General features: G+C 43.2%; 1 protein-coding gene across 7 annotated transcripts; it reads right to left on the bottom strand.

The window, feature by feature from the left end:
- Window positions 1-7,404: 7,404 nt before the first annotated feature.
- Cald1 (caldesmon 1) lies at window positions 7,405-185,356 on the bottom strand. 7 transcript variants are annotated; one of them, XR_007833948.1, is made up of 15 exons: window positions 185,313-185,356; window positions 121,960-122,050; window positions 101,389-101,500; window positions 41,181-41,327; window positions 37,655-38,036; window positions 30,855-31,000; window positions 27,273-27,537; window positions 25,276-25,416; window positions 19,629-19,672; window positions 19,449-19,527; window positions 16,806-16,943; window positions 15,788-15,883; window positions 12,186-12,316; window positions 10,737-10,817; window positions 7,405-7,937 (listed from the first exon to the last, which is right to left on the bottom strand). XR_007833948.1 is itself a non-coding variant. In XM_051175874.1 (14 exons), exons 3-14 carry the CDS (start codon window positions 101,457-101,459, stop codon window positions 7,932-7,934), a joined length of 1,599 nt encoding a protein of 532 aa, XP_051031831.1. In that variant the 5' UTR covers window positions 101,460-101,500; window positions 121,960-122,050; window positions 185,313-185,356; the 3' UTR covers window positions 7,405-7,931. The 7 variants fall into 7 exon arrangements, 3 of the variants coding, with proteins under 3 accessions (XP_051031831.1, XP_051031829.1, XP_051031830.1); XM_051175874.1 differs by lacking the exon at window positions 12,186-12,316 and having other exon boundaries at window positions 7,405-7,940; XR_007833949.1 differs by lacking the exons at window positions 101,389-101,500; window positions 121,960-122,050; window positions 185,313-185,356 and adding an exon at window positions 76,793-77,014.
- Window positions 185,357-213,454: the final 28,098 nt, after the last annotated feature.

The raw sequence follows: 213,454 nt of genomic DNA, 5'->3' as shown, positions 1-213,454 counted from the left end.
CTTTCAAGTGACCCAAAAGTTTTCGTCTACAACTTGAGTTTCTCTTTAACCCAGATCATTTCCGTATGTTAATCACACCGTTAGCACTGATGTACCAGAGGGTTCTGTTGTTCGGTGACCACTGCAGCTTCTACGCAAACCTGCTCGCAAGCCACGAAATGACCGGGGGGAAAAAAAAAATCCTCGCCAAGATTTTACACTTCGGACGCTACCAAAGGAATTTACCAACTCCACAACTCCTGGCTTAAGGTTACCTATCAATAAATAAACAAACAAACAAGCAAATAAGCAACCCAAGAGTGTAGGAGCGGGGGCTGCACGCAACCCCACGCCCCTCGGTTGATGGAGGTCACAGAAGGGCACGTCTGGGGGCGGGGGTGGGGAGCTGAGTGCACGGAAGGGCTCGCCAGCTTCATCACAAACCCCACCAGCGACCGAGGAGGCTGCGTCCAGATGACATGTCAGGGCGGAGCCCCAGCCCCGGATGACAGCTCGAAATGGGGGCGACCCGCCAGGCGCGGGCCGGCTCCTTACGTGCACGGCCGAGGCGGGCTGGCGCTGGGGGCCGCGCACGAGGGGCCGCGGGGCCGCGCCGCCTCCGCACTCACTCCAAGCCCGCGCCGCCCCGCGCCCACGGGCGCATCGCGCGCGCTCCCCTGCCTGCGCGGCGCCTCCGCCGCCCGCCTCGCCCGCTCGGCCTCCTCACGCCAGCCAGGACGCGCCGCCCTCGCCGGGAGAGCGCTTCAGGACGTCCCGCAGACACCCGCCCGCTACAGAGCCCGAGGAAACTCCATCGTAACTCGGCGGCCGCAGCCACGCCCTCCATGGAGAGAGCGGGCCGCTCGTTGCCGGGGCAACGGCTGTCCTCTCGCGAGACTCCGGGCAGCGTTGGCGATTTACCCTAGCGACTGCAGCGGAGGGACGGCCCACGGGCTTTTGGCGGGAGAGGGACGCCAGGGGCTGATGGGAACTGTGGGCGTGGCTTCGCGGATAGAAGGAAGAAGGGTGGGACGGACTGCTAATTTGTTCAGACTGACCGCAAATTGTTTGCCAGGTCCGAGCGCAGGGAAGGCAGGAGAACTTACTGTTGACCGGGGCCGAGTTACTTTCATGGACTAAACTTTCTACATCCGTAAAAAAGAATGCAGTGATTGTACTTGGAGTCAAACGGTTGGGTTCCATTCTGCACAACTGTAGCCTAGTCGTTACTCTGGAAATGAGACTTTAGATACTTGATTTGGAAGAGTCATGGTTACATGAGGACAGACTCTCAAGAAGTCTCATTAGATTAGACATTTCCTTGTTAGCCAACATTTTACACACACACACACACAAAATCTTTTAAACCTTATTTAAGTCAATAAGATACCCCCCTTTAACAGACTTAGGAATTTTTTGTGTACATCATATCCTGATTTATTATTGGCCATCTTTAACTTTGGTGGACAATACAGTTGAAATAGTTTTCCAAGTTAAGAAAAAAAACAACGTAAAGATAAAGAATGAATATGTGTTTGGTGCCCTCGTGGGCCAGATTATATATATGATCTGGGACTTGTGATAGTGTGGGAACAGGGACCACAGGCTCGCAAAGTAAAATAAGGGCGAAGAACTTTGGTTTAAGTGTGAAATTTGGTTAGTATCTCTAGATTTGATAAGTTTCTGTAAATCTGTTTGAGTCTGCAAGCTTGGGACTTACGTTTTTTGTATTTTTTTTTTTTTTTTTTTTGGACATTGGCCTGAGGAAATAAAGTCTACTGTAGGTCATGATGGTTTGAAAATTAGTTAGTTGTGCTTGGTGTTATGCTGTGCTCAGAGAACCTTTGCTATGTTTTGAGCGTATCTGCCAAGGTCCAGGTGCTGAAATTAAGTTGCCATCGTGAAACTGTAAGGACAGAGTTTAACACTACCTTGTGTTTTCATGTGGGACCATTCAGAGGTTAGTAAGATGAAACCATCAAGGTGGAATCCTCATAATTAATACTTAGTGGCTTCATAAGAGACGAGGGAGACATGTTCCCTGTTTCTGGGCTCTGCTGGTAAGACCATTACCAAACGTGTTCCCTTGACCTGTGTCTCTAGGACCACAGCCAAACTAGACCCCTTTAAACTTACTTGGCCAATGGTACTGTGCTAATAGAAACAGTAAGTGGAGCAATACTTTTGTACATTGTAAAGAGTTGTCACTTAAATTGACTTAATAAAACGCTGATTGGTCAGTAGCCAAGCAGGAAGTTTAGGTGGGGCCACCGAACTAAGGATGACCCGAAAGGAAGAGGGGAGTCATAGGAGTTGCTGGCAGGCACAGAGGGAGCCGTGCTAATGAAGGTACCGCCAGGTGGCAGAGCATAAATAAGGAATATGGGTCACTTTAAGTGTGAGAGTTAGCTAGTACCAAGCCTGAGCTATTGGCTGGGCATTTATAGTTAATGTAAGCCTCAGAGTGGTTATTTGGAAGCAGCTGCTGGGATGCAAAAACTCCACTTACATTATATATGGAATCTATTTTTTTTTTTCTTCCTGTTGGTCTTCAGTCATGGATAAAGGCCATAGGCTCTCAGGTTCATAAGATAAGCTCTGAGAAACAACCTAGCCAGGTATGGAAGAGGCAAAAATGGGAATGTATATTCCCAAATGTGCACATGAGGAATCTAGGAGAATGTGAGTGATTAAGAGAGAATTAGAATTTCAGCAAAAAAAATCTGAAAATCACTTTCATCGTGCATCCGAGCTTCCTGGTTAGTTCACACGGCAGGCTGTGGGCATTACAAAGGCTGTTGCAGGGGGCAGCACAGTTTCCATGGGAGATTCTGTTCTAATGGGAAAAGGCCAGACAAAACAACAGAACCATGCAGAGGAAAATTGCTATGAAGAGCAGTAAAGAGCTTAGCAAGGTGAGCAGCTTGGCAGGGCGCTAGGGAAGTCCTCTGCCCAGGTGATGTTTGCATGGGAGAGCAAACCACGCGGGTGACTGGAGAAGACCTGGCTGAGGTGGGAAAAGCAAGTACAAAGGCCACCAGGGAAGTGCTGCCTGGAGCTAGTGTCCTTTTAAAGAGACGCCATCGGGATTTTCCTCTCCTCCAGGTAAATCTAAAATAGCTTTTGAAGCACCTGCTTTAAATGTTAAAAAACAAACAAACAAACACTGAGCTTTAAAATTACTTGTGTTGCATTTATTTGGGGGAGGGGGAGACATGCATGGTACAGTTCATGTGTGGAGGTCAGAGGACATTTTGCAAGAGTCTGTCCTCTCTTTCTTTCATGTGGGACCTGGGAAGCGGCTCAGGTTGTTGGGCTTGATGGTAAGGGCCTTTCCCCACTGAACCATCTCCCAGTTTGACATTTTTAATTTAAAAATTGCTTTTTAAAGTTTGTTTTCAGACAATAGCACATACTGGAAATTAAATTCCCCGCTGTTAAATTAAAAGGAAAATAAGGCCTGGAATAAACTCAAAGACTTAACTGAGTTTTGTTTCCTTCTCTGTGATCTCAACATTGATAGTTACTGAACATACTCATAGCCAGTATGCAGTAATTTTCTCTCTTCTACTTTTGTATGGCAGTAGGACTTACAATATTAAAAAAAAAAGAATAAGAAAACTAAAGCTGTATTACCAAAAAGGCACAATCACCAACATGAACTTCAGGAGGAAAATTCATATAGTAAAATGGCAAAATGTAAGTTGTGTTAGGAATATAACTGATCTTGAATACTTTATCATTTAGAATTTATTAAACAGAGATCTATAGAGCACTCATTCTTTATGACATCATAGAAGTTAGGTATCATGGGGATTTAGAGGTCTTTTTACACGGTTTATTTGATGAAGCCATTCTAGGATTGGGGATCCAGAGGCTGGCCAGAATGCAGCCAGAGCTGCAGAGGCTGCACCTTCCTGCACTGTCTTGCTTTAGGATGACCCACTCAAGGGTCAAACCTCCCAAAGTGTTCCCAAGCTCAGATCTTGAGGTCTGTCCCACTCAGCAGCTAACCAAGATTCAACTCAAGGGTCATCCCATAAAGTTGCCTTCATTTCTTTCTTCTCTTTTTCCTTCAAGATTCTTGTCTCTTGTTGGTTGGTTTGGGATTAAGACATCCTGGGGCCAAGAAGACAAAGGTTTCTTTACCTGGTCAACTTACTGTCTACATGTTTGTTTGGTCTCACACATCTGTGAACTTCATGAGGAGAGCAACTTCTTTAGCCCTCCTCTCCCCATCCACGCTCTCTTCCAAGTACAGTTATGGGCAATACTCTCTTGTGACCGACTGGGGAGTGTAGTAATGAAGAGTGTGGGTTTAGGCATCTATTAGAGGCGGTTAGCTATTTCGTGACTTAACAGCTCCCTGGCTGTTGGCAAGTTTTAAAGTTCTTTATGTGTCAATTAATTTACTTGCAAAATGAGATAGTAGAGTAGTACCTCTCTTGTAGGATTACTGGGAGGCTTAAAAGGGTGAAGACTGAGTCAAGTTCTGAGCAATTACTTGTATTTCACTCATGTAATGTGAGGCACAGGTTCCAGCCATTTCTCTCTTCTGGCATAACACACACACGGTGGCTTGCAAGGTATCCCCACACAACCAGGAGCATTAATGGTATTTGATTTTTTTTTTTTTTTTTTTTTTTTTTTTTTTGATGTAAACTCTCAAGTTCCACCCCAGGCCCTGAGGTGGATAGCCTGTTTCCAGAAGTCTAGCAGGTGAACCGGTTATAACCTCCATTTTGAAAGCCATTGGCCCAGCATCAGGTTAGGTATAGACTCTGAAGCTACAGTTCCTAGTTGGATGGTCTGAAATAAGTCCTTTCACCTTTCTATGCCACAGCTCCCTTGTAAACGGGAATACAATGTCACCTACCTAATAGTGTTATGAGCATTAAGTGTTGGTCCTAGGGAGCACCCTCATTTGCCCCCACAATGCTTGAAGCACACATTCTCACACAGACCCAAGTAGGTGGGGAGAGGAGGAGGCCGGCGGGAGAGGGAAGAAGAGCTGGCATCTCAAAGAAAGGTCTGGAAACAGCAGTCACCACAGCGTAAGAGTCATTTGAAATGCAGATTCCCAGGTGCCTGCCCAGCCCGATTAAATGAGGTGCTTATTTTACAAAACATATTGTGTGGGAAAATTCTGCTATTAAATCTGAAATGGACTGAGGTAAGTGGCCAGTATTATCTGTGGAGCTGAGATTGGATGAACTGACACACAAAAGGATAAAGTTGGCAGCAGGACGAGGAATCCCACCCACGCCTCTTCCTGCCTCCAGCCTCCAGAGTACCCCACGTCACAAGCATGTGCTGCCGCCCCTAGCCTTTACTTTCATTCTGAAGGAGAATTTTTAAAATGTTCTGTCAGTCGTCCACCCCAGGGCACTTTTGAACGTTTGGTTAGAAAATTTCCTGTAGTAAGAAGTTCTTTCAATCTGAAATGTGCCACGCACGCTAACAACTGTAATCTCAGCACTTGAGAGGTGGAGGCAGGAGGGCCAGCAGTCCAAGGACACTCATGGCTTCATAATGAGTTCCAGGACAGCCTGGGCTACATGAGATCCTGTCTCACAGTGTCGAGGCACCCTCTTTGTTATAGACACATTTCTCACAATCAATAGAGCACAGAAACATGCATGAGGCAGAGAGATTTGGAAGAATTCCATTTATTGTGGATGCATTTTCACAATATATTTTTATTGCAGCGATCAATCATCAGTGAAAAATACCAAGTGTTTATAATGTTTTTAACAATGGCAGATTCACAGAACACGCTAGTCAACGTGCAGTTTCCTCTCTTAAAAAATAACAGAGAGCTGTAATTGAACAAGTAAATGAGGAATTTGCTTTCTCAAAGATTAAATCGAAGCAGAACAAAATTCTACCCTAAAACTCATGTCATCCAAATATTGGAATAAAATTTAGGATCAAAACATTCTTTTCACAACCTTGAACTTTCCTAAAAGCAACAAGAAACAAAAAGCCTATGTAACAGCTGTCACGAGAAGGCCTTTGTTCAAAGCTCTAACAGCTGTGTTCCCTTACCATCAGCGTTTAATCCATTTTATTCCAACGATGGAAGTCATTTCCATGGTGCACCATGTGCATTCTAGTTTATCTTATCATAGACTTTTGTCTACTCTGTCATGGATAGATGACTTGTGTAGTCATAGTGGCTTTCCTTCCTTTGGCCCAAGTTTGCTAAAAGCTAGGGAATCCAACTATCTCTTACTAATTCATGAGAAAAATAGACTTTTCAAGGCAATGGTTACCCCTCAAACCTCTTGAAGGGAAATATGTGGATTAGAAATAGTTATTTTTGGAGGCTCTCCCAGTGCAGAAGGAATGGAGACTAAGATAATTTTGGTTAAGTCAGCTGAGGTATGAGTTTGTACAGTGACACTGTACACATAGGATGTTTTATATAGGAACATATTGTAAGATGTACGTATAGAATGTTCTATATAGGAACATTTCTGTAAGATGCTGGAATACTTTTCATCATCTACTGGGAAGAATGAAGACTTAAGCGAATATAGGCTCTGATGTCATGGAGTCCCTAGAGACCCCTGAGGGGGAAAGTAAAACTATTAAGATTTACATATGTTTTTGAAATTTCAAGATACTATCAACTCAGGACAGTACCAAGTGACTAATAAAGACAGAAAATTTAATTTAAAAAGTCTGAACACATAAGATAGAAGCCCTGCCATGCCTTTGCTCACTTTACCTGTCTGCTTCTATATGAGGCAAAGTTGGTTTAGGCATCTACACGAATTCTAATTTGTGCAATACTGTCACCAAAATGCCTGGCTTTAAGTGGTAGAGAAAGAAGACACCTTAGATATCATGTAGGTCAACTTTTCGGGAGGAACTTCACTGTTACACATAAGTAGGCTTTGAGCTTGGTCCAGACGGTAGACTTAATAAAATTCACACTGGACTTCAAGACTGCCTTCAATTATAAACTAAATACTATGTCTTATAAGAAATTTCAACTAATTTGTAATCTCTTTTATTCCAATACTTTTTTTTCTTACAAGTCATTGGGCATTGAAAACATAGCTATAACTAACTTCCATGATTCTACTGGCAAATATGAAATATTAATATAATATTGTGATTTTTAAATTTCAAAAGCTGTGATATTGGTTAGTTACAAGGACATACTACTAAATATAATAGTCTAGCACATGAAAGAGCAGCCTACCATTAGTGTGTCTGTATACATGTATGCACATACATTACATACTTGTGTTATCTAAATGTGGTTCAGGCTACTATCACTACCAAAGAAATCCACAAAGCAATCAACCTGAAAAAGAATCAGTACCACTATCAGCTAAAATAATCATCCAATTTAGGTATATGAAATCAGCACATAAAAAAGCAGTATCTCAACAGTACATCTTCTTTAAAAAAAAAAAAATACAACCATTATTGCCCTAGATCAGATCTGAAATGGATTACTTTCATATAGTTCCAATTGCCTACTTAGATAATTTCTTCCATGCTTTACTCTAAAGTGCAGAAACATGATGTCGTTATGGAAACAAAACCAAACCTATGGTTCACCTCCTCCCCCTCCCCCCAAATGCTGCATACATTCCTCAGTTAATCTTAACCTCAAATTCCTTTTGTTGACTTCCAATGTAGTTGGTGTCACTGTTCAGACGACAGTAGACAGTAGTGAGTCTATTTCACAGCATGGGTTTGTTTAGAAACAGGCTCCTTTGCAAAGGCAGTACTTTGACCATGAACATCTCTAGTTGTGATTATTAAATATAGTGTGCATATACATGGATTTACTGGGATATTGGAAAATTAGAAAAAAAAGGAAAATGAACCCAATTTAGTAAATCAACATAAATATAAACAGAGCAATTAGCCCCCTACAACTGAGCTGGCCCAGCAAGATGTCTTGCAGTTGGGTTCTTTTTCCGATTGTTTCAAACCTGCTGAGAGAAGAGAACTTTAAATCAACAGCCCACAGTGTTTCAGTAGGATGGATTTTTATCAGAGAAATAAACTAAAAAGACATATGGTATGACAGGAGTAAATATAAATAACATGAAAGAAGAGGGTATTACTGGCATTCTGTTCAAATGTGACCTTTTGCTCCATCTTTATACTGATTTTTCTTTCACTTTTTCTTTTCTTCTGGATGTTCCTTTCTTACCTTGACCTTCATCTTTGCTCACAGCACTCAAAGTCAAGATGACTTTTAAGCTCTACAATATAGACTGGGAATTTCTAGTGTTTTAGTTTTACATGACTGATTAGCTTAATCTAGGTCAAATCAACATGCAACTGTGACAGAGGACTGATGGGAGATGTCATTCTGTAAATATGTTTCTCTTATTGGTTAATGAAAAAAGCACTGTTGGCAAATAGGAAGGCAAAATAGACGGGACTAGGAGATAAGGAGGATTCAGAGAGAGGTAGGAGGAGATTCAAAATGTAAGACCGAGAGAAAGAACTGTAGATCCTCTCTCCAGTAAGATAAAACCATGTGGAAACACTTAGGTTAATAGAAATGGGTTAATACTTAAGACAGAGCTAGTCAATAAGAAGCACTAGTAACAGGCCAACAGCTTTATATCTATTACAATGTCTCTATTTGTTATTTGGGGCTGATGTAGGACCAGGCTGGCAGGAAAACTGCTCATAAAAGAGGACATGCTTATCATTGCTTTTCTCCTATATACCCCTATCCATCTTTTCTTTCTTATCCATACACACAGATCCCTGAGACTTATCTGACCCTTTGTCTATTCTTACCCGATTCCTCCCTGCTTCATCCATCTGCTAAAAGTCCCTGCTGAGGTAATGACATATTAATGTGTGGCATATTGCATTTTCAAAGTGTGTATTTTCATTTCAAGGGATGGCCACACATTAAGTAGGGAGTTTGATGTTTTGGAGCAGGGATCCCTCACCTGCTGGCTCATTAATCAGCTAGGCCTGTGTCTTTATTATAACCCTGAAAGAGATGAGTGGTGGGGGCCAGTGAGGAAGGCATGATGCATGAGCTGCACCCCGCTACTTTGTCCCACCATGCTGCACAGTACCAAGTACACCCTCCATGCTGTCTTGTATGCGAGTAGTGTTCTCTTAGTCCCACCATTCCAGAGTGGTTTCTGTCTACTTTCCACAGCCTAAATGTGTGACCACAGGGACCCTGAAAACTGTGACACCCATATATATATATATGATGGTTAAGAATGTAAGACTCAGAAGCCAGGTGTGGTGGCATATGCCTTTAGTTCCAGCATTTGGGAGGCAGAGGTCGATGAATCTCTGTGAGTTTGAGGCCAGCCTAGTCTACAAAGCAAATTCCAGGACAGCCGTGTCTGTTACACAGAGAAACCCAGTCTCAAAAAAAAAAAAAAAAAGTAGACTCAGATACTGCTTGAGTATCACTGTATCACTGTAGGTATTTTTTGAACATTAAAATTTTTTATTTTTGTTGTATGTTTGTGTTTTGACTGTATATATAACCGTGTCCCATGAGCATGCTTAGTGCCCTTGGAGGCCAGAAGAGAGTGTTGATCCCCTCCCTGGTAGAGCAGTCACGGAGAGTTTTGAACGGCCCTGTGGCTGCTGGGACATCTGCAGGAATAGTACATGTTCTTAACCACCGAGCCATCTTTCCGGCCCTCAGAACATGTTTGGCTACCTGTTTGACGTGTTCCTCCTCAAAAGTTATTAAATCTCTGTGTCTGGTTTTCTTCAGCTATGAAATGGGAATGGTCCTACCACTTACCTCTCACAGTAGCTGGAGGATCACCTGAGGCAGTAATGGTGCCTAGCGATTAGTAGCTGCCTCCTCAGGACTGGCACTTGGCAGTGGTGATCAGCACTGCACACTCTTTAGCGTATTTAGCGACCATTTGGTTAATGGGATTATTTAGAAGTCCCTTTACATAGGGAGGCTGGCTAGTGGATTTAATCCTATCAAGAGAGCACTATGTAACCGATGGAGAAGGTGGGCTGGCACACTTAGGTTGAAGAGAGTGCAGAATGGAGGAAAGGGGCAAGTCCCCCAGCTGCCTTCAGAGAGCTCACTAGCCCTGAGTTTGCTTTAGGAAGTCTGTCCTAGGGTTCTAGATACTGGGAAGCAGACTCTTTTTACCTGAGTTCTCTTTCAGAATTTTCTCCTATTGAAGGACAGGCTGGCTCTGTTTCTGGAAATGGGGAAAGTCCACAGCCAGCAGTACTGGCTATTCTCTGAGTGTATTTTAAACAGCACCCAGAGCATGTTTCTGAAAAGTACACACACCCTTTTCCAAGCATTCCTAGAGGACCATCAGTCTTCACTGGATAGCATATTTTGTCTATTTAAAACGTTTGCCATAGCCGCATGAAGTCTGAGGCCGTGGGCAATGTCTCCTAGGAGAGTTCTGGAAATAGAACCAATAAAGGAGACACAATTTCTCTCAAGAGATCCCCCCCACAAAGAACTATGCAGCCAATCAGGGACCCTGCCCTCTTGGTCAGCTTTTCCACACTAGGACAACTATTTAGAAACTGTCTTTCTGGAAACCATTCCATGACTGAGCCATTTATGTTGTAAGCCTGACAAGCCTGCAGTACCAAGGCTTTGTAAATTGGCTTTTTTCTCTGGGCTACACAGGACTTTTAGAAACTGATGGCTATCCAAGCACAGGTTTATGAATCGGCAATATTTCTCATGGACATGATATTCCACCATTCATCAGGGGGAAAAAATCAATCTCCCCCCAGAAAATTACCTTAGTGGGGGAAGTGACCTTATCCACAGATTGCTTTTCCCAGAGGTTCCGCTTGCCAGATACATCTCCTGGCCTCAAGTCCTAGTGAAAAGAAAGCAGAAAAAAACATGGCAGGTGACCATTCATACTTTCTGGCTAGGCTTAAGTAAGCTGACCACTACATCTACCAACCAAAATGGAACAACCACTAGCTGTTAACCTGACTTGTGAACAGACTTTGGCCTTTTTCATGAGAGTGGGCTGTAAATGCATACAGCATCTGGGACCTTCACTAACAACTCTCTGGCTCCTGATGTCCATGGTGCCTAGCCAAGAGGCAGGCTGCAAGTTCAGAGTGCTGCTCAGGTCCACTATGCCTTAGGGAGTGCACTTGAAAGTATCTGACCTAAATTCTCATGGCCCCCACGGTGCTTGCTGTGCTGGCCACCATCTCCCTAGCTCGCTCATGGTAGTGTTTACTCATCCCCTAACGATCCCCTTATGCGGGATCACTGTCTTAGGGTCTTGCAACATGAAGGAGGACACTAAAATCATTCCGTGCTTCTTGATGGCCAAGTGCGTCATCCAGAAGCGGATTAGTAGAACCTAGCCCCAGAAAATAACCACCTGTTTGTCACAAATGGTAGCCCTAAGAGAAGTGGGCAATGGATGGTATATGTTAAGAACAAGTGTGAATCCTGGGAAGGAAACGGTAAAATATGACCCATAATATTTATACAACCTTGGATTCTTGTCTACTTCCTCATAATTTCTTTTGGATAAGGATCCAAACTTCTGATTCCATCAGCTTTTCTTACAGCTCACACTAGTACTTGGCAAAGGTAGTTTGGAGAAAATGTATTTTACTGAAAATAGTACTGCTTACTTTGGCAATGCCTTTTCTCATTAGGAAGGCAAAGCTAGAAACTGTAGTTTTCCATGGATACCAGCTTTGATGAACATATTTCTGACCGGCATTTCAATACTGAACATGCACTGTTAAATAATGCCATGCAAAGGTTTGTCATACTATTACTGAGTTTATGGGTCTGTGGCATGAATTCCTGATATTCTATTAGAAAGTAATAGCTATTTAACTTAGATACATTAGGCGACAAATTGTATTTTAAAAGAAAAAAAAAGAATTCTATTACATTTGCCAATGTGGGTAAAAGTTGCCAAATCATCTGGAAGACTTAAAAACATTGGCAACTATAGTAAGGAACATGCTGGCAGAAGCTCTAAAAAGTGGGTATAATAATTTATTTGATTCATATATGACAAATATTCTTTCATATGAGTGTTCCTACCTAGGAAAATGGATTGCATTTCCCCGAAGTAGTGCTGATGAATCTTTCAAGATCACTTAAAGTGTTTAAATAAGGTTTCTTTTTTTTTTTTTTGAAGATATCAACGTCCACATTGTAAGTCAGTATTTTCAAGTCAAAGAGGAAATATAAATGGAATTACCTGACCAGACTACATGTTAGAGAAAGGCCCACTCTGGGAGAAGTGGGAGAAATGAAGGCAGGAAAGGCAGGGTTCCAGTCAACCAGAGACGCAAGAATGAAGAAGAGAAGCCAGCTGAGAAAGGCATCATTCTTTTTATAAACAGAAAGAAAGAAAGTCAGCAGTTTAATTGCTACAATACATGCAGCTTTGACACAAAGAATAGACAAACCAGCTCAAACATCCAGACTTGAATTCCAGTCACAAAGTTCTACCGAAAGTTTACAAATTCTACTCATAAGTAGCTTGAATGTTCCAGAAAGATACACAAAGCAGGGCAATGTTTAATTTTTAAATATGCTAATTTCCTGGGGTATAGTTATGACAACTTAGAGCACTTGTAATTCTTATCATCTCTGGAAAGGAGGCCATGAATACTAAGTCTTGGGTGGTTTTTCTTCTTAGTTTTAGAACTCAACATGCTAGCAATAGTCCTGTGACTTACTCTTCTACTTGTAGGGTTTCACTATGGATAAAGACTGTTTTGTTGAAATAACTCTCTCTGACTTTATTCTCATGGCCACCAGAGAAACACCTGCAAACAACAAACCTAAGATTTTTCCTCCACATACCTACAGTGAGAATAAAAGAAACAGGTTGAGAATAAATTTTATCTGCTCCAGAATCGGAAGGTACTATTGGAGTACTATTGGGGTGCTCCTTGCAGATAATGCTCTGACACTCCGGGCACAGGATCAGCCTAATCAGAGCCCCAAAGGTCAAACTTGGATGTCTTGAAGGACCAAGATAGAAACAGTAAGAGACTGGTGCAAGAAAACAAAAGGCTGGAACCAGTACATCCAAGAATGTATGTTTCCATACTTCAAAAATGTGCTCACATTATAACTTGAAAAATAACAAAACACAATGGTGTGGGTCTGAACTTAGCTTCGGGTCACTTCTTGACACCTCATGGACCATCTTTGTATCCTACCTTCCTTGGATGTTTTGTCTGACAGTCTACACATCTGCAGGATCCTGGTGGCCTTTCCCACACTGAAACTTTACCTCCTTTCTGCTGGAACCACAGCATCAATGCTTTACCTTTCCTGCCTTGCTGGGTTCCGAGTCGCTGTCTTCTTCCTGGAGACGGCCACATGACTAGCCGTGATTTGACATGGTGAGTCATATCAAAACATAGGAGGAAATGCCACCAGAAGAATGTGTGCAAAGATTAAAAAAGCTTAATGAGTTTAACCAGGCTAGTTTTATTTATGGCATCAAATATGTATTTCATACTTCTAATCTGGTCCTTATTTAAAGCCACACCAATCCACCAAACCCAATAGGAAGAAGGTGATCATTAAAATCTATACTACCTTTCATATTCTTTCCTTCTTTGCTTTCCTAGATAAGTCCACAAGTCACTTACTAAATAGGAGGTAAAGCAACCATTGATTTTATAAGTCCCCTATATTATTTTTCTGTCCTGTCACATTTTAGGAGGCCATGAACAACCCCAGGAAATGTCATTGTTAATCTTTGGTGTGGGATCCTTAATACAGCTACATCTGTGGCAATAATAATTCCACTTAACACTTAACCTTTTTAGTCCTCCCAGTAGGGTGGTGATATATAAGATAGGAAGTTCGTCAGGTCAGGTGCTGATAAAAGACTGGAGAGGAAGCATTGGATCAAACACATGAGAATAACTTGATACAGGAATGAACTAGAAAGGAATGGTTACCTCTATAGAGGTAGGGTGCCATACTCAAAGAGAAAGCATTTATCTCTGTATACTTCCTTTTTCTCTCATGGGAGTATCTCAAGGGGAGTGTATGTCCATGAACTTCTCAAATTTACAAGTTATAGAAGAGCATTTAGTTTCTCATGTGGCCATCAAAGGGATCCATAATTTAAAACTCCAAAGTTTAGTAAACATAGGTCTAGCACCATAACATTGACAGAAATGACCATAATTTATCTCTATTTAAAGATAATTTATAGTTTGTAGTCCGGCTTTGGTAAGGCACGTCTTTAGTCCCAGCACTCAGGAGGCAGAGGTAGGTGGATCTCTGTGAGTTCAAGACCAGCCTGGTCTACAAAGCTAGTTCCAGGACAGGCTCCAAAGCTACACAGAGAAACCCTGCCTCGAAAAACAAAACAAAACAAAACAATAATAATTTATACTTTTTATGTCAAGATGGCTGTCAGTGAAACCTGAGAAGCCAAAGACATATCTGGATGTGTCTTGCCTCCCCTTTCTCCTTTTACTGACTCTTTCTCCTTTACCTACTTGGGGGCAGGCAGATAATTTTTTTCAATGTATAATGTTTTCACAACTGTAAGTTGAGTTCACACTGGCGTATACCTCCTGTGAAACCTCATGCAAAGACTCTTGTGTAGAATATTAACTAAAAAGTTCAAGATGTTACTCCCAAGAAGGGAATGCAAACACTTCTATCTCTCCTTTATAATTTGTGAAGTTCTAGGATTTAGTGATTTTGGAGATCATATGTAGAGTCAACAGATGCAGTGAAATGCTTTAGGGACTTAATACTTTTAAGGTCTGGGTTCTATGGTGTTTTTTTTTTTTTTTTTTCTTAAAGAATAAAGATCATGTTGTTTCAGCCTGGTCTACGTAGTGAGTTCCAGGAAAGGCAGGGATATATAGAGAGACCTTGTCTCTCAAACACACACACACACACACACACACACACACACAAACACACACACAAAATAAATAAAAACAAACAAAACACAATGAATGTGGGTTATTGCGATTCACTTCCTGCTCCCTTGATACTAATAAAGCTACAGAGCCAGCTTCTCGGAGAAGGCTGAATGGGGCACTGTGAACGGTTTATTTATTCTAGTAACAAGTGTAAGGCAATTACATATAGTCAATGAAAGAGTTAAAGGCATATTTGTATAACTAGCTTACACTTAGTATGTAAATAAAGTTTCAGTGGTCTAAAATAATGTTCATAGCCAGTTTTTGTAGTTTTCATTTTTACTAGTTATGGTGTGTGTTGGGGGTGGGGAGAGTATTCCAATTTTCTAGTTTCAATTTTTTTCTGGTTATACTTTGCAGGTGTTGATAAAAATTTCTCAATTTATATTATATGCATAATAGCAATTATTTCAATAACTATTTTTGTGTTGTTACAGAAATTAGGTAAAATAAGAAAACATGGCCTCAAAACAGTCAAAATACACAATCTTTTGGAAATAAGTTTTGGAATACTTGTAATAGAGAAGTAGCTAGAGAAACATGGCATTTTGCTTTCAAATTCCTGTTTGTGATTTATAGAATAGAAGCCAAACAAACAAACAATAAACAAACAAATAAACAACTAAAGGAAAAAGGAAATGCAGAGGGTCTTAGCTGAACTGCCCAGCATTGTGTATTATTGCTGAGTTCTCCTCAGCCAGGCTCCCTCTTACTCTGAACTGTGGTGCAGCTGCTTAGGCTGCTTAGGCTGTTCTATGTCTGTACATTCTTCAATGGGCATGTCACTCAGCAGCAGCAGCAGCAGAGGACAGGAAAGCCATCCTTCCTAAGCAGGTGAGCTCTTCTCCTGTGTAATCTAAGAACCTCAGAAACCCCCCAAGGTACTTACAGAAGGCTTTGGAGCAGGTGATTTGTTGCCGTCTGGTGATTTAGTTAGCCATTCATTGATGCGGCTAGAGACTCCCACCTTCAGGCCAGCGGTTTCCTGCAAAAAAGTCAGTCATCTCAAATACTATAGAAAAAAGTAATTTGCCCAGGAACTCTTCCGAGCAACTTCAAGGTATCCTAAAATCTGCAGTGGGTGATCCCGATTGCCAAACTGACCGAAGGGTTACCCTGGGAAGATGGGCGAAGACACTCACTGCCCCGTTCCAGAGTTGGCAGCACTTTCTGGCGGTGAGTGGATACAAAGAGGGGCTGTGTGCCTCATGCCTTGCTGGGGAGTGCATCTGTCTGGCTGTCTCAGTCTGGTTGTTTCGGTAACCATCCTTCCTTTGTTGATGTAAGAACCCAGTCTATTTCACCCTTCCAATGTAGACTAAAGCCCAGTAGCTCCCCAGGTATCCTCCAGGCTTCAGCAACAGATTGGAACTGTTGAAGCACCCAGTACTGAGGGCTAAAAGACACCCTCAGTAACTTCTGAGCCTCCCCAGTGTACAGCCAGCCATTGTTGACTCAGCATCCACCATGGAAGCCAACTTAATACGTTCTCCTTTATAATAGGGTGTATTGATTGTGTTGATTCTTTCCCTTTAGAAATATCAGGGGGCTGGAGATAGGGCTCCATGGTTAAAAACACTGACTGCTTTTCCAGAGGACCTGGGTTCAATTCCCAGCACCTACATAGTGGCTCCCAACCATTTGTAACTCCAGTTCCAGAGGGTCCTATATTCTCTTCTGACCTCTGTAGGTACCTGGCATGTACCTAATGCATAGGTATACATACACACAGGCAAAACACCCGTACACATAAGTCTTTTAAAAAAGGAATACCAGGTTTTCTTCCATGTCCCCTCTTCCCATCCCAACCCTAATGGCTGATAATTAAATGTGAGCACTACATTTAGTGGTCCATGGGGGAAACGTCCACTTTTCAAAACTTAAGATGATGCAAACCACACTCATACCTTATTTGGTGTTCCTGGGGCAGACGGAGATGAAAACACATTCCCTTTCTCCCACATGCTCTTGATATTGCGGACGCCCTCGGCAGGAACAGGAAGATCCGATGCTGCGGGCTTAGTAGGTTTTGAAGCTTTTGTTCCCTGAAATGTATAAATAAGTTTTAAGACAGCGTTGAGAAGTTTGTCCTCATAAAATTACAATACAATCAACTAAAAATATCATGGTGTAAACTTCCATAAAAAGGGATTCATTGTTTCTGTTGTACAGCTCTATTCGGATGATGTGATTTTTCCACACAAACCATCAGAGCTGGAGCAGAGGATCTTTCTGAAAGGAAATATGCTTTTTAGAGCTCGATGTATTGTTAAGGTCACAGAGGACTCCATTTCTTCAGCAGATTTTTTTTTCAATGTGCATGCATGTTTGTATGTGTATGCGTGCATGTATGTGGAGGCCAGAGGGGTGTGTATGTGTGTGTGTGTGGGGTGGGGGCGGCACCAAGACTCAATCTCAGGTACTGTTCCTTAGGAGTCATCCACCTTCTTTTTGTGGGGAGGGGGGTCGTTCATGGGTTCAGCTAGGCTGTCTGGCCAGTGACCCCCCAAGAATCTCCTTGTCTCCTCAGCACTGGATTACAATGTGTGCAGCCACTCCTGGCTTCATGGAGTCCTAGGGCTCAAGCGTAGGCTCCTTTTGCTTGTGAAGTTGCTGACTAAGCTAGTCCCCAAGCCTCTCCAGTAGATAGGCATTTGTTCTGTTTTTAAACATGTATGCTGTGCGTGTGCATGTGTGTGTGTGTGTGTGTGTGTGTGTGTGTGTGTGTGTGTGTAAACCATGGGTTGATGTGCAGTGTCTTGCTTGATTGCTCTCCACTTTATACATTGAGGCAGGGTCTCTCACTGAACCCAAAGTTAACTGATTCTTCTAGTCTAGCTAGGCAGCTTGCTCCAGGGACGCCTTATGTCTGCCTTCCAAAACAGGCTGCCATGCCATCAGCTTTTATATGGGTGCTGGGGGTCTGAATTCCACTCCTCAGATTACAAGGTAAGTCCCACGTGATTACACAACCTGCTGAGCCATCTCCCAGCAGATGGGTCTTTAGCACTTACTATGCATGTTAACTTTGGCAGAGTTTGTCAAAGCAAGCCAGTTTGTTTCATAAGCTTATATTTTAATAGGATAAATGACAGTAGCCAGTATACTAGCACTTATTTTGCATTGTAGTAGACCCCATGAAAATAATGGATTGTAATATAGCCCTAGAACAGAACACATGACAGGGGAATGATATTTAGTTTGAGAATATCAATTAGGCTAAGGATACTATAAGTAAGTAACATTTACAACCAGATTCTAGCAGAGGAGACTGGGAAGTGGGAAAGGGAATAAGAGGAGGCCTTCACTCTGCAAAGGAACAGCATGTGCAGGTGCCCCAAAGTGGGGAAGTTCTTCAAGACTGCAAGGCTAAGGCAGGACAGCATGGAGAATGTACTAGAAGGTGCAAAAGATACAAGCAAGAAGGGCATGTCTTTGAGAAACTTTCCCAGCTGTAAACACAAGCCCAGATGGCTTCTCCTCAGTCCTGATTTGTGGCTGACAGCTTAGCAGGGATGAGGAACATCTTCTGTGGCTATAAGAAAATGACCTTACAAGTCTGTGCCAAGTCTGAGGCCACAGCCTTAGCTTCGTCAGAGCCAGGACTAATCCAACAAGAGAAATCAACTGTCTATAGTTTGTCATACTTTAGTGGATGCCAGTATTGTGAATAAAAAAAAATCACATCTTGGGTGTTACTACTTTATGAAGTACTTCATAAATCATAAGACCCCTCTGTCAATCTCTCTCCTCATTTGTGAGCTACTTTAAAGGCATCTTCTGCTCTGAGTACAAAGGAGAAAAGAAAAAGCAAATGAACCCAAGCTGGTCACTTCACTGAGGATGCTGTGATACAGAAGGCTGCAACCACTGCTCAAATCTACGCAAAGAGCAGACCAGCATCGCATCTTGATCAAGGATGCTACTCTTTTAGTGCATTGGATGAGAAAGACACATTTTAAAACAATCAAATTCCCAGTTGATAGAAGCATAAAACTATGGCCCTTTAAATACTAACCAACTAAGTAAAATGGATGATAATTAAACACAAGTTGGTTTCATCTTGATGTGGTTTCATGCTACTATATTTTTTAGAAGGAAAAGGTTTCTGTAAACAAAATTTGATGCACTTGTGAATAGTTACGATGTTATACATCCATCAGTCTATTCATTAACAACTAGAGAGAAGCCTTAGTGATTTGGAACACCTACTGCTCTTGCAGAGGACCCAGATTCAGTTCCCAGCACTCACATGGTGGCTCCCAACTGACTCCAGTTCCAGGGGAGCATATACATATATGCATGCAAAACATTCATACATATAAAATTTAAAAAAGTCTAAAAGAAAATCCATTCATTGAATCCATTCTCTTCAAAGAAAATTAACACTTGTTAATCTACTCAAAAGTCTCTAATGCATCATTCTTACTGTGTTTCTGTCTCCATAGCTGGTTCCAGACTCATTCATCACCCTGAGTGCTCCTGTGACCACGTATGTAACCACAGCCTGCTTCTGTTTTACAGGTCTGTGGCCAGGGAACAGCGCTCACCTCAATTGCATTGGTATACTGCTCCAGCCGGCTGTCAATCTTGGAGACTACTGCTGCTTGATGAGTAGATTTGACACCACTGCCAAAGGACACACACAGGTGTGAAAAAATGAGACAAAAGACATCCTTCCATGAGTGCAACAGCTGATGAGTCTCAACTGAACAGTCAATTGTATTTACCTTTTCTGCACAGACTTATTCAGGAATTCTGCTCGTTCCTCTATCTGGAAATAGAAAACGAAAAGAAGAACCCTTGTGAATATGCAGAGGAAACAGATTGTGTAGAAGCCCCAACACTGGGAATCCCTGAACCCCGACAGACTGACACATGGCTAAATGGAGACCACACTTGTGAGCGCGCATGGAAGGCAAGGCACGCCCAGGATGGCATGTTTTCCCTTTGGTCCTGATTTATGGCCTGTAGCTTACTCACCGCGCCCTTCAACCACACCACTGTCATTCCTGAACCTGGCAAATAAGAAACAGCACAGAGGATGCGAGGGCACTGCAGTGATGTGCACAGCAGCCCAGATGGGGAGGAAACTAGGAGTAATATGCTTCACACCGGGGAAGAAAAAGTAGGACTGGAAGAGGATAAAGAATGCAGAGAGAGGGGCTGGGGCCAGATACTAAGTTTCTGAAGCAAGAAACAGCCAGTAAGATGGCCTTCCACAATACAGACCAATGGCAAATTAACTATTCATGTTCTTAAATGCGTATCTCCTGTGATGGCATTTCAAATGGGTCCTTTGGAAAGGAATTGTGTCAGGAGGGTGGAGTCCTCCTGAATGGCATTAGTGCACCTGATAATAAAGACGAGAGAGCTTGCCTATTGTCTCGTTCTCCGTCACACGAGGAGACGGCAAGAACGTGCCCATTTGTGGAGGAGGAGGAAACCCCTTTCCAGAATCAGCAGGGCTGGCATGCTGAGGACCTTGTACTTCCAGTCTCCAAAACTGTGGAAAGCAGATGTTTACTCGGTTTAGCTGCTTGGGTTTTGTTGTTGTTGTTTGTTGTTTTGAGACAAGGTCTTACTGTGTAGTATAGGCTGTCCTTGAATTCCTGATCCTCCTGCCTCAGTCTCTTAAGTGCTGGATCGATAGGCATTGTCATCACACCTGACAGTGATAACTACTCAGTACAGTAATCTGATTATTTATCCAAATTGATAGAGAGAAGGGAGCACTCTAGTCTATGGACCTAAGGCAGGTCATTACGATAGCTTCCTGGACAGGGTAGGATATGGAATCTTGCAGCATGTGTGTTCCTTGGCAGACAAAGAGAACAAAAGGCTCTTTAAGGAGAATGAACATTTAGTAGATTAGGAGAACACAGAAATAAAACATTTAAATGTCAGTGGTAGGAACCCTATTAAAGATGGGAACATGATGTCACACCTATAATGCAAAGTGGGGGGTGGAGAAGGCTTTTCAGAAGTTTTGATATTTGAACTGAGTTTTGTAGTTTACACTTTCCCAAGTGAACTTAAGAAAGTGAGGGGAAGCATGCATGAGCTAGAGGGGATTTTTCTTTTAAGTAAAATACTTGACAGAGACTTGGGGTCCAGAGGGTGGTGGGGAGTACACTGCGGTCAGCACAGAGCAGAGTTGAGACTTGGTTTGTATGTGTGGCTCTGCCAGCATCTTCCTGACCCGGGTCATCCCGCTGGCCTTGGCCGTCACGTGAGCTCAAGCCACAGACCCTGTCACACCCCCATTCCTCCTGAGTAGTTAACCCAGCTTGACTTCATTCTCTAATTTTTTTAGGACTCACCCTCCACTCACTGTCTCTTGCTGGGAAACGCCTTAACCATCTGCTCTATATAACCACTCTGTGTGGAGTTGATGAACTAAACACGCTGCACAAGGTCTAAGGAATTTAAGGAGGGAAGTTGGTGGCCCTGATGACCAGGTGTTAGCAGTATTGTCTTAGTAGACTTAGGGAAGAGATAGCACTGCCAGTTTTAGATATTAGTTTGTGTATTTTCTTTACTTCACGTGCTACTTCCCCATCAATAAACTCAAACACAAACAACATCAAAGACTTTTACTCTACTTAAAATGTATTCTTTGTGGATGTTATCATTCATTGCTACCATAATCTAACAATGAGAGCTCATGTTGAGACTAGTTTCCCATACAGTGGAAATCACAAGTAATAAACAGAATACACCATTTAGTACTATTGTGAGGTCCTAATTGAAATGTTCTCTCACTGGCATTACACACAGCTGGTAACCCTGTGTGTTAGAACGATTATAACCGACGCTTCAGTCCACAGAGCATCGCTAGCTGTTGGAATTCCATTGTAGGATAAACTGATTTTAGGAAAATCCCAGGAAGCTCTTTAAGAAACATGCCAGTGAGACAAGCGACACATAGTATTTTCCCAAATGTTTATCTCTACTATGAAGAAATTAAAAGTGGTTGGTCCTTTCTATGTTTTGACTTTGAATGACCGTAGACATGTGCAGTTCCATGAGGGAGAAGACAGAAAGGGGCTTCCTAGGAAGGCCAGAGGAAGAGGGTGTGGACGGAAGGTAGACATGAGAAATGAGGAAGCTCATGAGCTTGGTAGAAAGGAGATGATTAAAGAGCGTTGTTGGTAGGAGGAAGCCCGGCTTCTCCAGACATCAGAGTAGACGGGGTCTAGAAGTCTCAGTGGTGACTGCACTTGCATTATCAGGACTGCTCAAAGAAGGCCAAAGAAAGCTCGACTTGGGAGAGATTTTAAGGAAGGGAGAACATTGTTTCTGTTGATTATTTATTGACCCCGGAACAAAAGAGCAGAACTGGGGGCAGGCCGGGCTCTGTGGCTGCTCAGGGACAACCAGAGTGGAGGGAGGTTTCCTGTTGTTGGTTGGTTGCTTTTGTTGTCCCTTCCTTCCTTCCTTCCTTCCTTCCTTTCTCCCTCCATCCCTCCCTCCCTCCCTCCCTCCCTCCCTCCCTCCCTCCCTCCCTCCCTCTCTCTCTCTCTTTCTTTCCTTCTTCCCTGTCTGCTCTTTTTTCTATACCAATGATTCTCAAGCCATGGTCCAGACTGTGTTTGCCACGAAGCTCCCAAACAATCAAAGGAAAACAGTTTTTATTGTTTTGTGTTAGTTTTTGGAGTCAGGGTTTTACTCTGTACCTCAGGTTGGCTTGGAACTCACAAGGTAGGTAGTCCAGGCTGGCTTTGAACTGACAATCCCCTCGTGTTAGCCTCCCAGTGCTGGAATCATATGAGTGTTACTACAGCCAGCCTTCAGCACTATTTCTTTTTTGAGATTTTTTTTAAAAAAAACTTTTTTTAAGTGTTTTGCAAGTATGTATATCTGCAGGCATTGCCCATGGAGGCCAGAAGAGGTGTTAGGTCCTCAGGAACTGGAGTTACAGATGCTTGCTAGCTGTTGAGTGGGTGCTGGGACCTGAACCCAGGTCCTCTGCAAGATCAACATGTGTTCTTAACTCATGGCCATCTCTGCAGCCCCCACTTTTAACAAAAATTTATATTATTCAGAGGTTAAAAAAATATTTCCAGACATAAAATAATTATATGAATTTCAAAAATTAGTGTTCTGAGATGGATCTGGTCTACTGTAGGCCTTATTATGCTGTGCTCTGAGGGCTCACTGGCTTGGATGTAGCTCCCTTTGTGAGTCCTGAATTAATTTCCTTTGAGGCAGAACTGTACTTTGCATTTTTTTCTTACAGTATGCAGCATGAATTAGTTATGTTGTAAATACCAAATATTAAAAAATAAATTCCCACTCTGGCTTAGATTGGTGTGTTGATGTGTTTTATGTCAACCTCACACAAGCTACAGTGAGCTGGGAGGAGGGAACCTCAGTTGAGAAAATGCCTCTGAAAGGCCAGGCTGTAGGCAAGTCTGTAGAACATTTTCCTAACTAGTGGTTGATGTGGGAGGGCCCATCCCATGGTGGGTGGAGCCATCCCTGGGCTGGTGGTTCTGGGTTCTATAAGAAAGCAAGCTGGGTGAACCATGAGGACCAAGCCAGTAAGTAGCATCCCTCCATGTCTTCTGCAACCGCTCCTGCCTCCGGGTTCCTGCACTGTTTGAGTTCCTGGTCTGACTTTCTCTGATGATGAGCAATGATGTGGAAGTATAAGCCAAATGGATTTTTGGTAAGTGGGAACCTTAGACTTCCCCACAGCAGAGCCGAAATGAGTGTTCAAGTATAAAAGTCATGGTTTTCCTTGAAACAAGGATATACTCTGAGAAACACATTGTCAGTTGGATGATCTCATTGTGTGAGCATCATGCTTTGTTCCTACTTTTAGAAACTAAGACACCTACAGGTCATTATGAACCAGTATTGTGCTTGTGGTCTGATTGACAAAATCGGTATTTTCTAGTTCACAGTGGTACTTTTGGAAGTACTGGAACTGTAACCAAGCTGGGCATTGTGGTGCATGCCTTTAATTCCAGCGCTTAGAGGGAAGAGGCAGGTGGGTTTCTGTGAATTTGAGACCAGCCTGGTCTATCTAGTAAGTTCTAGACTAGAACAGCCAAGACTACACAGTGAGACATTGTCTCCAAACAAACAAATCTGTGACTAACTTCCAAACCATTATAAAAGCTAAGGGAAGTAATCTGAATTCTGAGCGTAGCTGAAACAGCTCACTTGGTAAAGTGTGTGTCTAGAAGCATGAGGACCTTGGTTCAAACCCTGAGTCCCAGTGTAAACTGAGATTATATGTGCTTGTAATTACAGCTCTGGGGACCAGGCTAAGAGGAGAACCGGACTCAAAAAAATGAAGGTAGGTGGCTTCTGAGGAATAACACCCGAGGTTGACCTTGGCCTCTACACACATGCACATTCATTCACATGGTTCCCCCCACACATGTGTACTCTCCACATACACATAAACAAACAAATAGGCGACTGACTTTTGGTCACTTTCATACATCCATGTACATGTAGTCATGGGAACCTGATTGGCTTTGCCCACTACTGATGATTGTAGTCTAGTTAAGGTAATGGTAGATGAAGACAGGATACAAATGTTAAAGGTTCTCTGAGGCTTCACTCACTCATTTTGCAAACATTTATCGGATACCTTCAATACATAAAGTGTTCAAATCAAAAGAGAAACTTGGGAATGAATGACCCTTTGAGTCTACTGCCTTTTCCCCCATCCCCACACCTCAACCACTCCGTGGTCTCCCTGGCCTCAGCTCTCTTTGGCTCCTTCTCTTTTCTCTGGACAAGAACTTATGTCCTAAGAGTTAGGAGCTCTGTTCCGTGAAGGCAGTATGTAAGACCTAATTCTCCTGGAAGAGGACCCTATCCAAGTTGTATCTCATCTCCTATAAGATTAGCTTTGCAGTTTGTACCTGAACTAATTCCAGTTATTTTGCTTTTTAGTAATCACAAAATTAACATAAAAAGCAGCTGAAAAGAGTCAGTGGTCAAATGTGTGTAGCCCTCTAGAATTCATATGATGCTATCCAATCCCCAATATGTCCATAAAGAACAGGAAGGACCTGAAGGTGAGCCCCTCATGGATGGGATTGGTACACCTCTTCGAGAGGAGCATGCTTGCCCTTTCTTTTCCCTTCCACTACATGAGAACAGCAAGAAAGTGATACCTACAAAGAACCAGATCAGAATTTGCTAGTGCCTTCCTTCATCTTGGATTTCCGGCCTCCACAACGATGGGCAATACATTTCTGTTATTTATAAGTTACCAAGTCAAAGATGTTTCAATAGTAGCCCGAGCAGCAAAGAGTTAAATGAAGCAAAGGATGATCAAAAAGCAAAGGGGCTCCAATCACATTTCTGTGATACTGGAAGACAATTTTTAATATTCTGGGACAAAAATACCTTGAGGGATGAGCCTTTAGGAGTGAAACACTTGAATGGCTTCTTGTCCTCGGATAAGCCATCTTCTGGCATCTTCTGACGTTTTTCAGCAGCTTCTGCCCGTCTCTTTTCAATCTCCTCCTTTAGCCTCCTCTTCTCTTCCTGAGATACACAGGAAAAGTAGCAAGCACAAAAGCCGCTCAGTCAGAGGCAACAGACTTAACCCTGGGATGCATGCTGTCTCACCTTCTGGGGTGGTTAGAAGAGAGAGCCCCAGGTGCTGGTGTGCTGCAGTCTGAGGGTAAGTCCCATAGCATGACCTTAATCTTCCTACTACCCGCTTCTGTTTCCTCATTTATAAAGCAGAACCACAAATCACCCAACCTCAGGACAACTAATTTACGAAAATGTGTGTGAAGTGTTTAGAACTGTCACCCTGCTCCACAAGTCTCCCTTAAAGGGGATATGTTGCCATCACCATCTTATAAGTCACTTAACAATCCCAGGTCTGTCAGGTTACAAACTCCTACCATCAGCCACTTTCCAACTACAGGGCGTGGCCTCACTGGAAGCTAGCATTGGAAGAGTCATTGGGACAATCCATCCGAACTTTCCACACAACTTAGAGAAACTGTACAACATCCATTTCAGAAAAATCCGTGGAAATCTGTTCCCATATTTTGAGGGATCAGGAGCTCGAGGCCTGGAAAGTTCTAGGCTCAGGAGTTGGACGAGTGGGGTCCCCATGCTTGGTCCGTCACTTGGCCCTCAAGCATCTTTAACCAGGTCACTGTAACCATTTGATTCCTGGTGAGACTGTACCCCAGGATGAAAGGAAAGAGTGCACTCTGTAAACCGCAGCTAGCTAAACTGTAGCTGACTTAGCTGGGTGTTCATGTGCTGAGTCGTTTCCCTCCTTGTAACCTGATCTGTTCTGGGTTAAGAATGAAACACATGCTTTGTCCCACAGTGGTGGGGCTCTGGGGGCACAGCAAGCCCTATGTTGGGTCCTGGTATACAGAAGTAGACAAAGTGATACCGCCCTAGCCTATGTATATCCTAATCTGCTTGGAGAAACTGGAGGATCAGGGAGACAGCTCAGCAGATAAAGGTGCTGTGTGTGGTAGAAGCCTAGAGAGCTGAGTCTGATCCTTGCAACCCATGTAAAATGTGCAAGGAGAAAATTAATTTCACAAAGTTGTCCTCTGACCACCACACACAGATAACACCCAATGGCATGCATAGCACGCACACACACACACACACACACACACACACACACACACACACACACATACAAGCAATAATAATGATAACATCTCTGCAAAGATTCTCCAAATATTAGCTATTATGTAACAGCTATGTTTTTCTTTCCTTTCTCTGTTTGTTTTATCTTGTTTGCAGTCAGAATTTCTCTGGGTAACAGGTACTATAATGTCCAGACTGGCCTTGAACTCAGGATCCTACTGCCTCAGCCTTCTAGCACTAGGATTCCAGGCATGAAACCACCACGCCCTCTGCTTCCTAGCTTAGTGCTGTGACAGGTGGCAGACCTTCCATCTCTCTCAGATCCCCCATTGTTCCTTATTGAGAGGCTATATTAGACAATGGCCTAAGTGGGGAAATTACACAAACTCCCCTGTGCCCCAGTTTCTTCACCTAGAAAATGGGGACACAAGTACCCAGGGTTCAGAAACATGCCAGTTTATCATCATACAAATGATTATCATTGTTATTGTGAGAGGGTCTCCTATCGTAGGCTAGTCTCGAACTTGATATGTGATGAAGGAGGACGGCCCTGAACCTCTGATTCTTCTCCACCTCCTGAGTGCTAGGATTACAGGGGTGCTCCGCCACCTGTGTTAAGTACTGCTGTGGATTGACTCTAGGGCTTTGGGCACACCACTGAGCAATCACTCTGCTGTCTGAGCAGCAGGGGACTTCAACAGACTGGCCCTCTCAGACACAAGGTCACATGGGTCATGCACTTTGCCCCTGCTCGGCAGGGAAGTCATTACCTCCTCTCTAGCTTTTCGGTCAGCCTCCTCCTGCTTTCTTCTCTGCTCCTCTTCCTCCAGGACCTTCCTTCTCTCCTCTCTCTTTTTCTTCAGCTCTTCCAGCTCCAAGGCTGCCTCCTGTTGCTTTTGTTTGAGTTTCTCAAACTCTTCGCTCTCAGTCTCCCCGCGGCGCCTGCGCAGCTCCTCCAGTCTCTTGCCAGCTTCCACTTGCGGGGCACCTTCGGCTTCCTTGTCCCCACTGGCCCGGCCTCCTGGGCGGCTGGGGCTGAGGGAGGAGGAAAGGAAAGGCCAGTTACCTGGTTCTGTCTTGCAGCTCCCCTGGAAGCAGGATGATGTCTGTGTGCAGGAACTATATCCAGGCACCTGATCCTCACACCAGCCCTGGGGTTGGTTGAGGATCTACATGGAATATAAAGACTTCTCGAGGGCCTCTACTAGGGCAAAGTGAAAATCATGCACCTCGTGTGGGGAAAATGACACATCCCTGTGCAATCCCCATAATAATAGTAATATTGTTTATGATCCAGACATACAACTTGGCACATAGTCAAAAAGACCTGAAAGCAAGGTCTTCAGATGGTGGAACACCTACATTCATGACAACATTATCCACAAGAGCCAGGAGGCAGAGCAACCTGAGTCCATTGTGGGATGAATAGATTAGCATAATGTGGTAAATCCACCGTAGAATACAGTTCAGCCTTCAAAAGAAACACCTACACACGCTTCAGCGTGGATGAACTTGAAGCTATTAGGCTAAATGAGACAAGCTAGTTATAAAAGGACCTCAACATTCTACTTGTATGAGGAATCTAATACCAAATTGATAGAAACAGACAAGGAATATGGTGGGTCTCTGGGGTGGAGGAGGTGGCTGAGGAGGAGCTGTGTGGGAGTGTGGAGTTTTAGTTCCTTGGATGAATTGATTACAGAGCTCCATTGCAGGATGTTAAGGATGCCGTTAAGACTACCGATCTCTAGTTTGTTTTTTGAGGCAGGATCTCTCTACAGCTGGCCTCTACCTCGAGCTCATAATCCCTCTACCTCAGCCTCCTAAATGCTGGGATTACAGGTGTTTACCACTATGTGGGCCCTAATGTTTCCTAGTGGAGTGAAACCCAGTAAGGTATGTACGTTTTGATAGAGATCTAGGAAATTTTTCTTATCCAAAATGTATATTACTACCCTCTCTGACCCCCAAACAACTGGAGTATCCTTTGTCAGGATTTAAAACTCTAAATTATTATAGAGTTTGTGTGATTAGGGTGGTTATTGAAGATCAAAGGGGTCATTCATTGTTTCTTATAAGTGTTTTCAAATGTATTGTCTCCTTTAATAGTCATAATAACTGGGAGACAGAATAAACAATTTGCCTAAACTGTAGAAAATAGCTGACTTCTTGGGAGATAGCTAAGTTAGTAAGGTATTTGTCATAAAAGCATAAAGACCTGAGTTAAATCCCCAGCACCCATGTGCAAAAACAAAAACAAACACAAAAACAAAAAAGCTGGGTGTGATGAGAGGTAGGGATAGGCAGCCAGCCTGGAAAACCAGCCCCGCCCACTCCAGATCAGTGAGAGACCCTGCCTCAAAAGCAAGATGGACGGCCAATGGGGAGCAACAAAGTATACTCTGTCTTCACTAGTGAAGTCACACAACTGGATCCTCCCAAACTAGACCGGAGGAGAATTTAGTGATGTTCTGGAAGGCCTTGATATAGGGAATCTTCAACTGAAAGACAGCTATTTAAATACTTTTAACACATATGTCATTACTAACTAGATCCAAACACAGGAACCCCACAGCTCACAGCTTTGTCTCAGGAACAATGAATCGCACTGTTTAACATTTATCCTGTGTAATGGATGGCACAGTGCTTCCAGCTATGAAGCAAGAGAGTGAAAGAAACAAGGAGTGCTTGAAGACAGCCAGTACACAGTGCTGACCTTATTGTATACACCTCGTGCTTGTGAACACAGAGGTCATCCAGGTATAAAAAAAAAAAAAAAAAATCCATTTAGTAAATCGGTCTCAACATTTTAAAAAGTGAAAGAGCAAACAGTGTAGTGCATTGTGCAGCAGGAAAGACAGCACCATGTTTTGAAACAACTTATTTTGGCTACAGATGTGTATGTTGGGGCGGGGGTGATATAAAGTTTGTTTGTTACTATGGGCTGAGGTTATAAAGTAGAACAGGTTCTTGACGGTTAAAGACGGACTCTCATTTTGAAGTCAAACAAAGTCAAAGGGTTTCTTACAACTCCACATTGCTCTTCCAGTGTTACAAGCCTGTGACTCCTGGCTCAGTGAAGGGGAGTTCTAGAAGCAAGTTTGCTCTCTCTTGGATCCTCTTGTGGTGTGGATGAGAAGATGAGCCTATGGATCCACTAGGTGTCGCTCTGTCTTTGTGTGATCAAACTGTTGGTTGTGGGGGCTCTGGCCCAACAGTCCCACATGCAGAGCAGATGATGGATGCTCATGTCACTAAGTGCAGGCTGAGATTCACTGGCATAGGAAGCTAACACTGTCATGCATAGTGCAATTTAAAAATATACGTTTCTGATTACATATATATATGTACATATATATGTATATACATTACATATATGTATATATTGTACGATCCTGTCTTGAGTATTATATATGTAGAAAGATATCTGAAATAAATGTTACTGGTGGCTGAATTAAAACCTTAAAACCTTAAAAATGAATAATCAAGTTAACTTTCATGAAAATGAGAGTAAGCCTCTGCCTAAACATGCTGGTAGGCTTGTAGCACCAGGGTGGTATATAGAAATACATTTCAGAAAGTTCTACTGTCTTTGGCTTTTTTAGGTTTAAGGCAAATCAAATTCCAGGCTTTTGCCCATGAACACAGCTTGCTTTTAGCTCAGCTGATAAGTAAGCACCTAGCCTAGAGGCTCTTACTATATTCCTCACCATGTGAGTATTTGGAGTGTATCATTCTCTACTTGTATGGGTATCAACTCCTAGCAAACATGAACAAAAATAAATTATATTGTAGTATCCTGTTTCTGACTCTCTCAAATGTGTGTGTGTGTGTGTGTGTGTGTGTGTGTGTGTGTATGGCAATTTACATAGAGGGCTCTTAAAGTCCTGTGGTAAAGAGCTGCAATTTGGTTTATCTAATATGCTCAAAGTTTTTGGACCACAGAATAATTTGAGCTTCACGAAATACTTGTTTACAACCTTTACAAAAGGAACTTGTAAAAATGGTACTGAGAAAGGTTTGTAGAAAGTTGTCTGGATCAGCTATAGCATGAGTGGACAATATTAATCCCAGTCACAATATTTCTTAATACACTGATACCATATGAGCATATTGTCAAAAAAAAAAAAATGGACACGAAGCAGTATTAGAAGAAATAGAAGCTGTGGTTGAGCAATGACTGCTGATTTCCCATTAGTGCTAGGGAGACAGGACCTGCTGACTTTGTACTTTCAAGACAATGGGAAGAATGCTGTTTGGTTAGGTCCTTTCTATCTGAAGGTGCAGAACAAGGAGACCGAGTCTCCGTCCCACTCATGGGAAGACAGCAACTTTTAATAGTCACAACTTACCTGAAAGCATTCTCAGTTTGTTTAAGTTTGTGAGTCATGAATTCCCCGTTCTGCGCCTTCACTTCTGTAAACCCTTTCTTCCGATCCAAGAAGCTCTTAACTTCTTCTTTGGGTTCTTTGTCCTTTTTAATCTTCTCATCTTTGATCTAATCAAGGATACATATCAAGAAAATAGGGAACCATAAACGTCTTACTAGGTTTTGGTTGGTTATTACCAAGACCCCGACTTCCTCTAAGGGAGTCTGTAGACTTGATATCCAGCAATCATCCAGGACATAATGTAGAAATCAAGAACATCATTAGAGAGTGACAATGGTCCTTTGGCCTATGAGCCAAACACCTGAACCTTAATTTTAGGAAGTCGAGATCCATCACTGATCTCACTGGGGTTTCTATTTGGAGGAAGCAGTATTATTGTTATTTTTGAAAACTATCAAGTTCTAGGAATTCCACCTAAGAGTAGTTGCTTACAGTTCCCACTAAGAAGAGCAATGTGGTTTTGATGGAAGAGTGGCCGTGTAGCTTGGCCGAATCTCTTCTTGGCTAAAGAAAGCATCTTTGGTAAGGGCCTACTAATAAGGAAATAAGAAGGAAATAAGGAAAAAAGCAGGTGATGCAGATCTGCCAATACTGGGGCCTATGATCCAGGCATTTCAGTCAGTTGAATCAGGGGTTTCAAGGAGGCAACATCGAACCTACCTTTAGGGGAAGGACTTAGAACCATGGTTGAAGCCACATAAACAGTTCTAGGGTGCACGTTGATTTCCCCTGGTAGGAAAGATTTGGACTTCCAGAGGTGGGTTTGTGATGGCCATGTAACACAGAGGGAAAGGGTATGTGGACAGCAACTGGGACCTTTAGTATTTTTGTGGGGGTCGTGTTGTAAATTCCTTTTGGTAGACGTGTTGTAAATTCCTTTTGGTAGATCATTTCAAAGTGGCTTTTGACGAGATCGGGCGTGTTCAGGGTGGTATAGCCACAATTACTATCTCACCCATTCTTAAAGTGTGAGCAGGGGGGAGTGATGCCCATTGTTATTTTTAAGACAGTTGCAAAGAACTAGTGCTTTTCAGAAACGCTTCGAGGAAAGTAGGCCATCACAATGTAGGGCTTCTAGGCTGTCTAGAACATTCTCCCTTTACCTGACCACTCATTGCTTTCCAGCGATTCTTGACACCCTCTGAACATTTATCCCTAAAAGGCATGTTTTACAAGGTAGAACGTGCTGCTATGGATTACCTTTTATAGTCTTTTGCCTGATGATCTTCCTGAAATGGTATTAAATCACCATGGATGGACTATTTGATGACACTGCTCTAGTTAAGACTAGAGCAAAGAGAGGGAAGCTCAGGGCCTGTGTAACAAGTGTGACCATAGCTGCTTGGTGGCTGTCCCTGGCCCCTAAAACACACCAGTATTCACTGAATAGGTAGCAAGTACAGAGTGCAGTTTCACTTTGGCCTGTCACTGTTGGATAGAGCCCCAGGAACCACGGGCAAAAGTTCACATCCTGGTTAATATGTATCTGGGAATGCAGATACGGAGGTGAAGGGTACTCTCCCAGGGTACCTATGAGATAAATTCTGAGTCAAATCTCATGGTTTATGGGGGCAGTAGCACAGGTAAATTTCTTTTAACTCATTTCTTCTATTTTGCAGTCAGAAATACTTGCATCTCCCCAAAATGTATTAGCAGACTTCCTGGTGTTACTTCAAACAGATTTGTAAAAGAATAAGATGTCTATGAGAAGTAGGCCTCCCACCCTACTTCAGGCTGTCTGTGCCTCTGTTGAAAAGGGTTATGGTGGGTGGCCTTCTCATATTTGCAGTGGGAAACTTGCTTAGAAACATTCTTAAATCTAATAATGATGACTTGGGTTTGACTGAAAATTATTTTCTCCTGAGAAATGAATGAAATGACTCTACAGGATCTTAAATTTTTAGTTTAAAGAATACAATGGATTAGGTTCATGGCAAGCCCACAGCCTTGTGAACCCCTGGGGAAAGAACTAGATCTTTTAGGCTGGAATATTACCACAGAAAGAGATAGCTGCTGAAGGGTCACTAGGTGGTCATGAATACTGAAAGAGTAAACATGCTTCATTCACAGACAACATGGGTGGGCTCCCACGGCAGCCTGCAGACACTTGACCAATGGAGAAATATGACCACGTGTAGGAATTTTAGGGGGTGTAGGAATTTAAGAGACATGGCCTCAAGCTAGAGGCACAAGGGGACAAGGGGACCCACCTGAGCTAGGAGCCTCTCTCATGCTATTCTGCATGGTAAAGTTCCAGAACAGCAAGAGTTAGGTGTCAGTTATAGGTTTTCAGACCACATTTAGCACACGCTGGTGAGCTTCAGAGTCCTAAATCCTCATTTGGTACCCTGTTCTACACTATGGATGTCCTCAGGCCTCCCTGCTCCTGAAACTGGTTCACAGACAACTCAGATCTTTGGCAGAGAGCTTAGATCCTGGCTTAGAGTGGCTGAATCATTCTTCAACCAAATTTCCAGTTCACTGAGGTTCAGGACTCATAGGCCTGGGCAACAGGAGTGTCAGGTTCAAAGTCATAAAAGACACTCTGCTGGAAACTGTCTTTCTGTTAAAGGCCAAGGGAGAAACCAAATAGATACCCAGTAAAGAACTAAAAAGAGACAGCTTATAATGGAGGAGGAGAGACAGACAAGTTAATTATGTCTCAAGGTTGGAGAGCATCTACACCCCATGGCTGCTACAGAGTTCAGCTGCAGCAGGAAGACATGGGGTTTGTTTGTTTGTTTGTGTTTTAAAGCCCTGGAGGGACTCTGGGAAATGTTTCCCTTGGAAGTCGCATTTACTTGTGGTTGACCTATCCTGCTTAGGTTGTGTGGATCCCTGCCAGGGAAGGTTTCTGTTTGCTTTTTGTGTGACCAAAAAGGGTTGTTTAAAATGACTGAATCAAGCAAAAATGATTTAAAGTCGCCTACATAACACACCAATCCAGCTGGCTGGGAAGGGGGAGCTATACCCATTCAGTCAGCAGTTTATCTATACAATGTTAAGATGTTAAAATTGCTCTTTTGAAAAGCCTGGTTGGAGGAAATTATCTAGACTGGCGCGAAAAAAACGCAGCCAGAAGTTCTGAAAGCTGGAATGTGCTGTGGGGCAAAGTGGGAAAGGGATAATGGCAGGTTTGAAGCCAGCCATTCCCTGGAGTGCTTAACTGATACCACGGACTTTGTCTTATCTGAAAAGAGGCAGATGGATGACTGGGGATGAGCTTCTCTGACTCAGATACCATACATAGGCATGGGATGCTTTGGCCATTAGAAGTAAAAGCATTATCTTGGCAAAATGAGTTAACTTTCACAATACCAGAGGGTGTTTACTACAGCCTCCCTTCCCCACATTCCATCACTGAGTTGCAAATTTCACACCCTCTTCCCACGACGGAAGAAGTTCCAATGTGTTCAGCTGTCTCCTTAGCTGTCTGGTAGAGCTAAATTCAGTTTCCGGGTCACCAACATATGTACTCTCTCCCTCCTTCAAGTAGCCAGTGCTATGTTCAAACCACGAGTTCTATTAGAAGCAGAGGGGAACAAAAGTTTTAAACTAAGTATAACTTGCTGCATAAATAGCAGGGTATCTCTTCTTTCGTGAATCTTACAAAGCCACCTAAGAAAACCACCCTCCTGCTACCTAATACGGCCATCTATTTTCTACACTTGGAATTTTCTTTACAGTTCTGGATTTTCTTAATGGATGCTCTAGCAGAGAAATGTAGCAAGAATCCATTTGGGCCAGTGTCCAATGGCTACAGATCTTTTCATCAGTCTCCTGGGCAATATAACTCAGCTATTTCTACCTCTGATGGTTCTGTTTTCCATACCCAAAACTCCTCGAACACCCTGGATACCACAGCGATTTGTCATGTCACTCGAGGCGGGGCTTTCTGCATGGCACTATACGCTGCACATCACTGTGCAGAAGTCTCGTTTACTTACCTACAAACACCCTGGAGAGCCCGCTCCCTTGCGTGTGTGCCTCAGAAATGCAATGCAAAGTATTTGGCCAAACTTTTCTTTTGAAAAGCGTATATCATCTTCAGCTTGTCAATTGTCTACTGCGATTTAGGTTGGGGGAGAGGGTTCATTTTCTCGGAAAAGTTAGAGCATTAATCAAAGCCAGCTGGAAATATTTCATGATTGAAATGCAAGCAGAGAAGGGCTCACGGGAACCAAGGCAGCACTGTAGGGGCAGGAAGCTGCAAAGACTAGGAGCGAGGCTGTCTAAGTGCTTGATTATGATACACACTAAGAAAGACAATTTGTATGAGGGTGCTGTACTACTGCCTACACACCCTCAGATGCTTTCAGGTCCATGTCTTTTTCTTGTTTTGAACCACTGACAAGTATCCATGTGTGTCGTGTATGAATGTGTGGGCACATGTATGCATGTGTATGGTGTATGAGTGTGTGTGTGTGTGTGTGTGTAAGGCACAGGCTGATTTTGGGGTGTTGTCTATGGCTCTCTACCCTAATTTTTGAGACATGGTCCCTTGCTGAAGCTAGAGCTCGCTGGTTGGCTAGCATAACTGCCAATGAGTCCCTAGGAACCCCTAGTGATCCCTCTGTTTTTGCTTCACAAAGCTGGAGTTATGGACACTCCTGTACACTATGCCCAGCTTTTTATGTGGATGCTGGGAATCTAAACTACACTTTACTCGCCATGTCTCCAGCCTGATTAAACAGTTGTGAGATACTCTACACTATCACACCATTCAACTACTCATGAGCTATAGACTGAAAAACACGGGGTAGTAGCTGCAACTCTAGATCAGATCCAGGACGCTGCTTTGTGTACGGCTTTAGGTCTGATTACGTTCAACATTTACCTCTTCCTTTTTGAAGGCAGGCTTGTCATCTTGGGGCTTTTGACTCTGAGCTTGCCCTTTAGTTCCCTTTTCTTCTTTCTTTTCCTTTTCAAGAACGGTGAAGGTCACTCAGGTAAATAGAAGCCCTTTCTAGCTTGTGAGAGTGAGAGGGTGCTTGGATCACTCCGTGTGGGCTGTGATGTCTCAGTGGCGGTCTTAATGCCACACTTAGGCCCCGTGGTGCCAGTGGTACCTGGTGCTAGTGGTCTGTCAGCAGGTGCGAAATGTCCCACCCCACCCTTCCTCCCGTTGCGCTCACTGAGATCTAGCATGACGCGGTGTCTCGGCCAGGTGTGTGTTTACACCCTGCTCACGACCTTCTGTTACAGCCAAGTGCCTGAGCCCTTGGTATAGAAGCAGGAGTGAAAAACAACTTCCGTGCAATGCAGTGACCAAAGTTTCACTCTGGAAAGGTGACTGTGCGAGCATTTCTGTCTTTTTTTTTTTTTTTTTTTTTTTTTTTTTTAATGCAGCCTTGCAGATAGAGAAGGGGAAAAAAAATCTAATAAAACTTGTATATTTTCACTTCCTTCCCCAACTACTACTATTCCCATCTTTCCTAGAGTTACATAAACTTGTGCTATCCTCATGGCAAAAAGGAGCAAACTGCATGTTCCTAATTGTCCATTATTAATTGTTACCTGGCATTACTCCAGCTGAATAGCTTCCTGCAAGTCTACATTAAACCCGGGTCTACATGATGGCAAGTCAGGCTTTTGAAGGTGTTTTTTTTGTTTTTGTTGGGGAGGGTTTTCCAACAGTCTCCTTCCCCCTCCTTTATTCCAGTTGACTTCAAAGGACTTATATTTCTGTTTTGCTCATATTGAAATGTCTGAACTTAATTCTTTGTTTCAACTCCCTACTCCTAATTTTATAATTAAAAACTGCCATCAAACACCAGAGCAAGGTGAGAAGTACAGGCCTCTTGCCTCATGTACACCCAGGAAAGATGTCAGAAAGAGGGGTTCAGGTGCAGATGCAGATGCAGAAACAAGCGGACACAGCCCCACAACGTTCATCATCTTTGGGTTAATTCATTTTCTTTTATAGCCATAACAACACCCAAACACAGAGCAATTAGTTTCTCTGTAGTTGTCCCATTGATTTGGTTGATTGCATACTTAGCCATGGTTCCATTGCTTCATGTTTGGGTATTGCTATGGCTTGCAAAAAAAAAAAAAAAAAAAAAAAAAAAAAATGAACACTTTGCCAAATGACCAAGCATGCCAGGCCGTGCGCATGAGGCCTCAGCCCCCGATTTGGTGTGCATTGCATTGCATGTCTCAGGGGTCACAGGCATCACACGGTGGCTGCGCAGTGCTTACTGTACCTGCTGCTTTGGGACAGCTGGCTGAAGTCTGTCTTCTTGTATTTTCCTTTCATTCACCCCTTTCCCTTCGGCTTTCTCAACTCCCGCTTTCTCAACTCCCGTCTCCCCCTTGTCCTTCGCTTCTTGCTTCTCAGTCCTTTGCTCCTCCTCTAGCCGCTGTTTTCGTCTTTGCTCTTCTATCCTAGCCTTCTCCTCCTCCTCCGCCTTGGCCCTCTGCTGCTCCTCAACCCTGGCCCGCTCCTCTGCCTCCTTCCTCTCCCTTTCTTCTGCGGCTGCTTTGCGCTCAGCTTCAATTCTTGCCTGCTCCTCGGCTAGCTTCCTGTCCTGCTCAGCTTTGACTCTTTCTCTTTCTTCGGCTTCTGCCCTCAGCCTCTCGGCCTCGGCTCTCTCCTTTCCCTCCTCCTCCATGCTTTTCCGATGGGCCCTCTGCTCTGTGTCTGGTCCACTCTCCCCCTCGACTTTGGACTCTTCCCCACTCACTTGCCCATTTTCCAATACCGTTACCACGGCTTCCTCCTGGGTTTCTGGTGTTTTCTCCTCTCTCATCTCCTCTACCTGATTCTCGCCAAGGCTCCCTCCCTTCAGCTCCTCCTCCTCTTCTTTCTTTTTGTCCTCAGCATCCTGATAGCTGTTCTTCTGGTAGGACTTGATGACTACTTCTGTCTCTTCCACCTCATATCGTCCGGGGCGACTCTCTCTCTTTTCTTCCTTCTCTGCTGTTTCGTTTTCTGCTGTGTCATTTTGCATTCTCCTGCTAGGGCTTGGCAGACTGGCATCTGTTACCGTTGGATCAAACTCCTTCTGACGTTCTAGAGCTTCCTGGAGGCGTTTCTGACGCCTCTCTTCTCGCCTAGCCAGGCGCTCCAGTAAGGCAGCCTCCTCATCGCCTTCTACCTGAGTGTTTGTGGTGGCTGGCTTAGACTCTTCATCAGGGACACTGGATGGCAGAAAGAACAACAGCAAAGACAGCTTGTTGGTTAATCAGTCCCCTAGAGCCACCCATAACCAGAGCAGATGCCAGTGGTATCTAGCTCGCATGCCCCTCGATGTAACCACTCTGCGCTTGCTTGCCTGGCTTCCAACCCAGCCTAACAAAGTCTTGCTCTTGGACTTTCTCAGGTCACTGTGTCTCCTCAACTTGCTGTAGGAGCTTTGAATACTAATGTCACCCAACAAAAGCAGAGGAACATCATCATATAAATACCTTGGCCTTTCTCTGTTTTGAAGGACCATTCTACAATCATGGCTCTTACTAGAGTTATGTTCCAGATAACCACCGTGACCACCTATGCCAGAAAGACAACCTTTACTTGGTTGCCCTCCCTCCCCACACTCCCACCTCACTTTTACCTACAACCCTACCATTGTTTCCTGGAATTACCTTACAAATTACTGGTGCTTAAACTGTGATTTCAGAACCTGGGCCACTGTGGATCCCAACTATGACAAGGGTCAAATCAGAAGAATGGGCGACTTCCGTGAGCATCATAGTTTCACGCGCATGCCACCTAGTTATTCCTGATCTGGATTGGTGGGACCCAAGGCATTTAGAGCGGGGAAGAGTATGTGTAGTGTGGGGATTCGACACCTATGCCAGCAAGCTGTGCTTTGGAGACATCTAAGTGTTCTCCACGGTTCATAGGGTAATGACTGCATTTCCCACTCTCTACCCTTCTTTGTACCTAGTCAGGACCACATAACCAATGAAATGGGAGTACAAATGATGTGTCCAGGCCAAAGCGATTGAACAGGTGTGTATTCTTTATGTTTGTCAGCTCTGTTGGTATTCAGCAAGCTCTGGATCCTCAGGGGTTGACGGGGTCACGGGGGAAAGAAAGACAAAGGGTCCCTGAGGCTCCCTGACCAGCCAGTCTAGCTGAATCAGCAAGCTTCGGGTTCAGTGAAAAACCCATCTTTAAACAAAAGTGGAGAGCCAGGCGTTGTGGCCACACCTTTAATCCCAGCATTGGGAAGACAGAGGCAAATGGATCTCTGGCAGATGAGCTCGAGGCCAGCCTGGTTTACATAGCAAGTTCCAGGACAGGCAGGGACCCTGTCTCAAACAAACAAACATTAATAATAATAAAATAAAAGTAATAAAATAAAAATAAGGTGGAAAGCACCTTGTTTAGTACACACGAACATCCACAATACATTAGTACACTGTGTTAAAATACTGAACTGGTCGCAGCAACATTACCATACCTAATTAAGCTGATGTAGCTTCTTTGTATAGGTTTCCAAGAATAAAGAACTTTTTTCTCCTTCTCTCCAATTGGTAAAGACTAGCTAAATCCAATGTTTATTTTAAAAAAGAAAAGAAATGTAAAACCCAAACTGTAGCATGTCCATCATCTCCTCACTCTTCCAGGGTGCTGGACACTGCCCAGACCAAGGGCGTTGGCCACTCCTGGCTGGAATTTCCAGTCATGTGATGCCAGAACTGTGACCACAGCTGGAAGCATACATCTTGCAATGTTTAGAAACTCCATCAAATTTCATGGTTCATACTAAACTTGGCTCTTCTGATGTTCAAGTTCACTTGGTTTTGGAAAAATACATTTCATATTTAACAACAAAATACGGCCAAGGAAATCCTAGATTCCAAGCTCTTTTGGCCTCTGCTGTTGTTTCAGGACATGGTCTCTGTGAATTAGCCACATACGGATTACATGTTCACAGACATACAAAGAACTAGGAGTTTAAGGGAAAGATCTAAGCATAGGACACTTGAATCAACCGAGTTCCAATATTTTAAAAAGGTGCCACAGATTCCAAAGTGCTAGCCCGAGAAGAATACTGTTAAGAAATCGACAGACCCTTGTGAGCCTTTCTTTGCTTTTTTTTATAGATCACTGTAACAATCATCAGTAGACGCTAAGTGTCTGTTAGAGCTGCTTAGCCACAAGAAGGGGCTTTATACTTGTAGGTAATTAATATGTCTGCAAGAAATCACATGCTTAGACCTGAATAGATGGCACTTAAAAAACCTTTTTTAAAACTTCTTTTGAATAAGAAAAGAATTCTTTTGATATAGGATCTCACGTAGCCCAGGCCTTGTGCTCACTAAAAAGCCAAGGTTGACGGCGAACTCCTTCCTGACCCTCCTGCTTCTACCTTTTGAATGCTAGGGCTTTAAGCAGAAACCATCATACTTGGCAAAAGAATTTGTGAATTTAGGTAATCTCATAAAATAGCTAACAATAAAATTAAAGCAGAAATTAAATGTAAGTAGAAACAAGACCTATGTATGTGCTTTTGAGTCTGTTGTTGGGTCGAAGTTCAAACCCAGGGCCTGTGTGCTGAACCTACACAGCACTGTTATCTCAGTCCAGAAGTAGAACATTCCAATCAGCTGTAACTTGTAAAACCATTGTTGAACATTCACTAATAACCAGATTCAGGAAAGGCCTCTGCATGTCATTTTAAAAACTATTTGTGTCCCCTGTCTTCAGCTTGGAAATGGAAAAGGCAAGGAATGGCCATTTTGTTCCCCTTCTGTGAGACTCTGCCAAGAGCACACTGTGTCACGTGCTTACCCTGTGCAAGGCATGGATAGTATTCTTCAAAGGGAGCGATGGTTGTACTTATTAAAGTGAAGGAACACAGATTGCTAAGCTGGGATTCAAAGCACGTTAAGGAAACCCAGCGATCATACCTGCCCCTCCAGTCCTCCCCAGTTAGGAATAATTACCAAAGACCAGGGTGTCTACCTTCCATCTAAGCATTAAAATTCTTATTAAAGTGCCTTGAGCATCAGCAAGACTGCCCTGGGAAATGAGCCAAATTGGCCATGACACTTCTCTTGAAGACTTTTTAAAAACGGACCAAGTTAATGAAGCTATTAACAGCTTCCTCTTGACATACACTAAATAAAAATAACCAAAGCAAACCCACATTTAGCCTGGGTCACACAGAAGTGAGTTCCAGCTTGGAAAACCCATCTCAACACAACCAAAACCAGCCAACCAAACAATAATGGCTGAGTTGGCCTGAGATGGGAACGATTCGCTAGCAGATTGCACTCAACAGGGCAGGCTAAGACACATCCAGAGATGCTCCACTGTGAAGAGGACAGTACCTGTTCTGGGCATGAGTCTCTGCCTGGCCTGTCACCTGTCCCAAGGATTCCTCTTCTTGCTTCTGACGCAGCCTTTCCTGCCGGGCACGGCGACGCCGTTCCCTGGCAGCCTCTTCCTCGTCATCATCATTCCGCTGATAGGCGATTCTGCAACATCATAAACACAGGCTCCTGAGCACACTAGCTGACAAGTGTTGTCATCAACGTCCTGGCCATACAGCCTTGAATGGCTACTAATGAGCCAGGTTCTAAAAAGGATGGTTCACTTTCTCAAGTTTGGAGACCCAATCATCTTTTTTTTTGTTTGTTTGTTTTTTTCCAATCTTTTTAGAATTTGAAGAGCACTCATCCAGTGACTCAGGGAATAATTTACATTGACCAAATAAACCAGAACATCTGCACCAAAGCAGGCTGCCTTTGGAGACTGTGGGTTAGCATATTTGGACTTCTGCACTGAGCTGATTAGCGCACACAAGATTTAGAAGTGGAAATAGCAGGAACTGAGCCCAAATGATCAAAAGACATATTAGAAAGGATTCAGAACATTGTGTGAACTAGAGCCAGCACTGTCACAAAGATTAGAAAAGAACCTGATTACCGTTACTATCACACCAAGATTCTGGTGCCAGTAAGCCAAAGTTGTTCACTAAAACTGAGCACAATGACTATTTTCTTTGGTCAGATTTTGTTATACCAAGGTTTGTGTGTGTGTGTGTGTGTGTGTGTGTGTGTGTGTGTCACTGACCATTGGTGGGTGGCTTCACAGTACAGGCATTGTGAGAGTGTGTCAGACACCTCAAAGGACCCATCTTGTTCACAAAACATGTGTTAGTATTCCGCCACGCATATGGCGTGCTGTCTGTGCATGTATGTGTGTCTTCATGTGCATTTTCCATGCGCACATGCGTGCGCATGTATATAGAGGCCCCAGGGCTGATGTCAGGGGTCTGCCTTGATTGCTTCCCACCTTATTCATTGAACAGAGCCTCTTAGTTGAACCGAGAGTTCACCCATGGCCAGCTAGCTAACCAGCTGCAGGCTGGAATTACAGGTGGGTCACTGTGTCCAACTACACTTATGTAGGCTCAGAACCGTCGTCTTCTTCCTCATGTGGTGGGAGTTCTAACCCCCGAGAAATCTCCCCAGAGCAAGAGATGTCCCTAAGTGGGCACAAACTTTTAATTTCTATGCAATTACAAAGACAAATTCGTTTTCAAATTAAAGAAAATAAAACGTCAGAACCATATGCAAACAGTCCATCATATACAACTGGTAGTAGTGTGTTCATTTTATATTTACAAACCAGGCATATGTAGGCTTAGATCTAGTACTTCTATCCACACCATATTTTTACTTCAGCAATACTATGAATATTAAAATGTCTGAAGGTTTGTTATTTGCTTTTTTTGTTACTTCAAAAGATCTAACTTATACTTTAAAATCTGCTAGTGTGTCAAATGTCAATATAAATAAAGTGTGAATGTGTTCCGTCTATATATTTATTATATATTCTATTAAATTGTCTGGTAATTTGCCACAAGTATGGAAGGAAAAATGGCATGGCAGAATTAGTGTGTGATTAGAGTAATAGTCAGAAAAGTTGGCTTTTAGAGCTGATCTCTTAGGAATATTTGGCCCTTTGTTCAACCCGTCATAAGTTTCCTTGTACCCCAGACTTGCAGTCAAATAGAAATTAATGGCGGTTACAGCAGAGCACAGTAAAGTGTGGCACCTTGCTCGTTGGCAGAAAAGTTCAGCTAAGGAGAGGCCTTGTGGGGAAAGAGGAGTTCAATTTTAGACGTGCTGAGGTGAGGGACAGCATGGCACCATACAAGTGTTCCCTTCTAATTCAGTTATGGTGTCTTTTTCAGGAGAGAGCCCTCCCCAGTGGTTTATTTAACTGTCGGGTTCTTGGCCTTGTATTTCTCTGGCTTGTTTCTCAGTGGACCTCTCTAGCCGCAGCAGAGAGAAGAGTACTTAACAACTGCTTCTCAAGCTAGTCAAAGAGGAATTCTCCATTTGTTCTCTCCATCTCGGGGTCGGCCGCGGAAGCGCCATCTGTTTAGGGACCTTCTGAGACAGGCAGGGCACGCGAAAGGTACACACAGGGCTTCCCCACGCTACAGGCCAAACTCTCTCTCTTGTAAAGCCATCAAATTCAAGCCAGTGTTTCCCGGGATATTTGAGATGTCATCACCTTCCTCCTCCCGCCTACTCTGTGACCTTTGGGCACTGACAGCATTTAGCTGGGAGATAAACTGGTTTTGCTGCCATGGCAGGGTCACAGCCAGCCTTCCTTCCTCTTGGAATTTTTCACTGGAGGAGTGACATGAGCAAACGTACCATCTCCACCGTCTTTTCTAATTCTTCCTGCTAACTGTAACTTAAGATCTGTGGGCAACCCACTAGCTGTTTGTAGACGCCCTTCTGGGATACAGTTACCAGAGATTGCTTGGGAATGATCACTAATTGTCACTAATAAAATAAGGAATTAAAGTTGTCTACCAGCTTAAAACAACAACAAAAGAACCATCATGGTTTCCTGCTATTTTCGATCCTAACTGGCCCTGTCTCGGGAGGAAGAACATATGGGGGGGGGGCGAGGCAGGTGGTACACTAGGTAAACGCCACATGCATGCAAACACTGGTGTTAACAATCCTCAGCGCCATATAAACACTGAGACGGGAATGGCCAGAGCAAGCTAACTCGATTAGCTGGGTCAGTGGGCTCAGGGTTCATCCCTGCCTCAGTTTACAAGGTGGAGAGTGACCGCAGAAAACATCGACATCAGTGTGGTCTCTTTGTACACACACATGAACATACATGCACACATACACCACAGACACACAGAGCCAAAAAAGAATGTAGCAGTTGGCTTTATAAGTGAACCTGTGTGGGTGACAAATTCTTCAACCGTGAGACTCCTACACCGGCCCGCAGAGAGCCAAGTAATCTATGGCTTCTTAAAGCAGCCCGTCTTTTATACTCCCACCACTGACTTCTTTCTTTTCTTTGGGGGCAGGGGAAGTTGGAGGTTTTGAGAGAGTGTCTCATTATGTAGCCCTGGCTGTCCTGGAACTCACTCTGTACACCAGACTGGCCTCAAACTCACAGAGATCCACTTGCTTTCGCTTCCCAAGGGTTGGGAATTAAAAATGTGTGCTACAACATCCAGATAGGATTTATTTTTCTTATTGGACAAAAAAAGAAAAAACAAACAAACAAACAAAAAAACCTCAGTGGTTTGCTCTTCCGAGTCTGAAAGCAATAGACTCCTGTTATGTTTTAGAACAAGGCAAAGACTTAATGTATAAAGACAAAAATGGAATCAGCTGCTTAGCATCATGTCAACTAAGCTCTGACATGGTGCAAATTTGATGCGTTCTATACATATGTCCCTGGGTACGGAGAGATACACATCTTTAACAAAGTGGGGTCATGCTATATGTATTAGTTCACAAATGGTTCCTTTAATTAAACTTAGTCTTGGCTATATTTTAACACATCCACAAACTACGTCACTGAAAACAGTATTTTATATCTACACACACCAGATGGTAATTATGCAGATATACTACAACGGCAATATTTTTCCTGGTGGTTATTAAATATGTTTCTCCAATTTTATGTCCTTGTAAGCAGTGGTACGTACAAGTCCTCAGAAGTTAGAAGTTCTGTGTTTACGAAGTTGAGGACACTTTATTTGGAAGCTTTTGATGCACTGATAAACTGGCCTCCAGAAAGGTAGTATAATTCCAGTGACGTGTGGGCACGCCCTCTTGACCACCACACAGAATTTGTCCGGAAAGACAAAGACACAGCATCCTTTCTACACCCGCAATAGCAGCAGCTCTGTTCCATGTTCAAGACAGAATGCTAGCATCTCTGATTTTCCACACATCTGCCTTAACCTTGTTTGAAATGCTGCTGACTAACAAAATTCCTGTCTAACCAGATGGTCAGAGAGGCATGACAACCCACTTTTACTTCCATGGAATTTCGGCAGATTCCAGTCTTAACCAATCCACTTGTGTCCACGGCACATAAGCAACCACTTTCCCCCCAGATAATTTGGGAGCCTGGTGGGATCCTGCCATCCTCTGAACCAACTCAGAAGGGCTCAACTTTCATACAGTTTTAATCAAAGCATTTCATTGTGATTTAAAAAAAATTAAAAAAAAAAAACAAAACAAAACTGGCAATCCCCAAGTCTACCAAGAGACACGCTGTTAAACATCTGGAGTCCATGAGCTCCTGAGCCAGGCTGGCTCTGAAAAGGTGTACAATGGAGTGTTCAGCCTTGTTTCTTGGCAATCCCTTTGCTCGTCTGGCCTCACAAACACCTGGAGATCTGAAAGACCTTTTCAGTGAAAGGTCAGTGTTGCTAAGAGCAAAATGACTCAGCAGGTATTTGGGACAAAGAGAGGGGACCTACCACGTACTCACACATAATACTTACAAACGAGTGCAAGCAATCCCCAAAGTTCATAATAATTACATGCTATCGACATGTGTGTCCACAGCATGAAAGAGTGAAGGGCCAGTGTGTCTTCCGTTCTCAGAACTGTTGCTTAAAGGCCCCGCTGTTACTGGATAAGAAAACTCAGATCTACATGCCAGGAAAACTCATTCATAACGCCTGGCTGTTCCAAGAGATCCATCAACTTCAAGTCTCTAAGGCCAGAACTCCTGCTGGCTGCCTCTGTATATCACCTTGTTAAATTCTGGGCCTTTCAGATGGAAAAGTTCAAACAAATAAAATCCTTGCAAACATGATGAACAGGGAAATCACTGGGGATTCGGTTTCTTTGTTATCAGTCTGTCAAGGGCTAAACCTGTACCAGAGGAGAGAAAGGGGCCACAGAGGTGTCTTCAGCAACACATTCCCTGTAGCCTTGCTTCTGTGTTCCCTTTCTTCCACAGTCACCATTTAATTGCTCGTGGCTTGCACAACATGGAGGAAATTTCCTATCACAGGACAGTCTGGGTCTAGTGGTACACATTGCCGTCCCAGGTACTTGGGAGGCTGAAGTGGGATTCTATTGTGGGATTATACCAGCCTGGGCAACTAATTCAGGTGTGGTCTCAAAATAAAAATGGAAGGGAAATGGCTAGGGATGTAGCTCAGTGGTAAAGTGCTTAACCCAGCGTAGGCGAAGCTGTAGGTTTAACTTTCAGTACCAGCAGCACCAACACCACCATCAGCACCAGCAGCAGCAACACCGCCAGCACCACCACCAAGGAAATGGAGGGAGGAAGGGAAGGAAAAGAGGAAGAAAATATATCTATAGTACATTTTTGTTAATTTTTTTAATACCCCCTTTCCCTTTGGTTTTTTAGAATATTGCCCTCAATTCCCCCCCCCTTTTTTTTCCATTTTGCTAGTTATCTGATGTGAGACTACAGGACAGTATCATTAAAGTTCCAATGAAATGTTGTCAATAAATATCATTTTATCGACAAAAAAAAAAAAAAAAAAATTCCCAATCTCTTAACAGGAAAATATAACTAGAACTGCTCCTGGAGACTGACTAGCAGCATTCGCAAGACCTACACAGGCTCAAACCACACAAAATCTCAGCACGTGGAAGTGGACACCAACCTCATCCCTAACCAAGAAGCTATTTCAATTAACACCCACTGAGAATGGGGAAGTCCGTTTTCTCCAATGGAGTGTCACTGCGTACATCACATCAACCACACACCAAGGCAGGCCCTGTGCCCAGGAGCAGCCGGCCCAAATAAAACGAACTACGAACTCTATGGTTTTCTTTTTTTTTTTTTTTTTTTTAATATTTTTTATCCTTTTTAATTTATCTGTTTTAATTTTCGTTTTTCCTTTTATTTCTAGAATGAGAAAGAACGCAGGGTAGGTAGGAAGGTGGGGAAGAAAAGAAAAATTAGTAAGCACTTTTATTGAAGGCAGGGAGCCAATTGCCTAACACGTTTAAGAGCTTTAAACCCCGCAGGTTCAACGAGAAAAGAAAATGAGCCTCAGAAAAGAAGAGGCTCAGGGATTTATAACGAGACCAGCCATAAATACTTCACTCAGACCAAAACCTGGAGATTGCTTCCTTAACTGTTCCTGCCACGTTCCCGTATCTAAAAAAAAAAAAAAACAAGAACGCACCCCAAAGGCCACAGACTGAATAGCTTCCTCACGGGTAACCATGAAGCTTATGGAAATCTGCCATGTGTGAACTCACAGCGACTTGAGAGGCAGGTAGAGAGCTGGTGGACCCCAAGATCAGCACTGATATTTCTGCATGTCACTGAGCCCCACTTCCACGAGAGTCATCTGAGAGAAATCGACATTGCTAAAAAGGGATCTCAGGCTTGTCACTGAGATGTCACTGTCGTGTTCCCAACTTCCTATAGCTATGCACTGCCCATGCATCGAGGAGAAGACCTGGGCCTCACAGCCTCCAAGAAGGGCATCTCTTAGGCAACTGTGATTATTATTATTATTAATCATTGCTTCTGCCTATGTTGTCTTAATGACAGGATCTGACTGAAAGAGTTAAAGCTTTCTGTGCGCTGAAAATGTGCTCATCAACTATTTGGAGGCAGCATGACTCACGTACATCCGTTATTGTTTTTGTACCAAAACCCCAGGGATTTTTTCCCCCCATAATATGAAATGCAAGCAGATCCTCCATGCCAATCTACCTCATCAGCACTTTAAATTGCTTATTTTCTCCCAGAAAAGTCTGAGGCTGCACTGTGATCAAGAGGGAAAATCCTGAGCCACCGGAAAGAGTCCTGTGTTCAATAGATTTACGACTGCACCTTTATTGAAACATTCCAGGATCTGAAACATATTTTTGTTTACATGTGGCGTCAGCAAAATATTTTTGTTTCAACGCATATAAAGTCCAATTCTGAAGTTTTCCCTCGGGACCCTTAAGAGGAAAGGAATGAAAAGTATAATGGAGGAAAGCAAAACCCAAGAAAATAAGAATATTTTCAGTCAGAATGTAGGAAAGTAAACAGGTCTGTGTGTAATAAGAAAGGAGAGTGAAAAAAGCCTCTTTGGAAGGACATTTTTGTGGCGGGGTTAGAAAAGTAACATGTGCTATATTCGTCATAGGGCTCATTGACCTGCCATGTCACCGTTGAGCCATATTTGCTGGTGTAAATGAACACAAGGAGATAGGTTACTTTGAAGACAATTATCCAGGAAGAGAAATACATCTCAGTTCATCTGTCTCCTCCTTCTCATCCCATGTCCCTTGAACATACTTGAGTCACTAGAGTTTGTATACCAGCCATGTTTATTTGGGTTTCCATAACATTTGCAAACCTTCATGTTCACATTCTTATGTATGTCCTCCTTAAGTTGTTACCGCCAGTCCATCATTTACTGTATACAAAGACGGCATCCCACAGTTAAACAAATAATATCTGTAACCAGAGGCCACGATGAGGCTGTGTGCTACAGAGCAACAGACAGTGGGAAGAAAAGCAAGACCTTCTTGCATCTATGCACACCACAGAAGGGTGATTCTCAGCATCATGACACCACCATGCCGTGTGAGCTGGCCAACACATCGGGTCTGGTTGGAAGAAACCTAGGCCATCAGATATAAGAACATCCTAAAACGGTCTTACCCTAGGATAAACAGAGTCTCCAAGTAAAAGGCTCATGTATGTATCAATGCGTATAGTCAGTAGGAATTTTAAAATGAAATATTCTGATACATCGAAATTAGTTTTTTTTTAAAGTTAAAAACTATCATAAATTGCGCTGTACTTGTAAATGAATATAGTGCAACTTCACTAGAACTTCAACTAGAACTGACAAACTGACATGTACACACCTATCAACTCAGACATCGCTAGCAGCTAATTAGGGGCTTATGTACTTCTTTCCAACACCATTCCTATCTCTTTTGTCTCCCAATCACCCCTGCCTCAATTTTGCAGTATTTATATTACATTCTTGCTTTTGTTTTGTGGCTTTACTACCATGGTGTGCATTCCCAAATAATACATTTTAAAAGTATTGCCTATTAAAAAACAAACTTCATATAATAATAAATGCAATCCATGATTGGTGACTTTCACACAACAACATGCCTTAGGGTTTATAGGAATCCGTGTAGTTTATAAAGAACAATGGGACCTGAGCATGCTTTCCAAACCTCTCTTGAGATGGTGCTTTGGACGGAATAGATAACTATGATCTCATTCAACTGGTGTCACTTTCTTTAATTAAAAAAAAAAATCCTTAAATGGCTTATGATATTCAGGAGAAAATAAAATGAATAAAAACCTATATTTATATTCTTATGGAGCTGTTATTTTTCTCAGGCTTCTTTTGAAAAGAAAGAATGTGTATCATTAAATTCAGGTTTGGGAGGGCCATTCCATAACAGTTTCCTGAGATAAACTGAAATCTATTCATGTTCTCACAGAAAGGATTGAATTTGTTCCATCCTCTATCTTACTATATCCAAACAATACACTTGTTCAGGCAAAAACATCCACCTTTTAATTTATAGAGTTTACAAAGGTCAGTATGAGAACCACAAAGATGGCTCCATGGTTAGGAGCATCGCTGCTCTTGTGGAAGACCTGAGTTCAGTTCTTAGCACCCATTTCCGGTAGCTTGCCCTGAAACACCAGAAGTATTTAAAACACAAAATGAAAAAAAGGTAGGTGTGGGAGTCTGAATGTAATTGGTCCCCATAAGCTCATGGGGAGTGGCACTATTAGGAGGTGTGCCTTTGTTGAAGTGGGTGTGGCCTTGTTGGAGGAAGTGTGTCACTGAGGGGTCAGGCTTTGAGATCTCCTATGCTCAAGCTGCACCTAGTTCAGACCACTTCCTGTTGCCTGCCGGTCAAGATGTAGGATTCTCAGCTCCTCCTCTGGCACCATGTCTGCCTGCATGGCACCGTGTCACACGGTGATGATAATGGACTAAACCTCTGAAAATGTGAGCCACCCCAATTAAATGTTTTTCCTTTATAAAAGTTACCAAGGTCATGTGTCTCTTCACAGCAATAGAAATCCTAACTAACAGTAGGAACATAAGAGAGGGATGATGATAGAAAAGATCTCTAAGACTGATTAGTTGGTCTGTGAGCTAACTTTGGTTGAAATAAATTACAAAGAGAAAGGGAAATAATTAAGTAGACAAGAAGCTAATTAAAAGGAAATTAGCCAAACTCACTTTCCACTTTAACATTCAACCAAAATAAATGTAGCTAGTAATACCAACTACTACCTGTGTTTCCATAAACATTAGCTTGTCTTAAGTCCCAACCTAGGATTCTCTAATAATCATCATGAATAATGACTACAAATATCATAAACATTGAATGTGTGGATTATGAAAACATGACAATATTCTTTGACTTTTAAAAATTGCAATCAAAAGTAACCCTGGGGGGGGGCTGCTGGAGAGATGGCTCAGTGGTTAAGAGCATTGGCTGCTCTTCCAGAGGACCTGGGCTCAATTCCCACCATCCACATGGCAGCTCACAACTGTCTGAAACTCCAGTTCCAGGGGATCTGATACCTTCACACCAATATACCTAAAATAAAGTTAAACAAAAAAAATTTAAGTAACCCTGGAGAGAGGGGCAGAATCAGACTTGGGATGTTCTCTGGCTGTCATACCCATCAAAGGAAATCTTGCTTTGATGTACATGGTGCATGGACAATAAGGCTAAGTGTAAACAAGTTTTAAAGTCAAATATGAGAAAATAACTAAGATCCAGGTGCCTATGACTGCCAATACCATATTTGTCACCCGCCCCCCCCCCCCCGTCGTGTCTCTCTCTCTGTCTCAGAGAAGACTAGACATGACACACAACTGACCAACCCCTGCTGAATGAAGGCTGTAGGGAGATTCTATGAGCTGACGTGGCTGCAACCGCATCTGACCACAGGTGTATCAATAAGCAAATTCTTTCCAAACATGTATTTCCATATTCCTATGTAAAAGACACAAAGTCATCTTGAATGAGTCTTAGAGTGACCTAAAAACTTCAGGCATTCTCCCAGACTTGAAGAATTCATGCGATGCAATACACAGGTCCATAATTTTATATGGTTTTGCTTGCAATTATCACGTGCGTAAACACTTGACAAAAGAAACAAAGGAATTGGGGGAAAAATAAACCAAAGCCCAAAGACAAGTTGTCCTTAAATGGGGATTCTAAGCCTGTGAGTAATTAAAGGGAATCCCTGCAAAGGAAAGTGGTCCTGCAGACAGGGAGGAAATGGTGCTCAGCAGGCGGAGGCTGCCATGTCCTTACAAACCCTGTGTCAGCATCCTCTCTAGACAGACAGGCGGTGCTTAATGTGGGGGAATTTATGGATAGTGGATTTTCATAACAGACCTTTTATGATCTCTCCCTCCCTGAAAAGTGCCCTCCAGAGCGTTTCTGCTTCCACCCCCAGTTTTAACTGGAGAAAGATTTACTATTCCTTTCCTCCTTCACAAGTGGTCGTTTCCATTCGGGTTGCACAGCCTCCCATCTTCATTCCCTTCGTGTCCCTCAGCTCTTCTCTGGGACCAGTCGGTCCTCACACACGGCTGTCATTCTAACAGCGTATTGGAGTGGCTCCTATTCCCTGACTCCAGAGCTTGCCACACAAAGCCATGTAGGATCCACTGGCTCGTGTCTACCCTCCAAATGCTAGTCTTTAGGAGGTTTGTTTACAAGTGAAGGTAAACCTTGAGGGGAGACAGGAAATGGAAAATGAAGGGCCACATCCTGGACACTTGGCCTGACGGAAAGGACATGTATCTTTGCAGGGGACTTGGCAGCCACTGGATCTAGCCTCCCTGCTGTTGGGAAAGGAAGTCAAGAATTCTTTTCTGCTCCTGGTGGTTATGGCTCTGTCAGGGGAAACATACTTAAGACAGTGCCTGCTCAAGATAGAGATGAGCTGACACTCATTTCTGCTTGGTGAAAAAACAAATCGAAGATAGCCAGTTTTCATGCTTGAAGATGCCCTTTAAGTAAAGGCCCAAATGTTCTTTTAAACGGAAGAGCTACCCTTCTAAATGAAGCACCATGTTTGTGTGCATTGATTAGATTAGAAGCAGTGACAGCTGAAGGGCCAGAGAAACCCTAGGCTTCTGAGAGGGTAATATGGGCCTTACAGATATTCTTATATGGCACTTAAAATATCTTGAAGAGTCTTTGTCTGGACTCGTAGCTCCATATACCAAGAGATGGCAAGCCAGGAAGGCTTATGCTGTTTTCTGACTAGACACGAAAGCAACCACTGCCATAGCAATGGAGATAACAGACTGTTAAACTGTTATGTGGGCTGATTACAAATGACCACTTGCAGCATCAGCATCAGCATCAGCATATGGGTTTCTAATCTTGTGTACATTCCTCCCTCTAGCCAAACCACTGGCCACCTGGACCCTGACTCAGAAGGAGGGCGGTTCAGTAAAGCTAAGAGAGCAGAGCAATGAACCGTGGGGAGGATGGGGTAGGTAGACCCTAACTCTAACCCTAACCCTAACCCCTAACCCTGTCTGAGGCACAGGCAGCGGATATGGCAGATATCAAGGTGGAGTTTTGGCTTGTGGCTTGGGATGCTGAGACTGACTGCCTATGCATGACAGCAGGTGGCTAGAATAAACCCACCCTGAAGAAGGCACTAACGGAACAGTTGCTCTGTTCAAGCCATGGAGGGACAAAGCAAGGAGGAACCAACGGCTTAGAATGGAGTCACAAACTGGTAGGCGAGCCGAGAAACGTGCTAGGATGTAATGGAAGTTCAGATGCGGTAAATATTAAAGGAGACATATGCAGTGGCTGAAAGCTTAGTGGATGGATAATATAGTTTTAACTGTGGGATGGATCGGAGAAGGCTTCATGGAGACAGTGGCACTTGAGCCGGATCTAGGATTGGGGGGTCTGCAAGGAGGGAGGAGACCCTTCCTTCATTCAGAGAGCACAAATGGAAGGTTGTAATGTCAGGAAATGTGGACACGGGAAAGCAAGCAACCCCGTGTGGCCAGGGCTCTCACCGGGCATGAAGGGCATTAGCGCAGCTCTGGCCGGGTATGGTACCAACCCAAGCATGGCTTGCAGCAAGAGAAAGAGCAGACCAGCCATTCTGCAGATCTTGAGAATGGCTCCCTCTAAAGGGCCCGGCCCTGTGCAAATGTGGCCTAAACGGATGGCAGCGTACACAGAGGAGGATTGGCTAGTTCTGACTCCACTCCAGGTGTTTCAACTCATTCTGCAGCTTTCCTCAGGAAATAAAAGGAATAGTGCCAGCTACGCAATATCAAGGGCTCCATAAATCTCAGCAGCAAGAGGAGCCTTCAGCTCAACAAATCCCTGGGTCATTCAGAACGGTAGTTTGTGGCAGACTTCTCAAGAGCAATAAGCTAGGCCTTCAGTTCTTTGTGAATGGAACTGCTATTCTCTTTCTTAGCGCTGCTCCCCCACAGCCTAGCTCCCACCCTACTCACCCACACAGCAGACATTCATTTCACGGCTCAGACTCCCATCAGAGTCTGTGTTAAGGCGTTAAAAGCTTAGGGGCATAGATGGATTCAACTGGATGGAATTGGGGAGGTTATTTTAAAGTATGCACCACTTTGTAGATGGTGGCCTTGAGGGGGTCAGTGGCTCGCGCTAGCAATTACGGCAGGGACCCAGGTCTTCCTGGTGTCTTCCTAGGCTAGGGACTTCCTCAAGCTGTTCTGCCAATTAACAAAGGCCTTCAATCATGGAAGCCAGGGACTGACAAACGATGGCCTGCAGGTCAGATCCAGTCCATGCATTTTTTTCTCTAAGTTATTGTATGGGAAACTAACAATTATCATCTTATCTATGGTCTATGTGGGACTTCAGTTTCAGAGCTCAGTTTAAAGGGCAGAAGTTGCTATCACCCAAATTTGAAAGTAAATACTGTGTTGCCCAAACATGGTTATTTGCAGGCTGGGCATTTATCTATATTAGAGGCTTTAAAACAATTTTTTTTTGTAGTATGTTCCTATCAAAAATTAAACAGAGCTAGGTGTTGTGGTGTACATCTTTATTCCCAGCATTCAGGAAGCAGAGGCAGGTGGACCTCCATGAGCCTTGTCTACATAGCAAATTCTAGGCCAGTCAGGGCTACATAGTGAGACTTAGTCCCCAAAAGAAACAAACATAACAACTCCAAAAAAAAAAAGGTACCATACTAATTAGCTCTTTTGATTTATATATATTCAGTTATTGATGAATTAAACACATATGGTACTAGTAAAATATTTATAATATTATAAAACACACAAAAATGAACACATTTATTAAAGTGAGTAGTGATAGGTCAATGTTCACAAAATTTCTATTACGTTTTATGGTTTTGTTTTGTCACACTGTGACTAGTTATTTGAAGGTCCGGCTAACACGAGGTTCAATTTACTCTCATATTCATTCAAGTTTCAGCGACAGTTGCAGCTTAGTTTTAATCATTATTACTATTTCCTTTAGATTTTTAAAATTTTACATGTATGAGTGTTTGGTTGCATTTATATTTGAGTACCATGTGCATATCTGGTGCCAGAGGAGGTCAGAACAGGGTCTCAGATACCCTGGAACTGCAGCCATGGTTGTTGTGAGCCACCACGGGGTGCTAGGATTGAAGCCAGGTCTTCTCTGCAAGAGCAACTGCTCTTAAGGGCTGAGCTGTCTCTCCAGCCTATGAAAAACGTGTGTGTACAACTGGAAGAAATAGACGCTTGGTATGTTGAAGCAGAGCATCAACACCCTAAGTCTCCTCATTATTCATGTGTGTCTGTACGAACTCCACCATTTCCCCTGTCGAAGACATGCAATCCTGCTTGCTCCATCATCCACTAAGAACCATGAACTCATACATTTGGAGTTTGTGAACTGAGCGCTGGGGAACTGGCTTCCAGTAGAGATTATGAACTCTAGGGAAAAGCTGTTACATCTCCACGTGGCCTGCTGACCCGAGTGGCTGGGGGCTGGGGAAATGATCCTCCCAGCTCATTCCCAGAGCCTGCTTTAGCTCCCTGGGCATATCCTTCCTTGTATTTCGAGCAAATTCCCTTCTGCCTGTAGCCTCTTCACAAACATTTATGAGTACAATTTATAAGCCTCTAACAAATGCTTTTTAACTGGATAAACCGTACTGCATGTAAACCCTCTGACCCCCCTGAGAAGAAAGGGCCATGTGTGTGTACTATGTGCTGCATATCCTAACCCCCATTCTTCCCTCTGTGGATGGAGCCCATGCTCTTCCCTAAGGACCGCATTAACTCCATCCTCTATTCCCTTCCCCTACTGCTTCTACTTCAATGTCTCATCTTCTCCCCATCTACCAGCTCGAGAGCCATCATCCCTCAGGTTAGGCTTAGATGAAGCCTTCATCTTGCAAACTGGCTGAGGAGAAGCCTTTGCCCCCTGTGAAGTCACGGAGATTGTTCCAGACCTGCATCACACATTGCTTTATTTGCATTTAAGCATCCCTCTCTTACGTTGCCTGTTGTGCACGGTGTGAAGATGTGTTTGCTATGGTTGGTGTAATAGAAGCTGTGGAAGGCCGATAGCTAGGCAGGAGGTGTAGGCAGGACTTCTAGCTCAGTGTCAGTGGCACACAGGGGTGCAGCTTTTTTAAGAGGCCCTGCTACCAAGTACTTGAATGGGGTTTATGAACAGAAGGAAGTGACTACTCCACAGTGGAAGACTAGGTAGAAACACCTACTAAAGCATGGACCCAGAAACTTCCCAGAGCTGGGGCGGTAAATGGAGCTCCTGCCGGTACTGCTGGTATGAGGCTAGGCTCTCAGGAAATGGAGGAGGGCAGAGACAGCCACCAAAGTTGTGTGTCGGTAGCCTAGTCATTTAAGGCTTGGCTTCTGTGGCCAGAGAACACTGTAGATGTACAGAAAGCCAGGTCCAATCAGAGAAAACCTCTAGAAAGATATGGTATGTTTTAAAGGATGTTTAGGTTAAAAAAAATGGATATAGACAGTCATAAAAACAAGTTTAAAAATAATGAAGTTAAGTCTTTAAAGAGAGAGTAAATGAATATGAAAGGAAAAAGCCACATAAAGATGGGAAATACACAGGATGTCTGGATCCGGTATGGTGCTTTGCTGACTTTGAATTTTTTAAATACTAATGCACAAAAGAACAATATCTGCTGAGAGACATTAGATTATGGAAACTGCTAAATTCAACCAACATATATGTTAAGAATATTTTAACTTCAAAATGAAAGTCATACAATATGTTATGTTGGGGAGGAGGTTATGCTTTTCTTTTTTCTACAGGAAACAAAAAGTTATGGTTTCTTCAAAATTAATGAAGACCAGATTTAATTTGGGGAGACCTCCTGAAAATCTACAGACATGAAAAAAAGAAACCAAGAAAGACTACAGGACAGGTGATGAATATGCTGATCCCTCTACTATGGAAACAGCTCTGGGACTAGATGAGACATGATAAATCTGTTTGGCTACAGAGTCCTCATGCCTTATTATTACATGCCCTCCTTACATATGGCAGGGATAGAGGTTTGGTTATACAGTCTGACCAAATTTGTAAAGTTATCAGATGTCTTTTAACCTGCTCAAACACAAAACAAAATATCATCTTTAGCTGACTTGTACACACCACAATTCCATACTTATGTTAATGCAGATATGTATGTTACCTTTAAATTTTTGTGTTTTCAGAACAAAAGGACCAGACACTAACAAAGACATGGCAAACAGCTCAGGTGATCCAGACTCAGAAGGTCTCTTTTGCAGTTACTTCAAAAATCTACATCCAAAACAACTTTAAATTGTACAGCTGAGATGGTTCAGCTTCACAGACTATTCCAGCCAAAAGTTCAGATCAGCTCTACACCTTCCCATAACACAGAGACTAAACAACAACAAAAATATAGCTAGTCCTCCCAGGATTTGATTAATATCTCAATTTTCTCAGGGTCCCCTAAAGATGTCATCACCCCCAGACAACAGGAAGCAGTCTAGAGACCTACATTCCCTAGAGGTGGGGTTGGTGGTCTCTGGTCATTCAGTGGGTTATGGATGTTTGTCATCATCTAGTGGAACTGTTACAAGTTGTTATTGATCATGGTCAGGGAGAAAACCAAGCAAAGGAAATTAGATTCAGGGATCTCTTTCTGAAAAAAAAAAAAAAAAAAAAAAAAAAAGGGATATGAGAATGATAGAATAAAAGGGTATATTATTGGATTCTACTTTAGACTAAAAACCTACTATTAATCTCAAATATTTTACATTGGTATGGATTTTTGAATATTGATACAAATTGAAGGTTATTTTTGTTAGAACCTACTCTATGTTCTATACTCTTGTTTAAGGTTTTGTACCTATGCAGTTCATTTCAAAATGTAATGTATAATTAAGAAATACAGGTTAGTAGTTGGTCACCCATAATAATCAAACTTGTCATGTTAGATATGTTTTCAAGGTTAAACAGAGAGATATTTTAGATGACAGGTGATCTTCAAACACTTCAGAGACCTACAGAATATGACATTTAAGATGATAAATAACCTAAGGCTTTTCATGACGGTGAGACATGTCTACTCCTGGCAGCACTAATCTACTTTAAAAAAGGATTATGGACACCAAAGAACCTCCATATGGAGTTTGCTTTCATTTGTGGCAAATTTAGCCATCAGGCAAAAAAAAAAAACTGTCCTTGCTTCTACTGCTGACAGTACGCTGTTCAAATCAAACCAGCAGGGCACAGAAGAAAGTGACTGCCAAATTTTATGAAGACAAGGTAGGACAGTCCTTCAAAAATTCCTGCTTCACAGAAAAGTCTATCAGACATACTAGGCCTGTAGGCTTAAAGCGGATGTCCCAACATTGCAGAGGAAACTTGGCTGACTGTCCAGGAAGATAACTGTTTCTGTCATTTTTATAGTTTTGGAAGTTGCCTGCTCTGTACTTCCTGTTTACTCAGGTAATAGGTCCTTCTCAGCACTTTGATGGGATTAAAGACTAGATAGTTACAGTTTTCCTTGTTACTATATTAAAAAAAACCTACAAAAGAGGTGTAAACTATATAAGGTAGACAGACATAAAAGCTCAAGTTGTTTACCTAAGAATATGTCTGAAGGTCCAAGAAGATACTTTTAGGATAGTAATAGAAGTTATGATAGAGAATGGTGTAGGTATAAAACTCTGGACTCATGGAGCTGAGATAGAGCGATTTCTTCAAATTTGCCGAACAAAAATGGGCTGGACATTGTGAATAGATTTCTTACTTGACAATTTTCTTACTGTATATAATTTTACTGTATTAGAGTTACAACCTTTCCTTTTCATGTGGACAGAAGGGGGAGATGTTGTGGGATATTTGTACACTATGTGAAGGTGTATTTGCTGTGATTGGTGTGATAGAAAGCTGAAAAGACAATAGCTAAGCAGGGGGCAGAGGCAGGAATTCTGGGCATGGAGAGGACTCTGGGAAGAAGAGAGGCAGGGAGTTGCCAACCAGGTGTCGACGGGCAATACAGAGAAAGGTAACGCCACATGGCGGAGCATCGATGAACATAAACGGGTTAATTTTAGTTATAAGAGCTAGTGGGACAACCTTAAGCTAAGGCCAAGGTTTTATAACTAATAATAAGTCTCTGTGTCATTATTTGAGGCTGGTAAGGGAAAAGAAAGTCCATCTACAGTTGTCACACATGTTTCTTGAAAGCCAGAATGAACATCTATGTTTAGACTCCCCACCCCGCCCAAGGTGCTTTTGCACATCACAGTCATTCGTTCATTAAGAATGCCTAAGTGCATTAAAGAAAAGCATAGCACCTTAAAACAAAGAACAACGGCACCCATGGAAGCAACTAAAGTGTCCCGGGATGTGAGGGAATTCACTGAGGGGGGAAAGATCTTTCAGGTCTCAATGTCATGACTATGAGTTGACAGAGCAGAACCATATTAAACCAAAACAGAGTGACAACATCAGCTTCAAAAGCCAGGCTTGATGGTGAAGGGACATCAACAACAAACACAAGATCAGGACCCACCCCCACACGTCACATTTCTCTCAGACTCTCCTCTCTAGACGTTGAAAGAGGAACTCATCACAATTCTTTCGTACCATTCCCTCTAAATCTTGAAAGCAATCACTGGCCACAATTTTCTTTCCAGTGTTTGCTTGGGTAAGCGGCAGGCACATTTTGCAGACTGGCCTAGAAATCAAATGTTTTAATGGATTTACCACAAATATGTTTGTCACATTTGTGCTTCTTTCTTTGCAGGGATCATTATCCAAATGCCCTCAAAGGTCAGAACTAGAAAAGGGTCAACAACACCCCCCCCAAACAAAACAAAGCACAACAACAAACCACAACAAAAGAGCAGGTGGTGGTGGACAGAAGAGGTGGACAGAAGAGGTATCTGACTTGAGTCTAGTCAATAGAGACCAAGGCAAACTGGGTCAACTGTTGTTTTCTACTCAACTGTGGACTCGGGTCCACTTCAGGGCTTATCTCCCTGTGTGTTTGTGTATGAGTGTGTATGTGCCGCCCACCTGTCGCTCTTATTGTCAAGTCATGGGTCATGGCTTGAGCAGTATTTTATTTTCTTGATGCTTTGGGCCACGTTCTTCCTCTCCATGGAAGAGGGAGATGTCACACAATCATCTTCCCTTGCTGATTTCTAATATTCTCTACACTCTCTTTTTCTTCTCACTAGCAAACCTGGCATTGGTTTTGGCTTTTTGTGATGCCTTAGAAAGCAAAATGAGTTCATGGTGAGCAGTGTGCTTGACTTAGCCAATCCTTTACAAATATTTCATGAGACCTAGCCAAAACTTAGAACACCCAGTGGATGTTCTAAGAAACACAAAGATGGCCAGTTCCAGTGTGTCATGGGCTGTTTTATAATTTCGACATTTAATTTCAGGGCTGTGCTTTTAACTTAGTATAATCTACTTTGCAGGTTTAATTTGGGATGCATCTGTGTGGGGCCAAGGATTTTGTTCAGTTCCAGATATTTTAACTATTTGTCTGGCCAACCTAAATATTAAAAGAACAGTTCAGACTGGCTATTAAGAGTCTCAGAACACTCTACTGACTATATGTAGTATCCTTCAACCCAGGCATTGGTAGATATAACTCCAAAGTAAGACTGTATCATGGGCTTGTACTTGTAACAGTTATTTTGGAGGAAAGTATATGCAATTGTCCTTTATGTAGTTGTTCCCTCTAATCTGCGGGGATGGGGGTCTAAGGCCTTCTCCTGATGGTTGATACTATATATAGTATATATTATGTACACATATGACATATAGTATATATAGTGCATATATGTACATAAGTTCATCTATATGTACTTACGATAAAATTTAATTTATATACTAGGTACAAGTAAGAGATAAAGCACCATAATCAACAACGAAACACCACTAGAATGATATATTAATCAATGCCATCTAAAATGTATAAACTGCCTAGAATTTTCAATTTAATATTTTTAGAGCAAAGTTGACCAGGCATAATTAGTAATCAGTGTAGTGAAGCCCCCAAGCCGTCAGGGTACCTCCTGACACCTCATTTTTGTGTCACTTCACATAGAACCTTTCACTTGATGGTGTCATCATTTTCTTAACAGTTATGACAAAATATCCCGGAAGCAGCCCCTTATGGGAAGAAAGATTTACTTTGGCTCACAGTTTGAACAGTCACAGTGAGGGCTGGAGAGATGGCTCAGGGCTTTCGCAGAGGACCCGGGTTCAGTTCCCAGAACCCGCATTGCTCTAAATTCAGTTCCAGGGTATGCGATATCCTCTTCTGCCCCTTGTAGACACTATACACACGTCATACAACGCAGATAAGCAGACATATGCACACGCATACATTTTTTAAAGTAATAAATTAGTTTTTAAAAATAATCATTCCTCTTAAAAGAAAGAAAGAGAAAAGGAAGAGGTCCAGTTCATCATGGTGGGAAGGTCGTAGCAGAGTTAATAGCAAGGGGAGAGCAGCTGGGTCTTGTCACAAGTCACCAACTAAGCAGAGAGAGAACACAGGAAGGAGGTAGGATCAGGCAGTGGCTCTCACTGTCTTCCTCACCAGCAACCCACTTCCTCCAGCTGCCCAAGACACAACTGTTGGCCGGAGAAGAAGTGTTCAAAGCGCTGCAGGTGGCACTTCACATTTAAGCCATGACACACTCCTCTGTGACACTCTCTGCCAACCATTTGCTTTATAAGTTCCTTCGCATAGTGTTCCGTAACAGTTTGCTTCCTCTGCTTTCTCTGGCTTGCCACACTTTCCCGGGGTAAAGTTACCATACCTTACCCTGCTTGTCTACATATGCTGATGACTGCCCAACCTATAATCCCAGATTTCCAAATGGCCTGACTTCCTTGAGAATGGACCATTCCGCCTGGAGAGGGAAATGTTACTTCAGATACCTGACTCATCCATGAATTTCCAGAGTTTTCACTCTTTCCCATATGGTATTGTATTCTCGCAGCCTATTATTTTCGAACATAATTTTGTTAAAAATCCCTTGGTGGTACCATTTCATATTTTCTAGATGCAGCAATTTTACAGTTTCACGATGTGAAGTTGGCTTAGTATTAGAGAAAAATCAGAGCAGCATTTATTAATCATATTGGCTCTCAAGAGATATATAACTTACAGGACGCAGAGAAAACGTGAAAAGTATAACTGTATTACTACAGCTTTGAAATGCATTCATCATTTTCAACTGTTGGCAGAAAGTTTTACTCCTCCTGGGTGTGGAAAATAGTATTTAAACAATGCCCATGTGTCTAGAAGCTGATTTTGGTTTCAACTACAAGTCTCTATTGTTGAGTTTAAAACAAATGGACTTGAACTTACTGGCCCAAGAAGAAACCTGTTTAACTCGTTCCATGTACATACTGTATTTTCTTTAAAGGTTTCAAAATGTCAGAAAGAGTCTGGCCCTTGACGGAAGCAGATGACAAAGTAGATGGTGCATTTGGGGACTTGGATCTCAAGGTCACCAATATTAGGGATACAGTTGAATCACCTGGGGCAGCTCTTAAGAGTCCCTGATACGGGTTGTACCCCAGCCCAGTTCATGCAGAGCTGCTGATCTGGCATAAGGACGTTCCAAAACTGCTTAAGGGATTCCAGTCTGCATGCGGGTTGAAAAACACCAATTCTTATGGAGTGCTAGAGGGCCAGAGTGCCAGAGTGCCAGAGTGCCAGAGTGCCAGAGGAAGGGTTTGGAGCAGATGCAACTAAGATAGAAGGCTCACTCAGAGAATGGAACCGAACGTGGACACAGGCAGCCACTCCAGTGATCAGAGGGGACACAAATGACCCACTTTTCTTTATAAGCCTAATGGCAGGCTTCTTGTTTCCTTCATTCCATTTTAAATTGGGTTACATCAATATTTAAAAACAACTGTAGGTGTTGCTATCACTGCATGGATAGATTCTTAGGATCTAAAAACATTGGTTGGACAAACCAAATAGCAGACCTCTTGTTCTTTCCATAACCAAATCTGACATCATTATCATCTATTCTGATGACCCGCCCATCTTTTTTTCCAATCACTGACAAATTGTGTCAGGATGGTATTCTCCGAGCTCAGCTGAAGAGCTGCAGAAAGCCAAGCCTTAAAGTTTGTTTTACAGCAATTTGAACTGTCAAAAGAAGAAACCAAGTCAGGAGCGAGCCAAACCAACAGAGATACCTGCCAAACCACACCTTATCCTCCTTGATCAGCAAAAAAATACCATCCACCGCCTGACTTCCCTTACCTCACCCTCAGGAGCTCGCACATTCCCTTATTAGGACACGGGCAGGGCAGAGGCTGCTCCTGTCTGAGGGCCCAGGATTGGCTTCCACAACATATGCAGCTCATAAGAAGGAAGCCAGGGTAATAGGCACAGAGGAGGGGGAGGGTGGCTGGAAACATTAACTCCTCATTTTGTGGAGGACAATCCATTTTGCTAAGGCCACAATTATGGCTTTGGAAAACAAAACTTTCTTTAAAGGCCAAACCAAAATTAAAACACAATTCTGATTTTTTTTTTAAGTTAAAAAAAAAATACATTCTTAGGAAGGGTGTTTTTAAAACTTAGAAATGCAATCAGAACTGTGATCTGAAGGGTGCTGGGGAGACATTTGTGAGCGTCCAGTCCTTGCTGTCTGTAAGGGGTGGGCTTGGGAGATCTGCACACTCTTGGTCTGTCTTAGTCCTAAGCCAGAGCATACGCACCTAGAGACACCATTCCTATTCACTTCCCCTCTCTCCCTTCTCCCCTTACACACACACACACACACACACCTGAAGTAGAACACAAGCCCTGTCTCTTCTTCCTGACAGTTTGTCACCTGCTGACAGCATTACCTTCTCTTGGCCCTGACCCTAGCCTTGGCTTACATGCTCTTCCTGGTCTCACAGCGAAGCACTGTTCACGCCAGGCTTTTCTCCTACACAGTATTAACACAACTGAGTGCTGCTTCCAAGTCAGAATGAGACATCGCCTTGTTAAGATCTGTCAGCAGGGCTGCCCGCTTAAGCCCATCCTGTTTGGTGGCTAAACTGTTTTTTGGAGCCAATTCCTGAATTCAGGGACATCCAAGCCGTCACGGAGCACAACAATTTTGCAAAGCACTTTCATCACATACGGGATGGAATCCAGTCTTCATAATGTCACTGAGATGGATGCTCTTACCATGTCTACTTCATAACTGAGAAGACAGACAGGCTTTGAAGGGCCAAGGGACTTAGACCCAGAGCTAGGCTTCAGCACCATTTTGAGTGTTGCTGATCAGTGCTCTCTTTTGTGTCCAAGATGTTAAAAATCTTGGTTCTGCTCAACTGAGGAATCTGGAAGCCTACCAGAGAGAACCAAAATTCTCACATTCACCAAGCCCCCCCCCACTTTTAAAAGGGTCCAGAGCCCGTTTTAAACTGGAGGGAAGCCCAGGAGTCACCTTAACACACATCCCCCAGAACAGGTTGCTGCTACTGATTATAACAACTGATTCTGCTAAATTTTACACCTTGTTAAAGTTAAAGGTTATCATTTCCCAGGCTAAAAAAGCCAAATATAACAGCCATTATCCATGCAAAAACCAAAGATAGAAAAGAATGAATAAGACCTATCAAAGTGAATCATCGAACAATGGTTTTTAAAAGGCTGAGGAAATGGGATTAACTGGGATAAGTACCATTTGTGTGGGAGTTGTTAGGCTAGGCTAGGCACATCACGTCTGGTTCTTGCAGCAAGACCAAGCGGACTTGACTGCTCATATTGTATAGTCTAGGCAAGTGATCCTGCAAGGGCAGACAATCACAGGGCCAGAGCTACGCACACAGCGTGCTAGCTGGCATCCAGGGGACCTCAGTGTGTAGGCTGCTTGCACTATGACACTACTTACTCATTTCTTTGCAGGAGTCCCTTCTCTAACAATGACAGCAGAGGATTTAGAAGATCTGGGCAAATTCAAAGTTAAGAGGAGAATTCACTTTAATTGACACAACAAAAGTTTTGTGGAACTAGAGGAGCTCTAGTACAGCGAGGGTCCAGGTCTCCCACTCGGGGAAAGGGGCACACGCCTATGATCACTTTTTAGGACCCTCAGGGCAGTGTATTGTCTCCCCGGGTTGGTAATTTTAGATTGAATCTAGGAAGAGCAAAGGTTCTGGATCCATTATTCTCCCATCTGATCCAGCCCTGCCCCTCCTAGAGAAGAAGCTTGCTCATCAGCCAGGAAGTGATGTTATGATGTACAATTACTGCCAGGGTTACCACGCAAAGGCCAGAGGCCAGAGCTGTGGAAACACACAGGGACCAGCATTCACCCAGCACAAAGCTGTAACACACAGGGCAGGCACCAGCAGCCAGACTTTCCCCACTCCCAGGCTGGGGAGAGAGAGACGGGCAAGAGACGTAGCCTCTCTGCCCTTATTGTCCTCATCTGTAAAAGAAGGGTAATCTTCATTACCACGCAGGGTTGTTAATCAAATGAACTAGTATTTTTCAAAGTCCTTGAACAGTGCTGGCATATAGAGAGTGCTACATGAGTATTAGCGATTCTTATGTTACCATCATCATCATCAAACGGCTCTGTGGTTACAGGGTTTCCAGGTCATGCTGTTGCTTCCCAAAGAGAAAAGAAGGGTTGTCCAGGAAGGGTTTTCAAATTTTATTCTTATTTTATTCGTTTATGCGTGAATGGATGTATGTACTGATACTCACATCCGTGTGTGTGCACAAAGAACAGAGGGGGGAGAGCACAGTGTCTTCACATCTTGCTCTGCCTCTCTCCATCTTTCTTCCTTCAGTGCTGGGGTTATAGGCTCAAGTGGACACACCTGGATTTTCATCTGGGTGTTGGCCATTTGAACTCAGGGCCTTGTGTTTGCACAGCGAACGCTTACCTTCTGAGCCATCTCATCAGAGCCCCCATGAAGGATTTTACCAACTCAAGGACCTCAGACTCCTTTGAAATGATAACATCAATATCAGAGGAATGGGAAAACCACAGTTTCCACACAGAATACATGTAAGGGCATGGATCTTACCTGCTGTGTGTATGCTTAGGTTCCCCATCAAGATTTCCTGCTCTGTTTTTTGTTTTGTTTTGTTGTTGTGGAAGGAAGATAGGAGAAACTGTGGGGGTTTTGTTTTTGTTTTAATCTATTAAATAGAATGCCTTGCATTTCTCCTTTTCTCTACCTCCCCCCTCAATCCATGCCACTTCTCATTAACGTGTAGACAGGAATTTAACAACAGAGAGCTTTGCCTTCCCATGTCCAAAAAGGGAAGAGGCAAATCCCTTCCTCTGAGCCTCTTTGAGGCTGGCTCAGTACCAGGCCTCATGAAGGGGTGATGGGTCAGGGTTCCAAGCAGGGTGCTTGGTCCTAACTCCCTGGAATGATTTTAGACAGTGGGCTGCCAGGGAAAGCTCCGACTACTGCCCCAACATCCTCCAACCAACTGACATTTTAAATGGACTCCATAATTACTCCACTTACAGCAGAAGAATTAAGCTATGAAATGTCATGTTAAAATTTTACAATCTTCCAGTGTTTGTCATGCATTGTGACCTCCAAAAAACCTGATGTTGACAACCTGACTACCAGTACCTTGGAATGTGACCTTATTTGGAAATTAGGCCTTAAGACAAAGCCATTAGGGTGGGTTCTAATCCAGTAGGAAATCTGGACAGGGAGTAAACTGTGGGAAGAGATGTGAAGAGAACTCCACCAAAGGCAGAGGATTGGAGCGAAGCTTGTACAGGCCAAGGAATGCCAGAGACTGCTAACAGAATGACAGAACCTGGGAGGCCGCCCTCCATTGCAGCCAACTGGGCCTTGTAACTTACTTACTTTAAACATTTACATTTTGAAAGCAGTTTCGGGTTTCAGGAAAACTCACAAGGTAGAACTTTCCCAGTCCCTCCTGTCCCCCCCCCCCAGACTCTCCATTTCTCTACCCCACCAGAGACAGTCCCCACCAGAAGGACATTGTCACAACTGATGGGCCAGGGGCGGATTCACTCTTTTCATAAACCTGAAACTAGGTCTTGAGTGTGTAGCATCTTTTCCTGAGCATCTCCCTTTCCCTTAATGCTTGGGGTTGAATATGTTTTCTTAATAAATTCCAACTTGGCTTCAAAACCAAAACAAGCGATGAGCCTGAGTGGACAGGCGCAGCAGGACCGTTCTGTCCCTAGTTCACATTAGGCTTCGGTCTTGGCTCTGTACATTCTGTGAATTCGAACAACGTGTCATCACACTCACAGTGTGTGCCCTGGCTAGAGTCCTCTTGTGCACTGCTCACTTGGCCCTCTTAAATCTCTTGCTCTTCCCTTCTCCCCCCCAGTCTTTGTCAATCACCAGTGTCTATACTGTCGCCATTAGCCTTGACTTTAGCAGAGTGAAGTATGGTTGAGCTCACATGTTGCTTTTTTAGACCAGTTTCTTTTTTCCTCCTTTTGTAATGTAGCAAATTTCTGACATTTCTTTTTTCTGTGACTTAACAGCCTGTTTCTTTTCAGTGCGAATAATATGTCTCTATCTGGCTGTATCATCCACTCACTCACTGAGGGACACTTGCCCACTAAGCCGTGGAAGGGCCACTCACCTAGCATTTTAAGCCATTCAGTGGGAGGTGCTTTGTTAGGGCAGCCCCCCAGGAAACCAACCCGGAGCTCAGATGAAGGATGGAGCAGCTCTGCTCTGTCAGTGGACATTTGTAACGTGTTTAGGAGAATGGTTAATGACATTTTTTTTTTTTTTTTTTTTTTTTGGTACTCAGTCTACCTGATTCTTAAGTGGGTCTTTTCATAGGCTCACTTTCCAATTCTGCTGTGTTCCTGTCGTCTTCCCAAACATGGGCATACTGAGCGGTTTAACCTGTAGTTCTAGCCCTTAGCCTTCCAGGCCTCCCAGCAGAAGTTAGGTAACACTGGGATGGGGTTTTCTCCACGATCTCTTCCAAACTCCCCAATCCCGAGACCCAGGCTCCTCATATTTCACAGATCAAAGTGCATATTTAAATGAGGCCAGACATTTAAAACATGTGCAGGAAAGTGGGTAGAGCATGAGCTCACACAGACCTAAGCACTATCTGGGTCTGCACTGCTCTTTGCCTTGAAGTTAACAGAGGCGACAGATACTTCCTGAGTGTCCTTCATTCCAAGAGAAAAGCCCCTTCCTGTGTTTAGGTCTAGGAACTTTGACAGTTAGAAAATATTCACTTTTCAAGAAGCTCTCTGACAGCCCCTTCCAGGGTGCACAAGGTTTGCCCATTTTGTGGAGACATTAACAAACTTCAAAAGTATGGCCAGGCCTGTTGAGTGTCACGCCATTCTAGGAGGTTCACACACTCTCTGATGAGCTGAACTGCATTCCCTGCAGGGGTATGTTTATACCCTAACCGGAAGCATCTCCCCTGACTTGGATGGAAAGTCTTTACAGATGTAATGAGATGGAGATGAGGCCATCACAGTGGCATTCAACCCAGTACAACTGCTATCCTTCGAATACAAACATGCACAGAGGGAGGGCTGTGTGAGAGATAGCAAGAGTGGCTTGTGAAACTCTCTGAACCATGACTCCACAAGCCAGGGAACATCTAGGGCCATCAGAAGCTGGGAGAGGCCAGGACAGACCCTTCCCTAAAGGTCTCTAGAGAGAGTCCCCAGTGACAGGGCGATTTTAGACTTCCAACCTCCAAACAATTTCTAATTGTCCTTTGCTCTGGCAGCCCTGGCAAGCTATTCACCTCATCAGAGCTGGCCCTGCCTTTGTGGTCATGCAGCAGTCCAATTCTTCCACTCATCTCTGCACCGACTCCCGCAAATGGCTCTCAATGTAAGCCACCTACCCCTCCTGCCTTTTGAACTCCTAGTAAACACCAGGAGCTGAGCTAACTATAGCCATTTCCCTCTTTTTGTAGATGAATGTAGTAAGAAACTCACACTGCTAAGAAACAGCCGGGATTGGGACCCAAGAGTTCCGGGATGTTGAAGTTAGGATTTTTAACTAACCTGGCAACGGTACTTGAGAACTGGTGGCATTCTACAGCAAACACATCCTACATCTTACCATATTCTCCTTCCCAGAGTATCCCGTTTAGGACAAACAAGAAAAATAGAGACTCTTTTTTGTTGTTGTTGTTGTTGTTTTTTTTAACCTAAAATGTCAGTTTTTAACAAATCTACTTGAAGACTAGACATGCCCTGAGGATGGCAGTGGGAATCTCCTTTCTAGTAGTAAGTAAGTGAACAAAGCAAGTAAAATCAGAGACAAGGAACTCCGACTTTCTGAAAAATAGTATAATGGGCACAGGCCAACCCCAGACTGAACTCTGTTGCATTTGCTCCATCCTCACTCTGGGGTCTCTGAGGAGGGGACTGCTCAGAGGGGAAAGGGTGGTGTGGTGAAACACCAGGCTGATTCAAACTTCCACCGGGGCTCATGTGGGCTGGAGACTGAACAGTTCCTTTAACTTTTGCTGGCCTGTAAGGCAGGGAATACACGTTATTTTCCACAGGTGGGGAAGTCAGGCCACAGCGCAATTAACAGCCTATTTGCTGTTGTTAGTTTTCTTGTGCCTGTGACCAAGACACCCTAGGGGACACCTTCAGGGAAGAATTGTGCCTTTTGGCTGACACAGGATTCTGTGCATGGTGGCTTAGGACAAAACATCATGGCGGTGAGAGCCTCATGGTGGACAGGAAGCAGAGAGCAACAGGAAACCACCAGGACAAGACACCCATCCCCCAAATCTCCCCTTACCCCACCCTCTGTGCAGTAACTTTCTCCATTTAGGCTCCTCATTCTCCGGTCCCCACAACCCTTCAAAACAGCAATCACCAGCTGGCACTGGGTGCGACAAACGGTGTGCGGAAGAGACATTTCATAACTATCATAGACTCACTGCTTAATGGTATTCATTTTAGTCTCTTCCCCTGGAAACTCCACAGGAGGTTGTGGAATATTACTTTAACTGCATAGAGATGTGTTACATTTGTTTATGCTGCAATAGTTTAATTATGTAAAGACGTGTTGCTGTTTTGCCTTGCCTACCTAAGGCACCCGATTGGGCTAGTAACAAGCTGACTGGCCAATAGCTAGAGAGCAGAGGGACAGGTGGGCAGAGAAAATGAATAGGAAGAGGACTCTAGGCTGGGAAGGGAAAGAGTGAGGGAAAGAGAGAGGAAGACACCCTGGGCCAGCCACACAGGCAGCCACCACCAGCCTGGAGGCAGAAAAGTAGGAGACACAGAATGAAAGAAAGGTAAAAAGCCCCAAGGCAGCTAGGCAGTGGTGGCGCACACCTTTAGTCCCAACACTCGGGAGACAGAGGCAGGCAGATCTCTGTGAGTTTGAGGCCAGCTTGGTCTACAGAGCAAGTTCCAGGACAGGCACCAAAGCAACACAGAGAAACCCTGCCTTGAAAACAAAAACAAAACAAAACAAAAATGCTCCAAGGCAAAGCGTAGTTGAAGAGAAACATGCTAAAATAAGTTATAAGAGCTGGCAGGAGCATTTATAATTAACAATAAGTCACCTGCTACAACAGGATGGTGATGAACTGCCTTTGGTAGAGTTCACTGCTCTTTGAGAACAGTGTTCCACTTCCTAAAGTGCAAAAGCGGCCAGTGCATCTTAGGGAAGAAGACATAGTTCCTACGTGGTTGTTATCTTCTGCCTCCAACTCCCAAAGTGAAAGACTGCAGTGTGGAGCATGAAGTTCTAGAAAAGATGACGGAAGGCATGCTACTCAACAGCCATGGGTTACAAGCTTGGTCCCAGTCTGTAGTACTAGGTGGGAGGTGGTGGTACTCCTATTAACAGGTGGGACCTACTTGGAGGAAGTCAGCAGGAGAATGTCTACATCCTGGTCCTTTTATGTCTTTCTGCTTCCCAGCAATGAAGACGGTCTCTCCCACCATGCACTTGTGCTATGATGTATTGCACCACCAACAGGCCCAAAGTCACAAGGCCAAATGATCATGGACTAACACCTCTGAACCCATGTACCAAAACAAACCTTTGCATACTTAAAGTTCATTAGCTCAGGTATTTTCTTTTTGGAAAGTAAATGAAAAGCTCAAGAGCTCAATCAGCAAGCAATGGGAAGGTGGATCAAAGGCAGAATGAAATTGAGCAGGCAAGAGGTAGCTCATGACAGGGAAAGTCCAGAGTGACTCCAGCTAACGGACTCAGCATGCATGTTTAAAGACACATTCATTTTAATCAGCATCTATACAAGATAGGTCTAGAATAAATTAGAAAGGAAATGTGAAAGACCAATAACAACAACAAAAAAAAATTACTGTATTTTATCTACAAGTTTATTGTTTTAAACTCCCCCTACCAGACAGTTTTGTTTAACATTAGTTTCCTTTAATAAAAGGTGGCCTTAAACACAGTGGAAATTAATGTTGATCAACCTTGTGGGGTACATAACATCAGGCAAAGTGTGCCTTGGCTCAGAACTCACAACCCGTCGACCACCTAGTTACTGCTTTGATTTTACAACCAGTAAAAGTATTTACAGGCAGAGGGGTGAGGTGACCTAGCCTCGGAGCTAGTTGCAACATTGCAACCGAATGCCACTCTGAGATGTTTACTTACAAAGCCGCATCATGATGCGGCCAGTTTTAGAAATCTTGCCGAACTCTATTGAGAACACGTGGTCTCCCTAAGTGTTCCTCTGATAATAAATTTCCATTGGGAAAGCAAGGTTATTGAATAACAACTTGACTAGTTTCGTACTAAATGCTTTTCTGTATGCTTCCGCGGGTACTGTGATGTTGGATGTCCCTGTTCACCCTTGAGTTATGCACAGCAGGTGACAGCATCTCCTTTTTAGTAAGTAGCCACAGCAAGTTGAAGAGACTTTTTGGAGATCATGGTGCCAATTACAGGAGTTAGTCCAGAATTGAGGGCCTCTGCTTCCCATCCAAAAATCCCTTTCCTCCTACCTTCAGGCTGACGCCTGGGCCCTACAGCCCAGGGTGGACAGAGGTTAACAAGTCTCTATGAATGCAGGGATCAGAACAAAGATGCTCATTCAGTATGTTCCATGAGGCACCCTTCAGTGTGTGTGATCTGTTAGCAACTTATGAAGGCCCTCTAGTGGGTCAGGACCAACATTTCAATGTGAAATATAGCATAGGAACTATCAAAGGATATTATTATAACTGAAAGAGTTAACACTATTGACACATTTATATTTTACAGAGCGAGCTAATATAATATGTCCATTCATATATATGGCCATTAAGGAAAGTGAATTTCTTTCTAGAGGTCCTGAGAAGAGAAACCTGAGACCTCGGTGTAGATAATGCTGACTAAGGACCTGTGCTTCTCTGACTGAAGCCACATCCCCAAGTGGACGTGTGTGTGTGTGTGTGTGTGTGTGTGTGTGTGTGTGTGTGTGTGTGTGTGTTTATTCTGGATAGTAGATGTAGGGGGATGGCTAAACAAATACTTATGAAGTGTTTGGGAGGTTATGAGATGACATAAGCTAGGGGACATAGCTTGTGCTTTGTTCTTTTTAATGTTCTTAGTGCCCGATACAACAAGACTGACTAGTGTAGGAAACTCTCAGTGAATATTTGTTGAATGAACAGATGGAAGTTAGGGAGGGTTACAGATTTTAAAAGGCTCCTCTTAAAAATTCAATTAGGGTTGGAAATAAATCTGGCCAGTGCTACATTTATAGGAAGGCCTTTCCAAAACTTTCATTTGTAAATTGTGTTTTGGAGCGCCAAACACCAATTCCACATGGTAGCTGGGATCTCAGGCCAGACAGTCCGAAGCCACCTTTTCAGTCGGAGTATATGTGGGCAGAGAAGCGTAGCTCCACGCCGGTGGGAAACACATCCTCACCACCCAGTTAGGAAGTTAACTAGCTTCCAGTGGGAGCTGAGTTCTGCACCTGCATCCCCTTTGTCCTGCTGGACCAGCCTCTGCAGAACCACTCTTGATGGGTGAGGAGGGATGAGGTCACCAGCATAAAAGTGAGGGCTTATCCTCCAACCAAGGTGGGGAAAGGAGTGAGAAAGAACTACACTAGCCGTGTCCACTGTGGCAACCAGGCGCCTACACTGTGAACTGGCCATTCCCAGAGGAGACACATGCGGAGAATCAAGAGTGCCTCCGCAATGGCTTGCAGGAACCCCACAACCCCATTCCAGCAACAGCTGACTGGGTGATGAAGACCGGCAAAGCAAAATTACCCACCTTACACCCTTCTTTCCCAAGCTTTATAAATAGTGCCATTTTGCTCTGCGCCACACAAGAGGCCCAGAAAACTCAACCTCTTAAAACCCGTCTTTGGGGCTGGAGAGATGGCTCAGCTGGCAAAAGTGCCTGCGATACAAGCCAGAGGATACAAGCCTAGCACCCACAGAAGGCTAGATGTGGTGACTCGCTTCTAAAATCCGGGCGCTCCTATGTCAAGATGAGACGCAGCTAGAGACAGAATAGGCTGGGAGTTTACAGGCCCAGCTAGCCTGGAGTGTACAGAGCACTGGAAACAAGAGAGACCTGTGTCAGCAAGGTGGAAGGGAAAACTGACTCCCAAAGGTTGTCCTCTGACCTCCATGTACACAAACACCTGTACTTACACACACACACACCAAATGAAAGTTTTTAAAGCTAAGATACATATATATCTTATAATGCATATTATATTTATCATGATATATGTTATATGTGATATGATGCACACACACATATGTATTAACATCCAATTTGTAACACAGAGCAACAACCACAGATTGTACACGCCCTTTCTTTGTAAAAGGAAAAGGCCACTATTATTGGACTGCTAACTTTCACTCCGGTAACCCTAACCTGTGGTTGCCTGACAGCCTGGGCTACTGTAGAGCAGACTGGGACACGGAAGCGAGCTCACCGCCAGCTACTAGAAAAGGCAACAATAGTAATCCAGAGTGGTGGAAGGCACATTTTGGGATGGGCATCACTGTTTCACAGCATGTCTAAGAATGGTGCTGATGACGACAGAGCTCAGAAATTGGAAATTATTTTAAATGCCCCATAATGTTGTTTATAAGAGAGTAAAGAGATAGTTTCCACGGTGTTGGAAAATCAAAAGTGTTATATGTTTATAAGAGACTAAAAAAATAATTTCTGTTATCATTAGGAAAGCCACACTACTGGAAAAAATCAAAGTGTTGTATGTTTATCAGAGAGTAAAGCTATAGTTTCGGTTATTATTAGGAAAGCCACACTATTGGAAAATCAAAATGTTATATTCCCAGGACACACTGGGTGGAATAGGCATTCCAATACTTTTTATGTCTCTATTTAATTTTTAACGTGTATAGTTGCTAGGCCTGTAAGAGGTCTGTGCACTATGGGTGTGCCTAATGCTCATGAGGAGAGAGCACTTCGAATCCCCTGGAACTGGAGATACAGATTGCAGTGAGCTGCCAGGTGAATGCGGGAATCAAACCTGGGTCCTCCGGGAAAGCAGCCAGTGCTTTTAATCACCCAGCCAGCTCTCTAGACCCCCAGGACTATTGACAATGGCATTTCTTGGTAAAAATTTGTCCTGTCTTTCTTAAAAAAGTCATTCATTTACAACTCACTGCAATGTTTTCAAATTATTTCCCCCAGACAGCAGTAGGGTGAACTGCACAATTTCCCTGGTTCTGTAGTGTCCACATTTGTCACACAAAAACCAGACTTTGATCTTTCATTCTGAAAGTCAATAAGAAATACAACTATTATTGAACTAAATTAAATATTTCTGGGAAACCCTAACTCTCGACCCAAGTAAATTTTATGAACTTTGGGAACAGGATAAAAAGCAGCAAAGGAAATGCACAGATAAAACACACAGAATCTGTCACTAGGTTTCACTGAGACAAGTTAAACACAGCTCAGAATCTGAAGAACTGGCCAGCCATTCACACCTGCTCCAGAAAATGCCATGGCCCTTGCGTAGTTCTTGGTGTTCAGGAATTTTAATGCACCCCTTAAAAACAAACGGTGCTAATCTTGCACCGTAGGTGATGAAACTGAGATAAATTACCTGATGGAGATGTGCAGGAATTTCTAGTTTATTTGGTTGAGCACCTGCTTTAGCATTTAGTCTAATAATTCTTACAAAGCAAAATGCCCAGAGGCCTTGTGTACACTCAAACGATGGAAACAAAACGTTGAGAATTACAGTGAGTTGGATGAAAACTTAATACATTTATTTATGAACCCTTTTCTGTGTGCACATATGTGTGTGTGTGTGTGTGTGTGTGTGTGTGTGTGTGTGAACCAGTATCAGCACCATCCTAGATGCTGAAGAATCAGAACAGTTCCTACCATCAAATGCATTACAGACATATTGTCCACTACCTTTGATACCAGGTTAATAACAGAAGGATGCACACAGGTTATTAGAGTACAGAGAAATCAGGGATGCCTAAGGACGAAGAGGGCAAACATGTGACAAGAACGGGCAGCCCGTAAATGCTGGTTTGGGAGGCAACAAGCAATCTACTTGGGAGGGCGGGCTGGAGCAGGAACACTCACAATGGGCAGGAGGACTTTGCTGTATTTAAGGAAAGGGGGCTCTAGCAGCCTCACTGCTGAAGATGGGCTGGGATGGGCACTGGATGGGCAGGGACCAAGGCCCCGGACCAGATGGGCAGAAATCTCCATCATCCAGGTGCAAGCAAGGCCAGGCAGTCAGGAAGTGACAGAGTAGAAGAGGGAGGTACATGGAGAGAGTGAATTGCTCACACCACAGGCATGCTGAGGGGGTGAGAGCCAGGCCCAGGTGTGAAAGGGAGAGTGATGGAGAGGGAGGAGGAACAGGCCTTTCCACAACATTCCAGGCTCTGCTGCAGACCAGCTGTGGGAATGGACCTCCCTGTGCCTTCATTCCATCATCTGAGATCAGGCATCAGGAAGATGGGCGGTTCCTGAGCCTTTCTGGGGAGCCCTAGGATTCCAAGAAGCTTTGGAAGAGAGGGCTGGAGCTGGGGCGGAGGCAGGGAGGAGAATGGGTAGAGATGCCCAATGGGCTGTGATGGGGCAGTGTAATGGGGATTCGGGATTTAGAGCAAACTCACTTTGCCAGAACACTGTTGTTACATAATATGACTCTTTAAAAGATTGTTATTATTTTTAAATTTAACAAGCGCTGAACTGTACAGACAACCTCCAGGTCCCCCTGAGCTCTCCCATCTAAATGGCCAGCTCACAAAAACTAGTTAACCAAGAAACCTGTGAATGGTGTGGGTGTGGGGGGCTTGCGTTCTAAGACCCACCGAGCTCTTCTATTTATTTCATCCACTGTTGCATAAATGCTGGGCAACTGCAACAGTGACCCTGCCCTGAACGGAGGCCAAAACTCAGCAATGGCGAAAACTGATCGAAAGGCCATTCGGGCGCTTACTCTTCCACACTCCCTTTTCCTAAGACCCAGTGGGCTTTCCCAACTTCACAGACACCCGTGTGAGGAGGGCCTTTGGGATGGAGGTGCTGCTTCCCCTGTGGACGGCTTCAGTAAGCCGAGTCATCCCCCTGGGCTCCATGTCTGTAGAAAGACAGCATCACCCCAAGGATCCCAGAGGCCCCTCCTGGCTTTCACATTCCAGGATTTCATAATCCTCAAGCCTCAGAGCCCCCTGTTATCCAAACCATCCCCTGATCAATAGCATATGTTCTGGGCCTTGCCCTGGCCCAGTCAGATGGTCAGCGTGCTGAGGGCTCTGGGCTGTTTACTTTAGGGATTGGGCAACCCCGGCTTAGTGAAATCTCTGAGTTCTGCAAACGATGACTCTGAGGCAGAGGGCTCAGGTCTAAATTAACAGCAGATCTCCAGCAGCACAATGCCCGGTGGCCTGTATTTGGAAGAGAGAGACCCAGGTCCTAGGTGAAACCCTGCGAAGGCACCATGAAAACGAAGAAAACCGGAAAGCGGGTCCTCCAAACCCACTCCCGCAGTTGAAATTGCCAAGTTTTTACACACCTCCCGCCTTCCTCTCCCTCCCCCCCACAACCTCAGTCTCTCTTTCCCCCACTCCCACAATTTTTTTAAAATTCTTTTGTTGGAGAGGAAAATAAAGTAAAAGAAAGGAAGAAAAGGGACGTGGGACAAACAGGGCAGAACTCACTGAGACAGTGCGGCCAGGCAGCGCCTTCCCTGGGACCCCGATCCGCTAAGCATGTCCGCAGCTGGTCTGAGCACGAGTGGCTGAGGTAGAAGACCTGGCCTGGAGGTCACAGCATGGGCTGGGCCAGAGCACAGGCCATGTTATCTGTGGCCCGAACGCCTGTGCAGGATGCTCCTGTCTTCCCTTTGTGTTAACACTTGGGTCTGTCCCTGTGACGAAAGTCTGGGCTTGTCCTGGGCCAAATCTACTCCTCCCCACCCTTCCCCTCCACACGGGATCATCTGAGAGCCGATTGTTATTTTTTACTGTAATCTCTCTAATAGGAGCCCATCAAATTTAGACCTGGAGGATGCGGAGTGCTTGGAGAGTTGCAGACTCTAAAATTGCTGGCCTGTAGGGGCCAGGATGACTGGGAGCTTTCTTAGTGAAGACTGTGTATGCTTAAAACTTAGAAATAAATAACTAATCTGTGGGAGTTAGCAAGTCAAAGGGGGAGAACCTGCTGCTATGGGCAGCCTTTGGAAAACAGTGGGTCCTGCTATTATGACATGTACTCACTCACAGCCCAGTTCTGACAAGATGAACAAAAATCAGCCCACCAAAAAGTTCATCCAGCGCTGTTCTCAGGCCCTCGTTCTGAGCTCTGTTCTCAATTAGCATTGGTGTAGGTGGCTTCCAAAGCAAACAGTTCCCACTGAGAAATCAAATCTGAGAAACCCCCCTGGTCCCTTTTATCCAGGAAAAGATGCATGACAGGAAAATGAAGCCACACACAAAGGAGGAAAAGCCAGGGTCTTGCTCAGTGATGGGCTGGACCTTCCAGGGTGTCCTGTGTTTGCTCTCTCCAGAGAGAGGAGGGCAGTAGTCCGCCTGGGAGCGTGCCAGAACAGCAGGCCCTTCGGTGGCACTCCGATGGTGACCTCATCACCAAGCCTGGCAGAGGCGGCTGGTCACTGACAGCTTGGAAAGCCGCCAAATCCCAGCCCCTGAGGAGGGGGTGGTGTTGACTGCTTTCTGGAGAGGACACCCTCATCTCGGCTTGCAGCATGCATACATTTTCTCATCCCTGATAATAGTGAAGACACTGGGTTTAACAACTCAGGGCCCTGTCGCACAGGGTTCATTTACTCTTTGGGGAAATAGCAGAAGCAGTCGCCCTTGAGGGGCTTTGCACAGAATGAAAGAGATCTCTGATGGACAGTTTCATGCCCCCCCCACAAGCACATTGGCAAACAGAGCTTTTAAAAACCCACTCAGGGCTAGAGAACGGAGCTACCTAACTTCCCTCATGTTCAACTCACAGTAGTTTTAATTCAACTAAGCTAAATCTTTTTCTCTTTCCAACTAGCCAGTCAATGCTTTCCTGCTTAACCCTTATGTTGTCATCAATGCCACAGTAAACGTCAAAGTTAATTACTTCTATCCGTGTATTTTGTTGACTATATGTATTATCAGTCAACATATTAACTAAAGGGCAGAAGAAGACACTCTACAAACTGAGATGTGTCTACCCTTATACAAGATGACTGGCATTCTAGGCTTGTCACATTCTTTCTCCAGAGCTGGGATGCAAATGCTTATTGAGGCATTCTGCTGCTCTCTTTCCTACCAAATTTTGATCATCTTGTGTTGCTTATAGAATTCAGTGACTTGCTGTCACAGGCAAAACAGATTCCCCCCTCCACAGCTGTCCACACCCCACTCCCTAATCTCCAGAACTTGACAATAGGTTATCTTTCGTGTTTGCATCTTACAAAGTTAGTTCACAGATTCAAGGGTGGGTGTGGAAAAGTGGAGAGTTACTTTGGTATGCTCACTCTAATCACATAGGGCTTAGAAACAGAGAGGGCTTCCTGCCTGAGTTCACAGGGAGTATGGACTATGGGAGAAGGGAGCCAGGATGCTGGCTTTGGAGGAAGGAGGGCAAAAACCCAGGAATGTGATAGCCTCTGGGCATGTGCAGGGGCAGGAAATGGATTCTCCCTTGCAGCCTCCAGAAAGAATGCTATGAGCCAACACCTAGGTTTAGCCTAGTGGGATCTGTGTCAGATGTCTATAGGCCTGAGGCTAAAGGGTCTGCAGTGCTTAAAGCCAACACACCTGTAGCTATTTGTCACAGCAGAGATACAGAAAACGAGTCTATTTGCATAGAAAAATCATTTAATCTTGAATAAACCTTACCTCCCATCCCTACACACTCCAGTTCTGAGGAGTGGCAAGTATAGTTTTGACACATCCAGAACAGGCTTATAAAATGCAGTAGCCTACAGATTAAAAAAAAAATGTGATTTTTACAAGCTAATAGTCTTTGTCTCTGTCTCTCTGTCTGTCTCTCTTGCTTCACCATTAATGGGGGTTGGGAAGCTAGAATGTAGACATTCTTTTGCTCACGTATCAACATTCATGTGTTAAAGGTCTGCTAAGGAACAAGTGTAGAAGGAACATCAGCCCAATTATTCATGCAGTTGTAGAGATGGGATGGGAAGCCATGCGAATAGTCTCAAGCTGGCTTCCTGCTTTTAACGCGGAGGGCGAATCCACCTGTTGTCGTAAGTACCCAGTGGTGAAACGTGTTCATGTCACATCATGCTACATATCATGATATGGGAATAGTGAAGAGAAAATGGAGTCTTGAACCTGGATAAAACACCAGCAAGGAACAAAAGGAACACAGAGGTCAATGATGGGTAAACAAAAGGCAGAAAGACAAGGCAGAAACTCAAAGCAGGGATGGCGTGGTCATCAGAAAGCCAGTGGCTAGGGTGGCGGGGCTAAGATTTGGAATAAGATGATGGGGTGGGCACATGTTCTGTCCAGGCATATGTGCTTTGGCAGTCAGCAGAGAGAGAGGGGCCCAGCCTACAGAACTGGTAAAGCTGAGAGCTGACCCAATGACCATCCACTTCAACCATCAACTCTGCCAGTCGTCAACATTCAGCAAGACAGTAGGCATCCCACATAAGATGACATGTCAGGACTCCAACTAGAGCAAACTAATCTTCAGATTGTTCATAGCCCCTTTCATTTCTGCACATTCTATTTAATATTTCATCAAAGAGACTCTGGGCTGGGAAGGTTTGATGGAGGTCAGCGTGGTCGAAAGGAACAGCTCCCACCACATGGTGGTCCTTTATTAATAAAATATGATTTAAAAAAATAACTTTACTTCATGGAGGTAGGAGCCTGGGCCACATGATCTGTTCCAGACTTCCTAGTCTGCAATGGTTGTTTAAGAACAGCTTCGACATTGAAGCATTCCCTAGGGAAAAGAGGTATGTGGGAATGCTGTATCCATTGCCTTAATGCACATAACACACACACACACACACACACACACACACACGTGTACACACACATGCATGTGCATGTCATCTCGTGAATACAGTTGCACCCCCACACATCAGGGTATTTATACATACACATACATACACAAGTATGCACACAGATCTGCTCAGTTTGTATAGAAATCTTGGATAGTTTTAGAACTCAGGAGGACTAAGAAGAACTCAGGGCCTCTTTGGTGCCTCCAAAGGTTGTTTATATCATAGGGCCTGAGGTCCAGCTTTTGATCTAGAGGCTATGGGCTTGGTGTGGGGGAGGGTCTGTGATAATGGAGACTCCTCTACAAGTGGCTCTTTGGGAGAGGAAAGCAAGGAGGATCACCGAGGGCAACAGGATGGTTCACAATAGTCCAGCATGGCAGCCACGAGCTTGTGTGAACCATCCATCACAGACTCCCGAGAACAGAGGGACTTCGTAAGACAGATGTCTTGCATAAGCAAGAGGTGCTAAGAGTCATATTATTTAAAATGACTCTATTCAGTCTATGAACAGACTTTATTCAGTCTATGAGCTGACTACTTAATCTATGAGCAGACACTATCGAGGAGACAAGAATAGCAACTGTAATAACTCTACCTTTTAATTCACATTGTGTTCTGGTTAGACAAGCTGAGTTAAAGCTACTGTGACAACCAGGCACAGTGTGGGTAATGTAACTTCAGAGACTTGTTTCCAGAATGTAGTGCCCTTGGAGGCGCCTCAGACAACACCTTCATCCTTCCCGCCCAGCTGTAGCTCTTCTCCCAGATCTGGTGGCTTCCTGTGACTTTTCCCAAGGTTAAGCTCTTTCTCCTCTTGGGTAACTTTCTCTTGTCCCACCCCATAGGGTCACCAAGAGCACCACCAGAGTGTAGAGCTAGAGGTTGAAACAGGATAATTTCCTGGCCACACCCCCATAATCACAGAGGCACTCCTTCTAGAAGCACGCTTCTCAGCCACCTCTTCTCCAAGTTCTAGCTATCTGTCCTTGAAGAGCCAGCATCTGGCTCGCTCCTCTGTGAAGTCTCCCTGGGTTGGACTTTATTTCTTTGTAATTGGTCACTTCCATAGGAGAGAGCTGGAGGCTTGGGACCATTCCTTTTGCATGTATTTGGGAAATACTTACATGGCAACATATGAAGCAGCCCTTCATGTTAACTCACTTCAAGGCTCCTAGTTTCCATTCAAGCTCTTTTGCACCTATTACTTAAGTTTTCTTACTTGCTTTGGTTTGTGGTTGTCTTAAATATGGAGGTTTTAGCCAGCTACATTATTTTCTATATAGTTGAAATTTTATTTAAATTTTCCTTGCAGGTATATTTTACAAGCTAAGCATAGTTTCCCTTCAATTCTCCCTCCCCCTTTCCCATTCTTTCCTGCTTTGAGAGAAAAGTTCTGTCTTAGAAGGAAAACTGGTTTGGACAGATGGCTCAGTGGATACACGTGCCTGTCACCTGACAACCTGAGTTCCATCCCTGGGATCCATGCAATGGAAGGAGACAACCAAGTCTCATGAACTATTCTCTAACCTCAACACATGGTATGCATGAACATGAAATGCACCCATTAAATTAAAAAGTGCCTGTAGCATCCCCCCGCCAATTTGAAACCCATCTTTCAAAAACAGTGCTTGGAAATGGTAGGGCCTAAACTAGACTCTCCAATGAATGGTTGTTACAAAGCCCTGGCCCTAGTCCTGGTCCAGGTGAAAATCCTCCTCCTCCTCCTCCTCATCATCATCATGACTTAGCCATCTACTTTTGTGTGATCTAGGAAAGGAGAGTACATAGGTCTTTCATACACAGGAAACTGATTCTAAGTCACAGTGGTGTATTGAGGATTATAGATTTATTGTACATAGATGGAACTAAATGGCAAAATAATTCATAAGCTAATCAGAGGGATGCTAAGAATATATTATAATGTGGGGGAAAGGATCGTGTCTTTGAAGAAGCCACAGCATTATTGGTGTAGACTACTTTTATTCAAAGTACTTAGATATTCCCACAACCACAAGTGCTTTTTCTGGTGGCCAGTTTATACATCTGGATATTAAATTTACATGTGACTTTTATAGCCTCTGATCAAATCCAGATTTTTTTCCACTGACAATATGTAAGGTCTTGAAAAACACCGATTTCTTTTTATGGAAATCAGACCTGGATTGAAGTGTATTTGTTTCTAGAGAAATAGTCTACTGTGTGTGTTTTGAATACTATGGTTGCTGTGGTTATTATTCATCCACTATGAATGACATTTAGTTTAATTGTGTGTGTTGTTGTATGTGTTAGGTGTTGTCCTGTTTTATAATATAATACCATATGGTCAACATATGATTATGACACCTTTAGAAACAAATGTGTACCTATATGCAACTTTGCTTACTTATTCACCTTCTCCACATACTTTTTCTTACCGAATAACTCCCTGATTTCAGAGACATACCCTAACAGTTTCCTGCCCCTGCTACAGTGTAGAATGGTATCGCATATACAACAGATAGACAATAAGTATTTGACACTTGCTCCCTAGGATGAAGAGGAACAAAAATAGTCACTACATCAAGAAGGCCACAGGCTGGCATTTTATGGAACCTAGAAGCTCTGCTGCTTCAGGAACTGAATCTTAGGAGTTCCAGAGTGCACAGATCTCAGGGAGGATGGCTGATGGCAGTTGAGAGAGATGGCCACATGGATCGCATTGCCAATAATGAAGATAGAAGAAATGGTCTGGCTCTTTAAACCTGCAGAGCTCATTTGCTGGCCACACCAGCTCCTGTTTCCCAGCCTGCAATGCCAGGAAGCTGCAGAAAGACTTCTTCAATACAGAATCAGAACAGGGACAAACATGCACCCAAAGAATACATCGCCCCATGCAAAGGGAGACACAAGCCTCTCACAGTGAGTGATGCCTTCTGATGTTACTAGAATGAGTCAGCCCTGGGATTCAAAGTCTCTCACATCCATTATCCTGGCCTGCCCAGTGTCAGCCCTGGCTTTGAGCTTGGCAGGTCTTTCTTTTTTTTACCCCCTCTTTTGTTAGATTTGCCAAATTATAATGGGAGTCTACTGGCTCCAGGCTGGGCTATTAGTGTTGCTTGAGCCTTACATGTTGGATTAATCAAAAACTCTCCTTTGCAGAATTTCCAGGTGCCTTTCTTGGGGCACCCCACAGCATGAGATTAGAAATGGACTAGAAAAAGAAAGGTTCTTGATGTTAGGATACAATTTTCCTTGGAATTACTCAACAATAAAATCAAACTCTTATTTATTATTAAAGCAGGAGAAGCAAATGAGTTTTCTTTGTACATTTATTTGTTTACTTTTACAGGCTACATTTTAAGTTTAGGTGGTGTGTGTGTGTGTGTGTGTGTGTGTGTGTGTGTGTGTGTGTGTGTGTGTGTGTCCATGGACTGTGATGCCTCTGGCAGCCAGAAGAGGGCGATGGATCCCTGAACCTAGAGTTAAACACAGTTATCAGCTGCCTCCTATGGCTGCTGGGAACACAACTAGGGTCCTCTGTAAGAGCAGCTAGCACTCTTAACTGCTGAGCCATCTCTCCAGACCCTTTTCATTCATTTATAGAATAGGACTGGGCAGGTGCTTTTGTTTCATTTTGCTAGATGCAGGCAGGGTGGGGTGGGGGTGGGCATTTGATACACAAAGTCACTCTTTTTCTTCCTGTTTATAAGCCAGAGCTCACACAGAAAGCTTTTTAATTTAAAGAAAATAAAAGGGATAATACCTTTTTTAAAGGCATGCCCTAACTTTAGATGTGAGAGCCAATGACATGTGAACAGAGCTTTCTAAAATTTGGTTCAAAGTAGAGAGGGCTGAAGTAACCCGAGATTCTCCTGGGCATTGCAGAATCCCCATCCTTCCTAGGACAACCTCCAAATTATCTTTCCTTCTGACTCTTTCCCAGCAGACCCAAGAATCAAAAATGAAATTAAAAATTAACAGACACAATTATGAGGCTTTCAGGCCCACAATGCTTAATGTTCCAGCTCATTAACTTTAATTACAGATTTGGTGTTAACTAATTAAACCAGGTCTGCTTTTGTAATGAAGAAACTCAGTTTAGACATGCTCCTCCCCCTTAGTACAAGCAGAACTATTTATGAAAACAAGAAAAAAAAAAAGTTCCTTACTAAAAGTGAAATTGGAACAACTTGATTTTTTTTTTTTTTTAAGTTTTAGTTCTAGTGCATTGCTTTTTCCTCTTGTTCTTTTTTGGTCCGTCATAATTTCCCAACACTAGAAAACAATGTACCACTCACAGTCTAAACCACAGAGCCGACCGGCTGTTAGACGTTCTCTGTTTCAGAGAGAGTTCATAAATACCGGTGTGAGGTCATTCATCTACTGCTTCTTCCCATCCTCCTGGGATTTGCTGAAACACTCTCTACTGCTACCTGCCGCATGCTCCCTTGGTCTTTCATTAGAGAAAGCTTTGATTACACAGTTTGCTCACAGTTGGACTCCTGAGGCTTGGGTCTGAACCCTGCAATTTGATGATTACCTGAGTTTACAATGCAGATACCAATTGCAAATAATACTCAGGGCTTTAGGTGCTAGAGCCAGACAAGGAAACAGACTCTTCTTTTATTCTTACCATTTTGCTCCCACAATGCAACTAACTGAGTGCGAATGGTCAAAATTATAAGATACGAAAGTCCAACAATAATCCGAGGAATCAGTGCTGCCCATTTCCTCATAGATCCAGAAGGAAAGATGGGGGGATTCCATTCCAGTGGCTGGAAGACTCCTCTGGTAGTGGCAGAAAGAACTTCAGGAAAGACCCTGCTGGATACTCCTCTGAGAATACTCTGAAGGTTGCTAACATGTCTGCCTCCTTAAGAAACTTAGTGTTCTTCCTGGACACAGATACAAATACAATCTGAATTTGTTCAGGGCCGTGTGCTAGCCTTGGAGGAGTTGTAGTTTGTGATCTAGGGTCCATTTCCTATTTGGTCCATGGATAAACATGAACACTGAATGAAGAAAATGAGACACGACTGCTCCCAGGTATGGATGAGGAACAGGCTTATTGTAGATGTGAGGGAGAGCGTGGCCAGGGGCATCTGGAAGGGTCCAGATTGAACTGGGCCATGGCGGTGTGTGTGTGTGTGTGTGTGTGTGTGTGTGTGTGTGTGTGTGTTAAGAGCAGAAGAGAAAAAGGAAGGCGTCAAGAGACCAAAAGGAACAAACTGGCTGGGTTATGAGGGAAGTGGGGGAAGGGAAGCTCAGTAGGAACTTCCTCTCTCCCTCCCTTCCCTCCCTCCCCCTCCCTCACCCTCTGTCTCCCTCCCTCCCTCCCTTCCCTCCCTCCCTCCCCTCCCTCCCTTCCTTCCTTGTTTCCTTCTCTTCCTCTTTCCCTCCCTCCCTTCCTTTTTTTTTGGTTTTGTTTTTGTTTGTTTCTCTGTGTAACAACAGCCTGGCTGTCTTGGAACTCACACTGTAGACCAGGCTAGCCTGAAACTCACAGAGATCCACCTGCCTCTGCCGGGGATTAAGGGCGTGCACCAGCACAGCTTGTTCTGAGTTTCTTTGACAACACAAATTGTCAGCAATAATTCGCATGCCTTAAAAGTGTTACATGAGACCCAAGGGGAGAGTAGTCCCTCTGTGTCTGGACCTTCGAGGTGACCGAGAGTTCCCAGTTATGACTGGGCAGGAGATTAGGTTTGGGCAAGTACAAGCCCTCTTCACTGCTGCTCAGAAGCAAAGCCAGACAAGTAACAGTGAATAGCAACATTACGTCCCTCTCTGTTTCAAGTCTTTTAATTTGTTCCTCCATTCCAAACTTCAGGGAAGGGAAGATAAACATGGCTTTTGGGTCCTAAACTCTTGGAGAAGTAACAAGCTGGGTGTGGGGGAGGGGGTGACATTTGATAGCTGTTTCTCTACTCCCAACCTGGAATGCCTGAGGGCCATTGAGATGGATAAGGAAGCAGGCTGAGACTACCAGTTTGCTTGAAAGGCAGTACATGACCAGAACACGGTCTGCGGCTCTCCACACAGTTAGACAGACAGGAATCTGATGGCCATGAGTCATCAGGGCTCTTCAGCATGACGCATATCTGCCTGTATCACCTTTTACCCTTAAAACAAAGCAAAACACCAACACAACTAAAAGACCTCTCACCAAAAAAGGTTGCAAAAAAAAAAAAAAAAAAATTACCACATATTGTAATTAACTAGACCTAAAATTAAATAATTTAGTGAACAGTTATAGTGGCCATTCAGAATGGAATGCATGGCTTTTTATATTGAATTTCATACTTCCTTTATCAAATACACTTTTTTATACATACACTTAGCTACTACTGAAAATGAAAAAATCTATGAGAAGAGAAAAAGAAAGGAAAGATTATCTTTGTACCATCTTTCGTAACTCATACCCATTGCCTGTATCCAGTCCTTACTCACCCCCAATATTTAGACTTTCTTGTTGCCTTTTCTTCATGTTACTTTGCACACATGTGTGATTTGTTTACATGTGAACATGTATTACTGGCTAGATGCCACACATGAGGGAGAACCTGCATTTCCCTCCCCCCCCCACACACCCTGGGATTGTGTGACCTCTATAATATAAACATTCTAATTCCATCCATTCTCCTATAAGTTTTGTGATTATGGTTTTCTTTAGAGTGGATAGTATTACTATATATATATATATATATATATATATATATATATACATATATATACATATATATATGTATGTATGTATATAAAATTTTTTATTATCCATTCGTCTGTTGATAGACAATTAGGTTTGTTCTAATTCTTTTCTGTATGAAGGAAATAAAGTAGCAATAAACACAGGTGTGCAACTATGCCTACTGAAGAGTATGAAGTTCTTTGGGTGTAAGACCTGGGTAGAAAGAGCTGGGTCATATGGTACCATTACACTTGAAGTGGTATTTTTTTCACCCGAAAAAATATTAACTGTCTAAATGAGAAAGCTCAGATCTTCTAAAGTTATATCCACTCTCTTTCCTGTCATCCTTGACCTAAAGGTTTTATATGTATATATATATATAGTGTGTGTGTGTGTGTGTATAATATCAACACATTTTAGTTATGTGTATGCCCACATGTCAGTTTGGGACTATGTGCAAATAGGTGGGTGCAGGTACTTACAGAGGCCAGAGGAAGGCATCAGATCCCTTGGAGCTGGAGTTATGCATCGTAACTAAAAGTTCTTTTCTTCAGTCAGAGTTGGAGGACGTGAGTCCTGTGCTTTAGGATAAGAGCTATACACAGCTGCTAGTTGCTCTTTGGTTTGTTCTTTCCTAAGTCTGTATCCAACCATTTGGGCCTTCAGCCCTTTCTTAGAGATTGCAGGCCAGAGTGTGTTCATTTCTGACACAATGACCAGTAGAACACCAGAATCAGTCCTTATCAGTAATCCCGAAACAGTTCTCATGAGAAACCGGCCCCTTAGACCAATCAGTTGAGCTCTCCCATAGAGCTGTAACAATGCCATTGCTATCTAGATGCCCATGATGTGAGGTGCTTAAGAGCTAAAAGATTTGGGAATTTCCACCCTGCTGCAGTCTTTAATTTTACAACATCTCCATTTTGTTCAGTTCAGGAGCCACTGAGCAGCTGTGGCGATGACAGTCTCCAAGTAACCAGGATATACCATGCAGATACTGGCTCAGAGAAAATACACTTAATTGGTATGGTTACCTTTTGTGGTAAGCCAGGAGGGTTGAAGGCTATTCAAAGCTTATGCCAACTCTGTCTATATCACCATTAAAAAAGAAGAAAGGGAAAAGAAAAGAAAGAAAAAAGCTGAGTCCCCTCAATAGTAGTCATTTTCTTATTCAGCAAGGAGAGAGAGAGAAAGAGAAAACATTACATCTCCCCACACCGGGCCCCCACTTAAAAAAAAAATTAAAGATTTACACAACAGCTTTGATTATAGAAACAGAGCAACTGTTCAAGGAAGGAGTGGGCAGAGGTTCACTAGCGTTGCCAATAGTGCCTTGGGAAAGGTGCGGTGTAATTAGACCTGATGATGCCCCTGGTCTTGGAACCAGCATGATGACCTCTCATCTTATGCTGCTTGTGTGCTCACCCACTTCCTGCTCAGTTATTTTCCTTATTAGTCTCTTCTGTTCCCCTGGAAGACCTGCCAAGGAGCAAGGTTTTCTGTGGGAGTCTAGCATGCAGTTGACTGACTGTGGTTATTCCAAGCAGGAACGCCAGAGCGTCCATCTCTAGAAAGGAAGACCTCTTTTATTACCCATTTGCAGATTCCACTCTGACTTCTCAGAGGCTGCATCTGCAGAGCCCCAAGATATATGCAAAATCCCCAGGGCACCCATCGAAAGATCAGAAGTACGTACTGAGCGATCTCCTAGAATCTACTAGTTGGATTCCTAAGTGGCACAGGAAGATGGGAAGATGTGTGACATGGGACAACCCATGTTACCCACGATGGAAAATATGAACACCAGAAAAATGTCCTATTCTAAATAACGAGGGTTTAAAATATACTCTCTGGAGGCTCTCCTGAATGCATCAGGCTGCTGTTCTATTTATAGTGGCTGGTGTGTACTTTACCAAGATTTTTATTCCAACAAAGGAGCTGTATGTAAGGTAGGGAGGTATTGAGATGGAAACTGGACTCCGGTATTTTAAACTTAGTTATTCAGTACTAACCTTAAATGTAATATCAGAGACCTCACTAATCTAGACTAGCTGGAAGAAGATGCCAGTTTAAATGACAAGGTTTAATGGAAATACTGCCTTGAAGAATATGCAAGTATATCTGGTAACTTCCACCAGACTACAGAAGCATCAGGTGTGTGTTGAAGGAAATGATCTGAGGGAAATAGACTTCTGACCAGGAAGGTAGCTTTTCAATAAAAGTGAATGCATTTAGAGTTATTTTGCAACACGCACAAGGATGTGTTCTCCCACATTTAGAAACAACGCTTTAGAACATAGCTTACATATTTCACGTGTTAATCAAATCCTTTATTTACATAGTTCCAAGTTACACTTTCCTACAGTCCTGCTATAAATAATTAAGAACCAAGGCCCGAGGTATCTGAATGAATGCAGAGTTAGGACAAGCTAAATCACACCTCTAAGACAGCCCAAGACCACTGCTCATGGTTCATCCAGCCAGAGCAGGGATCTGGTATTACTCACACATTATGCTCATGGCTCTTCACCTTCTTCCCAGATGAATGGGAACCCACTTACACAGCCGCATCCTCCCAGCTCAGAGGATTTCAGGCCCCACGGGTCTGCTTGCAGCACTGTTCTGGACTTCAGAGACGATAAGGTCAAGAACCTCCCTAGAACACTCCCAAGCAACTGAGTGAGAGTTCCCCTGATGAACATTCTAGAATGTTCGACAGCCATTTCTGCCTGCTAATCCCACCTGGCCAAATGACAGTCACAAATGGAGATCTCTCAGATGTACTTGCCGGTGAGAAAATTCAAAGTGATAGGCATGTTGTAAAAACTTGATAGCCAAAAAGGGGGGGGGGTGGGTAACGAAAAGAAAACCCACAAGAGAAAAGAAAAGGAAAAAGAACCTGACGGTCTTCATTACTTTTCTTTCTTTCTTTTTTTCTTTTTCTTTTTCTTTTTTTTTTTTTTTTTTTTTGGCTGTTGTCTCTCCTCCTTAGCACCTTTCCCTGAGAGTCTAGAGGCAATCTTTTGAATGTGTCACAACAAGGCTCTCTCAAAGCCATCACTAAAAGTCAAGTGACCTCATTCAGAATGTTGCTTTGACTTAATGGATTATTCAGGCCCCTGGTTACCCACCTGAGTAGAACAGTCGAAGGAAGGCACTGGAGAGGAGCCTTTAGGGGATTCAGCGGCATTGCAAATGTGCTAACTCTGAAGTGAAGAGATGAGGTCAAAGGGATGTGTATTCTGATGGGTTAGAACCCCTCTACCTGTATCATATCCTATTATTCTGTATATGTCAACTTCATTGAAATAGGTAAAAAAAAAAAAAAATTACTGGGAATAAAATGATTCAAAACTAGTTTGTAAAAATCAGACATATAACTTTCATTATTAGTTATATATATATGTATATATATATATATTTGCTGCTGAGAAGCTTATAATTGTTGCTTTGATCATATTGAAGCCACAAATTATATAATGTAAAAAAGCATATCATGATTTTGTAAGGCAAAAAATTATTTGAAACACATAGAGAGAATACATGAGAATAAACATAGAGATTCATTTATTGGAGATAAAGCATTAATGTGTTAGGGTACCACACTATCGCTTCTGTTACTTTAACTTCAAATCATTGAAAGTATAAATACTCTTAACAGAAAGGTACATTTTCTTTCATATATATGGTTCTCTGACTGCTGTCAAACAGGCTAAAAGAGACTTGAACCAAGTAGCAATTAGACACTAGCTAACAGCTAACATAGGGACAGTGCTTGGTTTAGTAATGTCCCAGAAGGCAGCTGTCAATTGGCTGAGTTTCTTGGAAGATACTCATTTAGTCTATGGAGAAGACAGTAACAGCAAATACTGACTGTGTACTCTATGTCAGCTGCATTGTTATATCCATGACGCATTGGCAGAAGACTATTAGGAAGCTGTTTTCCAGGTGATGACATGGGTGTGCTTAAACTTGGTAACCTTGCAAGGATTTGAACCTAAGTCCATGCGATTATATTCCTGCTGTCTGGATGGCCTCTGTTTCTGTCCTGCACCACCTCTGCCCTCCTCCAAAGACAGTAACAACAGAGGTGAAAGGTGAATTTACTGGCGAGGAATCCAACTAGCCCTTACCTTTTACATATTTAGAGAAATGAGCCCCTTGGTGGGTTTGATTGTTACTGTGAAACTGCTAAGGATAGAGCACTCTGACAACTTAGTTCTACAATGAGGGATTGTTTAAAGAAATCATGCCAAGCAACTGACTTTAAAATTGGTGAAGAGAGAGCTCCAACTGCAAACTCTGTTTCTTTTACCTTGCCTTGACTCAAGCTTGATTGCCAGTTTCTAGCAGCTGGCTGCTCCCATTTGGCCTATCTGCTTACCTTAACAAAATTATGTATTTGTGTGTGTGTGTGTGTGTGTGTGTGTGTGTGTGTGTGTGTGTGTGTGTGTGGTGTCTGCTTGTCTATATGAACACCACATGTCTGCAATTCCTGTGGTGGCCAGGAGAGGGCATCAGAGCCCCTGGAACTGGAGTTATGGGTGGCTGTGAGCCACATGATGTGCATGCTGGGAATGGAATCAAGTGCTCTTAACCATTGAGACTTTTATCCCGCACCTATCTTACCTTACTCTTATTTTTTTCACTCATTATGATATGAACTAACATAATTTTATTTAGAAATTTCCATGACTTGTTTTTAAATGTAAAAAAAAAACTATGTGAAATAAATTAGTGTAAACTCTTCCCCAATGTATGCCCTATTTTCCTTAGCAACAGCCTCTCACAGACAGAAAGATCAAGGTGCCAGTTTAGACAGGCAAGATACAGAAGAGTGTAGTCTCCTAAAACTCAAGTTTCTCCACACGTAAAATGAAGTTTCTCTAGATCGTAGATTCTTGGCTTGAGTTGACAGGACCAGGTCTATGGACAGTACCAGGAAAAGTAAGCTGCTTTGACTTGTGAGTACAGATGTGCATTTCTCTTGGAGCAAGGTTTGTCAGAGTCTCCAAATCATCTGTGGTCCCCTAATGAAATTGTAACATCCCACTGTAGCTCATGGTCCACAAGGCCAAGATGGCTTGATGCTTGTGTAAGTGATGTGACTGATGGAGTCTCTGTTCTGAGCACAATCAAATCGAGAAAAAGTGATGTTCTAAGACCGCCAACAGCCGTGGTTAGCTCAGGGGAAGCAAGCTCACCTCTTCTGTTTCCGTTTTCTGTGACGTGGTAATCACACACAGGAGTTTTTTTTTTTGTGGGGGGGGGCAAGGAAGACAATGACTGTGTCTATAGAGGTAAGCGGTTTATCTGAGGGATGGTGAGAAACAGCTCATTAGCCTGTCAGCATCTAAGTGTCCTGAATGATACATTTCTGCACCCTGTGAAGTTATTTGGCAGTGATGGAGCGGTGATGGACCTTTAGCTATGATAACCAGTCAAAACATGAAAACACCTACTGCCACATTTGTTACAAAGGAAGGTTCTAAACTTGGGGTTGGGCAGCAGAACTGCATCCCTTGATAATTGAGGGGGAAACTTATTTGAACTTTCAGACTCCGAGAACACTACCCGGAGTCTGGGGTTGCTTTGACAATCAATGGAGACAATGTATCTGAGGTCTGTGATCCAGAACTGGGCAAGTGGCTGATTGGAAACAAATAACAGTTTCCTTTTTCCGAAACTTAAATGAAGTTTTTGGCTGGTGCTATTTCCATTAAAGAACAATTTTTTGCTGAGCTGAATTTGTAAAGTGGCTTTCTGAGCAATGTGATGGATATCATATTGAAAATAGAGTGTATGGTGAATGCACTTGAAAATTAACCACAACTACAACACATGGTTTTGAAATCCTTGAATAGCAAGAGTAGATGTACACAGCCAAAAGACTTAGTTTTTCCCACCCTCACAGACACATCTTAGTAGACATCAGGACCATGGGCATCAAGACCACGGACATCAAGACCACGGAAGGAAAGAAGTTTTCTGTGAGGGTACAGTTAGCAAAGTCACAAAATTCAAATTCCTATCAATAAATAAATAAATAAAATAAACAAACAAACCAAAAAAAAACCATGACTTTGGATCAGAGCATCAATATAATTTTGATAATATTGAACATCCATGATCCATTGTGCTCATTTCTCAACAATGATAAGCTTGTCGTGGCTGTGAGATTTCATGATCCCCACTTACTGTTAAAGACGGAAGAGTGAGGGACATTGGCATAGTGTTTCAAGATAAACAGCAGTAGCTATCAGGTCTGTTGGACTTCACTGCCTGAACAACTAAACTCCACACCAGTCTGCCTTTCCCCAGATAACCCAGGCTTGGTTCCTTATCAACATCATATATGTTGTGATGAAACTGTGATGAACTGTGATGAAAAATTCACTAGTGTTTAAAGGATTTTAGACTAGATTATATGCCAGATGTTTTTTTTCAGATGAGAATAAAGTTATGGACCAACATGTCAGGCTCTTAAGAATTTCGATTCCTTTATTCCGAGAGTTCTGGTGTTGTGACGCAACTGAACACGAGTCGCTTAGGCAGAGCCTTGCTTTCTGATGCTGCTCTGAGCTACACATGGGGGTACTCTCAGGACCAGAGGAATTACTAGGTCAGCATCAACTGGTTTAGACAAGTCACTTTACTTAGGAGTTGACAGGGGGTAGATATCATCAACCTGCAAAAAGGGGAAGGGAATGCATATGAACTTCATTTGTTTGTGGCTAAACACAAATAAAGTGCCTGGCAAAAGTCCTGTAGGAGAAGACGGTTTATTCTGGCTCATAGTTTGGGGGAGCTCAAGCCACCATGGTGGGAAAGGTGTGGCAGCAGAACCAGACCCTGTCTGTGGTAGTGGGGTGTGAGGCTGCCTGCTTGTCTTACAGGGTCAGGAGGCAGAGAGATGTGGACCAGGTCTGTAATTTTCAAACCCTGCCCCATCATGCCTCTATTTCTGCCAGCTATGTCCAGAAAGGTTCTACAACATTTGCAAACAGCTCCGACAGCCAGAGACTAAGAAGAGTTCAGATGCCAAGCCCGAAGGGGGAGAGTTCACACTCAAACCACAACAACTGGAAATTATCTCATTTCCCTACACTCAGGTCGGACTGAAACTAAACAATTTTAAATGTGCATAAAAAGGAGACTGGAGACGTGGCTCAACGGTTAAGATGGCTCAACTTCCTGCTCTTTCAGAGTATCCATTTTCTTCCCAGAAACCTAGCTGGGTGGCTCACACCCTCTTGTAACTCCAGCTCTGGGGAATTCAACACCCTTTTCTGACCTCTGAGGACACTGTTATCCCTCAAGGCAGATGTGTGTCATACACACATGGACACATAAATCATAAAACGTATGCATAAAATTCTACAGAAATAGCTTTTAATCTAATTACTAAAAGAACTTTAATTTAAAATATAGAAACAAAATTTGATACCAAAGGCTAGCCTTTTTATTTTCTCCCCTTTTTTCTGGAATAATCAGTCTTCTAAGAGAACATTTTTGGGCAAATGTAGCTATGTTAATGATTTATACAGTTTCAAAAAGAATGTTTTGCTTAACTTCCTAGTGGAAAATAATTTTATGTTCAGACATTTTAAAAGACTTGTACTTGAGACTCAAGGTCATGATCTAAGCATTCTGAATAAGTGTTTTTATATGTACTTGTCTGTAGTTTAATTGTCGATTGGCCTTGCTATTAAATCATGGGGGGGGGTGGATGTCAATGATATGTTCTAGAAGGGGATTTTTGTGGATCAAATGGAATTTTTAAAAATTGCTTGTTTTTCTAGAGCAGTAAAAATATTTACTTTCAAATGTCTAATCACCGAGGTATTTCAGAAGCCCATAAAAATGTATGAATGATGAAAACAGCTAGCGTGTTTTCTTTCCCTTTATTTGTGTCTCTGGGCCTCGGAATTTGATAACAATTCCACAATGGAAGCCTTTCTTGTGATGGGAAGAGGAGCTGGCGCTGGGTGTGGGAAACATGTGGCGGGAATGTAGTGAGTTCATGACTTGAAAAGTGAGGGCACCACTCTGTGCTTAGTGGAAAGGAGGCCTGCCTACCTGGCATGGACCAAGTGGGACCGTCTCCACACAGACACAAACATCACCGCAGCTTGTTCCCGGGAGGCACAACAAAGCTCAGAGCCCTGTCCTCTAAACGGGAAAGATCAGCTCTGTTTGAACTCATGCTACATCTCCCGTCCGATAGAACCTTGCTACCCATTGCACCCACTCAGAGTTATTACAAAATAGCAAACACATTATGGCTCTCTAGTTCAGGGTTCTTGCATTTGTCTGAGATGCATAAAATAAAATAGCAATTATAGCTTTAATTGTGTGTGTGTGTGTGTGTGTGTGTTTCAGAGAATCAAATGAACTAATAATGATTACTAGTGACGTCTGTTGCTGTAAAATGGCAAGCACTGTGTTAATGCTTTCATATATCATGTCTTCTCATAATATAGCAAATCTGTGAGGCGGACACTTTCATTGTCCTCATTTTACACAGGGGCAAGCAGAAAATTTGAAAGATCGCTCATCTTAATAGTGGGCAGCCAATACGGGACAGGCCTAGGATTGACAGCACAGGTCCCAAAGCCAAAGCCCGTGACTGTAACTGCCAAGCTTTACCATCCTTGACCATGATGCCTCTTGGTGTTCTTTCGTTTACATAGAGCATACATATTTATGTATATGCCTGTATCTGTATCTCCCTATGCCCTTCAGCTATGTCTACTGATGTGTTATTACTGGTCCATATTCACCGGCTACATTTTAAAGGCCAGAAGCCTCTCTATACGTGAGCAGGAAAGAGTTGGCTCTGAAAATGGATAGATCCTTCCCTGATGTATGCATCCCTCAGCGATACAAATGCCTGCGCAACCACAGTCAGCACAGAGAGTCCAGGAGGAAGAGGAGGGTGACGCCAGAGCAGGTGGTCCCAGGTTTGTGATGGTGAGCATGCATGGGCCTGCAGAACACACGAGAAAGCCGGAGGTGCCGGCCGAGTGGGGGTATGAAGTAAAACCCAGAAAAAGTAGAAGAAGCAGAGCTGGGTAATTGTTCTATTCCCATGAGGCTATCGAAGAACAAAAGCAGCAAAGGTAAATTTTCATTTCTTTACTCACGCCTTTGCTCAAACAGGCAATCGAACTTAAAATGTGTACAAATAAGGTCTTGATGGGAGGATGTCCTTCCCTATGCTGTGACTATGTGTTTCTCTTTATTGGTTGATGAGTAAAGCTGTTTCGGATAATGGACAGGCAGGATGTAGCCAGGCAGGAAGTATAGGTAGGGATACCAGACTAGGAGAATGGCAGGGAGAGGAAAGGCAGAGATGCCATGTAGCTAATGGGAAGATAGGACGCCTGAGCATTCTCCGGTAAGCCAAGACCACATAGAGGTACATAGATTAATAGAAATGGGTTAATAATTGAGAGCGCTAGCCAATAAGAAGCCTGAACCATCCGCCAAACAGTTTATAATTAATATAAACCTCTGTGCGTTTATTTGGGACTGAATGGCTGTGGGACTGAGCCAGAGAGAAACCTCTAACTACAATGTCTTTTGTTGGAAGAAATACATTAAGAATTTTCTCTAATAATGCACACGTTCCCTTCTGCCAATGAAATGTCTTTCTTCTGCTTTTTGCTTCAGAGCTCTCTACTACACCTGAGCTTAATGACTCCTGGCACACTACCTCTACAGGTGACAGCTGCTCTCTACAGTTCTGTATAGGACCTTGCATTTTGTGGTCTCTGTATAGGTATACCTGCATTTATTATAATATTCATCTATCTATCTATCTATCATCTATCCATCTGTCTGTCTGTCTGTCCATCTATCTAACTATCTTGCGGTACTGAGTCTTGAACCTAGAGCCTCAAGTATGCCAGTCAAGTATTCTACCCAGGCTTCTTTTTAGTTTTATTTTGAAACAGGATCTTACTAAGTTGCCCATACTGGCCTTGAACTCACAATGCTCCTGCTTCAGCATTCCAGGTAGCTCGGAGGATTACAGGCCTACACATTGGGTGAGGTATCTCCTCTCCTTTTTAGCAAATGTAAAGGCATCACCGCTAAGAGTGAGAGTAAGGAAGCCAAGTGAAGGGCAAGGACCTCCAGCAAACACGCTTCATAGAGTCACAGGTTCGACAAAGTGAAGAGTGCTTCGGATGAACTCAGGGTAGAGTTACTGGAAGGCGATTAGATCACGGGTGTGTGTATGGCAGAGTTTCTAGGCAGCCATGGGACAGGGACAGAACTTCAGTCCAGGAGCAGGGAAGACAACAAGGTATAAAATGCGCAGCTAGCTGTTAATGTATTTGTTTTATTTTATTTATGTGTGTACATCTGTGTGCATATGTCTGTGTGAGGGTATGTGCATGTATGTGTGTGGGTACCACAGAAGCCAGAAGAGGGCGTCAGATCCCTTGGAGCTGGAGCTGCGGGCTTTTTTTTCTGCTTGACATAGGTGCTGGAAACTCCAGTCTTTATAAGCGAACAGCAAGTGCTTAGGCATCCCTCCCTCTAGCCTGCTGCTGGCTTGTAAAATGATCATTTAAAACTCTTCTCCTGAGGAATAACATGCCTGGGAGTCTGGATTGGTTTAATTTGTTGTGGTTGTGACATTCAATGAGAATACAAGTTTTTAATTATTTTTCGCTGAAAATCAGAATTCTATCTTCTAACCAAAGTCAGTAATATCAAACTAAAACGAGATATTTTATTTGGAAAGTCTTAGCAGGTAAGGAAAGCTAGTAGATCCTCTTTGTTCTGTGATATTACTTTCCCTACAGGGGTTCAGGGGTTCAGTACCCAAAGGCCATGTGCTATTTTTAGTGAACAAACCAGTATGAGGGTACATATTATGTTTGGGGTGACAAGAACACAGTTTTCTGATCACCACTTAGTTTTATACAGGTTGAAAAGCATGCCCCATGCTCTTCCTAATTCTATGCTCCGCCATTCCATTTTCCCCTCGGTACCCCCAAACAGAGCTTGAACAGAAGAGAGGCCTGATACAACTGTGTTGGGAATGGAAGAGTGCATCGGTAGCCCTGACCCTTGGAACCACTCTATGTTAGGCTAATTTATTCTACTGCCATTCAAAATATGGGAGGAATCCCTTTTGTTCCCCATATCCAATGGAAAGTCAAATCTTACCCAGCCTGGTCCTAGGTGAATCTTGCATGACCTTAGAATTACTTTTTTTTTTTCAGCGTACAGTTCTGTATTGTTTGATTTCAAATCAAATGCAAACAGCAGACAATACCAAAAGCCAAAGGAGATGAACTCCAACTCCCCTGAAGAAACACCCATTGCTGTGGCGAGAGGAAGCCACGGTCTAGAGCTAAAGGAAGAGAGACTTGCCCAGGGTCTCATATGTCCTTTGTCCTCAGATCTGAACTGTGATTTTACATAGCCCTTGATTCCTGGTTTGGCCATCTGTTTCCTGAACACACCCTGCACTTTGCCCATGAGAGCTGGCTGGACCATAAACCTAACTTTCACTACTGATATAAATGACCAGATTTTTACCAAATGCTGAAGGGATTTACCTAATGCCAGCATAGCAGAGCTAAGTAGTACACCTTGAAACATGAACAGGTAAATTCAGTACAAACACGAGGCCACGGTTAAGCACAGCAGAAATGCTGGCTAAACAACTTCTGGATAATTTGTATGTATTTGTTCTAGGTTATTAAGGAGTCTCATTAAGTTTTAGCGCGTTAGGCTTTTTACAGCTGACATCAACAAGGTAAACCCTTGTTCATACAACATCACCGCCACCATCCCGCAAACAATGAGTCAAGAGGCTGTGTGGTCAACCCTTAGGTAGAATTCCGGCAGTGAGGGCAACGAGAGAACTGGGCTTATTCACTCTAAGTCACAGTTTGGCTCAAGCCATTGCCACTGTCTCGTCTCCCATCTCTGTTCAGACTTCAGCTTGGTTGGTTCTTAGCAGACATGTGTTGGGCAAAGAGAGAGCCCAAGAGAACCGAAGGCCAGCTAGCAATGCGTTCGATGGTGAGAGGTGTGCTCTTCCTGTCTGGACAGTGTCCACGCACCTCTAATGTCCACTCAGCTTCAAGTCTAACCTTGGGCTTCCTCCACCTCTCTGCCGGCTTGCTTCCTGTGATGGTTTCCATTATGCCCTAAGACCTCTCACTCTTTAATATCGGCTTTTGGTGGTTATGACGTCGGCTTTTTTTTTTTTTTTTTTTTTTTTTTTTTTACTGCCACAATAGTGGGTTTGCCCCACTGGGCCTTTCTGATAAGATTTTCTCTTCCTTTCTAAATAAAAAATACAAGTTTCCTATCTTCACACACCTGGAGAAAATCCCCATGCTGGTGTGGTGTCTATCTGAAATTCAACACTGTTCGCATGACCACCAAGAACGGAGTCCTCTCGACTTTCCCCACAGGGACAAGGCAGGGACTTTATTTGGTGGTGCCTGATTAAAAGGTGTTGGGAATGGATGAATGCATCCATAGCTCTGACCCTTGGAACCACTCCATTTCAGGCTAATTTATTCTACTGTATTCAAAGTCCAGGACTTAGGGTCTTCGGACTTGCTCTGAGTTTCCCCCTCTCCTGACAGGCTTGCCCTGACTTGGGCTCTCGTGACCAAACGCTTGCTACCAGCTCTATGGGTATCGGCATCCCTGTATCTCCATCCTCTGTCCCTAACTTTCGCTGCCACACTCTCCTCCCATACGGTTTCCCTTGTTAAAGTCCTAAGGTGCCCACGACCTTTCTCTCAAGCTCTCCGCGGCCTCCCTGCAGCAGACCCTTCCCCCTTGAGCTCTGTGTGTCTCATTTTCTCCCCTAACCAGCCTCCTCTGCCCTGCCTCTTTTTTTCTACTGATAAACTGCATTTCTCCTGGCAATCTTAAATTCACAGGAAAGTTAAGTGGGGATGACAGAGTTCCCACATTCTCTTTGTCCACTCCCCATGCAAAGCCTCTGCCGTTATCTATATCCCACACTCATCACAGAGGATGACGCGGCTACATTCATAAGTCATGTCACCTCCATTTCACCGTTTGCATTAAGTTCAAGCACAGCATCATGCGTCTGCCATCACAGCACCTCACAGATGGTTCTGCTGCTCTGAAATGCCATGTTTCACCTAGCATCCCTCCCTCCAGCTCCCGGCAACCACTGGTCCTTTTGCTATTTCCTTAGTTTTGTGTGTCTTAAATTTTTACTTACTCGCTGTTATTTATGAGTTTGGATAGATACATCCATCTTGTATGGTAGACACGTTCTCACCATCTCCCCTTCCTCTCTCTCTCTCTCTCTCTCTCTCTCTCTCTCTCTCTCTCTCTCTCATGCTCCCTCTCCTGATCTGGGTAGCTTCCATTTTACTCATATTTGCTTCCTCCACAGGTTACCATTTGCCACCAAAACTCCTCTGTGACTACGTTCATCTCAAGATGCTGGCGGCCTTCCTTCTCGTGGCATCAATACTTAGTTCCAGTCATGTAGCTGTTGGTTATTACTGAACTAGTGATGATGGTTAAGGATATCATTAATAATAATAATAATAATAATAACAGCTATTAGCTGTGCATGCTATGTGTCAGCTACAGGCCATTTATAAAGGTCAATATTCCTCACAATAACCACAGAAGTGTAGATATTATGCTGATTTTATATAGGACGACTGTGCCTTAGAGGTTACTTGCTCAGAGCCACGTGGCCACGTGGCAGAGCCACGATGTGCGTCCTAGTCCACAGTGCAATGAGTACATGCATAGACATCCCATGAAGAGCCAGGTTCATCCAAGGCCAGAGCATGAGACCAGCGCACTTTCGTTACAGGGTTAGTTTTTCGGTTTTATACTACAAGGTCGTGAGGGGGTCACATGCACTGGCCTTGCTTTGCATCTGTGCACTGGGATAACCGGCACGCAAAACCATGGAACGGTTTTCTCCCTGTGAATACTTGGCCTGCTCTCTGTAAACACCCAATCTAGGTGGCATTCAGATGCCTCTGTCCTTTGGTCTGAGGCCTGAATGTTAAGATGCACATTTCCAGTGTGCACGCCTCATGTCAATGCTGCATTTTTCCAACCCACCCTCTAAGATATCACCTCAAAGCTGTACTATTATAACAGCTTCCAATTGCACCCTCCCCAATAACTCAGGGCATCAGTATTAACCTTCCTGATGCAGATGACCAGGTGTGGATGCTTTTCTAATAATAATAAAACTCGAAATAGGACTCATGTGGGGCTTGCTAAACTGCTTCCAATAATCAATATTCAGATTTTCTTCCATTTTAATATTATTCGTGGTTTTAAGCTTTTTACCATTACAAACTCTACAACATGGTAAAGATGCAATTATTTGATTCTTCTCCAATCTCCCATTTTCTTGAAAATTGTTCATTTTCTCTTTTTTTTGGTATGTGTGCAAAATTTAGATTCTTAACAGAAAACTATTTTACATCCGTAACTAGTTTTCCAAATTGTTCAATGTGCAGTATGGCCACATTTGGCGGGTTAGAGGGAAAAGCCATCATGACTGGAAATCAACATTGCTGATAATGTGAGCGTCTGTCAACCTGGACCCTTACCTCTCTGCTTCCAGGCGCATCTCCTCCCTCTTTTGCCTCCTGAGTTCTCTGCGACGTTCAAAGTCATCCATAGCGAGGTTGCAGGTTTAGGGAGCCCAGATAAAACCGGGATCTAAAAGAAGAGAGACGGAGGCAGAGTCAGGATCACCGATGAGGCCTGAGCCCCGGCATAGCCCTTCCCATTTTCACCCCTTCATCTTTTATTTTAATGAAAATACCTTAGAATACTGACAAGGCGGCCAGTGGTCGAGTCTCACTCTTAAGCTATTGAAGATAACTACGAGCCCAGAATTACATTTTGAAAGTAAGAAGGACTCGCAGGAGACAGAACTATTGATACACTGATTTAAATGGTCTCATCTCCTGTCATTTGCTGAACCCCGGACAACACTTACACAAAAACAAACAAAGAGGAAAGCAGGAGGGGGATTAAAAAAGGAAAAGGAAACCGGCAAGAAGAGAAATTTGTAGAGAGTAGGCAAAGTATAAGAGAAATCAAGCAATGCTACATGCTGGCATTATTTGCATATTCTCCAAGTGTTAACATTGGGACTTTTTTTTTTTTTTTTTTTTTTTTTTTTTTAAAGAAGTCTGCAAAAGTCATAGGAGGAAAAAAAAAAAAAAAACCTTCAGGAAGCAGCAGTTTAGAAGGCAGCTAAGTTGTGATCAAGTTATCTTTGGAGCTCAAAAATCTTCGGCGCTCTCCAGATGTAATCCGACCATTTTACCCCTTCCTACCTCCTCAGAGATGGTTTTGATTCTGGGAAGAATTTCTGGCTCTTCGATACGGAGCCTGCTTCCCCCACTCGTGTCTCTGTGCGATGCAGTCAAATGTTCCAGAACTCTCCCAGAGCCCCCAAACCCAAAATGACTCCCAGGAAAGGGGAAGCAGGCTCCTGTCCGCACTTTGTTTACAGAGCTGTCTGTGGTGGTGGTTCATTAAACTAGCCTGGAATCTGGCATTTAAGGCCTGCTGGAAGAGTGTTTCCTGTGTGAGGCGGGAGGCTCCATTTCCTCTGAATTCCTAGGCGCTAGCTCGGGCTGCACTGAGATCACAAAATATTTTCCAGCGCCTTCTATGTAGATGAGATGAGCCACTTGTCCTGTGCAAGAAGATTGGGGAGGGAAAACCCAGGGCCATCACAGGATGACAGCTTTGTTTGAAAACGAGTTCAGAAAGAAAAAACAAAAACAAAAGCAAAACTCTGAAATAAACTGGCATAGAAGTTTTTACCCTCACCACTTGCATGGTTCATACAAACAAAAGTCAAATCTCAGCCAACAAAAACAAAACCATGCAGTGTTTGGATTTTTGTTCTCACTTTCTGCATCCTCCAAAGCATTAATGTTTAGAAACTTGACTTTGAGCTTTTATTGAAAGTTTTAAAATCTCAGTTGTTTTGTTTTACCCCCAATACCTTCTAGTCATGAAGGGAACAGGGTTTCTTTTTGCCTTTTGCCAACCAACCAGAAAGATGTTTCTCAGAATAGACGTGGTGGAGTGTGCTTGTAGTCATAGGACTTGGGAGAGTGAGGTAAAAGGATTGTGAGTTCAAATCCAGCTTGGGCTAAAGAGTAGGAACCTGTCTTGGACAGAAAAACAAGAAGCTCTCTTCCCACCAAGCCCCCTACAATCTTATACATTTTCTCATCCGAACGCTCTATAATTGTTAGAATGAAAAACAAAAGTGATCTGAGGGCCTCTGTGAGCCCACCTTCTCTCCTGCCTGCTGCCCTGACCACCTGGAGGCACCTGAAAGAGTAAGGCCGGAAGATTCCACTTTCTTCCTCTACTCTTGAGTGTTCGGTTGTGTAAAACCACCTCTTGAGTGACTGTAGCAGACAGGACTGGGAGAAGAGGGTGCTCTAAGCAAACTGTTCCTGCTCTGCAGAGTTTCTGTAGCCACGAGAGACCCTCCGAGGTGGCTGCTGCTCCTGCTATCAAACCTAAGCAGGCACCTGCTGGGCGGCAGAGCCAGCGCTGTATGCCTTATCTCAGAAATGTCAAAGAGCAATGCACAGGGTGCCCTGGGTGCTGAGAAGACCAGAAAGGCACTGACTTGCGGAGACAGCAGCAGAGGTGAACAACCCACGTGGCTACTGTGGCTCCAGAAAGTTCTTTCTCCAATTCTGCCCTCCTACTCCCCACCTTTTATTGCTAACTTCAATGCCATTTTTCTTTCCTAACCATAGAGAAGCTACTTACGGCTTGGGTATAGGCTGGGTATGGAAGAAGGGACCATAAAAGCATGTTCTTTCTATGCAACTCTGTGGACCAGTGAGTGCCTTTGTGTGCTATGCCCTGTGAATATCCGATGGAAAGCAAAAACACATCTGTGTACCATGTGATATGACTCTTGGTTGCTGTGTGTGCATGCATGTTTATGTGTGTGTGCTTATCTTTGTGTGTGCATTTGCATGTATGTGTGCTTGTTGTATGGCAGAGAGGTACCCTTGTAAACAATGGCTCTTGGCTGGTCTTAAAGCAGGATACCCCCACATCACACTATTTCTGTGTAGAGGTCATGTCAGGGTAGAATTTTAAGTGATTCCCCCCCTTCTTTGGGGAGCAGCAGCACACATGCCCTGTTTCCTCCCCGGCTCCCGGCAAGTGCAGAATGCTTTCCATTAAAATTGGTTAGGAAGTAACTCACAACAAGCAGAGTGATGAAATGCTCAGGCAGAGAGAGTTTAACAACTACAAGCTCTTGGGTGTCATAAGAGAGAAGGCAAGCTAAAGGAGGTTTCCATGGATGGAGCGGAAGTCCTGACAGACTTCAGGGAAATCTAAGGAGGTGCAGGCATTACCGCATGCCATTCAAAATCCAACCACAATGGCACTCCTTTAGTTAACAAGTAGCCCTTGTCAAGACACGTGTGCTTACCCAGGGCGGTATTTGTCTTTCCTATATGGTTTCTCACACTGGGCTTTTAAAGGCTGGCGGCTCCGTGATTAAGGAGCAAGTGTGCACTCAGGTTTCAGAAAGTGTGAACACAATGCCTGTTCCTTGGCTAAAGGTTCTGCAGAGCTCACAGTCCAGGTGAGAGGAAGGATAGGACGCGAGCCTGCACCTCAGGGTCTCCTGAACCCCTCTTCCCTCCCTGTCTGTACTTCTAAAGGACGTGGGGAGATAGTTGTATATTCCTCTTCTCCTTAGCTATGGCTGGCCTGGAACTCATAGGAATCCTCCTTCCTCTGCCTGATTTTGTTTCTTCTCCACCTCCCTCCCTAGAAAGGGGATCAGAGTATATCCATATCAAGTAAATCTATTTGATTCTTTTCCTAAAAAGAAGGAAAAAAGAGCCCAATTTGTGATCAGTATCATTTACACAAGAAATGAATGTTTTTTTCATAGGGTGTGCACTTGCATGTGTGTGCACATGTGTGTATGTGTGCATATGTGCATACAAACGTGTGTGTGTGTGTGCATGTGTGCATGTGTACTGATGTCTGGTCTTTTTTGAAAAAGCAAAAGACATTTTCTCATTAACGATGAGACATTTTGGAATTGTTATACAGCAAAACAAACATTTCTCAGTGTTTTCAGATTCCTGCCATGTTATTCTTTGAGATTCAGAGACAATCAACTATTATTTCCAGTTTTCAAAAAATTAAGGCATTTTCAACATTTGACCATCTTCATATCCCATCATTTGAATATCTAAAATTCTCCTCTAAAGAATAAAGTACACATGTCTGGTGTGGTGGGAGGCAGAGGCAGGCAGATCTCTGTGAGTTTGAAGCCAGCCAGGTCTATAGAGTGAGTTCCAGGACAGCCAAGGCTGTTATATGGAGAAATCCTGTCTTGAAAAACCAAAACAAGAGAAAGAAAGAGAGACAGACAGACAGACAGACAGACAGACACACACACACAGAGAGACACACACACAGACAGACAGACACAGACAGACACACACACAGACACACAGAGAGAGAGAGAGAGAGAGAGAGAGAGAGAGAGAGAGAGAGAGAGAGAGAGAGAGAATGGAGGAAGTCTAGGATGTGGGGGACATTGTCTCAACTGTCTTAGAATGTGTTAAGAATAAAATTTGTTGCTTCAGGGACACTGACGGGGCTAAAGGCACCCGCCCCAAGGATCTATCCTATATGATATGGTAGGCCACTTTTTTAAGTTTTTTAAACCTTTGATCAATACATTTTGTTTCTCAGAGCATAGAATAAATAGAAAAGGGAATAGAATTTCTTTGCACACCTTCCCCTTTCTCCTTGCTTACATGTTCTTCTACATTTAGGTTGAATTGTACCCAAGAAGCATGAGAGAAAGATACACACACACACACACATACATACACACACACACACACACACACACACACACGGGGAGGGGGGTTCAGGGTCCATAAAAATGGCTTTGCTTCATCTTGGCTTAAGGTCAGAGAGTTCAAAACTATCCTTACTCTTCCAAGGTTAAAGTCATGAGACTTAAAGGTCTAAGGCATGTAACAAGAGACTTGGTCTAAGGCGCTGTTGCTAAATGTTTGGATAATTAAGATAGAAAGTTGATTTGTTCTTTGTATCTTGATAAAGAAATCTCTTGCCTTTTTGGTTTGGGTATATTAGAATGTTGAAGAATAAACTTGGGGCATTCAGTATTCACTGGATTGTCCTCCTGACCCTATTCTGTGTCTCTATCTTTTCCTTAGTATCTTTACTTGCTATTTCTCAATCCACACTCCCTCTCTCAGGTAAGAACCAGGCAAATTGGCTGGATCTTACTGAAGCCCCACAAACATGGGCTGCTACAGAGAGAGAGAGAGAGGCAGACAGACAGAGACAGATATACATTAAAGTTCTAGTCTCCAATATCTCAAAATGTGTCCTTATTTGAAATAGAGTCTTTGCAGATGTAGTTAAGGAAAGGGGATTAAGACAGATCCTATTCTAATACAAGGGTTTCCGTATTTTTTTTTTAAGAAAATTTGGTGCAAAGGGGAACATACATACAGAGGGAAGATAATTTGAAGACACAGAGAGAATGCCACGAGAAGATGAAGACTAAGGAATAACACGAATCCGTCCTTAGCGGCTTCAGAGAAAACATGGTCTTGTCTACCACTTGACTTGAGACTTCAAACCTCCCACACCATGTTTTTTTTTTTTTTTTTTTTTTTTTTTTTGTTACAGCAGCCTTAGGAAACTAACACGCTCTGTTTCTAATGATAGTATATGTGTTACAGTTGGCAACCTGATGTTAATGTTACTCAACTCCATAGAGGACACTCTGCGATTTTATGACAATACATGCTGTCATGCGTGACAATGCATGTTTTCATGTGTTCACCGTTACAACACTATCCTCCTGGCCCATGTTTCATCCGTCTCCTTCTTGCTCACACTAACGCGGATCTGTGATCTTTTTCTTCCTCTGTAGCTTTGGCTTTCCTAGAATGTCATATTTTCAGAATCACTGTGTGTATTACCTCTTCAGAATGGCTTCTTTCAGGAGCAATAAGATTTTACATTTCTTCCGTGTCTCATTTAGCTCAGACCCCCAGATCTTACTGTGTAGCCCAACCTGGCCTGAATGGACCTCTTTGTCTTAACCCTCCAAGTGCTGGGACTACGGGCATACACCATTATGCTCAACTTCTTCCAAATCTTTCCATAACTAGATAGCTCTGCTATGTTAAAAAAAAAAAGTCAATTTATGAGGTAGCTCATATAACCTCCCCATCATATAGATTGTTAAAGTATGCACTCAATCATTATACTGTTCTAGGGCTAATTCGGTAGTTGTTTTCATTTGAGAGAATGATTAGGAGTTCCTGTGAACAGTTCTGAGATGACGTTTGTCAGAGTCCGGTTTAATTCTTGGGCTGTAGAGCTGAGATCAGAATGACCTTTAAAGCTCCCTTACCTTCAGCCTTACATGCTCTTAAACCAGGGAGTTAACAGTCACAAAAGATCTCTTATTAGTGCTCTGTGTAGGTTATTATGGGATAGTATGATATTTGATACCATGGTGGTATATCTTAAAGTGTCATAGCTTTGCTATTTTGAAGTTTCTTCTCTGATACCTTCTCTATTGTGTATCTTCTCTGTCTAACTTGCTATGCCCTCATCTTAGTGTAAGGATCTCTCTACCACTGCCAAGAATTCTGGTCTTCCAACACTTGTGACTGTCATTAGATAAGCTCTTTTTAAGCTAGTTTTTTTTTTTTTTTTTTTTTAAGACTTGTTTTATTTTTAACTATTTGTATGAGTGGTTGTCTGTGTGTGAGTATATGCTATGCAGTTGAGTGCAAGTACTGGAAAAGGCCAGAAGGGATCGGATCAGAATTACAGACATTTGCAAGCATCCAGGGTGGGTGCTGGGAAACAAACTTAGGTCTTCAGCAAGAGCAGCAGGTGCTCTAACCCTTAAACTAGTTTTGCATCCAATGAACGTACTTATATAAACAATATCCAATAAACAATTTCTATGACACTACTGTGGTGACCTCGAAATTAGAGCACTAGAATGCAGCAATAATTTGAAGAAGTGTGTGCCTTCTCGGATGCTGTATTTCTTTACATTTGCCTCAGTTTCATATTTCTTCAAGCTTCTGTCGGCTCTAGCTGCTATGATTTAATGGAAGTTTGGTTTCTCATAACTATGACATTAAGAGGTGATGAGACCTAGAGGGGGCCCTTAGTAGTCCCTGAGACCCTGAAGTTGGGAAAAACTAAGGTAATTCTCAAAGGAGCCAGGCCGTTCGCTCACCTGAGCAGCTGTAAGAGTATGATTGGTGTCTTCCTGCTCTCTGACTTCCTGCCTTACCATGGGAAGATCTCTTCCTACCGGTACTCTGGCCATTGCGATGCCATCCACCATGATGTATTCACAAGAATGACTGAGCAGAAGCTACTTCCTTCTTTATAAACATTCAGCCCCAGGCATTTTGTTATAGCAGAAGAAGGTCCACTATCTACTTCCACCTTGGGTCATGGCCATCACTGACTTTTGTTCTCAGAACTCAGGGCCTTATGGGAGAAAGTCAGGGGTATATTTTGTCTATTCCAAAGATTTATTTTAATATCAGCTGTGCCATTGCTGCAACTCAGTAATGCTTTTCTCCATCAGATAGATATTGGGTGATTTCTAGGTACAATACATCCCGATAGATTCTCCATCAGTGTTCTACAAAGTTATCTGTACTTACTTCAGTTATATAACTGTCGCCTTTATGAACCTCTGTCCAACAATGTCCCAAACTTAGACTTATTAGGAGACTTGATAAACAAAAACAAAAAGCAACAGCTCTTTTGATTTTTCATTCTCTGTGAGATAGTTGGGCCAGATGACATTCAAAGACTCAACCTACTCCACAGAAGGCTGCGGCTTTACTGCTAATCTCCTCTCTAGTAAAGATGAAGGGCTAAGCATGGCATACCCATATTTCCTCTAAGTATAAATGGTTTAAATATGAAGTGGATTCTTTTTAAAAATCTTATGACTTAGAAATCACTAATTTTTCTTTCAAGCTGATAGTGTCATGACATCCGAGATTAATATGTATGTATATGTATATACGCACATACACACATGTGTTTTTCAGTTTTCTCCTACTGTGTTTTCCTTTATTCTATCCCATCCACCTGGAATGAGCACACTCCCTTTCTTCACTATTCAGATTCTATCCAGGCATTAATTCCCAACTCAATTTCATCTCTTCCATGACGCGCAAATGAAGACCCCCCCCCAAAATAACATTCCCCCATCTTTGGATCCATACCTTGTTTTGAAAATTGATAATTTCATCGTTGATACAGCTCACCAGTTTTTTTTTTCCTTTAAGTAGCATTCAGTGCTTTATTGGTATTTTACTTTTCATGTGTTTTCATCGCTGAGGCCACTTAAGAATAGACATAGTCCCATAAGAACAGTTTTCATGATTGGGCCATAGCAGGCCCTCAGGAATTGCACCTTGTTTGAGTCAATGCATTTTTATACTAGATTTCATTATTTTGAGTATAGGAACTATACTCAACCCATCTCTCTGCACTTTATTAACTGTAGTGTTTGCAAAGTAAATCAAAGGCCTTGGTAGTAGGTTACATATGAATCTCAGAAGTTCTGTAAACACACGTTTGCAGTAGTTCCACAGAAAATCTGCAGTGCTTCCTTCATAATTTAGAAAGTGAACTTTTGTTCTTAAAAAAAAAATCAATTTATCAATTTGCTTTGCTCTTTTCTAAACCAAGTAACTCTTTGGGGACTTAAAAATCAAATAGACAAATGAGTTGTAATTAACAGTTTGGACTTAACTTTAACTCAATCTTTACCGTGTTGTTCCAAAAATTTGAGCTACTTGAAAAATAGAGTCATCACCAGAGCACATTTCTCAAGACCTGCAAAAATTAAAAGGGTCAGGCCAAGGTGCCTTGCCTTCCCACTTTGTTTCTTCCCTCTAACCACTGGGATTCAGGGTACAAAGCCCTCTAACAGAGGCTTAACAGGCTATGGCCTGGTTTTCCCTCTCTCTTGACATTCAGTCTACTCAAAGTACCTTTTCTACATTTGCATTTCTCCATCTGTGAATCAGGAAACATGTTGGCTATCACATTACTCATGGCAATGTTTCTGGGACCTTTCTTTGACCTTCTGGAAGCTGGCCAGTGTGGAATTATGTAATGATGCTGTTTGTATCTCTCCCTTGCAAAGACAACATGGTTAATGGCTGTAAGTGACATTTTTCCGTGTCAGCATGAACACTGCCACCTTCATTTGCATGCTATGTTTCTCAAAACTCTGAAATTATTATTATTTGATCTGCCCACGTACGAAGAGGAAATTCATGCCCATTTCAAGAAACGACATGGAGAAATAGGTAACTTTGGCATTAGCTTCTGAACCATAGCACATGAGTAGGAAACCAGGATTGATATTGAACTAATCCCTAGACCAACCTGAAAGGTGCTTAGAATGATGAGGAGAAGGGAAAACACAGAAAACCATATGATTTAAGTTAATATGCATATTTGCCAAAAATAATAAAGGTCTGAATGTACGCTCTGAATGTGTATGTCAATAACAAAATCATAGACACAATTACTAGACATAATTCAGATATCAGGAGCTGGCACCAATAGAATTATCAAAGGATTCTTACAGATTAGGTGCCTTCAGCTGAGAGAGTGAAATACTCCTGAGATCTTGGAAAGGGTAGGGTAGGCGTGGGCTGTGATTTGAAAGTGAAGTATCCCCATAGGCTCATGTATCTGAATGCCCCTCCCTAGCTGCTTCAGCTGTTTTAGGAAGCTGTCGGCCCTTAATGGGGCGGGGCCTTGCTGGAGGTGGGTCTTGAGGTTTGATAGGCAGCTCCATTGCAGTCTACTCCGTTTCCTGGCTGTGATCAGTCACCTGCTTCTTCATGATTTCCTTATGAAGCTGGATGATTCTCTCCTTAAACTGAGCCAAAACAAACTTTTCTTTCTGTACGATGCGTTTGTCATAACAATAGAAAAATAACCAATATGAAGTGAGGTCATTTGTGAAAAGTTAAAGTCTAAAAGATGAGACAGGATTTCTCTGTGTAGCTTTGTAGAGCAGTCTGACCTCAAATACTGGGATTAAAGGCATGTGTCACCACCACCCCGCTAAAGTCTAAAAGATTTTTAACCGTACAAGTCTGTGTTGTCCAGTCAGTTAATTTAAATATAAATAAACTAAAATTCATTGAAATTAAAATAAAGTCCCTCTGCTTCCCTAGTCCCATTCCAGTTGCTCAGAAATCACATATGTTTAGAGGCTGCATAAAAATTCAGAAAATGAAGCCAGGCATAGTGACACCCACTTTAATCCTAGTCCTTGGAAGGCAGAGGCAGGTGCATCTCTGTGAGTGTGAGGCCAGCATGCTCTACACAGTAAGTTCATACAGCCAGGGCTACATAGTGAGACTCTGTCTTCAAACAAACAAATCAGAAAATGGGGTTGAGAGATACCTTATCCCATGAGCACTTGAGATTAAAAAAAAAAAAAAAAAAAAAAAAAAAAAAAAGGTCAGTGGTCAATCACATATAATCCCAGTGCTTAGGAGGCAGGGACTGTCAGATTCTTGAGGCTTTGGCCAGCCAGCTTAGCCTGATCAGTGGGAACTGGACCCCAACAAGAGGCTCTGCCTCAGAAACACCACAGTAGAAGGCTCCAGAAATTTGACACCCAGGTTGTCTCTGGCATCCGTGTAAACACATGGACCCACACATGCACACACAATAACACATATGCACACATATGGAAGAATTAACAAAATGTGAGGTGTGAGTAGAACCTCACCTAGAAGCAGGAAGTATTCTCTAGGTTTTCCTGTCGTTACCTGTCTGTAGTCCCGTGGGCATCTTTTGGGTGGGTCAGTGTTGTTTGATAAGGCACTCACAACAGAGAAAGTGAAATGATGGGCAAACTCGAAAGAGGCTAGGGTGTTTCCTGAATAAAGGTAGCTCTTCACACTGAGTCCCAGGGTCCCAGAGCGGGTTATTAGGAGACCAGCAGGCTCTGAGCACCCGTACATCGTACGTGATCATTTTACTCACTGACTTCACGTGCGTCTCCTTTTTGTGCCTGGTTTGTTCCACAATACTACCAGTCTGGTGACCAAATATCAGATTCACAGCCAGGTTGAGAGAATGGAGAGGGCAGGACGTAGAGTCATTTTCGCTATCAGCAATAACTTCAAGGTGTCACCTAGAGGCATTTTGTTTAGGGCAATGCTTTTGTGAGGGACTGATAGTTTATTAGTCACACGTTAATTGTTCCTTAGTACATGTTTCAACTTGCGTTTGTCTCGATCATCAAATGCACCTCTGCAATTTATGAACCCACTTAGAAATTGTGTGGGGAAATTTATAATCTATAATAAAGAGTGCTGAAACCAAACTGTTGAACACAACAGTTACATAAGTCAAGCATATAAACTGACAGATAAAACGAATTAGAGCATGTTTTCTTCTTTCCACATGAGCCCCTCAAACAGCAGGTCCAACTACTTTGTTAGTGGGGAATATCTAGACTTTCCTTTGTAAAAGAAATGGCTCACATTGGGGACTTGCTAAAAGCCAACACACTTATTGACTTGAGTCCAGAACTGATCCAGTAATAAATTCCTACCATGCACTTTGTGTAGCGCTTACCTGTGATTTACTGGGCATATGTCTGTCCTCTCTGCTGACGGTGAATTCCTTCAGGTGAATACTTTCCTTACCCTTCAAAGTTCTTAGCCAATTACTTTTCTTATACTAAGCATTCACTTCGTGCTCATTAGACTGCAATTGATTACAGAGCATTGCTTATCCACTGAAACTGACTGGCACACAGAGAAACAGCACAGGCGTTATCTAAAGGCCTCAACTCCAACATAACTCCTAGGGATCTTGGGGTTGGTATTTTTCCTCTGTAGAGGAATAATCTTGTGCCAGACAGAAGAGCATTCTAGTTTAGGGAAGGAGGGTGTAGACAGACATTCGTATCAGAGGAAAGAGGATACAAAGAAAAAGAAGACATCCACGAGGAAAGCTTCAAATTTCCATAGCCTTTGGAAATGCCACTCCTCCATCATAATTAGAAAACACTGACATTGAGAGCTCATTTAAATGCTTCCATCGCTTGCTCTGGAAAAAAAAAAAAAAAGCATAGCCTGATTTTGTTCTCTAACCATGCTCAGTAATTAGAAACAGAAGGCATAGTTCTGAATGTTTGCTTATAAGCCTTCCATTCCCAGGCCAGGCTTCACAACCCAGAGGCCACACAGGATTTACCAGTGGTCACAGAACTTTTATCTTCACGGGTTCACTGGAAGAATGCGAGGTTGCCATGGGCATTCCCAGGGGCAGAGAGAGAGAGAGAGAGAGAGAGATCCTGGGTACCACCTAGACTTTAAAATACAGGGAAGGAGTGCTCTTGGCTTCCCTGTTTCCTCCCAGGCTGAAGCTGCTCTGTGCTCTGGCAAGTCATCTACAGGATGGCAAGATCCACAGTCAACCCAGGACAGTCAAAAGCCTGTCTCTGTGACACCCAGCTTGAAGCAGCATCCAGATTTGTTTCTGAGCACAAGAAAGTTCTTTGCTCATGACTGATTGTTACTTTTTCTATCCTCTTGCTAGAAAGCCTATGCTTTGCAAAATGTAGGGGCAGAACCCAACCTAAGAAGCCACAGGCAGCAGGTTGGTTTGGCTTCTGACAAAATCCACAAAGGAAAGAGGAAAAGGGTACGTGTAATTAAGGACTTTGATTTGACAGGACCTCATCTGTCAAATTAAAACATGTGGCCACCTCTTGCTAAAGGATCTTGAAGAAAAAAAAAAAAAACAAAAAAACAAAAAAACAAAAAAACCCCAACTTTTTAAAAAGATCATTTCTTGTTTTATCTACATGACCTAAACCTTTTGGGGATCTCATCTGAATTTTTCAATTATGCACACTTAAACAAAAGCTGTCCACACTATGTAGAAAGATGACTAAGCAATTTTGTATCAAGTAATCAAAGAGAGTCCTGCCAATTTTAGAATAATTAAATTTCAGCAGCTTCATATAAACAGTTCCAAGAACTACATGTGGCTTAGCAAAGTATAGATTACAAGTAGTCAGCCCTGTGGCCAGCTGGCAGTCAGCTTCAACTATTAAAATAGGATTGGTCAGAATTCGGAGTATTATTTTTCTTTTCTGCCCCCTAGTATTTTTCCTGCATCCACTTTCTTTAGGAATGTTTTCAAATATACAAATAACAACAATAATAACAAAACTATTGTGAAATTTCACCTCTTGTAAACAAACCAGCATTTCTCTTGGGAAGTGTCAGGACTCACAAACCATTCCAATGTCAACTCTGTCTACATACGCAGCAGAAACGAAACGTCGGGAATGAGCTCACCCTGTCCCCAGTCAAGGTTAAGTGTGGCCACTGAACAAGTGGATGTGGACATAGAACCATGCGCCTGTCAGTTGCCGAAATATCTTACTGATTGCCTTTTTCCAGGTAGGCTGGTCAGCCAGGATTTCTTGATAATAAGGATAATGTTTCGTAGATCCAATTCTGAAGCTGGGGCTGAAGAGATGGCTCAGAGGTAAGAGCACTGGTTGCTCTCGTAGAGGACCCTTGTTCGGTTCCATAGCCCACAGGGTGGCTAACAACAGCCTGTGACACTAGTTTCAGGGGATCCCATGACCTCTTCTGGCTTCCTCTTGCACTGAACACACACGGTGCACGTACATACGTACATGCAGGCAAAACACTCACAAGTATAATAAATAATGCTCTTAGGTAGTCTGAAACTACTGCTATCTTACATTAATTATAGCCTGTATGGCAGATACAGCCTGACAAGTTCAAGTTAAGAAAATACAGGTAGGTTTGACTAACTCTTCCCACCAGGATTTTTAGTAGGCGTTTGCAAGGGAAGGAATGTATGGTTAAATGAATATGAATGTGCCATCATAAAAAAGTCCTTATATGTTCAGTTGCATTATAAGTTCCATTGTCTTCCTCATTGTGTTTGAACCAAGCTATAATCAAGAGTGGTTGAGGGTCTATAATTGTCACCACAGGGACAGTGTCAGCAAAAAGCAGTCAATAAACATTTATGAAGTGTCAGCCGTGTACCGGACACTTCATACGGTGTGCTGGTTATTTTTTTTTTCAACTACACAAGCTAGCACCATCTAGGAAGAGAGAACCACAGTGTAGAAAATGCCTCCATGAGATTAGCCTTAGTCAAGTCTCTGGGGCATTGTCTCAACAAGTTATTGATGTGCGAGTGTCCAGCCCTGTGTGGGCAGTGCCAGCCCTGGGCAGGTGGTCCTTGGAGGCAGCTGAAAGTATGCCTGGGGGCAAGGTGGTGAGCATCTCTCCATAGTTTCTGCTTTACTTCCCGTCTCCAGGTTCCTGCCTGGAGTTCCCTGCCCAGACTTCCCTTAACCACAGACCATGACCTGAGACCGTGTAAGCCAAATGAACCTTCCACTCCCAGGCTGCTTTGGTCATGGCGTTTCATGTCAGCTATCCAACACAAGCTATGGCGTGGACATAAGGTGTGAATCTAGTTACCCCACCATCCCCCACCATGCTCACAGTTGATGGAGGAAACAGGCAACGATCAAAAACAAAAACTGAGTTAAGTAAAACACAACCTCCTATGAGCGTGAGCTATGGGAAGGGTCTAATGGTTTCTTCGGTGTCAGAGTGAATTACGGGTGCTAACTGCATTTCAGACATGGGTGATACTTATCCACACATAGGATGGCGCTCATAAAGGAACAGAAACACTTGAGTTGGCATTTATTCACCAAATATAAATTGACACCTGTTACATGCCAGATACGATGCTCTAAGTGCAGGCAGATAGACACAAATCCTTTCCATTCCTCTCTTCTAAAGAACTGGCTGTGGTGGGCACAGTCAATGTCCTTCTGGCAGTTAAAAGCATGTTCCTCACCCACCAGCAAGAAGAAATTCGCTGATTGAAACAATGCTGGCCTGCCGTGCTTTAAAACGCCGCCTCCCAATTCCAGCAAAAGAACAACTTGTGAGAAACATATTCCTGTGGCAGGGTATCTCACAAGCCGCTCTTCCACTTTGAACACTACAAACCGACCTTTTATTTGTTGACACACAGGCCCTGAACATCCATGAAAACAAGATGTTCCCTTGCTGTTTTTTGAGTTAAACGGATTTAAGTCAGGTTCTCGGTCAAATTTTAAAAACAGATGTTACGTACTCAAAAAAAAAAAAAAAAAAAAAAAAAAAAAAAGTTTACACTGACCGTAGCAAGAAGAGGCTGCCTCACTTCAACTTGGCCATGCTTTGGTAACAGGAGGAGTGAGTGATCAAAACAGGCCTTAAAGTTGGAAGCAGGGGTAACTTGAGGTTCACTGCTGTCTCCATTTAGCAAAGCCTTAAAGCCTTATAGGTCAGGGGAGCTGCTGGGCACCTAGGATTCCTAGAGCATGCCTATCACTGAGAGGGCTCGTGACTGGGAGGTGTAGGTGTCTGAGGGGGCTGCTGAGAAAGGATAACCTCCCTCCCATGGGCCACCAGACTGTAGACAGCAGCCTTCACATGGCTGCTCCTCATGCTCTGCCTATTCACAGATAAACACAGCTCTCAGCCAGGCCAAACTCATGAGACTTGGAACAATGTATCCTCATTTCATGCTCTGGGCCTTGCTTTTGCTCTCCTGTGTCCTGAAGCGCCAACTGATCCCCACCCTTGCCCCCCACTCCTACCCTAGACCCCCTGATCTCATATTTTTTACCTCTATAATCTGGCTCAACTCTTATCATTAACACAGAACACCCCTTCCCCCCCCCCCCCATACAGCCCTGCTGGCATGGAACTCACTGTATAGACCAGGAACTTGTAGCCATCTTCGGCCTCTGCCTCCCAAGTGCTAGTATTATAGGCATGAACCAGCACACCTGTCACGCTCACTCAACGGCTGTATCACAGCTGCCAATGTTGCTCTTAATATTCAGTACTAGATAGCTTGGCTATTCAAGTATTTCCTAACTTCTCTTTGCCTTGATCGTATTTGAAGCTATTTAATGTTAGGCTTCAACATCCCCTCTTACTCTTCAGTATTTTTTGTGATTATAGACGCATGGAAATATTTGCTAAATTGAATCTATCGAAGAACACCAAATAACACACCCCTTTGCTTCCTCACAAGTATGTATCCCACTCATCCAGTTCCCCTCTGCTTCTGGTAGCTTCTGGGATAGACACAGCGGTGGGCCAGTTCCTTGGAACTCTGCCGTGAGAGCATCAGGGAAAGCACCTCATCACGCACTTCTCAGTCAGCTCAGCTCATCCAAGGAGTATCATGTGACCATTCACTTATACCAGGCATGACAAAACAAATGCTTTTAAAGAAGTAAATATTTTAGAAGTGGTGTCTTTTGGAGAAATAGAAAACATATGCATCCCAAGAGCATTCCGGTTCAAAATGTAAACAAACAAAACAACAACCACCAAAATGAAAACCAACCAACTAAGCAAACAAAAACCATACTGTGCAAGGAAGTGCATTCTCAGGGCACCATGGGCTTCCGGGTGCTTGCTTTGTGACCTGTTATGCAGTTATTCACTTATGACTAATCATAAGCCAGTCCCACCTCTATAAGCAGCTACAAGCAGACTCATAATGAGCTTAATATGATCCCATGCGAGCTTAACTTAGGCCAAAAGAATTGATTTAGCTAACAGATGAAGTTTATAAATGCCATCGTTGGATCCTTATAACAATCTTTATTGTCCTCGTTTCTTATACAGAGACATGAAAACTCAGAGAAAGTGAGTTAGTCACGACAGGTCACACAGCCAGTTAATAGTAGACCTGGGGTTAATAATCAGGTAACTTGCTCTCACCGTGTCTATTTTCAATTGTACTTCTCGGCTACACAAAACCTGCAAATGGATGAAACAAGGGACACTGGGCGAGGACTCAGTGATGAAATGGTCATGTGATGAGCTGGAAGGGTTTATATGCACCCACAAAGTCTTCCCAGGAGCCGTTTCCTGTCAGAGGGTTTGGCTTGCTTGCTGTTATGGTAACTTCATACTCGATGTTTATTAATGAGGTAAAAATGAATCTCTTGTTTGTGTTCATTGGTGCTTTGGAAAACTGGTTTGTTATTTCACTTAAGTGGGGGGCACTTGAGAAAACAAGCTGAATGCATTCTAAATGCTTAAAAAAACAAACCACCTCACTTCACACTTTGGCCATGTCTTTGCTTTGCTCACTTAATTAGCTTTCGACATGCTCTAAGTCATTCATCTGTGTCCATTTCTGGGGAGATGTAGGGTTTGTGGGTTACTTTGGATACCTCATTTAAAAGACAGGACATGCTATTAAGTGGAAGAAATTGGACCCGAAGTTGCGGCAGGGCCCTATCTGGACGAGAGGCCCCACCCAGCGCCTTCACAAGCGTCTGCTTCTGCTCCCTCGCCTCTGATTTTCATGAACAATCCATTCAAGTGCCATGGCAGCCTTCCTCTGCTTTTTTATTCCAGTTCACTAGAAACGATCTTCTTCTTTCCTCTAAATGCCATTCCAAAACCAGAGTATGGAAACAAATAATGCGGGGACATCTAGATGTCACCTTAAAATGCGACTTCAGAGGAAGAAAGACAGACACCATGGTACATTGCAATGGTTTGCCTAGAACCACACGATGGTGGATGGGGGAGACTGGTGTGACCTTCTCCAGGTGAGGCCAGTGAAAACTGTAAAGAGCAGCAGACACCACAATTTACAACAGTAAGCACTTTGCCGGACTGGCCAAGTTCTCCTTTGCATTGAGTTTTTAAAAGGGTTCATTTCATAGGAACGGAGCTGGAATTGCTAGCCCAGACTTAAAATAGCACTTGGGCTGGAGGTGACCCTATTCAACATATGTCTGTAGGAAGATGAGTGCTGAGGGAAGTTGCAGCTAATGGCAACCACAACCTTCCTCACCACCCCCAACTTATAATCACATCTTTCATTTGCAGACTACTGGCCATTTATCTGAGAGAGGCAGTTTAAAAGGTCCCCAGCGTCTCCCTTTGTGACAAACGTCTTTAGATAAATTCTCCTTGGTTCCCACCATGCTGATAAAGCCGCTGTAACCTGACAATGTGTTCACTTCACCTGGTCTACCAGGCATCGGAGCTTCAATAAGATCGTGCATGAGTTGTTTGACCTCATGATGGGCAGGTGGAGCTGGAGCTGTGGTACCCAGCATCGCTACAGCATCAGGTTGCATATTGCTAGCCTGGGAACAGATCCAAATGCCAAACTCCAAACTCGAAACCCAGTTCCTAATCAATGCACACGGCTTTTGCACCCTTGTAAAATCAAGAGATCCTGAATGCAGCCGTTGTAAGTCAGGGACCACCTGCAATTATGAATTTTGAAAAACCTGTCATGAAATCAAGTTAAAAATCATGGTTATAAATACTTATGGGGGAATGTCTTTGGCGATCTTGAAGAAGATGCTCTTAGACTGGTTCCTTCCTTAAAGCTGGTGCCTGGGCATCTGTTCCCATTCTGCGCTCTCTGGGCTTGAGGAACTTGCTTTCCTCCAGTCTTTGGATGCCCCCATCCATAATATATCACTTTTAGTTATTAAATAACAGGGCTCGATGTTAATGTTGGCCTTCTCCATCCTTTAAGAAAGTGTTTTCAGCCAAAGATATTAAACCCCTCTTTTCCCCTGTCAGCGGAGCAGCCAACATCCTGAGGTCACAGCTCATTTGTACAGCACTGGCGTGAACACTCAGACTCTATCTGTCTCCAGCCCTTAAAGGCTGGTGTTAGAATGAGTGATGGACTCTTTGTTTAGAATTAGGAAAGGGGGGATCTTCCCCCAAGTAATAACTTTAGCCTAAAATATCCGCTTCAAGGAATGCAACTCTGCCCTTTCCTCTCAGAAAACTCGATTGGAATCGAGATTTAATTTGGCATTGTTGGGCCTGGGGCAGAGAAAATAGTAGGAAGGAAACTGTCTCAACCCACTGACCCTCCCCATCCAAGTCCAGCATTTGTTCTCTTACTGGAGGGTTGTGGTGCTGACTCAGGACACAGGTAAAGAGAGTTTAGGAGTCCATGTGGTCCGATCTTACAATTTTGGAACTCCAGGTGAGACTTCCGATAGTTGTGTTTCAGACATAAATAGGCCAATCATTCCTTTCTCTTTGCTGAGTGTTCACCAGGCACTTGGGAACTGTAGACGGGGCTGCTGGCACCATCATCTGCCTGTCCCCTGCTGCTCATGCTTGCCCTACCCATAAACCCTAGCATTCTCTTCCATTAGAAGCAGTCCGGGGCAAGGGTGTGAGCTCTCATGGAAGTTCCTCCAAAGGCCAAGTGTAATTTCTTGGCAAGGGAAACACCATCATGGGATAAGCTAGGATTTCTTCATATTCTCCTAACCAACGAGAAGGTGGGAAGACCCTGAGAACCTGTGTTCCTGTGTCTCCTCAGTCTCTAGCCAAATATGGCGGCACCCACCCTCACTCTGAACTTGCCTTGTGTCTCATGACAAAGACCAGGAACAGACTCCTGTAGGGAGACTCCTGGGTAGACATGGGTTCCAGGCCTTCCTTCACAAGCTTCATTCTACACGCAGAAATTCATAAGCAAACACCATATTTTACATTTAAATCACACACACACACACACACACACACACACACACACACACACACACAGTGAAAAAAACAGATTCCTAAATTTCTCTTTCCATCTGGAGCCTCAACTGTTTCGTAACGTATTGGCCCATGGTGGTTATAAAGTCTCCCATTCATGATGCTCTGAAACAAGAGCAAAGGCTTCTGGGTGCTTACAACTCAAAGCACGCCTTTCGCATGTTCACAGGAAAATGGTATTTTCCTTCAAGCCTGAAGGTGCCTGGACTTAATGAAACACAGTTGCAAGGCACCTATGCTGGCCGCCGGCCATCGTTCACCGCAACACCCGCAGCACAGCTCTTTCCTTCAAAACTTCCTATTTCATAGAAGTAGAAATCTGTGTAAAGTTCCAGAATCAAGCGGCATTTTCCCGTACCTCCATAATGATGGGCTTCTCCTTCCTGGCTACTTTAGAATCATAAAGACGGAAGTGTGAGAGCGCTGGAAGACAGCCCGCATTGCAGAGGGCGGGGTATCCAGAGATAGACCTCTGACAGTCTTTTCTGCCAACACACACACACACACACACACACACACACACACACACACACACACACGGGGTTCTGCTAAAAGAGAAACAAGGGCACGAGGAAGAAAGAAGGAAACAAGAGGAACAGCAAGCCCTCCCTCCCTCCCCCTCCCTTCCCCCTCTCTCCCCCTCCCCCCACCCCTTCCTTTGCTTTCCTATCCTATCTCAGAAAGGCCCTCTTCCTGCAGGTAGACTTGGGGTGGTTTATATAGGAAACACCACCCGTCCCCCAATCACATGTATTTGGGACTTGGTCCCTGATTGGAGGTGTTGTTTGGGGAGGTTATGGACCCATTAGGATGTGGGCCTTGCTGGAGGAGGTGCATCCCTGGGCGCGGGTTAGAGCCAGATTCCATGCCCATCTCACTCTGTTTCCTGTTTACCTTTGCAGGCTCAGCCTCCTGCTCCCACCTCTGGCTGCCAGGCTGCCCTGCATGATGGACTCTTAGCCCTCTGGAGCTGAAGTAAACACATTGGCCTTCAAGCTGCTTTTGGTCGTGGTGTTTTACCACAGCAACAGAAAAGTAATCGATATGCGTGTTGAACGAGCAGGTCGTGTATTGCTCCTCAGATCCCTAGCCTATTCACGACAGGAGCTTATGGACTCCAGGTGGCAGAGTCACCCTCTTTAGTGCCTCAAGGTAATAGTCACAGGGGGTAACGAGTTCATTACTGAAGAGAGGGAAATAAGGCAGAAAGTCATAACAAAACAGGAAAACATTCCTCCAGAGCTTGATAGGTTCTACCTGGCTCACCAAATGTTAACTAAACAGCAAGGGCTGCAGCAGGCAGTCCTTTACAGGCAAGAATTTAGCAAGTCGGGCAGAAAGGTTCTATCACTACTGTAAGCAGAGCCCAGAGAAACAAAGTCTACTCACCGGGAAGCAGTCAAGATGTCTACTTCTGGGTCTTTGAACACCAACCCCTGTGTGTTGGACTGGATGATCTTGAAATCTTGTTACTGATAATCTGGAATGAAAAGAAAGATTGGAAGATAATTAGGTAGGATAACCTATAGTTATTGTAGAGTACTATTCATTCTTGTACGTTTACTTATTTATTTTGTGAGTGTGTGGGCACACATGTGCGACAGGGTCTGAGTAGAGGTCAGGGGACAACTTGGACTCTCTTCTCTCCCTCTACAGTGCGGATTCTGGGGATTGAATGTGAGTCATCAGTCTTGGTGGCAAGTGATTTTACCCCACTGGGCCATCTCACCAGCTCTAGCGCCTCTATATTTAAAACATTTATTCTCTCTTGGGTACCATTGTTAGTTGGACACCGAGGAGGTAACACAGGTCTGGTATAGAAAAAGTTATTGTGATTCTGGAGATAACCGGGCAGGTAAAAGGGTTTGTTGTGCAAACCTGACCACCTGAGTGTGTGTGGATCCCCAGAACCCAAGTAAAGTCCAAGGGTCTGTAATCCCAGGGGAGACAGGAGTTGGGGACACGAGAATCTCTAGAAGCTGTCTGTCCAGCTAGCCTGATGAGGAAATCCTGGCCAAAGATGGTAGAAAGGTGAGGATCAATGGGAAAGTTGTCCACTGACTTGTACAAGTACATCATATAGACATGAATAAGACACACACACACACACACACACACACACACACACACATACACTATTATTGTCATTATCATTTTAAAGAAAATACATGTAGTAATTATAGAATCAAACTCTGAATTACTCTAAATGACGAGGCAGAGGAGGATGTATGGCTGTACCTCTGCTCTGAAAATAGGAAAATGCGGAAGAAAATGGTATGTGTAGGTAGGCGGGAAGCCCCTTCTTTGTGGTCTAGTGTAATATGTGTGAGCTAACCTGTGAGTGAGAGGAATTAAAAGAGAAGTCTGCCTTCTAGGCTCACATTGCATGTCTAAAAATGAGAAGGGGAAGTGTCTTCTACTCTGTTTCTGGGCGATCACTGTCGGTGGGAACCATCCCTCGACTTATCACTTCTAGCTACAGCGGATCGTGCCATGTGCAGACATTCCGGCTGACCTTCCTCCGAAACACTTGCCAAGCTCTCTGCAGGCCAAGCCAAGTCTAGACCAGACGTAGTTAAGGAAGGAAAAGGCTAAGGTAATGGAAGGTGAGGAAGCAGGGTAGCTAGACACACGTCGAATGAGCCTCTTTCTTCCCCGGTCCCTAGCAAGCTGCTGGCAAACAGCCAGGCACTACTATTTCTCCTTGGAGTTAACCATCAACCCAGGCATGGGGAGAAATGGGTTTTACATGAAAACATTCCCGATGGGGGAACCAAGGTGTGATGGAAGCAAAGGAGAGATTGTTTCCTTCCCGTCAGATTTCGAGCACTCTTAAAATAGTGATTTTCCTGGGACCTTAAGAAGCAACTAAGTGAACCATTTGGTGGCACAGGAAACAGCACTTAGCACTTTTCCTGGTACAAGTTAGGTAAAAATCACAACAGGGCTTTCTTTAATCAGATGTGACTTTTCCTTCATTAAGAATGAACTTAGATATGATTTTCAAAATGGATGCCAAGAAAGAGTTTCAGATAATGACTTCCTGTAACCAGGGGTTAAAAAAAAATTGATGATGCTTTGGCCAGTACGAAGAACCAGTTGAAGAATTAATTGAACTTGTTGGCTTCCACAGATGAATTAGGGCCCCTTAACGCCAACGCTACTACTTCTATCAAACACCTAGGATGTAAGACTCATCCACATTCTTCAGTCCCCCTGGGATTCGGGGAGGGTCACTCAGAAGGGGTCTTCAAAGGTGTTATCTTTGCTGGTAAACACAAGGGTATGGGTGGCTGGTGACTTTATCCCACCCACAAGAGGGTTCTGGTTAGCGCCCAGTACTTTGTGTTGTAGATGAAGTTGGGAGACACTTGTACACATTGGGAACAAGGAGAGTGTTCTGTGTGGTTTTACCTGCATGCTATGCGGTCTTCTCCTCTAGATACTAAGGTGGAACACTATTTAATGACACACAGAGGAGTGAGAGCTCCAGGACACAAGGCTTGACATGGGAAAGGAATGGGGAGCAACTATTTCAGCCTCAGTTGGCAGGGAGCCGAGCGCCTTGGGGAGATGGGTATTAAAATAAAATATTTAAAAATAGGTCTGTGGAGTTTAGTCAAAGCGAGCCAGTGGCAACAAAACATTAATACTTGTCTCTTCCTCACATTTCTAGTTGAGTATGGAAGTGAGAAGCCTGTCCGAATGGAGGGAACACACAATTTCAGGGTGTCTAGGCCATTTAAGTAAACTCGGATGAGTAGACTGATACTGAACAAGCCAGTTAACCACTTCCAGCCTCGCAGGTCCTCAGCCCAATATGAAGCAGTTGAAGTATATATTTAAGAGAGCTTCAACTTAGATGGTTTATATATAACCATCTGATCATTTAAGGGAAAGAGATGTGTTTCATACTTCAGCAGGTATGCAAGACCCTATAGTTGTAGATAAAATGCCAACTGCATTCTCTTTTCCCTGACTATCTAGTCCTATCCTATCCCTATCATTTCCCTTTTTTGTTGTTTTGGTTTTTTTGTTTGTTTGTTTTTGCTTTTTGAGACGGTTTCTCTGTGGCTTTGGAGTCTGTCCTGGAACTGGCTCTTATAGACCAGGCTGGCCTTGAACTCACAGAGATCTGCAAGCCTCTGCCTCCCCAGTGCTGGGATTAAAGGCATGCACCACCACTTCCCGGCACCATCCTCATCATTTCTAAGCAGGGTGTGTGTGTGTGTGTGTGTGTGTGTGTGTGTGTTATCTGAGACAGAGTTTCTCTGTGTAGTCCTGGCTGTCCTGGAACTCACTTGTATGTAGATCAGTCTGGCCTCAAACACCCAGAGATCCACCTGCCCCTGCCTCCTGAGTGCTGGGATTAAAGCAAGATGAGTACATTTTATATCTCCATGAGGAAAAAAAAAAAAAAAAAAAAAAAAAAAACATTCCACATAATAATGTTGAGAGCTTACTGAGTGCTCGCTATGCGCAAGGAACTTGGTGTATGCTATCTTGTTTAATGTTTGCCATCTCAAAGTAAAGAAACAGATTCAAGTTCATTGTTGTTCAGTTAATGAATGATAGAGTTGAACTGAAACCCATGCCTTGCTCCAAAGCTTTCTCCCTGACTGAACACCTGGCATTATCATAGCTTCCAAGGCTTTGCTAAGATCAGTTAGTTACAAGAACTGCCATGAAGCAAGCCTTTAACGAGTTTGTTGAGTGTACATAGACCAACCGAGGTATCTAGAGATTAGCATGGAGCCGTCTAATGGTACCATTGTAAACAACTGAAAAAATTGGAAGAAATATAAGACGATCTGCCGTACAGCATCAGAAATCTGCTGCAATAACTGGAGCGTCAAGGCTCAACATCCTAGAGATGAGGGAGGGAGCAGCAATATGACCCCCACTCAGAAGTTTCTACCAAGACAGTGTGGTCCTCAAACCACCAAAGACAAGATGATATAAGAGAATTAGAAACACACAAGAGATGGCAGTATATGCCTGTAATCTTAGCACTGGGGAGGCTGAGGCCTGCCTGGTCTATAATACTAAGTTCGAGGTCAGCCTGACCAATGTGGTGAGAGTCTGTTTCATAACAACAAAACAACACAAATAGAAACAAGGAGCATGTTTGTGAGGAGCTGCCCCACAGAGGTGGATGGCAAAAACCTGGAGTTCGCAAAGAGAATTCCATCCTGGACTCTTGTGTATTTCAATCGTGGTAGTTATTAACGACTATAAAAAATAATTCAGAGCTCCACAGTGAAAAATATCCATTTTACTGTGTGGTTAACTATACGCTGAGAAAACAAAGAAGAGAGGAAGAAGGAGAGGAGGAGAAGAAAGTCCCTTGGGACCGATTGGAATGCTCACCCACAGAGATGAGGCAAAGTAGAAGTGCTATCCAGACTTATGCCAGGTGGACCTCCTGAAGGCTGTTATCTCAGTCCAAGTCTACCGCAACAAGCTTTTCCAACTCTCAAACTAACCAAAAATAAGAAAACCCCATACTGGGAAGGAACTAACATCAGCCAGCACTCCAATGGGGGTTAGCTTTTAGTTGTTGTTGTCTGGAGCAGATTTTTGTTGCTTAGTTTAAAATTTCAAGTGTATGGGTGTTTTTGCCTGCTGTTATGTCTGGGTACCATGTGTATGTCTGCCAGGCTCTTCATCTCTGAGCCATCTTTCCAGTGCCCCCGTGGTTAGTTTTGATCATTGATTTGACACAATGTAGAATGACCTGTGAAGGAAGCCTCAATAAAGAATTGTGCAGATTAAATGGCCTACCCTCATGCCTATCTTAATGGGGTTTATCGAGGTTGAAAGACCCATGATGAACTCGGTCAGGACGATGTCATGGGCTGGGCCTTGAGCTAAACGAAAAGGAGACAGTGAACTGAGCATAGTCACGCGTGGTTCATTTATTGCTTTCTGCTCCTGACTGTGGATACAATGACACTAACTACCATGTTGATTTCCTTGCCACGATGGACTGCATCCCAGAATTGTGAGGCAAATAATCCCTTCCTCCCTTTAATTATGGAGTTTTATCACAGCAATGGGAAAAGCAATCCCAATTTGATGTCTATTTGGAGAGCAACAACATTAACAACCATTAACTCTGATCTCTATCATGAAGCCACTCCCTCCAGCATTTCTAGATTCATTGTTGAACTACATGTGAAACGATAACTGTTATTTTGGGGGTGGGTGGTGAGAAGAATGGGAAATACCTTCATATAAGAATTGTGTAACTGGGACATAAAAATACTACTATGCCTCCTCCTATCGCTGATCCTGTTTAGACAGTCTTTCCTGAGCGCATGGCTGAAGAACATTCTTTTCTTTCTCCTCTATGGGACACAGGGGATCAGCCACTATTTTCACGAGCTTGATGGATTTGGAGCTAGGTTTTGTGCCATCCAGGAGAGAGAGGGATCTAGCTTCCTTCTATATGTAGTTTTCCCATTTGCCCATCCCTGTTTGTTAGAGATACTGTCTTTCCAACAATGTGTGTTTTTTGTCTCTTAGTCAAAAGTCAGGTGGATGTAGGCATGTGCACTTATATCTGGGCCCTCAATTTTATTTCAGTGGCCAATGTGTATGTCTAAATGCTTGTACCATGCTGATTTATTATGGTAACTCTACCATGTGGCTTGAACCAACTCCTAGTGATTTATTGCCACACCCATAGATTAGTGTATTGCTCAACCCTCACCAGAGAAGCTGTTATAGGAGATGGTGTTAACACAGACACTGACGGCTGGTCTACATGCAGAGGATGAGGGACTGCTAAGTGCTTATCCCAATCTTGGACATCTTCTCCTTCTCCTAAGGTGCGGGAATGTTATGGCTCTTCCTTCCTCTGGAGGAAGAAAGATTGTAAGAGCAAGAATGTGTGGATGGCTATAAGGGAACCTTATTTCAGCATGCAGCAGGACAGTTGCATACATTCACATAAACTCACAGTGGTTGTGACAGCATGCACAAGACCTGCACAAGATCAGGCCAGGCAAAATCCTAGCACCGAGTGGAGTGGAGAGCTGTTAGCAATTGATGGCTGCTGGAAGAGGGGGTTTTCCTGAAGGACGCATCCCCTTAGAGCAGTGGTTCTCAGCCTTCATGATGCTGGGATCCTTTACTACAGTTCCTTACGTTGTGATGACCTCCAACCATAAAATTATCATGATCCACAGGTTCAGAAACACTGCCTTAGAGGCTATCCTAGTCCCAGTAGTTGGCCTTCAACACCGTCACACACAGGCAGCACTGAGCAGACTCAGTGGGAAACAAATACCTCATGATGCTGTGGCTTATGGTAATGAAGAGATGTGGGAAGAATTGGAACAGAGGGGAGGGGGACTTGATCAAAACACACTTAATTACTCCTCAAGCAACTAAAAGGAGATACCCAGCCAGCAAGATGGCTCAGTGGATAAAGGCACTGGCTGCCAAGCCTGACCACCTGAGTTTAATCCCTGGATCCACGTGGTAGAAAGAGAGGATCAACTCCCACAAGTTGTCACAGTTCCCCTCAAACGAATAAATGTAAAAATATGCAAAAATAATAACGCCAATATGTATGAAGGAAAAAATACTACATCAAGATTAAGAACCACAGAGACAAACAGAAGTCCATGCACATACTTTCAAAAATATCTGGCAAATAGCTGGGCCTGGTGGTGCACACCTTTAATCCCAGCAATCAGGAAGCAGAGGTGGGCAGATCTCTGTGGGTCTGAGGCCAGCGTGTTCTACATAGCAAGTTCTGGGACAGCCAGAGCTACATAGTGAGAATCTTTCTCAAAAACTTCATATATATCAAAGAACATGAATCCAGAATACATAAAGAATTTCTGAAAATTGATAAGAAATAAGTAGTCCAGTAGGAAAATGGATAAACTTCCGATTGGTGCTTCACAAAAGAGGATATTAGAATGGACAGCAAGCACCTAAAGAACCATGCAGCCCTGTTTTAAAAGGAAGTGTGCTAAGATCATTTGCCTTTAGAATAGAAAAGGATAAAACTGAAGACCAGCCCTCAGTGTTGGTGAGCAATTGGAACCTCCATTCAGTGCCGTGACTTAGGAGAAATGTTTGGCAGTATTTGCCAAAGACAGAAACCTGGCGCATATGTATGTATGTATGTATGTATGTATGTATGTGTAATGTGTATGTGTGTATGTAATCACATAGTATGTATGTAGGTATGTATTTATGTATTATATATGTATGTAGTATGTATGTATGTATGTTCATCAGACACCATGAACTAGAATCTTCATAGCATCACTTTTCATCAAAGCCATAGTGAAAATCGCCTTCATGTCAACCACGAAGCAGAGGAAACATGTCAGGCAAAGACCGAAATACAATATGGCACCGAGAATGATCTCAGCAGGACTCAGGCTCTCTGATCTGAGAGATGTGAAGTTGGACAAGACACCCCAAAGCACCATAGCCTGTGAATGTACATTCAAATGTGAACCCTGGGCACTGGAGACCAGAATATGACAATGGGGTAAGCAGTGATGGCGGGGGAGACATGGCTTTCCCAGGGCATCAAGGGCACTCCTGGGTGCCAGTGTTACTGCAGAGGCTGACGGCACAGGTATATCTCCTCTGTGAATATCCACCACACCATACAGGTATGCGTTGTGTGGTTTTCTCATAGTATATGTCAATTTAAGGTCCTTTGTATTGCATATGCCTAGTCCATAAGGAAACCTCAACCTGCAAGGAGGATAAACAGGGAATCTGTGAACTCAGAGCATACGGAGTCACCCAGGTCCCATGTCCTCAGCCTTCTATTATAGCAGCAGGGAAGTAATAAAGTAAAGGACAAAGCAATGCCCCCGAAGAAAGGCTGGGATCAATTTGGTCAGTTATTTCTAAATGAAAAGTCAACACCGGCTTGATTACCACTGACTTGGTGGCCTTTCCATATCTGTATTTTTGGCTTACCATCCATTACTGGCTATCTTTGCAACTGGCCCATACCAAGCCAATTCAAGTACAGGACTGCTTCTCATCTTGGGATGCTCTCAAACGCTTCCCAGACACTGCTCAGTGTCTACCAGTGTCTCCTCCTCATAGTCACCAATATTTCCCAAACCAGTTTCCAGCAGCCCACAGGGTGTCAAAACCTCAAATAAGGTGTCCTCTGTGCTTTTAAGAGTGTACCTGTGTGCTTAGCTTTAGCTTGTGTATTTTGAGTAAACTCCATCTGTTATAGACTTGTAGCTCATCATATGTTTGCAATTCAATTTTTAGTTATCTGTCTTGTTATGTGTGTGTTTGTGTGTATGAGCTTGTGTGTATCACTTGCATGCAGGAGCCTGTGGAGGTTGCAAGAGAGTGTTGGGTCCCCTGGAATGGAGTGACAGGGGTTTGTGAGATGCCATGTGCATGCTGAGAAACAAACTTGGGTCCTCAGTCAAGGGCTCTTAACCACTGGGCCATCTCTCCAGCCTCTCAGCACAGGTTTCTACGCCTGAATGGGAATCTTCTGCTTCTCATGGAACACATTTTTAGTGTTTTACATACATAAGAGTGTTTGTATAGATGAGTAGAAAAGAGGCTTAGGTGTATTAACAGGATAATTAATATAGGAAACTTAACTACCAAGCAAGTCAATGCACTGGGAAATCGTGGAAGCTGTTTTCATAAAGGAAAACAGTTATTTAATAAAAATGAGAATTCTCATGGCCCTTTGCATCGAGTAGATTCTTCAAAGTGTTCAGCTGGAATGTGCATAGGTGTTTCCCTGGAAAGCCTCATGGGATTGTGGGAGAATGAAGGCTGTAGGGTCATATAGACAGAATTTAACAAAGCTGTGCTTTTAGGGAAGTTCTGTTTGCATATCGGCTACTTCAGTTATCAAATTATTACTGAAAGCGGTAACAACCACCTTGAGTATTTCCTCCCCTCAGTCTCTGCAGAATTTTGTTAATGCCTCAATGGAAGAAACGACCACAGAGTATACTATACCACTGTTCTCCTCTCCCTCCCTCCCCTCCCCTCCCTTCCCCTCTCAGGTAGGGGTGTGTGTGTGTGTGTGTGTGTGTGTGTGTGTTCATGTGTCTTTACACATAGATATGTTGGGGGTGCTAGAAGTCAGTCAATGTCAGATGCCAATACCTTATTATTTGGAGATAGGGTGTGTCACTGAACCCAGAGCGCAGCAACTCAGATAGACTGGTTGGCCAGCCAGCACTGGGATGCTCTTATCTTTACCTCTATAGGCATCTCCTTAGCACCTGGCTTTTTCCAAGACTGCTAGAGATTAGGACTCAGGTCTTTATGCTTGCATGACACTTTACCCATGAGCCATATCCCCAGCCCCAGGTACCAGCTTCTTGATGGCAAGGTATCTAGCACATTGCCTGGCCTATAGCACACACTTCACCAAAGTCTGTTGGGTACATGAGTGAGTGAATAGACAAGATGATGTGGGAAGAACGTAGCGTGGAGTTTAGCACACTATGAGCCCCCCCCCCCTGTGAGCATCAGCTTCCTTCTGTTCATTCTTCATTGTTACTGTGCATCTGGAAAACAGAACGGCCCCCACCCCATCCCACCCCTGGCCTATTTCTATGTCATCAAGTGACTGGGATACGGGCTAAGGAAACTTGGCCAAGTTCTTAAAATTTCAAGGAAGGCAAAGGACGGAGCTCAGATTTAGACTTTCTGGGGAGCCTATTGGTAAAGTATGAAGATAGTGGAAGTGTTTCCTTTCTGGAACAAAATAAGATGACCTAGCAACGCAGAGAAAGGGCTTTGATGTCTTACATCGAGGCTCTTTGCCCCGCCCCTTTCTGTTTTTCCACTGCCTGGGAATAGCTCATGTTGCTCTCCGTTCAGCCAAGATCTTTCCATTTTTAACAGAGGAATGAGGGGGATTTTTCTAGGCAAGACGATTTCTGATTGGAGAAGCAGGGAGAATGTATCCAGAGCAGGGTGAATGAAGGTCAGATGTTTCTTTTTCAAGCCCTGTGAAGAGTTCTCTGCCTGCTGGAAGCAAACAGGGTAGGAAGGATCGTTTATGCAATGATGAAATTTCTAGATTTCTCATGGGAAAGTGGCTGATGTCAGTGCTTGATAAGTTTCTTGTGGGTACAAACAGGCGAGATACAGAGTCACTGTTTACCTGAGGCTGGCATTTAGCATAACCACTGAACATGCTGCGGGACGAAATGTGGATGCTGTGGAGGGCTGTGGAGACACCGTGGTGGGGAGTTCCCCAATTTTCCTCTTATTTTTAAAATATACTTTATATTTACTTTTACATATTATGTTTTTATATTTCCCCATATACACACTATATTAATATCCAATAATAATAATAATAATAATAATAATAATAATAATAATAAATGTATTCCATATTAAAAGGACTGGAGAGATGGTTCAGCAGTTAAGAAAGCTTGATGATCTTCCAAAGGACCTGGGTTCCCACCACTTAAGTGGATGGCTCGCCACCACCTGTTACTCCTACTCTAAGGGATCCAATGCCCTCTTCTGGCCTGCATGGGCACCTGAACACATGTCACACACACACACACACTACAAATACAAAACATCAAGTTGGTATAATCCTGCTTGCTCCTTTGTCCAGACTCCTCTGTGGGGTTTCCTAAATTAACAGAGCAGGGTTCAGAAGAACCACGAAGCTGAGAAAATACAGAGCCCTCCCTCATTCTTTTTCTAGTAATAGTTTTGACTTACAAGTTAAATTTTCTGATGACAGAACTAGATATTGTGATTTCCTCTACGTCCGGTTGCTTAAAGCAAGCCAAATGCTAAGCCAAATAGCACCCAGACTAGAATAATCTTGTTCCTCTTCAACCAGAGAGTAGGTGCTTCCCGTCTTTGCCATCCACTACAGAGCTGTGCACTAAGGTGTGCTAGGCTAAGCACAACTCACAGACATAAGCAATCCGGTCTGCTCCAAGTCTCCAGGCTTAGGTCAGAAGCTAGTGTCACCTTGTCCTATAAGATGAAGTCACCAGCATGGAGCCCTGAGAAAGTCTGTAAGCAGATGTCACAATCTGAAACAGTGCTGTTTGCATTTACAGTTTGAAGAGTACCTAGGGGAGGCTGCAACCCCACAGATGAGGTACATGACCTTTGCACTAGAGAACTGGTTACCACTGCACTCGCTGCTCATTCCCGTCTGTCACCCAGATCTGCCATTTGCTCTCATCCCGGAAGCTGCAGACATCATCAACCACAGTAAAATAACAAGGCACACGGGGCCATTTTGTGCACAGGGCCCTGGGAACGGCCAGTGGAATTCCTCTGACAGGTCTCCTTTTGACTTTTCCCATAGACCTTGTTCCTGCGCTGAAATGTCTGGAATGCTTGGTGGGGATGAAGCAGATGATCACTAGGCAATTATGCTTCTGCGACATATGAGAACAACCCTTTGTGGACTGATTTCCAAGCAACGCTCGGGCCATCACAAAAAAAAAAAAAACCCAAAACAAACAAACAAACAAACAAACAAACAAACAAACGAGTTCAGCGTGTAAGAACAACATAGCTATAATAAACAGAACCTTTGGGCCCCTTGTTTCTTCATTATGTTTTCTATTTCTATGATAAAAATACCACGACCAAAGGAAAGTTGGAAGGGAAGGGTTTATTTCATCTCAGAGATTATAGCCTGTCGTCCATGGAAGTTGGGGAACTGTTGCAGGACCAAGGATGAACCCTGCTTACTGGCTTGTCCTCCATGGCTTATTCAGCCTGCCTTTTTACAGCACCCAGGACCACCAGCCCAGGAGCGGCACTGCCCACAGGGACCTGGGTTCTCCTCCCATATGTATAATCAGTCAAGAAAATGCACCACAGGCCAGGTCATTTCTCAACTGAGGCTCCCTCTTCCCAAATGACTCCAGCTTGTGTCAAGTTGACATAAAACCAGCCAGCACACCCTTTCTCAAGGGATTTTAATGGCAGCCCCAGAGGTCAGCAAGACAAATATTACGAGAAGCATTTTATGACGGGGTCTAAGAAGGTCAACAGAGACTAAGTGGTTTGCCTAAGTCTTCTCAGCCGGCAGTGGGAAGAACGGCATTATAAATCTGTGTCCAGACCCCCCCCTTGTGTGTGCGAGGGGTGAGTGGAGTGGAATGGGGGTGGGGTGTGGGTGTACATGTGTGGAGGTCAGAGGTTGATATTGCACCTTGTTTTGAGACAGGATCTGTCACCTCACTTGGAGCTCATTGATTTGGATAGCCTGGCTGGCCAGCAAGCTCTAAGATTCACTTGTCTCTTCACCTGGCATGTTTCATGTCTGTTTGTTTGTTTTGGAAGGATTCGAGCATCCAAACTCAGGTTCTCTCACACACTTATATGGCAAACACTTTACCAACTGAGCCATCCCTCCAGGGCCTTAATCTGTCCCTTTTTATAGCTTGCCATTCTGCCTAACTATTTGTCAACCAAGTTCATTTAGCAACAGCTGGCTGCCTGACTTTTGGGACAGGTGGCAACCTCTGTTTCCAGTCATTGGGTCAGTTTACTCCTTGATTCCTAACCATTATCACCATCTAAATGTTTTCAAAATAACTGAGAATTAGATTCTCTGTGGTTCCTGAAGCTTGGCCTGCCTTTCCTGCAATCACCCGGCAGGGGAGTGAACCAGGCTGTGGATACTATGCACCTGCCCCAGGCTTGAGGCACTTGAATACCAAGACAGGTCTCCAGTGAGGCATCTGCCCTGTGAAGTCCCCAGCAGAAGTTGCTTGTAACGCGTGCCATCAGAAATCCGAGGTTCCATGTGATCGAGTTTTAAGACAGTTGGAAAGACTTGAAGTTACCCTACAAACTTGACCCTCACTCTAAAAGAGCTTTTTTTTTTTTTTTTTTTTTTTTGCTGTTGCGTGGAGGAAAATCGCCTGACTGTGGTCTTGTACATGAAGATTGATCCTTGCACTGGAATAAACATTTTAATAAGACTATTCCTATCTTATGAGACAGTCACGTTTTGCTTGGGCTGCATTTCCTGTCCCTGAATGGAACTTGATAAAGACAGCAGGGGTGGAGAGAGATGAGCTCCCTGCTCTCCCATAGCTAACATCGACTTTCATTGGGGAAAATGGGTACTAACATACTTACATCACATTCGTTTCTGTATTCCACATAGCCATGCAGGTGTCAAGTGAAGTCTCCAGATTTGTATCCTTGTCTTCCTACAACCAGAACGAAGCCAACTCTAGTGTCCAGCCAACTCTCACTGAAGGCTGGTACTGATCTTTTTATTGGCAATTCCACTAACTAATGGATAAAATGTGGACAGTACCCAAGCTTAATCTCTCCCAGTCCCAACGTAAAACCAGACAGCAAGGTCTTTCTTAATTTTTGTGGTCTTTCAAAATTTATTATTATTATTATTAGTAGTAGTATTGCTGAGAGATGGCGCAGCAGTTACAAATATGTACTACTTTTGCAGAAGACCCAAATTCTGTTCCTAGCACGCCCATGAGATGACTCACAACTGCCTATAATCCCACTTTTGAGGACTCAAGTGCCCTCTTCTGGCCTGTGTGGGAACTGCACACACATACACAAACCCACAGACTACAGAGGTAATTTATAAAATAAAACCTAAAGGTGTGTCCATGTGTGAGTGTGAGCATGCCTGTGCTGTGGCACAAGTGTGGATACCAGAGTACAGCCATCAGGGGCTGGTCCTCACCTTCCTATGCTTCCATGGATTGAATTCTGTTCATCCGGTGTCTGTGGCAAGCTAAATTTTTACATGTTGAGCCATCTTGTTGACCCCAAAAATATGTTTTTAGCCAGGTGAAAATGACATGCAGATATAGATGAGTCAATGAAATCCATTTCTATGTTAATATCTAAATACACACCTCATAGTATCTCCATAGCATAGTGTTATGGTTTCCTTTTCCTTTGCCAACAAAACACCAACAGGCATTCCATAGATTCAACATTTAGACCTGAGTTGATTAAGTTAAATGCAGAAGGTCAAATAACTAATAAAAAGCATTTTGCAATGGGCCTCATGGCAGAAACAGACTTAGCTTGAAGAGAACTAAATATTTATGACAGCTTGGATAGAACTGGTGTATGAAACTGAAGGCAGGTCTCACACACCACAAGGTAAACTTTTAAACGTTCTTTCAGAGATAAGATCATGATTTTTACATATTTAAACCATCATGTGATTGTGATAAATTACTGGGGAATAAAAGGGCTCTGAATAGCTTAAGAAAACTAAGCTCACACAGAAATTCTTTCCCAGAACCTTGAGTAGAGCTATGGGTGTTTGGTGTAGAGTGTGGGGTGAGTAAGAAGGAGGAAACATTAGTTCTCTCCAGATTTAAGTGACTGGGGGGTGCAAAGGCACTTTGGTTACTCTAGAGTATTTTATCTTTCTCTCTGTTTTTTTGTACTTCCATGTCCTAACATGTCTCAAAAGAAAAAAAAAATTACAGAGCTGCAAATCAAAGCTGTCCTCCCAATGCTTTGGGCTGTTTGCTCCCAGAGCAGGGAAATCCGGGGAGGCAGGGATTTGATCATAACCTCCATGCGTGACTAATCACATCTGTGTGCAGCTTTCTATCTCCAGGCGACTCACAGAGCAGTCAATAGTTCTCTCTTTTTAAGACAGTGTCTCATGTAGCAAAGGTTAGCCTTGGAAGTTTGGACTATGTATCTGAGGATGGCCTTGAGTCCAAGACCCTTCGATTCCACCTTCTGAGTGCTGGGATTATAGGTGTATACCGTCACCCTAGGTTTATATCCAAGACTTCATGCATGATAGATAAGCACTCACTAATTGGGCTGCAAGCCCAGCCCAGGGATTAGTTCTTGGAGACTCCCTTCTATTTCACTACTGAAGACATTGCAATCATCAGACCTGCACAGTCTCTCTATCTCTGAATACTTATAAGGGGTATGTTTTATTGTAGAAAATATATAAATAGGCATCTCATCATAGAAAACTCACAACATGAAGGCATATGTATGGGGGGCAACTCTACTTAAAATCAAGTTTTACATGTTCTGTATTGAGCTCCTTTTCCTAGGTAATCCCATTAGCATGCTTAAGTCACTCTTGCTTCGTGTCATCTTTCCTAGACACGGGGAATGGCAAAGGCTAGCCTATTGTAGTAGTAGTTTAGCATTTCTTTATACATAATTTTTATTACTAAATCTCTATTCCTTTTGGGGTGGTTAAACCCGGCACAGTGTCCTACCAGCAATTCTTTTGAGCCACTAATTGATTACGTTTTCTTTCTGTAAATCCTTCGTATTTCCAAATAGCCAACTGGATAGGGTTGGAGTATTAATTGTGATGTCACCAAAACCTTTGTCTTTGGGCTAAAGCAAATAATAGCAGAACAAAATGCCAAAGGCTTGTGGTACCATCACATTCACTATGTCAAGAGGGCGTAGGAGAGCAATGGGGGAAGTAAGGTGCCTTTAAAAACTTGACTTTTAAAAACCTTCAATTTTTTCTAGCTTACTAGGTTTGTTCCAGAATTTTTCTTTCATTGGTTATACGTACATCTATTCCTGTACTCTCATGTTAGATATCATGTTTGCATACACGTATGGCGCAAAGTATGATAATCTGCTACACACAGTATATAATCAGGTACCAAGCTCCTCTAGCTCCTGAAATATCAACCCTTTCCATTGTTGGAGTCTTTGCTGTCTCTAGTTACTTTGAAATATACCCAAGCTTGTTGCAGACAATAGTTACTATCCTATGCTATAGAAAGCTGCAGCCAACAGCCTCGGTTCTTAAAACTGAGATGATGGTAAAAATGTAGCAGACTAAGTGATTACAGCCCAGGGCCTGGCTTGCAGAAACGCCCAGAAGAGAGGTCAGAGATGCAGTGGCTCAGAGAATCAAAGCAGAGTGCTTTGAAAGTCTCTTAGGAAAGTGTCAAAGAGCAGGACAACAACAACCAACAAGCAAACAAAAGAATGTGTCCATGGCAGTTTTAAACCAAAAGACATTGATCACTCCTTTTGTTTGTTGTTTTTGTAGACAGCGTTTCTCTGTGTAGCCCTGGCTGTCCTAGCTGGCCTCCAACTCACAGAGATCTGCCTGCCTCTGCCTCCCACCTGCTCTTTATATGTCTGCTTCTTCTCTGCAATTCATAGATCCGCATTGCGGCCCCCTCTTCTCTCAGCAAAGTAGACTATAACTGAACGTGGTGGTCCCACGTTCATCTCATCTCAGCTAATGGCGTTGAATGACATTCATCTGGCTGCTCAGGCTCTGGACGTGGGAGCCTTTCCAGACACTCCCTTTTTTCCTCACCATTCTGTGCGCACCGTGCCTCCTATAGTGAATTACTGAAGTCGCATGAATCTCCTTTTAGGACATTAGCTAGAAATGGTCCATTTATCTTCATCACCATCGCTGCCACTCTAGTCCAAGCCACCATCTTCCCATGTTAGCCGCTCCAGGAGCCTCCAGGTTTCTGACCATCTGTAAACAATTACCTTTTTAAAAAGCATGCACCCAGGCACACCACCTGCCCTTCTGAAGACATCTCACTAGCTTCTCAGTGCATACGGACTTCAAATGTGGCCCTTCCCATGACTTATGACCTGCAAGGTTAGGGGTTACCTAGCTCTGCCCACCTACCTATCTGCTTCCTCAGGTGCTGCTCAGCTCCCTCAATATCTTGCCTCTTTCAGGTCACACATTTTGGGGCACGTTGTCCTTTAAGATGGAAACCATCTCCCCAACACTGCCTGATAAGAATCACATGTATCTTATTGAAAACTGAGGTTTCTCTGTCTAGCCCTGTCCCATAACCGCTTCTAAAGAATCACTCAGAGGCTTATATTAGTTGTTAATGCTCAACCAATAGCTCAGACTTATTACTAGCTAACTCTTACGTTTAAATTAACCCATATTTCTTTCTATGTTTTGCCATGTGACTCAAGGCTTTAAAACCTCATTTACCACATGCCCTGCTTGTTCACCAGCTGGCTGGTATCTCTCTCAACTCCATCCCTCTTCATCTGAGGCCTCGGTTTGATTGTTCTGCCTAACCCTATCCTGCCTGGCTATTGGTCAAACAGCTTTTATTATTAGCCAATAAGAGGAATACATAGTCACAGAATACAGAAAGATCATTCCACAGCATCTTATTTGTATACTTCTTAACCTTTAGGTCCACAAAATCCACAAATTTGCTAGCAACCTTTGAATAGGAAATGTAATACCCAGAAAGCACAAACTTTTATGTTCAAGCACTGTCACAAAACCAGTGATGAAGGTTTGAGAATCCTATACATGTATCACCAGAATATAATAGACTAAATACTGTTGCCTTAGACATAAAGATTCTTAAGGTTGAATCTCCATGTTATTCTCCATTATAGGAGTCTTTACCACTTTTCTTCATGAATAATCAAAAATTACAATGATGTTGATGTTTGCTATTGTTTCTCTCATTCTTGTGTCAAACATATCCCACAGAAGGAACTTAAAAGAGAAGGGATGTATTTTGGCTCGTGGTTTGATGTGACATGTCCCAGCAAGGCAGGGAAAGGCTAGTGTGGCATCTTGGCCCTGGTGGAGAGCTTGCAGCTGTTACTTCTTACATCTTGAGCAAATCAGGGAGCAGAAAGACCAGAATGATGGCTGGGCTAATAACCCTCAAGGGTGCTCTAGTGATCTATATAACTAGTTAGGTCTTCTGTCCCAAAGCCTGCACCCTCCCAGTGGTTTAGACACATAAGCCTGTAGGGGACATTCCAAACCATAAAAGTACGTATGAATTTGATAGGATGCCTCTGGTTTACTTATTACAGATTCTTCACTGATCTGCAGATGCCTGCCCCATAACTATTCATAGTAGTCATTCAAAAATGCACATATATGGAATGAATGAATGACTGTTGTCATCTCATTTCTAAAGACTTTCTGATAAAGCAGTGGGAGACTTCATGGGTTGATCATCTATGTGCAAACAAGATACTCATTAAGATCCTGGCACTCACTAAGTAGTCAACACATGGTGTGGATGGATGAATATTTATTAGCTGTCAAAGCAGAATGTGGGAAGTCTCAAAGGCAGCTAGGGAGAAAGGCTGAAAGCTATTTTCTCTGCTGTTACAACTTGCAGCTTGGACAGGATGGGATGGGAGGCATGTCAACATGCTTTCACTGAAATTGTTGAAATCATACTTTATTTCTTTTGATTCTCTGAAGGACCCAACGAGAGATGGCGTATCAGCGCCTTTGAGCGCCGATGAAGTTAGCTGCAGGGTCCTGGATGTCTTACAATGTCAGGCTTGTTTTCTAGCCCTGACCCTAGGTGATAAGAGAATTTTGAGCTTACTGGGTGTGCTCTTGTTCTGATCTCCTCTCCTCTATCTGTACTAGGCTTGGCTGAGCTTCTAATACATTGTTTCATCCATAGGAGACGAATATATCCATATTTCTCCATGCCTCTCATTAAAAAAAAAAAAAACAAAAACCAAAAAACCGGACATCATTCTCGGCTGCTACATCTAATTCTTTTCACATCAGAGAGTTTTCATTTCCAGCCACATTTCAAAATCTGCTCTGAGCCACATTTGTCTCCATTCCTTTTTAACCAGTTAAAAAAAAAAAAAAAAAAAAAAAAAAAAAAAAAAAGCTCTTAAAAAAAAAAAAAAGTCAGAAGTGCTACGCAGCATACATCAGCCACGATGTTGGCTTATGTCCATATAACCTAATATGGCTAAGAAAATGTTTGCCTGGGACAGAGCAAGGATTGCCAAACTTAACAGCTTTTGAGCAAGAAAAGCGCCACACAGCCCTCTGTTTAGATGTGATGTGACTTCAGCTTACAGGAAGCACCTCTCCCTGCACGCCAGTGGAGGCATAATGGCTTCTCCTACACTGTAACAAAAACCAGACACCTGCCCCCATGCCCACTCATGGGCAAGAGGGATAAATAAAAGCTTTCCAGAAAGCTCTCGGTGAGAGTCTAAGGAACATGTTGCCCTTCTTGGGTTATAAACACCGAGTGACTGGAGGATACCCAGCTCGCTTAGGTGGGAGGGTCGTCTGAGTTTATGTAAAAATCAAATAGCTTTGAGCAGTAGGGACCAAAAGGAAGTCACACACTCATTCAGTGCCTTAGCCAATCTCGGCCTAAGCTATCACCTCCCACTGGCCTGGCTCATTAGTATCTCTACTTGATATCCTGATCCTTCTTACCTCCATGCTCTGGGGAATTTGAAACCTCAATGTGCCCTGAAATAGCACCATGGTTACAACCGAGCATCCCCAATCAGGAGGAGTCTCTCTGGGCTGCATTGGTCAGAAGCTGTGGCCTCCTTTCGAATGTTGTTTGTGTCTTTCCTGAGTATTCTTCCACAAAGGCCATTGTCGTGCATGGTCATCTGGCTAGGCATGGTGGGATCGTGAGGGCCAGAGAGTTCTAAGTCTGAATTCCAGATCTGCCACTGGAGAGGCTAAAAGCGGGAGAGAGCTACCTGGCATGGCTATGGTGAGAATTAAGTGAGGTTAACAGCCAGTGTGGCGCCTGGCAGGAAAAGGCTCAGCCATGCCAGGGATGCCATTTTCTGTTTCCACCCTCTTCCCAGCTCAAAGTCATTCTGCACAGTGACGCCATATTGATTTTCAAGATGAAATATGCACAGTAAACACACTGACCTCAATTGAGCTTGGTTGTAAGGATGCATGGCTCCAGCCACCCCACAAAATCACCTTGTAAAGAAGTAAGGTAGGGAGCTGAAGTAACTCATTTTAAGCTGTGATCCAGTCTGGGCTGCATTGCTCTGTCCCTTGATCACCCCACGCCATCCATCAAAGTCTGTCAACAGCGGTGGTGGCTTTGTGGGGAGGAAGGAAAAAGTGCTTTTCTAAACTTAGGATAAAACTGAGACTTTGAGGACAGTGACAGAAATTTGGAACAGGAGGTGACAGGAAGACGTGAGGCTTAGAAATACTAAGGGTCAGGCCCTGCCGCTGCCGCCATTTTTATTTGCATCTGAAATGGAAGAGCCGTCCAGGAAGAATGTGAGCATTTCCAGGCTGGATGTTTTTTAACATTATCATAGGAAAAAATATCTGCTACTTGGGTGGATTAGAGAACAGTTGCAATGAATGCAAAGAACGTGGGTTACATGACCTGCTAACTAGACAAGCGACCTTGGCCAAGTCACAAACTCTTGGGGTCGCCTCAGCCTCTTCAGATGCTAAGGGCTTCGGAGTGGGTCACAACCTCAGCTATTTTTGATTGGTGGGGGACAGAGGGAAACCTCCAAAGGAAGACTGGGGCACAGCGAGCTAAAATCCAGGTGCCGATTGGAGGAGTGAGGCTGTTTCAGATCCAGGAAGAGCAAATTCAAGTGGAGAAGGGTGACAGAGTTCAGGTGAGCTGTACTCAGGAAATGCCCGGGGTCAGGGCTGGGAGGAGCAGGGGACTGGCTCTGTCCTTGGATGTCTCTTTTGCGCTCTTTAGAGCAGATAATAGGGACTGGACGTCTGAGAATACAGAATGCAATGGCGCTCACTCGGAAGCGAGGAGTTAAGTGTGGAGATGCTTGAAACCTGAGTCAGGATGGTAACAGTGAAGATGGCGGAGGAAGCGGAGCGTGTGCCGGACCTAGGTGTGTGCGTCCATTTCTCCCCAGCATATCTTAGCCTCCTCAGCTCATTCAGTTGAGAGAACTCCTCTCTTGGTTACAGCACCCTGACCTCTTACCTATGTGTAAGCACTGAGTTATTAATGACCAGTAAATCACTTCAGAAATTTATCTATAGGAAGGGCCAAGGCAATTTTTTATTTTGACTATAAAATGACCTTGGTTTTTGGTGTGGTCAGTAGCCTGTACATTCATTGCATAACCAAATACAATTTTATAAATTGTGCACATGAACAGTCAGCCCTGAATAACTTCAGTGAAAAGGAAGCCTTCATATTTTTCTGAAACAGTATATAAACCTGTAAACAGGAATGTCAAATTATGAAAATACCTTTACACAGAGGGAAAATATGAGCTCTCCTGGCCCTCTTTAATTCTTTGTAGCCACTTAAAGCCCCCTAACTTTAAGTGACAGAGCAGGGGGGTTACTGGGGGCAAAGTAAATGGGAAAAGGGAAACCGGCCTCTGGGGACAGGCACAGCAGAAAAGAAGAGAGAGGCAGAGGGAGAAGGGAGGGAGGGAGAGAGAAAGAGACAGAGAAGCAGAGAGAGAGAGAGAGAGCAGGGGCAGGGTGGGGTGGGGTGGGAGGTGGTGCTCTTAGTGGCTGCAGCTGAGGACATATCCTGTCAGAACCCCAAGGGCAGGCCAGTGCAGATGCCTGAATAGTAGTAACACAGCCACCATAGTCACTTAGAATAAACACTCAGAGGGAATAAAACCACACTGAAGCTTCTAGCAAACCTAATAATTGCAGCAGATTTGCTTCAACATAAGCACAGAATGTCTCCAGAACAACGGTAATTTCTAGAATGAGAGAGCTGGAACTCAAGTTGGGAGCTCCCTGAAATGTTGCAGTCTGTCCACTTTCTCTCTTGAACTTGACTCCTGAATACCCACTCCCCTCCCCCCTCCCCCCCAACTTCCCTTAAACGCCAGTGCTTTGAAGTGATTGTTGCAGGTCAAACAACAGAGGAACACGTTTCACATTTCGGGTATTGAACACTCGGGATACGTTCCTTTAAATGCAGTTCTGGGAGAATCTAGAGGTAATGGGGGTTGGAGGGGGATGGTCATAGGAAGTTGGAAGGGGAGGGGCTTTAAAACCTCAGGGACAAGCACCAATTCTAGCCATAGCTTCTCCTTTATCTTGACTTCAGTTATGACCCAAGGAAACATACCTCTCATGTTTTCATGGAGGAGTTACCACTACAATGGAAAGGGGAAGAAACAAAGACTTGACACTAGAAATTGAGTTATCCTAGGCCAAGCAAGCCTAAGTCACAGTATCTCCTACTTAATGCCCAACAGGTCACAGGGTGCGTTTTGCTTTGTTTTGTTTTCCCCTCCCTTTGTGTATGAAGAAATTGAACTGGCAGAAGTTAAGAAACTTGCGAAGCATCAGATGAACATTAGGGTTAGGCCTAGAATTTAAATTTCAGTCTTCTCTTGGTTATATAATTCCATCCATTGTTTGAATAGAAACAAATGTCTTTTTTTTAAAACCTGTCCAAAAAAACAAAAACAAAAACAAACAAACAAAAAAAACCCAACAACAACAACACCAAAAAAAAAAAAAAAAAAAAAAAAAAAAAAAAACACCCTAGTTTATGCTTAAAAAAAAAAAAAGGTTTGATTGAAAAATCCTTTGTTTCAGCGGTCTTGTGTAGACCTGAACTTAATAAATGGCCACTGTTCAGTCCCCTAGCTGGAAAAGTACAGAAGAACCCAGAGGCAAGTCAACAGCAAATTGCCACTCCAAACAAATTGCCGTCTGTGAGCTCTCAAACTTGAATTACTCTTCCAGGATTAAGGTTTGAGACTGTGAAAAATTAAAAATGCTGCCTAACCTAGGAAACAGCATATGAATCAGAAATATCATTAGGAAGCTTAACTGCATCCCTAATCTTCCACTTTCTTGACATTTAAACTGTTTTGCTATCTTTAATGGACCAAATTCCTCTTCTGGCAATGTTCTGGAGATTCTATTTTTGTAGTAATTAAAAAAGAAATCACATGGCATGTTCTTTATATTTGGTTTATGTAGGAGTTAAGACCACTTCAAACATACTTTTCTTTCCTAGTCAGATGGCTATTTAATACCATGTCATTCGCTGATTGAAATAAAATAAGTTAATCTGCAAAAAAAGAAATATATGAACACCCAAAAAGGATTGAAATGTATCTTTGAGAAATGATTTTTTTTCAAAGTCAGACATCAAAGGCCGCCTATTGAAGAAAGTTTATTTTGAGAAGCTTTAGTCAAAACAGTTTGGAAACTATGAAATGAGTCATTTTTTCTTAAAGAAATGTGACTTTGTCTAGTCCCGTTGCATTTGGGGTTTGGTAGAGGACATCTTTATTCCACAGGGTTTTAAAAGCATGTTTAAGATTCCATAGGTTTAGTATAACATCACTAATGGTTTTTAATGAGATCCAGGCATCGGTAAGAGGACAAAGGGAACAGCACAAAAACTGAATTCTACCCCACCAGGCACCATGTAAAATGTGGGAAAGCCTCACGCTTTATCTGTGGCTTTGGCCATCTGGACTAAAAGGGGGAAAGTTTGGAGCCAGTCAACCAGACATGTGTACAAAACGACACCCAGTGTCGGGATCAGACATCCAAATGGCTGGACTTCTGACGGTGCCTGCGCATCTGCTACCCTTTGGTGAAAATGAACCAGGAAGGCATGTCAGTATCTGGACATTTTAGTGGTCCCATCAAGCTCTTAAGGCTTCAATTGTTGCTTGGTTTCCTGTTTGTAGACACCTATCTGGGGATGATGTCTATGCCTCCATCAGAGGACAATGCTAAACTATCATTTGCTCAAGCTTCTGGCAACTCTGACATTTGAAGGACAGTAGACAAGGGGATAGTTGGAGTGGGCAGAGTAATGTATGGAGAAGTAAGTTTTCTACAGATTCACCCATCCATTTTATTGCAAGGCAGTCCCACAAGTGTTGAGTTCAGAGCGTCCATGGATAGAGTACTATAGTCAGCAGAGACAGAAGCAGGGAAACAAAGGACAATCAAGGCATAATTTCCTTCAATAAAACTTCCCATCTATATCAGGAACAGTCAAACAGGCAACCATCATAGAACATGGATAGTGAAGCATGGGAAACACAAATGCCTACCCACGTCTCTTCAAGTGAAGTAGGACCAATTGTTCTGGGACTTGGAGTAGGGAAATTTGAAAAGGAAGCAGTAAAATGAGATGTCTTAGAAACCTGGAATATTTTTATAAGGAAGTCTCAACATCTTTATTATATGGAGCATAGTTCTTGCTAAATTAAAAGTGTTGACCAGAGACCAGCAATGTTTCCAACAAGAATCAGCGAATGCCACACAGTAAGTTTGGTCTGCATTGTTCAACTGATACCTTAAGCTATAGCCTATAATTCCCATTTGACCTACAGGAGAATTTAGTGTGCTACAATTTTACAAGAATTAGTTGTTAAAATAACCACCCATTTCTTCGATATAAATATGTGGACACACCTAAAGAATATGAAGACTATTTATAAAATTACTTATGTCCATGTTCATAAGTAATTTTTGTTAATAATTGGCGAATGAAATCCTATATAGAACATATGGTTAGATCAAAATGGTTTAATGGGGAACTGTTAGTTACAATTATTTAACAAAGAACTTAGATGCTACAAAACTTAAAATAGATGTTTCTTTACAAGAAAATTTTAAGTTAAAATTAAGAAAAAATTAAGAGGTTTTTGCTGATGTGTTACTTGCAGACATTGTCTTTAGATATTATCTGGATTTCTTCCATAAAGCACAGGAAAATGAGGTGCATTTCCCACCTGCTATTCCTGCCTTCCTTACTTACGACTCATCTTACTAATATTTTACATTGTCAAAAAATATGCTACAGCATTTACATTCATAAACAGAAGTTGCTTAAGTTTTATATTTAAGTCAATTAATTATAAAACTATTCTAAATTTAGTGGAAAACAACCACATCCTAGCCACACACACACACACAAAAGAGTAAATAGTTTGCATTTTATCTCTCCCCTTCCACTGGTTATTGTGGGTCCTCATCTCTGCTTATTTTATTTTTTTCCCCTGAAGAGCACAGCCCAGTACCCACATGAATATATTAATTAGCCTTCTTCCAAAATTCTGAAAATGGTGAAACTATGAATGTGTATTTTGGATTTGGCACTCCCTGAACCCTTTCCCCAACCATTGGTATGGCCTGCTCCCAACCCCAGGCATAATCTTTGGCTGGTGTTTCAAACCAACACAGAACCTTTTCTCAACTGGGCAACTCTGGGCTCCTTGTGCTTACGAGAGGATCTCATTGTAAATGAGATGTCTGCAGGTGCAATGGGGGCTTCGGTGCATCTCAGCCTTCGTAGTGGATCAAAAGCAGGGAAGGTAGGAGAGCTTTCTCCTTGAACTATTAAATTTCTGTAAACACGGCATCTGGATGTGCTCACCCGCATCTCAATGCTCATGTTCCTACCATGTTCCTACCAGCAGTTAAGAGTGGAGGCACTTTTTATCTGGTCTGGGAGATTAAATACATTATATGTACTTTTATGAATGACACATTTCTCCTGGATGTCATTGCTCCCCTTCTTCCCCTCCTGCCCCCCCTCTCTCTGTTTTATGTATGTGGTGTATGCATGTGAATGTGTGGTTGCTTGTGCAGGGGACACTAGGCATCTTCCTCAACTGCCTTCCACCATATTCCTTCAAGACAGGACCCTTCACTGACCCAGAAGCTCTCCACATTGGCTAGGCTGTCTCCACTGGCTGGCCAGTGAGCTACCAGGATCTACTTATCTCTGCCCCATGTGCCACTGGGGTTACAGGCGCCCTCAGCCTTGCTGGACTTTTTACTGCAGCCTTCATGTGTGCACAGCAAGCGCTCTTGTCCACGAAGTGGACATCTCTCTAGCCTCTGCTCCTGTTCTGGCAAGGTGGAACTGGTTTCCCACATAAACAAATATGTTTGGTAGCAAATGGATCTAAAGACAACCCTAAACACAGACTCTAAGCCCTTACATATGCAGTAGCAAGTGTATTACATCAGACACTGCAGCTGAAGGCAGGGTGCATAGACCACCCAGAGCAGCGTGGATGGATTGAAACTCGCATGCAATTTGAATATGCCTTGAAAGTGCTGATCACCATCTGTGTAGACATGAACTCAAGATTCCCTCTGAGTTTTCATGAAAATCATTATGAACAGGAGGGTGAAATACACCTGACAAGCTTTCAAGACATGCCTGATTTTCATTAGATCTGCCGTTCCAGCTGGGGGGATGGGGGTGGGGCAGGCATCCAGGCTAAAGTGCATTTACAGGATTCTCTTAATCCTTTCCGGAAGCCCAGAGGTTTTATGTGTAGCCATCTTAGACTACAACAGCACTCCTCATAATGCCAAGTTTCACGGCATTGGCGGAGGTGATTTCATGACTGGGTTGAGTGTGCAAAAGCTCTAAGGCACCGTGCAATCGTCCGGGTGTTCCGGACATTGTGGAAATGGGTGTCCAGTTGGCTCTGTGACAATGGCTCAGCATTTGCTGTGAACCTCACACAACACTAAGCAAAGATGAAACAGCAAACTTGAGAGACAATGCCCCACACCTATCAGCTTTCCATTCTGATAAAGATATAAAAAGATCAATAATGATGCCATCTAGTAGCCTTCTCGGGGAAAGTACCAGGTCTCACTGGATCACAGGGGAAGGGATCGCATCGAAGTGTACTGTAAGGTTTCCCGAGGAGAAGGATTGAAGCTGAGGCTTCAAAGTTGACAACGGGAAGTCGATAGGATAGAGTGGGAAATTCTGGCTTCCCACGGTGTCACTCATGGGGACATATAGTGTGCTTTCCAATGTTCATTCTCTGTCTCTCACTTCACCTTGCTGGGGTCAGGGCAGACTCCTAGTCATTGGGGCCTTTTGCCTTATACAAAATCAGAAGACCATACAGGGAAATTGAGGACCTTGATGTCCATTTTGAAGGGAGCCAGTGAGAACTTTCCACAGTGAAGGAATATGGTTGAAATCTCTACCACACACTGGAACCCATCTTCCTGTTCTCCCCTCCTAACAGTTTCCATTACAAACAAACAAACTGTTGGCATGTGGATGTCCGCCACCGTTGACTGCTTGGTTTCCATGTAGAGAATATGTCACAGACATTGAGTCCACATCACCTCCAGCTGCCTCTTGGACACAGCTGCAACCTGACCTGTTTCTGTGGTGACCCATAACCCTGGCACAATGGTGGGTTGCTGAGCTACACTTCCCAGCACATAGTGATAATTGTGAGATTTTTTTTTTTTTTTTTACTGAGCAGAGAAATATGACCTATTGAATTCAGTCTAAAAATAATTTTTTCCTCTGAAAAAGAAAATCTAATTACCTTGTTCTCAAAAAAAAAAAAAAAAATTGGCTTCTTATGGGGAGGGAGATGTGGGGCACCCTTTGAAGTAGACCATGCATTCCAGAATATCGCTGGCAGTCTAGGGCCTGCTTCTGATTACATAATTGACACAGACCTCCCCCAAATAAACACCGAACCCTTCAAAAACAGAGACGCACAGGAATAAAGTGCCTCTTTGCTTTGAGGAGAAGGTTTTCTGAAAGGGTCCATTATCAGAAATCAGTCCCCTCCTCCTTTGGTCGGCAAGCGTCGAGATTTACAAAGCAGAAAGTGTGTCTCTAGTTGGAGCTCTAGTTGAAACTTAGTCTTAAATCGGTTCTAGATACGAACTAGCAGAGTTCATGTTATCTTGAAGGGAACGGCTTCCACACTTATGGTGTTCATTTTAGCCCTCAAAACCAAGTTTGCTGCTAAGGGGAGGTAAATCTTGATAAGTAAAATATTATATCTTCCTCATAATAATAATGATTTTGTCTTTGTAGTCAGAACATTGTGAGAAAAAATAATAATAGAACAAGGTATGTGTGTGTGTTGTGTGTTTGTCTTGCCTCTTGGTTTAAGGAACATGATCCATGGATGTGTAATTCAAAAGAATGAGCTAAGAAGACAGAGGGGAAGGCTTCGTTCTGGCTTCATCATAGATGAGCGGATACCTATTCGGGTCGAAGATGAGTATCAAAAACCACAATTTGAGAATTCCACACCTGTGGCTGTTCAGACCCCTCTCATAGAGGAAAACAAAAACCCATATGTTCTGTCCCTTCAGTACAGAATGGACATGGAGTTCCTGCTAAGTTTCCAACACTTCGTGTCAACAGACCTCTGCCCTCATAGAGAAGACGGTTTCACCACACCCCAGCTCCTGTGTTTGGCTTTGCTCTGTGTGTTACGGGTCTAGATTCAAGAGGATAATTTTATTTGCCTCTGCAAAGTGTGCAGAATAAGCAATAAATAAGCAGGTATTTTCCCACCGAAGGGGTAGTTCTCGTGAGAGGCTATGGTGTCTGAGTAAGCTACAGTTATGTAAGATGTGGTCACTGGGGAAAACGTGCAACTTCCGGTTAATCCACAATTTTTTCAAAATAAGACATCAAAATAAAAAAAAAATTAAGTGTCAGTGACAAAGAACAAATAAAGAAAAAGAAAATCATTTTTTAACTCGCTCAAGAAGGTGAATGCCTACATAGTGACATAAAGAGACTGCAAGGCTTTACATGTGGCCTTATAGAAGCCTTCCAGCAAACATGTCTACCTTGTATTTCCCCCAAAATACTCACAACGACACTGACTCTGCTTAGGAACATTAGAGGTGATGTGTATCCACACACACACACACACACACACACACACACACACACACACACACACGAGAGAGAGAGAGAGAGAGAGAGAGAGAGAGAGTTTTTCTTCTCCCTCCTTCCTTCCTCCACTCTCTCTGATTTTTGAGATCAGGTCTCTCTATGTATAGCTCTAGGCTAGAGTCAAAGTTGTAATCCTCCTGTCTCAGCCTTGAAGGTGCTGGGATTACAGGTGGTTACCAACATACTTGTCCCAAAATGAAAGCAAACTAAAAGCAGTATCAATTTTCCAATACACATGAATAGTGCTTTGTTGGTTTGATTCTAAGATCTTTGTAACCAAACAATTTTATTGGGTGCAGTGTATCTTTAGTCCCTAACCCTACTCTTAAAAAGCAAAGGGCATATGTCTCTTATAAAGTCAAACAGAAAAACCCTTGGCACCAGAGAAGTTCAAGGGAATCTCAGTTCACTAGTTGATCTTTTCCCAAAGGAGAATATTCACTTACTAAAGCCATGGAATTGTCAGGGAGATGGTACTAGCACTGATATTACTGGAAATACCTTCAGTGTCTGTCTGAAGGCTTTGGTTATATGACTACTACACAGTTCAAAGTACCCAAACTTCCTGAATTTCTGCTCATTCCATGGAAGACTACAGAAACCCCTGGATACCCAGTCAAAGCAGCAGTGTAAACATAAAATTTCCAAAAATAAAACAACCAGTGATAGCTAACACTGGATGATAGAGAAGGACCAAGAAGATTGACTCCGGTACACGTGATCTAACAGTGAGCTCTTCCAAGGGTAGCTTTTAAATGGTCAGCTTAATGTAATTAGTCAAGTTCCCACCTTTTCCAGCAGGTGAAAATAGGTAAGGGGAAAATCTAAGAGTTCTAGAAATGTCGTCCTGTGAGGGGTTGTTAGCTGACAAAGCAGGGGACTTCGAGGCTGTCACCAAGCAATACTCCCTGTTTCTTACCTTCCTACAGTACCTGCCGGAAACACATCTGTTGATGGGGAAACACCCCACCGTGTAACCAGACACTGAGTAAACTTAACTTTCTATACAATTTGGTTTTAAGTTTATAGCACACACAGGAAGGCACGCTTCCATTAAAAATTAATTTTAGAGCTGAAGAATAGTTCCCACCACAAGACGATTATGTAACCAAACAAAATTGGAGGGGAGGCTGAGGGAAAACAGAATAGCAATGAACGAAACAAATGTCAAGGGGTGGTAAGTTCAGAACCAAATGTCCCCAGCTAAAACAACTGTCATGGTAAAGGAAAGATTCTTGGTAATTAACATCTTACAAAAGGAACATATGTCAGTTTTTAAAAATTAATAGAGTTAGGGGCTGGAGAGACGGCTCAGTGGTTTGCAGCACTTGCTACTCTAAGCACCCAAGTAGTGGTCCACAACCATTTGTAATTCCTCCTAGGGGATCTGGCGCCCTCATCTGAGCTCTAAAGGTACTGCACACACATGGTGCACATACATACGTGCTAGCAAGACACTCAAGTACATAAAATAAAAATAAACCTTAGTAAAATAAATAATAAGTCAATAAATTAATACGACAATAAATAATAAATAAAAATTAATAAACCATCTATTGGAAGACACGTTTAAATGTTTAATTTGATAATAAGTTCTTTTGAAATACCATTGAATTGTGGTAAATATTCTGCTTGTATTTTCATTGTCTACAATTACATTAGTTGAAACATCAGACTAGACTTACAGAAACAATCCTTTAACCTAGCAGGTTTCAACCTGTGTGGGTTTACAACCCCTTTAGGTCAAACATCCTTTCAGGGCAGAGAAGGGCTCACCTAAAACCATCAGAAAACACAGATGTTTACATTACATTTCATGACAGTAGCAAAATTATACTTATGAAGTAGCAACAAAAATATTTTTTTTAATTGGGGGTCACCACAACATGAGGAACTCTGTTAAAGAGTCACAGCATTAAAAAGGTTGAGAACCATTGCTCTAATGCTCAAGAGCCTAGGAAATGGTGACCTATGCTTCCAAACCAAGTAGAGGGGTATAATACTGCTGACCCAGTAGGATCTGTGATTATGTAGCGGTTTATTCTAGAAACCTTGTTGGTGGTTATAAACGGAATATAACACCAAATGCTCAGTATTGAGACTTCAGAAAGGTGAGTGTTATCATCATAATATGTATACATAAATACCTAGGATGTATACAGACAAAGCTATGCTTAGTAAAATATTCATAAGGCAAACATGGTGTGTGCTAAAATCCCAATGAGAATGTTTCTTGCCTAGAAACAGTGTCAGTTATGTTAGCACTAGGAAAGAAAGAGAAGTTCCACTTGAGGACATCTGAAGAGGCAATGTGATGTTATCTTTTTTGCACAATAAAGCCTGTTGTGTGTGTGTGGGGGGGATGTCAGAGAATGGAGTTTGCCACTAGCTAACCATAGAGGGCTTGAGGTCTGTACAGACAGGAAGTGACGTAGCTGGGCACAAACAGGATATAAGCAGGGAGAAACAGGAAATCGCTCTCTTCTCTGCTGAGACGCTTGGGGGGGGGGCAAGGTGTGCTGTGGCTTGCTCCTTCTCTCTGATCTCTTAGTGTTTCCCTCTATATCTGACTGTGGCTTTTTATTACCTGGACCAATTAAGAACTCCTTTTACAAGGCAGTGTACGTAATTTGCTCCCATTTCATCCTTTCTTGTTTGCTCTCTCTCACATACATAGAAGCAGACTGATGCTTGCTTCGCAGACACTATGCACAGTCTAAATACCAACCAAACTATGTGAGTTAGGGTCTGACCCCTTCATTCACAGAGGCCAGCAAAAGCTCCAGCCCAAAGGCTAAGGAATCTATGTGTTACATGCCTAGACATGGTGTGGATATAACTAAGGGGCATCGATTTGCTCCAAGTACGATTGGCAAGCCATACTCACCACATGTCATGATCATTTCTTCCTTTGGGGAAAAAAAAAAGCAATGAAAAGTAAGGCCAAAATAAAACGGAAGGTGAAGTACAGAGGCCTCGAGCAAACAGAGAAACTGCAAAGAGTAAAGACTTAAGGTTTGGGAGCCTGTCATCGGCTCCAGTTCCTCTGCTTAGCTCCAGATGTGACTGCCTGGCCAATTGTAATTCCCATGGCTGCCATCTGCCATTCTCCATGGGGACATTTCCAGATCTAGGCTACCAAGATACCACGCCCTTGACCCTCCAAAAAAATTAACCTTTCTTGAAGTAGCCTGGGTCAGGCTTTGCATTATAATAATAATAATAAAAAAAAAACACCAACACATTCTTACAGCACTGTTGGCATTTAAAACAAATGCCTCAGTCCAAATATTTCTATGTTTACCTCATTTTCAAGGTCTAGCTAAAACTCCATCATCTCCAATAAGTCCTACAGCTTGCACTTAAGGTCTCCTGTCTTCTCTCACTTAATGACATGTCTTCTTTTTATTGTTTTATGCATGAACATTTATTTCCACTCAGATTCAAACACTCAGTCACTGGCTTTTCTCTGCTTTATAATCTCGTAGGCCATTGCAACATGACCAAATAACAACAACAACAATAATAATGTTATTATTATTAATAAAATAAATAAAAATAAAAGGTTGATGAAGACAATAAAAAAATTCTTAAAAGACCAGTGTTCAACATATAAAACTTGAACCTTTTATAAATCTCAGGCATCAGCCATATCAAATTCCTAAGTTTGACTGGCCATCTTATTTGTTCAAAAGATCTCAAGGTGAAGGTCATTGGAATACTATTCTCTTACAAGATGCTACCTCTAACTAAATGTACCTAGGGTTGACAATGACGATGGCAGTGTTTGTCTGGGGTGGAGGGGAAGAAGCAGGAAATACTTTTGATCACCAATAGGCTCCCTGGGTGATAGTTCACCAGAGCTTGCTCTAAAAACACCAGTGGGAGGCAAAGCTTGCATACAAACTCTAGTCTCTTAAAGTTGGGTGGGAAGTGAGATGTCCAAGCTCTGAAGTCAGAAAAACAGAAGACAAAGGGTTGGGCAAGGCGGTTGGTAGGAGTCAAGAGTTGAGAAAGACCAGGTGGAGTGACTTACACCTATAATCTTACCACTTGGGATGTAGAGGGAGGAGAGTCAGGAATGCAAGGCATCCCTGACTATAGAGCAAGTTCAAGGACACCCTGGAATACAGGAGACCCTGTCTTAAGGAAAGAGGGAAGGGGAGGGGGGAGGGGAGGAGAGAAAGGAGGAGGAAAGAAAAGTGTGAGGTGCAATAGAGGAGTCTGTTGAGAAGAGGCTGGAATGGGAGCAGAAGTTGCTTCTTGTGTCCCTTGTTCATTCACCACCACCACCCCCCAGTGTTTAGGGGGTTTTCATTCACTAAACCTTGATTAATCCATTCACTCATTCCTGTTGGCATATCCAAAGACTAGAAGAATGCCGGGATGAGAGGCATAGACCTGAGCAAAGTGAACTTCAACCTGTGTTAGGACCGGCAAACAAGGGCAAGGCGGTCTGGGGTGAGTGATTACAGTGGAATGAGGGGCCCTTTCAGTAAACAGCTCATTCACAGGCTTAAACTCAGGGGAGGGAAACCAAGCACCAACAGCCCTGTGCTCTGGAGAGAAAGTTCTTATTTCCCCCTTCCTCTGCAACTGTGCAAGCTTCACCAGTACTGTTGTATGGGTGGAGAGGCCATCAGGACTCCCTACATCAGCGGTTCTCAACCTCCCTGATGCTGTGACCCTTTAATACAGTCCCTCACATTTCGGTGACCCCAACCATAAAATTATTTTCGTTGCTGCTTCATAACTGTTATTTTGCTGTAAATCTCTATCATGTAGATGGTCTTAAATGACCTCCCCCCACACCCATGGGGTCATGACCTACAGGTTAAAAAACCACTGGTTCACATGGCACTCTGGGTCTTTCGGGACTCCAAAGAGTGCCACATCACTTTGCAGTAACTATTCACCCCATCTAATAGGCTCAGCATGGCCTTCTTGGTTGCCCTAGGAAGCAGCAGCCATCGGTCAAGGCCTGTACTTCCAACTCTTGCTTGGCTGTTCCCTTCATACTTTGTACTTCCCCTCAGAATCTCCTGGCATCATAGTCTTTGCATCTGAGCTGTCTTCGTGCTGGAGGAAGCACCTCCTCGTTCTCCAGCTGCTCTTTTCATCTGTCACTCCTCCCTAGCAAGACTGTTCACTGTTCCTTCGTGCTTCACACATGTACCCATCCCAGAACTGCTTTCCTTCATCTTATAGGGGAGGGTCTTTGCTACTGCTTGCACCTCTTGCGAGATTATTTCTGCCATAATTGCAGAGAATGCAATATTCCTATGTGTGATCCTCCCAGCTTCTTTGCTCCTTGAGCTCTATGATGTTATCTTCCAACAGGCCTTAGCCACCCACCTCCTTTCCCAACTGACATCCCATGATTCACCACTATGAATGCAATGTTCTGTGTAGCAACAGGCCGGCAGCTGAACTCAGCTGGGATAAAGCAAACACGTACATTGACTGCTGTTACTTAAACTTCATTCTACTGATGTTAGGATTACCTGGCATTTTGGTCCTGGTATCCAAATCCAGACTCCCTGTGTTCTCTTAAAACTCCCCCAACATCCAGCTCCTTTTCTTCCCAGACAACAATTTTTTTTTCCCCACTGAATCCTGACAGTTCACCTTCCTGAAATAAGGCCTACTTTGTTCTCTCTCCTCTTAAGTTCCGGGCTTCCTCTCACAACCCAAGGCCATTGCTCTTGCAATCATCACCTCTCCTTAATATTGTGAATTCATTGTTCTCTACTGGATCATACCCATCATTGTACGGGCACGCCAAAGTCGGATTCCTCTTAAATTAAGGAAAGAGAAGATCTTCATGAGGGGCCGAGACTTCTGACCATTTTTACAAGCCTCCATCCTTTCAACGGAAGATCTCAGAGGATTGTCTCCACTCACTCTCTCCATTTCTTCTCTGCCTACCACCTACCTCTTAATGCCATGCTAGGCAGACTTTTCTTCAATAGCTCAAGATCATCCCTATTCTGCATGGTCAAACGCTGATCAATCAATTCTCATCTTTTGTCTTCCCAGTCTATTAGTTTGTTATACAATTTAATTCCTCCTTTGGGTAGTTTGTTTTCACCATGGCTTTTAGCATATCACACTCTCTTGAGTCTCTTCCTACAGTGGCCATTCTTGGTTTCGTTTGCTAGTTGCTAGTCTCTATGCTGATGTTCAAATGTGGAGGACCTTAAAAATGACTCCCAAACAGGGCTCCATCACAACCATTGCTGAGAGCCCATCTTATCTCTTGGCATCAAGTAGCATTTAGATAGTGATGACGCCTAAATATGTATCTTTATCAGAACTTCTCCCCAAAATGCCTTTTTAATAAATCAAATCAGATGTCTTAATGCCATGTCAAATATAGTGTTTAAACTAGCCAACCATCGTCCTTCCTTCTATATTTTCCTTGAGTTTAGTTAATTGAAACATTATTGTTCCATCCTATTAGACCAAGAACCTCAAGCTCATTTTTGAAACTTCCCAGTGGTGTGCTGGTAAATTATGCAATGGACAGTAAGCTCTAAGTTCTGGTGAAAGAGGAGGAAGATCAGCTTTCCACATGTAAACACTCCCACTGTGGTTCATTTCTAGTTGTAAACATGGGGCCCGCCAGGGGTCTTAGGGAACAACAGCACATATACAATCAACTGAGTCTCAGCTTGCACTGTACTTGTACATGCTGTCAGTCCACATCCAGGAAAATTCATTATGAGAGCTGGTGCTGCATTCTTCTTCCTTTGTGGAAAATAAAACAATGCCGTTTGACCACACGGAACCAGATTGCTGGAGATAATCCTAAGGACCGGAAGAGCAATGATGCCACAGTGCATATCAGAAACAGCCCCATGGCGTTCTTGGTCACAGTTTGGGCTCAGAAAAAAATAGCTAGTTTCAAATATTTGCTCAGTGCTTAAAAGTTTTCCCAAAGCTCTAAACCCAGGAGGAAGATAGAGTGTTCCCAGGCCAGACTAAAACCTTTTAACCTTAAGTCTCTTAAACATAAATATGTTGCCAAGATGCCGAGTGCATATTTAAATCATCCACTTCCTGTTTCAGTGCTATCTCTCTGTTTTGGAGAGGGACCAAAAATGCTTCATTCCTTCTGGCCCTGCTTTCTTCATTTAAAAAGGATTTATACTGCAGGGGTTTTGACTTCAAGAAGAAGGAGAGAGAGAGAGAGAGAAAAAAAAGGCACATATTTTGGATGTCAGATTCCAAATGTTTTGATCCTTTCAAACAAAAACACACATCTCTGTTGCCAGTGGGTAAGAGAAATCGGGTCTAGAACATATCCCAAAGACTTCCAGCACGATGAGCAAGGAGAGGAAACTGGCCCACCCACCCTAGCCTGTCAGGAAACATCCAGAACAGTGTATCTGAGTAGATTCTCACTTGACCCCTTGGAAATTGTTCTGTTTAAATGCAATTTACAGTTATCTAGGTCTTTGTTTTGAGACAGGGGTTTCTCTGTGGCTTGGGAGGCTGTCTTGGAACTTGCTCTTGTAGACCAGGCTGGTCTCTAATTCACAGAGATCAGTCTTCCTCTGCCGTCCCAGTGCTGGGATTAAAGGCATGCACCACCAGTTATCTAGGTATTTCTAATGTGCTGGAGTTAGCAGTCTGCTCATCTTTAAATGGGATAAAAACATGAGAACCAGCTAGGTGAAGTTTTCAGGTAAATTAGTAAGGAAAATAGAAGGTTCTGAATGATGCTTACTGGGCAGAAAGAGTTCTCTGGAAGTCCTACGCAGGATGAGCATTGAAGAGGAGTGAGTGAGCCTTGACAGTTTAGACCAGGGATTCTTATACAGTTTCTATTTGTGACCCCTTTCCACTCAAGAAATTTTACACAGCCCTTGGTATATAGTTATATAAAATAGCTATATAGATCAAACATTCATGGATAATAAACTATAAAGAAATGTATTTTAAATTGAGACTGATTTGGGCCATACATGTAATTTTACTTTTGATTAACCATCAAAGACAATTTGCCTATGAATGAGTAGGATAGGTTTGTTAAATTTTACATAAAGAAATAAATCATGGCTGAGTATTTGCTGATGCAAGACATAAAGTATCTTCAATATTTCCCAGAGTTGACCAATACCCTCATTTTATAAATGTCAGTGTTGTGAATGCCACTTCATACCAATACACAAAACAAAATGGTATTAGTATGTCAAGGAAGATTTCAAAAATTGTTGGAAACTGTGTCCTAATTTCAAGCCAAAACCCATCCGACAATTTTTATGAAAATTAAGATAGACACTTAATATAATCCAAAGACATACTAAAATTTCATTCCCCCATGCTGAGGGATGGTGGCAGGAAAATACAAAAAGGTTGTGTTTTCTTTAACTGAGCCATTATGCTTTACTGTATATAAAAACACCACAATTCACCGCACAGCCCAGTCCGGAGGCTGAGGTGTTTCAGGCCGAGTTCACTGTTACAGCACTATGTGAAGACCGTGTGAAGTACACACACCGTGCTTAGAGTCAAGGCTGTGGAGAAGGCGTGTGATGCTACACTGCTTCATGTTGCCAGAAATAGCTTGGATTCTTTACATGCCTTGTTTTGAATTAATTTTTTTGTTATTACATGTTCAGAAACCTTTTATGGTTGCCAGTGATCCCATGCGGAGTCGGATCCCACAGTTTAAGAAGCTACACTCAGAGAATCACCAGTATCCATCTTTGTAGTTTGGGGAAACCCCAGCTGATTCTGATTGCTCTCCTGGGCCCTTCTCCCTGTCTGTATTCCCAGGGAGGCTGGGCGCCACACAAGAGTCAGGGAACATTCTCAACATCAACCCACTGAATCGGCTTGCATTAGGCACTGTTGAGCACTTTGTGTCCCATATTGTACTTGACACGGGAATTGAAAGTGGTCATACACAAATATCAGTAAAAAAATAAATGTTCTGGTTTCTGTTGAGGCAGAGAGAAGAGAGCAGTAAATCCTGTCAGGAGTAAAAGCAGCAGCAAGGTGTAGTCTATGAGTAAATTAATAAATAGGTTTTGGTTTTTTTCAATCGGTAGAGGGTGAGTAGAAAGCATCCAAGACCAAGGAGACCTTAGCTGGCAGTTCCTGTTGATTGATGTGTGCCTGGGGAAACCTGTGGGCAACCTGGGTGGTGAGTCATTCTTCCACAGCCTGGGAGTTGCCAAGAGGCTCGCCCATGCGCCCATGCATTCCTGTGCTGTCAGCTAAAGGCAATGGGGAGGCAGGAAGCTCAGGCAGAGGTTACAAGAAAGCTTCAGGCTTCACGGAACTCTCCGTGCATCCCCTTAGTATAACAAACACCTGAAACAATCAAGTTATAAAAAGTTCACTTTGTATACTGAACGCCTTTAATCCCAGCACTTGGGAGGCAGAGGCAGGCGGATCTCTGAGTTCAAAACTTGTGTGGTCTAAAAGTCAATTCTAGGACAGAGAGAAGCCCTGTCTCAAAAAAAAAAAAAAAAAAAAAAAGCTACAGTTCATTTGGGCTCACAGTTCCCACACCCCATTTGTCCCATTGCTTTTGGTCCGCGATGGTGTAACAGGGCCAGAGTATAGAGCGGAACAAAACCACTCATGGCCTGGCCGGGATGTGAAGACAGAAAAGGGCTTGCTTTCCACCAGCTCCTTCAAGGGCACACATACCACCCATGACCGGAAGACCCCCAAAGCAGCTCCGCCACCCTCAAGGAGCACTATACGACTACGAGCTTTGGGGGACACTGGCATGCATCTTGTGGGTATGAGAAAAGATGCCGTCAGCCACTAGGGGGGTAGCACTCACGGAGACCGTGGTTTGGTTGTCTCACTGAGCCGTCCTGAGGAGCTTTCTCAAAGAGCAGTTGCTGTCCTGGGGCACTGGAAACACGGACTATCACAGCCCATATTCTTGTAAACAAATCACGCTACAATTACAATCAAGTAGAAAAGCAGGAACTAGATCCCCCACCAGGCCCAATCTGACAGTTCAAAGGCGTGTCAGATACCGGGAGAATTCAGGAAACACTGATTAAGACAGCTGAGAGTAACTTTCTCCAACCATTTGGCTTACTTCATATGGACAGGATTTGAGTCGAGACCCTGGAAAGACAGGATTGGACCAATTGAGCTGATTGGACAGTCAGTCCCTAGCAGTTTAGTCATAATATATTCGCCTCTGGTGAGCATTTATGATGCTAACATTTATTCTACCTTAGAGAATAATATTAATCAATTTAAATACCTTTATAAAAATTCAATATCTACTAAGTGTTTTGGTGACCTTCCTATTGCTGTAAACCATCCAAGATTCCTTTTATAAGTTTATAGTCTCTGGTTTTCTAAACACTGTCCAAAGAAGGAGGGGGAAAAAAAAAACTAAACTCAAGGGTGTTCTTGTGGAATTTGGCTCCTACATCCCATTTCTGTCTGTATAGTTTAATTTTTTTCTAACAATGAGAGTAAGTTCACACCTCTGCAACACAAAGCTCCGCATTGGCTCAGGGCCTTCGGGGCTTGGGGGTAGAGCTGTCCAAGCATTGCTATCTAAGAGGCTCCAAAGTTGATCTCAGGGAATTTTAATCTTATTTTCTTTGTTTTCCAATGAGACTGCCCTAAACTTTTCTTTTCATGCTAGAAAATAAAAATTGACAGACATGACCAAAACTGACATGTCAAAATATAGACAATGAACATGCATTTTGTTCTAGATGGAATTCTCCTAGGAAAGACATTAAGTTGAAGGTAACTCAGCTTGAAATGGAAAAAAAAAAAAAAAAAAAAAAAGAAAGAAAGAAAGAGAAAGAAAAGAAAACATAAGGAATTAAAGCTTCTTATTGAGCCTCAGCTGGCCCAGGGCTAAGTTACTTGTTTTATTCCAGTTAATCTTGTTCTCCCCCTGCATTCTACAGAGAGAGAAATCAAGCACAAAGGGTTCACTATCTGCCTGGGACCCCTGGGCCTCTCACACCACCTGAGTGTTCTCTGCCTGTCTGTCTGTCAGCCGCAGATGGTGAGACTGCTTCACTGTGGTATTCTGAAGCCACGAGGAAGAATGCTGTGATCAAGAGCCTAAGAGTAAGCTATGGGTATGTCCGCTACTGTCCGCTATTCGCGCATCCACTATTATAGTAAGTTGCCTCCCAGAAAATATATTTGTAACTTCACCTTGAAATTTGGGGATAGGAAGAAACAAAGTCCTCACAGATTTAGGTTTTAGCCTGTACTTTCTTTCCTCGGTAACTATAAATCTCCCCGCACTCACACACACTTTAAGTTACAGTATTTCTGGTTGTCCTCTTTCCTTGTAATTGTTCAATTCTCATTATAAAATCTTAAGCAACATTAATTTTTAAGATAGGGCTTCACTTCTGTAGCTTAGGCTTACCACAAACTCATAACCTGCCTCTCTGCCTCCCAAGTGCCAGCATTACAGAGGTGTGTCATTGGGCTCTACTTTTTAAAATCACTCTTCTTTTTCCTTTTTAAAATCACCTATATTCAGAGTTAGAATTAGTATTCTAACCAGGGTATTTTGAGGTTTATTTTTAAATACCTCAGTGTAGACAGTGTAATCTATGCCTGTGTGCAGAATAAGCTCTACTATAATCCTAGGGGTGGGGTGATTTAGTCGATGAACGACTCCACTCAGGAGTACACACTTTAGAAACAGTAGACTGGCATTATAAATACCACTGTCTGAATCCATATCCAAAAGTCTATCATTGGCCCAAAGGGCGCAGAAGCTTTTCACTCGGCAAATGGATGGGTATTGCATTTATGTGACTGCCTTGGCTAGAAAGCTTGGTTCAGACCTTCTCCTCCAGGTGTGTTTGGGGTGAGAGGATCTGATGAACTCATTATGGGGATGTGTTGTAGATGTGGGATTTGGCTTAAAGCTTGTGTCTGTTTAAGGAAAGACTGGCCTGGCTGGAACAGTGAGTTGACCCACCATCAGAATATGGTAACATTTGACAGCAGGGTGATCGTTTTGCACGAAGTACTTACCAGATGGCTTATAAGGACAGGAAAGGGAATTTACCACTGCTGGCTGTCTTTGTGCTTCCTTGCTAATAAATATTTGTTTATGCAGCGGAATTCAATCTCTGAGACCTGTTTCTGTTTTAGGTCATCAACTGGTACTGAGGTGAAGTGTGGGACATAAAGATTATTGGCATCCACAGTAAAGGAGCTTAAGAACTGTGTGGGGGCAAGTTAGCTTGGGTCATCCTTTAGCAGGCAATCTTAAGTCTAAAAGGGTCTTCTTCTTCTTCCTCAACCCTTCTACTTATCCACCCCTCTCTCCCAACCACTTCTCAACAAGTCCAGAGAAAGAGATGCAGAATGTGGGGAATGAGATTAGTGAATGAAAGAAATGTCAAAGTGAGAGTAGAAAGCAGAACAAAATAGAGTGAGATACTCATCAAAATAACAGAAAAAAAAAAATTTCCCTAAAGCCTGAAGTTGGATTGTTGTAGAACAAATAAGCCCACAAATTGTTCATCAGAATGAATATGAGTTTCAAGGATACTAGTGAAGAATAATAATAATAATAATAAAAAGAAAGAAAGAAAGGGAGGAGGACATGACTACTCCTAAAGGATGGAGAGGACTTTTATTGTAGAGATAAGGGAGAAAGCAGGCAGAGGAGACAGCTCAGGCTGAACATGGCTGGCAGACTAAACTGGACCATGAGGGGAGAGAATCAGCTGACCAAGAAAGGCAGCCTAGATCAAGAAACCAAGAGACCAGCATAGCCAAAGTGGGTGAGTTATGTAGGGACCAGGGAGGAAAGGGAAGTAGAAGGGAGGGAGGAGTTTAGGGTAAGGGGAGGAGTGATGAGTACTGGGAGGAGTCACAGGTACTTGAGACTAGTTCCAGGCTTGAGATCTAACAACTAGGTCATAGGTACTGTTATAAAGTTTTTGAAAGTTAAAAGGAAGGAAAGAAAAAAAAAATCAAGTACTCAGCAATCAAGATGGCATCAGACTAAGAGCAACACTGGAAGTGGAGGAAATGACGTAGCACAGGCAATAAATACCTTGAGGACGCTTAGGAGTAGCACTCACAGTCTAGAATTCTATACCCAGGCAAATAATTACTTAAGTATGTGATATAGATAAAGATGTACCCAGTACATACATAGCAAGCGCATTTACTAAAAAGCACTGACTCCTTGTCTGGAACCACAAAGTAACTAAAAGCAGGACAAAAACCTGGCAACCATGTCTTCATGTTGTGTCTGTGTCCTTTACTTTGGGTCCAGCCATTCCTGGACCATGCATGGAGGCATGCTGATCAATCACTCCAGGAGTGTCTGCCTATAAACTGTTGAGACTCATTTCATCCCCCCTGCCCTCAAGGTCAGAGTAACAGAAGACCCTCACCGCCAGCTTTTGTATCTCCTGTTCCAAACCCACAAAATGTCTCTCTATTCATCGTCCTAAACCTGCAGTCACCTTGGAATCCAAGAAGCAGCATTTCTCAGGCAGACCACCCAGGATGAAATCACTCCCAGGCAGAAGCAATCATCTCATGGCAACTGGATTGTCCCCTCAAGCAATAAGGACTTCTTCAAACCATCTTGCACAACCAGAGTTGAGATATCCTTTTTACCACCACACTGGCATGCTTTCTGTGGGATCCAGTGGCCACAGTTGGGACCCCCACAACTGGCCTAGAACTATGTTGCATTAAGACAACTAAGTACTAAAAAAAAAAAAAAAGTTCTCTTCACTGAACACTTATCCAGGAATCTTCCGGGTGATCTTCTCTATCAAGACAGAGTTTAAGGAGAGAGAGGGAGAGTGGGGACCAGGAAACGGAGGATTCAAATTTCCACCCACATGCAAAGGAAATTCCTCTCACTCTTAGAAAGGAAATTCCTAAGATGATTGAGAAGTGAAGACTTAGAGTGGCGGGCTGTGCAACAAAACCCAGACAATTTCAACAAGTTTTCAGAAAAGGAATATTTACACAGATAGTTATTGACAAATTTCTCTACATGTTTAACTGTAGTAGTAGTAATAATAATAACAACAACAACCATAAGATACCCATCAGGTACTCTTGGCAAATTTCACTAATAACAAAAACTAGTCTAGTAGGAAAAGTGTGGTGATTATGAAATCATGGAGAAAGTAAGAGGTAGTAATAAAAGCAACTAAAGTAATCAGATGTGGTCATCTAGGAGCAATATTCATTTGTCACGACAATGTTTGAAGGATAAGGAAGATGCTGTGCTGAAGGGAGATCGTGTATTAAAGTGCTAAATCCTTGTCTGTCTTGCAAACAAAGGTAGTGTGAGTAACATCTTACTCACAAAGACACAGTCCACCAAGAGACGGTGATTTCCCCATGAGACTAGACAACAGGCCGAAGGACAGCGGAAGTCAGAGCACACCTGTAGAGGAGGCGCCATTTTCATCTTCAACAGAAGAGCCTATGCAACTCAGAAAGAATGCAGCCAATTGTCCTGGAACACGTGGGTGAGCTAATGGAAAAATTTGGTTCAAGGGCTACCTGGTACTACGTACAAATACTAATCCTCTCCAGGATATAAACGTAAAATCTGGATGTGTACACACATCTCTCAAAGAGAAAAAGAAAAGACACTGGTCACATTTTAAAGAATGATGACTTGAGTTTCATGAAAATATAAAGCTTTGGTTCATCAAAAGACAGCATTGGAAAGTGGAAAGGCAAGTTACTGTCTTGAAGAAAATATGCATAATACATAATTTTGACTTATATCCGAAAGTATAAGGAGGTCTCTCAAAATAACAATCAAAATTAAGCCGGGCATGGTGGCATATACCCATAATTCTGGCACTGAAAAGCTGTGGTGAGAGGGTCTCTGGGAGTTGAAGGTCAGACATGGACTACATAGTAGGTTTGAGGTCAACCTGAGCTACATGGTGGAACCCAGTTTTCAAGAATGTTCCACTTAAAAATTGTGCAAATAACTCGATTAGAGCTTTCTTCATAAAATCAATCAGAACAAACCTTCACCTACTGTGGCATGTGTACCATGCACATATGTCATTCAAACACACACAATAGTATTAGTAACAATTTAAAATTGATAATTTGTCACCAGACAAATAAAACCACAGGAGAAAACCATGATTTAAATATAAGGGACTAAACACTCCAAATGTCATAAGAAATCATGAGGCTAATTTATTGCTTCTAAGAGGTAAAAATGGCATGAACTTATGTTGGTTGTTTCTAACTAAGTTAAATATATATATAATCTTAGGCACAAAGATTTCATTTCTAAGGTAAATAAAAATATGTTTGTATACACACACACACACACACACACACACCTCACATGAAGAAAAGTACTTTAAATGTTGTAGTATTTTTATTTACACTATCCCAGAGTAAAAACCATTAATGGGACAATGGAAAATAGATTATGCATATTATTTTTTCATTAGTTAAACAAGAATTACTTAGTATATACACAACAATGTGAATGAGTCATAAAATCGCTGTGTGAAGTAAACTATGCCAAAAGTCAATACATAATTTATATGAGTTTCAAGAATAGATATATTTAATTTATGGCAACAGCATTCTAAAGAGTAATGTAGAAAGAAATAGGGTAAACAATAAAGAGACTAGGAAATCCTAATAACCATTATCTTGTGTGTTTGAGTGCTGGGCCTAAGGTTAGGCATAAGTTTACCTTTGTCAAAAATTATCAGTTGTTCTCCAAAGTGAGTGTGTCATTCTTAATTTTTGCAAGGTAGACAATTGGGATTCCCCAATACAATATACATATAGTATATTTTAATTTTGAACATTTTCCCTGTAAAATTTTTATTTTACATAATGACACTTTAGTCAATGATGAACTATACATACAATTGTGCTTGAGATTATATCACTCAGTGACATCATGGCCATATTATTTCTTTAAATAGGTTCTAAGATGGTCACACAGTGACAAAATTGCCCAATATCACATTTCTTAGAACGTCTCCCAAGTGATACTTTCCCCCAAGTGGTACTTGATTGCTTTCAATCTGGAAAAAAAAAAAAAAAAAAAAAACTACAAGAGAGAAAACAAAAACTTTACTGGTAGAAAAGAGAGCAATGGCCAACTTCCCCTAAGTAATATTTATTAAAGAAAGAGAAATGTCTTCAGTTACAAGCAAAATATTTTATACCCAGACCAACTAATATTTACATGTACACAGTAAATAGAAAACAAAACATCCATTTTTATGAAGATCAAATAATTTACTGCTCCAAATTTAAGGAATTTCTAAAGAATAAATAAGAACTTGTATATAGGGGTTGTAGCTCAGTAGAGGCATATTTGCTCAGGAAGTGAAAAGCCTTGAATTTGGTACCCAGCTCTGGGATGGGGAATGGAGATTGTACCCAAAAAAGATCAGTGGTATTCTAGAAGTAAAGATAAGTCATTTACATCAATAAAACATGTATTGGTAGGTTATTGTAACTATGGGCTATTTTAAATAGACAGATTGATGGATGGGTGGGTAGACAGGCAGACAGACAGATAGCAACTAACCTCTTAGACTTAAAAACAAAGCAAGGACATTATTAAACAATGATCACTTGCACATGAATAGAACAGATTAAAAAGTAAAGTCTATGCTTTGTCATATTTGCTTGTTAAATTTTTAAACATGTGATACATATCCATCTGTCATTCTAGCACTCAGGAGCATGAGGCAGGCAGGAGGAACTAAAGTTTGAGGCAAGGATGGGATGTATCGCAAGTTCAAGCCCCACCTAGCCAAGAACTACTTGTTATGATCATGTCTCTAAATAAATAAACATTTAAAGAAAAATAGGAATGGAATGTTTATACACCCAAAGAGTTAAAGGAAGTAAATAAAAATAAGAAAAGGAGAAAAGAGGGGAATCAAAGAATATTCATGAAAAAGAAAAACTAAAATATTAGAAATAAAGCTACATTACTTTGTATCTGAATGTTTGAAAGTATTAGAAAAATAAAGAAACTTAAACTTAACAGGAATAGATTTACATAATAGTTAAACCTAATTGAAATAGTTTAAACAAATTGTAAATCCTCAAGTGAAAGTATTCATTTTTTTGTTTATTGTAAAAATCTAGTATTAAAAATAGCAAGCTTTAAAAAAAAACCCAACACATTTGTATTAACTGCTTTATTGATATACTATTTATTAACCAGCAACACCTTTTCTTTCAAATTTCTCTTTCTGGGTGTGATTGTAGAAAGGCTCTGCCATTTACCAAATGAATCATTTTTTGTTTTTGTTCTTTTTGTTTTCTTTTTAGAGCCGCAATTCTGCATCATATAAGAAACTTTTCTTCATTAATGTGCCTTAGAGTTATTGTGTTGTTTTTTGTTGTTGTTGGTTTTGATATGATTATTATTATCCTCAGTCCTCAATCCTGACCCTTTTCTATCAGATATCAAGAGACTTCAAAAATATTTACAAAGTAGTCCTTGTTTTTCTTAATGAAGAAAGATACATAAATGTGGCGTCTGCCAAATCACCAGCTTGTCCCCTCTGTACCCAAGCTGGAACAACCTTGTTTATCATGGTTGTGGTATTCTCTTTTATAAATACTGAGTGGTACATTTTTTCACATTAGACCCCAGGTGAATCAAGGTCTCTTTATATGCCGGAAGGCCAACCCGAATGGCACATGCTTGCTTTACCAACCTCTGTAAAGTCGGGTGGTAATTTATATTGATTACATAAGAAGAAACTCCATCCCTAGTACAACATGTTCTTTCAGGGGCAGAACCACACCTGTAGAAATGCTAACACACATCTGGTTCCATAAATCTGTCCTTTCTGATTCTCTGGGGAGATATTTTTATGTAAACTATGTAGCTCCATGTGGAACAGAAAAGACCAAAACAGATGTGCCAAACCCAGTAACCATTTCCACCCGAGCCCTGAGCTCCTATTTTCTTCCCTGACTTTGATGGCATCAGCTTCCTATTTGAGGGTTGACATAATGCCTTCTCTTAGGAAAGGGGTCTCTTACCAGCTTTACTAATGATGAACTAGTCATTTCAGTAACCTGTTATGGTTACTATTAGATTTTAAGAGACTTCTCTTAGTTAAGAATATTGTTTGACTTACTGATAAGTAGACACCCCCCCAGTTAAGTTTTTGATACAGAGACATAGTGTAGGTTCATCTTTATTCAGGTGTGTAAACACATTAGCTTGTATCTCTACACAATACAAATTCAGGTATAACAAATGAAGTAACCACTTTCCTGAAAGCAGATCCTTTGTATCCGAAATCTGAACCACACTTAGTCTTTCTTCCCCCAGAAGTGACCTGTTAGTGAAAGCGAACAGTAAAGGGGCAGCCTTAGTGAAAAGTACATCAGTGAGAGTCTGAGGAAGGGTAGAAATCCGGAAGAAAACAACTTTCCAGACAAGGGAGAGCGCTTCTAGTCTAAGCCCTCCCCAACGGTGGCTCACCCACCCGATGCCCTCAACTCGCTCAAAGGTGTAAATAGAACTCGATGGGTTATTTCTATTGTTGTTTGATGTTAATTCACCTTCCAAAAATAATTTGGAAGATCAGCGTATGGATGGCTAACACTGAAATACTTTCTAAAAAGCAGGCCCCTCTATAGCTTACTTGTTAGTACCAGGTACTTTTTCATGAAGCCCTGATTTCAAGGCGAGCGAACACGGTCTCCGTCCCCGCCTCTCACGCTACCACTCCTAGCGCATCCTTCTGTTAGCGGCAGGCATTTCACAGGTAACCATGGCATGTTGCCAAGGGTAAAGCTCAGCACACCTTCTTACGCCAATCGTCTGGTTTCCAGCTGTGGAGTGGTGAGGTCTTGGGGAGGAAGATGCTGGGGTCTGTATGTGGTACTGGGATGGCTAGCCCCAGTTACAGACAGAGTATTGGGGTCTAGAGTCAGGATGGAGCAGGCAGAGGAATCTGCTGCTGGGTTCAAGGTAACCTAAGACCAGAGGAAACCTAGGGCATGTCAGGTGGAAATTCCTCCCGAAAATGGCTTGTCCAGCAAACATCTGTTCAAGAAGTTGGTTGTCTTACATGATTTTCACTTGTGAAGTAGAGTTCCAGCAATAGATCCACAGTGTACATGTTAAAATTTTCCCATAAAAAGACATTGATCCAAGGGCATTGAAAAACAAAGTATACTGAATAAGAACTAAGAAGACCCATATAAAGCATGGAGTTTCATTAATAATACCATAATAATATAATTTCACTATTTGTTACAAATATAGCATACTAAAGCTAACAATGAATAGAATTTGGTGCAGGGTATGAGAATTCTATCTACCTAAAAGTATTTCAAAATAAAATTTTATTTAAAGAATCAAAACAAAAGGCCCACCCATATGATTGCTTATGCAAGCTTAACTCCAAGCACAGTTGCTGGCTCCCAACATATTTGTATTCCATTCTTTTAGAGTATTTTAAAACTTGAATGTATTCAGCTATCAGATATTAACATCACAGTGATTGCCAAGCATAAGACTATTCACATATGTGATCTCATATTTCAGAACTTCAAATGCAAACAAAAGACATATCAACAAATCCAAGTGCAACAAGGCTCTGAAGAGCTTACAGTTCACTGTGTACACTGGACTCATACAAAGCTTAAAAAGAGGACACACACGGACACTTACGCTAGGGAGTCAGCTTGAATCAGAGGCAACCTGCCTTAACCATCCCTAACCTGCCTTAACCATCCCTTCACGGTACTGGAGGTTTCAAGTGGTCTTCAAGGTTGATTGTCAATATCAATTGTTTTTTTTTTCCATATGTGTATGTGTTTGTGGTGTCCGTGTGCCTTTTCCCGTGTGTGTGTGTGTGTGTGTGTGTGTGTGTGTGTGTGTGTGTGTGTGTGTGTGTGCGCGCACGGGTGTTCAGGTGCCCATACACATGGTTCCAAGTGGCCATAGAATCTTGAAGTTGACATCTGGTGTCTTCCTTGCCCTTTCTTCACTGAACTGGAAGCCTTCTAATTCCCACTAGTCTGGCTAGCCAGTTTGTTCTGGGAGATCCCAGTCTCCCCATCCTGAGCGCGCAAATTCCTGGCAGAAGGCACAAGCCACAGCTGTCCAGCACGTATGTGGGATCTGGAGATCCAAACTCTGATCTTCATGCTTGCATGGCAAGTATGCACCTGCCGTTCACTGAGCTGTCTCTCCAGCCCAAACATGTTGACACTGATTTTTAAAGACAAGGGTAAAACCAGAACCCTAGTATTATATATACATTGAATCATGTACTTTGAATCAGCATATGGTAGGCTGGAGACACATGCAAATCGCGTGCCAACAAAAAAGAATTAAGTGTATGGAGGAAATAATCTAAGATGGGATCAGTAGTGACAGTACAACACTCTGTGTTTTCTTATTCTCTATACTAAGCATGCATTGCATCTTTTACAGATTTTCGAACCTGAGGTTGTGGCACCCCAGACAAAGGCGTCTACTGATGCTGTCACATGTGGGTGTGGGATGGCTGCTGGAAACCCCAGATCCAAACTTTCAGTCTAAACAGATTATTTGAGTTATTCGCACCCCTCAGCCATCTAACAAGAGTCTTCAGCTATCAAGGGCAAAAGGGAAGAAAACTGTCTGGGCTTGAAGACTTTTTCTATGGTCTTTGCTCTCTACCTTGGCATCACAGGGCAGAGTTAGGCCAGGGGCAGTTCATAGTCAGGCACAAAGAGGTCATCGGAGTCATACAGGTCACCAGCTGGAGTGAGGAGGAAGGACCCAGAGTCCTTACCCAATAGGCTACCACCTGGAACCTGAGCCCCTACAAAATGTGAGCCCAGGTATCAAAAGCTTGACCCTGACCAGGGACACCTTGAAAAGGAATTATCAGGGTGTAACCCACTCCCAGTGGAAAGAACAACTGCTGTATTTTTAACAGCGCACGTAAAAGCCAAAGTGTGGCTATGAAAGTTTAATGAAATGGAAAAAATAATAATAAAGCAACTGTCAAACTCCTGCACTCCTCGCTTCTTGTTTATACAAACACAGATGGGCCAGCAGCTCCAGGCCAGCTGATCCTAGCTACGCCATCAAATCTCACCATCTCCATAACTGCATACCTACCCTGAAGAGCGTGGGGAAGAGCTTTTCATCATCAAACTCTGTGGAAGGATATATGTAAACAAAAGAGTCAGCGGTCACAGGACTAAAGCAGAAGGCCCCCTGACGGGATGGACAGGGGACGTTTCCAATCTCTAAGTCTCAACGGGAGAAGAGATAGAAACCAGAATGGTGGGGGGGGCCAGGAAGGAGGGCAGGAGAGACAATTTTAGCAGGACCTATTTCCTTCTTCAATTATCTTATTTTACTGTTTGCCTCATTCATTAATTTTAAGGATGCTTGAAAAAAGAGAGGGAGGAAGAGAAGGAAAAGGAGGAGGGAAGTTACCAGGTCAAAATCCCCAAGTAAGTACGTCATGGATGACAATGGCTCCCTGTAGCTGGCATAGGTCTGGGACACTGAGAACATCAGACAGTGACAGACCAACTCTGAGTAATTTTCAAAGGGAGCATGCTCTTGTCTCCCCCCCCCCCGCCCCCGTAACTATGGCGGAGCTTAGAACGTCCCTGGGAAACCCAAAGTCTAACATCTATGTGGACAGCTGAAATGATTTCTCAGAACAAAACAGAAATTGCGCATGGCTAGGTCACAGGAACAGTAACATGCAGGTCTAGGAAGATGGTTCAGTGAGGAAACTGCTCTCTGTGTAAGCATGGGATTGAATCTGGATCCCCGTCCCTGTGTAATGAGTCAGGCATGGCACACTACACAGCCGAACCGTCAGCCCCGGGGAGCCAGAGATCTCCCCAGGCAGCCGGCTTAGTTGAATCAGGGAGCTCACATTTAGAAACTTAGGTGAATGTTTATTCTATATTTTTGCCTCAAAGTTTATTTCTACCTATGTTAAACCTACAGCAGTCATTGCTGGACCCTTGGCACACACAGTTTAAAAAGAATGAGTAATGAAGACCACTAAACCATAACGAAAGTGGTACTGTTAGCTTTGACTATAACTTATTTTTGATTTTTTTTTTTTTTTAGGCCACATATCTCTACCATTTTCAACTCTAGTGCACACATATGCAAACATATAGGAAAGTATGTCCTAGAAGGGCCAAGATACATATACATAATAACTGCACGTGAGAATTATAGGCACTCCAGTCCCTGGGCAGAGGTGCTGAGATGGTGGACAGACCAATTGGGGTTCATCTGAGACGCGGAACGACTTGAAGCATTGGTGTTCCACTCGGATGTGGCATGCATAGCATACCATGCCCTTGATTTTAAAAAGAGAAAGCTGAGACAGAATTACATGAAACAAACAAACACAAAAGGCTGTACCACAAAGTGGGGGTGTGGGAGCCAGTGAGGGGTCCAAAGACGGAGATCAGTGCACAGTTTCTTAGAATGGAAACTGGAAAGAGCGTGACTGAACATGCCTTCTTAACGAAAGGTACAGAAAGAGGGGGTGGTGGGTAGAGGACAGCGAGGTTGAGGGAGGAGAGAGACTAACCCGTGAAGAAGATGGCCATCCCTCCCAGTGTGTCCCGGGCACTCCCAGCCTATGGCTGCTATTCTGGGGAGGCTATTAATAGCTCTTCCTGTCCCTTCCCAAGAGTCCCTCAGTTTGGACAATAATTGGCACAGTCACCTCGCCGATAGCTCTGGTCCGAGGACTGATGAGCAGGACCGGAAGTGGGACACACGCCGAGAAGGAAGGGATGGGACACACCAACACAGAGAAGGAAGGGAAGCAGAGGCACAGTCCTGCAGGGAACAAACTGGAAATGGAGACTCAAGCTAAGCGCTCTGTCGGGACGGATGCAGATGAAGCCCGGAGGGCCAGTGAGAGCCAAGCAAGCGTGCGAGCATGGAAGCTTGAAGCTTGAATAGAGAAGACACACAAGAAACAAAGACCAATGATTCATAGCACAAATATGTGTAACTCCTAATATTTCCCCCTGTATTGACAGGACTGCTGGCCCAGATCAACCTTTGTAAAACTGACTGAAAATGGCCACTGGCTCCTTCTAGCCCTTAGAGGTCCACACAGCCCCAGTGGTGACTGTGTCCCCTAGGCTGCTCCCTCGGGGTAGCTCACCTCTCTCCCGGACCCGGCCTTGGCTCAGCCTTCCCACCAGCCCCTCCCCCACTCCCGATGGCTGCATACCAGACTGTCTGCACTGTGGTTTCCCAGCCTTCCACAGATAGGCCACAGCAAGCGAAGCTGTGCCTCGGTGCGTCATTTCTGAGACCTCTCTTGACTTTTCACTAGCTCAGAATTTCATATTGTGAAAGGCTGAAAGTAAATAGCACGGGCAAGTTCAAAAGGTCATGCGACTTCTAGCAGAGCTGTACTAGCAGAGCTGTACTGACCGACCGAGACCTAGAGAGAAGATTGAATCCAGTCAGCACAGAGGCTTCTGGAACTGGAGTTTCAGAAAATACGCCACGTGGGTTTCTACCCCGGTTTTGAACTGGGGCGTATTCTGGGTTGAATTCATCTGTTAGAGCCCTAACCGTCCCTCTCAAAATAGGGTCTTGCGGGTCCTTCACAGAGACTATTGGGTTAAAAAGAGGTCAAGAGCTTGGGCTAGCAATCAGTGAGGTAGCTTTCGAAGAAAGGTGGTGGGAACACAGGCCCACACAGAGACAGTGAGTGCCACAGGACAGCCACCTAGCTGTGAGGGAATAGCACAGTCTTCCTCAAAGCTCTAGAAGGAAGCAACAACCCGAGGATGCCCTGCCCTTGGCCTCCTAACCCCATAACTGACAAAACTGGCTTCTGTTTGTTGTGCTCTGTTAAGTTAGGGCTTAGAGGTGACTATCCAGGTGCAATGTGGCCAAGGATGCATGCTCGGAGTTGAATGGGCTGTTTAGTGCCCCGCCCCAACTTTCCCTGAGGAGACCATGTGTCATCTTAGAATTATCTGGAAGAGTGCGCCTTCCTTGCATCAAGATTCCACCGGTTAATCTTGAAGACACACTTCTAATTGTTTCTGCCTTAGTTTCTCCAATGAGATTGGTTACTGGGCTTGTAGTGTTAGGTACCGAGTGCGATTGATTACAAAGCTGATGCACGCAAATGCACTGAGTCAGGGGAAGATCGAAGTTAAGACTAGAGTGATTGATAGACACACTTCTGAGAGCAGCTGGCAAGGCAAGGGGACTCCAGTTCCTCATCTGGGCGGAGGCAGAACCCTCAGCCAGACATCCAGTTCTCACACAATCAGCTCTGCCTTTTTTGAAATTTAAAAAAATATTTTTTTCGTCTAAATTTGATACAGTGGAGCAATAAAAGAGCTGAAGTGTTTGTCCACGTCATTTAGTCCTTCAGTACCTAATTCCAAGATGCCTCCCCTTGGTCAGGCATAGAAGCCACTCGCTGACATCTTTGGGTTACCGAGAGAAGAAAGCACAGACTCGTTTCTGCAGCCTTCCTATTGTTTCTTCCTAGACGCTACTGGCCGAAATTCTTACCCTGTCTGCCTCTAAGCAGAGCTACTGAGGCATCAGTAGCGTAAGGGATGGTTTTTTTAGCTCTGCTTCCTTACATGTCAAGGAGTGGCAGTGTGCTTGTCTGGCTCACTGAACTGCAGTATGGCTCAATGACAAGTTCTAATGATTGGTTATGGAAACCTTGTGCCCTGGCTTCCATCACTATCCCAAGGGAACGCAGATCAGACAGCCATAGGCTTGGAGTCAGGGAGGGGCAGGGACTCCTGCTCTGCCATTCGCCATTTATGTCACTTTGGGCCAGCTTTTTGATTTACTTTGCTGTTCTTGGATGATAGTCTTCTGTTGAAAAAGTGCTGACACACATCAGGCATCCCAGCTGATTGAAACAGTTCATCTCTGCAGCCATCCTGAACCTTTAAGGGCCCAAGATACCCAGCAGCTCAGTGCTGGCCCTCTCTCCAGCTTGCTCTCAACTCAGCAGTTTTCCACTCTCTCTCTCTCTCTCTCTCTCTCTCTCTCTCTCTCTCTCTCTCTCTCTCTCTCTCTCTCACCCACCCCAGGCCATTTCACCTTCCTCCTCTCTCCCCTTGCCCTCCTCCCCCTCCCTCTTTTTTCCATTGTCCAATCCAGATCTTAAACACTGAAAAACCCGTCTGTCTGTCTGTCTGTCTATGTATATCTATATATCCTAGCCCTAGGAATAATAAAATCTTTAGACGTACTACATAAAGAATTCTTAGACTATATAAGGCAGCCTCAGATAAAGGTAACCAACTGTCCAGGTGATAACGACAGTGAAGGCCTGTCTTCTCAGAGCCGGGAGAGCTATGCTTCAGAGATAGCCCTTGTTAGACCATGCTCTTGACCACCTGAATCAAGGTGTCCTAGAACTTGTGTCTTCTGGTCTTTGTCTTCCTTCCTGCAAAGTCCCAATATTAAAGGAAGCACCATAGGAAAGTGTGTGACGAAGGGTGGGGCTGGTAAGGGAAGTCACATGCCTCTAGAGAGCCTCTACAAGCAGTCGTAGTAGATAACTTACAATGTGTAGTCAGTATTAGTATGTTCAAAGCAGTTTAGACTTAATACTTCTGAGCATTGGAGTGAAGGGGTGAATAGCCTGATTTGTAAGCAAGTGAAGGAATGGGCTAGAAATGGTAAGCTTGGGATTTAAACTCAGGTCTGTCTGACTCCAAAGTTTGTTCTCAAATAGGTCACACCTCAAGAGTCACCTGCAAAAATAGGGTCCTGTCTCCCGGATTTGTTTAAGCTAGACGACAGAGCACAGCTACTAAACCCATGGACTATGGAGACAGATTATCCGAGTTGGCATCCTGTTTCTTCCATAGTGGTGACCTTATATGGTACCTCATCCAGTCAGCACTGGGCCTCTTCCTTTGTAAAATTATTTGGTAAGAATACTCTTTACTTTTGCCTAATGAATATAATCTTCATTTTTACCCAACAAATAATCTCTGTAGATGGTTGGCACAGGCAACACACTATTCTCACCACGAAGCAACTGGCCCTCTCCTATGCAAAGACTAATTTTAACATTCCACACCCTGGGGTCAGTGGTGTGCCAGGAAATTATAAGCTGTTAAGGGGGGGGGGGGGGAGATAGTGTTAGTATGTGACAGTTTCTTTGCTGTGTGTACTTCAATCATGGCAAATTTCATGCCATCACTGAACAGGGAACTGGGAAGAGAAGCTTCATAGCATAACGTCATATGCATTTTCTCATATAGACTCAGTCGATATAGTTGATTTCAAGAGGACAGAAAGCCAAATGTAATGGACTGATTAGGAAGGGGTGCGTTTTGAGTGCTTGTTGCTTTTATTTCAATATTATATACAGAGTGACGAGTTTAGTGGCCAGTTTTAGAATACTGCTCATGTTGTACAACTAGCTCTCTAAATTCTTGAAAGTTTAGCTTTCGGATTTGGGAAGCTACTCTGAATTTAGGGTACATGGGACGAGAGGACAGTGACAGAGAGAGGGGATAGTGGTATACAGCTTTAGAGCCATTTGTTTTTTTAGCTTCTCTTCTACAAGTTCTGCCCCATGCATTCCCTGCAAGCACCTGCTCTTGTAAAGCAAGTAGCATTTGTGCAAAAACAGGACCAATCCTGGCCTTCTCTTCATTTTTTCCAATTGTTTATTTATTTATTATTTATTTGTGTGGGAAAGGGGTGCTTGCCATGGCACTCATGTGGATATCAGAGGATGACTTTCAAGAGTTGGTTTGTTCCACCATGTAGGTTCTGGGAATTGAACTCCGGTTGTCAGGCTTGGAGGCAAGCACCGTTACCTGCCATACCATCTCACAGGCCCAGTTCTGACACTCTCATTGGACCAGGCCAATCACAGGAGGCATTAAGCTGTAAAATCATTAGTGGATGTTGGATGTGTATTCCTTGCTCTGAATATGGTACATTCTTCTGAGCAATACAATATTCCTATCTCTGAGTACCAGAAACCCCTTGGGATGAACTTGCTGCCCCTACAACAGCAAACTTGTCCCTTGCTGCCCAATTGTTTCTGCAAGAGACTCCTAAGAGAGCATCTAAACCAGGGGTTGTGCCAGTCCTGGCTTTAGGGGGCCTGGAGATATGGGGTGCAGAATGAGTTTCCACAAAAGGGGAAGGAAGACATGAGAAAGATGGAGACAGAGAGAGAGAGGGAGAGAGAGAGAGAGAGAGAGAGAGAGAGAGAGAGAGAGAGAGAGAGAGAGAGCTAAAGTAACTGATCTTTAAAGTTGCTCAAAGACATAAATACTTACAAAGAAAACAAAATTTCTCGGAATTACCTCTCCCTGAAAGCCTAAATTCCACGTAGTAACAGTGGCTGGAATACGACGTGGAAACAGCCACCATGAGAAATTTTATGCTCGCCACATTTCCAGTGCTTTACAAAGGGAAACACTGGAAATCTCATCAGCAATCTCGACATTATAGGACTGATAGTTTTGTGTTTAGACAAAAAGAAAAAAAAAAAAAAAGGACAGGGAGAGACAGAGGGACTTCAGATAACTACTTGAACACTTCCAAAGAGGCATGGAAAGTGGGTTATTTGGGATACACAGCTGAAACTTTTAGGGGGAAAGTCATCTAAACAAAAATAGGTTTCTGAAGAATAATGAACTCCGTCATGTGCCATAAATTACTGTAAACACCAGTGACCAGAATTATTTCTGAGGCAGGATGTTTCGTCAGAGTCTGGAAGGAACTTTTACAAACTGCAGATGCCTGGACCCCACTCCAGCAAGACCTACTGAATTGGAACCTCCAGGGCTGAGTCCCAGAGACGCATTTTCAAAAGGCTCTGGAGTTCATTCTGGTTGTGCTGTTGCCTGAGAAGCACTGATACACATAGGATGGCTCTGTGACTTGCTACAGTGGAGTGTCCTCTTTTATCTGGAACGGCCCCAAACTTCAAAGCTGTGTGTTCCAGAATTATCTCTGTCATTAACAAAGGACATGGCCTTGGTCAACTCACTTGGATTGTTCCTGCATTCAACAAATATGTATTGGGATTCTGCTTTATGTCAGGCAACTGAGAACGTCTACTAATAAATGGCTATTGGCTGCTCTGTGCATCTTGTCTGCTAATAGAACAGGCAAACTTTACTCAAAGGCACCTACCAGTACATACATAACTTTACATGGTGTGTATCGCTAGACTTTGGTCTCTCATCCAGAAACTGAAAACTGGATTACTGATATTTATTTACCTTTCTGTGCTAGGGACCAAACTCAAGGCCTTCTGCTTTCCAAGAAAGAGACCTACTACAGAGCTACATCCACAAGTCCCATTCCTATACGTTTAAGAACATTTTTTTTTCTTCTTCAAACCCCTACATTTCTTGATGATCTTTCCTACGCACAACAATAGTACACATCACATGTCCAGTGTTTGGGAAAATACAAAAACAATCAGTGACTAGGAATTGAATTACTCCTTAATAATTTAGCATCTCATCATCATAATGTAACTATAATTAGAAAAATGTATTGGAGAGAGATACATTATTTACTCACTTCCTGTGTGTATGGATGTGTATATTTCTTTGCAACAATTTGTGGCCTTCCAGGGACTGGGCCCAGGGTTGGGAACCTATACATCTTATTGATGATGTGTGGAGCATGGCTCTTTAGCAGCCAAGGCTCTTTCTGTGATCTTTATCAATGGTAGTATCTTCACCTCTGAGGACTTGGACACAGCATAGGAAACCTTCTTAACAGTTGGGTAGACAAAGTATGCACTCCCTGGGTTAAATAAGATCCCAAAGTACTGGCAGCATGAATTTCTTCTCCCTCGAGGCAGGTGCTTTCTCCTGTCCCTGTACAAAGGCACTCCAGATACTGGAATGTGCTCATCCATTTCCTTGTGCATACCCACCTTCACATTTCCTAGCTGGTCCTTGTTTGCTTGGTTCACCCAATCTGGCCTTTGATGTTCATTCCTGACTGTATACTTGTTAATTCTTATTTGAGGAGGGGCTCAGAATAGAGCAGGTGCTCCCAGCGCGTCCGGAACTGGGAGAACTTGGAGCATCTGTTCCCCCTGATAGACGTCATCAGAGTGCTTAGTGAATGAGAGACAGAAGGACAAATATCACCTAGACCACAAAATCCCATTGTTTAAGAAGGCCCTCTGCAGGTGGGTGACAGTTGTGTAGTTTGGTCTGTTTGGGGACTTCCTCACAGCGGGATCAGGACCTGTCCCTGGCACTTAAGCTGGGTTTTGGGAACTTATTCCCCGTGCTGGGTTGCCTCGCCCAGCCTTGATGCAGGGGGAGGAGCTTGGTCCTGCCTCAACTTGATAGGTCATGCTTTGTTGACTCTCATGAAAGGCCTGCCCCTTCCTGAACTGAGATGGTGGAGGGGGTAGGGAGGGGTGACTGATAGATGGAAGGTGGCAGAAGCAACAGGAAGAAAGTAGGGAGAGGAAACTGTGGTTGGTATGTAAAATAAATGGAAGCATTTAATTAAAAAAATAAAGAAGAAAAGAGTACACTAGCTTAATGCATTTGGTTTACTAAAGAACTGTGACTTACACTGAGATAAATGAGGTTTTGTGTTGTATATGTGTGTAGCATTTGTGCAAGGGTATGGGGAGTCGTGAAGGTGTGCTCACGTGCACCCTTGCAAAGATCACAGGAGCATGCCAAGCGTTCTCTGTATTTCTCTGCTTTTTTTCTTTGAAGCAAGGTGTCTCACTGAATCTATAGCTAGAATGGCAGTCAGCAAACCCCAGGGATCCTCCCTGTCTCTGCCTGCCACAGTGCTGGGATGCAGGTACCCAGCCATGTCCAAGTGCTTGTACAGCAAGCACCCATACCCAGTAAGCCATCTCCCCAGACCCTTAGTTTTTCTTTATTAAAGCTGTCCGGGTGTTAATTTACTGACTTTGAAAGACGGCCTTCATTTAGGAAAGGAGCTGTATCATATCAGTAGTTTCTACAAACATACAAAGCCTTTTGCCAACAACAAGTCTCGTGGAGTTTTTCTAAAAAGGATGATGTTTTGTTTTCCAGTTACTAGTGGTGTCAGCTTCAAGTCAACCTCTTTTATGATTGACTTGCCATGCCATGTAATCATGGCCAGTAAGAACTATCTGATGCTGGCTTCGGTATTTGCTTACCCTCACACTCACATGGAAGATGCAAGTGCTAGCCATTGGGAGCTATTGGTTATTCCAGCTATTTGCCTCCTCACCCAACTTTATCTTCAATTGCAATTAGCCCTCCCAAGCTTTTCTTTACCCAAGGATGATCCCTGATTGGGGCAGAGTGGCTGCCAGACCCATTGAGTAACATACCGAGATATGCAGAGCCTTTGACCATCTGCTCTGCGAAGGGATCTGAACAAGTTGAATGTCCTCTTTCAGGCTCTGACCTGGTGCACACAAGGAATTGCCTGAAGCACATAAGGAATTTTCCAGGTGGTAGAGCAGCTGCCTAGAATAGCTGAGTTTACATTATGGGAACGTAGTGTTGAGAGCCACAGTTTCCTGCTGGCTTCCTTGGATCTTAACCCCTTCCCCTGTGGACTGCACCCTGTTTGGCTTCTGGATCCCCCGCCCCTTTATTATTCCATCTGTATTTTATAACCTCACCCCTTTTCTTGAGCTACTGAAGCTTAGTAATAGAAGAACCCACTGGTCCTTGATTTTGAGTCAAGCTGTTTCCCATACTTCACCATGGCTCTCAGGGCCTTGCGTTGCTGGGTGAGAGCCTGGTTTGGAAAAGTCTGTGAGATTTCTGGCTTTTACCATTTCTTCTAGACTCTCCCTGCTGTAAGTTATGACATAGCCATTCTGGCTGAGGCTGGCATTCTGGATTCCATCTCTGGAGCAACTGGCCCTTGACCCTGTTGTTACCCATCCTTGGTCCTGCCAGTCCTAGGCTCAGAGGTGAGGTCTATCTAGCTCCCCAGCCAAATGTTTCCAGGGACAAGAGAGGGAATGTCCCATGTGGGCTTAAAAGGAACTAATTATGTACTCCTACTCAAGATGTTCCTCTCCAAGTAAAAAAAACGATTTCCTGGTGGTCAAGTGCTTTCATCCGCATATTCACAACACAGTGCCAGAACCCTCAGGAAACCAGAAGCAGTCATTGAGCTATCATTATGGCTGTGCATGTGTAATAGGTGTGAACGTGTGTGTGTGTGTGTGTGTGTGTGTGTGTGTGTGTGAGAGAGAGAGGGAGAGAGAGAGAGAGAGAGAGAGAGAGAGAGAGAGAAACACACATAAAGATGAGCACTTGCTCAAATAATACCCAATTTCCTTAAAATACTTTTAAAATTCCAACTATTCCTCACAGCTCCTTAGCGACCCTCTTATTAATGTCTTGGTGCTTGTGAGTAGCTATTTCTTCATTTCTCTAACCCTGACATACTTCCTACTGAAAACAGCGTATTCCCTGGATCTGGGTCTCCTTTCCTTTGGAATGGAGGCAATATGAGGCACACTTCTCCTACAATCTGTATATTCACACTCATTTTTTCTCCACCAGATCTTAAAAAACAAGAAAGACACTCCAGAACTGGGTATGGATGCTCACATCTCCTACCCCAGCACTCTTATAGGAAGGTGAGGCAGGAGGTTTATTAGTTCCTAAACAGAGTAGATTAGCTAGCAAGAAAAACCCTCTGAAGTTACCTAAAACTTTTCTCTCTTGGCTTGAAGACAACTGTGTTCTACCCAAGTGTTTGATACTTGCTGTTACCTGGGTCCCATCCCACAGTCAAGTTCCTGTTGACTTCCAATTCTGGAAATGCAGGGGAGTTCATGTCAGGCTAGGAGATGGGGGAGATGGCCAGTTGACCATCCAAGGGGTAAGGGTGAGATGGTAGCACTGAGCTTTAGTTAAAGTTGGGAATACTAAACAGTGAAGCCAACATAGGCAAGAGTCACAGCTCCTAGAGAAATCTGGTCTCAATAAGGGCAGGAACTCCAGCCAGGTGCTGCTGGTTACCTCATTCTGCCTACAAGGCCCAGGCATGACAAGCTGGGATTAATTCCATCCTTTTTGGCTGGAGGCAGAGAAGCCACCTCATTTACTAGGGCCTGTCTGTTGTCAACACTTTGTCATTGGTCTGTTCACCTGGCTCCTCACATTTCCTGGTTCCTGGATATTGCTTTGCACCACAGATAGCCTACCTTGTTCTGCCTTCTATTATCCTTCTGCTCCTGGTCTTTGATTCTCAAAGCCAAATTTCAGACCACAGCGGGACAGACCAGTTTCTTAAGGCTCTAGGATCACGGTTCTCCAAGGTACCATGCAAAAGTTCTCAAATGGGAGAAAGGAGGTGAGGTCTTTAGGGAAACGGCATAGGTAATGGTGGCTGCCACCCAGAGCTATCATAAGAGCCAGAAGATTCACACTTAGCCTCTATAGGCCTCCAGAAAAAGGAGACAAAAATATCTCATCTCATTTGGACATCTTAACCCCTACAGGATGGAAGAGAGAAAGGCATGCTGATAGCCATGCCAGGTGAGGACAAAGAGTTGATTTCTTTCCTTAAAGGTCAGTGTTATTGGAGCAAAAGGACCAAAACTAGAATCAGGCCTTCATCTTGGAGCCTGAGTTAAGATGGACCTAAGAGTATCTCTTTAAATTAGGCAGCTCCTTGGGGCCTGTGAGTGTCTCCATTGGCTTTAACAAATGAAGGACCTTCCCTTAAGAAGCTAATGGTGCTGTTTTTGGGTATTCTGAGACTTACCCAGGGAACGCCTTCCTAACATTTGAAATCCCTTTTGGCAGCATCGTCCTAACCTCCTCTTCCACAGTCCTACCATGCTATTTGCATTCCGCTTTGTCAGCATTTTCCCCACCCCACCCCCCACCTCCCAACCATGGCCTCAGCCCACCACATTTCCAAGCCACATGACAGACAACCAGGCAGATGGAGAGCTGGGGAAACCCTTCTCATGTCCATCCCTAAGTCACTTCTTGTCTCCCTGAAGAATGACTTACCAGTAGTCGTGAGACTGGACACAACTGTATGTATTTTCTAAGAAAAGGCCTTGGAACAGAAAATATCCAAGCTAGGTTCTGGAACTTTCTATGACACACCTCCAAACCAACATATTCTACCTGCAGAGACTAGGAAAGTACTGGGACCAGTCAAAGGAACCAGTAAGAACAGGGAATAGCCCCATTGCGTGGAAATACATTCACATGTTTCCTTTAAACCTTTGAATCTGAAATGGAAACCTGTATCCCCTCTCTCTGATGCAAAAAGGGCATGCTTATGGCAATCTTTTGATTTGAATGTTTTAAACTGCACATCCTATTGATTTTCAAAAATGGAAACAACCCCACCCACATTTAACGTGTAAACTAGTCACGTCAAGTGCATTCTTCATATGTTCTAAGAGCTATTCTTTTCTGGGAATTTTTTTTCCCCCAGAAACTTTGCCTTTATGCTTTCCATTAAATGATTTTAATAGAATAAAAGTTTCCAGCCTGTGGTTTCATTGAGTTTTATTTACCTCCCTATTTGGGAAAATGTATCCCAGCTCATTCTCCACAGAAAGGATATGGCACCAAGAACTGTCTAAAGTTCACCCTGAACTACAATCCCCCACTCTGTATAAAGAACACATACAGTGTTATTTCAGAAAATGTGTTTTTGTCTTGATTGGATGTGGGGGGACCACAGGGGATGGGAGAAACCGGCCGTAGAGAAGCTGCACTTTGGGGAACCCCGGGGGACTCTGGTTTCAAAATGGAATTTATCCTCAAATCCAAGATTATAGATTCTTCTTTCAAACTGCATTCCCTACGTGGTTTAGTGAACACTTGAAAATTTTTTCTCTTCATGTTTTGATTGACATTAAAACCCCGTGAAAAGTTTGGAACTTGATGTCTCCCGGGGAAGGACAACAGTCAAATAGAGAGTTGGGCTGGACCCTTTCTCACTCTTACCCAGAGCTGTCCCAGAGAAAGAAGCTCATAGGGCATTCACTCTGTTCTCATATGTCACTTCCCAAGAAATTACCCCAATACTTATAAACACAAGGGCCACTTGGTGAGTCTCAAGTCCAAACCGTCATAGCATAAAATGGATGCAGTCATCTGGAGCCTCTAGTCCTTCATATGAGTATTATTCTTTAAATGATCAGACTCATTCTTCCTTTTGCATGGCCCCTTGTCTTCAGTGAGTTCTAGCCACACGTGTCTGGTTTTGCCTAACACTAAGGAGCTGCACTGTTTCTGTTTACAGCTCCTTATACACAGCCTTATTACCAGGAGTCTGTGAATACCAAGCACTTTGTCCTCTATTTTTCTGACCATGTATTGCCACAGTACTGAAACTCCCCCGCCCTTTACAACCAGCTCTTTCTAAAAGGAATTGCCGACTGATACCAACCTATGCAACTGTGTAAGATGCCCAAATACGCCTGTCTATAAGAGCCCCTCTTCTTTTTCTGGAACATTCTCCCCACTTATAACTTTCTTGACATACCTTCCAACTGAAATGAAGATTTCTCAAGAAATATTTTTGGTAGGAAGTTGACCGTGTTTTCTACATACACGCCCACTCATGCATGCATTCTCTTGCTGCTCGGTTTTATAGAAAACAGACTCGGTAGGCATCTTCTGCCTCAGCAGATGAGTGACCCTATAGCCCTGTCCTCTGTCGGTGGCGCTAGTGGGAGAGAACTCTAGTCATTTTTCTTTACATCTCTGAAAGCCTACTTCTAAAACCCTGGTAGCGAAGTAACGGAAATGTATTTAGCTAAGAAAAAAAGAAAGAAAGGAAGGAAGAAAGAAAGGAAGAAAGAAAGAAAAAGAGAGACCACTCTTTGTCTTAACAATCTAAAAAAAAATTTTTTTTGCTGTTACTTTTTAAGCGAAACCTGAAACCTATTTAAACTTCTGCTAGTAGAAGATGGAGAAGAAACTGAGGGATAGACCATCAGAGTTCACTCCTGGCACTAACCTGAGGATACCTGGTATACAATCCATGTACCCTCTTGAAAACAGAATCGCATCTTAGGCAAAGTCACACAAGCTCCCTGAACATGTCACTATGAGATCTTTTCTCTTGTCCCATTTCTAGAAACAAAACTTGAAGTTTCACCATATCGACCTTCTGGGAACATTCCCAGGTCAGGGAAGTCCAGGCTGTTTTTGGAAAATTTACCCGCTGTGTGTTGTCTGCCTCGAAAGATTTTGCATATCCATCAACTTTAGCCTGGAATGTTGCCTGAAACCTGCGGAGCGGCTCCGCTTCCCTGAAGGCGGAAAAAGAAAGACCCTGTGTCCTACCTCTCAGGCAGCGGCTTCTTCCACAGCTTAAAGAGACCGGACCGAGCAACACAGCAAGAGAGCGAGCAGGCAGGCAGGCCGCCGAAAGCACACTGCTCTATTCAATAAAACTGCAGACCGCCCTTCCTTGGCCCCTCCCAGAGGTCCATGCTAAGTGAACACATTTCCCTTATGTTTATAGTCAGCAGGCGGTGAGGTGCATTGTCCTGTAGTTTTTCTAACAGGCGGCCAATGACGACACCCCTGCCAAGGTGATGCTGTCTGCCTGTGCAGATGCCTGTCATTCCCTAGGCATGCTCGAGACATCACTCATCAGAAAAACCAAGTCCTAAAAAGCTTGAGACTGTGAGCAGGCTGCCAAAACCAGCCGGCTCCATGCCCTTTTTTGGTTATCCTAAGCAGGGCCTCCTGGAAGTGGATCCATTGTCAGGAACAATCATAAGAAACGTTAATCTTGGAGAAAGAGGCTGTCTTGCGAAACACAAATAGAGCTTTAAAAAGAAAGCACAGTTCATGAAACAAAAGTGGGCAGTTAGTTGTACTTATGGGGTTGGGGGTGGAGTGGGGGGGGCAGATGTTTTAGTTGAGGAGGCCTTAATAGTGAATTTCTTTTCAAAGTAGTTGCATTACAAAACGAATTTAAATCATTCTGCAAATTAAAAGACCTGAAGCAGATAAGACTCAGGTCTGCTGTCCAGGCTAAGTGCTAGCCAAGAACTTGTCTATGTTATGAAAACAACTGACAAAAAAATATAAATAAAATGCACCAGTCTTTTTAGTAGATAATGCTGGCCAGAATAAAGGCAGAGTGAGCAACTTGGCCAGATGGGGTCCTATGGTTTACATAGCTCTATTGGTTTCCCCCCATCAACTCCACCCATCTTCCTCTTGGTACTCAGTCTTGGCAGTGGGGAGATTGTACCAGAAATGAATGTGCCTGGGAAGACCAACATATGCCTTGGGGCAGGCAAAACACATATGCCCTCACAGGTGATACAGATGTTCTAGTTTTAGGAAGCCTGTGCTGGGGAAGAGTCAACATTTGAAGCCGCCGAGCTACAATGCAGGTCACTGGCCCACACATGCATCCAATTGTGGTCTTGTATTTTTTGGAATTCATTCAGTCAGTACTTAGTTTTTAAGAAATTGGAATACTTACTGTTTGTCAGGCCTGGGGCTAAGCACAAAATCCGTGTTTCCTTATTGGTATGTGTTTAGACCCTGTCTCATCATTGACCAAGAAGCTTTAAATATTTTCCCTGGCTAATTACAAGTCCAGAAGCTTAATCAACACACGCAGTCTTACTGCAAAGCCCTTAGAGAAGGGCTCCTCATGAAGATCTGACAGAGGAGCTGCCTCTATTTAGGAAGCAGCCCTTGCCCTTTGTGTCTCCTTGAGAGCACTTGGGAAGCAGATGGTCCACACTGGAGTGTTTCTTCTGCAACCCTTGGTTATTTACCAGTCGTCCAGAAGCATCTACGTGAACTCTCTGTGCTACTTCAGAAAGTGACATACCTCCTCTGCTCTGCTAGCTTTCTTCTGCTATTCAGCAAAGACTACTGGGCCCAGGGAGATGTGGGCTCCAAGCATTCCCAATCAGAACCCAGAGTGTACTTTCCCAGATACGCAAAATAAATAACTGGTTGGTGGGAATCATGCTGTCAATTTCAAGTTCACTGCAGCTCAGCCAGGCCATCAGTGAACATAATCACTTACAAAACTGTTCCTTTGGGAAAATCTTTTCTGATCCCAGATAAATAACTTCAAAATAAACTTCTTTTAGAATGTAGCCAGTTTTGCAGCTAGGGAAATTCTGTATCAGGCTGAAAAGAGAGAATAATACGTCTTAGTCTGGTAAAGGGCCGAACTTGGAGACACTAGCAGACAGGCATTGGGTTCTTTAAACATCTCAGTTACATTGATATGTCCTCTGCCCAGAGAGTTTCCTGCAAGTGTGATGTTAAGGCTGGATCATAGAGGGCTTCTTGAAACAGCTATTTTCCACTGCTGGTCTGCACAGACAACATCCTAAGCAACACACTCCCCACTTATGCCAGACATATACCTTGGGTGATCAGCAAAATTTTGTAGTTTATGAATTTCTTTTAAGTGCCTGCTTTCCAGAGGAAAGAGAAGCTGTACTACAAAAGAGAAAAAACATAACCAACAGGAAACATGGAAGGGATGCGCATTTTACATGGTTCGTAGAAGATAAGTAGCTGAATATTTTGGGTTTTGCTTTTTGGGAGAAAGAAGTATGCCTCCCGAGATAAGCCCTAGATATTCCATATGAGGAGTAGAGCACACAGAGAGCCTTGATGTTCATTCTATTTATCTGCTGTAGAGCTCCTGTAGAAGAACTAGCCCTAGATATTCCATATGAGGAGTAGAGCACACAGAGAGCCTTGATGTTCATTCTATTTATCTGCTGTAGAGCTCCTGTAGAAGAACTAGCCCTAGATATTCCATATGAGGAGTAGAGCACACAGAGAGCCTTGATGTTCATTCTATTTATCTGCTGTAGAGCTCCTGTAGTAGAACTATAAGTTGGAAGAATAATTCAACACATATCATGTAAATATTTGTAACAGAAAAAAATTTCTTTCTCTCAAAAAATGTTTAAAAGGAATGAAAAACAAAAACAAAACAAATAAATAAACAAACAAAAAACAAAACAAAAAACAAACAGAAAAACACATAAACCATGCTTGAATATTGCCTAATCTCTGCCATGGGAATCTCACTTTCATAGTATTTACTTTTTCCAAAGGTCATTTGTAAACAGTGCTTAAAATACTTTAAAATATATAAATATAGGATTTATGTAGGAAATTCCTGTGGAATATATTTCCACCTGGATCATCCCAGATAAAGAAGAGCTTGTTTATTACAGGACTTAGTCAACCACAATGGATGCAAAGAGACCTTTAAAAATATTTCCATGACGCCTTATATTTTTTCCTTTGGTCCCTAGAACTTGTTGCCATATTGATCAGTAGCTATATTTTGTTTGTGGCTTGACTTTGAAAAGTAAAGACAGGTCATTTTTTTTTAATTATTCAAAACAGAAATCCACTTCCTTTATTTCATGAACACTGGACATCATTCTAACTTTTAAGAAATCTACTTTATTGAACAGACAAAATGATTTATTATATTTGGCATCACAATTAGATCATAAAGTGTACACACATACATACCCACAAAAAGATAGAGTGAGAGTTTAGACTAACCACACTTAAGAAGTTAAAGTTTAAAAATCAGCAAATTTTATCTAATAGTATAAAAAAGAATCAGAGCAGAGATGGTCCAAAATCTGAAAATCTATTGATATAATACACACTTGCAGTTTAAATGCTTTCAAAAAAGAAAAAAAAAATCATCTCATAAGATAGAAGATAGTATTTGGTTAAAATGAATAATTATTTGAAGATAAATTCTTAGAAAACTAAGAAGAAGATCTTTAAAAACACATTGAGAGACTTAGCAGGAAGCGCGTTATGTTTCCCAAGGCCATTACAACTACGAAAAAGACAAGACTCACTATTGCCCCTTTTATGAAAGAGAAGACTGAGCCATTGGGGTAGAAATGTCTCTATTTGCTGTGATAACATTGTGTAGAAAATGGAAAAGGGTTCTAGTTTGTGTTCTGTTGCTTTGATAAAACATAAGCAAGACTGACTTGGAAAGAAGGTATATTTAGTTTGGAGTTTACAGGCCACCATACAAGGAAGCCAGGGCAGGATAGGGCAGGAACCTGGAGACAGGAAATGAAGTGGAGACCATGGAGAAACGCTGTTTACCTGCTTGCTCAGCTACCCTGGTCCTCCTGCCTAGGGATGGCGCCACCCAGAGTGGGCTGGCTCCATCTCCATCAACCATCAACCAAGAAAATGTCTACAACATGCCTTCAGGTCTACCTGATGGAGGCCATTCTTCTACTGGGGTTCCCTCTGCTTTCCAGGCATGTCAGATTGACAACCAGGATTAGTCACCACAAGATCTTCAGACTTATGGCAGTTGATAAAAAGCAGCAAAGTTCAGTGCACAAGGGTCTAGAGAACCTGCAACCAGCCACCTCTAATTTTTTTTTTAATGGGAAAATATGCTGTTTGTAATCATAACAAAAGGGTATGTTATGCTAAATTAATATTGTTTAATTAATTAATGTAGTTAAAAAGCTCCCAAACCTAATATAAGACTACCAAACACCCAAATAAAGCTGAGCACTCAGGAGGCAGAGGCAGGAGATCTTTGTGAGTTCAAGGCCAGCCTAATCTACATAGCAAGTTCCAGGCCAGCCAGGGCTACATAGTAAGACCTTGTCTCAAAAACAAAACAGAAACCAGTAAACAAACAAAAACAACAAATGGTAATGCACACCATTTTTACAAATGACAAACCTCAATGCTGTAATGATAGAAATGTAATCTATGTTAACTTTTGCCAGTTAAATTCCTAGACGATGTAGTTTGCAAAACATAACAAAATAATAGCAAATCTGTAAAGCAGAGACTTTAAGATCAGTAACGTGACTGTCACAGAGCAGTTTTTGTTAAAGTAAGTGCTACCAGCATAAAAGTAGACAAATTTAACGTATGAAAGTAGAAAACCCACAAGCAAACCCAAGGACATGTACAAGAAATAGTAATAGAGGTATTGAAATCAGATGAAAAATGACGTTCCTACAAATGTTAAGGTCACAAGTACGGAGAAAACAGTAAATTCAGATTCCAAATTCTTGCCCCACACTGTAATAAACTGGGTGAACAACAAAACTGAAAATGCTGATGAAAAATTATAGGTGAATATTTTTAATAGGATATGAAACATGATCAACAACACACATTGAAAATATTGATCTACTAGAGGACATGATTAGACATGGCAAACTGAATGAACAACACTTACTTTTTTCCCTTTCTTCTCTTGACTTGACCAAATGATAACAAGAAGCTAAAGATCAGAAACAAATCCTACAAGGCAATGGGCCCTGGAAAGGGACCAGTAGAGGTCCAGGTTCCAGGCAAATTTTGGAATATGGAAATGGACAGATGGTTGCTAATTGACTTAACAGCTGGGAAACTGAAACCTAGCCCTGTGGATCGGTAGGCTAATGAAAAGATGCCAATTCCAGCTGCAGGACCAGGTTTTTGAAGTCCTGGGAATCTCTGAAAGTGTGGAGTGGAGCAGACAAGATGTTTGGTTCACAATATCAGTGTAAAACCCAAAGGCCTTCTCTCCCCAGCCACAGCCAGGTGAACGTCCTGTCAGAAACAGCTAGCGAACAGGAAGTTAGTTTTGTTTATTCTTTGAAGATAAGTGACCATCCGGGGTAGCAGACAAGGCTCAGCACAGCGTGAACAAACATTCACTCCCAGCACCCTTGAAACATCACCCATATTCCTCCACCTACCCTCACCCTGCATGGTTTCCAGCACCCTACCAGCTAGGCTTGTCCTCTGGAGAGGAAAGCAATCCAGAAGATTCCATCCCAGGGAAAGCTGTGTGTCATGGGGATGGGGTATACCTAAAGGGCCAGACATTTCTGGAACTGACATTTCTGGCTCGTTGTTGGAGGCTTTCAGTGAGGTGGGTACAGAAACCTCTAACCAACTGCTTAAAAGCTCACATTTTAATGCGAGCGCCACATGAAGGGAAGGCTTTGTGCAGAAAACAAAACGCCATCAACATGGAAAGTCAGTTGGTGATGGCTCAGTGGGTCATGGCACCCACATTCCAGCCTTTAAACATCTCTACTCAGGCCTGAGACTCTTATATTATGAATACAGTGTTCTTACAGTACGCACAAAGATTTTGTTCTCTCCCTTTTTTTGACTCTCACATTCAGTTATATAGCCTATATATGGATCATGGTTCACCATGCAAGAAGCTAGATTTATAGCAAAATGAGATGACCATGGTTGACAACAATGAACTATTTCAAAATAGTCAGTAGTCAACACTTCGAATATTCCCAATTCAAAGATATGATAAATGCCTCATATGGCATATGTGCCAGTTACCATTATCTGGTCATCATACATTATGTATGTGTATGCTGAAATGTTATTCCGAGTCCAATAAAAACATACAATTATTATGTGTCCATTAACAATAAGAATATACTTTTAAAAAATAAAACCGAGATGATACATTTTCAAAGAATAAGGACCATCTTTTATAAGTAATTAAAAACTATTGTGTCAGAAATTTTTGAAAATCCAATTCAAGAATTAAAAAATAAAGTTTAGGAAAAAATCCTGTAGAAAAATGGAAGAAAAAAAGCAAGATGAGATAAAAAGAAGATGAAAGATAAAAATAAAGAAATAGGTAGGTGGAGAGATGCTCAGCGGCTCAGTGGGCTTGCTGGGTTTACTTCCCAGCACCCACACCAGAGGCTTGCAATCACCTGTAACCCCGGTCCCAGGAATCTAACTCCCTCCTCCGGTATCTGCAGGCAACATATATAGTAACATACATATATGCAACTCTACACATACACATACACATAAAATAAAAACTTTAAGTTAAAATTTCAATACCTAGGACACACACACACACACACACACACAACACACACACACACACACACACACACACATATATATATATATATATATATATATATATATATATAGAGAGAGAGAGAGAGAGAGAGAGAGAGAGAGAGAGAGAGAAAGGAAATAGTGACCATGACTTCCTAAAGCTAAAGGCTACACATTTCTGGATTCAGAAATCCCACTGAGCTGTGCAACGTATGGAGTCATTGCTGTGCTCTCAATATGTGCCCAAAAGTTCTGGCACTGGAAATTGAATTCCCCAGTTCCCGTGTTAGGGGAACTTGAAGGTGGGGACTCTGGGAAGTAACTAGGGTTAGATGAAGGTAAGGGCCTTAAGATGGTATTAGTGGCCTCTTGTGAGATGACACCCTTGAGTTAGCATGCCTACTCGGCCTCACTGTAAGATGTCTTCAGCTACATTATATGCAGCAAGAAGATGCTTACAGATACCATGATCTTAAGCTGACAGCCCCTAAGCCAGTGGTTCTCAGCCTTCCTAATGCTGCAACCCTTTAATACAGTTCCTCATGTTATGGTGACTCCAACCATAAAATTATTTTCATGGCTACTTCATAACTGTAATTTTGCTACTGTTATCAATCATATAATGCAATATTTGATATTTAACCCTGCGGGGTAATGACCCTTAGGTTGAGAAAACACTGTCTAAGCATTGTTCTAGTCTTAGTAAATTATTCTATCTCAGGCACTCTGATAAAGCAATGGTAAACAGTTTGAGACAAAAATATTTCATTCTGGAATAAACTGGTTCTTGAGGTCACACGCTCTATTAGAAGGGGGGAAACGTTACAGCGGAAGCTGGAAACCAAGAAACAAGACGTGGGTTAAGAATCAGACAGAGGATGCAAAGCCAGGAAAGGAGTGAGGTGGTGAGGATTGAAGGAATTCCAGGCAAGCACCGTCAAGCTGGGTGAGACAGCAGCCATCAAACACCAGGGCTCTGGGAGTGCATTTTAAGAAAAAGCCAAGGATGTAGACGAGTTGATGGCTGTTGGAGAAAGTCTTCATTGATGGGAGATGTCATTCTGTAAATATGTTTCTCTTATTGGTTAATGAATAAAGCACTGCTGGCCTATAGGGAAGCAAGATAGGCGGGACTAGGAGACAAGGAGGATTCTGGGGGATGTAATAGGGAGTGGAAATGTAGGATGCAAGAGGAATAAGAGGCCGGGACCCTCTCTCTCCAGTAAGATAAGACCACGTGGAAACACTTAGATGGATAGAAATGGGTTAATATTTAAGACAACACTAGCCAATAAGAAACGCTAGTAACAGGCCAACAGGATTATATCTAATACAGAGCCTCTGTGTGTTACTTGGGGCTGAAACAGCTGTGGGACCAGGCTGGTGGGAAAATACCTGTAACACTTCATGACACAAAAAAGGAAAATAAATGAATGAGATGACCGTAATTTCAGATACGACTGTTCTAGTTTACTTTCTGTTACTGTGCTAAAACCTTGACCAAAACCTCTCTGGAGGAGAGGGTTTCCAGTGGGTCACAAGTTAGAGTCCTGTCATCAAGTGAAGTTCCCCCCACCCCCTCGGGCAGGGACTCAAGCAGGGCACTGGAGGCAGGAACTGAAGCAGAGGCCATGTAGAAATGCTCACTGCCTTGTCCCTTGGTCTGCGCAGGCTGCTTTCTTAGACAACCCAGGACTGCCTATCCAGAGGTGGCAGCTGCTTGCAGTGGATAGACCCCTCCACATCAGTATCAATCGAGAAAACAACCTCCACAGATGTAACTGAAGGCTATTCTGACAGAAGCAATTGACCTCACCTTGTGTCAGGTCGACACAACAAAGCTAACCAAGGAAAGGACCAGACCTTTGTATAAGGAAGGGAGAGTTAACCATTGGCAGAACGGCTCAACACAAGGAAAGTTTACAGTCATAATTATTGATTTCACCAAAGGATGATGTAAAGAGGCTTGGAGGAAAGCAGGCAAGAACATGCCCACAGTTCAGTGGGTAGGAGTGCTAGAGTTTTGTTTGGTAATAAGTCAATAGATAGTCTACTATTGAGAGTTTGAAAACGCAATAAAGAATCAGGGTATTATTCAAGAATATGAAACTAAATCCATAAAACAATATCAAAATAGTTCATTTTTTACTTACTCAATGTACAAGTATTTGTTGAGTTTCTATCATACGCCAAGGCTTGTTCTAGAAGTTATGAACTAAATAACTCTGATGGTGAGGAACAGATGGCTAATCTGTAACAATAAAGCATCACTCAATGGTAAGTACTATAAAGACTAAAAAACATCAGACAGGTTAAAGGTCAAGGTATAAGTGGAAGTTTCCTCTTAAGAACTTTGAAAATAGAGGCACAAATAAAGCTAATGAAATGGCTGCGTGGTAAGACATCAGGATGCAGTTTTGTAACCAAGTGCCCACATACAAGCCAGGTATGACTGAGCATGTCTGTAATCCCAGCACTGACAGGTGGAGGCAGGAGGATTCTAAGAGTTCGCTGGTCAAACAGCCTAGCCAAAACTTGAACTTCAGCTGAGTGAGGGACTCTGTGTCAAGATAATAATGCAGAGATCAACAGAAGACAATGAATTGCTCTGATCTCTGTTTACACATAGCATGTGCGCACGTGCACACACACACACACACACAGAGAGAGAGAGAGAGAGAGAGAGAGAGAGAGAGCACGCACAAATAAGCAAAAAAACCAGCAGTGAGACTATCTAAGGTAAAGGGTCTCATATAAGGTAAAGGATCTCCCAACCAAGAAGGGCAGATGCATATTAAAATACACACTAAGTCCAGGTTACCAGGGAAGAGTGATAGCCCATGGCTGATCAAATTATGCAAAGCCTCTGAGTCCTGGAAAGGACTCTGGGTTTTGTTCTAAGGAAGATGGAAAGCCATTGGATGATTTTGAGCTCAAGGGGGAAAAATTACTTTTGCTGCCCTGTTTACAATGTGTGACAAGATTGGAGACGGGAGACAGGAGGAAGCTGTTATTTCCTCCAGTCCAAGAGGTACTGCTGTGAACTGGGTGTTAGAACTTGGGGCTGACAACTATGCATCAAGCAGGAGAATAGTATCTAAGATTTATAAAGAACTCCCAAATTTAAACACCCAAGCCCCTAAGTCATCCAATTGCTAGTTCATAAAGGAATGAAATACAAATGGCCAATACATATCTGGGTGGGGGGAAAGTATTGAATACCCTTGATCATCAGAGTAATACAAATTAAAACTGTTATTCCAGTCCACCCAGAAGGAACAGAGGCTGGAGAAAGTTCAGAGGATAAAGAACCTTTATTCACTACTGACTGGTGGGAATGTGTGGTGATATATTGTTTATGATATAATAAAGCCACTGGGGATCAAAATGCAAAGCTAGCCACAGCCACTGAGCCAAGCAATGGTGGCACACACCTTTAATCCCGGGACTCGGGAGACAAAGCAGATGGATCTCTGAGAGTTCAAGGCCGCCCAGGGTTACACAAGAGTGAATCAGTCTGAAAAGAGAAACAGCTCACACAAAGGAGATCCAGCACTTGGGATCACACATCTTTAATCCCAGCACTGGGGAGGTGGAGAGGAGGTGGAGGCAGGATTGATACAGCTGGGCAGAGAGGACCATAACGCGGGAGGAGACAGGAACTCAGGCATTGCAGTCAGAGACTCGGTGGAGAACTATGCAGTCTGCATTGTACTCTGAAGTTTTGTGGAGACAGGATCATCCAGTTCTCTCTGAGGTAGAGGTAAGAGCAAGTAGCTGGCTGCTTTGCTTCTCCGATCTTCAGCTTGAACCCCGATATCTGTCTCTGGGTTTTCATTGTTTGTGCTAAGGAATGTAAACTGCTTTAACCGCATGGAGGTCGGTGTGGTGGTTCCTCAAACTGAATGTAGAACCGCCACAGGGCCCAGCTATGTCCGTCATTCCTGGGGGTGAACATTCTAAAAACTCAATCAGCACACCAAAGAGATGCCTGAATACCTGAGTTTATTGCTTCAGTATTCGCAATAGCTAGGAAACGGAACCAGCCAAGATACCCATCACAGAAGAGTGCACAAGGAAAACCTATGCATCCACAAAGAATCCCGCCCCCCTTGGTAAAGGAGAATGAAAGTATGGCATTTGCAGAAAAATGGGCGGGGCTGGAGATCATCCTGTACTGGGCATGAACCACTGAGGTGGCATGCCTTCTCTCAGACGAGAAAGTTTTTTAAAGGTCTGACAGAGACTCTTAGGAGAAGACTCTCTGGATCATGGAGGTGGGCTCTAATCCAACAAGGATGCCTCCTTTATCTTTGTTCATCCCCTAGAGACAAAGCCAGTAAAACCTGGACTAGAGCTTGCTCTGCAACTCATACCGGTAGCCTTGAACTCACACCCTCCTGGGTGCAGCAATTACAGAGGCCCTTCATGTGTGATGCCAGGACCCTTACAAGAAAAGCACAGATAGAAGGAGATCGAAGAGGGATGAGTCAGTGGAGAAGGGTTGCTCAGCGACCATCTGTAAGTGAGACACCAGAAGCCAAGACAGAGGCACTGAATGGATTCTCCCTTAGGGCCCCCAGAAAAAGCCACAGCCCTACCCAAGCTTTGATTTTGGAGTCCTTCCCTTCAGAATGGAGGCTGGGGCGGTAGGGGTGTGGGTGTGGGAGGGTGGCGGTGGGGAGTGGGGGGGTGGGAAGAGAGAGTCAATGTCTGCTTTCTGAAGCCACCCAGTCTGTGTCAACTTGTGACAGCAGCTCGGGAAACTAAGATACCCCAGACAGCAGCTGCCCTTGAGTTCTGCTGCCCACCACAAGAAGATGAGACACATGGAAATGGGTTGGGTCTGAGAGCCTGCCAAGCCCCACAGAGAGCGCTGTGCCCAGGCTTCCTGGGAAAGGAGCAAGAAATAAACTACTCTAGCTGTAGGCCACCGAGGTTTTGGAGTCATTTCTTTCTTCAAAGAAATGGCTAATATTTATAAAGACTCAGTAAGAATTAAGTGAGAAAAGATATTTTGTTATACTAAGATAAAAACGTCTGTTCCCAAAAAGCCACCATATGTTAAGTAAAGAGACCAACTGAGAGGGAATAACTCAATATATAAAGACAAGAGGCTAGAAATATCTAGGATGTTCTGGGTATAGTAGCACATGCCTTTAATCCCAGCAGAGGCAAGCAGATCTCTGAGTCTGAGGTCAGACTGGTCTATAGAGCGAGTTTCAGGATAACCAGGGCTATACAGAGAAGTCCTGTCTTGAAAAGACAAGGCAAAGCAAAACAATTTAAAAAGAAATGCTTGGAATATCGAAGGATGTATGTCACTTGAAAGACACAGGGACAGGAGATGGAGGGGGGAAGGAGAGGTTGATAGAAGGGGAGAGGGGAGGGGAGAAGGGAGGGGAGAGGGGAGAGAACAGAAGAGAGGAGAGGTATGGGGAGGGGAGGGGAGGAAGCAGGGGAGGGGAGAGAATAAATAAGAGAGTGAGGCCAAAAAATAAAGGAGAGAGAAGGGAGGGATGGAGAGGGAGAGTTAGGAAGGAAACAAGGATAAAATTATCCTCATTAGCAGTCCACCCCTTAACCAGTCAGCCACCTGGCCCTGGCCCCCACAGTCCTCATGAGAAAGTGCAAAAGCATTCTACCTTGTCTGCAATCAGGAAAGTTCTGGATGAAACTCTCTCACATCCAGCAGGTGGATAAAGAAGTAAGTCTGAATCGAACGAGGCTAAATGACCTGGATGGTACAGAGCAATGCATTCTAACACATTTCAGACAAGGAAGTAAGCTGGTGCGTCCAGTTCATAGAGTGAGCTGGCAGTGGTGTCTCCTGACAACTGTCGTGTGCTTCTTCCATCAGGGAGGCCACTGTCAGTCCATCCCCTTGGGAAATTCTCACAGTCAGCAAAGGGAGCTCATCCAAGTGCTCTCTGCAGTCCTGAGAAGGATGCTTGAAATCCCAAGATCGCCCAGCACAGAGAGGTCGTGTGAATGTTACATATGAAGTAATAACACATAGCGGTTAAAATGCACCCACTATGTGTACTTGGATCTCAGATGCACACACGGCGTGGAAAACAACAGGACAGCCAGCGCAGATGAAGCAGTCCTTTTGTGTGGATTATGTATGGATGGGTGCTCCAGAGAACGGGAACCAAGTTCAAGATGGTGGCTGTTCTGTAAGGATGAATGACCGTACTGATCATGGAGTTAAGAAATCTGGGGCTAGGAAGATGGCTTAGTGGGCAAGTGCACTTGCTTAGCAGGCATGAAGACCTGAGTCTAAATCCCCAGCAGCCAGTAAAAAGTCAGACATGGCTACAGGCACCTGTAACCCTAACACTGGGAGGCAGAGACAGGTGGATGCTGAAAGCTCCCTGAAATAGTGGGATACAAGCTCTGTGAGAGACCCTGACTGGAGGCAGTAAGATAGAGTGTGATACAGGAGAACGTGTGCATGCACACACACGTGCACACACGCATACGCACATATGCACCCCACACACGCATGCGCACACATGCGCACACACATGCACACACACGTGCACACACATGCACACACACACACATGCACACACACATACGCACGTGCATGCACACACATGCACACAAACACGCACCATGTAGCTATCATCTATAAAAGAAAAGTAACTGTGACAAAACTACGACATTTATTAATCCTGTTATTAATCCTGTAGGTCATGAATGCATGTGCTTGCTGTATTATCTTTAACTTTGGGGGTTGTTTGCTTGTTTTTGTTTTGTTTGAACAAAAACTATTATCTAGACAAGGAATTCTCTCTACAGGGTACTAGTATCTGGTCACTTCCGTGGCGATGGGAAAGACCACTATCCTCTCTCCTCACACCAGAGGTAGAACAGACTCATCAGGAGCAGAACCTGACCAGCAGTAGTGGAGCTGTCCTGCCTGAAGTCCTCTACATGGCCACTGGCACATAGTAAGACTTTGACCTCACACAGTGAGAGACCTTCTTGGAGGACTGCTAAATGGCAGCCAGTAGCTTTATGAGGAAGGTAAGCGCAGCTGAAATGGGAGCTGTATAGGCTCATTCAAGCGGTCCAGTCTCTGGGGCAAGAAGGGCCCTGGGTTTTCTGGGCTAAGGATGAAGATCTGACAAAATAGAAAGAGTGTAAACAGAAAATGCCCCCTGCTATGGGGCACCTGGGACAAATGGTGCACCCCTACCTCCATCACAGCACTATCCAATTCCTTGGCCTCCCTGTGGGAAATTTCAGGATGCTCATGGCTGTCTATAGTCTCCACTCTCCCAGTCTACTCTTGGATTTATACAGCCCTCAGGAAGTACAGAAATGAGACATTGCTTTCCTGTGGGCATCTGAGGTGCCCTGCACTAAGCTGGATGTTCTCAGTTCGTTCATTCATTCATTCATTCATTCACCTATCTTTTCTACTGCCCAAGCACGTGCTAGCTACAAGGTGTAGTGTCAGGCTGTGTCCCTGCCTTTAATCACCTTACAAATATGTGTGCCTGCTTTTAAAGACTGCTTTGCTAATGGGGAACTTCTGACTTGTGTAAAATGGCATCGGGACCAGAAGTCTTGAGAGGCCTTTGCTCTAATGCGCATGTTTACCCAGCTGTGCACATTGTGTCTTCCTGCCCATGTTTAATGAAGGCTGCCTGAACCCCAACCAAGACCGCGTGGCAGAGCCTGGCTTCACCTTCCCACCAGAAAGACACATCCTTCACTCTTTTCAAGGGCAGGAAAGCCAATCTCATAATTGGCTCTGCATTGCAGGCATATTTGTAAGGGGCGCAAAGAAGCAAACATTTAAAATATTTGATCTATTTTGGGTGAGGTTCTGCAGCCTTGGCCTCACAGGCTGTCATCCGGGAGGAGAGGCAAGGAGGCAGTTAGTTCCCTTGGGGTGGGGGTGGAGGGGTGGGGACAGACTGCTTCCAAGATCTAAAAAACGAGAGAAAACATATTCTCCAAGAGATCAGAGTCGGGTAACTGGAGAAAGATGGCCTTGTGGACCAAACAGACTAAGGGAGTGGCATGCGTGTGTCTAACCACTGGTGGGGCTGTACAGGGAGGAGGATCATTTTACATCAGGCTGGGGAATGTGGAGAAATGATACCCCGTTGCAGCCTCAACACTTTCCCACATGCCACGCATCTTCGTCTTGCTTCAGACTCCCTGTTTCCCACTGGATTCTCCCTCTGCCTATACCCATGTCCAAAGCCAAAGGGGAAATGCTTCCTGCCTAGCTTTTGTTTGTTTTAGATTCACTCACTCTTCTTGGTGTCAAATTCCTCCACGTTATTTTATGCTGCACACCTGCCTCCCTATCCTTTGATCTCCTGTCTTGGTCCCTGGCCATTTTGTCTTCAGCCCCTTCTTTCTCTGGCGCTCTCTGCGTAGCTGACCTGTCCTATACCCCCCCCCCCAGGCCTCCCTGGTTCTCTCTACCACTGGTGTCTCCTGGCACTCGCTTTGGCACCCCCCCCCCAAATACAGGCACACCCCGGTGCCCACTCCTGATCTCTTCCTTAGTGCCAATGGTTTACTTCTCAGGGCTGGTGTAATGCGGCCAAATATCTATGAAGTCCACCGATTTGTACATGTGACAGTTATGAAGTGGAGTGACTTCTTCCTATGAAACTTTTCTCATCTCCTGACAGTGATGATAGTTGTGGTGCAGAAGATAACTAGATACCCACTTCTCAGCCCTTGGGCTAAGACCAGGTGTGATAGGACAGATATTTTGCATGTTGCCCTATTGTGGAATATTAATTTAGCTAGGCAGAGATGTGTTACATTTGCCTAGCTAAATTTGCTACATTTGTTTAATGATGTAAAGATGTGTGGCTTTGCCTGCCTAAGGCATCTGATTGGTCTAATAAACAGCTGAATGGCCAATAGCTAGGCAGTAGAGAGATAAGTGCGGGCTGGTGGGCAGAGACAATAAGCAGGAGGAGGAACCTAGGCTCTAGAGGAAAAAAATAGAAAGAGATGGGGGGGGGGGGACCCAACCAGGCAACCACCAGCCTGACACAGAGTAGGACATACAGAACTAAAGAAAGGTTAAAAAAAAACAAAAACAAAAAACACCAAGGCAAAAGGTAGATGAAGAGAAGCAGGTTAATTTAAGTTATAAGAGCTGGTGGGACAAGCATAAATAAGGCCAAGCATTCATAACTTATAGGTCTCTGTGTCATGGTTTGGGGGCTGGTTGGTGGCCAAGAGGAAAGCCTGTTACATTTCCCCTGCTTGTTTGCTCTCATCATGAATTCACATCTTTGCCCGAATCTCCGGTATCACCATTTTTACCAAGAGGATGAAGCCAGAGGACGGCAGAGCTTGGGCAGTCGATAGTATCCATTCTGCCTGCCTCTCTCGGGGTTCCCAGCACAGATTTTCTCCTTTCCACTTTGCTCTGCCCTCATCAAAGAATGTTCCTCCTGCCTCAGTGCCCCATGTCTTGGTGCTCTTGCCCCTTCATAATTATTTAAAGCCTCCCCAGCTGTCACCATCTGCCCCGGCACCCTCTTCAGCTCCCTCCAATTCCAGTGCTCAGCTCTTAATCCTTGAACTACCTATGACCCCAGAAATACCGTCAGCACCTTTACCATCTGCTGACTTAGAATTATTTGTTTTGATTCAAGGATGTCTCATCCATGTCTCTATATAGATTCATTAATAGCTTGCTAATTAATAGCTGATTGAATGATGCCTAATTAATACATATTTCTGAGTATTGTTAATTCTGTTCATTTCTGATGACATTGTGACTGACAAGATAGACAGAGAACTTTTTGAAACAGAGAACCATGTCATGGAATCACTTCTCATTTACCCATTTACATTTCTCTCCCTTTCTACCATTGTTTTGAGCGACAATTTAACAATGCAAAGAGTTGAGATTTTGACAGACTGTAGTAGAATTTAGCATTCAAGTCAGTGCTTTGAGTTTGGGTGCAGGCCAGGAACCCTGGAGTTTCATTGTCGATACCCTAATTAAGTGGTGCAGGTGGCTGGAGGAGGGGAACCAAAGATTTGGTCCTCCTCCTCGCTCATGAATGCCAGGCATACCTCAGACAGAACCATCCGTGTATGGACTCCTGGAGACGTATTGTCCTCAGAATCCTTCTCGAGTGTAGGAGAGGAATAACCATGATTATAATAGTCAAAATGATAGAAAACATGTAAGTGTGGCTAGGGTTTGATGTGGACACTTGATGGTCAGTTAACCAATAAAGTAGGAGTTGTATTGTGAGAGAGGAATCTAAGGTGATGGTCAGACACCTGCCCAATAGTGGCTCCCCTCCAGACACGCGGAAGTATATGAAACACGGTGACAGCCTTGACTCAGAGTCAAGGGGGTGGTGGATGTAGAGGGAGAGGCCCAGCAACCTGGGGTAACCGATGACCTTCCCCTCTTTGCGACACTTCTGTTTAATGAACTAGATCCCAAACTTGAAAATCCATTTTCCAGAAATGGAGAAGGGCTAATTTGCTCTAAAATGACCATATCTTCTTTGCTTGTCATTTCCATTAACCATTTTTCTAGTTATAGATCCTGCTTTTATGTATTATTTTCAACTGGTCTAGGTTCTATATGAATCTATCCTTAGGAGTCGTATGTCTAAGACAGTCTGTGGAGTGGAGAAGTCCTGGGAAAATTTCATTTAAGTTGTTGACTCGAAGTCTGTGACTCTCTCACAGACATGATGGTGCAGATTTACACACAGATACAGACATGGGTAAGGACAGAGACAGATGAATAAGTGTTAGTCTCCATATCTCAGTGTCTGACTAGCACAGGATGTAATGGAATGAGGGAATTTTAAAATAATTTTGCCTTCTTTATCTCCTCAGATTAGGCAATCCTTCTTACTTTGGGCGTTATTAGCTAGGGGCCTCCAAGCAAGTTTTCCAATCTAGCATTCTAATATTTTTCCCTTCCCTGGAAAATATGAAAGTAGAGATTGGCTAAATTCAAGAAGACTGGTCTCCACCTTCTTGGAAGCAGAGTCCTAAGCCTTGGCGCATGTATCTGGGGTCAGACACAAATGGGGATATTTGTAAGGCATGATAAGAAGGAGATCTGGGGCTACCCTCAAAACAAAGACAACCATCCCTATTCTTCATCCCTGCTGCCACACAAAGAGTTTGTTTTGCTGGGAGGGGCTTTGGAGTGGACTTTCTCAGTAGAATAAGAAAACTCAAGATTCAACTGTAGCCCAGTCAAACTCAATGGGACACATCCTGGATTTAGACCAAGGCTCAGTCTAATAGATAAACAATCTTTCTCTGGGCACTGGCCTTTCTGCGTATCTCTTCTGTTGGAAAGGTGCCTGAGGGCAGAGAGCCAGTTTCAACGTTCCTAGCTCCATGCTAAATACTGTGCCTTTAAGATAGCTGTAAACTACAATGATCTCTTTGCAAGTATTTAATATATATATATATATATATATATATATATATATATATATTCAGTATTTGTTTTACTAACTTATTTGTGCCCTTGAAATTGAGAAGCTGGGTCTTCTGCATTACTCTTACTTTTCTCTTACACGGTTCCATAAAGTTAGTAGGCAAATGATGTGATGAGAGACAAGGGCAGTCGAAGAACTTAACCCTAGGACACAGAAAATTCTAGAACATAGAAAGCATGCACATTACAAGTTAAACAACTTGAGTAAGTACTCTCTCCGAGTTTTAGTTTCCTCATTTGTAAGAAACCTTTAGAGCCATCTCACAGGGTTGACATGAAGGACAAACATTAATGAATGCAAACATACTTTGTTAGTAGGGATGCTCCGCTATGAGTGATGGCCATTGATAGAAAGTGAAAGATTCAAACCCAACTTACTTTCTGAGTTTTGCTATTTTGAACTCTAATAACTGCCAATCCCCTGTGTTTGGGACCTTGACCCTCAGAGGACTAGGGGACACTAGTTTCGCAGCCACAGAACTTTTTCTGATACTTGTCATTCCACAGAAATTGGTGAAATTCCACTGAGCACTGAGAGGAAAACACAAAGTTTTTCTTAACTATCAGAATAGACTATCTTTTGGAAGTGCTTGTCAGGGAATTTTGGGTGGAAAGAAATGAAAACAAAAATGTGTTTAGAACCAGCTTTAAATAGAATGTTCTAATGCTCTAAAGACCTCATCCTGGCTGATTGCATGCACTCCCCGCTCTGGCATGCTTTGTCTGACTTCCTGCCCTCTACCAGTCACTGTCAGAACCTGATGGTCCCACGACTTGTTTTCTCAGAGAACTGTACCAGACTACCCCGATGGATTGCTATGAGGTGCTGAAGCTCAGTCATGTTTGGTATTTTTCTCTGTCTACAAAAATCCTTGTTTTCTAGAATCTGTTGTTTTGTCTTATCACAAACCCTGATCTTACCTCACCCATTGTTGGCAACCATTCCCTTGCATGCAATTTCTATTTTGCATATTTCCTTTCAAGGTTTTGAGTATTGTCATGCATGCAAGCCTCTTAATTTATGCAAATGTACAGCTGTGTATCATTTTGATTCTTACGGTTCTCTCTAACTGCTATGCTTTTGTGATCCAAACAAACAAACAAAAAACAGCAGTAGAATTTGCCTTAATGTGATCCCCCAGTTCCAGGTTCAAACTCAAACAATTGGGGACATCTCAGGCTGAGTGAAAACTGTGGTTAAATATGTATGTGGGGAGGGCCTCTTACTATCTTTTACCTCTCCGTCTCTCCCGCTCTACTTGTAGCATTTTTCCTGTAATGCACTTGCTTGTTCATCCCAATTTTACCGTGTAACTTACTCTGTTTGCATCAACTTCAATCCCCTCCAACCCCCATCAATGCTTCTTCTGCAGCAGGAACCCAACAAAGTGCTGTAAACCCTCTAGTGGGGACTGTCCCCTGGCTGTCCATTACATTTACGATGAAATACTACAAGTTGCAGCTTGCCCTTCCCCCACTCAGACTTCATCTCTTTTGACTCCTGACCCCTTTCCTCTGGAGTAAGTACTGTGTTGCTCCGGCCTTTATGACTACTTTTACTCTGCTTAGAATGTTCTTTCCCTTTACTCAACTTCCTGGAATCTCCCTGCGCTTCCTCAGATCTCTGCTGAATACTATCATGTCAATGAGACCTTACTGCCTCCACCCATAAGAGAAAGAAAGAAAAAAAAAAAAAAATGAAGACACTGCTTCTCTTACCCTGAGTTAGCTTTTGCCCCTTTGCGCAGCATATATCTAATTGGATTGCTTGTTTATTGATTTCCCACTCCTCTTCATGAGAACAGAAGCTCCCTAAAGCCATGATCTCATTGTTATGTCCTCAGCACTGGCCCTTGGTGCACGTTTATGTGAATAGATGAATGAATAAATGATGGATTCATGCGTGAAGGTTATTCATCTAAAAAGAACTTCATCATCTGCCTCCTAGTCATCTTTACAGCACACCTTGGTCTTCCCGCAGGCCCACGCACATATTCAGCTTTCACTCCAAGCTCTGGCCACATGGAAGCTTTCTCTATGCTCCTCTGGTCCCCAGGTTTCCACGAATACAGTACTCTCTGCATTGAGCATTGGTCCTGCACCTCTGTGTCCTGCTGGCCCCTCGGGTCTTCCTCTGGGAAGCCTTCGTGACTGCCTCCATCAGCGCTAAGTACCCCTCCCCCCATGGCACTGTAAGCATCTAAAATCATTGTGTTTATTCCCCCCCAACTGCCTCTTTATTTATCAGCATCGATTCTGTACTTTGTGGCTCTGGGGAGACAGGAGAGGATCTGTCTTTTTTTAAACTGTCATTTCTGAAGTGCCTGGTACAGGGCCTCAGCCCCTACTGACATAGCTATAAGTTCTTGCTGTGCCGGAACTCAACTGACAGAACTAACTTGCTGAGTGGTTCTTAATGAATATGATGCCCAAGTACTTTGGGTGAATTACACATGGAGATCATATTGCACTAGTTAGAAAGAGCCATAGACTCTCCCCAGAGCTGTTTTTAGCATTCAGACATATCCGCACAGAGATAATTCCTAATCAGTCCCTCATGGGGATTTTTAAACAACGCTGGCTGTGGGGACTTTCCATGTGACGTCATTTTCATCAGTGTGAAGGGCAAGAGGAGAAGGATTGGATGAGCCTGCTGAGCTCAGCGACAGGGAGCCCACTGGTCTCCTGGGTTATTTTAAGTGTCTGTTCCCAGGAAGAGCATGACAAGCTCCCTGTGAACTCAGCTTTCTCCCATGTTAACATGAGAATTGCAACAAAGGCCATCCTTTGCCGAGTCCCATGGAGGAATAATAAATAAACGTGATAAGAAACTGCTTCACAAAATAAAACAGACTCCAGAGTCAAGAGCAGCCAGCTGGAATCCCGCATGCAGCTGGGAAATGCTTCCCACTGAACCCATTCCCATCATTCTAATGGGTGGCACCCTCCCAGCCCCGCATTCTTTAAAATGCACACATACATGCATGCATGCATGCGGGCGCACACAAGCGCGCACACACACACACGTATAACACCGGGAGTTGTCCCAAACATGACTTAGGAAGATAGTTACCGCTCACTATTCAAATTAGCCAGCACCACTCAGAAAGACCAGTATGTGGTATAGACCCGTGGATAGTTTCTGGGGGTAAATGTAGACTATGCCTGTTACACTGACTGAATAAAATCACTATGCCCAGTTATGTCCCAAGTTTGACTCAAGACATGAACCTAACCCTGTCATCAAGAAGACAGGCTCATACAGCCCAAAGAATTGTGCCTCATGAAAGCGAGCAAGCCATCACCCTGTGTGGCCATTCCAAAGTCAACTTTCAAAAAAAAAAAACAAGTCATGCAGAAGGCCTCTTGAACTCCCTTAAGACAAATTCTGATCAGAATAGAGGCCAGGAAAGTGCTCAAAAACTCAGAGATAATAATGTGAATTATCTCTGCGGGCTGTGGACAAAGGTCTTCAAAGACCACAGACCTGAGGGACGGAAGCCCTGAACAGCTGTCCACTGCAGAAAGCAGGACAAGGAGAGCCAGGTAGTTCTGCCCAACTAAGGAAATCTGCACAGAATGGAAATGGGGAGCAATGGGGAGCGGGAAGGACAGGCTGGTCACTGAAGTGACGACTGTGGAGGCTGGCCCTTCATGTCCTGTTCTTTTCTGGAAAGGAAGAAGAACAAAGGAAGGCCGGTTTTCACCAAATTGGAACATATGGAAAGCCAATCTGGAGAATAATAGGCTTCCTCTTGTTTTTATAACCAATAAGTTAACAATAAACAAATCATAAACTTAGTCTAAGTCTTAAGTTTAAATAAAGCCCAGGGAGAAGAATTAAATGGACTCAAAGCTTTCTGGCTCGGAAGGCCAAATCCATGTCAAGTTCTAAGACAATGTCTCGAAACAGTGCAAACAAAGCAGATACTCTGGATGAAGCAAATCACTGCAGAGTGTAGAATGAAGAAAGCAAAATGTGTTTCTGAAGCTCAGCCTTAGCGTACCTTATTTCAGATACTGAGTCCATCTGTTTAGACACTGTCTCCTGTCTGTCAGGCTACACCAAGGGCTGGCATTCTCACAGCACCTGGAAAAACTCATGTTTGTAATACCTTTGGACTATTGTTCCAAACAATCTGTTCACCCAAAGGTAAAAGCTACAGAAATTATATGTATGAACTCATTGGGGATGTGGTTACTTTAAGTAAAGGGTTTTTAGGTCAGGTATCCCATTTAGAAAGAAATAAAACAAGTTGGTCGTTTCCATGGACACCATGGTCTTGTGTTGTCCTCATCTTTTGCTCATTGCAGTTCAAGGTGGGAAGGGACGGTGGAGGAGCAGGAGGCAGCTGGTCCAGTCTGCTCTCAGCCAGGAAGCAGGGATGAATGTCCGGACTCAACTCCCTCACTCTGTGAGTGCAGTCTAGGATACCAGCTCATAGAATGGTGCCTCCCATAGTAAAGGTGGTCTTCCCACTTCAATGGGCCTAATTTAAATAATTCTTCACATACATGTGTGGAGGTTTGTTTCCTAGATCCTCTCAAGTTGATGATTGATATCAAGCATTATGTATTATAAGCACTCAGAGGTCAAGCCACGAGGATCTGGGCTGTCTAGCATGAAGAGAGTCATAGCCACTGCCATCGATACTCACGAAGAAGAGGCAAGGGAGGGGATGGTGAACGAGAACCTTCTTTCTTTCCCACCCCCTAATTCATATTGGGCAGCTCTCTCTAGAAGCTGGAAGCCAAGGAAGTCCTACACAACTTCCTGTGTACAGCAAGGGTGAAGAGCATACCTGGAACTGGAGTAATCTCTCATCATTATTGAGTATCTAAGGCAGCAAAACGAGGTAAAGGAAAGGCCCAGATTGTTCAAGCGCAGCGAAACACCCTATGTTTACTTGAGTTACTTGTGCTTAAGCTGGGTGGTGGGGTGACTCACAAGGCTCACAGTATGCTTACAGGAGCATCTTGGAAGCAGTCTCTACTATGGGGCTTTATACTAAAGGCAATGGGTTGTTGAGGCTGGCTGATTTTTCAGATGTAAGAATTCTGTGTAATCTATAATATGCGGCGTAACAGGACAGTCAGTTGTATACTCCGAATTGAAGTCGAGGCAGAGAAGATTTATATTTCAGTTTCAACCTCTTGCTGCACGGTAAGTGATAACCTTTGACGGATGTGACGCTAAGCAAACAAGTTCTCCAAGTATCATTTGAGCTGTAAGAGCAGAAAGCAGAGCTCCAAAATAGAAGCAACGATGCAGATGAAAACATTCTAATGGAGGAGGCTTAGATAAGGAGGGGATGAGCTCTATCCAGGCCATTGGTTTTCCATTCGGATAAAAATAATGTTGACATCACTGTTTCACATCATGCCCCTTTATTTGCCATGTGGACTAGACCAGTAAAGCATAAACAATAAAGCTATGAAAATGATCAGGAGAAATGTAGGGAAAGCTTTTATTACTTTGAGTAGGAACGGGCATTTGAAACAAGACTGAGGAGGAAACAGCACAAGGAAAGACTAGTAAATGTGATTACAATAAATGATTTCGTGGGCAGCCAGTGAGGTGGCTGAGCGGGTGAAGGTTCTTGCTGCCAAGGCTGATGGCCTGAGTTTGATCCCTAAGACCTACGTGGTGGAAGAGGGTGAAATCTAACTCTGACAAGCTGTCCTCTGACCTCAGCCAGTGCACGGCGACACACACACACACATAAAAACAAACAAACAAACAATACAAAACGAATTCTCCGTTATGGAGAATACCACAAGAAAGCTAAAAGACAAAATAGGGATAAACTATTTACAAATTCATCATAAAAGATGAACTATTCCTGTGGTTGTATACTGCCCGCCACCAGGGGGAGCGATTCAGGTAAACCAAAGTTTCTTTGACTAAAATCTATGCATATCAATAAAAGGAAAGGCTAAACAATCCACCCACTAGAAAAATGGACAAAGACTGTGAAAAGTAGATTCACTATAGTGGAAATCCAACTAGTAATAAGAAATTTCCAATCTCACCTGAAAATAATGAATGCAAATTGAAACAAGGAAGTATATTTTTTTTTTTATCACATCACTAGTAAAAGATATTTAAAAAATCACAAAAAGGAAATATTTTAGATTAAAATACTAATGTTTAGTAGGATCTGGTGAAATGATAGTCTCTCACATTCTGGAGTAAACGACAGTACCCATTTAAATAAAACAAGCATATACCATATTATCTACTAACGTGACTTTTGACCTTTCCTAAAGAAAAACTCTCATGCATACATACAAGCCATTCATTGCCAAATTGTTTGCTATCACATAAATTGAAGAGAGTTTAGCTTTTAGTTGGACATTTAGTTGGACATTTTAGTAGACTGGAGAACGGGGTCCATATGCAACGAAATGGAAGGTCTCCACTATGGGCTGCTAGATGGGAGTTTAATAAGGTATATGATAGGATACTTTTACATAAAGCATGCCTACATCTCTCACAACACACATACATGTGTATGTAAAACAGGGGGTACGAATGCCTTGGCAGAAGTAGCTCTTGGATCCAAAGGGTGTGTTTTAGTGTAAATTATTGAAAATGAGAATATATGCATGATTTCATTCTCTCTCTCTTTTTTCTTTTTCTGGTTTTGATAGAGTTTTTTTTTGGTTTGGTTTGTCTGGTTTTTGTTTGTTTTGTTTTTGAAACAGGGTCTCACTATATATGTCTAGCTCTAATTGTACTGGAATTCACTATGTTGACCAAGCTGGCTTTAAACTCACAGAGATTTGCCTGCCTCTGCCTCTTGGATGCCAGGATTAAAGGTGTGAGTCACTATACCTGGCTCATTTTTTTTCTATTTATACATCTATTTTGTGCTTTAACCTTAGACAGGATTCTATAAATGGTTATGAACAAGACAGGCCACGGTCCTGAAGTGCATAGTCAAAAAAGAAGATTGGCAACAGTTAAGTCACAGTAGCTCACACTAACATTTACAATACTGGCTAGCTTAACGTAAAGAAGCCTTAAGCCCAATGACCTTATCTCCTTCCCTTTACATGTACCTCTTCTCCACAACTCAATCCCTTACTCTCTTACCACCTATTCATTTTCTTTTTCCGTCTGCTGAAATCACTCAACCGATTATTCAAGACAGTTAGTCTCATTCAGACTTTCTCTGACAGGGAGGCTGCTGTTTCAATGGATAGACCAGGAACCTTGTCCCATCTCATGGACATCTGCCAATGCAAAGGGAAGAAAGTGAAGGCAGAGCCCAGCTGAGAGGGCCAAGGCAGAAGCTTGCCCCACATCGACACAGCTAAAGGAGTTTGCAAAGGCAGTGGGATGGATATCTGGAAGCCATCGGGTACAACAACGTGGACACACACTCAGACAGACAAAGTTGTGGAGTCTGAGCAGTCCAGGGGGGGAACAAGCACCCTAAAGTAAGCATGGGATTATAGGTTAACAGATATGGGACAATCCACAGTGAAGAGCTGATGCTGGGCTGCTAAAGAGGCTCAGTTGGTAAAATGCTTGTCATGCTAACACGATAATAGAGTTCAGTGCCCAGGACCCCCATATAAACGCTTGCTGTGCTGTGTGTGATTGTAATCCCAGCACTGGGGGAGCAATGCTGATCCTTAGAACATGTTGCCTCCATACAAGATGAAATCCCCTTCCTCAGAATAATTTTACTTCTCTACTTTAATAAATGAGATGATTTATCCAACCACCCCTAGAAGAACCAAGGTCTCCACTCTCTGTTTTCTCACAGGAGAGCTCTGGTTCAAGGTTCAGCAAGTCCTCACTATTTTGGTATGCTCAGTTCTGAGATGTGTCTTCTCAAGACACGCTCTGTCCCACCCTAAGTCCGGAGAGTTTTCAGCACAGCTCCAACATAACATTGCATCTCTCCGAACAGAATATACACAAGGCTGTAAAGTACACTTTTGATAATTGGTGCAAAGAATGGATTTATAGTCTGATCTGACATAAATCAGCCTCAGCATTTACGGGCAGAAATGTGAGTTGCGTAATTAGTCAGCAGCAACTGCACATTCTTGACACGTTTATCTTTGGGAGCCTGAACTCTGCACATGCATGGACACATAGGAAATTCCCCACTCGTGATACTTTTCTGCCTCTAAGAACTGAATTTATGAGGGTACCGCTGTACAGCATATAGTCTTCCTTTTCTAATTTGAATGGTTTGGGATAGCCCACACAAAGCCAAACCTTTGTACACTGAAGTAATCATTTATCCCCCCTAGTCTTGGGCTGTATAAACTATGGCAGACACAAAGAACACAAAGTAACTTGCTTGGAAATTATTTTATCTTTTTTTCCCCCTAATATATTTCTCTGTCCTAGTGCAGAAAGCTGACAGGCTCAACACTCCCTGTTTAACAGGTATGAAATAAGCATTCTGTTTTTAAGTTGCTGACCCAAGACAGATGACCAGGCTCTTGAGGGCTACCCCGTGAAGCCCTTTGGTCTGTTCCTGTTGATGCATCTGAGGCTGAAGGGTGCCAATTAACTTGCCCCCTGCTCTCTCCTGCAGGCATGTCTTGAGTTTAATATTCTACACGAATGATATTATCTGAAAAGAAGTGATCAAGGCATTAACAGACTCACCCTACAGATGACAGAACTAAAATGTCTCCAACAAAAGTAGAGACTTGGGAAGGAAAGGAAGAGTTGGGAGTTGACTATTCAGTCAAAGAGATGATTATGAGGAGCATAATTTAGAGGCTAAAGCCATGGTTTGAAAATATAAGCGACAGTAGACTCTTGGCCAGAAAAAGCCAGAGACTAGTTGATGAGATGGGAAAGCATTAAAGGGAGAAAAAGACCACCACTTCGACAAACTTATGAAAGTGGTCCCTGTGACAGCCAACAAATCTCAGTTATGACCATGAGTGGGAATATGGGAAGTTACCTGGGAATACGTACCCCAGTAATATTGGAAGAAAGATGGAAATAATACAGCCTCAAAATCTTTATACTAACAATAACTCTCTCACCTGGGGTTTGAACCCCCAGATCCTTGCACCTCCTAGACACATTCTAACTCTTAGACCCATTGTCGGCCCTGGAATATCTCTTTAATTTTAGGAACAGTACTGTCAAATGGGTACTATTGTTGTTTCTATTTCACAGATTCATAGAATGAGGCTGATAGACTTTTAACCACTTGCACCAGGACATATACGGCTGGTGAGAAGAAAGGCAGTCAAGTCCAGAGCTGGTGTTACCCCACAGTGTCTCCCTAACCTGGCAAGCATGCATGACAAAGCATGTGTTTTCCAAGAGATGATGGGCGGGAACTCTCAGCTGAAACAGAGGGATGGAAGAGCATGCCTTGTTCCCAAGTAACAGGCAACAGGCAAGGCTGGGTGGGCCTGTGCATCACGAAGTTTTTCTTGTGTGTAACCTGGCAATGGGAATACCACAGAGGATGGATAAGTTAGACCAGAGCACAAGGGACTTGTGTTTTGTTATAGACCACTTGGTCAGAAGGAGAAAATTAGTCACACTTTCCCAAGAGTTGACAAAAGTAGTGTAGAAGTAAGATGCGTGACTGACTACTCATAGATAGGAATCTCATGTGGTGAGAATCTTCAACTTGCTCAGAAGCTTGGAACACTGAATCTTGTCTTCAGAAGAAAGCAGAAGTAACCCTGTTTTTATCAGCTAGGGATGTGAAGTGTAAGGATAATCACACATGTGCCTTGAACTTTAGGAAGGCAGATTTTTCTTTAGTATTAGGGAACATAGGTATGATGTTCCCTTCTGAGAGAAAATGGCTTGGGTGCCGTATGAGCCGTAATCAGTGAAACACGCTTCTAACACAGAGAACCAGCTTTTCCAAGGACTTATGAGGAGATGCGGCAGTTTCTAAGCTGATAACTTTGACGTCCCGTCTCGGTGTCTGTTTTCCACTCTGCGGTGCTCTACTGGCCCCTACCCTAACAAGATACATTTTATTTTCTTCCGCTGGGGCCCTGTGACTCATCTTTGAAATCTAGGTAGAAGTACACACACCTCCCCGCCTTTTCTGACCATAAGGTGTACCACACCTAATCCTTTTGAATCAGATCTTGTGTG

This window comes from Phodopus roborovskii, unplaced genomic scaffold (assembly GCF_943737965.1).
Source record: "Phodopus roborovskii unplaced genomic scaffold, PHOROB, whole genome shotgun sequence".
Classification (NCBI taxonomy): Eukaryota; Metazoa; Chordata; class Mammalia; order Rodentia; family Cricetidae; genus Phodopus; species Phodopus roborovskii.
Note: the sequence above shows the minus strand (reverse complement) of the source record. Positions and strands in the feature narration are given on the sequence as shown.

Excerpts from the sequence above, each read along its gene's own strand:
- Cald1 (XM_051175872.1), bottom strand. The coding sequence starts at position 37,645 with ATGAGAGAGGAGAAAACACCAGAAACCCAGGAGGAAGCCGTGGTAACG. Across the intron at positions 27,538-30,854 it reads CAAACTGAGAATGCTTTCAG|CCCCAGCCGCCCAGGAGGCC; the intron begins GTAAGTTGTGAC and ends CTCCTCCCTCAG. Across the intron at positions 19,673-25,275 it reads CTAAAGGCTCATCCCTCAAG|ATAGAGGAACGAGCAGAATT; the intron begins GTATTTTTGTCC and ends TTCTATTTCCAG.